The sequence below is a fragment of the Perognathus longimembris genome, chromosome 6, assembly GCF_023159225.1.
Source record: "Perognathus longimembris pacificus isolate PPM17 chromosome 6, ASM2315922v1, whole genome shotgun sequence".
Lineage (NCBI taxonomy): Eukaryota > Metazoa > Chordata > Mammalia > Rodentia > Heteromyidae > Perognathus > Perognathus longimembris.
In genome coordinates this window covers 6698519-6973379 of record NC_063166.1, presented here as the reverse complement: position 1 = coordinate 6973379, position 274861 = coordinate 6698519, and the positions used below count along the sequence as shown (strand labels likewise).

Sequence of the window (274861 nt, the reverse complement as noted above, 5' to 3'; positions counted from 1 at the left end):
TCAGGGATAGCGTCCAGGCTCAGAGTTCAAGCCTCAGGACTGGCACTGAAATAAAAAAGGTATCAAGTGTTGGCAAGGATATGACAAAACTGGATCCTTCATACAGTGTTGGTGGCAATGGAAAGTGGAACAATTGCTTTGGAAAACAGTCTGGCAGTTCCTCAGTTGGTGACTGATGCCTGAGGAGGCTGAGATCTGAGGATTGTAGTTCAAAGCCAGCCCAGGAAGCAAAGTCCATGAGTCTCTTATCTCCAATGAACCACCAGAAAACCAGAAGTGGCACTGTGGCTCCAAGTAGTAGAGCTCTAGCCTTGAGCAAAAAGAAGCTCAGAGACAGTGCTAAGACCCTGAGTTAAAGCCCAACAACAAACTGACAAAAAAAAAAGAAGTTACATAATATCATATGATACAGAAATTCTATTCCTCATTGTACACCCAAGAGAACTAAAAACACATGCCCCAAAACAAAAAAAAGCAGCACTGTATATAGTAGACCTAAAGTAGAAATAATCAAATGTCTGTCAACTAGTGAACAAAACCTGTTATAGCCCTACAACAGAATATTACTTAGCCATAAAATACAATGAAGTAATCATACATGATATCACACAGTAGAATCTTGAAAATAATATGCTAAGTGAAAGTGATGATTAGAAAAGGCAAATCCAAAGACAGCAGATTAACATTGCCAATCTTGAGAGTGGCTTGAAAATAATTAAGAATATGTGCTTTTTTTCTGGTTGGAAGAAGGCTGATGGAAATGTCCTAGATTTGAATAGTGGTTCTGCTTGTATAACTTTGAAGATAGTAAGAACCAGAGAACTGTATAATTTAAGATGGTGAATTTTATAGGAATGTATATGGCTAAAATAAGATTGCTGGTATGTATGAAAGCAGAACAATGGAACGTGCTGAAATTGTATTAGGAAAGGGGAGGGTGAGGAGATTGATTGGAATGCATTCTACATGTAGCTGAAAATGTCACAATGAGATTTCCTCCCCCCATAGTTAATGTATGCTAATACAAAGGGTGTTACGTTTTGTTATGTAAAAATTAATGTTATATTTCATTAAAAATAGATCTTAAGTATGTCACCATTCATTATATATATCAAACTGGTGGTGTGGCTCAAATGGTAGAGAACTGGCAGTAGAGCAAGCAAGCCAAGCTGAAGTTCAAAGCCCTGAATCCAAGCCCCTGGACTGGCAAACCCAGAAAAGATCTTGGACGTAATATATACAAACTCTAGCATATCAAACAGAAGAAAAACATTCTGTCTTAGACATGGACTTCAGACACCACTGGAGAACTAAGATCTAAGCAGTAAAACAGAGGCTGGACTCCAACTGTGAGTCAGTTAGAAATGAAAGCTTGTAACTAACAAACACCCCAATTGTCCCTGGGCAGAAGAATGTGAGCGATGATGAGAAACAGATCATGGGCTGGAAAGAAAGTGGTGGTGACAAAGTGTTGGCAGCTCTGGCACCAAGTTGCTTTCCATTGCTTCATCCACAGGGCAATGCTTAGGTATGATATAATGCTTAGGTATGCGTAGGTATTGATATAATCTCAGTAACAGAAAGCCCTGAGATACTTCTTGCCCTTTACTTTAAAGTCATCTACTGATGGCTTTAGTTATACACTATAAGAGGGTTATTGTGTCTTTTTGCTTTTTTTTTTTGTGGGTCATGAGGCTTGAACTCTGGGCCAGGGCACTGTCCCTAAGCTCTTCAACTCAAGGCTAGCATTCTACCACTTGAGCCATGGCGCCACTTCCAGTTTTCTGGTGGTTAATTGGAGATGAGTCTCATGGACTTTCCTGCCTGGGTTGGCTTTGAACCTTGATTCTCAGATCTCAGCTACCAGTGCCTGGTAAGGCAGTTTTTCCAGTTCTGGCTCTCATTTTCATTGTATTGCTGAGTCCATAATTCCAAGTACACAGAGTATTAAACCATGTATCTACTGACATTTTAGATGGGCAGAACAGTGTTTGCCTGCTCTGTGCCTAAAGTCTGATTTCCCAGGATTTTTCAAACATTTTCTTTGTGATTGTTCCTCCTTCCTTGACCTTCCTTTGTCTTCCTTGTACTCACTCTTCTAAGGACATACCCATTATTCTTTGATTCTTGCATGGAGCAATAAAATAGCCTCAAACCAAAGTAGATGGTCTAATGGCTAGGGATATTGGAGCAAAGGGCCCACAAAGCTTTAACCTAAGTATCACATTACAAATGAGAGATGCAAGTTTACTCAGGTGTTAAGTGAAGTGTGGAGTGGCAAATCTAAAATATATACTCTGTTCAGTCTCATCTTGTTCCTTCTCTACTGGCACACAGACATGTATATACATACGTACATACATACCACATATACATACAACATGCTCATTCACCCAGCTCGCCATTTTCTAGCAGCTAGAAGGACCGGCCTTCTCCACAACCCATGCTTGCCCCCAAGCAGCCATACCCACCTTCTCTAAGTCAGATCCTAGAGGTGAGGGCCTACTGGTTACAAGGAAGCTCATCATTTTCAGGGTCTCAGCGGCTTCTAGCCTGCCTCCCTGGAGCAGAAATGTTTGCTGCAGACCTTCCTTCTGGAAATCTGGAGAATTCTGGAATTGTCCCTAAGAAGAAAAGAAGATAGGTGGATGACAGTCGATAACAATGTGGTCATGATTATTCTTAAATAGTAGCTAAGCATATATGATTCTGTAAGAAGGTTGGATGGAACCTTAAGAGAGTATGAGTGAAAATGAAATTAAATAACATGTAAATATGGCAGGCTTTTCTCTTGTTGCTATCTTTCTTCGCTTCTTTTATTCTCCCACTTTGTTTCTGTTTTTATCCTGAACATTCACTTCTTTTTTTGTTGGTCCTGGGGTTTGAACTCAGGGTGCTGTCCCTAAGCTTTTGCTCAAGGCTAGTGCTCTACTACTTGAGCCACAGGACCACTTCCAGCTTTTTCTGAGTAATTTATTGGAGATAAGTTTCTCATGGATTTTCCTGCCAAGGCTGGCTTCAAACTACACTCCTCAGCTCTCAGCCTCCCGAGTAGCAAGGATCACAGGTGTGAGCCACTGGCACTTGCCTGGCTTTCACGTCTCTTCAACATTCCCTTATTTTCTACAAGCTCTTTTTCTTTCTTGCCTGATCTCCTATGATTGGGACAGACACCTGTAAAGCTATATTTAAATGGTTATAGCTAGACAGGTACTACCATGGTATTGTATACCACAAAGACTTTGTGATAAAGATGAGTACCTTGATTGAAATCATTTGTGTGTTTGTAAAATATTAGTAGATATTCAGAAATAACTCAACAGAGGCAAGGTCAAGAAGAGAAGAGATGGAGGAAGGAAGAATGGTTGGAGATTTCTTGAAAAAGGTATGCTGCCCCTGCATCAGTGGGAGGAGAGAAACTTAGGGAGTCTTGAGGAAAAAAACAGCAGGACCTTTTTGTAAGGACGGAATACAGATGAGATAAGGCATGTATTGAATAGGAGAGATACAGTTTTAAGAAAAAATGTTAATATGCAGTATACAGAAAGTCGCCCAACCCTGCCTATAGTTCTGTAGCCCCAGCTAACCCTTACTGATGTGCACTTTACATATATGTATATATGAACATTTACATGTGTGGCAAATTATTTTATGTAAAATGCATCTTCACTGACAGAAGTCTGAAACACCTCAGAAAATAGAAAAAAGTAAATTATTTATTTATTTGGCCAGTCCTGGGCCTTGGACTCAGGGCCTGAGCACTGTCCCTGGCTTCCCGCTCAAGGCTAGCACTCTGCCACCTGAGCCACAGCGCCCCTTCTGGCCGTTTTCCATATATGTGGTCCTGGGGAATCGAACCGAGAGCTTCATGTGTAGGAGGCAAGCACTCTTGCCACTAGACCATATTCCCAGCCCTCAATAATACTTCTAGGTGTCTTTTTAATTTTTTTATTTTTTGCCAGTCATGGGCCTTGAATTCAGGGCTTGAGCACTGTCCTTAAAAAGTAAATTTTTGTTTCCATACAGAAATAAAATTTTGATGATGACAAGATGTTAGATGGGCCAGAAATGTTAACTACGTCAGCCAACTCAGAGATTGTGGGCTTGACTATCTGACTTCAATAGACTTATCTGACTGGAGGGGAAAACACGGTCATCTGAAAATCAGAGCCCTAAAACCTCTCCCTGTTCTATTTTTTTTTTTTTTGCCAGTCCTGAGCTTGAACTCAGGGCCTGAGCACTGTCCCTGGCTTCCTTTTGCTCAAGGCTAGCACTCTGCCACTTGAGCCACAGCGCCACTTCTGGTTTTTTCTATATGTGGTGCTGAGGAATCGAACCCAGGGCTTCATGTGTACGAGGCAAGCGCTCTTGCCACTAGGCCATATCCCCAGCCCCCTTCTTTTTCCTAACTCTAGGGTAAGCTCACCACCTTCCCGCCCCACTCTTCCCTGTAGGGCTTCCGAGGCAGTGGCTGCCTCTTAAGCTGGCATCTTCAGAATGCCCCTGAAATGAGGAAACCACTGGCACCCTTGAAAAACACAACTATAATGTTCTAAGTACAAAGACCTAGAACAGAAGAGTTGCTTCTAGAGTGCTAAGTACTCAATAAATACAATCAGCTATTTATAGTTTTAATCCAGTTATAATTTGCTATGCATTATCAGATAATAAAAACAGCGACTATTACCACCTTGATTCTTTCAATGAATTTATTGAGTATCCTCTGTGTCAGGTGTGGTGAATACGTAAAAAGAGGAAACAAAGCCGGGTGCTGGTGGCTCACGCCTGTAATCTCAAGAGGTTGAGATCTGAGGATTGCATGCAGTTCAAAGCTGGTCTGGGCAGGAAAGTCCATGAGTCTCTTATCTCCAATTAACCACCAGAAAACCAGAAGTGGTGCTGTGGCTCAAGTGGTAGAGAACTAGCTTTGACCTGAAGAGCTCAGGGACAGCACCCAGGCCCAAAGTTCAAGCCCCACAACAGACTGAAACAAGACCAAAAAAAAAAAAAAAAAAAAAAACAACCCAAAGACAACCTCTTCTAGGGAATTTGTGATGCAATTGGGAAAACATAAAATTACAACCATGTTAAGTACTATAACAACAATACATATTTATTGTTTTCTCTAAGTGTATGTGAACTGAGGGCAAAAGACAGTGGTGATATTTAAGAGATTTCCATTTTAAGTTGCTTATTAATGAATCCTGTGTGTGTAAAATTATATAAACAACTAAAGAATTAAACTGCTTTGTGAAAGCAAGGAGAATTAGTGCTTAGAAGTATATAAAAAACAGCCAGGTGCCGGTGGCTCATGCCTATAATCCTAGCTACTCAATAGGCTAAGATATGAAGATCACAGTTTGAAGCCAGCCTGGGCAGGAAATCCTTTAGACTCGTATCTCCAATTGACCACCAGAAAGCTGGAAGTAGTGTTGTGGCTTAGAGTGGTAGGCCACTAGCCTTAAGCAAAAAGAGCTTAGAGACAGTGGCTAGGCCCTGAGTTCAAGCCCCCAAAAAACAAAACGGCCAGAAATCCGTGGCTCATGCCTATAATCCTAACTACTCAGGTGGCTGAGATCTGAAGATCACAGTTTGAAGCCAGCGTCGGCAGAAAAATCCATGAGATTCTTCAGTTAACCACCAAAAAGCCAAAAGTGGAGCTGTAGCTAAAGTGGCAGAGCCCCAGCCTTGAGCGAATAAGGGACAGTGATCAGGCCTAGAGTTCAAGCCCTAGTAACCAGCAGAGAAATAATAACAAAAACAGTCTTAGTTTTGTTATAGGCTATCTTCCTCTCTGAACTCTTCTCACTTAAAACACATACACATTATTCCTAGTGATAGCTATATCCTGTATGTCTACTTCCCATTTTTCCTGTTCCTGAACCTGGAACCTGACAGTGTTACAGACATATATATATTCTAGCATGGTCTGCTATCAAAATATTAACTGTTTTGTCAGTCATGGAGCTCAAACTCAGGGCCTCGGCACTGTCCCTGAGCTTTTTTTTTTTTTTTTTTCCAGTCCTGGGGCTTGGACTCAGGGCCTGAGCACTGTCCCTGGCTTCCTTTTGCTCAAGGCTAGCACTCTGCCACTTGAGCCACAGTGCCACTTCTGGCTGTTTTCTATATATGTGGTGCTGGGGAATCAAACCCAGGGCAAGCTCTCTTGCCACTAAGCCATATTCCCAGCCCTGTCCCTGAGCTTTTCACTCAGGTGAGTGCTATACCACTTTGAGCCACAGCACTACTTCTGGTTTTCTGGTGGTTAACTAGAGATAAGTCTTATGGACTTTTCTTCCGAACCACGATCCTCAAATCTCAGCCTCCTGAGTAGCTAGGATTACAAGTGTGAGCCACTGGCTTTAACAGATTGTTTTCTTTCTGATTTTTTTAGAAAAATGACATGAGGTAAGGTAGGAAGATGACTACAAATATTCACATGTCCTCTGAAGAGGCTGTAAGGCAGGAACCTCCATTCATAAAGCCAAGAGACATTTTTAAGGAGTTATTTATGCAACTTAAATAAGATTTGCCCATTTGTGTGTGTGTGTGTGCTGGTCCCAGAGTTTAAACTCAGGGCCTGGGCTCTATCCCTGAGCTTTTGTACTCAAGGCTAGTGCTCTTACCATTTTCAGCCAGTTCCATTTCTGGCTTTTTGGTAATTAGCTGGTGATAAGAATCTCATGTACTTTCCTGCACAGGCTGGCTTTGAACTGTGATCTTCAGATCTCAACATTCTGAGTAGTTAGGGTTACAGGTGTGAGCCACCAGTGCCTGGCTGATAATTTGTTCTTATCACTAAGGAAATCTCAATAAGAATTCCTGGTTGTTTTTCAGGTCCTAAAAGAGCCTAGAGAGAGAAAACACAGAGTATATAAAGAACCTCAGAAGATGGGGTTGGAGGAGTAGCTCAGTTGGTAGAGTGCTAGCCAATGAGCAAAAGCAGAAGGTACCAAATTTGAGTCCCTGTCTCAGACAACTGGGGAGGTGGGGGGAGAAAAAAAATGAACTTCACAAGAGGAAAACATTACTACCACCAATTTAGGGAGGCATTGGGGCACTGACTATTTGATTTATAAATACACACCTATACACATACATACGTTCTATATAACTCTAAGTAGCTCTGGGGGAAAGAATAGCTAACAATAAGGAAGCAGATGTTCACTATTCTAGTTATCCTTTGAAGTTCAAATGTGTGTGGTTTCCTTGCCTAGCAAGCACAGAGTTCAAACTCCAGTACTTTCAAAACAAAAATCCAGAAACATGAGATCAATACATTTATTCCAAGAAAGTAACACATTAAAAATAAAGTTAAGCTTGTCCAAGTCATCATAAATTCTGTAATCTTTTTAACAAAATGTACAACCCAAACATCACACTATGGTGGAAATAACGGTAAAGGGAGAGGTAGTATGGGATACATATAGGTTTATGGAACATAGAAGGAGTTCAATTACAAAACCAGATTCTTATCTTCTATTTCTGAACAGAAATAGCTGCTGAACAATTTAATACAAATTGTTACTAGTTCACAATACAATGAGCAAAGGCCATTCCAAAAATATAATGTGGGGACTGGGGATATAGCCTAGTGGCAAGAGCGCTTGCCTCATATACATGAAGACCTGGGTTCGATTCCCCAGCACCACATATACAGAAAATGGCCAGAAGTGGTGCTGTGGCTCAAGTGGCAGAGTGCTAGCCTTGAGCAAAAAGAAGCCAGGGACAGTGCTCAGACCCTGAGTCCAAGGCCCAGGACTGGCCAAAAAAAAAACAAAAAAACAATGTGACCTCAAAAACATTAAAAAAAAAAAAAGAGAGAGAGAAGTGAGCCTGTCAGATATTCTTCTATGTTTGAGGCCATTTCCAAATAGGACCATTTCAAACAAAGGCAACAGGATAAAAGACGTATGAGAGTTGGCATGCCAATGGGGAAGTAGACATTAAGTAAAAGGGCTACTCACGTGACATTTCAAACAATTAAGGCAGGCCCATCCAAATGGAAACCTAAGAGAATAATTCTTCCTTTTTCAGCAAGCCTCCTGGTTTTCTCCCAGAGGTGCCATCAGCTGCCCAGGTAATTGGATAGGAATATAACACAGCAGTTGAGAAGTCAGCTGTCTCCCTCCTCCCAACATCCAGAAATTGTAGCGAGTCAAGGCCAAAATACAACCAAAGCACACTATGTGGTGAGCCAGATAGACATTTGACTTTAATGACAAAGTAGGAAAAATTAAGAAAAAGATAACAGAATATTTTAACAGATACATATATAGAAGTTACGATTTTGTCTGATATTTTAAAGTGTAAGTTTTTCTTAAGAGGTAAATTTTCTTAAGTTTCATGTCTTGGTATAGGTTCCAGATGAAATTGCCAACTTGTCCTGGATCATCTAGGTTTCTGGTTTCTAGAAGCCAATTTGACTGATCCACAAGCAGCCCTAGGTATTATTTGTTTATTATTTATGAACACTGGCTTGTGTGTGGGCCTCGATGGCATCAGTGGCAGCTTCTTGTTCAGTTATTTGAGGGATTGTACTGCCTCCAACTATCTGTTCCTTTGAAAGGGACCCTGAAGTTGGAGCTTTTACCAAATTCAAAGAATTTTCACTGTCCTCATCGGTTAGACCAACTGCTACTTCTGGAATGGATGCATCCAAAATTTCTAGCTGCAGTGGTCCCATCTCCAGGGAACTACACTTAAGAGGGTCATCTGGATCAGAGAGCGGAGAACATAGTTTCTCTTTTGGAACTCCGGATGTCCGTGTGACAAAGTCAACAAGGTCTGGAAGGCAAGAAGATGGCCCAAGGCCTGTAGGACTAACTGTTTTGGATTCCAATGTGAGTGAATCTTGCTTCTTCAATTGTGAAGCTTCTTCAACTTCCTCAGACAACATTCCCCCTGCCAAAAGGTCAAGGGCCTGGTGTGTTCCTTCTAGGCCTCCCAAGCCACAGTCAACATTTTCTACAGAAAGTCCAGTTTTCAAATAGTTAGAAGGGATTTTCCCATTTGTGGGATTAGATGAGTTGTGTTCGCCCTCTGTTTCAAAGTTAAGCACCAGGGATTTGGGAGAGTCTAAAGGAAACCCAGAGAAAGATGAGTTTGGTTCAAAGTCATTGGGGATAGAGGGATTATATCTTAAAGGTGATACAGAATTTTCTTCATATACTTTCTGAGACAGGGTACTTGGGGATCCATGTGCTACCTGAGTACTGCAGAAATCAGCATGCCTACCTCCCAGATTCGCCTGGGCAGCAAGCTCCTTGGCCTCAGTTTCTATTGTCACTGTCTGTTCTAGACAGACATCTTGTGGCTCCGCAACTTCCATTTCTGGTTTCTCTGGCTTCTTGTTCCAAACAGAAGGCTTGTAGATCATTTTACCTTGAAAATCTTTTGATCTTTCTTTCTTGAATTTGAGGGTTCTGTACCTAGAAGTCCTAGACGCAGAATTTTCAAGCCACTCTTGACTATCGATGGTAACTCCTTTCTTCTGGGGACTATCTGTTAAACACATATCTGATCTGGTTGGAGACTCAAGCAGCAATTCTGGGGCAGAAATTCTAGGTATATCTTGTGGATTATGGAGTAAAGATCTTGTTTCTGATGGAAATGCATCTATTTCTGCTTTTGTGGAGGAGAATGCCTGTGCACTACTCAATTCTATTACTACTTTACTGGTGGTTTCAGGTCCTGTCATCAAGTTCTTAGATTGTTCTTTTTCTTGGTCAACCAATTTAGGCTGTTCTACTTCTCCTTCCCATCTGTTCTTATGATTTAAAGTAGAATCTGTTAAGCTGGGGGTATGGGGCACAATGTGGGCACTTACTCCCTCTTCAACTTCCACCCTTTGCTCTGGTAAAGTATTTGTCTCTATCTCACTTTGTCCACAGTTCTCAGATTGGTGGAGCTCTTGGCTCCCCTTATCTTGGTTATCAGAATCTATAAGGTGAACTTTTACCAACTTCTGAGAGTCCTTGGTATGACAGTGTATATCTGTGTCTCGCTGAGGAGGTAGGTCTATGCCAGGTGGTACTGGCTCTCCCAGGCCAAACTCAATTTTTCCTTGTGGAGGTCTATCTTTATTAGTGTCACTCTGGAGGGAGCTAGAAGTCCATGAGGCCAAAGTATCAGTCTTTGGGGTAACAGTGTCATAAGGCCTGTTTTGGCACAACCTTGTCAAAGGCTGTAAGAAGCCATAGCTGCTGTCTCTGCCTTTTGAGTCTACATGCTCTACACCTGACCACTTCCCTATGGACACCAGAGTTTTTGCAGTGGGATTTTCAGAGTTGCTGACTACAGGTGCAGTGACCAAATCCCTATCTTGAGGTAACTCCTCTTGGGATGCACTGCTGTTCAAGGCAGAAGAGGTATCTGAACTTTCAGTTTTAGAGAGGTTGCTATTTTCCCCATTGGCCAATGGGCCACAACCCAGCTTAGTCTCAGGGGCTCCTTTTCCACCACTACTGTAGAATATGTCATATAGGTCCTTAGCATTGGCTGTGGCTAAGCATGGATTTCGTTTCTCCAATTTTTTGGCTTGTTTAGTGAAAACACTTGAGAGAGGTGGTGGAGGACGTACTAATACAGAGAGCAGAGTCTGGTCCTGATCACTCTCACTCACCCCAGGAGCCGTTTCATCAGAAGGAATGGCAGCTGGCTGTGCTGAGGACATGATGGTTACAGGTATCTCTGGATTCAAACTGTTTGAACCTAGAAAACCAGAACTAAGAGTCTGAGACACAACTGAGTTGGATTTTACAGGAGCCAAGGCAGCATTTACTTGAGTAGGAGTTGGAGCAACTGGATGAGGTATAACTGGGGGTGGCGGAGGGGGTGGGGGTGGGGGAGGTGGAGGAGGTGGCAACATTTGCTCAGGTATGTGGGATGGCTCATTCTTTTCAGCCAGCACCGTTTTTTCCTCTGGAGAACCTTTTAGAATCACCTCTTCCCCACCAAAAGCTTTGGAGATGATATCTGGAGGCAAGAGGAGATCAGATGAAGACTCTTTAACCACTGGCAGAGGCTTAGCAGTGGTTCCAGGGGACTTGATAGACAGAAAGGTATTAAGAGGAGCGGGCTTGCTCACTGTGGCTGAACTTGATTTACGGAGTACTGTAGATGGGATAGGCAGGTTGGGACGAATCTTAGTCTGTGTTGAAGTTGTAACAGGCATCCAGGGGCTGGTGTGTGCAACAACAGTTTTCCCAGAAAGCTTAATTTTGATGGGCTTTGCCTTTCCAGTTTCAGCTTTGATATCTTCCTTGTCCTTACTATTTTCTACAACCTCTTCCTTAAGGATGCTTGGGGCCACCACTGAACTTTTCTCCTCTTCTTTTTCTGTTTTCTTCCAGCTGAATTTTCCAAAAGATGATGATATTGGTGGTTCCTTTTTCACCTCTTCTTTTACGTGGAGTTTGATGCTAATGTTCCTTTTATTTTCAGCTTTTTCAGGGGAATTCCCACCTTCAGAGAGCTGGTCCTCCAATTCTGCAGAGACCTGGTCATCTTCCTTTACTTCTTTCACAACCTTTGCCTTCTTTTCTTTTTTCTCTTCCTTTGGTTTCTCGCTAAGTTTGCGCTTTAGTTCATTCTGTCGTCGCCGTTCTGTCTCTAGGACTATAGCCAAGCCAGCTTGGCGGTCCAGATTCCGCCGCTCCTCATACAATGGGTTTTCCTCCACATATTTCTGAGAAAAGAAAAGATAAAGGCTTAACAACTGACAAACTACTTTAAGAAAGAAAACCTTGGTCCCTGTAACTGAGAATTTACTTCATAGAAATCTCTAGATTTCTTTTTTTTTTTTTTTTTTTGGCCAGTCCTGGGCCTTGGACTCAGGGCCTGAGCACTGTCCCTGGCTTCTTCCCGCTCAAGGCTAGCACTCCGCCACTTGAGCCACAGCGCCGCTTCTGGCCGTTTTCTGTATATGTGGTGCTGGGGAATCGAACCTAGGGCCTCGTGTATCCGAGGCAGGCACTCTTGCCACTAGGCTATATCCCCAGCCCCTCTAGATTTCTTTTTAAGGATTAAAGATGGTCCTAGCTAGCTCAGTATCTCTGAGTTAGTTAGGACATGACTGTTAGCTCAGGATTGAGATTTTCCCTAGTGGTTATATGAATTTGAAGTGTCAATGGCTTTTTCTGGCTCTGAGTGACAAAGTAAAAAAAAAAACTACAGAGAATGGAAGACCTCACATGGTACTACAAAGACTAACCTTGTACTTCTCATTATGTTGGTGACCCTTTACATGCTGCTCTCCAGAAATAGGATCCCCCAAAAATTCCTCACAGAGCTGGCAGTAAAATCCAGTGACAGGAATTAGAAACTCTGAGCCTGAAAGAAATAGAAGGTTAAGGAAACAAGTCTTTTTCGCCAAGAAGTTTAGCAACCAAAGGAAATCTCACCACTCTTTTGCAGTAAGAGACCTTTTAGATGAATCTCACAATCTTCCTAACCTGAAGCTTGAATTCTAGACCTCCACTTCTTGGGAACACTTATCTGGTAAATTCTGTAGTTTCCTTTGCCAGACCCACTTCTGTTGCTTGCTCCCCTAAACTCTAAGTAGCACTAAGCATCTTAGGTGATTTAAAAACTGTCATCACATGTAGGCACCCTATTACCATTTGTATGAGGATCTATCTCTGTGTCAGTATTAAGTACTCAAGAATCTACACCTGAAGGATACATTAGCAGCATTGACTACTTGCAAGGGCAAGAAATTGAAGTTTAAAACATAATTTTTTTTCTTATTAACTTACTCCTTAATAACACTACCTGAAGTACTTTATAAGTTCTTAGCTGAAGAATTAAACTATTGTCTGTCTTATTGTCTTTTATGTCTGGATTTCAAATAAATAAAATTTTGATGTATAAACTAATGACAAAGATAGTTGTTCTATATTTTAAACCACATATATATCACATATGTATATCATATATATCACTTAAAGTATATATATAATTTGTATATATCTTTATATATCATTTTAAGTAATTGTCATTTAAAGTATATATAATACATATATATCACTTAAAGTATGCATATGTACATATGTGTGTATATATGTCTACAGGACAATTTTATATAAATATATACATATATTATGTAATATGTATATATTAGAGTAATCTTATAGATCCCTTATTTTCAGGACATTCTTACCCTTGGTTAAAAGGAACAACTATGTCTCATGCTATACTGCTTCCTAACACTTCAGTTCAGAGACACCTCTTACTTAGATAAATGTAAGGAAACCACAAAGAAGATAGAGGAAACATACCTTTTGCAGGAACAGTTATCTTGTCAGTGCGCTTTATAGCATCTTGCTTGGCCTCACTCTGGGTCTTTGAAGCCCAAGGTCTGTTGTAGGGATCCAGTGTCTATTTGCAAGAGGCAGAGGTGCTCACACAACTGCACTAAAAACTCAATGACCCACTTGTCTCTCTTTTTTCCCCTCACACATAAGACTAGGGAACCAGAAGTCCCTAGCTACCCACCCAACCCTCCCATTCTGCCAACTGTTTAAACGGAAATCACCTGTGGAAAAGGTAAACACATGTTAGAATAAGTACTAGAGCCAGATAAATGAAACAAAAAAATCAGGAACGCAAGGAATCAAAAGAGGCAGAAGCCTCACTTACACTCATCATGGTGTTTAGTTACAGGTAGATCCCCTGGTTTGAACCCTGGGGATGGTATCTCCTTTGCTGGTATCTCTTGGTTCTTCAGACTGGGGCTCCTGCCCATGCGAGAATGTTTCATTTCCAGCTTTGTAATGTAGATGGGAATATAAAAGTTGGAAAGGAAGTGGAACAATAGAAGACAAGCTACTTACCTGTGTATGCTTCTTATTGTGCATATGGGTGAAAAAGTCAAACATGGTCCCACAAATAGTATTGCAGTCTTTGCACCAGTGACTGCCAGCATCATAGTACTCATAAGCAGGAATGAGCTGATCAGACTTCTCGGTAGTTGGCTGGGGCTTTCAGCAGGCTGAGGGCTCTTAATTCGTGACTTCTCATTATTTACTGTTAATTCCTAGAGGGGGGAAAAAACCCTACACTTACAAAAAGAATTCAAGGAAATCTAGATTTGTCATAACAAAGAATGGGGTTGAAATAATACAAAGGTTACATGACCATATTTCTAATGCCCTAAAAGCTGTATAAGGGAGCTGGGGATATGGCCTAGTGGCAAGAGTGCTTGCCTCGTATACATGAGGCCCTGGGTTCAACTCCCCAGCACCACATATACAGAAAACAGCCAGAAGTGGCGCTGTGGCTCAAGTGGCAGAGTGCTAGCTTTGAGCAAAAAGAAGCCAGGGACAGTGCTCAGGCCGTAAGTCCAAGTCCCAGGACTGGCCAAAAAAAAAAAAAAAAAGCTGTATAAGCTGGCAGAACCTCAAAAAGAAATGCGTATCCAAGGGTTAAAGAGAACAACCTAAACCCTATAGTTACATCACATCATGAATATATTTACATATCCTAAAAATATCTCTAGGAGAATGTTCAAGATTGTGGAAACTGACTGTGCTTCTGAACTGAGGGGAACTGGAGAATAAGGATGGGTAGGGATCTTTTCACTGTACATACTTCAGTAGATGTTGAATGTGCTATCTCTGCAATCAAGTACATTCATCAAATTTAAAAATCACAAGTAGAGAAGAAAAACAAAAATGGAAAAAGTAGTTACTCAGGTTAAGTAAATGAAAACATGTGAGGACAGTGAACTTGCTTATTACCTATGTATCCTGGTAGGGAAAGGAGGAGAGTAGGATTGGTGCTGTGCATCGGTAAGACAGACAGCAATTTATGTGGGATAACCTAGAGGAATATTCTTTTTTTTTTTTTTTTTTGGCCAGTCCTGGGCCTTGGACTCAGGGCCTGAGCACTGTCCCTGGCTTCTTCCCGCTCAAGGCTAGCACTCTGCCACTTGAGCCACAGAGCCACCTCTGGCCATTTTCTGTATATGTGGTGCTGGGGAATCGAACCTAGGGCCTCGTGTATCCGAGGCAGGCACTCTTGCCACTAGGCTATATCCCCAGCCCTAGAGGAATATTCTTGACAGCCTAAAAGGTCCCCAACAGAATTCAACACCTTTGAGTTAACATGAATTCTCTTTTAAAACATGGCTCCCCAAAAGTAAGTATTTTAATATGAATTACTCACTAAGCTGGGAACAAGGCACTTAAGAAATGAGGCTTTGGTTGATAATAAGACTCAGGGTACAGAAAAACATAATTTTGCGACCCAGAGAAAGTATGGGTTTCTACACTAGACAAGATAAGGGAACTAAAATATTGGCTAGTGGGAAGATAGGGGACATAGAAGGAGGGAAAAAAAAAGACTTCAAAGATACTCTTTCCTAACAAAGTCCTATTCAAGAGTTACAAAGATATCACACATAGCAAGTCAGGAAGGAGAGACTTCCTTGCTGGTGGGAGTATTACCTGGAAGTACCTTCTAGAAGAAAATCTAGATACATATTACAAATGCCTCAAAATTCGAAATACCCTTTGACCTGGCAATTCTACTGCTGGACATTTATTTATCCTAAGAAAATTACTATGGCAAACAAAGGTGATTTGACTGCTTGGATAGATTTCACTATCTATATGACAAAAATAAAATATAGTTACCTAGAAAGACAAAATTGTGTGTTTGTGTATTTTTCTAAAACAAAGAGAAAAAAACTCTTCAAACCAACTATGTACTTATAGTTATGTTTTGTCTTTTTCAGTATTGGAGTTTAAATTCAAGGCCTCATGATTGTTAGGCAAGCTGCTCTACTCACCTATACATTTTTTGTTGTTGTTGGTTGCAGGGCTTGAACTCAGGGCCTAGGTGCTGTCCCTGAGCCTCTTTGTGCTCAAGGCTAGTGCTCTACCACTTGAGCCATAGTGCCACTTCCAGTTTTTGAGTGGTTAATTGGAGATACGAGTATCACAGGGACTTTTCCACCTATAATCCTAGCTTCTTAGAAGGATGAGATCTGCAGATCAAGAGCCATCCACGCCAGTGTGCTGGTGGCTCACACCTGTAATCCTAGCTGCTCAGGAAGCTGAAATCTGAGGATCGCAGTTCAAAGCCAGTCTTGGCAGGAAAGTCCATGAGACTTTCATCTCCAATTAACCACCAGAAAACCAGAATTGGCTCTGTGATAGAGCACTAGCCTTGTGCTGTAGAGCTCAGGGACATCATCCAAGCCCAGAGTTTAAGCCCCATGACTAACAACAACAAAAAGAACCATCCATACCTTCTTTCCCCTCTCTTCCTCTTCTTTTCTCCCTCCCTCCCTCCCTTCCTTTTTCTTCTGAGGATCGAAATTCAAAGCCAGCCCAGGTGAGAAAGTCAATGAAACTCTTAGCTTCAGTTGTCCATCAAAAAGCCAGAAGTGGCCAGGCACTGGTGGCTCATGCCTGTATTCCTAGCTACTTAGGAGGCTGAGATCTGAAGGACGTGGTTCAAAGCCAGCCCAGGAAGGAAAAACTCTTGAGACATTTTTTTGTTGGTCATGGGGACATGAACTCAAGGGCTTGGGCATTGTCTCAGAGTACTTTTGCTCAAGGCTTTCACTCTACCACTTTGAGCCACAGCTCTATTTCCAGTTTTGTGGTAGTTAAAAGGCTCAAGGACTTTCCTGCCTAGGCTGGCTTTGAACCACGATCCTCAGATCTCAGCTTCCTGAGTAGCCACCAGCACCTGACTAGCATCACAACTCCTATTGAAGAGTCTCACAGAAGCCAGGCGCTGGTGGCTCACACTTGTAACTCTTCTCAGAGGACTGAAATCTGAGGATCATGGTTAGAAGCCAGCCTGGACAGGAAAGTCTGTCAGATTCTTATCTCTAATCACAGAAAAAGACAGAAGTGGTACTGTAGCTCAAGTGATAGAGTGCTAGCCTTGAGCAAAAGAAACTCAGGGATGGTACCCAGGCCCTGAGTTCAAGCCCCAAGCCCAGCATGCATATAAGCATGTGCATGTGCGTGCACATACACACACAGAATCAGAAGCTGAGCTGTGGCTCAAATGGTACAGTGCCAGTCTTGTAGGAAAATAGCTAAGGGACATCATCCAGATAGTGAGTTCAAGTCTCAACACACCACCCACACACACACACACACACACACACACACACACACACACTATAGAAGTATCGGTATGAAATGGTGACTTGGATGCAATAAAAATGGCAAGGTGAATGTAACTGAGATTTATACCAGGGGAAAGCTAATAAATTTGTTAATTGGTTACAGGGTAGTTAGGGAAATTAAAGCACTAGTAACATACTTTAGGAATTAGTGAATTTGAACTGCCTATGAAACAATGAAGCAGAAATGGTTAATAGATTATTAAGACACTTGAAAGAACCACTTGAGCTTAAATATAAACATGGACGTTATCACATAGCTATTTCAGCATACAAGTGAATAAAATGGCTGAGTGAGAAAAAGAATTCTGGGCTGGAGGCTGGTGGCTCATGCCTGTAACCCTAGCTACTCAGGAGGCCGAGATCTGAGGATCCTGGCTCAAAGCCAGCCTAGGCAGGAAAGTCCATGAGATTCTTATAACCACCAGAAAACCAGAAGTGGACCTGTGGCTTAAAGTGGTAAAGCCCCACAACCAACAAAAAAAAAAAAAAAAAAAGAAGGAAAGAAAGAAAGAAAGAAAAGAAAATGTCAAAAGCTTCTGTAGCATACATTGGGGAAAATATAATAGAAATGAAAAGTTAAGTTTTACCTTGTTGGAGGAAGAGGTACAGGATGGCAACACTTTTTCTGGGCTCTTAGATTTTTCTGCTTTTTCAGGCTTCTCTGTCGACTCTTTACTGTCATTTGAAGATTTCTGAGATTTATCAAAGATGTTAATTCCCAAGATCTGGGCAACTTTGTCCAGTTCAGATTGCTTTTTTTCTGCTTCTTCTGCCTCTTGTCGTAGCTCTGCAATGTCCTTCATAATGTTATCCTGAAGCCGGCTCACCTCCACTAAGAGTGGATCTTTATGACCGTCCTTTTCCCTTCGTTTCTTGCGGAGCATCTCCCCTGAGCAGTCAAATGTTAACAAAAAGAGACGCAGGAAAACCTGTGAGTAGTTTTTAAATTGACAAACACTTATCTATTAAGGCAATATGCTTACAAGATCATTTTATGTACAAGTTTCTAACAGCAAGTGAAACTGTTCTTGAATATGCACTGGCTTAGTGAAATTCTATGGAGTGTTTATCTTTTGTATAGGAGTAATCAGCTAAGGATAGCTAGGCTTCGGGAGTTCCATGACCTTCCTCAAATAGTATATAGAAGTTTGTGTGACGATAGCTCCTAAAGAGATGAATAAATCTTGTAATTATGAATACAGCAGCTGTCCTCTCTTTAGGGAGCCAAAAAATTACTTAAGATGGTAAAAAATTCACATATATGATTTTATCTGATTTAAGGATACTGTACCAACCTTTTATAATGAGTTTAGGTTTTGCCTCAGGTTAATCTAATTGATATTTCCTCTTCCAAACTACAGGCCCTCAAAGATAAATAACAAAGTTTACATCCCCAAATAATGTAAACTCAGAAACAATGGTATCTTTTCTTAGTGTCTATCCCTCATACTGTCACCACACTGCAGTATTAGAGGCCTTGGTATCTTTCCTCAGTGTGTACATGAATTCCTAAAAGCACAGACAAAAAGATATGGGAGAAAGTCAGATATCATAGAACATCTTAGGGCAAAATGGGAATACTCAAAATGATGAGAGGACATCAAAGGGATACAAGAAGGGCTGGGTTGTGGCTCAAGTGAAGAGTGGCAGCGTAGTAAACTAAAAGCCCTGAGTTCGTAAACCCCAGTTACACCAAAAAGAAAAATATTTTAAAAAGATATAACTGCCATGAGCAGGGTGCTGGTGACTCATGCCTGTAATACTAGCTCCTTTAGGAGGCTTAGATCTAAGAATTATGGTTCAAAGCCAGCCCAGGCAGGAAAGTTCATGAAATGCTGCTATCTCCAGTTAACTACCAGAAAACTGGAAGTGGCACTGTGGCTCAAAGTGGTACGGCGCTAGTCTTGAAAATAGCTCAGGAACAGTGCCTAGGCCCTGAGTTCAAGCCCAATGACGGAAAAAAAAAAAAAACCAAACAAGAAGATATAACTTCCAGGGGTTGGGAATATGGCTTAGTGGTAGAGTGCTTGCCTAGCATGCATGAAACCCTGGGTTTGATTCCTCAGCACCACATAAACAGAAAAGGCTGGGAGTGGCGCTGTGCCTCAAGAGGTAGAATGCTAGCCTTGAGCAAAAAGAAGCCAGGGACAGTGCTCAGGCCCTGAGTTCAAGGCCCAGGACAAGAAAGAAAGAAAGAAAGAAAGAGAGAGAGAGAGAGGAGAGAGGGAGAGAGAGGGAGAGAGAGAGGGGGAGAGAGAGAGAGAGAGAGAGAAAAGAGGGAGGGGGAGAGAGAGGGAGGGAGGGAGGGAGGGAGGGAGGGAGGGAGGGAGGGAGGGAGGGAAGGAGGTAGGGAGGAGATATAACTTCCAGTCACAGGTGGCTCATGCCTGAAATCCGAGCCACTGAGGAAGCTGAGATATGAGGATTCTAGTTTGAAACCAGACCAAGCAAGCATATCTCCAGTTAACTAGCAAAAGGCCAGATGTGATCTGGAGGCATGAACCAAGTGATAGAGCACCTGACTAGTAAGTGCAAGGCTCAAGTTCAACCCCCAGTCCTACATAAACAAACAAATAAATAATTTTTTTTATAGTCCACACATGGAGGTATGACTCAAATGGTGAAACATCAGCCTTGAGCAAAAAAGCTAAGATAGAGCACAGGCCCTGAGTCCAAGCCACAGTACTGGCGCACACAAACACAAAGAACACTAGGGCCAACTCAAAGGGGCTCCCAGTAGCTAAATTTAGGACAATTTGAGTATGAAAATAAATATAATTAAAGATTATAATCTATTACTACTTAATGAATTCACAGTGATAAAAAATGACTAAACCAATTAGGATAGGAGTGGAGAAGTTCCTCCTCATGGCAGAAAGCCAACTAGTAGAGTTGGAAATAGACAGCAGAGAATTGACAGGAGAATGTTATTTCCTCTGGAAATTTATGCATTTATAGCATATGACCCTAGCAGAGGATATCAATGTCATGATTATGTTCTTGTTAACAAACAGTGACAGACACTGTCACAAAAACACAAAGAGAAGATCAAGGCTTGTGCCTGTCAGGCCTAGTTTGATGCCACCATTGTAGGTGGGGAGCTGAAAGAAAAGAAACCACCTGGTATCAGTGGTTCATGCTTATAGTCTTAGCTACTCAAGAGGCTAAAATCTAAGAATCATGGTTCAAAGCTAGCAACAGGCAGACAAATTTGAGAGACTTTTGTCTCCAATTGATCAGTAAAGAAGCCAAATGTAGGGGTTAGTGGCATGGCTCAGTTGGTAGCGTGCTATTTTGCTCAAGACTAGCGCTGTACCAAAAGCATCAAGTGCCAAGTTCAAGTCCCAGTCATGGACCTAAAAAAGAAATGAGCCAAAAGTAGAGGTGTGGCCGGGCTTAGTGGTAGAGTGCTTGTCTAGCAAGCATGAAGCCTTGGCTTCCATTCCTCAGTACCACATAAACAGAAAAAGCCAGAAGTGGCACTCTGGCTCAAGTATTAGAGTACAAATCAAGAGGGAGAACTAGAGGCCCTGAATTCAAATCCTAGTAGTAGCGCGCGCGCGCGCACACACACACACACACACACAGAGGAGAAAACAGTAACCTCCATATTTTATCAATGCCATGGTATCCTTTGAATACAGCCTGGGAACTGTGTGACAGACAGTTTGTGCCACATTAGAAACCAATACACTGAGTTGCCATGAATTCTCCCAGAAGCCCCCGCTCTTCCTCTTCCTGTTAACGGCCTGAGGCGACCTGTGAAAATGGTTCGCTACTCTTTAGACTCAGAAAACTCCACAAAATCATGCAAGTCAAGAGATTCAAATGTTCATGTTCACTTTAAGAACACCTGAGAAACAGCCCAGGCCATCAAAGGTATGTATATACGAAAAGCTACCAAGTATCTGAAAGATGTCACTTTAAAGAAGCAATGTGTGCCATTCTGGCTTTACAATGGTGGAGATGGCAGGTGTGCCCAGGCCAAACAGTGGGGCTGGACCCAGGGTTGGTGGCTCAAAAAGAGTGCTGAATTTCTGCTGCACATGCTTAAGAATGCAGAGAGTAAAGCCGAACTGAAGGGTTTAGATGTAGACTCCCTGGTCATTGAATACATCCAGGTGAACAAAGCATCCAAAATGTGCTGCTGAACTTACAGAGCCCATGGTAGGATTAACCCACACATGAGCTCCCTGCCACATTGAGATGATCTTTACTGAAAAGGAACAGATTGTTCCTAAACCAGAAAAGGAGGTTGCACAGAAGAAAAATGTATCCCAGAAGAAACAAAAACTTATGGCATGGGAATAAAATAGCATAAAATAACTGCAAATAAATGAACATTGGTTATCATTTAAAAAAATAAAAGAAACCAATACACAAAGAGCCTTTGATGCAAGAATGAAGGCAAGAATTTCAAAAAACAGAAATGGAAAAATGCCAATGCCATCCTCCATTTATTTGTTTTTTTTGTTTTTTTTTTTTTGGCCAGTCCTGGGCCTTGGACTCAGGGCCTGAGCACTGTCCCTGGCTTCCTTTTGCTCAAGGCTAGCACTCTGCCACTTGAGCCACAGCGCCACTTCTGGCCGTTTTCTGTATATGTGGTGCTGGGGAATCGAACCCAGGGCCTCATGTATACGAGGCAAGCTCTCTTGCCACTAGGCCATATCCCCAGCCCCGCCATCCTCCATTTATAGTTTGTGGTTTCTTCTAGAATTACCTGTGCCCTCTTATAAAGTATTGATTGCAAAGTCAGAATGTCAGTTTAAAACACATTAGAAGTAAAGCACGTGGGGCTGGGAATATGGCCTAGTGGCAAGAGTGCTTGCCTCCTACACATGAAGCTCTAGGTTCGATTCCCCAGTACCACATATATGGAAAACAGCCAGAAGGGGCGCTGTGGCTCAGGTGGCAGAGTGCTAGCCTTGAGCAGGAAGAAGCCAGGGACAGTGCTCAGGCCCTGAGTCCAAGGCCCAGGACTGGCCAAAAAAACAAAAACAAAAACAAGAAGTAAATAAAGCACGGGGCTGGGGATGTGGCAAGAGTGCCTGCCTCATATACATGAGGCCCTGGGTTCGATTCCCCAGCACCACATATACAGAAAATGGCCAGAAGTGGTGCTGTGGCTCAAGTGGCAGAGTGCTAGCCTTGAGCAAAAAGAAGCCAGGAACAGTGCTCAGGCCCTGAGTCCAAGCCCCAGGACTGGCCAAAAAAAAAAAAAGAAGTAAAGCACGTGATTACTATACTTAAAGTCAATTTACGGGATTGGAACTAAGAAAAGGTATTTCATGTATAATAATTTGGTGGATATAGGTGTGCAGTGTCACAATTTTTATTATATACACTATGGCAATGCTTTACAAATTGCATTCCATTTGTGTCCTTCCTCAGGAAGAACTTTGTGCTTTCTTTCCTTCTGAGAGAAATGTTACAGAGGGTATTATGACTTCATTAACAGTGTTTTTGGTAAGAATAATTTGTTTTTATCTGAAACTGGGGCTAATTGGCTGGTACTCTTACCACCTGAGCCATGCCTCCAACCCTAGAACAATGTTTCTTAAAATTAAACAATGATATAACAAATAATATTTCTTATAAAAAGGATAAGATAGGGGCTGGGGATATGGCCTAGTGGCAAGAGTGCTTGCCTCGTACACATGAGGCCCTGGGTTCAATTCCCCAGCACCATATATACAGAAAATGGCCAGAAGTGGCACTGTGGCTCAAGTGGCAGAGTGCTAGCCTTGAGCAAAAAGAAGCCAGGGACAGTGCTCAGGCCCTGAGTCCAAGCCCCAGGACTGGCAAAAACAGAAACAAAAACAAAAAAAAAAAAACAAAAAGGATAAGATAGTAATTTTACAATGGAGAAACCTGGAAGATACCACTACTAGCAAATGATCAAAATAATTATCATTAGTAATGGGTCAAGTGAGCACCTGACATGAACTTAGCATTACTTGGGATGTTTTTATCAAATATTAAAAAAAAAACACCAATTGGAACTGGGGATCTGGCTCAGCGGAAGAGCGCCTGCCTGGTGAGCGCAAGGCCCTAAGTTCGGTCCTCAGCTCTGGAAAAAAAAAAAAAAAAAAAAAACACAAATTTAATCCTAACGAAACATAAAGCAAACCAAAATTAAGGGACAGCCTCTGAAATATGTGACCTCTTTTCTAACAAGGCAAGTGTTCTAGCCACATGCCCAGTCAGAACATGACGAACGAATATGATGAATACTTTTGCCATAAAACATTACTAGGACACCTGGCAAAGTATGAGTAAGACTGTAGACTAGACATTAGTATTGTATAATTATTAATTTCCTAATATTGTTTTATATACTGTAGTTATATACTTGAATTTTTGTTTGCTAGTAACTACACACTTAAATATTTAGGGGTAAACATCATATCTATAATTTACTATAAAAAAGCTCAGAAAAAATTGTACAAGCAAAGACAGATTGAGAGAAAGAAGAATGTAGTAAAATGTTAATTTGGCAGAATACTTGGAGGACTCTTTGTTATTCAAACTTTTCTCTAGGTCTATGTCAAAATTTTTCTCACTGAACTTGTTTCAACATACCAACATTTCTCCACTTCGGTCTCCTACTCAAGTTACTACAAAAGGCAGCCAGAAATTATATGAAGAGTTGTCTAATACCTTGTTGTTTATGAAGTCGCTCCAATTCAGTCCTGAGATAGAACATTTTCTTCTGGCGAGCTTCTCGGTCACTCTTTAGTTTTTCCCTCTCTTCAATAACCTGAAATGTATAATATGGTAAGAGAGTCCTTCAGATTTCAATATTCTTCCTTTTATTTTCCTTTTAATAAACAGAGGTTTGCAATGTAGATCAGTTGGCCCTGATCTTACGATCTTCCCGTTTCAGCCTCTCTGGTGCTTGGGACCCAGGCATGAGTTATATACCTGGATTCCTCCCTTTACTACTACTCTGTTCCAGAAGACCTCCTACTGGATACTTATTATTGTTAATTTGTTGCTATTATAGAGGTGATATACAGAGGGGTTACAACTACCAGTCAGGTAATGAGTAATTTCCTTTTGTACAGTGTATTCTGCTCCCTCATTTTCTCCCAGTCCCTCCCTTCCGTCTCCACCCTCAAGTTGAGTAGTTCACTTTCATTAATGACCAGTGAACTCCATTGCTGCACTTTCTCACCATTTTTCCCTCGAATGCTGTGCCCACCAACCCTTCTGAAGATGTACACTAGAATACACGATACATAAGGTAAAGACAAAATCACCAAAAAATAAAAACTAAAAAAAAAAAAGAAAGAAAGAAAGAAAGAGGGGTGGGAATATGGCCAAGTAGCAAGAGTGCTTGCCTAGTATACATGAAGCCCTGGGTTCGATTCCTCAGCACCACATATCTTGAAAAAGCCAGAAGTGGTGCTGTGACTCAAGTGGTAGAGTGCTAGCCTTGAGCAAAAGGAAGCCAGGGACAGTGCTCAGGCCCTGAGTCCAAGCCCCAGGACTGGCAAAAAAAAAAAAAAAAAAAAAAGCGGGGGGGGGGGGAGCAAGAAAGGAAGAAAGGAAAGAGGTCTCTTGTTTCTGTATCTTGGAGTTTGTTTCAGTATGTATATTTATTTTATTTTATTTTATTTTTTTGCCAGTCTTGGGCCTTGAACTCTGAGGGCCTGAGCACTGTCCCTGGCTTCTTTTTACTCAAGGCTAGCACTCTGCCACTTGAGCCACAGCACCACTTCTGGCTGTTTTCTATATATGTGGTACTGGGGAATCGAACCCTGGGCTTTATGTGTACGAAGCAAGCACTCTTGCCATTAGGCCATATTCCCAGCACAACTCAGTATGTATATTATTTTTTAAAATACGAAGAGACATGTAGACATTGCACTTTTGTGTTTCTCTCCTAAGAGTATTCTCTTTTGGTCTCATTGTGTTTGAGTATCTAGAATCCTGTAATCATTTATCAAATCCCAGTGTATTTTAGATCTAGTTTCCACCTATCAGAGAAAATACATACTGGATAATCTTCACCTGAGGATCAATGCCTACACAAAGGCTCTGATTTAACAAAGTGACACTTCATTCTGATCCACATTCCAATATTGAATTTTATCCTTCTTTTCAGAACTATACTACCAAGAAAGAACTTTTTTATGTAGGAAGCACCTGAAGCACCCACAGCATCTACCAGACAGTAGTTCTGATCTCAAAAGGAAGTGCAGAGAGCTGACAGGTGTTATGGGCGAAGCATTGTGTTAGTTACATTACATATTTCATGTTATTTAATCCTTACATTTTCTCTTCTTTACAATAAGCTGAAATCATGCAAGAATAAATAACTTAACCAAAGTCACACAGCAAGTACATTTAAGATACAGACATAACTGCCCTAAATCCCATTATCTTTCAATCATGTTACTACCACTTAATGAAAAAAATGTAAATATGGCATAACAGACCAATGATAAAAACTCATTATCTGCACTGATTTAAGGGCTAGACTCTTAAAGTGAAAGTAAAGTGTCTTTATTGAACCTATTCACCCACTTTCCGAAAATACTTCAATAAAACTAAAACTAGAATTCAGGGCACCTGAATACAATAGAAAATTGAGAGGAAGTATTTTTTTTTTGTCTTCAAAGTATTAGCTAAAGGGGCTGGGAATATGGCCTTGTGGTAGAGTGCTTGCCTTGTATACATGAAGCCCTGGGTTCGACTCCTCAGCACCACATATATGGAAAAGGCCAGAAGTGGCGCTGTGGCTCAAGTGGCAGAGTGCTAGCCTTGAGCAAAAAGAAGCCAGGGACAGTGCTCAGGCCCTGAGTTCAAGCTCCAGGACTGACAAAAAGAAAAGAAAAGTACTATTATAATTTTATTGCAGTTGAACTCAGCTCTGAGGAGAGTACTTTTAACTCTGGGGAAAATAGATGTTTCAGTACTTTATATATGGATGACCATTAGATTACAGTCACTTAGGTTTCTCAGCATCCTGTATTTATAAAGTAATATTTGAGCCAATTTTAAATATATGTATGTCTATTTTAGAAATTAGTTTGTGTATATTTCATAGTAGGTATGCTTTCTAAAGTATGTGTGTGTCATTTTTAAAATCCAAAATAGTAGTGTCATACTTAATATTATACATTCCCTCTTCTGTATATTTTACAAAAATTTGTAAGAAATAATAAATAAGCAATAATGATCTTAAGAAGTTGTTCTCTTAGGAAAGAGGTAGTATTATAAATAAAAATATTATATCCATACTGAATTTAAGAAAAATAAGTGTAAACACCAGAAGTGTTAACAATAGAAATTTTAAAAATACATATATTCCTAGAAAATTTTCTGTATAATTGAATTGCCTAAATGAGCCAAGGTGAAATACTTTCACTTTTTTTTTTTTGGGGGGGGGGGGCGCGGAAACCAGTCCTGGGGCTTGAACTCGGGGCTTGAGCACTGTTGCTGGCTTCTTTTTGCTCAAGGCTAGCTCCCTACCCCTTGAGCCACAGCATCCTTCTGGATTCTTCTATATATTTGGTGCTGAGGAATTAAACCCAGAGCTTCATATATGTGAGGCAAGCACTCTACCATGAGGCCATATTCCCAGCCCACCGTTGTTGTTGTTTTTAGAATATGAAAAAATAACAAACATTTTGGGGGACCTGGAGGACAGAGGGTGCTCAATAAAAAGTTGATTCAGAATCACAAATAATTGTTTTAACTCAGGGCCTGAGCACTGTCTCTGAGCTTCCTTCACTCAAGGCTAGCACTCTACCACTTGAGTCACAGCACCATTTCTGGCTTTTTCTGTTTATGTGGTATTAAGGAATCAATCCTAGGGTTTCATGCATGCCAGGCAAGCACTCTGCCACTAAACTACATTCCAAGTCCACAAATAACTGTTTTATAAATGCATTATAACCCTGTTTCACTTAGTTTTTTCAGGGTAACAAAATGATATTGAACTGTGTGCCAACCTAACAGTAGAGGTATTTTTATTAGGTGATCATGAGGGCACTTAAAATTAAATATTCCACTTTGCATGAAACTTAAAATAAATACTACTTGCTTGATGTTACAAATTTTACAGAAATTATGTATTTAACTGTATTCTTTATATAGATAGATAGATAGATAGATAGATAGATAGATAGATTTACTTATTTATTTATTTAGGCCAGTCCTGGGGCTTGGACTCAGGGCCTGAGCACTGTCCCTGGCTTCTTTTTGCTCAAGGCTAGCACTGTACCACTTGAGCCACAGCGCCACTTCTGGCCGTTTTCTGTATATGTGGTGCTGGGGAATTGAACCCAGGGCTTCATGTATATGAGGCAAGCACTCTTGACACTAGGCCATATCCCCAGCCCTCTAACTGTATTCTTGTAGGCTTAATAAGTTATAGGTATTTAAGATACTTGTTGAAAGGGGTGACATTGATCCATTGTATTTATGCACTGCTTTGTTAAATGATAACTAAAGATATACATATATATGTGTATATATAAATACATATATATCTAATAAAATTATAAGAGGCAGGCACAGATGGCTCAAGCCTGTAATCCTAGCTACTCAGGAGGCTGAGGTTCAAAGTCAGTAGGAAAGTCCATGAGACTCTTATCTCCAATTAACCATCAGAAAACTGGAAATTGCGCTGTGGCTCAAATGATAGAACGCTAGCCTTGAGCTGAAGAGCCCAGGGACAGTGTCCAGGTCCAGAGTTCAATCCCCATGACCAACAAAATAATAGAGAACCATTAAACAATTTTTTAAACACTATACAAGTACATATACTTGTATACTACCTAAAGTAGTATACCTTTGGCAACTTCTAAGTTTCCACTTAGGAAAGGCTTTAAATTTTTTCAGCTCCTCTACAAGGTTAATTACAAATTTCTATGTTAAAACAGAAAACTCAAGTATGGACACTCAAAGCCAATATTCACCTTCTGCTTCTGGGAAGCACGATTCTTCTCATCAGAGATCTTTTCTGGATTATATCTTATTAGTGATGGGATAGAAGCCGGGACAGGCACTTGGGTAGCAGGAAGTGAGCCTCGAACTGACTTCTTCTGTTTGGGTTCATTGGGAGTCACAGTGGGGATCACACGAAGATTGGGACGGCTACGAGTAGCTTGTTTGGCTACTGGCATTATCCTGTGTGGTTCAGGTAGAGGGTGGTTTGATGGTTGAGCGACAGGATACACAGGCCATCTTGAGGCTGCATATGCCATATAGTGCCTATATGTGTCAAAAGAGGAAGCAGGAATGGCAGCTCCCTGGTAGTTTGGAGGTATCCGAGCTGAAACAAACTGAGAAGTCCTTGGCATATGAAACTGAGATAAAGAAGCAGAGGGTGGAAGTCTAACTGGGGTAGATGGGGCTGATGGCAACATGCACCTGACTGCAACAGATGGCTGAAACCCACTGCCAACAACCTCTGGTCCTGAAATATGACCCACTGGATGGTCAGACTTTAAGAATGGAGGGCTGTTTTTTGGAAGCAGATAGGGATCCACAGGGGAGGCTGGGTGTGGATGGGACACCTCTGGGGAGTGAGTATTGGTATGGTGTGACTCCCTGCTTTCCAATCTATGGTGATCTGAAGAGTGCTGATCAGTTGATAAACGGTGGTCAACTGAGGAACAGCGGTCAGCTGAGAAGTGCTGGTCAACAGAAGAGCGACGGTCAGCTGAGGAACGTGATGATGGTTTCTTCCCATGAAGTCGTTCTTGGGTGCGGGCAGCTAGTTTACTGATCTCTGCTACTCCAATGTCCAGCCCTATGGTCTTAAGCAAGTCATGAATCTTGGCATATTCTGGATTTGTCTCTTCTAGAGATTCTAACTTTATAGGTGGAGCTGAAGAGGAAAGGGAGCTTGTTTTTTGCCTCATAACTTTATTCTCAGAGCCCCCAATGGACTTTGGTGGGGATTCTGCCTTTAAATCCTCTTCTTCATCCCCATAGAGAAATTTTTCCTCATCTTCAATGTCAGGGAAGTTACACTGCCTTTTTTCCTGTGTACTGGTAGACTCAACCAGCATGCTCAGGATACGGGAAAAACCACTGCCATCTTGACTAGCTCGCTCATGGGGTAGTAAAAAGTCTATGTGTCTCTCAGGTCCTTCAGCCTTCAAATCCAACTTTTCCTTGTGGCACAGAAAACTTCCAAATTTTTCTATGAGAGGACTGTTCTCTTTGGGTATTCCAGGGAGGGGACCCCATTGGAAGAGGTTGGCCTGAGGTTCCTTCAGGGCAGTTTCCACTGCAGTCCCCTTGTTTTCAATCTCTGAGGAAAAAGCAGCAATAGCACCACTTAGTGGAAGAGATGAGTGCCCGGAGTACAGAGGGTGATCCTGGCTGGAGTTGGTACTGCTGCAAAAATTCTCAGGCTGAAAAGACAAATACAACTGACTTAGTCCCTGTGTAAAATCTCAGAACACAAACAGGTGAGATAAACTGTTAAAAAAAAAAAGACCTGTTCTTTCTCAATTAAGAAAGGAGATAAAGATAAATGGCAGGGTATTCTTAATGAAATCTCTCCAGATGTCTCTGCTGTAGCAAGAAGAAATAGGAATTTAAACAAAACTGGATGGAACCCTCACTTTTGCTTTGCTTAACTCATTTTCAAGGAATGTGAATTCAAGAGGATTTTAGAAATACCCTAGCTTGTTTTCATTTCTATGGTTTCCCCCCCCAAAAAAAATATGTAAATGGTGAGGCTTTGAACTGGCAGAGGAGACTGTAACCCTAACATCAGCCCCCACTCCTGCTTAAGTACTTTTAGGCAATTGGTTTAGAAGCTTTTAGCTAGCCTTTGCCTAGTTTTCCATATGCAAAAATATGCTGACATGGCTTGTCTAAAAATCACATTGGTGGCAGAAGTAGTCCAAAATCAGAATCACTTGACTTCTGGACTAGTCTTATGACTCATATATACTGTCTTTTCTCTCTCTAAAAGCGAGATGAAGAAATCTGAATCATCTCCCATTGCCCTTAACTTTCATTTTCAAGAAACATAACTCAAAATTCCTATAGGGATATCCAATTTAAAGAAAAAAACAAGACTGTTTAAAAAAGCCAAAATAGGGGCAACAGAAGCCCTCACACTTCACAAAGCCTTTCATTTGGAAAATCCTAAAAGTGTAGCTCACAGGTGCAACTTTAGTCCACCATGTATGACAAAGATACCCACTAGGGATATAGCCTCCAGGAAAGTAACCAGGGTTTAAAATATTATAGGAATCCAGATTTGGGTAGCTCATGCCTGTAATCCTAACTACTTAGGAGACTGACATCTTAGGATTTCAGTTGGAAAGACAGCAGTTCAGCAAAGTTCATGAAAGTCTTATTTCAAATTAACCACCCAAGAGTCAGACTCGAGTAGTAAACTTGAGTGAATAAAGGATAACACCTAGACCCTGAGTTCAGACCCCTCCCCGACATATGTAGGTGTGTGCATATTTATGTGTGTGCATATGTGCATATATATATATATATTTCAACAGGACTAAAAAGAGACCCTAGAAGAAATGCAATAGAGACCTGCACGGAAGGCTCCATGTCCACTTCAATCCGTTTCTTCAGAATGGACTTCTTGGGCATAATAGATACTTCTTCAGGCCGATGCAAAGAAAAACCTGGTTCTGATGTTGTTAAAACACCTGACAATCCAGGGATGGAACAACTAGTGCCACCACTGTCAACTCCTACTAACTCCTGACTCAAGCTCCTACTTTGTTCCTCCTCTTCCTCTCGCTTTCTCCTTGCAAGATCCAACTCTCGAAACTCAGGATCTAGAAACCTAGGATTTGGACTTTGTCTACGCTGTCGATAGTTTCGAGTCCCTGATGTAAAACTTGAGTGATGATCCCCTCCCAAGCTGTGTATTTTCTCCATGTCATCAAAACGAGGTCTTTTGACTTCCCGGCTCCTTTCTTCAGATCGTATAGAGTAGGAGCCTTTGAGTTTGTCTCTATTTCGTTCTGTTCCCCGCAACATTTCATCATGACAACTAATATGGGGACTATAATCAGATCGATGCAGAAAAGCTTCTCTTGCTCGGTAGTCCTCATCAAGTTGTCCTAAGAAGGGACTAAGAGGCCGCTCTTCCCGGGAAATATATCTCTCAAGACCCCGAGAGCTTTGGGAGCTTCGAGTGAAGACAGAATCATCAGCCAGATCATCCCTGAGGAAAGAGACAAATATCACTGAATACAATGAACTTGGAAAGAGCAGGATCCGAACACTTGACAAGGGGGTTACACAATGCATAAGGCAAAAGACAATCATAAAATTCAACAGTTTATTTATACAATGCATGGGACACTTATTTCCCTTTACCTAGGGACACAAGCAGCTTCAGTTTCTAGCCAAAGGGTAAAGCCAGGAGCTGGTGGCTCATGCTTGTAATCCCAGCTGGAGGCTGAGATCTGAGGATCACAGTTCAAGCTAGCCTGGGCAGGAAAGTCTGTGACTCTTATCTCTAATATAGCACAGAAAAAAACAAGAAGTGGTATAGTGTTTCAAGCGGTAGAGTGCTAACCCTGAGCAAAGAGAGCCCAGGGATAGCAACCAGGCCCAGAGTTTAAGCCCCATGACTACCAACAACAACAACAGAAGAAATTCTAAGACCCCAGATGGTATGAAAGTAAAAACACAGGAAAAGACAACTGTCCCTTCGGCTCAGAGATCTACCATGCACAACAGACCTAATTTTTTTTTTTGGGGGGGGGGGTGGGGAGCATTCTATGGCCATAGAACGTCTATGATCCAAAAAAGAAAATTTCTGGTTCAAATCATAGATAAAAATAAAGAATCTGTAGCATTTTAAGCATGTAATTTCTAGGTAATATGGAAGAAAAATTAAGTGCTCCTGTGTCACACATATTCTAGAATGAGTAACTATGCAAAGGATGGGAATAGTGCTATTACTGGTATATTTTGTTGCTGTAGTAATTTTTTTTTTGAGGTAGTGCCTCACTATATAGCTCAGGTTGACCCAAAACTTTATAAAGTCCTCCTACCTTATCCTTCCAAGTGCTAATATATGCATGTGCCACCATACCTGACAAATGTTGACATCTTACACTGTCAGCAAAACTACACACACAAACACACATAAAAGCTCATATATAATGTTCATAGCATTATTCATAATAGCTAAAAGTGAAGACAACCAGCTGGTCTTGGGTTACAGGCTCATGTCTATAACTCTAGCTACTCAGGAGACTGAAAACACAGCATTACATTTGAAGCTAGCCCAAGCAGGAAAGCCCAGGAGACTCTTATCTTCAATTAACCAAATTAACCAATTAACCAAAAAGCCAGAAGTGGTGGTATGGTTCAAAAGGTAGAGCACTAGCCTTAAGTGAAATATCTCAAGGACAGGGCCCAGGCCCTTAGTTTAAGCCCAGGATTGGTACACACACACGCACGCATGCACGCACGCACGCACGCACACACACACACGAAACCAATCCAATGTTATATATCCATTCACCACTGATGCAGAAAATGAAACATATAAAGTGGAATATTATTGGCAATAAAGGTCTAAACATGGATCTCAAGAATATATGAAGTGAAAAAGCCAATAACAAATAATCATTTATCATACAATTCTATTAATATTACATATCCAGAATAGGTAAATGTATAGAAGCAGAAAGTAGATCAGTGTTCACTTAGGGTTAGGAGTATATAATAGCTACATGTACCAGGTTTCTATCTTGTGGAACAAAAATATAAAATATAAAATTGATTAGAGTGGTGGATGCACAACTGTGCAAATATGCTAAATGTTACTGAACTATATACTGTAAATGGGTGAATTGTATGGTATATTAACTATATCTCAAGAAAATGGGTAAAAATAAGTATAATCAAAAACAGATAAGGGGCTGGTGATATGGCCTAGTGGCAAGAGAGCTTGCCTCGTATACATGAGGCCCTGGGTTCGATTCCCCAGCACCACATATACAGAAAACGGCCAGAAGTGGCACTGTGGCTCAAGTGGCAGAGTGCTAGCCTTGAGCAAGAAGAGGCCAGGGACACTGCTCAGGCCCTGAGTCCAAGGCCCAGGAATGGCCAAAAACAAAAAAAAACAGATAGTTGGGTGCTGGTGGTTCATACCTGTAATCCCAGCTATTCAGGAGGCTGACGAAAAGTCACGGTTCAAAGCCAGCCTAGGCAGACTCGTCTCTACAACAAACCACTCAAAAACTGGAAATGGGGCTGTGGCTCAAGTGGTAGAGCACTAGCCTTGAGCACAAAGAGGCTCAGGGACATCACCCAGGCCATGAGTTCAAGCCCCACAACACACACACACACACACACACACACACACACACACACACACATACACAAACAGGTTCTGGGCTAGGAATGGGGAGCACACATCTATAATCCCAACTACTTGAGGGGTGGAGATTGGGAGCATCTAAGTTCAAGGCCACCTGGACAAAAAAATTAGACCTCTGGCTTAACACACAAGCTAGGGGCCGGGAACATGGCCTAGTGGGTAGAGTGCTTGCCTTGTATACATGAAGCCCTGGGTTCAATTCCCCAGCACCACATATATAGAAAACGGCCAGAAGTGGCGCTGTGGCTCAAGTGGCAGAGTGCTAGCCTTGAGCAAAAAGAAGCCAGGGACAGTGCTCAGGCCCGGAGTCCAGGCCCCAGGACTGGCAACAAAAATAAAACAAATAAACAAACAAGCTAGACATTACAAACAGTTCATGTCTATAAAATTCTAGCTACCGAGGAGGTACAGAAAAGTCACAGTCCAAGGCTGTCCCAGGCCAAATGAATGAATGAATGAATGAATGAATGAAGCAAGACTCAATCTGAAAAATAACTAAAGGCAAAAGGGAAAATAACTAAAGGCAAAAGGGACTGAGGACATGACCCAAGTGTTACTGTCTGCCTAGCAAGTATGAGGTCCTGAGTTCAAGATCCAGAACCACAAATAAAACAAACCACAAGACCAGGTGCCAGTAACTCATACCTAGCTACTCAGGAGGCTAAGATCTAAGGACTGTAGTCTGAAACCAGACAGGACAGGAAAGTCTGTGAGACTCTTATCTCCAATTAACCAACAAAAAGCCAGAAGTGAAGCTGTGGCTCAAGTAGTAAGGGTGCTTGCTAGCCATGAGTAAAAAAGTTAAGGGACAGTGCCCAGGCTCTGTGTTCAAGCTCCCATATGCATATGCACACATTCTCATTCTCTCTCTCTCTCTCTCTCTCTCTCTCTCTCTCTCACACACACACACACACACAATCTTTTGAAGCCTAAATTGTCCATTCTTTTCTTTTACCTACTCCTCAGAATTCCCTGAGAAAGTTGCTTGCCTCCATATTTCCCCTAGGCAAATCAGAGGAGGAATAAATATCATACTTTATCAACCTCTGTCAGGTTACAGCAAATAATTCTACAAATTAAATATTTGTATTAAATATTGTACAAAGACAAGTCTTAGACAAATGTCTTAGGACTGTTTCATACAACCTGATCATTCTTCCTTTTCAGAATGTATCAGTCTGTTATAGGGCTGTTAAGGACATGATCCTGGCAATTTGGCTATTAACAAAACCTGATTAAGACTTCACAGATTCTTTTGGTTAGGGATAAAGAGGTGGAAAAATAAAATTTAATCATTTTTTAAAAGACTACTTTAGTAGTTGGGCACAAGTAGCCCACACCTGTAATCCTAGCTACTCAGGATGCTGAGATCTGAGGACTGTGGTTCAAAGCCAGCCCAGGAGGGGAAGTCTGTGAGACTCTTATCTCCAATAAATTACCAAAAAGACAGAAGTAGAGCTGTGGCTTAAGTGGTAGAGTGCTAGCCAGAAACAGCACCCAGGCCCTGAGTTCAAGCCCCGGGACCTGCAGAGAGATAGGTAGACAGATAAATAGAGACAGAAAGACAGACAGACACACAACATATCCAATAAAGGAAGATAAAAAATATTGGAGTCTCAGGGAAAAAAAATAAACATGGTCTATTGTAAATAGCCCATTTACCTAAAGAGTAGATTCACTCTCAGGAAACATCCTAACTATGCCAATAGCCCTATGGCCTAGGTTTAGTGACAGTAAGTATCCCCCAAATCATATTACACAAGAGAAAATGCACCCAAATGTACAGGTGGCTTAAAAAAGTAAGGCCAATTTCCATTTAGAATTTTAATCTCAGTTTTTATAAAGTAGATTTGTCTCTCTGAAACACATGATTTGGAGGGGGGGGGCCTAAAAAGGAAAGTTTAATTTTTATAACTTAAAGAAATTGGTGGTCTGAAACACATGTATTTAACAGGTGTTATTCAAAGAGGTGACATCCTACATCTAACAAGAGGAAATGTAGAAATTTCTTCAAAACCTTAGCAAGAAGAAAATCAAACCATATACCACCTACCCCGACCGCCTACTTAACTATCTCTCAAAATAGAAAGAAGCGGAAGGGCAAGAGCTATTTCTTTAATTAAGTGATACAGTTACATACAGTGAAGCCCTTGCTTTTTAGACGCTTCGGTGATTTATACCATAAGACCATCTTGCCTTGCTTCACTGCATTCACAGCCACTGGAGCTTTGAAGTAAATATCACAAATAGCACCACTGGCCTCAGACTTCCTGCCCAGCTGTCCTCACATACCTCCCTATGCTTTACACCTCTCCTTGGCTTACTGCTACTGCTAATCATTTAAGAAAATTCTCAAGATGGCAAAGAGAACTATAACACACAGTCTCAGCTCTAAGAGAGTGGCTTGTCCAACATTCTCATCCTTTTCATTTTTGTGACGAAAAATGCATCATGATTATTTAATTTTCACTTATAACTTTCTAGTAACTGACATCTATATTCAGCACTCTTGGATATTTGCCTTTCCTTAGTACTCAATAGTTATAAAGTAATAATTGAACTTGAACACTTTTCAAGATTTCTAACTTTTACTAGGTGCTGGTGGCTCAATCCAGTAATCCCAGATACTCAGGAAGCTAAAACCCAAAGATCTTGGTTCAAAGTCATCCCAGGCAGAAAAAGTTTGGAGAATCTTAACTCCAATAAACTACAAAAATGCCAGAAAAAAAATCTCTAACTTTCTATTATTGCATAATATATTAGCTATGTACACATATGATAAACACAAATTTATCAAACTATTTCTGAGTCTATATTCTTGTCTAGAAAAGTAAAAATTTTATTTCCATTAAAAAAATCAAAGTAGAATATTTCAATTGTGTCAACGTGTGGGAATAACAATGAAATTCTTCCCTATCTAATAACTAACATAAGCTAACTCCTTTATTTTTTTGGTGCCTATCCTGGGGCTTGAACTCAGGACCTGGGTGTTGTCCCTCATCTTTTTCATTCAAGGTTAGTGCCCTACCACTTAAGTGAATCACAGTTCCACTTCTGGCTTTTTGGTGGCTACATGAAGATAAGAGCCTCATAGAAGTTGGGCACTGGTGGCTCAAGCTTGTGGTTCTAGCTACTCAGGAGGCTGAGATCTAAGATCGCTGTTCGAAGCTAGTAGGAGTAGGAAAGCCCTTGAGACTGTATCTCCAATTAACCACCAGAAAACCAGAAGTGGTGCTGTGTCTTGAAGTGGAAGAATGCTAGCTTTGAGCAAAAAAGCTCAGGGACAGTGCCCAGGCCCTGAGTTCAAGCTCCATGAATTTCATAGGCTTTCCTGCTCTCTTGCCTGGGCTGATTTCAAAACGTAATGCTCAGGCTGGGAACGTGGCTTAGCAATAGAGTGCTTACCTAGAATGCACAAAGCCATGGGTTCAATTCCTTAGCACCACCACATAAACAGAAAAAGCAAGAAGTGGCACTGTGGCTCAAGAGGTAGCCTTGTGAGCCCTGAGCAAAAAGAAGCCAGGGGCAGTGCTCAGGCCCTGAGGCCAAGCCCTAGGGCTGGCAAAAATTTAAAAAAAGTAATGCTCACATTTCACCTCCCAAGTAGCTAGGATTACAGGTGTGAGCCACCTGTGCCTGACAATAAGCTCATTTTTAAAAACTTAACACAGAATTTTGACTCAAGAAGAAATTCAATCATACCTGTAACTCAAGAGGATGACATTCAGAAGACTGCCATTTGAAGCCAGCCTGGGTAAAAAAGTCTAAGAGATGCCATCTCCAAAATAGCAAAAAGCCAAGTTGAAGGCATGGCTCAAGTTGTAGAGCACCAACTGAGTAAGTTAAAGACCATAAGTTCAAAAAATGGCCATACTGCCCAAAATGATCTACGAATTTAATGCAATCCTCATCAAAATCCCAATGAAGGGCTGGGAATATGGCCTAGTGGCAAGAGTGCTTGCCTTGTATACATGAAGCCCTGGGTTCAATTCCCCAGCACCACATATACAGAAAACAGCCAGAAGTGGCGCTGTGGCTCAAGTGGTAGAGTGCTAGCCTTGAGCAAAAGGAAGCCAGGGACAGTGCTCAGACCCTGAGTTCAAGCCCCAGGACTGGCACACGCACGCGCATGCACACGCGCACGCACACACACACACACACAAAATTCCAATGAAGTTCTTTACCAAGATAGAGAAAATAATCCAAATATTAATGTGGAACAACAAAAGACTATGAATAGCCAAAGCAATTCTAGGCAAAAAAAAGTAATACTGGAAAAAAAAAAGTAATGCTGGTGGTATCACAATCTCAGACATCAAGCTCTACTATAGAGCTATAATATAATAACAAAAACAGCTTGATATTGGCACAAAAATAGACCCAAATATCAATGGAATAGGCTAAAATACCCAGAAATAAAACCATATACTTGGCTAGGAGTGTGGCTTAGTGGTAGAGTGCTTGCCTAGCATGCATGAAGTCCTGGGTTTGATTCCTCAGTACCACATAAACAGAAAAGGCTGGAAGTGGCACTGTGACTCAAGTGGTTGAGTGCTAGACTTGAGGAAAAAAAGCTCAGGGACAGTGCCCAGGCCTGCATGTAACCCCAAGACTGGCAAAAAAAAAAAAAAAAAACTAACAAAAACTATATACTTAGTTATCTGATATTTAAAAGGTATATAGTGGAAAAAAGAACCTCTTCAATAACTGGTGTGAAGAGAATGGACATCCATATTCAGAAAGCTAAAAGTAGATCCCTGAGTGTTACCATGCACAAATATCAACTCAAAGTGGATCAAAGACCTCAATGTCAGACCTGAAACTTTGAGATCACTGCAAGAGAGAGTAGGAGAAACAGTAGAACTCATAGGCATAGGCAGAAACTTTTTGAAGAGTCCCAGAGGCACAGCAGATAAAAGGACTTGACAAATGGGATTATATCAAACTAAAAAGTTTCTGCACAGCCACTGACTAGTTACTAAACTAGGAAGAGGGCCGACAGACTAAGAGAAGTTCTTTACAAGCTACCAGACAAAAGCCTAATATCGGGGGCTGGGGATATGGCCTAGTGGCAAGAGTGCTTGCCTCGTATACATGAGGCCCTGGGTTCAATTCCCCAGCACCACATATACAGAAAATGGCCAGAAGTGGCGCTGTGGCTCAAGAGGCAGAGTGCTAGCCTTGAGCAAAGAGAAGCCAGGGACAGTGCTCAGGCCCTGAGTCCAAGGCCCAGGATTGGCCAAAAAAAAAAAAAAAAAAGCCTAATATCTAAAATATACAAGGAGCTCAAGAAACTAACCCTTCCCAAAGCTAATAAACCAATTGCTAAATAGGCAAAGGCCTACGGAGAGTATTCTCAAAAGAAGAAAAAGAAACACATGAGGATGGGCTGGGGATATGGCCTAGTGTCAAGAGTGCCTGCCTCATATACATGAGGCCCTGGGTTCGATTCCCCAGCACCACATATACAGAAAATGGCCAGAAGTGGCGCTCTGGCTCAAGTGGTAGAGTGCTAGCCTTGAGCAAAAAGAAGCCAGGGATAGTGCTCAGGCCCTGAGTCCAAGCCCCAGGACTGGCCAAAAAAAAAAAAGAAACACATGAGGAAATGCTCATTGTCCCTGCCTATAAAGAAAATGCAAATCAAAACAACTCTAAGATTTCATCTCACCCTGGTTACCATTATGAATTCAAACAACAACAAATGTTGGCCAGAATGTGGGGGGAAAAGAACCCTACTGCACTATTGGTAGGAATGTAAACTAGGACAACCACTCTGGACAGTAGTCTGGAGGTTTCTTAAAAATTAAACATAGATCTTTCCTACAACCTAGCCATACCACTCCTAAGTACCCAGAACATCACAAGCCAAAAAACCATAAATACTTGCACATTCATGTTCATGTACTATTCACAATTGCCAAGTTGTGGAAACAGCCCCAGATGCCCTACAATAGATGAATGGATCTAAAAAAATGTGGTACCTATGCACAATGGAATTTTACACAGTCATTAGAAAGAATAATATTATGTCATTTGCAGGGAAATGGATGGATCTAGAACAAACTATGTTAAGTGAGGTAAGTCAAGCTCAGAGACACAAACAGCACATGTTTTCTTTCATATGCAAAAGCTAGATCTAAAATACCAGGACAGTGGGGCACTGGTGGCTCACACCGATAATCCTAGCTACTCAGGAGGCTGAGATCTGAGGATCATGGTTCAATGCCAGCCCCAGCAGGAAAAGTCCATGTAACTCTTATCTCCAATTAACTACCAGAAAACTGGAAGTGGTACTGTGGCTCAAGTGGCAGAGCACCAGCCCTGAGCTGAAGCTCAGGGACAGCGCCCTGGCTCAAAGTTCAAGCCCCACAACTGAAAAATAAATAAATAAAATACTAGGACATAATAAATTATACAGGACTCTAATCATTCACACACAGTGAGACTGAAGGAGGATACTCTTAGGAGAGGACCAAAAAGGCACAATGCCTATGTGCATCTGATCATACAAAGTAATATTTATTGAAATGAATTCTGGGAAATGAAAACAAGAGTTGTTTTTTTCTTTTTTGCTGTTTTTGTTTCCTATCCTTGTTCTGTTCATTCATTTATTATGTCTTTGGGAATGTAATGGGAGGCAGATAAATGGAAGGACAAAGGGTAAACAAAGGCAGCAATGGTACTTACTGGACACTACATTGAAAATGAACTATCCAACTTATGGATGGAGATGGGAAAGAAAAACTGGGAGAGAACTCAAGGGAAGGGGTATCAATGTCCAAAGAGAAATGTACTCTTGGGCTGGGAATGTGGCTTAGTGGTGGGTAGAGTGCTTGCCTAACATGCATAAAGCCCTGGGTTTGATTCCTCAGCACATAACACAGCACATAAACAGAAAAGGCTGGAAGAGGTGCTGTGGCTCAAGTGGGAGAGTGCTAGCCTTGAGCAAAAAGAAGCCAGGGACAGTGCTCAGGCCCTGAGTCCAAGCCCCAGGACTGGTAAAAAAAAAAAAAAAAAAAGGAAGGAAGGAAGGAAGGAAGGAAGGAAGGAAGGAAGTCAGTCTTTACCTGACTGACTTATGTAACCATAACCCCTTTGTACATCACTTCTATAATAACAATTAAAATTGGGGGAAAAAAAGACCCTGAGTTCAAACCCTACTACTGGCAAAAAAAAAATAAAAAAATTGACCAGGCATAGTGACCTCCCATGCTTGTAATCCCAACCACTTGGGAGGTGGCAGAAGGAAGACAGAGGTTGAGACCAGCTAAGATAAAGGTAGTAAAACTTTATCTAAAAAACAAAATAAAGCTGGACACCAGTGGCTCAATAATCATAGCTACTTAGGAGGCTAAAATCTGAGGACTGTGGTTTGAAACCAGTCCAGGAAGGAAAGTTTGTGAAACTTTTATCTCCAATTAGCTACCAGAAAACTGTAAGTGGCTCTGTGGCTCAAAGTGGCAGAGGGCTAGATTTGAGTGAAAAAGCTCAGAAAAAGCACAGTTCCTAGGCCCTAAGTTCAAGCCTCATGACTGACAAAAAAAATAAAATGAATAAAATAAAAATAAATAAAGACTAGAGGGTTGTAGCTCAAGTGCTCTTCAAATGAGCATAGGCTCTGGGTTCAATCCCTAGACTTGGAGAGAATTATTTTTTTAATGGAGTTTGAACTCAGGACCTGGCACTCACTGGGCAAATACCTGAGCTATACCTTCAGTTCCCTATACTAATTCCTATTTTGTCCAGAACCTTTCTTTACACAAAGGAGATCTCCCAGTCCAGTATCTTAAGGTTTATGCTGTTTCAACTGTTTAACTATGTTTAATTTGGAGACTGCTGATTATGTCCTCTTGGCCTCTATTTGTACCAAGGTAGCCTTTTAAGTCTTTTCCTCCAATTATTCATTCATTAATTCATTAAGAAATTGTTTGGTAGCCAGGCTGGTGGTTCATGCCTTCAATCCTAGTTACTCAGGTGGCTGAAATCTGAGGACTGTGGTTCAAAGCTGCCTTGGCAAGAAAGTCCATGAGACTCTTATCTCCAATTAACCACTAAAAAAGCTGGTAGTGAAGCTGTGGCTCATGTGGTAGAGCTTTTAGCCAAAGTTCAGTGATAGTGCGTAAGCCCTGAGGTCAATCCCCAGGAGAAAAAAAAAAAAAAAGAAAGAAAAGGAAAAGAAAGTTTCTTTACATCAATATCTGTTTATATCAGAAAGCCTTTTCCAATGTTGACTTTGCACTCAACACATGACCTCGTCAATAACTTTCAGTAGTAGAGCCATCCTTTCAAGTACACTATTTAGAAATCTAAAACATTTCTGCCTTCCCAGTTACCAGTGTAGTATGGCCTGCGCTCGCTGAAGCCTACCTGTCCATGTCTTCCAGATTATCCACTGGTGAGCCCAGCCGATCACTAAGCCGTCGCCGCTCTGGTGTGCTAACACAGAAATGGTCATTGCCAACAGTAATCCTTAAGCTCTGTTCCAAAGAAGAATCAGAACGAAGACTAGGAGAGCGTCTCTACAAGATTAAAAAAAAAAATCATATGGTAGTCATTATAGTCAAGATAACCACATATCCAAAATACTCTTACTTTTAAAGTTGTGGTCCAACAAAGTGAAAAATGGTTACAAGAAACTATTCCAAAGAAAATAAGGCAATTAAAAAAAGATTCAAGGCGGATGCTGGTGGCTTGTGTCTATCATCCCCACTACTCAGAAGGCTGAGATCTGAGGATCACAAGTGAAAGCCAGCCTGGGCAGGAAAGTCCATGAGATGCTTTTTTTTTGCCAGTCCTGGGGCTTGAACTCAGGGCCTGGGCACTGTCCCTGAATTTCTTTTTGCTCAAGGTTAGCACTCTACCACTTTGAGCCACAGTGCCACTTCTGGCTTTTTCTGTTTATGTGGTACTGAGGAATTGAACCCAGGATTTCAAGCATGCTAGGGAAGCACTCTACCACTAAGCCACATTCCCAGCCCAAGAGACTTTTTTTTTTTAATTTTACTTTCTCTTTTTGTGGTACAAGATGTTGAACCAGGGCCTTATGCATGCTAGGCAAGCATTCTACCCCTAAGCCACATTCTCAGACCCCCACGCGACTCTTATTTCCAACAAACGACTCAAGAACAGCTGGGATTGGTGCTGTGGCTCAAGTAATAGAGTGCTAGCCTTGAGCAAAAGAAGCTCAGGGTGAAACAGGATATAAGGACACCTGCACATCCATGTTCATTGCTATACTATATTCACAATAGCCAAGATATGGAAACAACCCAGATGCTCCACAATAGATCCAAAAAATGTGGTACCTATATGCAATGGAATTTTACACAGCCATTAGAAAGAATATAATGTCATTTGCAGGGAAGTGGATAGAACTAGATCAAGTCATGTTAAGTGAGGCAAGCCAAGATAAGAGAGACAAATGGCACCTGTTCTGATAGGCAGAAGTTAGATCTAAAATGCCCTAGGATATAAATTACACAGGATCCTAGATACTCACATACAGTGAACCCAAGAGTGTAGTCTCAGGAGAGAATCACAAAGGTGCAATGCCTAAGTGCCTCTTCATATTTATATGAAATAGCATACATACTGAAACCTACTCCAAAGATAGGGAAACAAAACTTTTCTTCATTTTTTTCTGATGATTCTGTATTCCTTACCTTATATATGGTGTATTCATGTGCACATCTGTGGGTGGAAGAGGGGGAGGGCACAGAATCCAAGGAAAAAGGGTGAAAAAGTACACAGTGGAGAGTACTGGACATTGATGAACATGGACTATACAACTCACTGGTGAAGATGGGTGAAAATGAGGAGACATACATATGACACTGTGTGAAAGGAAATATCCTTATTACCTGATGCATGTAAGTGTAACCCCTCTGTATGTCACCTCTATAACAGAATTTTTAAAGAGAAAGAAAAGGGGCTGGGGATATGGCCTAGTGGCAAGAGTGCTTGCCTTGTATACATGAGGCCCTGGGTTCGATTCCCCAGCACCACGTATACAGAAAATGGCCAGAAGTGGCACTGTGGCTCAAGTGGCAGAGTGCTAGCCTTGAGCAAGAAGCCAGGGACAGTGCTCAGGCCCTGAGTCCAAGTCCCAGGACTGGCCAAAAAAAAAAAAAAAAAAAAAAAAGAGAAAGAAAAACTCAGGGATAGCACCCAAGCCCCGAATTCAAGCCCCAGAACTGGCACCCCCCCAAAAAAAAAAAAATCACTGGGCAACCAGGGGCTCATGCCTGTAATCCTAACTACTCAGGAGGCTGAGATCTGAAGATCATGGTTCAAAGCCAGCCTAGCAGGAAAGTCCATGAAACTGTTATCTCCAATTAACAACCAGAAAATAGGAAGTGGCACCGTGGTTCAGGTGGTAAGGCGCTAGCTTTGAGCTGAAGAGCTCATGGCCCATGCCCAGAGTTCAAGCCCCATGCCAGGCATCAATGGCTCACACTATAATTCTAGCAACTCAGGAGGCTGAGATCTAATGAGTGAGGTTCAAAGCCAGCCTGGACAGAAAAGTCTGCAAGACTCTTATCTCCAACTAACCACCAAAAAAAGCCAGAAATGGAACTACGGCTCATGTGGTAGAGTGCTAAACTTGATTGAAAATGCTAAGGGAGTGTCCAGACCCTGAGTTCAAGCATCAGTACTTGCACAAAAATAGTAGTAGTAAGAATTTGCATAAGATATCAAAGCACTTCGTGGAACTCCTGTCTTCTAACATACAGACCTCTCTTTTTTTTTGGGGGGGGGGGCAAGTCCTGGGCCTTGGACTCAGGGCCTGAGCACTGTCCCTGGCTTCCTTTTGCTCAAGGCTAGCACTCTGCCACTTGAGCCACAGCGCCACTTCTGGCCATTTTCTATATATGTTGTGCTGGGGAATTGAACCCAGGGCTTTCTTTATGTATACAAGGCAAGCACTCTTGCCACTAGGCCATATCCCCAGCCCCCAGACCTCTCTTTCTTGAGCTGGGCATGGAAACAGAGAAGTGAATGAAATCCCTGTTTCAGAATCTATACATTTCTAGTGAAGGAAGTAAGCCCAAATAGACTTTGTTAATAGTGATAAACACTTTAGTCATTAATTATTATACCATTATCTAAACAAGCAAATGTGATACCATGAAAAACTGGGGGAGGGGCTGGGAATATGGCCTAGTGGCAAGAGTGCTTGCCTCGTATATATGAAGCCCTGGGTTCGATTCCTCAGCACCACACATATAGAAAAGGCAAGAAGTGGCACTGTGGCTCAAGTAGCAGTGATAGCCTTGAGCAAAAAGAAACCAGGGACGGTGCTCAGGCCCTGAGTCCAAGCCCCAGAACTGGCAAAAAATAAAAATAAAAGGAAGAGAAAAACTGGAGGAAAGGAGTTACTTCAGACTGGAGAGAATACTTTTCTGTCATTTTAACAGGAGGTAGAATAGGAGGATGTCAGTCTTATAAAGAAAAGATAGAGGGCTGTTTCAGGCAGAAGGAAGAATAACCTCAGTAATAAAACTGTTATGTTCTGGGTAACAGAAAAGAGGCCAGTCAGTATGGCTGCAGCAAAGTGGCAGAATAGGCAGGAACCATGGCTAGGAAACTTATATTTTATTCTTAAGAAGTACAGGATGGTATTAAGCAAGAGAGTGATGTGATATGACATTTTTCTTCCAGATGTTTGCACTACTCACCCCCTCACTCTCTTCAGGTCTTTATTCCAAGGTCACTTTCTTAGCCATCCTGTTAAAAACTTTAACTCTCTTCTTTGTCTTTAGCAAATAATCGCATTTAACTTACCACAGAAGTTCTCATTTCATTCTTTTTTCCCAGTCTGGGGCTTAAACTCAGGGCCTGGGCACTGTCCCTGAGCTTTTGCTCAAAGCTAGCACTCTACCACTTGAACTACAGCACCACTTCCAGCTCTTTCTGTTTCTGTGGTACTGAGGAATCGAACCCAGGGCTTCATGCATGCTAGGCAAGCACTCTACCACTGAGCCACCTTCCCAGCCAAGTTCTCATTTCTCTATCTAATTTGTTATCAAACACCTTGCTAGAATTTTTGTGTGTGCCAGTAGTAGGCTTGAACTCAGGGCCTCAAACTCTAATTGGCTTTTTCACTCAAGATACCATACCACTTGAGCCACATCCAAACTTCTAGCTTTTTGATAGTTAACTGGAGATAAGAGCTTCTGAGAGCTGGATTCCAGTGGCTCATGCCTGTAATCCTAGCTACTTAGGAGGCTGAGATCTGAGGATCCTGGTTTAAAGCCAGCCCTGGCAGGAAAGTCCATGAGACTTTTATCTCTAGTTAACCACCAAAAAACTGGAAGTGGAGCTGTGTCTCAAAGTGCTATGGAGAGTGCTAGCCTTGAGCAAAAAGAGCTCAGAGACAGTACCCAGGCCCCAAGTTCAACCCCATGATGGACCAAAAGAAAAAGTTTCTCAGAGTTTAAATGCTGGCTGGCTTCAAAACTCCTCCTGAGTAGACATAATTACAGGCATCATCTTGGTAGAATTTAAGCTCTATGAGAGCACAGCTTTTTGTCTGGCTTGTTCAGTTGCGGCTAAAACATGGTAGATACACAAGAATACAAAAGTATGTTTTAAAAATCTTTTTGATTATAGTACACAGAAAAAAAACTGGAGAGTAGTAAGAGTGAAATGTAAGCTTGACACTGGTAGCTCATGCTTATAATCATAGCTGCTCAGGAGGCTGAGAGCTCAGGATTGTGGTTCAAAGCCAGCCCAAGTAGGAAAGTCTATGAAACGCTTACCTTCAATCAATCACCAAAAAAGCTGTGGCTTAACTGGTAGAGCACTAGCCTTGAGTAAAAAAGCCCAGGGACAGTGCCAAGGCCTTGAGTTCAAGCCCCAGGACTAGCACAAGAAAGAAAAAGGTGAAGTATAAAGGAATGAAAAGCAACAATCCAGGGAGTAGGTAACACAGCTTACATCTGAGTGGCCACAGGAGGATAGTTCCAGGGGCATAATTCAGGAATAGAGGTAACAGTTAGATAGAAGCGTTTAATGTGACAGATAAGAAGACAGATGACAACTTCTGGTCTGAAACACTGGATAATATTATTTGCTGAGACAGAGAAGTCTGGAGCCAAGTGTACACTGGAAAGAATAGAGACCCCCAAAACCAGTATTCTATTCTTCCTTCCTCTTTAGTGATCGACACTAACAGGGCTTTAAAATTTGACCAAAAGCCAGGCTGGAGATGTGGCTCAAGTAGTAGAACACCCTAATACAGAAAACAAACAGAAACAAACAACAAAAAGATTGAACTAAAATAAAAACATGGGCTGGGAATGTGACCTAGTGGTAGAGTGCTTGCCTAGCATACATGAAGTATTCAATTCCTCAGCACCACATAGACAGAAAAAGCCAGAAGTGGTGCTGTGGTTCAAGTGGTAGAGTGCTAGCCTTGAGCAAAAAGAAGCCAGGAACAGTGCTCAGACCCTGAGTTCAAGCCCCAGGACTGGCAAAAATAAAAACAAATCCCTAGAACAGACTCTGCATAGGGGCTCTATGAGAGTGGTGGTGACCTGAGAAGTCAGAGTGAGTGTGTGTGTGTGTGTGTTTGCAGATTCTGAATCTTGAACATAGGGCCTGGGTGCTGTCCCTGAGCTTTTTTGCTCTAGGCAGAAAGCTCTACCACTTAAGCCACAGTTCCACCTCCAGCTTTTGAGCGGTTAATTGGAGACAACAGTCACAGATTTCCTTGCCCTATCTGGTTGCCCTATCTCAACCTGTTTAATAGGATTACAGAGATGAGCCACCAGTGCCTGGCCTTTTTTTCTTTTTTTTTTTGCGGCGCTAGGAATGGAGCCTGGGGTTTTTCATATTAGGCAAGTCCTCAACCATACCTTAAACTTCTTAAAACGTTACCGCTGTTTGTTCCTCTAGCAGGAAAACATAACGCTTTAAAACCACGGCTGTGGGAACCAGATCGATGTGAGTTGAATCACAGCCCCTCACTTAACAGTGTCACCACGACCAAGCTATTTAAACTTGGGGACCTTATCTGCTGCTCCACCTCAGGGGGCTGGGGATGTCCCGGGTAAAGCGGGGAGCGAAGGGCTCAGCCCAGATCCAGGTGGCAGCTATCACGAAGACCTGCTAAGGTATGCGCCCCAGCTGGATCCGCTATCAGCTCAGGCATGCCGGCGGCGCTAAGAGGGAAGCTTCCCCAACTCCACAACCACAAAGACAGCTTTTTCCCCCACGAGCTGTTTTTCGAAGCTGGGGTGGGAAGGAAGGAAACCCGAGGAAACGTCAACTCGCCACCGAGTCCCAGGCGGCACAGGGGCTGGGAGACATTCCCCTGGCCCTGGATAACTTTCCCACATCTCCCAGCACTGAGCAAGAGACCATCAACCTTAACCCCGGGCGCTGCCTCCCGACCCGGACCGGGACCGGGACCGGGACCGGGACGCGGCGCCGTGCGGGTCCCAAGTCCGTTATTGTGTACATGAAGCCCCCCCGCCCCCCGGGGGAGCCCAGGGAGCTGAGGCTTCCACTCCGGGACTCGGGCCGGCCGGAGGCTGCGGGGCGCCCACCCGCGTTTCTGGAGGCGGGAACTCGGGCGAGGGGCGAGGGGACCGAGGCCAAGAGGGCGTTCCGGGCGAGGGGTGCCATTACCCGGCTGCCGCTGTCGCCTGGATGGTCTCCGCGGCCGTCCCGGGCGAAGTCGGAGCGCGACTCCCCTCGGCCGCTACCTCGGAAGCTGGCCGGGCCCGGCGGGAAGAGTCGTCGGCCCCGCGGTGGCGGCGGGGAAGGGGAGACGCGACGACCCCGTGGCGGGGACGGAGAGGCCCGGCGGCTCCGGGACGGGGACGGGGACCCGCGGCGACCCCGCGACGGTGGCGGTGAAGGCGAGGCCCGGCGGCTGCGGTGGCCCGAGGGCGAGCGGGGCCGGCGAGTCGGGGGCCGCGACGAAGAGGCGCAGGAGGGCGGCGGCGGCGAGGGGCGGCGCACCGGGCCCGAGGCGGCGCCGGAGCCGCGGCCGGAGCGCGGACCGCCGCCGCCGCTGTCTTTAGGCCGGTGTGACGAGACCGCGGAGTGGGCGCCGCTACGGTACATGGCTGTGGCAGCAGCCGCCACGGCGGCAGCTCCGACCCGGGGACGCCCCACACTCGGGCCCGGAGCGCGCCACGGCCGTCGCCGCCACGGCCGTCGCGCGCCGCCCCCGCCGCGGGAACAGCCCCTGCTCCTCCCCTCCGCCGCCGCGCGCCAGCTCCGAGGCCCGGCCCAGCGCGCTCCCGAGGCGGCGGCGGCGCGCGAGCACGCGCACGCACGCACGCACACACCCCCCCTCGGCGCGCGCCCGCCCGGGGCTCTCCACGGCTCGGGGGGCCGCCGAGGGAGCGAAGCCGAAGCGCGCGCCCGGCGCCCCGCGTGCCCCGCCCCCAAGATGGCGGCCGCCAAGCCACCCACAGCCCTCCCCCCCGACCACGTGATGCCGAGGCCGGCGGTGGGCGGGGCGGAGGAGTGAGCGGAGCCCCGGAGCGTCGGCGTCGCCTGCCCCTCCACCCCGTCCGCGTCCGGAGGGACGATCGACGGGGGCCAGCGGACCTGCGGACGCCCCCTGGACGGTAGCGCGGTCTCGGGTTATGCGTCGCCAGCTGGGGTGCCCGCCCGAGTCCCCGGAGGACGGGGAAGAGGGCCGGGTGTGGATGGCCGGAATCAAACACGGAACACCTCGGTGGTGGGGGAGTGCGGGGGGAAGGTGCGTTTTGAGAAGCTTTCCAGGCCCCAGTTCCCCTCGGGCTCCCACGTGTCGGGCCCGCAGACGCCTCCCGCATGCCAGGTGGACCGACACCCGGAAGGTGTACGCTGGAAAGAGTCCGTGGAACTGCCCACAGCCAAGAGCGGGTGGTCCTGGGGGCCGTGCGAGTCAGGCAGGCTCACAGGCAGCCCACCCGCGGGACTTGCTGGCCCCGCCTGTGCTCCGATGGCCCACTGACCCCATGGCCTGAGGGTGGAGGACAGGGTCCATAAACCCTCCCTCCAACCTTAAGATGGTGAAGAGGCTAGGGAGTGGCTCTGATAAGCCAGTCAACTAACAGGAAGAGAGCTTGGATAAGACCATGAAAGCCAGCCATGAAAACTCCAGCTGAGGATGCCCTAGTCAGACCCGGGTTCCTCCTGGATTCCAAGCTTCGAACTCCTCTAGCCTTAAGGAACCTTTCCTGCTGGCCTCCTGCCTCTCCTGCCAGCCTCCCTCTAGTGGCATTGAGCCAGTCCCCATGGCTTTAGTCCTGCCTGCTGTTGTTAGTGCATATGCCAGCTTGATGTGTGAGTGGTTATTTCAAGTTGTTATGACATATTACTGAAAGGCATCTGATGTTTGAGTCTTTATTGCATAGCCATCATCTCAACTTCTTGAGAGCAAACAAGACCAGAGGCAAAAGGCAATGCCATATCATCTTCAGCCATCGTCAGGGCACGGATAAGAATTAGCAGTCTTGGGGCTGGGGATATGGCCTAGTGGCAAGAGTGCCTGCCTCATATACATGAAGCCCTCGGTTCGATTCCCCAGCACCACATATACAGAAAATGGCCAGACGTGGCGCTGTGGCTCAAGTGGCAGAGTGCTAGCCTTGAGCAAAAAGAAGCCAGGGACAGTGCTCAGGCCCTGAGTCCAAGGCCCAGGACTGGCAAAAAAAAAAAAAAATTAGCAGTCTTAATAGAGGAAGAACTGGAGACAGGGAGAGAGTCACAGGCATGTCAGAGGCGGCATCAGAGGTGGTCTGAGAGTCCATTGCCTCCAGACCGGCCAGATGGGCCTTATTATCATGAACACCTTTGACACTTTGGCAGGTGGTACGGTCTGGTCTCCCTCTCCTTCCTGCCACCCAAAATGGTTGTAACGTGCCTAGAGCAAAGAATGGCTTAGGGCAAAAGACATAAATGCAAAATGGAGGGGCTGGTGAAGCACTGATTCCTGCCTAATTCTCAAGGTCAAGCAAGACAACAGGCTCTCAGCCGACAGTTCCATTCTGACAAGGAAACCGCCCTTGATCAAGGGACAATAGCCCCTCACCCCAGGTGAAGCATTCCACTGTGGGCCTGGTCAAGGACATCACCCGGGGGGACCATAACCCATTTTTTGTTTCCTATTTCCTTGTTAAGCCCTATATAAGTCCACCCCCAAATCCAGTTGAGAGCACAACCTCCAAACCTGCAAGAAGGTCTGTGCCTCTCACTGTTCTTCAATAAACAGTCCCCCCCCTGCTGAGGATCGAGTCAGGCCTATTCCTTTTCTGTTCTCTTCCATTGTCCCAACAGCTGGGATGCTTGGATTTTGTCTTGCTTTTAGTTAATTTGTGGGCCACGAAGGAAACCAGTTCTTTTCAGCAAACGCATTAAGCACATGTTATAGTTTGACCAAACACTGTGGTCGTGATGAAGGCTGCTCCTCACAAGAGATCCATGTCGAGAAAGACAGGAAGAGACTCAAAACATTTTGCGAGTCAGACATTCCCACACATGTCCTTAGTTCCATACCTAGAACTTTCCTAGCTGCCATCCTGCACCCTAAAAACAAAACTTGAAAAAAAGCAGATGTATGGACATGTGTGAGCACACACACATACCACACATACATGTTGGAAAAAGGCAACATATAAAAGTACAACAGTGGGACTAGGAATGTGGCTTAGAGGTAGAGTGATTGCCTAGCATGCATGAAGCACTGGGTTTGATTCCTCAGTACCATATAAATAGAAAAGGCTGGAAGTGGTGCTATGGCTCAAGTGGTAGAGAGCTAGCCTTGAGTCCAGAGAGGCTCAGGGACAGAGCCCAGGTACTGTGGTCAGGCCCCAGGACCAGCAAAAAGAAAAAAAAAAGTACATCAGTTAGTTAAAATGCTGGAAAATGTAGACCCTAACAAGCTTAATACTTTTCATACATCAACTGGACATAGAAAATCTGAGCTTAATATAAAAATCGCGTTTCTGCAAAGTACCAGTGCTCATCCCTATAATCCTAGCTACTTAGGAGCCTGAGATCTGAATCCCAGGTAGAAGCCAGCCAGGGCAAACAAATCTGCAAGACTGTCAACTCCAGCTAATCTGCAAAAAGCTAGACCTGGAGGCATGGCTCAAGTGGTCGAGGGTCAGTCTTGACCGAAAAAGCTAATAGGCAGTGCCCAGGCCCAGAGTTCAAGCCCCAGTGCCAGTAAACACACACACACACACACACACACACACACACACACACACTGCTTGTGATTTCTGTAGATTTGTCAAGCTTTTGACTACTTAGAAAACCATAACTGAATCAGTTCATCTAAGTACCTATTCACAGAAAAGTCTTAAATGACCACCTATGACTGTGGTTAAACAAACTACAATTATAATAATTGTGGCTTAAGTAATTCTAACACAGAGTTCTATAGTCAGTAACTAGAAGTATATAGAGCTATATGTCTGAACTTTATTTAAATCTTGTATAAGGATTTGCAGAGCTAAAAATGTGTATGCTGGGCTGGGGATATGGCCTAGTGGCAAGAGCGCTTGCCTCGTATACTTGAAGCCCTGGGTTCGATTCCCCAGCATCACATATACAGAAAATGGCCAGAAGTGGCGCTGTGACTCAAGTGGCAGAGTGCTAGCCTTGAGCAAAGAGAAGGGACAGTGCTCAGGCCCTGAGTCCAAGGCCCAGGACTGGCAAAAAAAAAAAAATGTGTATGCTGGGGCTGGGAATATCGCCTAGTGGCAAGAGTGCTTGCCTCCTACACATGAAGCTCTCGGTTCGATTCCCCAGCACCAAATATATGGAAAACGGCCAGAAGGGGCGCTGTGGCTCAGGTGGCAGTGTGCTGGCCTTGAGCGGGAAGAAGCCAGGGACTGTGCTCAGGCCCTGAGTCCAAGGCCCAGGACTGGCCAAAAAAAAAAAAAAAAAAGTGTATGCTGCCAGGCATCCGTGGCTCACATCTGTAATCCTGGCTACTCAGGAAGCTGAGATCTGAGGATCCAGTTCAGAGCTAGCCTGGACACGAGAGTCCAAAAGAGTCTTACCTTCAATTAGCCACCCAGAAAATGGAAGTGGTGCTGTGTTTCAAGTAGTGAAGCACTAGCCTTGAGCAAAAGAGCTCAGGGACAGTGCCCAGGCTTTGAGTTCAAGCCCCCAACCCAGCACAGAAACAAAACACGAAATAAAACAAAATAACAACAACAACAAAAAAATACGTAGGAAATAGCCATATCAAGCTGGTGGCCTCCAAACTATTAGGGATGCTAGCTTATTACAGGCTCACATCCATGTGTTGCTATTTGTAACAAGAACTTAATGGCACCCATATAATGTTGAGGATCAAACTTATCCTAAAATGCCACATCCAACAGAAATAACTAGACTATTCTCTGGATTGCCTCTTCAGTGCCTGAAGACAGTTCTTTTGAAGGCACTGGATGAAGCCTCAGCTGCAATGCCCAGCATATCAGATATGCCAGAAATGTAGAAAGCCTGCCTCGGAAAGTAGCGGGCAACAAGTGGTACAATCTTTAGATAAGCCATGGAGCCTGTAAATGGCAAGGCCACTGTAGTGAGCTCAAGTCCTTGGGAGTCATGTCATGAGATCACCTGCTTGGATGTTAGACAGAGGTCTATAGGAGTTAAGTGTTTGCCCCACTGAGTTTTAATGTCACTTGGTCCAGTCCTTCCTTGTTATTCTCTTATGTCTCCCTTTTCAAGCAGGAATGTTTACTCTGACTCAATGTCTCTTGGAAGTATGATTTTTTTCTTTATTTTATTAGCTCTCACAACTAAGAGCTTGCCTTGTGTCTCAGAGGAGACTTTGAGCTTGGATTTCTCAACAGTATTAGAACTGTTAAGGGTTTGAGGACTTTCGAGATGGACTAACTATATTTTTCATTAGGTGACCTGAGCCTTTGGGGGTGGAATCTTAGGGTTTGAATCTGGACTTCAAAACACGGGCTCATGTGCTGAAGACCTGGTCCCCAGCTATTGGTGCTATTTTTTGGATATGGCAAAAACTGTAGGAGCTAGGGGCCTCGCTAGAGGTAGGCCACTGGGGAGGTGCCTTTGAAGGTTATACCTACTTCCCAGTCCCTTCCTCTTGGTCTGCTTCCTATCTATCCACCGTGAGGTGAGCAGCCTCTGACACATACTTCTGCTTCAATGATGTTCTGATTCACTGTGGGCCCAGAACAATGGAGACAAGGACAAGGAATCTGGATTGAAACCTCTGAAACTAGAAAAAAGCCAAATAAACCATCCTCCATTGAGTGTGTGTGTGTGTGTGTGTGTGTGTGTGTGTGTGTGTGTGTGTAGGTCCTGGGCCTTGAACTCAGTGCCCAGATATTGTGTCCCTGAGATTCTTTTTCTGAAGGCTAGTGCTCTATGGCCACAGTGCCACTTCCAGATTTTTCTGAGTAGTATTGGAGATAAGAATCTCAGAGGCTTTCCTGTCTGGGCTGGCTTCAAACCATGATCCTCAGATCTCAGCCTCCTGTGTACCTAGGATTACAGGCATGGGCCACCAGCACGGCTCTTTGGGGGATTGTTGAGTGTGTGTTTGTGCACGTGCGTGTGCACACACACACCAATCCTGGGGCTTGAACCAAGATCTTGGACATTGTCTCTGACCTTTTTTTTTTTGCCTTGGACTCAGGGCCTGAGCACTGTCCCTGGCTTCTTCCCGCTCAAGGCTAGCACTCTGCCACCTGAGCCACAGCGCCCCTTCTGGCCGTTTTCCATATATGTGGTGCTGGGGAATCGAACCTAGAGCTTCATGTGTGGGAGGCAAGCACTCTTGCCACTAGGCCATATTCCCAGCCCCTCTGAACTTTTTTTTTTAATCACTCTACCACTTGAACCACAGCTCCACCTCTAGATTTCTGGTGACTGATTGGAGCTAAGTCTCACAGACTTTCCTGTCTATGCTAGCTTCAAACCACAATTCTCAGATCTTAGTCTCCTAAATAGCTAGGATTACAGGCGTGAGACACCAGCGCCATGTTTCTGTTAAGTTGTAATGTCAGGTATTTTGTTACAGCAACAAACAGTCTCACTAGGTCTGGGAATGTGGCTTAGTGATAGAGTACTCACCTAGCAAGCATGAAGCCCTGGGTTCGATTCCTCAGCACCACATAAACAGAAAAAGCCAAAAGTGGTGTTGTGGCTCATGTGGTAGAGTGCTAGCCTTGAGCAAAAAGAAGCTCAGGGACAGTGCTCAGGCCGAGTTGAAGCTCTAGGACTGGCAAAAACAAAACAACAACAGTAAAAAAAAAAAACCCGGTCTAACTAATACACAACTTGAGCTGAATGATAGTCTCTAAAACTAGATTATTCCCTATGTCCCCAATTAATATACTGGGGTTACAGATCTCCTGAGCTTCCAAATGAGTAAGAGATTTGGCCTCCCAGGAGGAGGAGTTGGGCTCAATTTTCAGAATGCAGCCAAGGGCATCCTGCCTCCACAAGCAATCTGAACAAAGCAGTTGCCACCCTTCTGCTTGGGGCTATCTATAGCTGCATGGAAAGTTGTGTGCCAAGTGAGTGGAAAGATAAAAACTTTGCCAGTAAGAATTTTGGAAGAGAATAGACCATAGACATTTCTTGTTATAGTCTGCTTACTGAATGAAGTGCTCCCAAAAGGCTCATGTCTGAAAGTATTGGGGGGGAGGGGGAGAGAGAGAGAGAGAGAGAGAGAGAGAGAGAGAGAGAGAGAGACACTTTTAAGGAATTGACTCATATCTACACTATTCCAGTCCAAAGACAGTCTACTGAAGAATTGTCTACTGAGGAATTCCTTCTTACTTGGGAGAGGTCAATATTCATTCTATTATGAAACAAGCGAAATGTTAATGTTATCCAAAAAAAATCCACCTTTGTAGAAATATCTAAAACAATGTTTGGCCAAATATCTAGACTCTTTAACCAGCCAAGTTGACACAAGAAATTAACTATCTACTTTCCAAGAAGAGTCCTAAGCTAGCTCACGTGAGCAATATTCTCGTCACACATTGCATAATTCATTTGTTAATTATTTTGTGTTTGTGCCATTCTTGGGGCTTGAACTCAGGGCATGGGGTGCTGTCCTCCATCTTTTTTGCTCAAGGCTAGCACTCTATGACTTGAGCCACAACCCCATTTCCAGCTGTTTTGAACACATACATATTTGGATGCTTCATGTACTTTTCTGCCTGAACTGGCTTCAAACCATGATCCTCGGATCTCAGCCTCCTGAATAGCATTACAGGCACCTGGCTATTTGATTTTTGTTTTGGTTTGGTTTTGGTTGTGAGGCTTGAACTCAGGGCCTGGGCTCTGTCTCTGAACTTTTGCACTCAAGGGTAGCAATCTACCACTTTGAGCCACAACTAAGAGTCTCATAGGGCGTGCGGACCTGTGTACATGGCACGTAGCGAGAAACAATTTCTGGCTCCTCTGAGCCTCAGCTCAGGACAGAGGACAGACATGTGACAGACGGATGGACATGTGATGGACGGAGGGACATGTGATGGACGGAGGGACATGTGACGGATGGACAGACAAGTGACAGACGGATGGACATGTGATGGACGAACATGTGATGGACAGACGTGATGGGAGGGTGGTTGGACATGCAGTGGGCATGTGACCAACATGCAACTGGCATGTGACAGACATGTGACCAACATGTGATGGACATACAACAGGAATGTGACCAGCATGTGACAAACATGCGACGGACAGGTGACCAACATGCGACGGACATGGGACCAGCATGTGACCGACATGCGACAGACATGACGAGCATGCGACTGACATGCAACAAACATGCAATGCGACTGACCTGCAGTGAATATGCAATCAACACGCTATGGACATGAGATCAACATGTGATGGGCATGTGACCAACATGCAACAGACATGTGACAGGCATGCAACCGACATGTGGATGACATGCAACAGACATGTGACAGACACGCTACAGACATGCGATTGACATGCAATCAACATGCAACTGACATGGGACTGACATTTGATCAACATATGACGGACATGTGACTGACATGCAGCTGACATGTGGCCGACATGTGACAGATGTGATGGATGGACGAACATGTGATGGTCATGCAATTGACATGAGTTACATGTGACCTACATGCAACGGACATGTGACTGGCATGTCACAGACATGCATCCAACATGCGACAGACATGCTACTGACCTGTTACAGTCATGCAACCCACCCATGGCAGACCTGCAGCAGACATGCGACAGACATGCCATTGATATGCAATCAACATCTGATAGACATGCAACTGATGTGCGACCAACATGTGACCTACATGTGACCCAGACAGCTCTAATTCTGGCCTTTGGGGTAGTTTAGTGGAGAAAGGAGTCTCACAGACTTTCCCGCCAGGGCTGGCTTCAAACCACAATCCTCAGATCTCAGCCTTCTGCGTAGCTAGGGTTACAGGCGTGAGCCACCAGTGTCCTGCTCATGTTTTTATTTTTATTTTTTGCTGTACTGAGGAACAAACCCGAGGCCTTGCACATGTTCTTGTCCCCCCTGAGCTAACCCCCCTCCCAGCCCTGCTCTTGAACTTCACATAACAGCAGTGTCTGCGCATGACAGTTGTTCCACCTCTTGGCCATATATTGCTTTTGCTACTTTTTCTCTAACCTTAAGTCTTCTTCAGAGATACAGTATTGTGCTAGGTTGTCTCAGGCTCTCTGTTTACCTATTTGCATACTTTAATCATAGAGGCAAACTGATTCCATCTTCCTTGGATCCGGCTTTTGCAAGTAAGCAAAAGTCATACTACAAAATCACCAGGGTAGGCACCAGTGGATCACGCCTGTAATCCTAGCTACTTGGAGACTAAAATCTGAGGATTGTAGTTTGAAGCCAACTAGGCAGAAATGTCCCTATGAGGCTCGTATAGCCAATAAACCACTCAAAAACTGGAAATGCTACTCAGGAGGCTGAGAACTGAGGATCACAGATAGAAGCCAGCTAGGCAGGAAAGCCCATGAGACTCTTATCTCCAGTAAACTATTCAAAGAAGCTGGGAGTGATGCTGTTGGTTCAAGTGGTAGAGTGCTAGCCTTGATCACAGAGAGGCTTAGGGACAGTGCCCAAACCCTGTGTTCAAGCCCCAGGACCTGAAGAAAAATAAAAGGTAAGTTGCGCTGTGGCTCAAAGTGGTAGAACATTAGCCTTGAGCAAAAAGAGCTCAGGGAGAGCATGTAGGTCCTGAGTTGAAGCTCTATGACTGAAAAAAAAAAAATTCCGACCAACTCTGAATCTATACCACTAAGCATCTCCTTATCTAACTCTTATATACTAAGCCCATAGTTTCCCTGCCAAGTGCAAACAACTTGAGACCACCCTTACAGCTGGCCCCTCCCAACATTGTTCAAAGAAGACCATCCCAAGCTATTCATTGGTCTGCCTTGTCTTTCCTTCAGGAACCACAAAGAGCTGTGGCCCACATTTTCCTGTTGCTTCTCATTAGATTTGGTGCTTCTCTGTGTAGCCCTGTGAGCTGTGGTTTGTCCCCTTGGAAACTGTAAGCAATAAAACTTCTTTAAAATGTCATTAGGGGGGCTGGGAATATGGCCTAGTGGCAAGAGAGCTCGCCTCGTATACATGAAGCCCTGGGTTCGATTCTCCAGCACCACATATCTAGAAAACGGCGCTGTGGCTCAAGTGGCAGAGTGCTAGCCTTGAGCAAAAAGGAAGCCAGGGACAGTGCTCAGGCCCTGAGTCCAAGCCCCAGGACTGGCCAAAAAAAAAAAAATGTCATTAGGGTCTGGGAATGTGGCTAAGTGGTAGATTGCTTGCCTAGCATGCATGAAGCCCTTGGTTTGATTCCTCAGTACCACAGAAGAAGCCTAAAGTGGCACTCTGGCTCAAGTGGTAGAGTATAAACCTTGAGCAAAAGAAGCTCAAGGATAGTGCCCATGCCCAGGTCCTGAGTTCAAGCCCCAGGACTGGGGGAAAAAAAAAGCTATCTTAAGCTAAGTGCTGGCGACTCACGCTTGTAATCCTGGCTACTCAGGAGGCTGAGATCTGAGGACTCTGGTTCAAAACCACAGGAAAAAAAAAAAAAAGAAAGAAGAAGCCAGAAGTCCAGAGAACTTGAGAGAGCAGATGTCAAGATCTCTCTTCCGGGGTTGGGGATATGGCCTAGTGGCAAGAGTGCTTGCCTCCCATACATGAAGCCCTGGGTTCGATTCCCCAGCACCACATATACAGAAAACGGCCAGAAGTGGCACTCTGGCTCAATTGGCAGAGTGCTAGCCTTGAGCAAAAAGAAGCTCAAGGATAGTGCCCATGCCCAGGTCCTGAGTCCAAGCCCCATGACTGGCAAAAAAAAAAAAAAAAAGATCTCTCTTTCATGCACCAGGTGGTTACATAACCATTGCACACTCCCATAAGACAAATTATATAGGAGCAAGGAGGAGAGGAGACTAACTAGTGACTGGAGAGCATGCCTGAAGGAGTTGTTTTGCCAAGAACAGTCTGTTTAAACCAAAAGAAGTGAAGATTCTACTAGTTGGCAAATTTAAGTTACCACCCAAGTGTGGTATTGGGGTTGGGCAGAAGATCCATCAATTATAAAAAAAAATGAACCATATTTTCTTGGCATGTTTGATGGTATAATTTTGTAACCATACTATTATAAATCTAAATGATTACTATACTTCCTTGCCTCTGGGGGGAGCTTCGTTCACAGTTATTCCCATTCTGTGGTATGAACTGAGACCGGACTAAATCTCATTGGGAGAATTAAAAAGCTGCAAAGTTAGGAGCTTTTACATTTTCTGTCCCACCAGTCATCCCTTCTGATTTGAGGAGAGAGTACTATGTGTTTGTACGTATGGTATACACACTGCTTAGGAATATGGAATTTCTCATTCATATACATTTACTAGGACAATCAATAAGATCATTAAGAAAATAAAGGAAGAATTGGGCATCGGTGGCTCATACCTGTAATCCTAGTTACCCAGGAGGCTGAGAGCTGAGGACTATGGCTCAAAGCCAGCCTAGGCAGGAAAGTCCTTGAAACTCTTATCTCCAATGAACCACCAGAAAGCTGTAAGTGGAGGTATGGCTCAAGTGGTAGTGAGCTAACCTGGAACAAAAAAGCTGAAGGATAGCACTCATGCCCTGAGTTCAACCCCAGGCCTGGTAAAAACAGAGAGATGGGGTGAGGAGAGACAGAAAATCAGGGAAGATAATGGGAGAGGGAAAATGAAAGATGGAGGGTGAATTATTTTAAAATATACTACAACTATGTTTGAACATGGTATAAGGAACCTCAGTGAAGGTTGCTGTCCAGTAGGGGCTTAGGGGCAGTGGAGAAGAGAACACAATAGAGGTTATTCTGAGCAAAACATGAGATATGCACATCTGAAATACCACAGTGAAACACCTTGGTGCAATTAATACACACCAAAATACTGTGCTATATGGAAAAAGTTAGTGTACCCCAGTACTAGGACTTTCAGAGCCTACATGTTACCCCTAAGCTTTTTTGCTTCAGGCTGGTGTTCTGCCCCCTTGAGCCACAGCTCCATTTCCAGCTCTTTGCTGGTTACTTAGAGATGAGTCTTATAGACTTTATTACCAGGGCTGGCTTCAAACTATGATCCTCAGATCTCAGTCTTCCTAGTTCCTAGGATTACAGGCGTGAGTCACCAGTGCCTGGCAATGGTGAAAAAAAATTAACAGATAGTAACAACCATTGGCCAAAATGTGGCATAATTAGAAGCTTTCACACACGGCTGGGGGGATTCTAACATGGTGCTGCACTTTAGAAAATAGTTTGGCAGTTGCAATTAGGTGTAAATATACAGTTACATCCAGAGAGACTCAATATATGATTAGAGTGCTGGAACTTTCAGCCTCACACATCAATCTTTTGAACAAGGGCCTTTGATGAGTTTCCAGATTGATAGACACATCAAGGGTCTTGATTGCACCTTCCCTCACTGTTGGCCCTCTGCGTGTCTTCCCTTTGACTATTCTTCTCTATTAAACCTTAGTAATGGTAAATCAAGCGATTCCTTGAGTGCTGTGGGTCTTTTAGTGAGTTACAGAACCAAAGAGCAGAGATTGGGATCCATTCTGTAGCCAAGCCTAAGAAAAGAGTAACCTGGAACGTGATACTTGGGAATGACATTTAAAGCAGGAGCAGTCTTGTGGGGCTGCACAGACTGGAGGTATATCTGAAACGGATGTGGAATGCCAAATTGATGTGTGAGATCCAAGAGCTTGAGAATCGGTGTTAGAAAAGATTGTGGGGCTGGGGATATGGCCTAGTGGCAAGAGTGCTTGCTTCGTATACATGAGGCCCTGGGTTCAATTCCCCAGCACCACATATACAGAAAATGGCCAGAAGTGGCGCTGTGGCTCAAGTGGCAGAGTGCTAGCCTTGAGCAAAAAGAAGCCAGGGACAGTGCTCAGGCCCTGAGTCCAAGTCCCAGGACTGGCCAAAAAAAAAAAAAAGAAAAGATTGTGGAATCCAGGCACAGTGACATCTTGGAAAGCAGCTCTCAGGAGGCTGAGGCAGGAAGACTATGAGTTTGAGGCCGGCCTGTGGTACACGGTGAGACTTCATCTCAAAAATAAAACAACAACAAATTCAAGCTTGGAGTCATTGGTTCACACCTGTAATCCTAGATGCTCAGGAAGCTGAGACCTGAGGGTTGTGGTTCAAAGCCAGCCTGAGAAGGAAAGTCTTTGAGACTCTCCAATTAATCACCAAAAATCCAGAAGTGGAATGGTAGTTAAGAAGGTAGAGTTCTACCTTTGAGCAAAAAAAACCTAAAGGACAGTATCCTGAGTTCAAATCATTATGCCCTGCCCCATATCATCCATTTAAAAAAGAAATGATTTTTCAAAAATAAACTACAATTTTTGTTTGTATATACCTATTATAAATTTAAAAATAATTTGTTCAAATCAGGACCCAATAAGATCCACATAATTCAACTGGTTAGCATTTGTTTAATGCTTCTTGTAATTAATAGATTCTCTCTCCATGTGTTCCTTTGAGATTATTTTGTCTACAAAAAGGTTGGGGCATTTGTTCTATACAGCTTTTCAAAATCTGACTGTTGCCAGAGTGTGTGTAATGTTGCATCTTTGTAGTATTATTTAACTGTCTGCTATGCTTCAAATAAGTGATTAGATCTAGTGGCTTCCTCAGAATCAGGCTTAGATTTTTGGCACAGAATGTCTGGCTATTTCTGTGAGTTTGCTGCAATTAATAACCATTGCCTGAATGGCCCATTGCGTCGTTAAAGCTTGTGACAGTGGAAAAAGAACTACATTTCTCAAGTTTTCAAAATCGGAACATTCATTGCTGATTCTTAGAAATACCAAGCTTCTATATTAAGACCAAGGAGATACTCATAATTATTTATTAACCTGCTTTTCTCCAGTACCAATACATACCCAGCCAACATATAATAAGATAATGCATATATGTAACTGGTATCATACTGCTAAGCACTGATGGGGCGGGGCAGGGGTGGGGTCAACTCACTATAGTTTATGTTCTTCCCACTTCAAGGCACTTGGCCCACATGACTCTCGACAGTACTTTAGTATGGGTACCACCGTCCTCGTTGCACGGATAAACAGGTGCAAAGAAGTTAGAGAACTTCTTTGGTTATTTTTGTTGTTGTTTTTGTTTTTGCCAGTCCTGGGCCTTGGACTCAGGGCCTGAGCACTGTCCCTGGCTTCTCTTTGCTCAAGGCTAGCACTCTGCCACTTGAGCCACAGCGCCCCTTCTGGCCATTTTCTGCATATGTGGTGCTGGGGAATCGAACCCAGGGCTTCATGTATAAGAGGCAAGCACTCTTGCCAGTAGGCCATATCCCCAGCCCCCTCTCTAACTTCTTTGTAACAACTCTGTAATGAAGGATCTGCAAAGGCACGCTCGTGGCATTATTCCTTCAGTGTTCACAGGCACAGCTGGCGTCTTTAGAGGGTCACAGAGTGCAGTGCACGCACCAGAGCTAGTAACCAGAAAACAGCAGAGGGACTGCTCCACGGGACGGGGCCGGGGGCGGCCACGGACGAGCCACAGGACACTGCGCGGCCGCCGGGCTGGAGAGCGGTGCGCACGCGCGCGGCGCCCGGCAGGGGCGGGGCGACCGGCCCGGTAGAGCCTCCCACCTCCGGGGGGCGCCAGTGAGTCGCCCGGGCTCGCCGATCCGGCCCCGCGGCGGATTGGGTTTCGTACCCTCGGGTCCCTCGGATAGCAAAATTCCGCGCCGGGCAACCTCCTTAGGTTTGCGCTTCCGGATCTCCCGGGGCGGGGAGACCGGAGAGGGGAAACAGAGGCGGCCCGGCCGGTGGCCAGACTCCAGAAGCCGCCCGGCTCTAGGCACCCGAACGTCCTCCATTCCTCCGCCGCGAGGTACCGCGAGAATGGGCGGGGTGTTGCTGGGGGAAGCGGGAGCGCGGAGGGGGGGGGGCCGGACAGGGCTGGAGGGCGGGGCTGGGGAGGGGATGTGGGGAAGCGGGGGAGGGAGGGGGAAGGGACGGGGCTGGGGAGGAGGAGCGGGGGCGGGGCTGGGGAGGAGGAGGGGCGGGGCTGGGGAGGGGCGGGGCGGGGGAGGCGGGGCGGGGGCGGGGCTGGGGAGGGAAGGGGCGGGGCTGGGGAGGGAAGGGAAGGGGCGGGCGCGATCGATCGCCGCTTCCCGCCTCCCCCGCGCCCACTTCTGCCCCCGGCTCCCGCTCAGGTGCGGCGTCCATGGAGCGGTTCCTGGCCCAGCTGTGCGGCACGGACGCCGCGCGGCCGCTCCCGCTGTGGGAAGGGGGCAGCACGGGCCACTGCTTCACCCAGCTGGTGCTCAGCGCCCTGCCCCACGCGCTCCTCGCCGTGCTCAGCGCCTGCCACCTGGGCACCCCGAGGTGGGTAGAGACGGCCGCGCGGCCTCTGTCCGTACTGCACCTGCAGACCTCACCTGCACCCTCCCACTCGTGTCACCACGATCGCGGGGTCCCCGGAGGACAGGAGCAGAATAAAAGCAGAGTGTTGTCAACCTTAAGGCAGCCATGGACATTTTGGGTTTCACATCAATACTGGGAGGGTCGAGCGAACCATGCCCAGCATACTCTTAAAGCCCAGTGCATGGCGGACCTCATCACTAATGTGGAATTTCAGATTCTGTCGTGAATCGGTGGTAAACTTGAGTGAACAGTGTTGTGGGGGGGGAGCTGGGATTGGTGGTTGAGGCCTATAATCCTAGTTACTCAGGAGGCTGGGATCTGAGAATCTCCTTTCGAAGCCAGCCCAGGCAAGAAAGTCCATTAGATTCTTATCTCTAACCAGCAAAAAGCCACAAGTGGAGCTATGGCTCAAGTGGTACCAGCCTTGAGCAAAAAAGCTAAGGATAGTGCACAGACCCTGAGTTCAGGCCTTAGTGTACACACGTACACACACACCCCCAACTCACGTTTACGTTGTAGAGCGAGTTCTTTCCATACAATCTGAGTCTGAAGCACATGTAACTCATTTGAAAGCAGAAGATAGAAAGACCAGCAGAACCCAAACCTTAAGACTTGCTGGGGTTATGACTAAGGTGTAGGTGTTATGCTCACCTTGCTTGTGTAGTTCATTCTTGGATGGTTGCAGATGGCCAGTTAGTCTAGCATAGTCTGACTGCTGAGATGGTAGAAGGGCAGTCTGGTTTCTGACTTGGGGGGGGGGGGCTGGTGGATTAGGGAGTTCGTAAATCTTTCCTTGGACTGGAGAAGCAACAGACTTGCTTGGTCTGGGTGGAATTCTGACTTGTACAAAATTCTGACTTGAGACAAAAAGCTGTCTTTTGGCATTTGACTCATGCAGGACCACGTGCGTGTGTGTGTGTGTGTGCGCACACACACATGTGCATGTGTGCCAGTATTGGGGTTTGAACTCAGGGCCTTGCTATCTATGGCTGGTATGATACTCTATTACTTGAGCCACACCTCTGCTTCTGACTTTTTAAATTTGAGATCAGAATCTGTTTGGTTTGCTTTGAACTGTGATTCTCAGACCTCAGTTTCCCAAGTAGCTAGTATTATAGGCATGAGTTACCAGTGCCCATCTACCTTTTACTTTTTTTTTTTTTTTTTTTTTTTTTTGTTTCTTGGGGTTTTTTTTGCCAGTCCTGGGCCTTGGACTCAGGGCCTGAGCACTGTCCCTGGCTTCTTTTTGCTCAAGGCTAGGACTCTGCCACTTGAGCCACAGCGCCACTTCTGGCCATTTTCTATATATGTGGTGCTGTGGTATCAAACTCAGTGCTTCATGTATGGGAGGCAAGCACTCTTGCCACTAGGCCATATTCCCAGCCTCTACCTTTTACTTTTTAATCAGTGGAAAGATAGTAGAATATTCGAACACCTTGCAAAATGTATGCTCTACTATTAGAGTACAGAAGCTTTACGTAAATCACATGTTTGTGTCATAGGTTTCAGGTGAATTTAAGGGCAATCTCAAATTGATCCTTTTGTAAAATTATCTTTCATTCCTTACTGGTTATCTTTCTTCTTTTTCCTCCTCTTCTCTTCTTCTTTCTCCCTCTTTAAAAAAAAATCTTTTCTTTTTGCTTTTAAATCAAGGCCTCACAATGTAGCTCAGACTTGCCTAGCACCTACATTGTGGGTCAGGTTTGGCTCCCTCCCACAATCCTTCTGCCTCCGTCTCCCATACACTAGAATTACAGGCATATGGCATCGTGTCATGCTGACTTTTTATTTTCTAGTAAGGTTTCATGGTGGGTATAGCCTAGATTCAAAATTGTTAATGCCTGTGGTGAAATCAGAAAGGAACAGGTGGATTAGAAAGTGGATTGGGTAATCTGGGAAGGCCTATTGGGTTTCAGTAAGAAAAAGCCCAGAGTTCCAAAGTAAAGAGGCTTGGGATACAACGTACAAGGCAAAGAAGCAAGTTCATTCCCTGTAGTTAAGCGCATTGTTGGAGGGGTGTGTCTGAGTCCTGAGTGGACCGGGACATGCCTCTTTCCTTTTGTCCCCAGGTCCCCAGATCGCGCCGTACCCTGCAGTCCTGGCTGGCGCCTCAGGCTCTCGGCTTCCTTCCTGCTCTCCATCTTCCCGCTGCTGGACCTCCTTCCGGTTGCTCTGCCACCGGGGGCAGGCCCAGGGCCTCTCTGGCTGGAGGTGCTGGCAGGCTGCGTGGCCGCTGTGGCCTGGGTCACCCACAGCCTGGCCCTGTGGGGGCTGGCTCGTTCCCCTCACGGCCGCTTCCGGGGGCCCTTGGCGCTCGCCCTGGCAGCCTTCCTGCCAACCCCGGCCCTAGTGCTCACCTTGCTGTGGCATTGCCAGCGAGACACGTTTCTTCCCCCGCTTCTCCCAGGGCCCCTGGCCCGCCTGTGCCTCGTCATTGTGCAGCTCGCCGCAGTCTTGGCCTATGCGCTGGGCTGGGCGGCCCCCGGCAGGTCGCGAGAACGCTGGACTGAGGAGCCCTTCTTGTCCTCTGAGGGTCAAGAATCCGAGGTGGCTGAAGATGGGGAGAGTTGGCTGTCACGCTTTTCCTATGCCTGGCTGGCACCGTTGCTCACCCGTGGGGCCCGAGGGGAGCTCCGGCAGCCCCGGGACACGTGCCGTCTTCCCCGAAGGCTGCACCCTGCCCATCTGGCCCGTGCCTTCCAGGCACACTGGCAGGAGGGGGCGCGGCTGTGGCGAGCCCTGTATGGAGCCTTTGGACGGTGCTACCTGGCCCTGGGACTGCTGAAGCTGGTGGGGACCATGCTGGCCTTCTCGGGGCCCCTGCTGCTCTCCCTGTTGGTGGGCTTCCTGGAGGAAGGACGCGAGCCCCTAAGCCATGGTCTGCTCTATGCCCTGGGCCTCGCCAGTGGGGCCGTGCTGAGCGCTGTGTTGCAGAATCAGTACGGGTACGAGGTGCGGAAGGTGACGCTGCAGGCGCGGGGGGCCGTGCTGAGCACCCTGTACCGCAAGACCTTGCAGCTGGGGCCCCGACGCCCTCCCGTGGGCGAGGCCTTGAACCGACTGGGCACCGACTCAGAGCGGTTGCTTAACTTCGCCAGCAGCTTCCACGAGGCCTGGGGCCTGCCCCTGCAGCTGGCCATCACCCTGTACCTGCTGTACCGGCAGGTGGGCTTGGCCTTTGTGTCCGGCCTGCTCTTAGCACTGCTGCTGGTGCCCGTCAACAAAGTGATCGCCACCCGCATCATGGCCAGCAACCAGGAGATGCTACAGCATAAGGATGCCCGGGTTAAGGTGAGGGGCTGCTGGGGTCCCCCCCCCCGCCAGCTGCAGATCCCGCCCAGCACCCGGGCGGAGGAGACACCTGAGCAGCGTCCGCCCTTCACCTTGCCCTCTTATCCCTTGCCTCCAGCTCATGACCGAGCTGCTGAGCGGCATTCGAGTCATCAAGTTCTTCGGATGGGAGCAGGCACTGGGGGCCCAAGTGGAGGCCCGCCGGGCTGGAGAACTGGGACGACTCCGCGTCATCAAATACTTGGATGCAGCCTGTGTGTACCTGTGGGCTGCCCTGCCCGTCGTCATCTCCATAGTCATCTTCATCACCTATGTCCTCCTGGGGCACCAGCTCACTGCCACCAAGGTGAGGGCCGGGAAGGGAGAGAAGAGCGCCCGGACACTGTGGAGGGGAGATGGGGGCTCAGGCCCTCGGTGCTAGGAGGAGGAGGGGAGGGAGCAGCACCACCACCACCACCCCCTTTTTTTTTTTTTGAGATAGGGCGTTGTGATGTAGCCCAAGGTAGCTTTGAACTGGTGTTCAGTCCCTTTATCCTCATTCTAATGGCCTGGCGGTGGGGGGGTGGCAGGGGAGGGGAATCCATGATCTAGTACAGCATCTGTCTGGGACCAGGTGATATCGCCACTCAGAAATGGCGTGGAGCTAGGTGCTGATGGCTTCTGCCTATAATCCTAGCTACTCAGAAGGCTGAGATCAAAGGATCACAGTTTGAAGCCAACCTGGACAGACAAATTTGCAAGACTCTTATCTCCAGTTAGCCAGCTGCAAGCCAGAACAGGAGGTATGGCTCAAGCGGTAGAATACCAGTTGTGAGCTTAAAGAGCCAAGAAAGTGCTTGAGGACTTGAGTTCAAGTCCCAGTAATGGGACACACACACATACATGCACACGCATGCACGTGAAGAAGTTTCAAAGTGAGCTAGGACTGTGTGCTTACCACATTGCAACCTGGGAGCTGGGGTATAGTTTCTTGGTAGAGAGAGTGCTTAGCACATTTGAATCTCTGAACTCCACAAAAAAAATAGAGCCTGGCACCAGTGGCTCACGCCTGTAATCCTAGCTACTTAGCAGGCTGAGATCTAAGAACTATAATTCAAAGCCAGCCCAGGTAGTAAAGCCCATGAGATTCTTATTCCCTATTGCCTGCCCCCCCCCAAAAAAAAACCAAAGGTAGAGATGTGGCTCAAGTGGTAGAGTGTTAGCCTTGAGCACAAAAACTCAGGGACAGCACCCAGGCCCAGAGTTCAAGTCCCAAGATTGGCACACAAACACAAAAAAATGAATTAAATAATAAAATAAATAAGAAGAAATAGTAATCTGGCAAAACTTCTAGAATTTCTAGGATGTCTGTAGTGGCCGCCTTTGCCATTTCTAACCTAGGACTGCCCAACTAGTCCTTCAGGCCTGGTGCTGCCCCAGCAGTGCCTCCTCTGCAGGCCAGCCCGCAGGACTGCCCACGGCTCGCGTGCTCAGGGTGCTCCTGGGCTCTGCGAGGTGCCTCACCCACCTGTCCACTCTGCTTAGGTGTTCACAGCGCTGGCCCTGGTGCACATGCTCATTCTTCCCCTCAACAACTTCCCCTGGGTCATCAACAGCCTCTTGGAGGCCAAAGTGTCTTTGGACCGGATCCAGGATTTCCTTGACCTTCCAAACCACAACCCTCAGACCTACTACAGCTCGGGTAAGAACCTAGCCCAGGTTCAGGAGGGGATGTGGTCCCCCGGGCGCTATGTATATAGATGGTGCCTCAGGAGCAGAGACCCACCTAGTTCTGAGCAGGTGAATGAGTGACAGCAGCTTCATGGTAAATTAGGATCCCAAGGTGATCATTTTTTTCTCGGTTTAGATCCCCCCACAGATCCATCTATAGTATTGGAGCTGAATGAAGCCCTGTTTTCCTGGGAGCCCATGGGAACCAGCCAGAAGACCTTCATCAGTCACCTTGAAGTGAAAAAGGTTCACACGCTGGGAGGGTCCCCCGATAACAAGGGAGAGGGGCCGGGACTGTGGCGAGAATGTGTGGAGGGCCCTGTAGTTCTCCTGGTGGATGGAGTGAGGGGAAGGGTTTGGCAGATAGGTTCCAATCTGAGAAGAGATAACACCTCCCTGAGTCTCCTTCTGCACCCAACTTTTTCAGAGTAGCCCCACTTCTCTCTGGTCATTAAGGCCGCGCACATTCAAATCCAGGCCAGACCAGCCGGAGGAGATCATCTCTTTTTCCAGTGTCCCAAACTGGCTGCCGAGCTCAGAACAGACCTCAGGGCTTATCCAGCACCTCCTCGCCGCCCCCCCCCCGTCTCCCTCCCCCTCCCGCTCATACACTCCGCCTGAGGCCAAGGACCTGGGGGAAAGGCCCAGCAACCCCTTCCAAGAGATTGTGTAAATAGGACCGATGAAGTTCTGTTCAGCCTGATGCAGAGCAATCACCTTGTGAATCATGAATGATATGGCATACACAGCAAGAACAAGGGGAACATTCCTGACAGAAAGGCAACTCCTGTTCACCCCAGTCCTGGTTTTTACTCTTTTGACTTTTTTTTTTTTGTCAGCCATAGGACTTGAACTCAGGGCCTGAGCACTGTCCCCCAGCTCTTTTGCGCCACTCCGGTTTTCTGGTGGTTCATCGGAGCTAAGAGTCTCACAGACTTTTCTGCCCAGGCTGGCTTTGAACCACCACCCTCAGATCTCAGCCTCTTGAGTAGCTAGGATGGCAGGCGTGAGCCACCGGCACGGCCTCCCCTGACCTTTGTCCAACCCCTTACCCCACAGCTCAACCCGGAGTTCTCCAGAGAGAACTGATTTGCCTCCACCAGCCTTTGGCTCACGTTTCTGCTTTAAGCTCTGTTTTGTTTTTCCTCTTAGTTCAGGCAAGACAAGGCTGGAATTTCTCAAAGGAATTTTACTAATGTGTTGGGGCTTATTTTGATATGTCATAGAAACCCACTGGAGCTAGCTTAAGCAAATAAGAATTTGTAATAAGGATACAGAGCTGAATGACCGAATCCAAAGGCAAGAACTCAGCCAGATCTTAGAAACAGGCCAAAACCAGGCCTCAACTTGTAGAGCACTCTGCCTCTGTCTGCTTTTTCTCCTGCATATTTACCTCATTGTCCTGGACCCACACACTCCATTGAGGACTTCCAGGAACCCTCCCACTGGAAGGCTGCAGCCCAGAGAAGAGAAGAGCTGCCCCTGGGGCCCGGGTCCGTAGTTCCAGGGAAAGTCACAGATCTGCCTGGTGCCCACTCCAGCTGAGTCAGCCCCGCAGGCAACACAAGGGCAGCACAGACACACAGACCTGCTGAGTCTCCTGCCTATGTCTAGGGAAAAAAAATGCCCTTTTCGTTAAGTTTTAGCAAGGACTTAGTGTAACAGGGTTCAAGGAGGAATGGGTGGGAGGCATGGCTCAGTTGGTAGAGTGCTAGCCAGTTAGCAAAAAGATCAGGTACTGAGTTTGAGTCCCAGTGTGGGGACCTCCCACCCCCACCCCCCCAAAAAAGAAAAAGAGTCAAAGGAGGGAGGGAAAGTACACCATTAAGGGAAAAGCAGGTACCAGCCCCATAGCTCAAGAGCCAGGCTAAAGAGAACATTTCCTGCTTCCTCTACAGGAAATAGGAGTAAAATTTTTTTCTTTTAGAGCATGCAAGTGGCTTCATGAATTAAGGGAGAACAGGACATTTTAAGTTGCAAATCACATAAATGAGCACCTGCGCAAAGCTCTGCTTTTTAGCCTATGGTGGCAGGAGGTCCAATCCCAAAATCTGGGGGGAGCCTTCTTTCCCGGCTCCCCTCTTCTAGCTGCCTGCCTTCCAGCACGCCTTGGAAGTTCTTAGGCAGTTTCCTTTCCATTCCTCTTGACTAGCCGCTCACCACGCCAAAGCCCCGGGTCCTTGATACGATGGAAACAATTACCCCCTTGAGCACCAGCCTCGAGTCTCTCACTGGGCCCCATTGCCTGTGAGGTGAACTCCCCGGAAGACTAATTCCCAGAGTGAGGCCTCAGTCCAGAGCCTGGAGGGGGTGGGGTGGGTGTTCGCTGCCCGCTCCGTCCTTCCCCTGCATACAGTGGGTGCTTCCTCTCTGGCCCCTCGCAGGGTATGCTGGTGGGCATCGTGGGGAAGGTGGGCTGTGGGAAGAGCTCACTGCTGGCCGCCATCACCGGAGAGCTCCACAGGTAATGACCTCCCATCCCCGGCTCTGCAGGCCCTTGCTTGGGAGAGTTTTCAGTTTAAAGAAGTCATCATCACACATGACTATCACAGTTCTGCAATAGAGTAAGAAGAATGAGGCCAGGCGCTGGTGGGTCCCGCCTGGAATCCTAGCTACGCAGGAGGCTGAGATCTGAGGCTCCCGGGAGGCAAGGGCTGGGCCTGGCGGGGCCCAGTGAGCAGCCGGTCCCCACTCAGCTGGCCTGACTCTCTTGCAGGTTGCATGGGCAGGTGGCAGTGTGGGGACTGTCCGAGGGCTTTGGCCTGGCCACCCAGGAACCCTGGGTCCAGTTTGCCACCATCCGAGACAACATCCTTTTCGGGAAGGCGTTCGATGGCCAGCTGTACACGGAGGTGCTGGAAGCCTGCGCCCTCACTGACGACCTGAGTGTGAGTGTGGAGCCCCGAAGCCCTTCGCCGCTGCTTCCCGTGTGCGCCGGGCGCCGGGGACCGGCCTCACTGGACGGGGGTCATTTCTACTTGGGTACCATTTACCCAGGACTGGCCGTCGGGGCCTCCCGGCTGTCCAGCTGCTTGATCCTCCCTTCACTGAAGGTTCCCACGGGGGCGGGGGATGGCGACTGCGTGTCCCACAGCCCTTGCTAGAGCCCTAGGGCCAGGCAAGGATTCCCAGTGAGGCTTAGCACTCATACCTGGCTCCAGTGCTCACGGGAGAGGTTTTGAGAGAGTCAGAATCTCCTTGGGACATTTGCCAAGCCCATTAGTACCCTTGATGCCCAGTCCAGGTACTAAATTTATCAGAGACTCCCAGATTTTTTTTTCCCAACCTCTGTGTTCCCTTCCAGGACTGTTGTCACTGCCTCTCCTCCCAGATACATGTGGAGCTTTCCTGGGAAGGGAAGCCCTTGGCTTTGACCATGGGGCACCCTGTGTCCATTTGTCATTTGTTTCCACATCCTGTGGGCAAGGTAGTTACTCTGCCTGAGCTTTGGTCTCCTCTGTGAGAAAGAAATAATGCTAACTTCCTAAGCCCCTTGTGGGGTTCACATGTGATAATGCCAGTAGCATGCCAAACACACAGTAAGTGTTCATATTAAATGCTAGGTTTGGTTGGGTTATGGTGTATCTATCTCCTCGGACTTGCCCCAAATGTAAATCTAGTCTCAATCTAGTCCACATTCTCGTGACTTCATCATCTCATTCCTACGAAGGAGTAGCACATAGGGTAAGAGGTGTTTGGGAGCTCTCTGACCACTGGGGGTGCCTGTTCTATCAGATCCTGCCTGCTGGAGACCAGACAGAGGTGGGGGAGAAGGGGGTGACTCTCAGCGGGGGACAGCGGGCCCGCATTGCTCTTGCTCGCGCTGTCTACCAGGTAAGTGAAAGGGGGATGGGGCAGGCACCAGTCGCTCACGCCTGTCATCCTAGCTATCCAATAGGCTGAGATCTGAGGATCAAGGTTCAAAGCCAACCCAGGCAAGAAAGTCTATGAGACTCTTATCTCCAACTAACCACCAGAAAACTGAAAGTGGTGGCGTTGCTCAGGTGGTAGAGCACTAGCCTTGAGCTAAAAGGCTCAGGGACAGCACCCAGGCCCAGAGTTCAAGCCCCATGACTGGGAAAAAAAGAAAAGAGGCGGGGGGTGCCGGGGAGTCAGGCTAGGGATGCAGAGACAGTCCAGAGCCTTGGGAGCTTGACTAGGGGATGGGACTCTTTCCTTCCCTTCCCCCTTTTGTAGATCCCAGGTAGAATTAAAGGCCTGGGACCCAACAAAGCACTAGGCTTCGGGCTCTGGCCTTAGAAAATCAGAAGCAAGTCCATCCTCAGATCTCACATCCTTCCCTATTGCTTTAGAGACATTTGCACCTGTCTTGTGAGTCTCAGGGAGCCTCTGAAACCAGCCAGAGGACCTGGGCCTGGTAATTTCCCATCTCCTCTTTCCCCAGGAGAAGGCTCTTTATCTGCTGGACGACCCTCTAGCTGCCGTGGATGCAGACGTGGCCAGGCACCTGCTACACAGGTGCATTCTGGGCGTTCTGGGCCACACGACACGGCTGCTTTGCACCCACCGCATTGAGTATCTGGAGAGGGCCGACGTGGTGCTGCTGATGGAGGCTGGGCGCCTTGTCCGTGCTGGTAATGTGGGCCTAGAGTTTGGCCGGAAGAGGGATTCATCTTCCTGGGTGTGACAAGAAAGCAAGCTGGGTGGATGGATTGTCAGGTGCAGAGTCTGCCACCCCTTCCCTGCATGACTGGACCCCGGCCTCACCTCCCCCTGCCTGCACAGAACGGGCGTGAGGAAATGGGATCGGTGGGAGGAAGAGCACTCGTGAAATCCCAGCAGGCGTGGGACGTGGAGCTTTATGATTGGGTGCTCTTAAGAACTCAGACAAGCCAGCATTTCAGAGAACAAGCTGATGACCTCGGAGAAGAGAGCGCAGTCAGGTGTAGAGCCGCCTTTTCACAAAGAAAACAAAACCCCCTGCAGGATTAGGATTATTATCCAGAAGGAAGTGACCACCTGCAAATTCTCTGGGAAGCAGGAAGAAATGGGGCTCCATCCGATTACCAGGAACAGGGTGTGAGCAACTGAGCAAAGCTTTGCGTCCCTGTGAAGGGCAACTCTAGAAGGGTGCTCCCTCCTGGCGGCCGAGCTCCTTTGTCCATCTGCTGAGTCCAGGTGCAGAGGGGTGGACTTGATGGGTCCTGCTCAGTGTATGGGAAGCCACGGCAAACTCCTGCCAGGCTAGGTCAGAGAGGAAGGTCTAGGAAGAGGAGGTGGGATTTCACACCCACCCATAAAGGCTTGGTGTAGACCCACAACCGCCCTCTCTGACCTCCCTTCCTACCTTCCAGGGCCTCCCTCTGAGATTCTGCCATTGGTACAAGCTGCCCCCAAAGACTGGGCTGAGGATGGACAAGAACCTCATTCAGGTATGGCCCAGAAGTGGGAAGAAGGGGCTCTAGGGGGTGGGGAGAGATAGGATCTGACTGCCCTTGAATTTATTATGGCCTAGAGTTCACAATCCCTCTGCTGCCGCCTGCTGAGCACTGGGATTATAGGTGTGTGCTCTTACACCTGGCTAACGTTGTCTTGTGTTGTTGTTATTGAACTCAGAGCCTTGCACATGCTAGGCAAGTACCACTGAGCTACATCCCCAGCCCTAGGGTCTCGCTTTCCACCACCACGCCCTAGACATTGAAAACAAAAACATTTCCTGCTCCTCTGAAGCACTCACTTTCAACCACCGTGGTCCAAGCTTACAGTCCTCTGTGGCCTCCCAATTCTCGCAGCCAAGGCCCAGTCAGTACAGAACCCAGAGAAAACAGAGGGGCTGGAGGTGGAGCAGAGCACATCTGGCCGCCTGCGACTGGACGAGAGCAAGAAGGCGGGCGCCGTGGCCTGGCATGTGTACCGAGCCTACTGGAGGGCCGTGGGCCGGAGCATGGCCCTCGCCATCCTCTTCTCCCTGCTCCTCATGCAAGGTGCGTGTGTCCCTGGAGTCGCTGCGTGGCCCAGAGCCTCACCAAGCATGGGGACCGAAGGCACGCCCTTCTGGGAGAGTTCCAGGAGCCGGAGTGCCCCTCAGCCATCTTGTAGGGGGAGGCAGAAGGAGAGAACAAGAACCGGGGGCAGGGGTAAAGTTTGTCTGCCTCACAACTTCCTCCTTCCCGTCTCCAGCCACGCGCAACGCTGCCGACTGGTGGCTCTCCTACTGGGTCTCTCAGCTCCAGGCAGCCAGAAATGGCTCCCAGGAGGTGCCAGCCCCCGCCCGCCCCGGCTCCACCGGCCTCCTGTCCGCACAGCTGCTTCTCTTCTCACCTGGAAGCCTCTAGTGAGTGGCCAGGGCGGGAGCAGTGCACTCAGAGTGGCCTTAGGGGAAGGAGGAAGGGCTGGGGTCTGTGTCTTCAGGGGTGTGTGGTAGGGAGTGGCCGTCTCAGGGAGGGAAGGGACCCCTGAGTGGCCCTTCTTTTGATTACCCACAGCCTCCTCCCTACCACCCAGCACCCCGGTGTTCCCACTGCCCAAAGCTGCTCCCAATGGCTCCTCAGACATCCGCTTCTACCTCACCGTGTACGCGACCATCGCTGGCGTCAACTCCATCTGCACCCTCCTCCGGGCAGTGCTTTTTGCTGCCGGTACTCTCCATGCAGCCGCCACCCTGCACCGCCGCCTGCTGCATCGAGTCCTTCTGGTGAGGGGCTGGGCAGGGGCACCCTTCGTCCCGGGCCTTCCCAGTACAGGGGCCCAAGCCCCCGGGGGTTACATAGCCCCTTACAAGATGGGGCATCTTGTGACAGCCTCCGAGACCCAGACAATATGACGATTTAGGTGTGTAGTTTTTCGTGTCTATAGAATGGACAGATAAGAGAACACTCCTGGGGCTGGGAATATGGCCTAGTGGCAAGAGTGCTTGCCTCGTATACATGAAGCCCTGGGTTCGATTCCCCAGCACCACATATATAGAAAACGGCCAGAAGTGGCGCTGTGGCTCAAGTGGCAGAGTGCTAGCCTTGAGCAACAAGAAGCCAGGGACAGTGCTCAGGCCCTGAGTTCAAGGCCCAGGACCGGCAAAATAATAATAATAATAATAGTAATAAGAGAACACTCCTGAGAGTTTGATCAGTTTTAGACTAAAGGTATCCTTTTCTGTTTCTTATTCTTTTTTAAGTTTTTTTGTGTCAGTCCTGGGACTTGAACTCAGAGGCTGGGCTCTGTCCCTGAGTTTTTTAGTTTGTTTGTTTGCTAAAGGCTAGTGCCCTACGGCTTGAGCCGCAGGTCCACTTCTGGCTTTTTTGGTGGTTAATTGGAGACAAGAGCATCGTAGACTTTCCTGTGTGGGCTGGCTTTGAACCATGATCTTCAGCGCTCAGCCACCTGAGTAGCTAGGATTGCAGGCGTGAGCCACTGGCACCAGGCATTGTTTCTTATTCTTTATCCGCTTTTACTCTCATACCCTGTTTGACAAGCAACCTTCCCTGACAAGCAACCATTCTAACGAAGTGCGGTTTAATTTGTATCCTTTGTGTGTCTTTTTGCAAAATGCCTATTTGGTGTATTTTTAGTTTGTATAAATGATACTGTTAGAGCTCACATTCCCTTTCTTACAGCCTCTATTTCTGGCTGTTTTTAAGATCCCTCCTTGTTGCAGGGTGTCTATCTAGTCTTTGGCTCTCCACACATACCTATTACGAGGATTAAATTAATTAGCACATGGCAAGTGCTTAGGATAACACCTTGCACCCTCTGAGTGCTCACTCCGCAGTTACTACAGATGCTGTTCTTATTGCAGAGCGCTTTGTTATCTGTTGTTAGGGTCTCACAGTAACCCTGTGAGCTGGGTGCTCATGGCCCCATGAGACGAGGAAACGGAGGCACTACATGAACAATGGCTAGTTCTGTGGAGAGCCAGTCTGTGAACTGTGAACTGCCTGTCAGAGAGCAACTGTCCACTATTTTGTCTCCCCTCTGGGAGCCAAGGAGGGCACACCAGCCCCTCCCCTATTACTGAAGGAATTCATTGCTCATAAGTTGGCCTTAGGAAATCCTCCAGAAGATTATTTGACCTAGTGCTCTGCCCTGCGATGAGCCTATTCCAAAAGTAAAGGCAGAAATATGGGTGACAGGAAAGTGAGGAAGGACCATGCCTCCCTGGAAGAGTAGTCCTAGCCGGGTGCCGGTGGCTCACACCTGTCATCCTAATTACTCAGGAGGCTGAGTTCTGAGGATCACGGTTCAAAGCCAGCCTGGGCAGGAAAGTCTGTGAGATTCTTATCTCCAATTAACTATCAGAAAACCTGAAGTGGAGTTGTGGCTCAAAGTGGTAGAGCACTAGTCTTGAGCAAAAGGAGCTCAGGGACAGCGCCCAGGTCCTGAGTTCAAGCCCCATGACCACCACCAACAGCAACAACAACAACAAAGAATAGTCCAATAACTAACATGTATAGAGCACTTGTGCTAAGGACTTGGATCCTAACAGCCCTGTAAGGTGTGGGTTCATTACTATCCCCATTTGTCAGATGAGGAGCGGAGCCCTTGGAGAGTGGAATATGTCCTTTCCTTGGGGTCTCACATTGCCTGAGTGGCAGAGCTGGAATCTGAGTTGCAGTCAGTCTCAAGAGCCCAAGCTTTTTCCCTGACTGTACTCACCTCTGTGCCCAACCATCGAGATGTTGTTCTTGACTTCTCACTACATCTTGCTGCCCGGAAGCACCCTTGCCCCGGGGATACATTAGCTCTCTGCCCTTGCCCCAAAGAGTGCAGCATGGCTGGCCCAGCTGGAGGAGCAGGCGGTCTAGCCCGGCAGAGCTGCTGCTGGCCAGAGGAACTGCAGTGTACCTCACCATGGGTATTCTTCCCCCGAGTCCCACCGGCTCCTCTGTTCCCACACTCTGCGGCTGCTTTGCTCTCTTCTGCAAAGATGATGCTCTATTGCCCACCTGCCTCCCCAGCCCCAGGGCTGCCTACCAACCCCTTTGCTCCAGACCCTGCCTCTGCCAACCTTCCCTCTTCCAGGCACCGGTGACCTTCTTCGACTGCACACCCATGGGCCGTGTCCTGAACCGCTTCTCCTCCGACGTGGCCTGTGCTGATGACAGCCTGCCCTTCATCCTCAACATCCTGCTAGCCAATACGGCAGGTCTGCTGGGGCTCCTGGCTGTGCTGGGCTATGGCCTGCCCTGGCTGCTGCTGCTGCTGCCACCCCTGAGCCTCGTCTACCACCGCGTCCAGCGCCGCTACAGGGCCTCCTCCCGGGAGCTGCGGCGGCTGGGCAGCCTCACCCTGTCCCCCCTCTACACCCACCTGGCCGACACCTTGGCCGGCCTCCCCGTGATCCGCTCAGCTGGGGCCACCTGCAGGTGTGTCTGCCTCTTCTCCTCGGAGACTGGAGAGCGAGGTGCGGGGGGGGGGGGGGGGGAGGCGGGAAGGAGAGGGACTCCAGAAAGAGAGGCCCCTTGGGGAGAGGAAGGGAGACGACGGGGTGCTCTGGGAATGAGAAAAGCAGAAGAGGGAGGCCAGCTAGGGCCCCTCAGGCGAGGCCTGTGGGCGGGAGGGAGGCCAGCTGTGGGGGAGGAACTGGGTGGACTCCTGCGCCAGCAAAAAGTGCCCCTCCTTCCTTTCCCCCCTTGCCTCCCCGCCAGGTTTGAGGAAGAGAACCAGCGACTCCTGGAGCTAAACCAAAGGTGCCAGTTCGCTTCCTACGCCACGATGCAATGGCTGGACATCCGGCTGCAACTCATGGGGGCGGCAGTGGTCAGTGCCATCGCGGGCATCGCCCTGGTGCAGCACCATCAAGGCCTCGCCAACCCAGGTGTTACCCCAGGACCCTCCCACCTGTACCCCTCTCTCCCTGAACCGCCCATCCAGGGGCCCCATGGGGATGTCCCATCTTAGCTTGGAGGAGTGACCTGTGCAGGGGGTGGTCTGGGACTAGAGCAGGTCTTCTGCTCTTCCTCCCTCCCACACTCCTGCCCTGGCCCCTGCACACCGTCCCCAGCTCGCCCCAGCCCTCCTCCTGTCCCGCTCCAACCCCCTGTCACCTGCCAGCTTCCTCTAGATGCCCAGAGTCCGCAGCTGGGAGTCCGCTGTTCTACCCCCTGCCCGCCTCCCCCATACGCCCCGTAGCAGCTGCTCCCCCTCTCCCCAGGACTGGTGGGCCTGTCCTTGTCTTACGCCCTGTCCCTGACCGGCCTGCTCTCGGGCCTGGTGAGCAGCTTCACGCAGACCGAAACCATGCTAGTGAGCGTGGAACGGCTGGAGGAGTACTCCTGCGACCTGCCCCAGGAGCCCCAGGGGCAGCCGCTGCAGGTAGCCGACACCCCTGCCCGCCCAGGGCCTCTGAGGGGCCCTCCTGAAGGCCTCCGTCTCCCCAGCTCCTTCCCTTCTGCCCCTCGTGACCTTTCCCAGCCCCCTTAGCCTCTCCATTTGATTGCCACCATTGTTTACTGTGTCCTCAACCTGTGTCCCTCCTCCCGTCTCTGCCCGTCCACTACCTTTCCTCACACACCATCCATTTCCCATGAGTCCCCCTCCTCCCTCCCACCCTCCCATCCCTCCCTACCCTCCCACCTCCCCTCGCCTCACCGTCTCCCTCCGTGGACTCCACAGCAGGACATCGGCTGGCTCACCCAAGGGCGCGTGGAGTTCCAGGACGTGGTGTTGGTATACCGACCGGGGCTGCCCAATGCCCTGGATGGGGTGACCTTCTGCGTGCACCCTGGAGAGAAGCTGGGCATCGTGGGCCGCACGGGCTCCGGCAAGTCTTCCCTGTTTCTGGTGCTCTTCAGGCTGATGGAGCCCAGTGCAGGACAAGTGCTTCTGGATGGGGTGGACACCAGGCAGCTCCAGCTGGCCGAGCTCAGGTGGGGGGGGGGGTGTCCGGGAGGAGGGAGGAGGGAAGGGAGGACTCCTAGCACTGAGAGGAGGCACAGCCAGGGATTCCAGGACAGTCAGAGGGAGGGGAGCTGGTGGGGAGGGGAGGACAGCAAACCTCATAGCTGCTGGCCTTGTCCTCACTCCTGCACACCACAGCCTCCTCATCCTCTCTTCATTTCTCTCTTTTTTTTTTGCCAGTCCTGGGCTTGAACTCAGGGCCCGAGCGCTGTCCCTGGCTTCTTTTTGCTCAAGGCTAGCACTCTGCCACTTGAGCCACAGCGCCCCTTCCTGCTCTGTGTATGTGGTGTTGAGGAATCGAACCCAGGGCTTCATGCGTGCTAAGCGAGCAAGCATTCTACTGCTAAGCCACCTTCCCAGCCCATCTTTCTTATTTTTGAGGTACTGAGGTTTGAATCCAGGACTCTTTACCACTTGAGCCACAACCCCGGGCCTAGTTTCACTTTTTGTTTTTGGTGCCAGTACTGATGCTTGAACTCCAGGCCTGGGTGCTGTCCCTTAGTTTGGATGCTCAACAGTGGTGCTCTACTACTTGAACCACAGTTCCACTTCTGGTTTTTTGGTGGTTAGTCGGAGATAAGAGTCTTATATCCTTTCCTGCCGGGCCTGGGTTCAAACTGTGATCCTCAGATCGCAGCCTCCTGAGTAGCGAGGATTACGAGCATGAGTTACTGGCGCCCAGCCGTTTTCTGGTCTTGTACCTCATTGAAGCTAGAGTCTTGGGTGTTACTCGTTGGCGGGGCCGAAGGAAGAACAAGTCAGCTTTCTCCTTCCGGCTGCCCCTAGCCTCACCCGCGGCTCCCGGGGGGCTCATGGTGCCGGCACAGTTGTAGCATCACGCTGGTGATTTGGGGGAGATGCGCAGGACGGGGAGGGGCTGTGTTTGCGTGTCATCCCCAGACTTTCCTGCGAATCCTCGCCTCACAGCCAAGACCCGTGAGGCGACCAGGATGACACCTCCCGCCCGGCCCCCGTGTCCTTGTCTCCTAGGTCCCGGCTAGCCATCATCCCCCAGGAGCCTTTTCTGTTCAGCGGGACTGTTCGGGAGAACCTGGACCCCCGGGGCCTGCATGAGGACAGAGCCTTGTGGCAGGCCCTGGAGCAGTGCCACCTGGGCGAGGCGATCGCCTGCATGGGTGAGTGGTGGGGCCCGGCCCTGAGCAGAGGAACGGGGCGGGGGCGGCCGCCTGCAGCGCCCGCGCTCTGCCTTGCAGGTGGCCTGGATGGGGAGCTGGGCGAAGGGGGCCGGAGTTTGTCCCTGGGACAGAGGCAGCTGCTGTGTCTGGCCAGGGCTCTGCTCACAGAAGCCAAGGTAAATGGGAGGAAGAACCACTGGCGAGGACGCGGAAGGAGGCGGATTGGGTCAGGGTGGGAGGGGGCCTGGCGAGTGGCTTCAGGAAACGCGGGTGGTAGGAAGTCACACGCGGGCTGTGGCCTCCCTCCTCTGCCCACTCCACGTGTTCCAGATCCTGTGCATCGACGAGGCCACAGCAAGTGTGGACCAGAAGACAGATCAGCTGCTCCAGCAGACCATCCGCAAACGCTTTGCCAATAAGACAGTGCTGACCATCGCGCACAGGTGTGCAAGTGCTGGAGCACGGGTCACCAGGGACCCTTTTGGGGAGCCCAGGGGCCGGGGCCGGGGGCTCTCAGCTCCTGTTTCTCCAGGCACAGCCAGGCCCCTTGTCTCCTATTGTACGAGGGGACCCTGGTTCCTCCCCAGCACAGGGCGCAGGGACTGGACCCTGTGGGGAGACCGCTGCGCAGTCTGGAGGGGTGGGGGGCGGGACAGCAGCGTTCTCCTTGATGTCACGGTCCCTGAGCCCCTGCACCGACCACCTCCTACCACACAGGCTCAACACAATCCTGAACTCGGATCGGGTCCTGGTGCTGCAAGCAGGGCGGGTCATGGAGCTGGACTCCCCCGCCGCCCTGCGCAGCCGGCCCCACTCACTGTTCCAGAAGCTTCTGCAGAGCAGCCAGCAGGGAGCCCACTCTGCTGGACGGTGCTGAGCCAAGCCCCCTGCTGGGATCACCTCCATCTGCCCCGGGCCCCGCTGGCATCAAAGGTGCTGGCTGCGTGTTTACATTCTCCCCCGCGGCTCGACCTCTCCTCCCCCTCTGGGGAATGGGCACCGTAGGGTCCTTAGTGGGCAGAGGGCCACGGCTTCCGCAGGCCCGCCCCCGGCCCCCCCCCCCCGACTCTGGGCCAGTTTTCTTGGCCTAAGATCCCACTTGCCTTTTCATAGTTTTATTTGATAAAATTCCTATCTTACATTCTGTGGATTAAAAAAATAGTATTTCTGGTGTGAGGCTGAAGTCCCCTCGGCGTGTCTCCGGAGCCGAGGGGTGGGGAGCGAGGACTACTCCGGTCTGAGGTGTGGAGGTGCGGGAAGGGGCCGGGAAGACCCCAACCCCGTCACAGTGCCGTGGTCTTCCCAGGCTCGGGGGCCAGGTCGGGGGGCAGGGGGAACCCCGCTGGCACCATGCTCACCTGGCACTCCCGGTCCCGCCGAGCCGGCGCGTAGCGTGGGGCGGGGTGGCAGCAGGGCTCCAGGGGGCAGAGGCCCCGGCGCCAGGCCCTCAGGGTCAGCAGCACGGTAGCCAGGACCAGGGCTGCCGTGAGGACCCCAAACACCACCAGGGCCACCAGGCCGGACTCGCCCAGCCCGGCCTCCCGCCTCCGCACCACCTCCTTCACCGAGATCCGCAGCAGGCCCGCCCCTGCGCTGTACGGGGCCGGCCCCGTCGCGGGGACCACCGCAGCCGAGGTGGGCCCGAGGGGGGCGTCCATCACGGCGGCCGGATCCGGGGCAGGCAAGACAAGCTCGCAAGTCTTGCCACCGTAGCCGCTGGGGCAGAGGCAGTCAAAGTCGCGGACGCGGTCCCGGCAGCGCGCCCCTCGGCGGCACGGCTGGCTGGCACAGTCGTCCAGGTTGACGGTGCAGAAGCGGCCGGCGAAGCCCTCGGGGCAGAGGCAGGAGAAGCGGTTGACGCCGTCCAGGCAGGTGGCGCCGTCGGCACAAGGCCGCATCAGGCAGTCGTCCACGTCCTCCTCGCAGCGCGCGCCCACGAAGCCCGCCAGGCAGCGGCACGTGAAGTTGAGGGCGAAGCCCCGGTCGTCGTGGCACTGCCCGCCGTTCTGGCATGGGGAGCTGGGAGAGGGCGTGGCTCCTGACGGGCACGCCCATCACAGGGGCACGCCCATCACAGAGGCCCGCCCAAGAGGCGGGGCTCGGACCCGCGCGCTGTCCTTAGGGGCATTAAGGCCGGAAGCGGAAACGCTTCACCCCCTACCCAGGAGAGCCCGAGGCAAGCTTCTGTGGGAGCAGGAGGGGCCCCTCCATTCATGAGCCTCCCCCAACAGGCCGGTACACTAACGGCGCCTCTCGATGGTCATTGAAGAAATGATTCAAAAGGCAGAAGGAGGGCTGGGGATATGGCCTAGTGGCAAGAGCGCTTGCCTCGTATACATGAGGCCCTGGGTTTGATTCCCCAGCACCACATATACAGAAAATGGCCAGAAGTGGCGCTGTGGCTCAAGTGGCAGAGTGCTGGCCTTGAGCAAAAAGAAGCCAGGGACAGTGCTCAGGCCCTGAGTTCAAGGCCCAGGACTGGCCAAAAATAATAATAATAAATAAAAGGCAGAAGGAATTCTGAGCAACCCTGAACCAGGCACATTGGCACGCTGGCTTTTATCCTGAGGGGCTCCGGTGTGGAGCCCGCCCCCCGCCCTCCACCCTCTCTACCTCACCCTTCTTCTTCCCTCCTCCTGACCTCCGCGTGGGGCCCTCGCTCACCCTGCCTGTGCACAGGGGCCGGCCTTGCGTTCGCAGTCATGCCCGTGGAAGCCTGGCAGGCACACGCAGTGGTACTCGCCGCCCCCGTCGTACACACACTGGCCCCCGTTCTGACAGGGGGACTGTGAGGTACAGATGTGCTCATCTAGAAAGGAGACAGAGGGGCTGGGAACGGGGCCGAGCGGTAGAGCGCTTGCCTTAGCATGCATGAGGCCCTGGGTTCGATTCCTCAGCACCACATCCACAGAAAAAAGCTGGAAGTGGCGCTGTGGCTCGAGTGGTAGAGTGCTAGCCTTGAGCAAAAGGAAGCCAGGGACAGTGCTCAGGCCCTGAGTTCAAGCCCCAGGACTGGCAAAGGAAAGAAAGGACAAGGTTCTGGGATCATGCCTCAGAGCTGGTCCTCAGGTCTTCCCAGGGCCCTGTGAGGCCAGGCCTCCCAGGCCCAAGGCTCAGGGAGTGTTGGGCATCTACCGCCCCTGCCCCTGCCGGGCGCGCACTGAAGCTGGAGTCAGCAAGTGTGTAGCCCTGGATCGGGAAGTCTGTCTCAAGCTGCCCTTGGACAAGGTGCAGCACTTCTGTAGGTCTCACTTTCCTCACCTGTAAAATGGGCACAATTTTTAGCAACTGTATTTCCAACTTCAGAAGAATAGATGGAAGTTCAAGCCAGACAACCAATATGGTTTTTTTGGTTTGTTTTTTTTTTTTTAAAAGGAAGCAAATATATTTGAGGATCTGAGAAGGACACCATATGTGTTCAGAATAAATACAGATGGATGTTCTGAGACACTCGCGCTCCCCTCCCTGCCCCTACCTTTGTCACAGAACTTGCCTGCCCAGCCACTCTGACAGATGCACTGCCAAGGCTGGTGGCAGGTCCCATGCTGGCAGCCAGGCATCCTCACGCAGCGCTCACAGTGCAGCCCCTCCCAGCCCGGGTCGCACCTGACAGAGACACAAGCACCAGGTCAGGGCTCTGCGGGGGGTGCGGGGGCAAAGAAGCACACCCAGGCAGAGCAGCTAGAAAGCAGGAGCACATCGGACGGCTTCTAAGGGAAAGCCGGCAGAAATAGGATGGAATGAGGAACCAGACATCTGACACCGGCATTCAAGGTCTGGATCCGTCTTGTAGCTAACCTTTCTGAGCCTTGATTTTTCCCCACTGAAAACTGAGGCACCTCAAAGGGTTTTGCTGAAGACATAATGTCTATAAATACCTCCAGTCACAGGTGGCTCAGGCCTGCTACTCAGGAGGGTGAGAGCTGAGAATCAGACCACAGTTGAAAATATGCTTGGGTAGGAAAGTCTGTGAGACTCTCGTCTCCAGCTAACCACCAGAGTTCAAGTGGTAGAATATGAGCCTTAAGTGGAAAAAGCTAAGGGACAGTGCCTGTGCCCTGAGTTCAAGCCTCAGTTCTCTCTCTCTCTCTCTCTCTCTCACACACACACACACACACACACACACACACACACACACACACACACAAAATGCCTCTAGTACCACTCCTGATATGCCTGATACTCGGGGCATTTCCAAAAGGATAACCTTGAAAGGTCATCAGGACTGTCTTCCCACCTGATTCCAGGGACAACACCTGTTTTTTTGTTTTGTTTTTTTAAGCTACAGTAATGGGATTTGAAGTCCGGGTCTGCTGCTTGCTACGGAATCACTTCTATCACGTGGGCCACACCTCTAGGCCTGGAGCTACTTCTTTTGAAAAGCTCTCAAATATTGAGTCTCAAACTCCCGGGCAGTGAAGCAACCTTCCCTGTCTGCTTGCTCCTTCTGCCCCCAAGCTCTTTCTTCCAGGCACAGACTACGGTCTCACCTCCACCCCACCAGCCCAAATTCACCAAGAAACGGCCTCCCAGCCTGACGCCTTAAGCATCCCTTTCTTCCTGGCTCCCATCTGCAGACTCAACCTGTAGTTCTCTCTCCAGGTGTCATGAGGAGCCCTGGATCAGACTTAAGGAGTAAAGGCTGGTAGGTATGAGCTAGAAGAAGTTGAAGGGGGCACAGAGTGTTCATGGACCCTGGGGCCGGGGTAGGCATCTGGTTGTGGGTGTGGAGGTTTGGAAAGGGTGTGAAGCACGTGCTGGGGACAGGTACCTGCAAGAGCCGTCAGGGGCGCAGCAGCCGTGGCCCAGGTCACAGTGTAAGCTGCAGTCATCGGCTGCAAAAGATGGACGTGGTCAGGGTGAGTCTGGGCCGGGTCAAGGGTTCCCGTGATTGGGTGGATTGGGCTCCCGTCCCCTCCCGGAGGGGCCGGCTGGGTCCCGCCGGCCCGCGGGTCGGAGCGGCTGCAGTGCCGCCCGTGGCCGGCAGAGGTCAACGTGCCAGCGAGGACGGGGGGCGCGGGGCCGGGCCGGGCCGGAGCCGGGGGCGCGCTCACCTCGGGCGGGCGGACAGGCGGCCCCTAGGAGGCACAGCAGGCACACGACGTGGAGGCGGCGGCAGCCGCTGGGCATGGTCAGCCCCGGCCCCAGGACGGACGGACGGACGGACGGACGGACGGACGTGGAGACACCTGTGGGACCGCACGGGCCGGGAGACGGCTGGACGCTTAGACAGCGGCGGGGAGGCGGGTTCCGAGAGCCGAGCGGGGAAGAGGGGCGCCCGGGCCGCGGGGGGCGGGGCTGGGAAGGGGCCCCGGGCGCTCGATCCCCGGGGGAGGAGGCCAGGGATGGGCCGTGCCGCGCGCGGCCGCGCACCCACGGGAGCGGCCCCGGCGGGGAGCGCGTCGGACGGAGGGGTCCGCGGGGATGGGGCCCGCGCTGGGAGCCGGCCTCCCGCCCGGGGCGGGGTGGGGGGGGCGCGGGCCGGAGGGAGGAGGGCGAGCCGGCCCCGGGCCCCCCCTCCGGCCCCCCGCCAGCACCGGCTCCCGCGCCCCCGCCCACGCAGGGCCTGCCGCCCGCCCCCAGCGCCCCCACTCCCGCGCCCCGGCCCGGCTCCTCACCTCCGGCTGGAAGGCGATGCGCCCCGGGCCGCAGAGCCGGGCCGATCCGGTGGGCTCCGCCGGGGGGACCCGGCCGGGGTGCGGGGCGGCCCCCTAGCTGGCCGCGGGGCGCGGCGCAGAGGCGGCTGCCATGCCAGCCGCGCGCTCGGGAATCTGGGGCTCCGGGCGACCCCGAGCGGCGGTGGCAGCGGCGGCGACTCCTCGCGCGCTCTCGGCCCCGTGCCAGGGGCGGCGTGTGCCGGCAGAGCCCGCCTCTCCCCCTCCCTGCCGCCCGGCCCGCCCCGCGCCCGCCCCGCGCCCCGCGCCCCGCGCCCCGCGCCCGCGCGCGCCGAGCCCACCCGGCCCCACCCCACCCACCCACCCGCGCCCCGCGCCCCGCGCCGCCCCACCCGGCGCTGCCTCCAAGGCCAGGAGGAAACCAGGGGACGCTCAAGAGTGCGCCCCGCGTCCTCCCATCGCGCACCCCCGCTCTCCGGGCTCCCACGGCCGGCTGCCCATCACGACTGCCATCTATATGCACCTACGTATGTGCGTGTGGGCTATATCCAGATCTATCCGTCTATATGTATATATGTTCCCACACATATGGATATGGATGCGTCTCAGGCACGTTTGCTCCCACCCCTCGCGTGTCACCCAGCCCGTCCCCCCCCCCCCCAGCATGAAGAGCCGTCATCACCGGCTTCACCCCTCAGCTCGGCTCTCCCCTCCCCCTCCCTCCCCTCCGTCCCTCCTCTTCAGTGTGGAGCCTTCCAGGATTAAGCGAGCCTATTAAATAGCAGCCAGCCCGCCCCTCCCCGGCCTTTCTTCTGTCAGTTCTCAATCTCTTATCAGCCCATTCCTTTCCAAGATCACCTCTGGGACGCTTCCCCCGAGCTGCATCCAACTGCCGCTGACAATCACGGGGCCTCTGAACCCCAGCACCCCCTCCCCACCCCCCCTCAGTAATCATCCACTCTCCCAACCCACAGCTCAGACTCAAGTGTTGGGTAGGGAAATGGGAAGGTTGCCAGTCCGGCCTCCGACTCCTCTCCGCCCTAGGCACAGTCACAGGAACAAGATGAGGATCCACACCGTTTCTTGTCTGTAGAGGACATGTGCAGAGGTCAGGAAGCTGCCTCCCATCCCTACACCTTCAGATAAAAATGTTGCCATCTTGGGGTGGAGGTGTGGCTCAGTTGGTAGATCCAGCCAGTGAGCAAAAGCATCAGGTACCAAGTTCAAGTCCTGGTTTGAGACTTTAATTTGCCATCTTTAAGTTCAAAATATTCGGAGAAGGAATTGCCAGCCGTGCCAAGTCGCTTCTTGCACATACCCGGGCTGGGTTAAAACCCCCGGACTACCTGTTCCCAGGCAATCTTTGATGGACATAACACCTCCACACGTGAGCTCTCCAGCGGACTTCCTGGTGACTGACCCTCTCTCCTGTGAAGAGCTTTCTGAGTTTATTTTATTTTTATTTTTATTTTTTTTGCCAGTCCTGGGCCTTGGACTCAGGGCCTGAGCACTGTCCCTGGCTTCTTCCCGCTCAAGGCTAGCACTCTGCCACTTGAGCCACAGCACCGCTTCTGGCCGTTTTTCTGTATATGTGGTGCTGGGGAATCGAACCTAGGGCCTCGTGTATCCGAGGCAGGCACTCTTGCCGCTAGGCTATATCCCCAGCCCCAGCTTTCTGAGTTTAAATAATGACATGCCATCATCGTTTATTTTGTTCTAAAATTATTTTATTTTTGTTCATAGTGGGCTAGAACTCAGGGCCTGGGCACTGCCAGCAAAAAGCCAGAAATGGAGCTGTGACTCAAGTGGTAGTGGGCTATTCTTTATTTTTTATTTTTTTGCCAGTCCCGGGGCTTGGACTCAGGGCCTGAGCACTGTCCCTGGCTTCTTTTTGCTCAAGGCTAGCACTCTGCCACTTGAGCCACAGTGCCACTTTTGGCCATTTTCTATATATGTGGTGCTGAAGAATCAAACCCAGGGCTTCATGGATGTGAGGCAAGCACTCTACCACTAGGCCATATTCCCAGCCCAGTAGTGGGCTATTCTTGAGCAAAAAAGCTCAGCAAGAATGCTCAAGCACCTCTGCCCACCACACACAAAGGGTATAATTTTCAATGGTCTTATGATAATTCCATGAAAGCACACTATATGTTATTTAACCCAGCCCTGATTATTGTTCACATAGCTTGTACTTACTTTCTTGTCTACTTTTAATTCACCCAATATGTATTGAGTTTCTCTCTGTTACTACCAGGTACCAGATATCTCCTAGGCAGCAGAAATACAGCTTCCAGATAAATAGTAGTACCATAAGGGTTGTTTGTTTTCAGTGCTGGGCTCCATCTGAGTGTTGAGCCTGCTAGGCAAGTGCTACTTACCTACATCCCCAAAGTACCACACATTCTCATAGAGAGAGATTTCTCCACGTGGTAGGCTCCTTCCTGTCTACGCTAGATAGAATCTGAACTGATGAGTCAAAGAAGCTGTGAAAAAGGAAAACATTCTTTTTCATTGATGAAATGTATGATTTTTTTTCCCTCTGACAAAACTACAATGATACCTGAAGCTTTTGAGTCTTAGCACCTGGCTTATTGCTACTCTCTTCACTCCCACTTCTAATTCCTGGTGATCTTTTTTTCTTTCATATTTGGCACATATTATTTGTATTAAGGAGATTCACCATGGTGTTTTACATGTGAATGTATATATATATATATATATATAGTGTGTGTGTGTGTGTGTGTGTGTGTGTGTGTGTGTTGGTCCTGGGACTTGAACTCGGGCCTGGACACTATCCTTGAGCTTTTTTTGCTCAAGGCTAGTGCTCTACCACTTGAGCCACTGTACCACTTCTAGCTTTTTCTGAGTAGTTTATTAGAGATAAGAGTCTCACAGACTTTCCTGCCCAGGCTGTGTGCCAGTCCTGGGGCTTAAACTCAGGGCCTGGGCACTGCCCCTGAGCTTTTGTGCTCAAGGCTAGCGCACTACCACTTTGAACCACAGCACCATTTCCAACTTTTAGGTAGTTAATTGAAGATAAGTCTCATGGAACCGGGTGCTGGTGGCTCACGCCTGTAATCCTAACTACTTAGGAGGTTGAGATCTGAGGATAAAGGTCCAAAGCCAGCCTGGGTAGGAGAGTCTGTGAGACTCTTATCTCTAACCACCAGAAAACTGGAAGTGTGGGGCTGGGAATATGGCCTAGTGGCAAGAGAGATTGCCTTGTATACATGAGGGCCTGGGTTCAATTCCCCAGCACCACATATACAGAAAATGGCCAGAAGTGGCGCTGTGGCTCAAGTGGCAGAGTGCTAGCCTTGAGCAAAAGGAAGCCAGAGACAGTGCTCAGGCCCTGAGTCCAAGGCCCAGGACTGGCAAAAAAAAAACAAAAAACAAAAACAAAAACTGGAAGTGGAGCTGTGGATCAAAGTGGTAGAGAGCTAGCGTTGAGTGAAAGAGCTCAGGGACAGCACCCAGGCCTTGAGTTGAAGCTCCATGATTGACAAAAAAAAGTCATGGATTTTCCAACCTGGGCTACCCTTGAACAGCAACTAGGATTTCAGGCACACCTAGATCTAATTTCCATTTTAGTCTTCCTATTTGAAAGTAAGTAAGAACAACATTTTGGCGCTGAGAATATGGCCTAGTGGTAGAGTACTTGGCTCATATACATGAAGCCCAGGGTTTGATTCCCCATAATAGAAAACAGCTAGAAGTGGTGCTGTGGCTCAAGTGGCAGAGTGCTAGCCTTGAGCAAAAAGAAGCCAGGGACAGTGCTCAGGCCCTGAGTCCAAGGCCCCGGACTGGCAAAAAAAAAAAAAAAAAAAAAAAGAACATTTTGTAGGCCTCTAGAAAGGTTGTAGGGCTGCACTACTGTGGCTAAGTGGGGCTCTTATTCATTGATCCTACTCCCTTTCCCTGCCCTGTCCTTACCCCATCTCTTCCTCCCTTCCTCCTCACTAGCCTTGATCCCATTACCTATCATTATAGTCAGTCCTTTGCATCTATACTCAGCCCTCGGCCACACTCTCCTTCCCTTGAATTCATCTGGCAAAACCTCACCACTGGGACTTTCCAGCCCTCAGCTGAACAACTGAGCATGGTGGGAAACAATGCACCCTCCATCTGCCTGTTCTTCCTTGAATCCATGACCTCCCTTGCATTTACCTTAGTTCTGATGTCTTTCCCACCTATCCCCAAAGCCTTCAGCCTCCCCTCTTTTCTGCTCACTCTACTGTTGATCTTGCTTCCAGCTTCACAGAGGAAATAGAAGCAGCCAGAAGAGAATTTCCACCTGCTTCGGCTGCCTACAGGCATCTGTCTCCATATACTCTGTCATCCCTGTTACTATAGATGGACTGCCTGTGTTCTTACTGAGCGGAACCCTCCGCTCTGGGTATCAGTCCTCATCCCTTCTCACCATGGAAATGCAGGGCCCTGCCAGTTCTCCTCCCTCTTCATCATCAAGTGGAATTGGGTGTTTTTTTTTTTTTTTTTTTTTTTTGACAGTACTGGGGCTTGGACTCAGGGCCTGAGCACTGTCCCTGGCTTCTTTTTGCTCAAGGCTAGCACTCTGCCACTTGAGCCACAGCGCCACTTCTGGCCGTTTCCTATATATGTGGTGCTGGGGAATTGAACCCAGGGCCTCATGTATACGAGGCAAGCACTCTTGCCACTAGGCCATATCCCCAGCCCTGTTTTTATTTTTCTTGTCAGTCCTGGGCTTGAACTCAGGGCTTGGGCTCTGTCCCTGAGCTCTTTAGTTCAAGGCTAGTGCTCAACAACAGTGTCACTTCCACTTTTCTGGTGGGTAATTGGAGATAAGTCTCACAGACTTTGCTGCCCAGGCTGGCTTTGAACCATGATCCTCATATTTCAGCCTCCTGAGTAGCTAGGATTACAGGCGTGAGCCACCAGTGCCCAGCTAATTGGATTTTTTTTTTTTTGCCAGTCCTGGGCCTTGGACTCAGGGCCTGAGCACTGTCCCTGGCTTCTTTTTGCTCAAGGCTAGCACTCTGCCACTTGAGCCACAGTGCCACTCTGGCCGTTTTCTGTATATGTGGTGCTGAGGAATCAAACCCAGGGCTTCATGTATGCGAGGCAAGCACTCTACCACTAAGCCATATCCCAGCCCCTAAATGGATTCTTTTTATGGAAGCCTGTCATCATCCTTTCTCTCTCAATCTTGATTCTCTTCCAATTACATTTTCTGTTCCCTTTTACTGAAACCTCTAAAAATATTTGTCTCCGATGCCATCTCTTCCCCAGCCTCTCATTTTCTCTTCAACAACTCTCACCTCCACCAGTGCAGAATGACTCTCCTAAAAGGGATCATCAGTCCCACCGCCGCCCAGCCCCATGACCACGTCTAGCCTGCTCTCTGGCTCTGACGCCTGCCCCTGACCTTGTTCTTATCTGGACTTCTAGAGTTTAGCCCAGAAGCCTCTCAACCCATGGCAATGGCTGCCACGCCTCAGTTTCTTCTGCTTCCTCCCCAACATCCCACCTTCTTCTGTAGCCCCCACACTTGGTACTCAGCCCTCTTCTCTTTTCTGCTCTCCCTGTCTCCTTTGTCATGTTGCTCTGCCTAGCGGCCTTGAGTACTAGGTATAAGCGAAGGGCTCTCACGTGTGTGTTTCCAGACACGCTTTCTCCCTGCAACCCAGCCCCGTGGACTGTCTACTCAGCACCTCCGTATGGATTGCTCAATAAGCGACTTGAAATGAGCATGGCTAAATGCAAACTCCTGGTTTCCATCCCCAAAACAGCCCTCCTTGATCAATTTTAGCCATTTCAGTCAATACCTGGTTCGCGTGTCTAGATCTGTAGGGGAAAAGTCACGTTTGATTCTCTTTTCCTACAACCTGTTAAGCCAAGTCACGAAACGACCACCAAGAAGGCCACCGAGACTCAGACGTTCCAAAATGCAAAAGCTTCTTCAAGCAGGCCGCGGCTCGGGCCTCGTCCTACCCCCCGACACAGCAGAGGTTAGGAGGAAGCCCCGAGCTGCGATTGCACAGGGCTTATAAAGGCAAAAAACAAAGTTACAGCCATCAGGTGTTCAAGCAAGCAAGATTAGGACACGGGTACAAATCTGATTGGCTCAGGGCTCGAGGCATTCTGGGGACGGTTAGAGTTAAGCATTCCCAGACGGTTAGAGTTCTTGACCGGCTGGGCCCTAATAAGCTTGCCCTGGGTTTGCTCATAGTTTAAACAGACAACAAAACGGGGGCTGCCTGAAAATGGGGTTCACTTTAACTCTTCATTCCCCCTTCACAACCCACATCTTAAAAAATCCTTTGATTCTCCCTTCAAATGTATCTAGACCTCAGCTGGGTGCTGGTGGCTCATACTTGTAATTTTAGCTACTCAGGAGGCTGAGATCTGAGGATCGCGGTTCCTTGGAAGGAAAGTCTATGAGACATTTATTTCCAATTAACCACCAAAAAGAAGTAGAGGTATGGCTTGGGTGTAGAGTGTCAGCTTTGAGCAGATAAAGCTAAGGAAGAATGCCCTGACCCCCAATTCAAGCCCCAGTATTGACACCAAAAAAAAAAAAAAAAAAAACCCACAAGAAAAAAAAAAGGCTAAATTCCATTTTGAGTTTTTTTAGCCTTTCTTCTTTTTGGTTGGTTGTGAGGTTTGAACTCAGGGCCTGAGCACTGTCCCTGGCTTCTTTTTGTTCAAGGCTAGCACTCTACCTCTTGAGCCACAGTGCCACTTCTGGCTTTTTCTGTGTATGTGGTACTGAGGAATGGAATCCAGGGCTTCATGCAAGCTAGGAAAGCACTCCACCACTAAGCCACATTCCAGAGCCCTCTCCTGTATCATGTTCTCAGTGGAGGTGATTATGTAAGGGTGTAGAAGATGTTATTTCCCAAAGATGGCTGCCACCAGACCTCCCTCACACAGGGCCTTCTGATAATAAGACTCCTCCCAAGGAGAGATAGGGTCTGTGTTCCCTCTCTTAGACTTAAGCAGTCTCTAGACTACAGTAGAAACTATGCTATCTGTGCTTGCAACATCTGAGGTCAGATAACAAACGATGACACTGGTTTTATCTGATTCTCTAGGGATATTTACATTTGGAGGTCCAAGTTACCATGCAGTCAGTCTAATTTCCCAGAGGTGACCATTCTACAAGGAAATCCAAACTATCCTAAGTGGAGAGGCCACACGGAGATGACCTGAGAACCGGAATACAAAGAGATGCCCAGGGGCTGGGAATGTGGCTCAGCGGTAGCGTGCTCGCCTACTATGCACGAAGCCCTGGGTTTGATTCCTCAGTACCACATACGCAGAAAAAGTGGGAAGTGATGCTGTGGCTCAAGTGGTAGAGCGCTAGCCTTGAGCAAAAGCAGCTCAGGGTCAGCATCTAGGCCCTGAGTTTCAGCCCCAGGACTGGGGCTTAAGACCCAGGCAGTCCCTCCACTGCTCTGATCACCGCTGGTTCAGCTCCAGTCACCAGTGGCTGGCTACACCCAGCTGATCACAGCCTCACGCCCTGACTCACTGAAATCTAAGAGATAGGCCTGGGAGGGGTGGAGAGTGCTTGCCTAGCATGCACAAGGATCTGAGTTTGGTTCCCACGCTAAAACAAACAAACAAACAAGTGACGGAAGCCAGATGCCAGCAGCTCCTGCTTGTAATTCTCAGGAGGCTGAAATGTGAGGATCGCAGTTCAAAGCTAGCCCAAGCAGGAAAGCCCATAAGTGGGCAACTGTGGCCAGCCCTGCACTGCCTGGGATCTCTTCAAGTGGAGGTGTGGCACAGTTAGCTAGAATGAACGAGATTGGCAAGCTGGCTGTGTGATTCCAAGGAAGTGGGGCAACCTCAGGTAGATTTCATGTGAAATGGGGAGACACCACCACCAGTCCTTGCTCTCCAAGGCTGTGACAATCAAAGACACCACGTGAGGAGGAGGCGGGGGGGAGGGGTCGCTGAGGTACTGTACTGTCCCATCCCTGGCAATGTAGCTTTCCTTCCCCTGGAGGAGGCCAGGGGCTGGCAAGAAGGGCAAGGAGAAGAGGAGGACTTGGGCCTCTCTGGGCTGCGCTGAGAGTTTGTCTCTTAGCAACTGTCTCTGTTCCAGTATCTCTGGGAATCTATCCGCTTCCAGTCCCTTTCACATCATAGGTATCCTTTAGCCCAAGTGTCTAGCTCTGCAAGATTTTTCCACCTATCTCTTCCTTGCTTAAAAACCATCCAGGAAACATGTCTTACTTCTTCAGTTTCTAAGGACACTCAATTTCCTGTCTCTGGCAGAGGGCCAACCGCCGTCTGGGAAACTGAGTCTTAAAACTTCAAGGCTGGGAATGTGGCTTAGCCGTAGAGTGCTTGCTTAGCACTCATGAAGCCCTGGGTTTGATTCTTTGGTATCACAGAAAAAGCCGGAGGTGGCACAGTGGCTCAAGTGGTAGAGTGCTAGCCTTCAGAAAAAAAGAAGCCAGGGACAGTGCTCAGGCCCTGAGTTCGAGCCCCAGGACTGGCAAAAAAAAAGACTTGGAGGCCAGCCTGGGCTACAAAGCAAGGCTCTGTCTCAAAAACCAAAATGAAGTAGTCAAAGCTGCCTCCAATCTTGACTCTACTGTCTGCAGCTGGGTGACCTTCCCAAACAGTTCACTTCCTTGTGACTCAAGGTCCTTGTTGTAAAAGTGAGGACATCACATGTAGGCATTATGCTAGCCTTGAGCAAAAAACAACAACGCAGGAGCAGCACCGGGTTCTGAGTTCAAGCCTCAGGACTGGCGTACGTACACAAAAAGTAGCATGCTCTAGCCTAAGCACGTTGTGTGCATGAACTCATTTGGCCTTCTTCAACCCATTGTACAGGTGGGAAAACTAAGCCATGGGAACCTCAGTCATTTGCCCATGGTGTTCAACCCGTTGAGCGACTCGCCTGGGAAATGAAGCCAGGCCACCCACTTCAGAGACCCCGTCCCGTGTAACAACTGGCCTGTGCTGGGGACAGGTGACTGAAGGGCTGGTGGTGAGAGCCCGCCCCCTGGCTAGTGTCCATCCATCCATTCTTGCCCAGAGTTTCTGCTGCACAGAATATAACTTAGTAATTGCTCTTTGGAGGACTTGGGAACAGATTGGGCTGGGAGCCTAATGCCTTTTAGGATACCTCTAAATTTCCCTAATAGTGACCTTATTTTTTTTAGGGTGTTCACTGGACAATAGGAGGTTCATTTGTGACTTGGATCCCTACCTGACAGGGACAGTAACTGTACTTTCTAGAACATATAACTCTCAGGATTGCCCCACTTTCCTGAGCATTTCTTTGCTGTGTAAGGTTTGCCAGAAAGGAAACCTGCCACATGGTTCAGGCAGAAAGGAGTTTATTGGAGGAAGAGCAAACTGCCAGGCCGCACAAGATGGAGGTGCGGGGAGACTGAAGGGAAGGAAGAAGAGGAAAAGAGAAAAGCAAAGAGAGTAAGGGAGAAAAGGAAAGAGAAAAAGAGAGAAAAGGAAGAAGAGTGGGGACTGTGTGGAGCCGGATGACATAGGGAAAGGGAGGTATGGCCAGGTGGATTGGAGGTGACCTCAGAGAAGGAGGAGGTAACGGCCTCCAGGTGTGCCAGTGACCTAGGTAACTCAGGTACTGGGCGCAGACTTAAATAGGTGGGGGTATCTGCATGGAGCCCTCCTGGGTAGATGTTGCTTAAACAGACAAATCTGAGCGACTCGTCTCTCCAGTTAGCCAGCAAAAAAGCTGAAAGTAGAGATGTGGCTAAAGGTAGAGTCATCCTGGAGCAAAAAAATCTAAGTGAGAGCCAGGAACGGGGCCTAGGGGTAGAGTGCTTGCCTAGCACGCATGAAGCCCTGGGTTCAATTCCTCAGGACCAAGTAAACGGAAAAATCCAGAAATGCCACTGTGGCTTAAGAGGTAGAGTGCTAGTCTTGAGCAAAAAGAAGCCAGTGACAGTGCTTAGGCCCTGAGTTCAAGCCCCAGGACTGGCAAAAAAAAAAAAGACAAGAAAAGAAAAAGAAAAAAAGAAATGTAAGCGAGTGAGTGAGGTCTTTTAATGAGTGAATGAATGATTGAACACAACTGAAAAAAAAGGTATGGGGTCTCTACCTGCAGCATTGTACGGCTTAGTAGGGCAGGCCACATACCCAACACCCACACACCCTCCCAGTGAACCTGAGAGCAGCTGCGCCTGGGGGTTGTGGGTCTCCTGAGAGCGGGGCCATGCAGCCCTGGCCCTTCTCCTCTCGGGTAAGCGCTGTCACCTCCCTGAGCTGTCCAGCCACGACTTCCCCATGCCAGGTCTGGCTGGCCCGGGAGGAGGGGGCGGGGCAGCTGAGTCAGGAATATCCAAAGAGCCCACCCTTCCGAGGGCTTTCTGCCAGCAAAGGGGCCTTTGGGTCCTGAAACAAATGTTCTCTTCCTGTCCTCCACCCCCGGTCTACCTCACAGCAGGAATTAGAGCCAGCTGCTCAGGAGCTGAAATCCAAGTCCAGCCATTGTTCCCCACCTCTTGGATCTGTGTGTGTGTGTGTGTGTGCGCGCGCGCATGTGCGTGTGCATTAGCAGAGCTTATGGTGCACCTCAGGGTTGTGCCCAATCTCAGGTCCTGGATGCCGTGTTTGGGATGCATGGTAATACTTAACTCAGGGAAAGAGAGTAAGCTGGACGAGGATGGATGCTGGCTATGAGCACTGGGGTGGGGGTAGGAGGTGACTGGGGAGCTCAGAGGTGATAGAGGAGCAGGCCACACCCTGACGAGTGTGCAGTGGCCCAGATTCCTCCCTCCCTCCCATCCCTCCCATCCCTCCCTTCCCTCCACTCCCATCCCTCCCTCCCTCCGTCCCTCCTTCCCTTCCTTCCTTCCTTTCCTTCTTTTCTGGTTCATGGGCCATAACAATGTCATGGGCTTTCCTGCCCAGGATGGCTTCGAACCGGGATCTTCACATCTCAGACTCCTGAGTAACTAGGATTACAAGAGTGAGCCACTCGTGTCCGACATTGACATGGTTTCTTTCTGCAACGTCACGAGAGGAAACAGGGCCAACTGGACATGTGTACATGCTGAGACACATGTGTTTAGACCTGGAGGGGTAACCGTGAGAATTACGGGCAGTACTGTGACATAGTCACGCCCTCAGGAAGCCCCTCCCACCTCGAGCGCCCAGGGCTGAGCCAAGGGTGCCCAGGCATCAAACCCACAGAGGTCAGGCCCCATACCCTCTAGCAGCTGCTCAGAGGTCATCCCTGGAGGTTTAGTTGAAGCTTCTAGAACTTGGACCTCTCTTTTTTTCATGGATAAAACAGTTGCTTAGCTAGTCACTAGTGGCTACTCATGTAGCTACTCCCTAGCTACTCACGTGCCTGAGACCTGAGAGGTCAGCCAGGGCAGGAAAATTCTAGAGACTCTTATCTCCAATTAAAAAGCCAGAAGTGGAAGTGGGATTTCTGTGGTAGAGCAGAGGCCTTGAGCAACAAAAAGCCAAGCAAGGTGTTGGGGCCCTGAGTTCGAGTCTCAGTACTGGTGCACACACACACACAAGCTGTATGATATAGTAATGCATGGCTGGATGGGCAGTAAAGATGAGTGACTCTTCTCTTGAGAGCTGGCTTCCTCCACTGAGGTTTTGTTTGTGTGTGTTGATAGGGGACTGGTATTTGAAACTGGCTCTACCAAGGGATGGACCCAGCTCCCATTCCTAGGCCCAGGGAAATGAGATACCTTGTTGCAATGAAATGTTGATGAGCTGCAGAGGGCAAAGGGACAGGAGGTGCAGATGGAATTCCTGGACAATTGTTCCGGTTGTCACCAGAGAGGACAAGCAGGAGGGAGAACTAGATAATTTATAGAGGGACAGATGCTAAACCATCTCCGGAACCATCTGGCCAAGAGAGGCCTGGCCTTGGGGTGAATGTTGTCTTTAGGTCTCAGAAAACTCTCTTCTCGGCTATCACCTTTCTTATTTCTTCTACCTGAGCTGCTTGCTGTCCTGGGACTTTTCCAGAAAGGGTCTGCTTCCTGGAGGACTCAAGCCCAGAATCCCACCTGGCTCTCATCTCACTTTCTCCTCTGTTGAATCTGGAGCTTGTCTTTGTTACCATTCTTTGCTCAGATCAAGTAGTGCCTTGGGGACGCTATATCGTCTCTCTATGCATTTTCTTACTCCATAGTGCTTTCAATTGATCCTTTCCAGTACTGTATTCTAAAAGATTTCAACTATTCACCTCTAAACCATTTATTTATTCATTAAAAATATTTATTGATTACCCCAAATACCAGGTGTTTTTAAGGTTCGATAGAAAGGAAACCTGCCACATGGTTCAGGAGAAAAGAATTTATTGGGGGGAAAGCAAACTTCAGCCTGCACAAGATGGAGGCATGGAGAGACAGGGAGGAAGGAAGATGAGAGAAAGAGAGGGAAAAAGAGCAAGAGAGAGAGGAGAGTAAAAGAGAAAAGGAGAGAGAGAAAAGAAAAGAGAGCAGGGACTTGTGTTGAGCTGGGTTCTATAGGGAAAGGTGGACAAAAGGCCATGACATGTAAATAAATAATTATGATATATGATACCCACAAGAAACTTATGTGCAAATGCTAGAACTGCCCAGTGTGGTGGGGAGGAAAGGCATACCAGAGAGAAAGTTTTCTGGAACAGATGCCATCTAAGCAGAGGGAGGAGCTACCCACCTGAAGGCCTGAGGGCCTGAAAACACAGGACTCTTTAGAAGACTGAAGTCTGGAGCAAGGGAAGGGGTGACACTGCCGGAAAAGCAATGTATTCACTATCTGGCTTATGTAACTGTAACCTAACACCTCTGTACATCGCCTTTATACTGACAATTTTAAAAATAAAAATAAAGAAAATGGAAGTCTTTAGTGTTGTATACTGAACACCCAGGTGGGCCTTGAACCAGCACTCAGTCAATCGGGCTAGGAGTCTTTATTTAGCTGTGCACGGTGGTGGTCTGATCACCACCACCAGGATGGTGACGAACAGCACTGGGCCTCAGTGGGGCTGGGTTTTTAAAGGCAAAAATCATATGAACCACACGCAGGTGGTCAGGCAAGTTAGGCCACGCAAGCCTGCAGACGTAACAGAAGCAGCATTGGTGTTAGTGATGACAATTCCAGTAAACTCCGGTAAACAAAGCAATCAAAGCAATACGATTCTTGGTTCGGGGTGTGAGTGGTATTTACCTATTTGACTCCTTAGTTAACCTTAGATCTTTCTCTTTCTGGAACTTCCCCCTGAACGAAGACAGGCGAACTGCCGCGGTCTTCCTCATTCCTGTCTTTTGCAAGGGTCAAGCAGCTCTAGGTCAAGCTGCTTTTGGCTCCTGTTATTCTGCTTAGGTTTGCCTTTCTCCAGGCCTTAGCTAAGCCTGCTGTTTCTAGGGACTCAAAAAAAAAAAAAACGGGGGGGGGGGGGGAGGGATTCCCTACACCTTTCAACTCGTTTCCACACTGAGGAGAGGTAGAAAATGAAGCTTTTAGGGTGAAAAAAACTGGGTCACAGGGATCTTCACCAGCCTTGATTCTCCGAGTGGTGGGGAACACACACTAGGGCCCTCCTCCCACTCTATTTCTGAGCTATGTTCCTTCATATATTTGTTTTTATTTTCCAGTACTTAGTCTACTCTCCACCCCCCACCTCCAGACCACCTCCCCGCCCGTCCCCCCAATCCCCCCGCGGCCTTTTTTTTTTTTTTTTTTTGGTTCCAGAATTTAGGAGACGCCCTTCTTTTTCCATCACCTGGCTTTCCAGTTCCTCAGGCAGCGGCCCCGCCCCCCAAGGCCCCGCCCCAAGGCCCCGCCCCCCGAGGCCCCGCCCCCCGATGACGCGAGGCGCCCAGTGCGTGGGGATTCCCGCGGCCGGGGCCACTACCCGGCCTGCCCCGCGGCAAGATGGCGGCGTGAAGGCAGCAGGCGGCGGCGGAAAGTTTGTTGTGGGGTTGGAGTAGTCGCGCGGGGGAGGCTAGAGTTGCGGAGAGTCGTGCGATCGCGGCGAGGAGTAGGCTCCGAGGAGGGACGGGCTCCGGGGCGGAGGGGAGGCGGCGGACGGCGGGAGTGGGAGCGGAGGGGAGGGGGTCTGGAGCCCCGAGGCAGCCCCAGGGGCGGGGTCTGGGGCGGGGAGCCGGGCAAGGTGTGGTCCGGGCTCCGCCGGGTCGGAGTTAAAAACGGGCCGAGAATGTCTGAACTGAGTGAAGGAGCCCGGGGCGCGGGACCGAGGCCTGGCTGTAGCCGGCAAGTGGGAGGGAAAAGAGGGGGGAGTGCAGAGAGAGGAGAGATCTGGGGGTGCCGGGTGGGGCCGGTGTGCCAAAGAGCCAGCTGAAGCCAGTGATGACTGACCCCCTTCGAGGCTTAGATCAGCCTTCCCACAGCTCCTAAAGCATCATCTGCCCCAATTTCAGCCGAAGATTCGAGGGCCCCAGGGACTGGAAGAAATCACAGTGCCTGCTTGGAAAGAAGAAGGGATATCAGACTTGCCCCAGCTCAACCCCAGAGCGGGTAAGGTGGCCTCCAGTGAGCGACAGGCTTCTGACTGCCTTGCTCCCTGGGAGAGGAGCCTTGGCCTTGGACTGAATCTGAGAGTCACTTAAACCGAAAACAGTGCTCTTCCGTAGAGAATGACTTTTCCTTAGGGTCCCCGAGTTTGAGTTTTGCTTAGAATGCAGGCTGCCTTTTGAGAATTGGTGTGGAATCGAACCCGTGTACCTTCATCTGTGCAAGCAAAGCTGGGCAATGGATCTAGAGATCAGGCTGAAAGTACTCTAGGATTCAGGTTACAAGCAGTTTCCTACCTGTGTGCACCATTGTCTCTTCCGTCTCTCCATCACCTCTTCAACTCGACCTCCCTGGAAGCATGGTGGCAGATGGTGGGAACCATCAGAAAGCAAATTTCTGAAGGTGTTCACTAATCATTTATGTGCTTTCTAACACCAACTCTTGGAATTTATTCTTGCTGTATGCCTGCTTCTGCAGTTTTCCTTAGGTCAGGGGTTTGTTAGTGGACTCCAGGGGATGTGGTCGGGTAGGTAGTATTTGGACATTGTCACCCCTTGAGATCCTAAGTTTTGAGTGCTGCTTTGTAGTTGTGCCAGTGAGGCAATGAAGGAAAAAATTATGAAACTTGCTTTTCTTTGGTAACTTTCTTCTCTGTGTTTTCTCCACCAAACCACATTAAAAAAAAAAAATCAGGCTTGGCATCAGTGGCTCACACCTGTGATCCTAGCTACTGAGGAAGCTGAGATTCCTGGTTCAGAGCCAGCCCAGGCAGAGAAATATGAGAGATTCTTATCTCCAAATAACCAGCAAAAAGCTGGGAGTGGAGATGTGGCTCAAGTGTTAGGAGCACCAGAATTGAGTAAGGCAAGAGTGCAATGCCCTGAGATTTAAGTTCCATTACTAGCAAAAATTAAAAATAATTAAACTAAGCATGGCCTGACAGTAGGTCTGCTGATAGAGCTGGAGTTCAGCGAGTACAGAGAATGGAGTCCTTACCTCCATTGTTGCCCAATGGTTATATGCCCAAGCTAGGAGCTTCGACTCAAGGCCTGAGCACTGTCCCTGGCTTCTTTTTGCTCAAGGCTAGCACTCTACCACTTGAGCCACAGCGCCACTCCCGGCTTTTTTTTTCTGTTTATGTGGTGCTGAGGAATTGAACTCAGGGCTTCATGCACGCAAGGCAAGCACTCTATTACTAAGCCATATTGCCAGCCCCGGTGACTGTATTTTGTAAAACCTCGGGGCTGGGTGGGGTGAGCAGACTAGACTTTAATCTTAAAGAGGCGGGTGTGTGCCTGTGGACAAATATAGATGTAAATAGAAGGCTCAGTTCTGACTTTAATCACTGTCATGAGCAGTTGAAGGAGCCACAGTGTTAAGTTTGAGATAGTCTTCCTTAAAAATAGAAAATAACCTATACACATACAAAAAAAAAACCCCGTGGCATTTTAAGTTGCTCTCAGTATTCAGCGGAAGGTGAAAATGGAGCACAGATGAGCTTCAGCTGGCATGGTGGGCTGCGGGAGTCCTGGCTGGTGCTTCTCCTTCAGTGGGAAGGAGGTTGTATGCAGCCCAGGGGCAGAGGTGTGCTCCAGGTTTGATTGACTGGCTTTCCTTTTGCCCTGTATTTAAGACTCCTCTTCTGAGTCACGTCCTGTCTATTTAACACGCCCCGAGGGCTTGTTTTTTTCTTCTGTAGTTGATTCTCTAGCCAAGCTTCGAGCAAGCATGCGCCAGTGTCTAACCAGATTGTAGAGGGCTTGGGGCTCTGGACTATGGGCCTACCTACCCTGGGAGCACTGGTCCAGCCCTGGGACAAACTTTTGTGTTCTTTGTGGCATCTGTGATTTTTGAGAGGTAGGCAGCATCTGTTTTGCTCCCCTCCGCCAGTATCTTAGAAGCCAGGAATCCCAGGATAGTAGAACTTGAACTTGACTTTGCACTTGTGGCAGCTTGCTGGAGCATGTTATCTTCATAGAGTACACCCTTGTGCCATGGTCACATTTCAGCAAATAACTGATCTGCAGGGTGAAGGCTGATAGGGTTTCAGCCAGGTCTTCCCTTTACTGTTCTTCCTGTTGTATAAATCAGTTTCCTCGTGCAATGTCTTGTACTTGGGTCCCTTCCCTTGCCATCATCTTTGATTCAGTGCTTTGTCTCCGGTTTTGTTGTTGGGTAAACTGAGCCTTCATGTCTCACCTGGATCCGGCCTCATCCCAGTTCTGGACTTGGTTCATTCTTTCCAGCTTCTTGGCCTTTACCCATCCGTGTGCTATGTGTGCATTTCCTGACCCCCACCCCCCACCCCCTCTCCCTTTTCCTTCTATTTTGTCCTTTCCTTCTCAGTTTAAATGTTCCTTCCGGCCGGTGACATGGCTCAAGTGGTGGAGTGCTTGCTTGGCAAATGCAAAGCCCGGAGATCAGGCTCCAGTGCGCGTGTGTATGTTCCTTGCTTTAAGTCCCTGCCACCCTTGTGACTTCCAGTGCTGTGCTCCATTGTGGCCTCTTCCCTTGTTTGACTCTCTTAAGACTGTAAGTGCCCTGAGAACACACTGTCTTATTTACAAGTATATTTCTTGCATTTAGGACAATGCAGGGCCCTTCACATGTGTGCATAAAGCTGTGATGCATGTAGAATGAAGTGTGTTGACCATTCTCCCCCCCCCCAATCTATCCACAATTCTGTTGCAAAAATTATTTTCCTATTAAACATTCTGACTTGAGGGTTGGTGGTACATGCCCATGATCTCAGTATTCAGGAGGTAGAGGCAGGAAAATTGAGAGCACAAGGCCAGCCTGAGCTCCCTAGTGAGACCCTGTCTCAAAAAACAGAACAGCAGGGGCTGGGGATATAGCCTAGTGGCAAGAGTGCCTGCCTCGGATACACGAGGCCCTAGGTTCGATTCCCCAGCACCACATATACAGAAAACGGCCAGAAGCGGCGCTGTGGCTCAAGTGGCAGAGTGCTAGCCTTGAGCGGGAAGAAGCCAGGGACAGTGCTCAGGCCCTGAGTCCAAGGCCCAGGACTGGCCACAAAAAAAAAAAAAAAAACCAGAACAGCAACAACAAGCCTTTTGCCCTTAGAAATACCGAGTTCTCCCTTCAGGTGTGGCACTCCAGTGTGACCTTGTACGGCGAGAAGATGTGTCTGGAGTTCTCTGCAAGGCAGTCTTTTTTTCGGTGGTGGTGGTGGTAATAGGGTTTGAATTTAGGGCTTCATGCTTACTAGGTACTCTACCACTTGAGCCACACATCCAGCCAGGACAGACTTCTCTGGTGCTCTAACCCCTGCCACCCTCTCCCCTGTGATCCTGAAGCCCTGGCCACACTCCAGTAGAGCTGCTGTTAGCCTGTCTCCTTCCCCTCCCTGCTGGCTCCAGGAAGATCTGTGTCTGGCCTCTTAGGGGCAAGGTCTTCACTGGGGCTAAGCCTTTAAGTCCTGTGACTGTGTGACCCCACCTGTCCTTCCTGAGATTAAAGTAGTTGGGCTCTTGGGATCTCTGGTGAAACCTTTGAGCACTCAGGAAGGAGGGTTCTGCATACGCAAGAGGTGGTCATGTTAACGATAGCATTGCTTATACCCAGCAGTGAATTCCTGTGGTTAAATGAGCTGTCAGATGCTGGGCTTCTCTACTTGGAGCTTTTTGGGGGGGGGGAGGGGCGGTGGGATGGGGGGCAGGTCTGGGGCTTGAACTCTGGACCTGGGCCCTGTCCCTGTCCTTTTGTGCTCAAGGCTAGTGCTCCACCACAGTCCTACTTCTGGCTTTTTTTTTTTTTTTGTAGGCTAGTGGAGTTAAGAGTTGCATAAATTTTCCTGCCTGTACTGGCTTCAAACTGTGATTCACAGATCTCAGCCTCCTGAGTAGCTAGGATACAGTCAAGAGCTACCACCACTTGGCTTTATTTGTAGCTTTTATGTTCTAATAGCATACCCCTAAGCCATCCATAAGGGGTTAAAAGAGGAGGCAAGTAAGCACATTTAGAGCTTTTCCTACTCAATTAGCATCTCCTGAAAAGTCTTGGCTGCTGGCATCCTCTGTTATTTAAGACCTTTCCGTGCCATCTGTTACCTGCTTGCTTTTCTGGTAGTATAGATCGTCTCTCGATCGTCTCAGCTGCCGGTGCTCCCTGCCTTCAGCCAGGGCTGACTCCCAACTGTATTAATGCCCAGATGAATCGGAAGGATGCAACCAGTAGCTCAGTGTGGAGTGCAGTGGTTTTCCTGGGGTTCACTCCCAGGACCCTGCGTGTGAGGGGGGCATTGCGCATGGCATGTCCTCGCTCAGGAGCCATGTTTAACAGACCTGAGACGAGGTTGGATGAGCCAGTTGGGTTGTGCTGTGCTCCCTCCCTTTCAGAAGGCCCCAGCCGGGCAGTGAGTGGAAGAGCGGGGCCTCCTCTTCATTACTGCCTTGTAAGGAGCAGCTCGGTACAGGTGTCACTGCGAATCCATTAAGGACACAGCCCCTGCTGCGGGGAGCTGCTCTGCTGCCATGCACACTGTGGCCGGGAACTTGCCACCAGTGCCTGAGGGGAGAGGTTCTGCCTCCTGATACTGAGCACCGGCCGCTTTGTTTCATCACAGGCTAGCCCAGCTTCAGAGGGTCAGCCCCTCAGACGCCTTTGAGGGTCTTGTAGGGAGGGCAGAACTGGCTGGGCTCTCCTGTGGCTGGCTCCCTGGGCGAGGGCAGCCTTGCCCTGGAATTTGAAACGGGGCAAAACAGAGCCGTTCCAGTTCTGTCTTAGGCGTCCTCTGGAACCTTAGCACGGGACAGTGCTCCTTGGTCTTTGTGCCTCACTCATCACGGAGATGGGAGGAAATACAGTGGAGGTGAGAGTGGAGGGCTTTTGTCTTTCTGTGAACAGTGAATGATGAGATATTGGTCTCTTGTATGGAATTACCAACTCTATAGGAAAGTAAAATAAAGTAAAAAGACATTCCCTTTCAGCTCCCACCGCTCCTAACCCTGACTCCAAACATTTCTTTCTTTTTTTTTTTTTTCATTCATCCATCCATTTCTGTTATTTATTTGTCAGTTTGGGGCTTGAACTCAGGGCCTGGGTGATATCCCTGAGTCTCTTTGTGTTCAAGACTGAGCTCTACCACTTGAGCCCCAGAGCTACTTCCAGTTTTTGAGTGGTTAATTGGAGATAAGATCTCATGGGAACTTTTCAGCCCTGGCTGGCTTTGAACCATGATCCTCAGATCTCAGCCTCCTGAGTGGCTAGGTGTGAGCCATTGGTGCCTGGCTTTCCATCCATGTCTTATGTATCCGTCTGATCTTCATTACATACTTCTCCATTCAGATCTAGTGCATGCGCAGTTCTTCCCTTTGCAAGTTACCCAGCAGTACCCTGGGCCTTTTAGGAGCCTTTGGTGAACCTGGTTGGAGTTGGCTCCTGGAAAATGGAGAAGCCTTTCTTTTTCTTTTTTTTTTTTAAAGGGGTTGGAGGCTGTTTGTTTTACTGAGTCAGAGTCTTTCTGTGTAATCTAGGTTGGCTTTGAACTTTCCATCCTCCTGCCTCCTGAAGTGCTAGGATTACAAGTGTGTGCCACATCATCTGGCTCTGTGAGACCTGTTTTTTTTGGCCAGTCCTGGGACCTGGGCCCAGGGCCTGAGCACTGTCCCTGGCTTCTTTTTGCTCAAGGCTAGCACTCTGCCACTTGAGCCACAGCGCCACTTCTGGCCATTTTCTGTATATGTGGTGCTGGGGAATCGAACCCAGGGCCTCATGTATACGAGGCAAGCACTCTTGCCACTAGGCCATATCCCCAGCCCTGTGAGCCGTGTTGAAGACAAACTAGACTCGCTGTTGTTTTGTGAGTGGAGGTTCTGTCATGGTCCAGGCTTTCTCCCTAGTGTAGGAAAGAGATCCATTAGTTTAGAAGAGTCATCTCTCTGCTGGACCATTGTTTTTCCTTGCCATCAGGCCTTGACCTTTTTGAGCTCTGGGACACAGTCAGAGAAATACTGGGAGCCCGGTGTGGCTGTTAAAGCTATCAGAGGCTTCCCGTGTACACGAATCTTGATCCCTGGGCTTGAGAGAAGGCCTGGCCTGCATGGCAGGGCCAGCGTGGCGACTGTTCCTTCCCTTGTGAGTCATCACTGAGTTGTCAGAAACTCCCTAGAGTTTGAGAGAGAACGCTTCTGTTCTCCTGTCCTGCAAATAGGGCGCTGTGCCTTTCCTGTCCTGCTCCTCAGGACGGCCGGTGGAGCTCTGCTGCTGCGTTTGCGGCGCCACGTCTAAGCTGGCAAGTGTCACTTCCCCCAGATGCTCCTCGAGGCTTCGGAAAGGAGTTGCTGCTGCTCCCTGGCTTGTCCTGGTGGGAAAGTTCGCCTTTCTGGGCATGGTTCCTTGCGAGAGTCTGGAGAAAGTCCTCATCCTTGGGAATTGCACAGAGCCCCGGCTTCTGGGGCTGGCTTTGTGGGAAATGCCATCCCCCAGAAGTGGCTGTGTGCCACTCCTGCCGTGGTCAGCGCAGCTCTGGGCTGGGTCACACAGTGGCTCATTGTGTTGTGGTTTCTGATGCAGCTCTGTGACTGCCTCCGCGCCCCAGCTGGGCTCTCCCAGCCCCCTCGCAGCCTCGGGGAGGTGGCGGAGGTGCTCTGCTGGCGTGGGCATGGACGGGTAGCAGCTGCAGCTCTGGGGTCTCTGTTCTTAGAGACCTGGTGCAGCCCGGCAGCAGTGTTGGGGGAGGAGGGAACTGTGCCCCCACAGCTGTCTACAAAGCTGTCCTGTCCTCTTGGCCAACCAGAGAGCTTCATTTTCCTGGGTCAGCGAGCGGGGCCCGTCGGTGGGCAGGTGGCGTGCTCCACCTTGCCTGCCTGTGTTCTGGGTGGCCGGGCGCTCCCGAGGGCCGAAGGGTGAGGTGGCGGTGACTCCCCAGGAGAGGAGCGCAGTGCGTACCACACACCCCGCAGCTTGGTCTTCTGCTCTCTCTTTGCAGCTCCAGGGCTGGGCTGCTCACAAGCCAAGCTGTCTGTTTGTATGGAGTGCCTGGAAGGTGTCTGCCATGAGTCTGTCGCTAACCACACTAACCAGGAGAGCTGGCTGGTTGGGGAGAAGTCACTAGCTCTGTGAGTCTGACCTTGACCAGCGTCCCTCTTCCACTCCTCCCCCCGCCTGGCCGCCTCCTCCCCTCAGCTTCTCCCTTATTATTGGCTTCCCTTCCTTCCCTCGTCTCCCTGGGGAGGGGGGGTGCCCCCCTCATGGCCTGGTCTCGCTGCCTGGCTACCAGCTACTGCTGCTGGTCTCTACCCTTCCTCATGCACCTCCTCAGCATGGCTCCTCAGTTGCCCTCAGAACAGAATCGGTGGCTTGCTACTCACTGTGTGCTTTAGCATCACAGAACTGACTTAAGAATCTTAGCCTAGCCAGGTGCTGGTGGCTCACGCCTGTCATCCTGGCTACTCAGGAGGCTGAGATCTGAGGATCACAGTTCAAAGCCAAACCCGGGCAGGAAAGTCCACGAGACTCTTAACCATCAGAGAGCCGGGAGTGAAGGTGGCTCAAATGGTAGAACACTAGCCTTGAGCAAAAAAGCTTAGGCACGGCTCCCAGATCATGAGTTCAAGCCCAGGACAGGCACAGGAAAAACACAATTCCCCTCGGTTACTACTTGTGTTTCTCCTGCCTCAACGACAGACGGGGCTCGAGTGGGACGGGCCTTCGGACCAGATCGTTCCCTCCTTTGTCAGGAGGGCCAAGTCACAGTGTCCTCTTGCTTTCCTCCAGGATTTAGGCTCAGCTGCCAGGTTCTTTTTGGGATGGGCAAGTCGAGCACACTTTGGCCTTGCCCTGACCCTGGGCAGAAGGGAGAAGTAAACTGAAAGGAAAACCAGGGGCCTTGCTGACATTTAGCTCCCACTGGTGACCGTTGCCCTGCAAGGTGGGGCAGGTGGAGTTTGGGCTTTGCTCACCTCCATGCCTGGTGCAGCGGGTGGACTTCAGTCAGAAAGAGCTGGAAAGAATGTCTCAGACAGGCCCTGGTTTTAGACTCATGAGGCCCCGAGAAGGTCCTGGCCCCGGTGGGACACGGGCGAGTGCCCCGGCGTGGAAGGAGCTCCCCCCAAGAGGCTTCTTCCAGGTGAGGGAGGGAGAGAGGAAGTGTGGAGAAGGAAGGCCGCGTTGCCTTGCGCTCCCCGGCCGTCTGCTCGGTGGCTCTTTCCCCGCTCCGCGTCGTGTGGAGGCTGCAGAGCCGGTGCACTCCTGGGCAGGCCGATCTGCGGATCCTGTGAGCGCTGGGTAGGGAGGGAGAGGACAGGGAGCTGCCTGACCAGTAGCACCGGCTGGGAACTTGTGAAGTTGACGGGGTGTGGGAGCTCCAGGGTTCGCAGGCCGCTGGAGAGGGCGTTGGGCAGGCGTTTCGGCTTGGCCCTCAACAGAAAGGCAAAAGGAGCCTAGAGTTGAGGCCTGATGTCAGGCCCCTCTTTGATTTTGACCTGTTCCCGGAGAGGGAATGGGGTTTCAGTCAAGTGTTGGCCACCAACTTGGGGACCTTGGGACCCTTACTTCATTGGAGAGGGTTAGCTTGCTTGGATCTCTCTTTTTTTTCAAGATTGGGACTCCAGTACCTGACCACATTTACTCTTCGGCTGGCGCTCTAGCAGCTGAGCCAGGCCTCTAACCCCTGCTTGGATTTCTTGTCAGGTGTCTTCAGCTCCTTTGTTCTAGCCAGATATCTGGAGGAGAGCAGGGGGTCACGTGGCGTTTGCTCAGGTGGGGGCCAGGCGAGCTCGCAGGTCCTCAGCACTGGTTCTGGGTCCCCAGGGCCACTCTGCTCCTCTTGGCTCCCAAAGCCCCATCGGTGTGTTGGGTTTGGAGTAGACTGGCCCAGGCCGGGACTGCCCGCAGCTTATAGTAAGAGGGTGAGACTGTGCTTGCCCAGAGGGGCGGCAGGGCTGGTCCGGGCACACACTGGCACCTTCCAGCCTAGTCATTAGCCCGGAGCAGGAGCAGAACCTCTGCCCAGGCCTCGCCCTGTGAGCCGCTGGCTGCCTGCCCGCCACGCGCCGGGATGGCTGAGGGCTTTGCTCGCGTATGTACCTCGGCAGCAGCTGTGCCGGAAACTGGGGGCTGATGATGGCAGGTGGGAGGGGCGCCCGGAGGGGATGGGGGAGGCTGGGGAAAGCTTGGGTAGGATCAGTGTGTTCTTTTGGGGGGACACTTCCAAGAGTCACAGGCACCATGGAGAGGGGGGTGTCGTGGGGAGGGAGGTGGGGAAATTCTTGGGCAATCACAGGGCTGGCCCTTGGGGAGGGGGAATGAGGGGTGGGAGTGCTTGTTGACCTCCATTTGGATTCAGAACCTGAGAACCTGGGTTTTTGAGGCCTGCCTGGTGATGCATGGCTTAACCCCCCCCCCACACACACACCCTTTGCAGAATTCAGAAGTTGTATGTGCCAGGCCCGAGGCTCAGGACACCCGCAGGGAGGAGGCCTCGCCGCCTGTGTGGTGAGACTTGGCATTTTGGTGAGGGGCTGTCAGAGGTTGCTGCTTCTTTCGCTTGTATCCTGCTGGATTCCCAGAGAATTAAGGCAGCCCACAGCACAGCTGGTGTATTCGGACACAGGCTTCTTATCATGTTAAAAGCAGTAAACTTTGGTTGGATTTTGCTTGGGTGGATTACGAAGAAGAGCTTTAATGATTTTCCTGGCCATCTGTAGGACCTCCTGGAGTCACTGACCCCCTCAAAGCCCCACACTTGCTTATTCATCGACAGTTTTGAGCTTAAAGGCTTATCAGTAGGTTGGAAATGATCTGAGCCCAGATAACCTGATAAAGTGTTGGAATAGTTCCCCCCTCCCATCCCTTTTTCCCTTTCCCTTTCCCCTTCCTTTCTTTGAGACAGAGTCTGGCTCTATAGCTCAGGTTACCCTGGAAACCATTAGGTATCCCAGGCTGGCCTTGAAATCACGATCCTTTTGCTTCAGCCTCCCATGGGCTGGGTTGTAAGTGGAGGCCACCAAGCCCTGCAGGTGCATGGACATAACGTGTTTCTCACTCTGTCCCCACTACTAGAGATTGAACCCAGGGCCTCAGGCATGCTCTACCTGAGCTGTCTCCAGACCTTTCTTCATTTCATTTTGTCTTTACCTTTGACTATGTCTTCATCTTCTTGCCTCCATCTCTCAAGTGGCTGAGATTGTAGATGTGTCCCACTATGCCCAACACACACACACACACACACACACACACACACACACCTTATTACAGGTTTCAATGCATGAACTCAGGGCCTGGATGCTGTCCCTGAGCTTTTTTTGCTCAAGGCTAGTACTCTGCCACTTGAACCAGCTCAAGGCTAGTACCCTACCACTTGAGCCACAGTGCCACTTCCAGTTTCTGGTGGAGGTAAGAGTCTCATGGACTTTCCTGCCCGGGCTGGCTTTGTACCTAGATCCTCAGATCGCAGCCTCCTGAGTAGCTGGCTTGACAGGTGTGAGCCCCGTCACTAGGCCACTTACAGCTTCTTTGTTGGTGGTTAATTGGAGAGAAGAAACTCAGGCGGGCTTTGAACTGTGATTCTCAGATGTCAGCCTTCTGAGTAGCTAGGACTAGAGGCGTGAGGCGCTGTAGGCAGCGAGGGCAGGACGTCAGTTCTCAAGTGTGTGCGGTGTTGGCGCTGTAGGGTGTAGGGAGGAGGCTCATGTAGGGCAGGCCGCCGGTCCCAGCCAGTGAGGTCATGCCGTGGCTGTTAGTGCGTGGCTGTTAGCGCGGAAGCCCAGGAGCTGGGGGAGGGGAAGGCTCAAGTGGGCAAAGCCCAAGAGCAATGTCCGTCCTGCCCCTCTCCTGCCGGGTAGGACTGCAGAGGACAGTGGGCGGGCACCCAGGCCTCCTGGGCTTGAATCTTCTTGCCATTGTCTCCTGCAAGTGTTTGCTGGGAGTAGGGATTGTGGAGGAAGAGGTTTCTTCTCTCCCCTCCATCTCCAGAAGCAGACGTCTTGATCATAGTCCCTGGTCACTGGCACGTGCCCACCGATGGGGCGAGTGGGAGTCCTGTCTCCTGGCGAGGGTGGTGGTTGGCACACTTTTGCCCTTTGCACCAGGGACACTGCTCAGCCAGCCCCGTGTCTTATCTCTGTCTGTGTTCTGTTCAGCTGTTCATTGGGTTCACGGTGCAGGTTCTCTGCACGCAGAGCCCCATTCTAATGAAAGTTGACTTTGTTCTCTAAAGGCAACTAATCATGCCCCATGGGCTGTAATCAGGGAGAAAGTATTTAATACAGGGCAGGCGGCAACAGGCGGCGGCACTGATGGGCAGATTGCAACATGGCAGTCAGGAAGCTCACACGCACACATGTGCACACACACACACACATACACAGCAGATAAGAGGTAGTCTCTCTTCACAACTGACTTGGAGTAAGAGGAGAATGAATGCTACTCGGCACAGGAAGAGCTGGGGTGGGGGGGCGGGACGGGGGAGGTGAGGCCCTCTGCCTTCCCACCGCACTTCTAGGAACGGGGAAGGGTGGCAGCTACCCTGGCTGTCTTGCACCCTCTGGCTGCTCAGTCAGCCAGGATTTCCACTGCGGCCTCAGCCCTTTTCCCAGGGCACAACTGTCTTGCAGGAAGGATCAGTACTGTATTTTGAGTCATCTGCCCCAGATCCCTGAGACTCAGTCTCAGATAGAGGAAGGGGGTAGGGCTCCTCCCTGTTCCTAGCCGGGCTTCTTCCAGACCATCTTAGGGGTGCCCAGGACGCCCTGAGCCGCTGTGGGCCAGAGGACCCCCCATCGGTTGGCCTTGGCCCCCCGCCGGCTGGCCTTGGACCCCCGTCGGTTGGCCTTGGCCCCCCGTCGGTTGGCCTTGGACCCCCATTGTCTGGCCTTGGCCCCCCGTCGGCTGGCCTTGGCTGCTGCGCGCTTGGCAGGGCCCGCGGCCCTCTCTGAGCTCCGCGCTGGCGTCGGCGGGTCAGGAAGAGCGCGCATCTCCTGGTGGGCTCCGGCTCCTCCCCGTGCCTCACGCCCTGCTCACCCGCCCCCCCGCCCCCCCCCCCCCCTGCCGTTTGCATCTTCTGCCTCCCGCTCTGCGGGTCAGGGAGGATGTGTGTCGGGGCGGGGCAGGGGCAACTGCAGGGGGAGCCTTTAGGAGGGCAGGTCCCTGAGCGTGTCACAGTCCTTCCTCCCCGTGGACCCGCGTGAGCGAGGCGTGCGCCTTCCCAGGCTCGGGTGGGAGGCGGCGGCGGAGGACCGGAAGAAGCCCTCCCTCCCTCCAGAGGGGCTGCAGGGAGCAAGGGCTCGCTGGGGTGACCGGGAGGAAGGGGGGGGGACACAGGGACCTGGTTTCTCTGTGGAGAGGGCAGAAGGCAACGTCCCCCTACCGCAGGGCTACCCCACTGGGGGGCCTCCCCATGGTTTCTGCCGGCGCATGCTCTAGGCCGGCTCTCTTGGCCCCCCACCCAGGGCCCTCCCCTGCTTTCTAGTCACATGCTCCCGCAGTCGCCCGGGGGTCCTGCGCCCATTCCCACACCGCCCAGAGCCAGGGCCTAAGTGTCAGCCGGTTTGGGCCGCCTCTGGGTTTCTCCCTTAGGCCACAGGAACCTCCTCCACTCCAGGGCGCTCTGGAGGTGCAGCCCTGGGGACCAGGGTCCTGTGTGCTCCCCCACACCCCAGGAATGTGCTGTTCTTCCAGGCCTGCCCAAATTCCTGTGCAGGGAACAGCCTAGCAGCAGCAAGCTGCCCGTGCCCTGTGGGGACACGTTCCGCAAGTGGGCGGAGGCTGGGGGCTCGTGCCACCCCCAAAACCTCAGGCCAGGGACCAGCCGGAGGAGGGGGCCCCTCCTACTCCTGCCCGCCCTCAGCTGTGTTGGAATGTGACAGGAGTCACCGGGCAGGGCGTGTCCTGACTGCGGAGCAGGCACCGGCCCGCAGGCCTCCCGGGCCAGCGCTGCTGGGGGCGGGAGGAGGTTTGGGTGCCCAGAAGGCCGCCTGAGGTTGCTCCTTCCCTCTTCCCAGGGCCGCTGCTGCCCCCATCCTGCTGCCCCGCGTATTGCAGGAGGGGCCTGGAGGGGCCCCAGGTGGCTCACCTGCTCGTCTGTGGGTGCAGAGCAGGCTCTGCAGGGGTGTGTGAGGCGGTGCTCCAGGGGGCCGAGCCAGGAGACGGCCGTCTTCCTTCCACAGACTTGGGTTTTCTAAACCAATGTTTCTCAACCTTGCACTGTTGACTTTTTTTTGGTCAGTCCTGGGCCTTGTATTAAATAAGGGCCTGGGCTCTGTCCCTGAGCCTCTTTTGCTCAAGGTCAGCTGAACCGCAGCGCCACTTCTGCCTTTTCCTGTTTGCGTGGTGCTGAGGACTGGCACCCAGGGCTTCCGGCATGCTGGCAAGCGCTCTACCGCCAAGCCACGTGCCAGCCCCACTGTTGACATTCCCATGGGCGCTTCTTTGCCCTGACGATGGCAATCCCTTTCTAATAGGCCCCTGTAGCGCATCTCCCTCTCCCTCCCTCTGCCCCACGCTCAGGTTTTGACTGAAAATTCCTCCAGACATTTGCCAGAAGGGCAAGGGGCAAAATGAGAACCAGTGCTCTCAATTGCCTCCTCTGATTTTCTTTCTTGGACCTTCTTTCCCCCTTGCCGAGCCGGTTGCGTGCCATGTACACAGAAATGGTCTTTGGGCTCCTTGGGGAGCTGTTGTGGGAGTACTTTCCAGCAGCTTCTTTGCCCATTGTCGTGCCCGTCTCGTAGGCTTTTTCCGGGAGGTGTCCTTTCCATTCTGGGTTTGCTGGTTCTGGGCCGTGAGGCCTGGGCGCGGAGCAGGACAGGGCTTGGGGTGGGGACAGGGAGCAGCGTGGGCTGAGTTGAGACCATGAACTGCACAGACACGTGTTACCTCTGTGAAAGGCAGGAACCTGTCACCTCGGTCATCTGCCTTCACTTCCCCAGGACCCCTTGCCCCATCCCCCAACCCCCCCCGCCCGCCCCTGAGGGGCCTTCTAGGTCCTGGACAGGCTGGCCAGCCTAGGGCACTGACAGGCGGCTGACACCGGGTTTCCTCTTTCCTCCCTTCTCTGGTTTCAGGAACTCTTGGCTGGAGCGAGTGGAGGGGCTGTGGGATGCGGAGAGCCCAGGGCTGACGCCCGGACCGCGGAACCCACGTAGCTGCTGACACGCAGACGGCGCGTCCCTGGACAGCGGAACCCACGTAGCTGCTGACGCGCAGACGGTGCGTTCCTGGGGGCCCCCTCCCCACACTTGGCTGTCTTCCAGGGGCTGGCAGTTCTGGGGGCAGGCAGATGTCCTGGGGGGGGGGGCTGGTAATCACATTGCTCTAAGCCAGAGGAACACAGCCTTCAGTAGCTATGGCCAGAGAATCTACCTGAGTTTGGAGAGCCTTGAACCAGAGCCTGGGTTGGGTAAAGACAGTCAAGCCTTAGTATTTACTTACTTTTTTTGTGTCTGTATTGGGGCCTGAACTCAAAGCCTGGTCACTGTCCCTTAGCTTTTTCACGTAAAACTGGTGCTCTACCACTCGAGTCACACAGCTCCACTTTTGGCTTTTTGGTGGTTAACTCGAGTTAAGACTCCCTAGGCTGGATCTCAGGCTGACTTTGAACCGGGAGCCTCAGCTCTCATGCTCCTGAATAGCTGGGATTCCAGGCATGGGCCACTGGTGCCAGGCTGGGTGTTGCGCATTTCCTAGGCACTAGGCATTGTTCTTTTTGATTTCTTTCTGATCAGCTGTGTAGCCCAGGCCGGCCTCAAGCTTCTGGCCTCTGCCCAGGTGCTGTGCCACCAGCTGTGCACTGTTCTTTGTACCTTCCACAACCTTCCCAGCAGCCCCGTGATGCTGGTGCACCTCGCATCCTCGAGAGAGAGCTGAGCAGGTGGATGCGGAGAGCACATTTCACTCTGTGGCCCACTAGGCCCGTGATGGAGAGCGGTGGGCTTTTGAGGGGCCCCACCCTATTTCTAGAGCAGGGCTCCCTCACCCTGGAGCCCTGTGCCCTATTTTTGCCACCTGTCTGTACCCTCCAGGACCTCTGTGACCCATTAGGGACTGACACACAAAAGTCTAGCTCTGGTCTGGGAATGTGGCCTAGTGGCAAGAGTGCCTGCCTTGTATACATGAAGCCCTGGGTTCGATTCCCCAGCACCACATAAACAGAAAAGGCCAGAAGGGGCGCTGTGGCTCAAGTGGCAGAGTGCTAGCCTTGAGCAAAAGAAGCCAGGGACAGTGCTCAGGCCCTGAGTTCAAGCCCCAGGGCTGGCCAAAAAAAAAAAAAGTCCAGCCCTTCTCATGTCAGCAGCAGTGGTCCAGGCTCTGTGGCTCCTCCATCTGTCCCCTTTCATGGTCCTTTCTTAATTCCCGGTCTCGGTCATCATGTCTTTGGGCCTCTTCCTTCCTGGCTCCCTTCTTCAGGTGGAGGAGCGTGCCACCCTCCCAGGATGAGCACAGCGGCCCCTGCGAAAAAACCCTATCGCAAGGCCCCCCCGGAGCACCGGGAGCTGCGGCTGGACACGCCTGCGTCGCGGCTGGAGCAGGTCAGCACCACCGGCGCCCGCCCTGCTCCTCTCGGGGGGCGGGGGAGTGTGGCGGTGCTCACGCAGAGCCGGCGGTGGAGGCAGCCAGGCCCCCGGCGAGCCCCGCTTCCCCCCCAGCTCAGCGGGGAGGACCCCCACCGCAGGAGGCGGGGATGCGGGTCCCATAGCCTTCCACCTGCCGTCCCTTTGCGCGTGGGAGGAGCTGGCACCGCAGCCCCTCCCATCAGAGCAGCTTCTCTTCAGGAAGGCTGGCCACCCTGTGGAGTGCGTTCCCTGCCCGCCGTGTGTGAGGTCCAGGCCCTGCTGTCGGGGCTCCAGTCAGTGAGGTGGGCTCCCTCCTGGCGGAGCTGTCAGGGCGGGAGGGGGTGAGCTCGCCCGCCGCCCCGCCTCCCCCCTGCCGCCGTGCTCCAGGCACGTTAAAGACCTCGGAAGACAGAAGCAGGTGCTGGGCATCGCGTTTGTGGATTCAGGGAGGAAATGCCAGAACTTGCATGTCAGTTCAGGAAGCACTGGATAAGACGCCAGCTCCCCGTGGGCATCCCCTGGCTTGCCAGCTGAGAGAGCTAGTGGGTGCCGGAGTGGGGGCCAGGCTCCGTCTGTGGCTCCGAGGGCCGTGATCTGCGCCACTGACCGCCTTCCCAGCAAGCCTGCAGGCTTGAGGCATTCAGCCCCATTGCCTCCCGCCATGGCAGGCGCCCGCCCCATTGGCGCCTGTGGGCTCTGGCTTCCGGGCCGCCCCACTGGCGCCTGTGGGCCCTGGCTTCCGGGCCGCCCCACTGGCGCCTGTGGGCCCTGGCTTCCGGGCCGCCCCACTGGCGCCTGTGGGCCCTGGCTTTGGGGTCGCCCCGCTGGCGCCTGTGGGCCCTGGCTTCCGGGCCGCCCCGCTGGCGCCTGTGGGCTCTGGCTTCCGGGCCGCCCCACTGGCGCCTGTGGGCCCTGGCTTCCGGGCCGCCCCACTGGTGCCTGTGGGCTCTGGCTTCCGCGCCGCCCCACTGGTGCCTGTGGGCTCTGGCTTCCGGGCCGCCCCGCCGGGTGCCTGTGGGCTCTGGCTTCCGGGCCGCCCCGCCGGGTGCCTGTGGGCTCTGGCTTCTGGGCCGCCCCGCTGGGTGCCCGTCTCGGCTCTGGCTTCCGGGCCATGTCTGCCATAGGGCTTTGGAGAGTCTGGGGCAGAAGTGAGGTATGGAATTTTGCTCCTGTCAATCAGGATTAGCCCAAAGGCTTGACCCTGCCATGTCCTTGTCTGTCCCCAGCTTCCAGGGCCCCAATTCTGCTTCCTTCCAGGGGGGCTGACGGGCCTGGCTTCTTCACTTCTGCCCTGCCCGTGTGGAGACAGGGCCCGTGAAGAGCTCAGTGGGCAGCCGAGGGGCTGTCTGTCCAGAGAGAGGTGGCGTAGCTATCAAGACCCATTTGAAAATGGCTTTAGGATTAAAGGTGAAGGTGGAAGGGTTCTGGAGCCTGGTTGGCATGGGAGAGAGCGTAACCTAAGTGTGTCTAGATATTGCAGGATTTCGCCCATCTCTAAGAGGCCCTGGTGCCGGACCAGGGCCGTTAGGAGGTGGCTCCGCCAGGCGGCCAGTGGCCCAGAGCTCGCTCCTCAGGCTCCTGTTGTGTTTTGCAGGAGCCCCTGACGGACGCAGAGAGGATGAAGTGAGTATCTGCCCCTCCTTGGCTGTGTCCTCTTAGCTCCTGGCTGGGCTGTTGGGGCAGTAGGTAGAGGTGGAGGTTGCGCTGGGCGTTTCAGGGACTCGGGGGAGTGGCTTCCTGGTGTAGATGGTCTCTCGGGGGAGACTTGCGTTGTTCCATGGGCTGCAGCCGTGTTCTTGGTTCTGGAGGGAGCATTGACCCTCCTGGGCCAGCTGCCTCCCTGAAGCTTGTCAGGGATAAGAAGCTTCTGGAGAGGAGAGGCTTAGTCATGGAGAAGCCTGATTGTGGAGCGAGAAACCGGAGCTGGGGATCGGTGGCTGGAAGGCTTGGGTGGTAACCAGAGCTAGGTGGGGAGCTCGGCCGGCTCCAGTTCCATCTTGTTATTTCTCTCCAATAGTGGGGAGAAGGTGGACTGTCCCCTGCCTCGGTGGAGGGCCAGCAGCCGTGGCATGTGCCATCCTAGACCCAGGCTGACGTGCCAGGAATCCCTGCCCCACTTGCCTGTCCTCATACCACCCTGCGCCTTCATTCCCAGCCCTCCCTGGAGCTCCATGGCCGACCGTCTCTCTGAAGCCCGTCTGTTCTTCCCCATGCCCTCCAGGCTCCTGCAGCAGGAGAACGAAGAGCTTCGCCGGCGCCTGGCCTCAGCCACCAGGCGCACGGAGGCCCTGGAGCGAGAGCTGGAGATCGGGCAGGACTGCCTGGAGCTGGAGCTGGGCCAGAGCCGCGAGGAGCTGGACAAGTTCAAGGACAAGTTCCGCAGGTAGGGAGGTGAGGGGCAGACAGGCCCGCCCCCCGGCCTCTCCCCTTTCAGAGTCAGCTGGTAGAGCCTCCGCTCCCACCCGACTCGGAGGAGAAAACTCAAGTTGTGGGAGGAGAGGGCCTCGCCCCATCCCCGGGAGAAGGGCCAAGCCGGGCGGGCGCCCTGTGTCCCTCTGCAGGCTGCAGAACAGCTACACCGCCTCCCAGAGGACCAACCAGGAGCTGGAGGACAAGCTGCACACCCTGGTAACGGCGTGGGAGGGCCGCGGGCGCACCGCAGAGCTGGTGGCCAGGACTCTCGGGGGGCCATGGGGCCTGGGCTTGGGGAGGGAGGGGTGAGAGGGCCGGGCGGGGGACCCGCAGTGTGCTGTGCAAGTCGAGACTGTCTTGATGCTCACACGGTTTCTCTTCTCTCCTCGTCTCACGCTGCCACCGTTGCTGCTGCACTCTCCTCTCAGGCCTCTCTTAGCCACAGCTGGATCTTTGCAGTTGCGTCTGAGTTTGTGTGATCTCTCCCTTTCCTAGCTGCCTCAGCCCAGCTGTGTCCCTGCGCCCCTGGGGCACACCACTCCTCTTCTCCCTTCAAGGCCCACGGGGTCTCCAGGAGAGGGCTGGTGGGGCTCCTGCTCTCGGCTCTGGTGGAGGCCCTGGTCCTTGTCCCCGCCGAGCACCCAGCTTCCCAGCTGCAATGGCAGAAAGCCCAGGCCCGGGTTCAGTCCCTGAGCCGAAGACCAGGGGCTGCTTTGAAGCCTGCAGCTCCCTCCTTGCCCCGCTAGATAATCCGAGACCCCCTCCCCCCGCATCCGGCCAGTTGGTGGGCACTGCTGCACACGTAGGGTTCAGCTCCTGGTTGCAGGTCCCCTCTGAGGTGCCCGCTGCGTGGCCTGGCGCCTCCAGGCCTCCACCTCCCTCAAGGATGGACAGCTCCTCGTCTGCCTTGTCTTGGGCCCGCAGGGCACTAGTTGTGCTCAGAAAGCCCCTCTCACAGGCAGCCCCTGGAGAGCAGGAGAGGTGCCCAGTCTCCTTCTGTCTGTCCGTCCTTTGTCTCTGCTCTGTCTGCCTTGGCTGCCCCAGTGCCTGTGACTTCATGTTCCTGGCTGGGAGGGGGGGAGGGGGAGGAAGGGCCAGCTGGGAGCCCGGGCTGACCACAGGTCTGTGCCTCAGATCAAGAAGGCCGAGATGGACAGGAAGACGCTGGACTGGGAGATCGTGGAGCTGACCAACAAGCTGCTCGATGCCAAGAACACCATCAACAGGCTGGAGGAGCTCAATGTAGGCGCGCCCCTCCCCTCCCCGGGGGCTCCCCCCACCCCGCCCCTCCCGGTTGGCTTTGTCCTGGCCTCGCCTTGCTCCCTGGGCAGAGCTGGGCTCTGAAGCAGCTCTGTGTGTAGGAGCGGTACCGGCTGGACTGCAACCTGGCTGTGCAGCTCCTCAAGTGCAACAAGTCCCACTTCCGGAACCACAAGCTCGCCGACGTGAGTGCAGCGCGCCCGCCAGCCTTTCCCGTCTCCTGCCCCCCGCTCCGCCTTCCCGCCCTGCCTTCCTTGGGCCTCCCTGGCACCGCTCAGCCCGGCAGCCCTGCCCCTGCCCTCTGCTGTCGGCTGGAGCAGTCCATGCAGGAAGGACTGGGTGCCCAGAATTGTTGGCCAAGAGTCTTCAGAGAGTTGGGCCCACCTGACCCCGTCACCCCAAGGGGTAGGCTGTGGACCTGGAGCCTCGGGTTGAATAGAAGATGCATTTCCAGGGCCGGTGATCCGTACAGGTTCCCCAGACCAAGTCGCTGCCGAGGTTAGCGAGAGCTTGAGAGCCCAGCAGCAGAGCTGGGAACCCAAAGCCCCGTCATTTCACCCCGCTGCACCTGCCTCTCTGTGACCCGAGGTCGTTTGGGAGAGAGCACTAAGTGCGGCGCACACGGGGGTGCCGGTACTTGAGCCGAGTCATGGCCTCGCTCGTCTCTTGTGGTCACTCATGGGTTACTTTGTCCTTTTATCCCAGCTGCCCTGTGAGCTACAGGACATGGTTCGAAAACATCTGCACGGCGGTCAGGAGGCGGCCAGCGTGGACCCCGCGCCCAGCCTGGCTCCGGGGGCCGTGGTGCCCACCTCAGTCATCGCCCGGGTGTTGGAGAAGCCAGAGTCTCTCCTGCTCAATTCCGCCCAGTCAGGCAGTGCGGGGCGCCCCTTGGCTGAGGACGTGTTCGTGCACGTGGACATGAGTGGCGGCGTTCCCGGGGACCCAGCCAGTCCTCCAGCCCCAGGCAGCCCCCAGCCCAACGGGGAGTGCCGAGCCGTGGGCCCTGCGGGGGGCTCCCCGGAGGAGGAGCTGCCCCTGCCAGCCTGTGAGAAGCTGAGTCCCTACCCCACCCCATCGCCACCCCACCCGCCGTATCCGGGCCGCAGGGTCATCGAGTTCTCTGAGGATAAGGTCCGGATCCCTCGCAACAGCCCCCTGCCCAACTGCACCTACGCCACCCGCCAGGCCATCTCCCTGAGCCTGGTGGAGGAGGGCAGCGCGCGGGCCCGCCCCAGCCCGGAGCCCAGCAGCCCGGCCTCGGCCCCGGCCTCCCCGCACCGCCGGCCCGGCCCGGCCCCGCCGGCGCCCAGCGCCCCCGCCAGCTCGCCCAGCTCGGAGGAGGACCTGCTGGCCAGCTGGCAGCGCGCCTTTGTGGACCGCGCCCCCGCTCCCGCCGCCCTGGCGCAGCGCACCGCCTTCGGCCGGGAGGCGCTCCCGGAGCTGCAGCGCCATTTTGCCCTCAGCCCCGCGGACGGAGATGAGGTGGTCCTGGTGCCTTCTCCACCCGAGGATCGCGGGCTTCTGCAGCCCACAGAACCGGACTCTGGGTTTCCCGGGGAGGAGGAGGAGGAGGAGGAGGAGGAGCTCAACCTCCCCATCAGCCCCGAGGAGGAGCGCCGGAGCCTGCTGTCTGGCGACAGGGGCGCGGAGGAGGGGTCCCCTGCTCCCCACGCCGAGGCCCGGGCCTGGCCTCTTCCCACGTCCAGTCGCCCCCAGCGCAGCCCCAAGAGGATGGGGGTGCACCACCTTCACCGCAAGGACAGCCTGACCCAGGCCCAGGAGCAGGGCACCCTGCTCGGCTAGGCCCCCCGCCTTCCTCCCCACACTGACCTGCAGGCCTCCACCTCCCCGGCCGCACTGCCGTCCCGGGTGCAGGGGCCCCGCAGGCCTTCCCGCCGCCGCACCCACGGGCACCGGCTCGGCTCGCCCATCCGCCAGCTCTCCCTGCCCTCTGGGACATTCCCCCGCCAGAGGGCACTCGCGGGCGGGCGGGGCTCAGGCAGCCGGGCGGGCCTTGGAGGGAGCCGAGGGACTGAGCAGTGCAGTGCTCGCCCGCCCGCCGGCCTCAGGGCTCCCTCGGGGAGACAGGGTGGGCTATGGGGGCTTCACGCTGGGCTCTGGGCGAGGCCTGGCCCCCTTCTTCACCTGGGCTCTAGACTGTTACTCCCAGCTTTGGGAATTTTTCACAATAATGACTTTTAAAATCAAATAAACTATTTTACTGGTATGGCCTACTGTGCCTTAATGGCCTCCCTCTCCCAGCCCGTGGCTGAGCACGGTTCCCAGTCTGCGGTGACGCTCCCCTCAGCCCCCGTCTCCCCTCCGAGCTAGGGTCTGTGCCAGCCCAGCTCCAGCAGACGGGCTGCCATTTTTATGTGGCTGTAATCACCCCAGAACCCTAGGCTAGAGCTGCTGGGGTCTGTGGGGAGGGAGACAGGGCTGCGGGGTGGTGCTGCCCCCTCGTGGTGTTTGGTGGTAGTTCCTGCCCCTCCCCTCAGTGACCACAGCCACACGACTGGTTGTAGAGTTCATAAAATCTTTTCCGAGCCAGCGGGTCGCAGCCACAGCTGCTTAACAAGTCCAGAGCCCATGCCCTGGGTTCAACTGCCCCCCAAGACAGTTGCCTACTCAGCTTCCAGAGCTTCCCATCAGAGCCAGGAGCTGCCAGAGCCCCAGGCACCCCTGCCCCCCCGCCCCCCAAGCCCCAGTGTCTTTCCCTGTCATCCGAAAGAGGGTGCTGGGTGTCACACGGACAAGTGTGAGGGTGCACGGAAGCCCAAGTGGAGGTCACATCTCAGTCTCTGCCAACAGACTGTCCCCTAGTCCTGATGTCATTAGCACCATCTGAGAGCTGGGGTCTGTGGAAGGGCAGAGGGGCGTTGAGGCCTCCACTCTCCTCAGGAGGTTTCCCACACCCACTCTCCCTTGCCTGCAATCTTCCAGGCCTGGTTTTCATAAACCCTTAGGGCTCTTACCGCTGGGGCACAGCCAGGAGCCGTTGCCCCTCTGGCGGGCAGCTGGCTCCCGCCCTCTCTCCCATTCCTGGGTGTCGCCAGCTCCTCCGGCCACCTCCTCCTCCTCCTCCCCCTCCGAGAGGAGGTCGCAGATCTGCTGCTGCAGCTCTGGGCTGATGCTGTTCTCAGCCAACACCAGGCTCCGCAGCGCCGTGGGATAGTTCTCCACCATGTCCAGCAGGGTCTGGGTGGTAGGGGGGAGGGACACAGAAAGGGATGAGCAGACCTTGGCGGTTGCTCCGACCCAACCTGTCACCTCGTAGGTATGTCCCTGCACACACTGACTAACCTCCGCCCCATCCCCTGGCTTGTCCCCAAACCATGATGGCGTCTCACCTGAGCTGACTGGTTGGTGAGCCCTGTGCCCTCCAAGTCTAGGACCTCTAGGGTGCGGCTCGAGGCCACAGCCACGGCCAGCATCCCCGCCACATGGTCACCTGTGGGGACAGCACACACACACATGCACCTGTGTTCACGCACAGGCCTTGCTCAGCAGCGCCCAATGCCCTAAGCGCCTGGCCTGGAACCCCTGGCCCCTGACCCCTGGGGGTGGCCAAGAGGGGGGTGTTGTGATTGGTGAGTGGAGGGACATAGCCGGTGAGGCCCAGGGCTGCTAATCAATGCTTTGATCTACCTGCTGGCCACTTCCGGGTGGCTCCTCCGCCACCTCTGGACCCTAGGGGCTCTTATTCCAATATTCTTGCCCTGCCCTGGGGGGAGGGGGTCACCATGGCAGCCGATGGTCTGGGGTTCTTAGCTAGGGCACGGGGGCCGCGAGAAGCTAAGGAGATTGTCTCAGGCTCACCCAAGGGGTTGTAATCCAGGTTGAGGACGCGGACCTGGGAGCTGTGGGCCACGGCGATGGCGAGGCGGCTCCAGCCCTTAGGGGTGATGCCGGGGTTGGCGCTCAGCGTCAGCTCCTTTAGCCCTGGGCAGGAGAGGAAGGGTTAGGCCCCCCTTCAGCCCCCTTCAGGGTGTCCACGGAGCTCCGGGGCCGTAGAGGACCCCTGCCTGCCCGGGGAGTCAGCACCCCGCTCAGCTGCAGGGCCTCTAGGAGGGCACAAGGACATCCTCACCTCAGCCCGGGCGCTTCCCTCCGGGCCACGCCCCCTCCGTTCACCCGGCCCCGGCCATGCCCTCCGCGGGGGCTCGCTCACCAGACTTGGCTCCATCCGGGGGAAGGAGGCCACAGATGAGGTTGATGGCTTCGTCACCCAGCATGCAGTCCCCCAAGTCGAGAGCCACCAGGGCAGGGTGGAGGGCCAGGGCTGGGTTCAACAGGGCCAGGCCCGCGTCGGTCAGCGGGCTTCCGTGCAGGCTGGGGGAGCGAGGGGAGAGCGCGGCGGTCACCGCACGGAGCCCGGAGAGTCAGGCCTCCCCGCCCCCCCCCCACCCCAGACGCCGCCGGGGACGGAGGAACGTTCTAGATGCTCAGGAATAAAGCCGGGAGGGGAATCGGGCGTCTTTTCTGGAGCAAGGAACGGGGATCCGGGACACCGTGCCAGGAGGGGCTGGAAGGGGGGGTGTGGCTGGGGGCACCCGGGGCGAGGGGGCCGGGCGGGGGCGCCCCGGCGGCGGGGTGGTGCGGGGACGGACGGGGCGCCGCCGGGGGTGGGGGGAGGGCGGCGGGGCGGGGGCGCACTCACAACAGGGACTGGATGGAGCGGTTGGTCCGCAGCGCCTCGGCCAGCTGCTTGACGCGGCTGGGGCTGGACACGACGCCGAGGTTAAGGTTGAGCTGGGCGAGGGACGTGGCGCCGGCCAGGGCGCGGCAGATGCGGCCGAAGTCGCGGTCGCAGAGGCGGCAGCCGCGCAGCGAGAGCAGGCGCACGGCGTTGTCGCGCAGGCCGCGGCAGATGTCCCGCACCTCGGCGCCCGACAGCGGCTCCCCGGAGATCTGGATGGAGCTGGGCAGCATGGTGCCCGCGGCTGGGCGGCCGCGGCCGGGGCCGGGGGTGCGGGCGCGGGCGGGGCCCGGGCTGCGGCCGGGGCCGGGGCGGCGGCGGCGGCAGCGGCAGCGGCTGCGGCGGAGCCCGGGGCGGCGGCGGCCCCGGCGGCGGGGGCGGCCGCGGCGCGGACCGCGGGGAGCGGGGCCGGGGCCGGGCGGCGGGCCCGCCCCGGCGGCGGCGGCGGCGGCGGCCGAGGCGCGGAGGGCGCGGGCCGGGCCCGGCACGAGCGGCGCTGGGGCGGGGGCGGCCCGCGCGGTCCGTGTCTGCGCGGCGGGCGGGGGCGCGCGGGCCGGGGGCTGGGCGTCGCTGCCCGCCGCTGGGCCTCGTCCTGGCGGGCGCCGGCGGCGGCCCGGGGCGTCGGCGCGGGGGCCGGGCCCCCTCTCGGGCCGCCCCGCCCCCTCCTCTCCCGGTCCGGCTCCGGCCGCCCCGGCCCGGCGTGGCCGACTCGCAGGAGAGCCGAAGCGGGCGGCAGCTCAGGCTTCAGCTCGGCGCCCGAGCGGGCGGCGGGTTCCCATGGCAACGGCCGCGTCACCGCGCTGGCCACGCCCCCCCGGCCCGGGCCCCGCCGGCCCGCGCGGCCCGCGCGCCCGCAGGCGCCCGCCGGGCGCGGGGCCCGAGGCGCGGACAGCGGGTGGAGGGCTGCGGCCTCGGGCGGGGGCGGGCGGCGTGGACGGAGGCTGGCCCTGGGTGGACGCAGCGGGGGGCTCCGCGCGTGGCTCCCCGTCCCGAAGGGGGTGTGGACCCGCGGGGCCCTCGGTCCGCGCCCCGCCCCGCCCCCGAGGCCCGTGACGCGCCGGCGGCGTGCGTGGGGATTCCTTCCGCGAGGGCTTCCCCGCCGGGCCGCGCCGCCCGAGGATCCCAAGCCAGGGCAGGGCCCCGGTGCCCACCCGGGGTCGCGTCGGTGTAGGCAGGGCCCTCCCGATGCCCCGGCGTCACCTCTGTCCTTGGGAAGAGGGCTGTCAAAGTGAAAGGGGTTCTAGAATGGGGGCCCCAGCGGCCGGTGGGACACTACACAGTGGTTGGAATGCCTCCTGAAGCCCGTGGGGTGACTTGTGCCGGTCACCTCGCTACTCAGGAGGCCCAGGCAGATCACCGGTTCAAGGCCAGCCTGAGCTACATACCAAGACCCGGTCCAAATAAAAGAGCTGGGTGAGGGCGCTTCAGGCCTTACAAGGTAGAGATCTGTAGGACTGAGGCTCCAAGCCAGCCATGCAAAAAGCAAGATGTTAACAAGCTGGGGGGCAGTGTGTGTGTGTGTAATACCTGTAATCCCAGGTTTGTGGTAGCACACTGGCCCTGGGAGTGCTGCAGGTATGGCTTAAGAGGCAGAGTGCTTGCTTAGCAATCTCTAGGCCTGACCCCCCCGCCAAAAAAAACAACAACCCTGTCCACCAGGTATCTAATACAGGGCAAAAGGAGGTACCATTACTCTCTGTGTTAGAAGGGGAAGATGCTGTTGGCCCACACTTAAAAGGGTAATGGTAAGCCTTTTTTTTGGGGGGGGGAAGGGCAGTCGTGGGGCTTGGACTCAGAGCCTGATTCTTTTGCTCAAGGTTAGTGTTCTACCACTTGAGCCCAAAGCATCCCTTCTGGCTTTTTCTGAGTGGCTCGCTGGAGGTGAGTCTCTCAGACTTTCCTGCCTGGGCTGGCTTCCCACCCGGATCCTGAGATCTCAGCCTCCTGAGGAGTTCGGATTACAGGTGTGAGCCACCAGCACCTGGCCAAGTTTTTCTTTTTTTTTTTTTTTTGTCAGTCCTGGGCCTTGGACTCAGGGCCTGAGCACTGTCCCTGGCTTCTTTTTGCTTAAGGCTAGCACTCTACCGCGTGAGCCTCAGCTGCACTTCCGGCATTTTCTGTGTATGTGGTGCTTGAGGAATCGAACCCAGGGCTTTGTGCATGCTAGGCAAGCGCTCTACTGCCAAGCCACATTCCCAGCCCAAGTTTTTCTTTTAAAAGTAGGATTAAGTGAAGTCAGAATCCTATTCCTCTACTGACCAACCACAACTTCAGCGAGCAGACTAATGGGTTGATGGTTGTTCTTAAGACCAACAGCACTCTTTAAGAGGAAGAGAGCACTCCTGAGGTGCTGGGCACAGTAAAACCAAGGCAAAGTCAGGGTGGCTTCTAGCGTGAGCTTTATAGGAAAACTAGCTTCACCATGGCCCAGGTGCAGAAGGGCCTTGTGATGACCTGGGGTTTAGTAAGGAAGTTTGTGTCCAATTGTCACCACTCCACACACTCCCTCGTGTGTCCCAGCCTGTTGGCCTCTCCCTGAGGCCCTGCTTCAGGCCTGCCCCTGGCTCCCCTTGCCCTCAGGGGCAGTTCCCTGAGTGATCACTCCCCTGGCTCTGTGGAGTCCGCCTTCCCCACCTTCCTTTTGCCTGGGTGTGTGGGGTAATGGAAATAACGCGTGGACCTGCTGCTGACAGAACAGGAGTGTGTCTAGGAAGTAGGGTGGCAAGGAGAGCCACTGGGACAGCAGCCTCAGTTCCAGACTTCAATCAATATTTTAATTACCAAGTCTATATTTAGCAAGACAAAGGGGAGGGGGAGAAGAGTAGGAAGGGGTAGGTGGTGAGGGGTCTCAGAGGAGCTGACCCACTTTCTGCAATGGCTGCAAAGTCTTGCAGTCCTGCCCAGGAGTTTCTGGCCCTGTGCCCTTCGGAGGGCCCGATGGTGTCACGGAGATGCGTAAGTGGCTACCACGGCTCAGTGGCACAACAGACCCCATCAACAAGACACATCATCAGTACTGTCCTTTAATCCTCCACTCGGCAGCAGGGGACAGCGCCGGCCAGGGACCTCAGGTGGGGTCAGTGTGGCTGCAGGGCCACTGACAGAGCCCTGGCTGTGGCGTTGAGCCGAGTGGCAGGCAGCCCCGCAGCTGGGAGCAAGGCTGGGACATCCCTGGGGACTCTCTGCATGGGTGGGATGTTGGGGCCCTCCAGTGTGTCCAGGATCCCTGAAAGGAGGAGGAGGGGAGGGGCGTGAGCTGGCTGGCCGGCCCCAGGCGGGCTCCCTGGCTGCCCTCCCCATGCAGGGCCCCCTGCCACTTACCCTCTACCACCTTGTGGTAGGCAAAATGCAGATAGAGCAGGAAGAGCATGTGCAGGGCCGCCAGAGTACCACACAGGAGCAGCCGCTGGGTGGGGCCCACGGTCCGGGACACCAGCACTGCCACCTAGGGCCACAGACATAGGGCTCAGAGAGCCTGTTTCAAAGGGAGGGGCAGGGTGGGTACTCCCAAACCAGGGGAGGACCATCAGAGAGCCCTGAGTGGGGCGGACCACTTACCATGCGCAAGGTGGACAGCCCACCCACCAGCAGCCAGAAGAGGTAGAAGAGGGCGTGGAGGTGGATATTGTAGGTGATGAACAGGACAATGCAGTGCCCAAAGAGACCATAGCCCTGGGGAGAAGGATGGCGGGAGGAAAGCCACTCAGGCTGGCCTGGACTCTGGCCCCTCAGGGAGACCCTGGGAAACAGATGGTCCTTGAGCTTCCTCCTCCCAATTCAGGCCCAGGGGCCCCGGCACACAGTCAGACTGGGTCCTATCCTAGCTACTCTTTTTATGACCACCGTGTCCACCCTACCAGGCTCCTTACCAGCAGTGCCAACATCTGGAGCATGGTGACCTGGGCGTTGCACAGGTAGGCAAGGAAGTAAATGAAGGACGACACACCTAGCCAGTAGCCGAAGCAGGTGCCAATGGCTGTGCCCATCAGGGTGCCTTCCCGCTGTGGGGTGAAGGCTCGACTTAGTGCCAGGAGGCCTGAGACTCAGCCTCAGCCAGGGCCTTCGGCGGGGGCTGCTCCTGCCCTGCTCCCCGTCACATCGTCAGCCAGTTTTCAGCCTTCTTCTGCCACCCCACCCCAAGGCCTGCCGGGCTTACGATAATGGTGTCGGACGTCTTCATCCCGTGCAGAAGGATGGCAACCAGCGTGAAGACCAGCATGAGAGGCCCGTAGAGTTCACCTGCGATTTTCTGTGAATGACCAACTCACTCAGGCTGGAGGGTGCAGGGCCCATCTCCTCTGTATGCCTTTCCAGGCTTGAACTGGTGCTCCCCACCCCCACCCCGCCGCCCCAGACACGCCATCCCTATTCACCTGGGGGAAGCTGACCATCTTGATTGGGATCATGGACTCCAGAAGCCTGAGGGAGAAGAGAGGAAAGCAGAGAAAGCACTAAGCTGAAGATTCTGGAAGTCAAGCCTGGATCTTCCTCATTTTTCTAATGCTAGGGAATGGGGTCTGGCCCAGGGATATGCCAGATGACGGGAGAGAAAACGGCAGTAAAGACAGATGGGACGAGCTGGCTGAAGGAGCAGCTATTTGGAGAACTCAGAGCTCCTGACCCTTCGCGGTCTGGCCTGCTCCCCTACAAAGACGGGCAAGCCTCAGCAGGGAGGTGCACAGAATTCAGGGCTGTGATGGAGAAGTCCCAGGAAAAGTTTAGAAGTAAAGGTGTTAGCACTGAGGGAAACAGTGTGTTTCCTGTCTCTTCCAAGCACCGTTCTCTTAAAAGGTATTACATTGCATACACAAGGAATAAAAACACAGTCATTTCTCCACTGTCTTGTGGTAGCTTCTAACGATACCTTGGGATGTTTAGCTAAACAGCACTTCCCCTGGAAGCCCACTCTGCCCACCTACACCTGCAGGGGTTTCAGTGTCCCTCCTGCATGTCTCATCCTAACAGAGGAATACTATTGTAACCATACCCAACCAAGCCATACCAAGGCTCCCATGTACCCTCACCACTGATTCTGACAGCAGGACAGTGCCTAGTAGGGCAAAAGCTTACTTGCTTAGTGGTCCTAGGTATTTCAGAAGCACTCTAAATTAAAGGATGAACAAAGAGCCAAGCCAAGATTAAACCTCACCTTGAAAGTCACTTGACAACTCAACTATATAATGAGGATCTGGTTCTGAGGACAGGAATGGAAAGATAAAGAAGGCAGACCCTATCTTTGAGGACTGTTGGTGTCTGAGACAACGGGCTCGGGAATAAGAATATACTTCAGTCTAAAGTGCTACACATTAGAGAAAGAGCAGGATTCTATAGGAGCCTCGCATGATGGCTGACGGGGAGGGGACTAAGTGCAGAACAAAGGGCATGGCATTTGAGTTAGGTCTGGAGACGCTGAGTAGTATACCAGATGAAGGGAGACAGCGGACAATGTGCTTTGCCGTGCTGTGTACGGTGACAGGGGCAGTGACAAGGGGTGTTGGGGCTGTGGGGAGGGAAGGGGGCAACAGAGCTCAGGGCTTGGGGTTTGTTTATAGTCTGGGTGGAGGCTAGGTGTGAAGAGGAAAACCGCCGCCAGAAGGATCCTCACCTGCTTCGCACCTGGGCAGGCTCCACATCAAAGTAGGGTCTCAGGATGTCGATGTTGGCATACAAACTGAAGGCCCTGGAGGCTTGCCTCTTTCCTGCCTGCCACATCTGAAGCAAGAAGGGGTGGGAGTCACCACATGGCTCTAGACCTTGCTACCTATTGTATGTTAATATTTCTCCATAGCTTCAACTGGATAAGCTGCAACGAACATCATCAGTACCAACTAAAGAACACAGGACACACACAGCTGGTCGTCAATGGCTCACAACTACTGTCCTAGCTACTCAGAAGGCTAAGGGGAGCACAGTTTGAAGCCAGCCTGGGAGGGAAAGTTCTGTGAGCCTCTTATCTCCAACTAACCAGAAAAAAAAAACCGAAACCAAACCCAGAAATGAACGTGTGGCTTAAGTGGCAGAGTGCTAGCCTTGAACAGAAAAGCTAAGGGGACAGTGTCAAACCCGGGTAACAGCACACACACACAAGCAACACAGGCCATGTCGAGATACGCTTTTCCACGGCCTGGGATGCTGTCTTGCTTACCTGATCAGCCACCTGCCGGCTGAGCTGTCCCTTAAAGCCCTTCATGCCCAGGAACTCGCCATCCTCCTCCTCTTCGGCGGCGGCATCAGCATCTACTTCTTCCTCCCGCAGGCGCTGGTGCAGCTCCCCCATATCCTCGAAGCTGGAGCCTGACGTGTCGTCCACGTTCTCCATGTCAATCACAGCTGAGCCCCCACCCTGGGAAGACAACGGCTCTCGTGGAGCGCAGCAGCACCTCTCAGCTCCATCCGCTAAGTCCTCCGCTCACCCCGGGGGCTGGGGCTTTGTTCTCGCCCTGCCGGGGACGTGGCTTGGAATCACTACAGATCGTGCCATGTTCTTCCCCCCTCACGGCTCCCGGGGACCCTGGGCCGCCAGCTCTGGCGCTCTGCCGGGACACCTACTACTTGTCAACTCGTTTCAATCCTGTTGGTCCCATCAGGCCTGACAGAGTTGCGAAGGTGGCCGCTTCTTTTGTCTTTCCCAGGCCTCAAATACCACTGCGCACCCGGTGTACATTCTGAGCGAGGGCCGGTGAGCCCCCCCGCCACGCCTGGCCCCGGAAGCCCCCCTGACTTGTCCGGACAAGCTCGGGCAGGCTCCGGGACCCCGGCCCGGCCGGGGACCAGGTCCCAGCCCTGCTCTCGGGCCGGCACGGGCTCCGCTGACTTCGAGGGCCGGGGGGACCCGCCGGGGGCGCGGGCGCTGCCGGCGGGGCGGATTCCAGGCTCCCGTCAGGCCGGCCGCCGCCTGTGGGGTACGGGCGGCCGGCGTTTGGGGGCCATTACCTGGATGTTTTCCTCGAACCCGGACCATTCCGGGCCAGCTCCGGTTCGAGCGCCGCCGGCCGGCGCCGCCGAGGCCGCCATGTCCCTCGAGGGCTCCCGTCGCTGGAGCCGGTGCCAGCCTCGCGGGCCGGGGGAAGGGTGGGCGGCGTGGGCCCGGGCCGGGGACGCCGCCGGAGCGAGGGGGACACGGATCTCCGGCCGGAAAGCCCAGAAGAGAAACCCGGATGTTTGGCCTAAAGTGGTTTCCGGAAGTTGGGGACGTGGACGCCAACGGGACCCCGTATCGCGATGCTTCGGACGGCAAGGGGCGGGGCGTCGTCACGGAGACCGAGGCGGGCCCGGAGAGCGCACGCGCCGGGGCTGGGTCTCGCGGGGAAGTTGAAGATGGCGGCGGCCCGGGCGGTGGAGGAGATGCGGAGCCGCGTGGTTTTAGGGGAGTACGGGGTTCGCAATGTGAGTTCCGGGGAAGGGATGGGACGGGCCCGGGACCGGACGGGGTGGGCTCGGAGTCGCCCGGCCCCGGCCTCACTGCCTTTTCGCGGACTGCTTTCCTCTCTGCGCTAGGTTCACACCACGGACTTTCCCGGCAACTATGCGGGCTACGACGACGCCTGGGACCAGGACCGCTTCGAGAAGGTGGGTGGTGTTGGCAGGGTCCGGCAGGGCCCGGGCCGGGCGGGGTCGCGCCGAGCGTTGGCAGGTTTCCCGTCTCCTGGGTCCTGGGTCCTGGGTCCTGGGTCGTGGGTCGTGGCCGACTTCCGGCCCCTGCTGGGCCTGCGGGCGCGGCGGGGCGCGGCGGGGGCCGCAGCCTCGGTTGACTGCTAGGAAGAGCACGGTAAGAGTTCGTGCCGGAGGCGGCATCTCTTCAGGCAGCATTGAGAATATCCCGGTAGTTCACTTGTTGCCAGAATGCTAAGTAGGGTGGCTGAGTGGAAAGGAAATAAGGAGTGTATTTTAGGCACTGAAAGGGATGGTGAGCGTCTGAAGAGTTCTTAAACAGGAATGATGAGATTTGCAGTCTGAATTTGAGGATGATCATGCATGGTTAGTGTATCTGTTAGGTTGTACATAGGAGTTGAGATTGAGGACGCGCGAGAGGAAAAACGAGTATGGGGAGGTAACAGGTAAATTTGGGGTTTAGGTGTTGTTCTCTTGGATGGTGGTATCAGCATTTACTGATAAAAGTGGTTTGGAGCCTGGCACTGACTATAACCTGGTGCTGCCGAGTTTCTCAGGTGGCTGAGATCTGAGGATTGTGGTTAGAAGCTAGGTTGGCAATTAGCCAGCAAAATCCAGAGGTGGAGGTTGTTGCTCAGTGGTGATAGAATGCCTGTCTTCAGCAAAAAAGGCTAAGGGAAAGCACTCAGACCCTGAGTTCAAGCTCACAAGGGGGTAAATGGGAACGATAAGGCATCATTTCCTGCATGAAAAGTATACCAGGCCAGATCTTTCAAGTAAGATCAGGCTAGCGTCAGAATACATGCTTGCATTCCAACATTTAGGAGGTAGAGGCAGGAGGATCATGAGATTGAGGTTAGCCTGTGCTACATAGTGAGACTCTTGTCTCAATAAAGAGAAAAAAGATCTGAGACAAAAGCCATAGTAAAATCATGTAGTAAGAAATAGTTTTTAGGGGCTGGGAATATGGCCTAGTGGCAAGAGTGCTTGCCTCCTACACATGAAGCTCTCGGTTCTATTCCCCAGCACCACATATATGGAAAACGGCCAGAAGGGGCGCTGTGGCTCAGGTGGCAGAGTGCTAGCCTTGAGCAAAAAGAAGCCAGGGACAGTGCTCAGGCCCTGAGTCCAAGGCCCAGGACTGGCCAAAAAAAAAAAAAAAAAAGAAATAGTTTTTAAAAAGGAGATGTTTTAAATGGTGCCAAATGCAGCAACATCTAATAAGACAACTGCGCAGCGTGGAAGAGCTGTGGATGGTTTGGTTATGAACCATCTTGTGTAGGGTTCAATGAACGGATGACTATCAAGGACTGGGGGAGAAAGAACATGGGGGTCATACAGGCAGAGGAAGGTCTTGGGAGTGGGGGATGCCAATATGTTAAGGGGATGAAATATTCTTAGTTGTAAAGAGGTATGGGTTCACGTTTTCTTGTCCTTCTAGAATTTTCGTGTGGATGTGGTACATATGGACGAAGACTCACTGGAGTTTGATATGGTGGGAATTGATGCAGCCATTGCCAATGCTTTTCGAAGAATTCTATTAGCTGAGGTATTTATTAATAGACATGGAGGGGAGGCAGGAGTTGCATGGGGAAAACTAGAACATCATTTGCAGAATTAAACTTAACCCCTTTGGGCCATATCCGGTCTACTGTGGAGGTGATGACGGGAGGTTCACTGCTCAAGGCCAGTCTCTATCAGAAAAATGACTTATAAGAGCAAAAAGAGCATGGCTGAAGTGGTAACAGAGCCTGCCTAATAATTGGGATGCTCATACTTACAAAACCGTTTGGTATAACCTCTCTGTACATCAGTTTGATAATAAAAATTTGAGGATAAAAACACACCATTTGCTATAAACCAATTGTACAACGCATGGGGAGGAGAGGGAAAGGGGGAGGGGGCAGGCGGGGGAAAATGAGGTGGTAACAAGTTGAACAAGAAATGTATTCACTGCCTTACAAATGACACTCTAACCCCCTCTGTACTTCACTTTGACAATAAAGTAAAAAAATATAAATGAGATGCTCTAATTCACACCCTTTCCTCGCTCCCCAAAAGTTGCCCCTTAATTATTCTTACGATTTTAGGCTTTTCTGTGATGTGAGCTTTATATAAAATTCTTTTAGGAAGGCTTCCTTATCTCAGAAGATGGAGGGATGGGTGGAGAGCTGATTGGGTTTTTGGACACCGGAGACTCTGTTTCCTCGGACAGGTGCCAACAATGGCCGTGGAAAAAGTCCTGGTGTACAACAATACATCTATTGTCCAAGATGAGATCCTTGCTCATCGCCTGGGGCTCATTCCCATTCATGCCGATCCTCGTCTGTTTGAATATCGGAACCAAGGTAAAGGAAATTTAGAGAGAAATGTTAAATGCTTTGCCCTAAAATATGCTCTAGAGTGGGGCTACCTAAGTTCATCACCATTGTGACCTTGGGCAAGTGACGCGTCTTCCATTAGGTCTCTTTTCTCTGTGAGAACTCTTGTCCTGGCTTTCGTTTGTGAAGACTTAAGCAGTGTGTGCCCAGCACTGAAACACTCATGAGTAAGTGCTCTCTTCCGTCTGTACAGGAGATGAAGAAGGTACAGAGATAGACACACTGCAGTTCCGTCTGCAGGTCAGGTGTACCCGGAACCCCCAAGCTGCTAAAGATTCTTCTGACCCCAATGAACTCTACGTGAACCATAAAGGTGAGGAGTAGTGCGAGCACAAGGGTCCGCCTGCTGATGAATGCTCGTTTAGCCAATGGGATCTTCTGGTTTGCTTTCTTCTAGTATATACCAGGCATATGACATGGGTTCCGTTGGGAAACCAGGCTGACGTCTTCCCAGAGGGCACTATCCGCCCAGTGCATGACGACATCCTCATTGCTCAACTGCGGCCTGGCCAAGAGATTGACCTGCTCATGCACTGTGTCAAGGGCATTGGTGAGGACCCTGTGGGCCCGGCCTATCCCAATGGGGGGATGACAGTGCTGCATGATCAACTCAGCGCGAAGCAGAGGGCTAGGGGTAACAGGTTTCTCACAGGTGGACTCCTCCATTGTCTCTAGGCAAAGATCATGCCAAGTTTTCCCCAGTGGCGACAGCCAGTTACAGGCTTCTACCAGACATCACCCTGCTTGAGCCCGTGGAAGGGGAGGCGGCTGAGGAACTGAGCCGGTGCTTCTCACCTGGTGTTATTGAGGTGCAGGAAGTGCAAGGTATACTATTGTGGCATTTTAGTCAGGACCTGGTGTGTGACAGGAAGAAATAAAGGAACTTTTTTGGGGGGAGGGAGGTCATGGGGATTGATTGAACTCAGGACCTGGACACTATCCTTGCTCCCTATCTACCACTTTGAGCCACAGCACCACTTCTAGATTTCTATCTAGGTTGTCTTTGAACTATGATCCTCAGATTTCAGCCTCCTCAGCAGCTAGGTTTACATTGGTACCTGCTGCTTTCTTGGTTTCTAACAGACTATGACATTGTCAATGTGACATGGCTTGTTTTCATTAGGTAGAAAGGTGGCCAGAGTTGCCAATCCTCGGCTAGATACCTTCAGCAGAGAAATCTTCCGGAATGAGAAGCTGAAGAAGGTGGTAAAGCTTGCCCGTGTTAGAGACCATTACATCTGTGAGTATCAAATGGGGAGAGGGCAGCTTAATTTTCAGAACTTATTACCTTGGGGAAGGAGCTCCCTAAAGCTAAAGTGTCTTTGATCCCAGTTTCAGTTGAGTCAACAGGAGTGTTGCCACCAGATGTGCTGGTGAGTGAAGCTATCAAGATTCTGATGGCGAAGTGTCGGAGGTTCTTGGATGAGCTGGATGCGGTTCAGATGGACTAGGGCTTGCACTGGAGTTTCTGGGACTGCTGTACTGTGTGGTAAACGTCCAATTCCAGTTTTATTTTCAGTCAATACATTTTGTTAAATGTGCCACAGATGAGATTTATGCCTTTGTAAGGCCTCTGGTGTAAATAAATTCATGTTCTGATACTATTTTGATCTGCAAATATGGGGCTTTTCTCCTCAGAGCAGTGGCAGATTGAGTCCATGTCTCTAAACCCTCCTGAGAAAGGTCAAACTGAGGCAGCTTCTGGGGGGCACAGTCAAACTAGTTTCTCATGGGGCAAGCAAAAGGGGAGGGGGCTTGCCCTCACCAAATCCTTTTAGAGAAGGCCGTCAGGGTCTGGGCTAGGAGCCACAGTGAAATGCTGGTCTAGTTGGATGAAGAGACAGTAGGCCCAGCTCCTCCCATCTGGTCCCTGGTAAGCTGGATGCTGCAAGCCTTATCAAGGTGTTTCACTGGCTTGAAAAATGCAGATAGGGTCTTTCTCTGTGAAATTGAGGTTTTTTACTGACATGCAGAGGTGTTTTAATGTCTCTACAAAAAGGTTCTATAAACAATAGAAAACTTCTAGCATGAAATCACAGGATGTTCAGAATATTACAAGATAATAAATACCGCTATACCCTCCACAGCCCCAGCCAGACAGGAGTAGGCAGCTGTCAGATCTGGAGGAAAATAATCTTTTTTTCTGCCAGTCCTGAGGCCTGAGCACTGTCCCTGGCTTTTATTTTTAGCTCAAGGCTAGTACTCTACCACTTGAGCCACAACACCACTTCTGGCCATTTTCTATATATGTGGTGCTGAGGAATCAAACCAGGGCTTCATGTATGCAAGACAAGCACTCTACCACTAGCCCATATTCCCAGCCCCGGTGAAATAACCTTGAGATTGCCTTCTATCAGTAGAGCCCCCGTGTGTGTGCGCCCGGCAGGAAGAAGGCGGCTTATCCAGTGCACAGCGGTGGGGCCGCCTCAGCCTTCCTGTGCCTGCAGCCTGGACCAGCTAGGAGCGCCAGTCCAGTCCATGGCCTCTCACTGAGGCCCTGATAGCTAGCCTCTGGAGCACATGGCCGTAACACTACGGCTTCTACGTAACAAACCTGTTTTACATCACACTCAGGCTTGGTCCCACATCCATGTCCTCCAGTGCTTTCCAATGACGTCTATGATGAACTTGCAGTACAGGTTGCTATGGGTAAACATTTTCTTTCTTTTGGAAATGGATCTTTGAAAGAATGATCAGGGACCTGAAAGACCATGAGGTTTTTAAAGGCACCTGGACTCAAGTAGTCCCAGGGGACCGTGGCTTTCCTAGCTGCTTGTCACAGATGACGTAAGCCTAGTTGGTCTTAGATGTGACATCATCAGAATAGGGTGCTATGGCTTTTATGCCTGAGTAGACTGTGAGGCTGGGGAAACCCTTAAGGGTCATTCATAGAAGGGCAAATGTGTGAGCTCTAGGAAGGAAGATGTTTGCACTAAAACAGCCCAGCCCTGGTCCCTGGAGGTGTGCTTGACACTGTGCCCAGACTTCAGCCATTGCTTGTACTATAGATCCCATTAGGCGACCAGATTCTTGCCCAAGATCAAGATAAGAGAACTGGCCAAATTCTGTTCAGCACTTAGCACCTAATCCAGACAGACCCACAGGGGTGAGGAGGGATTCCTGCCAGCTGGCAACACAGAGCTCAGCAGGACTAGCAGTGGTCCAGGGGAAACTGGTGCAGGGAGTTAAGGGCTGAGCCTCTGGGAGTCCCACAGTTCCCCCAGTTCCCGCTCTGCAGTTGTGGCTGCGTGGGGGCAAAGGGCTTGGAAGGAAGGGCCATTCTCTAGCTTTTCTTAGAAAAGCCAAAAGTCCAAGTAGGGTGGGAATCATCCGGGACACCTCGACAGAAAGCCCTCATCCTCTCGTGATAGGTTTGTAGAATCACTGTGGCCCTGCCCAGGGCCCACTCTCCTGCTGCAGACCTGGATGTGTCTCCAGGCTGGTCACGGTGCAGTGAGGTGGTGGCATTGTGAGAGGGCTAGAGTTAGCTATGGAAGGGAAGAAGAGATGACAGAGGCTGAGGAAGATGCCCAACAGCTTGATTCAGGGTTCAAAGATGGCGGCCAGGCTGCCCCCCTCACTGTCCAGCACCTCTGTCTCCTGCATTGGCTTTGCTTTTTTGAAAAGCGAGGGGAGATTCTTAATGTGAACTTCTTTTCGGAACTGCTCTCCCAAGGGTTTCTGTAGAAAACAAATGAGAAGGAGCTGATGCTGGGCTCTGAGTAGCGTGTCAGAGATCATCCCACCATAACGGTCAATGACTGAGTTGGGTCTGGTTTGCTGCGGCCTGGGAGCACACACGGTTCAAGACCACAAGCCGCCCTGTGGGGTGGGTGGAAGCATGACCTACCCCAATGCAACCGGCAATGAGGCGTTTGAAATGGTCCTTCCGTCGCTTGTCAGCTGCTTTCTGCAAGGAGGGGTTCAGGAGCTTGCAGTCAAACTGGTCCAAAGCATCCTTTTGTATTTCAGGAATCTGCTCCATCACAGCTCTGATCTCTAGGTACCTGGGGCGCTGATAAGTTGGGATAAGCTCACTCCGAGTAGTTTGGCATTGGCCACCTGCCCCATCCCTGCCAACCCATCTCTGAGGAAGCAGGCGGAGTGAGGAGGCTGTGGCCAACCTGCCCCACGACCTCTGCACTCACCAGTGTCTCATAGATCTGGAAGGCCAGGTGGACCAGGGAAGCCATGCACCCGTCATGCTGCCCATGCATCTGTAAACCTTTGAGCACGCTGGTGAAAAGCCACGTGACGGCCTCTGCCAGTAGGGTCCCTGTCAGCACCTAGGAAGACAGCTGTGCTCAGGAGACAGGAGGTATCTTAAGGCCCAGCACCCTAGTTTGCAGCAGATGTAGCCAATCCAGTGACCTAACACCCGAGGCTCGGCTAGCCGTACTTGTTTGAGGAGAGGCCAGCAGAGCTGCGTGGTTGTCCTCTGACAGGACAGAGTATCCTTCCAGGCCAGGGAATTGAAGGCAGTAATTAACATTGCTGTGCACACATCCTGCAAAGGAAAGGAAGCACAATTAGGACACGAGCACCATTTTCTCTGATGGTTCTTAAAAAAATTGAATTTCATGCTAGGAATGTGGCTTACTGGTAGTGTGCTTGCCTAGCATGAATGAAGCCCTGGGTTCAGTTCCTCAATACCACATAGACAGATAAAGCCAAAAGTGGCACTGTGGCTCAGGCCAGGGCGGCTAGACACTGAGGACTTGCAGCAACATGCCCTTTTCTGTTAGAAAAGTGTGGCACTGATTCTTCTCCAGCTGTGTGAGGAGGAAAAGTATCCCCCATCCATCTCCTCACCTCATGCTTCATCAGACATTTCCCCAGCTCTGTGAGCTCCGCCATGGGCGCAGGGGTGACCTCCGTGGCCATCATCTCCTCATCTGAAAGCAAAGCAGAATGAGGCTCCATCCTTGCAGAACAGCCGGCAACACAGCACGGCAGGGCTGCACATCCTGAGCTGCCTGGAGCTCGCTCGTGAGGACGCGGCGCTCCTGAAGCTCATGTCCCTGGAGGCTCCAGAGCGGGATGGAACCGGGCATGTGGGGCAGCACGAGGAGGCCTGCCACTGTTGAACACATCTGCCAGGGTCCACAGCACATCTGGCTCTGGCTATAAAAGGTATAGGCTGTGTACCGGGGGCTCATGCCTGTAACCCTAGCTACTCAGGAGGCTGAAATGTGAGGCTGGAGCCAGCCTGGGAAGGAAGTCTGTGAGACTCTTATTTCTAAGTAATCACAGAAAAAGGTGGAAGTGGCGCTGTGGTTCAAGTGGTAGAGCGCTAGCCTTGGGCAAAAAGAGCCCAGGGACAGTGCCCAGGCCAAGTTCAAGCCCCAGGACTAGCAAAAAAATAAGGGATAAGCGGAATCCTTTTCTGGTGGGACTACATTCTAGTGAAGGAGATAAGTAGTAAAAACGTAATGCAGATAGTGGGAAGAGCCAGGAAATAAACTACAGTGGAGGAAGACTACAGAATGGCCAGAGCTGCTATTTTTGGTAAGCTGATCATGGAAAAACCTTTTGGAGGGGCTAACATTTGCCCAAGATCCACAGGAATCAAGAAGTTAGGATATGTACAGCAGGACTACATACAGCAAGAAGGCCAGCATGAGATGACAGAGCCCCAAGTGTCAGGTAGGAAAGAAAGCGCACTCACCATCCCCATCTGCAGGGGGCGCTGTGCTGTGGTCCGCACTCTTCTTTGATATACAGCAAACCGCTAAAGCAAGAAAACAAGGTTGGGGGGCAAGGTTATTTCTGGCCAGGAGGAGGGGAGAGGTGCACTGTTAGCCTGGGGGGCGTGGATTACTGGCTAGGATAGGCCCCTTGGATTGCAAGGAAATGGTTTCAGTCAACATTTCCAAAAAATAGGCAAATAGCGCCAGACAGCTCAGGACATGCAGTTACTTCTAACAGCCAAACTTCTCCTTATTTTAGACTTCATATTCTAGCCTGAGTACAGTTCGGTTCAGTTCATATCTTTAGATTGGCTAATTATTTTCCCACATGCCGGCGTTGCTATGAATTTCGGCATCCACCCAGCCTCCCTGGGGATGGCTGAGGGATGTGCCCTAGCCCTGTCCCCACACGCCACTTACTCATGAGGTCCATGAGTTCTCGGGTTAACATCCTCACCAGCTGTTCCTCCAGCATCTCTTGAGACTCTGGATTTTCCTCTGTGCTCTCCTCTTCTCCACTGCCAAAAACCAGGAGACAATTTCCATGAGGCTGTGAAAGAGGAGGGTAAGGAACAGCAGCCCTCTCCAGACGCTCTGCCCCGCTTCTGGCTTCCTTCAGAGCTGTATTCTACATAGACGGTGGGCCACTGGGAGTGGTCCTTACTAGCTGTGTAGCCCCACGAAGACTTGATCCGGGTCTGCCTACAGTCACAGTCTACCATCAAAATCAACCATTGAGGCTGCAAACAACGGTGATCCACCACTGTCCAAACCCAGGACAGCAGGACCCCTGCCCCTCCCTCCTCCTTGGCTAGCTCATCACCAAGCACTGTGGGCATGCTCCTTACCACAGCTGGCTCCTCTGGTTGATGACTTGCCATTTCTGGGAAAGTCTCTGGGGAAACAGGGGGGACGTGCTGGGTCAGTGGAACAGACTAGAGCACGTATCTATGGTGCTACAATGAGCCAAGTGTGAGTCTACCACCAACGGCAGGCCCGCACAAGGGTGAAATCCCTCTGCTTGTGAGGTTTTAACATTATTTTGGGGGGGAGGAGGTATTGGTCCTGGGGCTTGAACTAACGGCCTGCCCATGTCCACATCTTTTGTTCAAGGCTGGCGCCTTACCACTTTGAGCCCCAACTCCACTCCTGGTTTTTGAGTGGTTAAATGGAGATAAGTGTCTCACGGGGACTTTTCTGCCCGGGCTGGCTTTTGAACTGTGATCCTCAGATTTCAGCCTCCTGAGTAGCTAGGATGACAGGCGTGAGCCACCAGTGCCCAGCCCCAGCCGACAACACTCTTAGAATTCTGAATCTCGGACCCTCTATCACTGCCCAGATGGTTCCCCTGCCTAACTGCTGAGCAGGGACACAGGCCCAGGAGAAGCATTTGCTTGAGTCTCCCGAGTGGCCTCCTCAGCAGGCAGGAGGTAAGGAACAAGCGGCATCTGAAGGTGCTTCCTGGGCAGGTGAATGCCTTCAGTTCCCCAAGGGGGCGGGATAAAAGGGCTCACAAGACTCAGGAATGGCGAAAGGGTCTCTTACCATGTGGAGGTAGGTGAAAAGAGGTCCAAGGATGGGAGGTACCAGGGCTTCATAGTGCTCTGGCGGACAGGAGAGCACAAGAGGCTTCACAAAGACCCGTGCTACAGTGGGTTAAGAAGTTTCAGCCAAGAGCACGCTGTGTTAATAGTTTAAATCCCAAACTGCGCTGAAACTCCATTCTATTTGCAGTTTGACTGTCCTTCCTACCAGGCTGCTCATTGTGGGCACTGGGCTGGAGAAAAGGAGGACACCCTTGTGGTGAGCTCACCCTCACCAGTTTCCTTACAGCTTCACACAAGACAACTTTACATAAGAGTCTGAAGTCAGGCACAGTGGCTTCTACTTGGGAGGCTGGGATGTGGCTAATCCACGAAGAAAGTCCACGGGACTCCATCTCCAAAAACAAAACAAAACAAAATCAAAAGTCTAGAGATGTGGCTCAAGTAGAAGAGCACTGGGAGAAAAAAGCCAGGTTAGCAGCATGGCTCACGTAGTGGAGGGACAGCTAAGCAGGCAAGTCCAGCAAGTGTGAGAACTCAAACTCTATAACTTGGGCAAAACAGTAACAACAAAACAATGAAAGTTTCCCCTAACAAAAACCCCTCTCCAGATGCAGCCCAAGCTACTGAGGGCCTGACGTAGAAGAACTGACGAAAGCCAGGAGTTGGGGCCAGCATGACCAACAAACCAAGATCCTATCTTGGGAGTGGGGGAGAAGAGAAGGTAGGAGGAGGTTGGTATGGTAGCTCCTGCCTGTAATCCAGTCTAGGCTATTCATAAACAAGCAGGGCATGGTGGCATGTGCCAGTAATCCAAGGCACTAGAGAGGTCTAGGTAGGAAGATCTGTCTAGGCTACATGGTAGAGACCTTGTGTCAATAAAATAAAAAATACCCTTCAAATTTTTAACCTTCCTGTCCTTCAATGAGGTTTTATAATAATCTTTTCTTTTTTCCAGTCCTAGGGCTTGAACTCTCAGGGTCTGAGCACTGTCCCTGGCTTCTTCTTGCTGAAAGACAGAGCTTAACCACTTGAGCCACAGTACCACTTCTGGCTTTTTCTATATATGTGGTGCTGAGAAATTGAACCCAGGGCTACATGTATACGAAGCAAGCACTCTACCACAAGGCCATATTCCCAGCCCAGATTCTAATATTCTTAGATATACAATCCCACCAGCTCCTTGAAGCTCTTCCTTCTCCCTCCAGTTCCTGTCCCTAGTTTTCTGACCCTCTGGGCTACCTAGGGATTTCTTTTTTATTTTTTTTGCCAGTCCTGGGGATTGGACTCAGGGCCTGAGCACTGTCCCTGGCTTCTTTTGCTCAAGGCTAGCATTCTACCACTTGAGCCACAGCGTCACTTCTGGCTTTTTCTATATATGTGGTGCTGAGGAATCGAACCCAGGGCTTCATGTATACGAGGCAAACACTCTTGCCACTAGGCCATGTCCCCAGCCCACCTAGGGGTTTCTGAAAGGATATGAAGCATGGGTCTGAGCCGGTAGTCGGGAATATTGTTCAGGTTGATGAAGGCTGAGCCGAGCAGCTGGGTTGCAAGGTCCTCCACGGTGTAGAAGTCTTGCTGCATGGAAGGGCCTGCCTTCCCCAGAATATGGAAACTGAAAAGCAAAAATCAATGGCAGTGACAAACCCCGTACCCTTTAATGCTGGCCCTGACTGCCCTAAGGAGTTCATTTCTGGTCTACAGTATGGTATTTTAGCTAGCAAAGCAATTGTATTTACACCTTAAGAGCACCTGAGCTTTGAAGAGCCAACTGCAACTTTTGACAGAATGGAGAAATTATTCTTTCTCTTCTACCCTGAACCCACCATCTGCTAAGACACAGGTTGCTAGCCAAGGTCCAGAGCACCCTTCACTAATGAGTAATACAAACTCACAAGGGAGGAGCCTATGAAATTGGCCTGAATACAACTGTGGGTATCTGGGGCCAAAGACTGGGTGTGTCAGCAGTGAGGGGTTGAGCAGAGAGGGGCCGAGTGAAGGCAGCCCCACACGCTGCCTGCTACCTGGTCTCAGCACGTCATGCAATGGAAGCGCAGACACACTGGGCACCAAGATGAAGTCAGAGCTAAGACTAGGAGCTTTAGGACAACTAGGAAGATACCAAGCCCAGGCAAATGGGCTTTGATTCAACACCAGCACGAATTTCTCTCCCAATTATTGCTCCGCCTTCTGTGTCCAAAAGAATTCCAGATCAAAGACTAATACCTAGCCATTCCTGTAAGTACATATGCCAGAAGAGGGCGTGGCTCCTTCCTTACCAGTTTTCATAAAGAGTGCTGAAGAAGCGCTGCATTCTTTCCAAGACTGTTTTGTAGACAGGATAGTCATTGAGTTCCAGGAGAGGCTGAGGTAATCCTACAGAGGAAGAGGTCAGGAGCACGCTGCTCTGCTGCCAGACACAGGGCATCAGGCAGGTGTAGGGGTGTGTGTACGTGTGTGTGTAACAAGATTTCACACTGGACCTGGATTTTCCTAGATGGAGTCTGTACCAAACAGAGTGACGTTGCAAAAAGATTTCTCCATGAAGTACCAGGACAGCTCCACCCCAACCCCAAGACATAGAAACCCTTTCTCAAGGAAAGTTATATGCAAAATCCCCATAGGGGCAACAGATCCAAATAAAATCCACTCACCTCAGTCTCACAAATGTCTTGGAAGATCATGAGACTTTTATATTTCTAATCAATCAGAAGCTAGGGGTGGGGGGTGGGGGAAGGACTGTTCTTTCATTCTAGTGTATCTCATGGACCGCCTATTTCTAAAGCAGGAGTTCCTGACTTAACTTGAAGAATGGAAAAGTGCATGTGTTGTGAAGTAATTACTTCCTATTATATTTATAGCAATCCATGTGTTGTTATTTATTTATTTATTTTTGCCAGTCCTGGGGCTTGAATTCAAGGACTGGGCACTGTCCCTGAACTTCTTTTGCTCAAGGTGAGTACTCTACCGCTTGAGCCACAGTGCCACTTCTGGCCTTTTCTATTTATGTGGTACTGAGGAATCGAACCCAAGGCTTCATGCATGCTAGGCAAGTGCTCTACCACTGAGCCACATTCCCAGCCCTGGAAGTTTTATTTTAACAGGTGTCTGCAACATAGACATTAAGTATAGTGGTGTCCAACACCATTTAGGGCTAGACACAGACATGAACAAAAAAGGCAAAGTAACAAACCGCTTCCTTTGTTTACAGCTGAGGAGTGCTCAGTGGGTAGCCTAGCCAAAGCTATACCCCATAGGCAGACACTATCACTGAACCCCGCCTCCATCCCTCCTGTATAAATTTTGGTTGTGTATATACACACCCTCATACACAAAGCAGGAAAGAATACCATTATTGTTCAGGTAAAAAACCATGGCTTCCTTAGAATCTAATGGTGCTAGCAGCTTGAAGGGAACACAAATGGGAGTTCTGGCTGCTAAGATAATGAATGAAATATGTACACGTGCTCTTGTAGGGCCAAAAGGAACTTCATAATCCATTTCTGAACCAACAGGCGGTACCACACAAGTACAATGTGACACAATCACAACAAAGCTGCTCCAGGAGCCTATGGAGAGGGAAAATCAACTTATAAGGAAATGTAACTTACAGGGAAAGTTGCATTTCTTACCTAATATGGCAGATTTTTCAGCTTCAAGCATATCTAGAGCCTTAGCAAAAGGCTCTGCCATTTTGGCTAACATTTCTGGCGCGTACAATGAGTTGTGGGTTCTGAAAGAAATAAGGATGCTATGTCAACGCTTCTCTCTGGTGACAAGGGTGGGAGTCAGTGATGCACACCCACCCAGACAGCTGGGCCCCAAGCATTCCTCCCAGCAGGTGTGGTCTTGGACAGCCATGCGAATGGAGGTGATTAACTATGCAGTGTAAACATCTTAAGGTACCTGGTGGCTCACGCCTGTCACCCTAGCTACTCAGGAGGCTGAGATCTGAGGATCAGGGTTAAAGCCAGCCAGGGCAGGGAAGGAAAGTCTGTGATACTCGTATCTCCATTTAACCACCAGAAAATTGTTAGTGGAGCAGTGGCTCAAGTAGTCAAACGCTAGCCTTGAACTGAAGAGCTCAGGGACAGTGCCCAGGCCCAGAGTTCAAGCTGCATGACCAACAACCAAAAAAAAGACAAGGCATATGAACACAGAGTGAATCCTAACACAGCAGGATAATACCACAGCAGTGTCTCTAAAAAGCAAAGTGTGTGTGTGTGGTCCTGGGGCTTGAACTCAGAGCATAGATGCTGTCCCTGAGCTTTTTAGTGCTCTATCAATTGAGCTACAGCTCCACTTGTTTTTTTCTTCCTGCATAATTGGACATAAGAGGCTAATGGACTTTCTTGCTCAGGCTGGCTTTGAACTGAAATCCTCACATCTCAACCTCTTGGATAGCTATGAGCCACCAGTACCCTGAGGGAGCTTCTAGTCTTAAAGAAGACCTCCCCCCCCCACCCACTGGGAAGAATGAAGACCTATTCCTTCATTACTACTACAATGATAAAACATGTAAACAGATGAAACTTTTGAGATTAAGATGAAAAAAATAATAAAAAAAAGAATAGACTGGGTTGGGAATGTGGTTTAGCAGTAGAGTGTTTTTCTAGCATGCATGAAACCCTGAGTTCGATTCCTCAGCACCACATAAACAGAAAAAGCTGGAAGTGACGCTGTGGCTAGCCTTGAGCAAAAAAAAAATGAGGGACAGTACTCCGGCCCTGAGTTCAAGCCCCAAGACTGGCAACAAAAACAAAACAAAACAAAAAGAACAGACCAAAACCTTATTATGACTTACCTTACAAGGGCAAGCAGATTGTCTAGAAGTTTTAGAATCTGCTCTGTGCAGGGGTTGCGGAAGATTGGATTGCCACTTGGGGTATAACCCACCACAAATCCCCCAGCTTTGGCCTCTTCTAGATCGGCAGGCCAGCAAGTTCGTTTTATAACACCCAAAATACTGTAGACACAAAAGCTCATCTGTAGAAAAGCAACATTGAAACCAATGTAAATGTGAAAGAGAAACAAAAGACCAAGGTGCTGTTAAACTTATCCAGTGCTACAGTACAAGTGCTGCAGAGGCCAGAGGTGAGGAAAGATCCTTCTGTGTCTCCCACCCCCACCCGATCCTGTCCCTTCCTTTAAGGTAAAGTTTAACGGGGGCGGGGTCCGCTCAGTCATCTGCAGGACCAATATAGTTTTAGAAGTTTTCCTTCGTTAGGATGTCTTTCCAGGGGTTTAGTGACCCTCCCACAGGATTGTAGTTAGAAGGAGACTTAGACATGCTCTAAGACAGTACTTTCATTGCCATTATTTTACTTTGTTTCCAAGCTAACCCTGTGCCTTCCAGCTTGGACTTGGGCAGCTTTTGCCCTAATCCCTTCACCATAGCTCTCAACCAACCTACTATAACTTGCCAGCTTACTGAATGTAGCTTTTGCCATAATGGAGCCAGGAACAATTTGAACAGCAAAGCACTAAAAAACCTCAGGTATGCAAGCTTGGCCATCTCTTAGGACTTGACATGCCAGAGAGCAATAGCAGGGAGGACTCACCCTGCTGGCCAAGTTCTCACCTACTTCCTCATTACACCTTCAGTCTTCAGATCTACTTAGAGATCCTTGAAGCCAAAATAATGACTTCATAGAAAAGACCATCTGCTCTGCTGTGGGAACTAACTCAAGAATTCAGGACTAAAGAAGAAAAGAAAGGAGAAGCTTAGGGCAGTTGGAGACTCCAGGATTCTCACCAGTATAGACAAAACAAACCTAAGAGCAACTTGACAATGGCAGCATCCTACACTTCTACCCGGGGCCAATGCAGCTTCCCATCCCCACAGGAGGCTTACTCGCGCTCGGTTCAAGCCACAGGGATCCTCCTGGGCTGGGTCGCAGCTTTTCAGATCTGCACCCACGTAGGCAATGAAAGCATCAACATCCAACAGTGCTCTAGAGGGAAGAAGGGAAAAGACAAGTTACAGCAGGAGATGTACACACGTACACACACACACACACACACACACACACACACACACACGTATGTATATATATTGCCAGTGTCGGGGCTTGGGAACCAGGGCCTGAGCACTGTCCCTGGCTTGTTTTTGCTCAAGGCTAGCAGTCTACCACTTGAGACACAGCGCCACTTCTGGTACTGAAGAATCGAACCCAGGGAGGGCTTCATGTATATGAGGCAAGCACTCTACCACTAGGCCATATTCCCAGCCCCAGCAGGATATTTTAAGTAGACAATTTCTCTTGTAAAACCTAATAGAAAGACTATTTATTTGGCTTCAAAGAGGAGTTTTTACAGTGAGATGAACTTAATGGTTATCAATTGTCCTTGGAAAGTTTAAATTTCCTTTTACACTTCCAAATATCCCCTCAGGAGCACCTCATGAATACGTATTTGAAAATGCAAAAAAAATGCTTTGCCACATGGATAAAGGCAGGCTCTGTGTGGCAGTTACTTTGGCCCCTACTGGCCATTCTGCAGTTCTCCAAAGGTGCTGGTACTGTGCTAAGACCCAAAGCAAGCTGGGCGCTGGTGGCTCACACCTATACTACTACTTCCTCAAGAGGCTGAGATCTGAGGATCATGGCCCAAAGCCAGCCTGAACAAGAAAGTCCATGAGACTCTTACCTCAATTAACTACCAGAAAACTGGAAGTGGAGCTGTGGCTCAAAGCGGTAGAGCACTAGCCTTGAACATAAAAGTTCAGGAACAGCAGCCAGGTCTTGAGTTCAAACCCCATGACCACCACCCCCCCCCATAGCCTTTGTGACAGTGCTGGCTGTCTCTCTTCCTACCTGTTCTGCCATGCCTCTCTCTACCAGGCAAGGCAGTAGTTTTCGAGATTAGATTACAAAGGGCCTAGAAAGAACTTCAGATTCCACTGATAGTGCCATTATACCCCAATATCCTTCCAGAACCCACCCCCCAACCTGGGGCTCTCAGAGCAGAAAGGGTGTTCAACTGCAAAGAGACTGTGGGGAGAATTGTCTCTTCTACCTTCGCATTTCCTCCGAAAGCCAGATACTGGCCACGGGTGCCATCAGCTCCTCTAGGAACAACTTCTGCCGCTCGTAGTTCTTGAACTGGTTGCTGATGAGAACCAGGGCTTCCATGAGGGCGCACTTCTCCATCTGGGTCAGGAGGAGCTCATTGGAGAGCAGTTGCTTCACATGGTTATAAAGCATGTCAAAATTGGGCTGCAGGTCACAAACAAAAAGGAAGCAGGCAAATAACTCATTTCCAGAAAGAGATGGGCCACTCAAAGAAAGAAGATCAAGATGGGTTTCGTTTTGTTTTTAAATTTAAATAATGTTCTTTTGCCTGAATAGCAAGGCAATTAAGCACAAGACAGTTCTGGTCTTAAATGTGGATAAATCACTTTCCTACCCAAGTAGTAAAACAATTTGACTCTTCCACCTCAACTTCACAGTCCCCTTACAAAGATCAGCTATACAGGGAGACAATGGCTATGTCCTCAGAGAAATTTCTGATTCATTCGTTACTTAGAATAATGCTAAATTTTTACAGAAAATTTCCTCTCCCTCAAAAAAGGGTTGAGATTTACATCTGGCTTTTCTCAAAATTAGGAACATCATTCGGGAGGAATAATTAAGGACATCACATAATTGGATGAACAGAGTTGAAACATTGTTGGCAACTATGAAAATATAAAAGGAAACCTGTTGAAATTGTTTGGAAAAGAGGGGAAGGGAGAGGGAGAGCAATTAATGTGTGAAGTTGATTGGAATACACTGTAAACATGTATGGAAACACTTTTAACTCCTTTGTCTATAACTAATTTAGGCTAATTTAAAGAGACCTGGAATGGGGCTGGGAATATGGCCTAGTGGTAAAGTGCTCGCCTCGTATACATGAAGCCCTGGGTTCGATTCCTTAGTACCATATATGTAAAGAAAGCTGGAAGTAGCGCTATGGCTCAAGTGGTAGAGTGCTAGCCTTGAGCAAAAAGAAGCCAGGGACAGTGCTCAGGCTGAGTTCAAGCGCCAGGACTGGCAAAAAAAAAAAAGTTCTGAAGTGATAGGAATAAACAGAGAATCTTTTTTTGTTTTGTTTTGTTTAATGCAGTGCTGGGAATTGTACCCAGGACTTTATATATACTAGGCAAGCACTCTACTACTTGCATTAAAAAAAACAACACAACAATCTAGAGAGAAGAACGCATGATACAAGATGGCTTATTGTGAGAAAAATATGGCTCGTTTTTCCCTTTTTGTGAGTTTTCTCTTCACGAGGGCCATATTGTAGAGGCTTCAGTGGTGACTCAGCTGCGGCCCAGAAACTTACCAGCACGAGCTCAGGGTAGTCACGACACATCTTGATGATGGAGGAACAAGCATGTCTTCTCACGTTCCTCACTGCCCGGGTTCTGGGGGCCTGGGAAGAGACGCTCAATGACCAGAGCCACTTTTAACAACACGTGGCTCTGTCAGAGGCAATTACAATGAATTCTTGCAATTTTAAGAATATAATGGCATTAAGAATATAATGATATTTACAGTCATCGTGAGTGACACGTGTTCACATTTGCCCTAGCTACCTTACTACCATACCCATTTCCACTCACACAGAAATCCAGACAATGTACTACTGTTGCCAAATTAGTCACAAGTGTTCAGTTAACAGTCTTAGCCAGGAAGAGTCCACACCTATGATCCCAGCACTCAAGGGGCTGAGGCAGAAGGACCATAAGTTCCATACCAGCCTGGGATAGAGATCTCATCTCAACAATGAAAAAAGTTAGTGAACTTACCTTGTTTTCTTCAACGGTTTCAAAAGTGACAGATGAAAATAGCTGAAGAGAAAAAAAGTAAAAAAAGTCACTTCATCTGGTTTTAAATTGTAACTATGAACAAATCCCAAGAAGATTCATACTAACAATCCAGTTTCTTAAAAAAGTGCTTTTCTTTGGTATTGCCAACTTTCAGATGTCCATTTATCTCAAATATGTCTATGAGAGGCTGGAGGCTAACAACTGTATCATTAAAATATTCTTTGGCCAGGGCACTGGGGGCTCATGCCTGTAATCCTACCTAGCTACTCCGGAGACTGAGCTCTAGGATCGTGGGCAGAACAGTCTGTGAGACTCTTATCTCTACTTAACCACCAGAAAAGTGGAAGTAAAGCTGTGGCTTGAAGTGACAGAGTGCTAGCCTTGAGCAAAAGAGCTCAGGGACAGGGCCTACACCCTGAGTATAAAACCCACAATCCAGGAAAAGAAAATACAAATAATAAATACATAAATTGAAGTTGTGAAGTCAAAGGTCATGGAGTTTTATATCAACCTATTCTGCCACCCAGACAGCTCAGCTATGTAGTAACACATCTCTTCTCTACATTCCATCAAAAGTTGGAATGATTTGGGCTGGAGGTATGGCCGAAGTCATAGAGCACCTGCCTAGCCAAATGCCCTGAGTCCACCAACCCCAGTATCACCCCTCCCGCTCCCTGCCCATTCTGGGTCTATTGTAGAACTTCCCACTTATTCTATACTCAAAGAAGTATAATATAAGTACAACTGCTTCTTTGGCCTCTGTGATGGAATTAATAAACTGGGCTGAAGGTCAATTAAGAAACCCACTGAGAGGGCTGGGAATATGGCCTAGTGGCAAGTGCTTGCCTCCTATACATGAAGCTCTCGGTTCGATTCCCCAGCACCACATATATGGAAAATGGCCAGAAGGGGCGCTGTGGCTCAGGTGGCGGAGTGCTAGCCTTGAGCGGGAAGAAGCCAGGGACAGTGCTTAGGCCCTGAGTCCAAGGCCCAGGACTGGCAAAAAAAAAAAAGAAAAAAAAAAAAAAAGAAACCCACTGAGCATCCTCCAACTCTGAGAGAGTTTCTGTTGCAGTAAATAACTCCACTTAAGTCCTGGTCTGCGTGTAACACACTACCTGGTTTATTTCCTAGCATCCTTTTCTTCTTTGGGGCTTTTTATCCTTTATGCTCCTCCTTGGGCAATGGTGACCCCTATGGTTCTTTGCTTGACTCACACTCATCCCCTTCTTCTGTATTCACATTCTCTTTGTTGGAACTTCTTTTGTTTTGCCAGTCCTGGGGCTTGAACTCAGGGCCTGGGCTCTGTTCCTGAGCCCCTTTGTGCCCAAGGCTAGAGCTCTTCCACTTAAGCCACAGTACCGCTTCCAGCCTTTTCTGCTTATATGGAATTGAACTCAGAGCTTCGTGCATGCTAGGCAAGTGCTCTGCCTCTAAGCTACATTCCGAGCCCCTCGATAGTCTTGGGACTTCTATGATAATGATGATGCCCCTCTATAGTCTTGAGACTTCTATGATGACGACGACGACGACATCTCATTGCTTTCTGGAGTTTAGACTTTCAAATTCAACCCCACTTATTAAGATGTCTCCACCTTACATGCTCTTGTTTACTTTCAACATAAGATTCTAAAATAGCTCTCTCTTTCTTACTCCTGTTCTCCCTCCTGATTTGTCATTCCCCCTCAGATGGTAGCTCTACTGCTACCAATTCACTGAACCAGAAACCTGAAAACTATACTATTCCTCTGTCACAAATACCTCCTAATCTGATAGTTCACTCCCACTCTCTTACTCTCCCTTAGTATTCTTTTCTGTTTCTCAGTATCTGAGTCTAGTCATTGTATTGCCACTCAGGTTCAACGTCCGTTCATGTGCGTTTTCCTACATTGATTCCAAAGGGTAAGGTACTAGCATGGTTATTCTCATAGTAAGCACTCAGTACATACTGAGTAAACAATGGCTCTCTTTTAGTTTGCCTCCTATACCTAAAAAAAAAATTACAAAATCTAGAGCTAGGCATAGTAACATATTCCTGTAATCCCAGTATTTGAGAGACTGAGGCAGGAGGATCAGAAGTCTGAAGCCAGCCTGGGCTATATAGTAAGACTATCTCAACCCCCTCCACTTCTTTCCTCCCCCAAATTAAAAACAATTAGCTCAGAAATGTCAAAATAAAATCTACTAAGGAGGACTTTACCTTTGAGAAGACCTGGGGTAGGAACTCCGGTTTGTAAGTGACAAATGGGAAGAGTGCTGAGACATTAGTGAGGACGCAGGACAGGATGAGCGGGTCCTTCACGTCAAAGTTCAGGACCATGTGCAAGAGCTCTATGCCATCACTGACAGGAATCCCCTGGAAAGCAGACGTGAAAAGGAGGCCGACATGGCTACCACACCCAGAGACAACCACGTTGGCTCTATTTCCCTTAACTACAGTAACACAATTACTTATGATTTCATATACTGCTTGTCAACTCTTAATTCCAAGCATTACTTTAGCCCCTAAATGGTGCTACCATAGCCCTATCAGGATGATGCACTTCCTGCCACTACTAGCAAGTAAGGGTTCCGATTCCTCAGCACCACATAAACAGAAAAACTGGAAGTGGCGCTGTGGCTCAAGTGGCAGAGTGCTAGCCTTGAGCAAAAGAAGCTCAGGGACAGTGCCCAGGCCCTGAATTCAAGCCTCAAGACTGGCCAAAAATAAAATCTATAAATGCCACTTAACCTGTACAATATCCAACTTAGAAAAATGCAGACTCCAGATAGAATTTCTAACCTGCATTTTGGGAGGAACTCAGAATACTTTCATTTCAAAATATAGTGAATCAATATAAAGTAGATGAGCCAGGTGCCGGTGGCTCACACCTATAATCCTAGCTTCTCAGAAGGTTGAGATGCGAGGACTGCACTGCAGTTCAACACTAGCTGGGTAAGAAAGTCCCTGAGACTGTTATCTCCAGTTAATCACAGAGAAAGCTGGAAGTGGCAACGTAGCTGAAGAGGTGCAGTGCTAGCCTTGAGGAAAAGTTCCAGATTGCACCCTGACCCAGAGTTCAAGTCCCAGGACAGGCAAAAAAAAAAAAAGCAGATGAGATTCATCACTGATATTATTTGTTAATGTACCTTTTGTGAGGACTTATCTGCAGGAGACTTTACAGTACAGATCCTTTTCACAACTTACCTAGAATACACCAAGAAGCAGTTACCCTGAAACTGCAACTTAATTATCTTAAATTCGTCATTACTCACGGAAAGGGACATCATCAAGCCACATGCATATGCTAGTCCACCGGCCATACTGAAAAGGATACTTTATAACAATCTTCTCAAGATTATCCAACTGCAAATCACCATCAGTGTTTCTCTACAAGGTATCTTAAGAGAGGCTGTGTGCTTTCAAACTTAACTTGACATGCCCTTAAAATGGACGCTAAATGATATAGGTAACAGAGTCAGAGATTTCTTTATTTGGTTGAATTTGAGGATGGTATCTAACCTCTCTGTTTCCTCTTCTGTAAGATGAACATTTTTTTTTTGCATTCCCTGCATCACCTTATAAGGGATCAAAATTATTAGAGTCAACATTAAAAATACTTACTTCTTTGTCTACTGTTCTGAACATCTGGTTAATCACACTCTCCAGAAAAAAGGTCATAGCTTCCCACTGCACAAATGAAGGTGAGAAGATGGAGCAAAGGCTTCCCTCTCCAATTCCAGCTAGAGAAGAGGCATTTGAAACAGACCAAATACTTATTAGCATGGTAGGACAACAGATGACAGAGACAGTGGGGTCACACCTAGAAGAAGACCACCTGGTCATTTGAGAGTTGGTTAAACTTAGGCAAAGGTCAAGCACTGGTGGCGCCTAGCTACTCAGGAGGCTGGATCATGATTCAAAGCAAGCCCAGGCAGGAAAATCCGTCAGACTTTTATTTCTAATTAACTATCAAAAAGCCAACAGCACAACTGTGGTTCAAGTGGGAGATGCTAGCCTTGAGCAAAAAAGCTCACAGACAGTGCTCAGGTTTTGAGTTCAAGCCCCAAGATCCCCATCCCTCAAGTAGTCAAAGAGTATAGGGGAAATTAACTGGGCAATGCATTTGGGGAGAGGGGAGTTAATAAGATTTTAAGTGGGATTTCACAAAGGCTCTGAATTTAGGAGTACTACTATATGCAAACACTTGCTGGAAAAGTTTTCAAAAGTTAAGTGCAATTTGTTTAATGGTCCCTGAACAAAGCAGGAAAATCAACAACTGGCTGATTTTGTTAGAACAGAAAAAGAATTCCAAATCTGACAGGGATACTTTTATGCTAATTTAAACGAATTTGCAAAAGAAAATACTTAGTCGCTAGGGTGCAGTGTGATGCAGTAATAAAGCTATTTAACAGCACTAGCATACTGTCTGACAGCTACACTATTTTGATACAACAGTAATGTTCAGTAATAAACAACACTTACAGTTCATGGACCCAGATTCAGCAGAAGTTGAAAGCTGGTACTTCAGCCACTCCCCCGCCATCTGGAAGCTGGTTTTGGGATCCAAACGACAGGCCAACCTCATCACCTCTCCTTGCTGGGCTCGAGAAGCTGCCAAAGGAAGGACATAAATGGACAACCGGCACATGTTAAGTTCCATCCAAAGGGGAAAATGTTAAAAAAAACACAAAACTGTCTTGCAGGCTTATGTTTGGAATCCAACAATTGTTCAATATAGGTTTCTTGAGTTATTAAATCCAGAACATTTCAGTTAAAGAAAAAAAAATTTTGTGCTGGTCCTGGGGCTTTTGATTCTGGGCCTGCGCACTGACCCTGGGCTCCTTCTGCTCAAGACTAGTGTTGTACCAATTGGGCCACAGTGCCACTTCTGGCTTTTTTTTTGTGATTGACTGGAGATAAAGAGTCTCATGGACTTTCCTGCCTGGGCTGGCTTCCAATCATAATCCTCAGATTTCAGACTTTTGGTAGCTAAGACTATAGGCATGAGCTACCCATGCCTGGCAAGAGAATTTTTTTTTTTTTTTTAACAGAGCTGGGGATCAAACCTAGCACCTTGTATATTAGATAAGCACTCTGACCCCGAGCTAGATCCCTAGACCAAAAAATTTCAAAAATAATTATCTTTAGAAGTTATCTTACCAGCTGGGGATATGGCCTAGTGGCAAGAGCGCTTGCCTCGTGTACATGAAGCCCTGGGTTCAATTCCCCAGCACCACATATACAGAAAATGGCCAGAAGTGGCGCTGTGGCTCAAGTGGCAGAGTGCTAGCCTTGAGCAAAGAGAAGCCAGGGACAGTGCTCAGGCCCTGAGTCCAAGCCCCAGGACTGGCAAAAAAAAAAAAGTTATCTTACCAGCTAGATCAAACTAAACAGTCTTCCCTTTCTTTCTATGGAAATTATAAGGAATTGGATTGGAACAGGTAATGGTACGGCCGCTATGGAAACAGCCTGGCAGTCCCTCAATGCTAAGCGTGGAATTGCCAAATTTATCTTAACTGCTATTACATACCCCAAAAAAACAAGAACACATTTATACAAACACATGTAAACCAATAGTCACAGTGGCATTATTCATAAAAGTAAAAAAGAATCACTAAAGATATCTATGAACTGATAGAAGAAACAAAGTACTTACACGTGCTACAATATGGATACATTAAAAAACAACTATGCTACAAGAAAGCAGTCAGGAAACACCACATCCTTTATAAATCCATTTACATGAAATGTATCTTATGTATGTTCTCTACCCTTTGCAACAGTGTCCACAGACTGTGCCGGAGGTGGAAGAGGGAGTGGACTGCCTGGAATGTGACCCACCGCCCCCCTGCAATGGGAAGCCAGAGCCTAAGCAGGATACTGTACAGATTTGGGGATCACTAATACAAGTCCCAAGTGCGCACAGATTTGGGGATCGCTAATACAAGTCCCGAGTGCGCACCATGATCCATAGTAGTGAGGTGCCAGACTTTGAAGTCAGGCCCCACCACGTGAACCCCATTTTAGAATCGAACCCCGAGCCAATCAGATTTGTACCTGTGTTCTAATCTTGCTTGCACAGCTGATGGTTGTAACCTTGTTCTTTGCCTTTATAAGCCCTGTGTAATCACAGCTTGGGGCTTCCTCCTAACCTCCGCTGTGTCGATGGGTAGGACGAGGCCCGAGCTGGCAGCTCGTTAAATAAACCCTTGCCTTGCTTTTGCATTTCGGAGTGTCTGAATCTCGGTGGTCTTCTAGGGGGTGGTCTTGCAACTTGGCACAACATTTGGGATTTCGTCCGGGATAGCCCCAGAGACCCCGAGATCCCAGACTCCGAAGGTAAGAAAACAGCGCTGTTCATTTGTCTTGTCCTGTAATTTGTCTGTCTGTTTTGCTTTTGCTTATACTTGTAGGGCGCGAGTCAGTTTGGTTTTTGGCCGGAACTGACCAGGAGGGCCTCCTAAACGAGACTCAACCCGCCCACCTTGTACTTGGGTCTGCTCCTTCTGCTTATCTGGCAGGAGGTTGTGGGCCAACTTGGGTCCACTCCTCCTGTACCCTGGCAGGAGGTTGTGGGCCAACTTGGGAGATCTCCAACGCGTAACTCGGGTCCACTCCTTCTGCACCCTTGCAGGAGGTTGTGGGCCAACGCGGGTCCACTCCTTCTTGCAGGAGGTTGTGGGCCAACTCGGGTCCATTCCTTCTGCACCCTTGTAGGAGGTTGTGGGCCAGCTTGGGAGATCTCCAACTCGTAGCTTTTCTTGTTCTCAGGCCTGTGTGTTTTCCTCCTTTTGTATTAATTGTTTTGTTTTTTGTAGCCTTTTGGACTGAACATCTGATCAGAGCTATGGATAACGTTCTATCTTGAGGACCTCCATCTAGCCCCCTAGACTTGATCCTAGCTCACTGGAGGGAGGTTAAGGAGATAGCTCATTTTTGTGTGTTTCTTTCTTGCACTGTGCCTGACTGACAAATGGATGATGGGGAACGTTCCTTCCACTCCCCTGGACTTGACTTTGGCTCACCGGAGGGATGTGCAGGTGACAGCCCACTATCAGTCAATCAGTGAGAATGTCCGCAAAAAAAAAAACTCTGGGGGACCCCCACCCAGCCTTCTTAAGCAGAAAATTGTTTGGTGCGCTAAGATGTTTTACTAAGACTAAAAATGTTTTACTAAAACTATCAAGCCCTGGAAAATGAGGCTGGAGAATGCTAAAATCATTTGCTAAAGGTTTTTGTCTTAAAATGTACGGCCGGGGCTGGGGATATAGCCTAGTGGCAAGAGTGCCTGCCTCGGATACACGAGACCCTAGGTTCGATTCCCCAGCACCACATATACAGAAAACGGCCAGAAGCGGCGCTGTGGCTCAAGTGGCAGAGTGCTAGCCTTGAGCAAGAAGAAGCCAGGGACAGTGCTCAGGCCCTGAGTCCAAGGCCCAGGACTGGCCAAAAAAAAAAAAAAAAAAAAAAAAAATGTACGGCCGATGCTTATTCAGCGCGCTTTAAGATCTTTTGAAAATGTATGTGTGTGTGCATGTGTGAGTGTGAACATGTTCAAGACTGCAGTATGATGCAAAACTAAGTTTAAATTCAAAGGTCTTCATGCCATGCAGTAACTGGGACTGAAGAAAAAAAAAAAAAGGCTCTTTTGAAACAAGCAGCCCAAAAGCAAAGGGCGGCACCTGGTTTCAGATTGCCTGTGAGCTTCAGTTTTTCCGATGCAGATAAAAGCTAAAGTGTTGTGTTAGTGTTAAAAAGGCTTTGGAAATCAAGAATACATTTCTAGATAAGAAATTTGGAAGTAAAATTGTCCTAAATAATTATTGCAAAGTGAGAAAAGGAGAATTATGGCTACCAAAATGTTTAATTGCCATTCCAGCTTCTTTGTAGGTTTTTTGTAACAGTTTCCAGCAGGCCCACAGAGAAGCACAGGTGATTCCTACAAGTTTGTCAAGATCTAATACTGACCCTTAATAAGTTCCAGGTAAGAGAGCATGCTTAAAAACTACTACTGTGTGGACCACCTTGTTGCTTATAATTGGAGTAAAGTGGCCCCTTATAAGACTCATTGATCTGAAATCTGCGGTTCGAAGCCAGCCCGGGCAAAGAAAGGTCCCTGTGAGAGACTTGTCTCTAATCAGCCAGCAGAGTGCTGGGAACGGAGTTGTGTGGAGCTCAAAGTGGTAGGGTGCTAGCCTTGAGCTGGAGAGCTGAGGGACAGCGCTCAGGCCCTGAGTCCAAGTCAGTGGAAAGTCACTCCTCCTGGGACAAAAGTGATGGAGCATCCAGAGGCAGTAAGCCACTGCTTGGATGGCAGAGATGGTGTCAGATCCTAGAGTCACTACTGTTGGCCTTTCAAAAGTTAAAGCTGGGAAGTCCTAGAAGAATAGTTCATAAGCATGCCTTTCCAGTGCCCATGTCTGTCTACTGGGCAGGAATTTGCCAGTCATATGTGATAGTGGTTGGTAAGGGTAAGTTTGTTAAATGAGAGGATAGATTAAAATCTCACCCCCTGCATTTACTCAAAGCCCTGACTGGCAGTAAGAATTTTAAGTTGATACATCTGTTTAGGAAAGAAAGCTTGTAGACCTGAGATTGTGTTGTGTCCTTATTGAGATCTGTTAAAGGCCTGTCAGCTTGCCAATGCCCCCAATCAACAGATTAACCACGGTGGAGGGGACCCTGGACGGCATCGCCACTTGGGTTCATTGCTTCCACGCCAGGCCAGCTGACCCCTTTGCCCTGGATGATAACTACCATGATGGAACATGGGAGGTCTCCAAGCAGCCAGCTGGGCCGCTTTGCCTTCGCCTCAAGAAAAGAAAGTTAGACTGAATATTGTTATAATTTTCTTTTTGCCTTCTTTCCTTACTACCCTGGCTGGTGTTAATGTTATTTTGGCAGCTCACTCCCAAGTGAGGTGAATCCTGCAGTCCCTTGTTAAAGTAGACTAGGGTTATAGGTTCCTGGCTGGGTGAGGTCAACGCCCCTGAGTCAGCCTGAAGAAGTTACAGAAGATGGATGATCTTCACCCATCAGCCCCCCTTTAAAACCGAGGGACCAGAGTTATTTTCGGATACTACTTTTGGCCCTACTGGCCCATGCCTTACCTCTATATCATCCCCTAGACATGCAAGCCATTGAAATGGACAGAATGGAGCCATGATTGGCTCCCAAGGTACCAAAAAGAAAAAGGGGGAAATGAGGTGCCAGACTTTGAAGTCAGGCCCCACCACGTGAATCCCATTTTAGAATCGAACCCTGAGCCAATGAGATTTGTACCTGTGTTCTAATCTTGCTTGCACAGCTGATTGTTGTAACCTTGTTCTTTGCCTTTATAAGCCCTGTGTAATCACAGCTCGGGGCGTCCTCCTAACCTCCGCTGTGTCGGTGGGTAGGACGAGGCCCGAGTTGGCAGCTCGTTAAATAAAGCCTTGCCTTGCTTTTGCATTTCGGAGTGTCTGAATCTCGGTGGTCTTCTAGGGGGTGGTCTTGCGACTTGGCACAACAGTAGCAGATGGCATGCTATCAGTACTGGGAGAAAGTCTCAGGCCAATGTCACTTACAGTTAAAGAAAGCATTGAAGTCCTCGTCACTATCAAAATCAAAGCGAGAATATTCACAGCTGGGATTATCTGTCTTGGAAGGAAAGCCCATCTGGAAAGAAAAAGATTAAATCAGTCTTGGTTATGGGTAAGATTCAAAGTTCAAGTACTTTGCAATTTATTTTTAAAGAATTAAGGTTCATTCAGGATATTTTGTGACTGCTCTAATCTAGCCCAAACCCAGTTTGTCCATGCAGTGTTCCTCAGAGTAACAGGTAACGAAGTGCTTTCAGCTGAGGCTCTCTCCCAAGTTCCTGAGGAGGAATTACATTCTGAAATTTAGGAAGGGCCTGTGAGTGTCAAGGTATCCAAGACAACATGATAATTTAGCACACAATAAGAAAAAAAAAAAAAAGAACTTACAACTAGTTGTATTCTATATACATGTAGAATTCTTTATGCTTTGTTTTTAAAAAAGTACTGATGATGTGCTGAAAGCATGGCTCAGGGGTAGAGCTCCTGCCTTGAGTTCAGGCCCTCATACATGGAGAAAAGCTCTGAAGACCCTGACAGAGCCTGTGCTAGGCGAAGTCCAAATTCTTTGTTGTTGTTGTTGTTGCCTGAGGCTTGGACTCAGGGCCGGAGCACTGTCCCTAGCTTTTTTTTTTTTTTTTTTTGCTCAAGGCTAGCACTCTGCCACTTGAGCCACAGAGCCACTTCTGGCCTTTTTGATATATGTGGTGCTGGGGAATTGAACCCAGGACTTCATGTATATGAGACAAGCACTCTTGCCACTAGGCCATATTCCTAGCCCGCTAAAATTCTAGAGCTAACAAGGGGATTCTTAAATAGAGTCCAAGCTTTGGATTTAAAAATCAAGATGAAGAATCTGTAGCTGAGCACTGGTGGTTCACATCTATAATCCTAGCTACTCAGGAGGCTGAGATCTGAGGATCACGGTTCAAAGTCAGCCCCGACTTTCCTGCTGGAAAAGTCCATGAGACTCTTATCTCTAATTAGCCACCAGAAAACCAGAAGTGGTGTGGCTCAAATGGTAGTGATAGCCTTGAGCTGAAGAGCTCAGGAATAGCGCCCAGACCCAGAGTTCAAGCCACACGACCAACCAAAAAGAGAATCTGTCAGCCCCAAGAGCTCTTAGCAGATCTCATCAATCATGGCTTCCTTTCTCACTCCATTCTCATGCGCCTACCTTTCAGGAACAATACTTATATTAGTCCCACTTAAAATGTTCCTGACTTCATTTTCCTTTACTACACTTTCAAACCATTCAGATAATTTTGTCTTCAAGTCCTGAAGAGATTATCACATTGGATGGTCATAGACCACGTCCCTAGCACCTAACCCAATAGAATCTTAAGTGCCACTCCAAGTCTTAGGCATATTCACCTACACTACACACGTTTAAATTCCCATTATATACCTTAACCAAGTTAGTCATAGAAGCACGAAGGTATTTTGGTATTATTGCTAACAGCACAGGATCACGAGAGAGGGTTTCATGCCTGAACAACGCTCCCCAGGTCATCTGTGTCGAAGAGCGCAGAAACTAAGGCAAAACAAGACAAAAACAAAGAAAAAACTCACTTTAAGGACTTCCAAGATTACTATGCAGTCTAGCAGACATCAACTAAAGTTTTCTATAGAAACAATAGACGTTTACCTGACTCGGGTGGGTTGTGAAAGCAAGAAAAGATTCCAGATATTTTCCAAAGTTTGCTGGTGTTTCTGTATCAGAATCTGCGCCCTGTGGGAGAAAAAGACCACTACGTTAATGGTGCTCACAGAGAAGTAACCAAAGAAGAAGTAGCAAGTAATACATACAGGTAACTCAACCTCTGGGAAAAGTTCTGAACTGGGGTTTTGAATTGAATGGTAGCGTAATACTTGAGAGGATTGTAGTTTGGGGATGAGAAAAGGGAGAGTGAGCAAACAAGCCAGTGGTTTACCCTTGTAATCCCAGCTACTAGGAGGTACGAGTAGGGCAATTGGGCTGGAGGCTGACCACAGCCAAAAATGTGAGACCCCCCCCCACTCCCGATCAAAAAAACGACTAGAACAAAAATAAAATAAGGATAAAAGAGCTGGCTTGGGCGCTAGTGGCTCACACCTGTATTCTAGCTATCAGGAGGCTGAGATCTGAGGATTGTGATTCAAAGCCAGCCTGGGCAAAATAGTCTGTGAGACTTATTTCCAATTAACCAGCAAAAAACAAACAAAAACAAAAAGAACCCACAAGTGGCTAAAGTAGTAGAATACCAACTCTGAGTGAAAAAGCTAAGCATTTGAGTTCAAGGCCCAAGTTCAAGCCCGCCCCCAAGTCAGTACTAGCCAAAAAAAAAAAAAAAGAAAGAAGAGAGCTGAGTGTGGCTCAAGTGGTAGAACACCTGTCTACTAAGTCTGAGGCCCTGAGTTCAAAGCCCAGGACAACACACACACACACACACACACACACAATAAAACAACAAAAACCCCATATTATTTCTCAATTAGCTTATTCGTATTTTTATAAGTATCCCCTTTTCTTTCTTTCTTTTTTTATTTTTTTGCCAGTCCTGGGCCTTGGACTCGGGGCCTGAGCACTGTCCCTGGCTTCTTTTTGCTCAAGGCTAGCACTCTGCCACTTGAGCCACAGTGCCACTTCTGGCTTTTTCTGATCACGTGGTGCTGAGGAATCGAACCCAGGGCTTCATGTATACAAGGCGAGCACTCTTGCCACTAGGCCATATTCCCAGCCCCCCCCCCTTTATTTCTTATATTTCAATCTATTCTTTCTGACATTGTTTAACCACCAGAAAAGAACAATGCATCAAATACAAACGTGAGTTCTAATAGTCTAATTTCTAATTTGCAAGCATCACTTAAATATCCCCTTAAAAAGCAAGTTTTTCCAGGTCAATCAAACAGATTTTTTCAAAAAAAAAAAAAATTCTTTATATTGGGAGTAGGAAGTCCTCTACCACTGAGCTACACCCCCCTGGAAAAGGGATTCAAGTCTGCATTACATGTTTTAATAGAACTTAAGACAGGTAAAGTGTCCAGCAGACTTGGGTCTAACAAGTGCTCAAACTCACCATAAAGCCAAATATACTGGTGTAAATAACAAAGGTGGCTACTCTTATTGAAAGAAGTAATAAAACAAAGTTTTATCACTTAGACCCTACAAAAATAACTTAATGTACATTAATGTGTAGGACAGTGTTGAATCAGGATAACTTCAAGGATATCTATGAATGTTTATAAAAACATTAAAAACACAGTTCTCACAATACAACTAAGCAGCTCAAATCTCTACAGATAACAAGAGCTAGCTTACCAGCAGTGCACACAGCTGACTGCCCAGTGCACACAACACCTGACAGAGTCTCTTCAGAAAGACGTACTGTTTTTCTACCAAGCCTCCTCCATCAGCAGTCCTGTAGGAGAGACAACAATGGGATTAGATGCACAGCAAGACAAGTCATAGAATTCCATTAAATCAAGCTGTCTGTGCATTATGCTTTACTATTCAAATCTGATTATTATTAAGGTCTTAAAAAAAACCCAACACTGGGCTGGGGATATGGCCTAGTGGCAAGAGTGCTTGCCTCGTATACATGAGGCCCTGGGTTCAGCTCCCCAGCACCACATACACAGAAAATGGCCAGAAGTGGCGCTGTGGCTCAAGTGGCAGAGTACTAGCCTTGAACAAGAAGCCAGGGACAATGCTCAGGCCCTGAGTCCAAGCCCCAGGACTGGCCAAAAAACAAACAAACAAACAAAAAAACCCAACACTGAGAAACGAATGTGTCATACGAGCAATTCACTCTCCGTTCTCACTCAGGAGGCTGAGATTTGAGGATTACAGTTCAAAGCCGGCCTGGGCAGGAAAAGCCATGTGACTCTCATCTCCAGAAAACCAGAGGTTGACCTGTGGCTCAAAGTAGTAGAATGCTAGCCTTGAGCAAAAGAGCCCAGGGACAGAACCCAGGCCCTGAATACAAGCCCCAAGACTGGAGAGGAAAAATGGAGCTGCAGTTTCCTTAGGAATTAAAGTCAGATATTTTTAAGGGTTGGAAGTGTGACTTCAAGTGTTAGAATGCCTAACTAACAAATGCAAGCCCCTATATGCAAAATGGGCAAGAATGGGAAGAGGGAGGAGGGAGGGAGATTTTAAGTAAGTAATATGTATCTCACAAAGCTAAGAGGAGAGTATCAAAAAGTGGGTGTTGCTTTAAAACATAATTGTGAATAAGAGAAACATACTTTACAATGACTTTTGGATGCTTATTAAAAACCAATGTTGTACTATGTTGAAAATGAACTATACAACTTGTGGATGGGAGAACGAGAAGAAGAACAAGAAGAGAACAAGGGAAGGAGTGACACTGTCCAAAAAGAAATGTACTCACCTATGTACTTACCTAACTTATGTAAATGTAACCCCTCTGTACACCTTTATAATAACAATGAGAATGTATGACCAAAAAAAAAGTGGGTGTTGCTATGACCTTAACCATCTGCAATCCAAGTTCACCTGACACAAAACCTCAGGCCTACTCACCAAGGCTACTTGGGGGCCTGGCGATTATCAAGAGAACAGAGAATGAAGGAGATGAGATGAGTCACCTGGGAGAATTGTGAAAGTTAATGGGTGCTGAGTTGATGACCATACTTTATTTCCAGGGTAAGATTTTCAAGCAAGTACCTGTAAGACTATCTATTTTCTTATTCATAAATGCTATTAGTTGGCTGCTATCACTTAGGTACGAACTAAGATATGTCTATATGACATAGATACTAGAAGACAAAGATACTAGAAAACACAATGCAGGGCTAGGAGTACAGCTCAGTGGTAGATGATATGCTTAGCATGCCAAAGGTACTAGGTTTAATCACTAAGATCAACACCCCAACCAAGCAAAGAACTGGAACCACCCTTCTTCCCTGCAAATCCCCGCCAAGGCAAGCTACTCACTGTGCAGCAGAGAGTATGTAATGCATGGCAACATCTCCAAATAAGACCATCAAGGGCTTCCGGTCTTCCAATTTGCCCTAGACCCAATTTTAGGGGAAAACAATCAGATGACTGTATTATTAAAAGCCTCAAATACTGACTTCCTTCTATACTTGCACAGTAAAATATAGCATCCTGACAGTTTCTCAAATACCCCAGGATATGCTGAATACTAGAAAAAAAAAAAGCCAGCTCTTTAAAACCAAATCTGGGTAAGGTGTTTATTGCCAAGATGTTGGACAAGAATGATGATACGAGAATTTGATGCAACCAAGAAAACTACATTGGGAGCTAATATTCCTAGATAGAAGGTACAGTTCTGTTGTAAGCCAAGACAAATACAAAGCTAATGCAAGCTTCCATTTAAGATTCATTGATGTGGCAATGAGCTTTAGACATTCACATTACTTTTATCTAAGTGTGAGGTGTCAAGAATCATGGTTAGTTCAAGAACCAAGCAGAACTACAAATCTGTATATACTCTGCCAATGGATCTCTGTAATACTGAACCTGTGTCTAAAGCTTTAAGTGTCTGCCACTAAACCCACATATGACCCTGGCTCAGAGATTCAAGACAAGTCAGTGTGAAGGAGTAACTTACTTTTCTGCTGACTGCAATGAGTAGACACTCAGCAGCTCCCAACTGAAGCTCTTGTTCACTCAGAAGCAAGCATAGCACCTCCAGGAGCTTACAGTTTTCGGTGGTGATGTGAACCATGGATACCCAGTCAATGTAGCCTGCCAGAGTACTCAGTGCTGCCGTTCCTACTCGACAGTGTGCTTGAGCCTGCACAAAATCACTTTTGATCATAAGGTACTAACAGACAAGGGAGTTGTTACAACCGAACTTACATTTGTTAATTCTGAAAAGAAAATGGTTTCGAAAAAACTGTACTCATCTAACAACTGCTGATAAGAGAACTCAAAGGATTTCAATACATAGATTTCTTAACAAATGGCATTCTCAGCATCCAGCAATAAGACTATACTGGTTGGGGCTTGGTGGTGCAAGCCAATAATTACAATTACTCAGAAAGCTTTCTTCCCTCCAGGAGGACCTCAAGTTCAAGGCCAGCCTAAGCAAAAGGAAGACGATTCTTTCTTAAAACCAAAATTCTAAAAAGTATCTAGGGCATAGCTCAAGTGTAGAGCTCTTGCCTAGCACGTGTGAGGTCCTGGGTTTAATCCCTAGCACGCGGCACTGGTGGACACATATAAACAATACAGATATGTGTGACTGTTTCAAGGAATCATAAATATTAAAATAAATATTGCCATTTTATGTCCCTCCCACTATAAGTGGCCAAAAGAAAGAACAAAACAAAAAAATCCCGCTCGCAAAGCTTAGGTGTAGGTAGACGCATCCAGGACCTCAAAGTCTCAGTCTTTTTCCAGTTCACAAGGAGCACTTACCTTGGACTCCTGAGAGGCATCAGTCTTCTGAAAGAAAAGCATAAAGACCCAGAGTTTTTATGTGTTACATCACTTTTGGTTTTTTGTCATTTGTAGTGTTTGAACTCAGGGCCTGGGTGCTGTCCCTGAGTTCTTTTGCTCAAGGCTAGTGCTCTACCACTTAGAGCCACAGCACCACTTCTGGCCTTTTCTGAGTAGATTATTGGAGGTAAGAGTCTAACAGACTTTCCTCCCTGGGCTGGCTTCAAACCATGATCCTCAGATCTCAGCCTCCTGAGTACCTAGGATTACAGGCGTGAGCCACCAGTGCCCAGAGATACTCAACTTTTTTTTTTTTTTTTTTTTTTTGGCCGTCCTGGGCCTTGGACTCAGGGCCTGAGCACTGTCCCTGGCTTCTTCCCGCTCAAGGCTAGCACTCTGCCACTTGAGCCACAGCGCCGCTTCTGGCCGTTTTCTGTATATGTGGTGCTGGGGAATCGAACCTAGGGCCTCGTGTATCCGAGGCAGGCACTCTTGCCACTAGGCTATATCCCCAGCCCGAGATACTCAACTTTTAACCTTAGCAAATATGATCTTACTGAGAACACAAGAGTGACAATGCCCTAACAACAGGTTAAAGCAAGAAATAAAATTAAAACAATTTATGACCATGTATGTATAGGTGTACTCTAGGAAAATCATGTATACCAAAATATTAGATGCTGAAACTCAAAACAATGGCTGCTCAGTATGCATGTAAAAATGTTTTTTATCCATATATTTCAAAGTCTGCAAAATACCACATAATGGTTATGAATCTTAAGCATATTAAAAAAAACAACCCAGCACTTTTGAAACTGGAGGCATCATGTAAATGGTAGAACACCAGCCTTGAGCAAAAAAAGCTGAGCAAGAGTTTACGGTCCAGAGTTCAAGCCTCAGGATCAGCACATTTTAAATAAATAAATGTTTATATAAACACACACATCAACATTTTTTAAAGGAACTTATGAAAATAAAATGAAGAGCAATCTCTGCAAGCAATCAGAGGAGGGAGAAGTGGGAATACTGTGAAGGACCTGACAGCTACCAGCACTGGCATCATGAAGCTTCAACTAGCTCTGCCACCCCAGGCGAGTACATGAGGCAGCTAATGGGGACTGGGAGGGAGCCCATTTATTCCATTTGTGCTCATGTTCAATTGACTTCCTAATTGGTAAGAGGATGGAAGTGGACAAGAAACTAGGAGCAAAGTGAGAGACTCAAGGTACAAAAGATGGCTGTGTGTATGTTCTGGTCTATAGGTCCCATCTTTCTGGGCTCATTAACATGAGCGAAACTACCTGACACATACAACTGGTACTCAAAAGACGATGCTATTCTGAACCTTTTGTCCCGTGGAATGCTATTCTTTTCAGGCAAAAGAGCTTTTCCCAAATAAGCCATAGGAGAACCAGGCCCTTGGTGGCCCATGTCTAGCTACTGAGATGGGAAGATTTTGTTTCAAAGCCAGACCAGACAGGAAAGTCAGGTAAGACTTAGCGCCAATGAATCTCCAAGAAGCCACAAGTGGAGGTGTGGCTCAAGTGGCAGAGTGCCATCCTTGACCGAAAAAGCTAAGGGATAGCACTAAAAAACTGAGTTCAAGCCCCAGTTCCAGAAAAAGATATAGGGATCTCAACTCCCATGTCCTGCAGGAGGAACAGAAAATGTTTCTCTCTCCTCCATTTCTTCCTACTTTACCCTTGTTATTTAACATAAATCTTAGCTAAAACTTTCAAAAAGAATTATTATGAATATAAAAACACACTTGTTTCAGGAGAAACTACCTAGAACCCTAGAGACTAATAACTCAACCTACATACCACAGATATATCACATTTTCCTTAAGAATTAACCATATTATTAAATTATGGATAGGGCGTCTCCATATAATTGTTTCTTTTCTCCTAGGGGTTAAGTTTCCTAAGGAAAATGAAAATACACATAGGGGTTTTTGTCTGAGGTAAGATCTCATTACAGAGCTCAATCTGTTCTCAAACTCATGATCTTTCTGCTTCTACCTCCCAAATGCTAAGATTACAGGCATGCGCCATCATGCCCAGCACACAGGTTTTACAAGTATTTTCTCCATATTTTCTTTTGAAGAAATCTCAGGGAGGTGGTGCTTTAGGGAGGGTCCACTATAGTAAAAAGAGTGGATATGAATTCCACTGAAACTGTTAGAGGATCTTTCACAGACAGTATTTTCTGAATACAAGGTTGCTTTGATAATTAAGTAATATATAAAGTGCAAGTAAAAAAAATATATATATGTACATTACTGAGTTCTTCCTTCCCCTAACAGCTTACAATCCCTTCTCCTCATTGTTTGTTCGTTTGTTTTTGCCAGTGCTGGAGCTTAAACTTGGGGCCCAAGCACTGTCCCTGGCTTCTTTTTGCTCAAGGCTAGCACTCTACCACTTGAGACACAGCACCACTTCTGATTTTTTCTGTATATGTGGTGCTGAGGAATCGAACCCAGGGCTTCATGCATGCTAGGCAAGCACTCTACCACTAAGCCACATCTCATTGTTTGTATACAGAACTTTTCTACAAACAGATCTATATTGCCACATAGAAAGAAACTCCAAATGAATTCTATTTTATGAAATAGGTACATATGAGAATTCTAAATCATCTTTTATTTATGTATCTAAATATGTACTTATTTATTTTGCCAGTTTCAAGACTTGTGCTTTGTGCTTGCTTAACTGGGAGCTCTACCACATGAGCTATACTTCCAGTCCAGCTTTTGCTAATTAATGGAGAGTCATGGACTTTACTGGCTAGCTTTGAACTCCCAATTGCAGCCTGTTGAATAGCTAGGATTATAAGCCTAAGCCATTGGTGTTTGGCTAAGGTTTTACATTGTTGATATTTGTGGAAGAAAAATATTAAGTCAGGAAGAGTAAAAGACTGCACATCATGCAAGACAGGCCAGCACCAAGCAGGACAACACAATTTAACAGGTTTCAAGTATTAAGCAATAATCTCCACTTTTATCCTATTTTAAGAATTTCCTTAATTTAAAAGGAATTTTCTTTGTCTGCTAAGGCACAAAAACTCACTGAGTGAATTTCTGAGAAAATCAATTACAGTTTCTCCTGTTCTTTTCCTAATAAAATAGCCCATCCCTTTGAACTAGACACTACTTGGCAGAAAGGGCTTTTTAATGGGGGTGAGGGGGCAGGCGTCCGGAAACATTACTTATTAGAAAATTCCTTACCATTTGTTGGTACTTGTTCACATTTTCCTGAAGTGTGGTAAGCAGAAAGCTGAAGATCTTTTCCATGTTCTGGGTTAATGCTTGCTGAATATCCCTTCTTCGTTGAGGGGGAAGTGTCTGAAAGGTCACTACATCCTCTGCCAGTCGCAGAAGAATGAACATCACTAATTCTGTCTGTGTTTCCTATGCCAACAAAGATAAGCTGGTTACGCTAAATACTGTATTCATTCCAGGTGTGCTCTAAGGCTATTTTTGTTGGTAAAGCAAAGCAAACCCTATAGTTTACGTCAAGAAAGAGCACACAGAGAAGCCGACAGAGCCGCACTACATACCCCTTGCCTCGAGAGGGCGTCCAATTCCACAAGCATGTCAGGCCAGTGCTGTGGCCACTCTCGCTTGATCATCTCTACCACAATCCGAGATAGGACATCTTTAATGTGGTTCTCCTCTTCCAAAATGCTCAATGTCCCCTAAAGAAGAGCAAGGGATTAAGAGGCCTGCAAGTCTGAATTTTAGGGATTAAAACTGAGCCATACCAGTGTAAAATGCTCCTCTGCATGTCTGCTCTGAAATTAAACTGAATCAAAAAAAACCTGTTCTCCAGGCCCGACTCAACTTGGCTTGTCCTGCCCTCTCTTGATCACCTCCCACTTCAAACCAGCTACTAAAATGGCTGCTGCAGAGCCAGGAAAACATCACAGTTCTTCATATACTGAAGAGATTTACATATTACTTCATTGTTTAGAGTGCCAGGATGGAGAGTATAGAAAGAAGGTAGACACTGAAAGGCTGGCAAAGTGGAATGGCCTGGAGCACAGTGAACTATTTTACTAAAGATGTCAGTATTAAAAAGTAGAGCTCACGCCTATAATTCTGTCTACTCAGGAGGCTGATATCTGAGGATCTCTCAAAGCTTGAAAGTCCATAAGGCTCTCATCTCTAATTAATCTCCAATTTCCAGAAAAAATGGAAATATACTGTGGCTCAAAGTGGTAGAATGCTAGCCTTGAACAAAAGAGTTCGGGAACACTGCCCAGGTCTGGAGTTCAAGTCCCATGACTGACAAAAAGAAAAAAAAAGTACTAGACTAATTAAACCTAGTAAGAGATGTGATGAATCATGTTATCTTATGTTAGTGGGCCTTTTTACGTTAAAGATCATTGTTAACATTATACCAATTGGCCTACATAGAACCTGTGAATTCTTATACAAATGTTCCATACAGAAGAAACCAGACTTTATCTTGAAAACACTAGTCTCCCAACCACCCCTTTCTTACATCTGTAATCAGCTCCATGACACTGTTCTTCAGGTAGACCTTCTCCAACCGAGACATGGTGTTCCACCGAAACCTGGCCATCAACACACAGAAAATCATCAGAACCATGTCCTTAGTCTTCTCTCCATAACAGAATAGTTTTCATTCCTGTCTTACTTCAATAATAAATTATATTTGGGGGGCTGGGAATATGGTCTAGTGGTAAAGTGCTTGCCTTTTATACATGAAGCCCTGGGTTCAATTCCTCAGCACCACATATACAGAAAAAGCTGGGAAGTGGCGCTTTGGCTCAAGTATAGAGTGCTAGCCTTGAACAAAAGAAGCTCAGGGACAGTGTCTAGGCCCTGAGTTCAAGTCTCAAGACTGGCAAAAAGGAAAAAAAAAAAAAGGAAGAATGAAAGAAAGAAGAGAAAGAGAGGGGGGAAGGAGGGAGAGGGAGAGAAGTAGAGACAGGAGAGGGAGGGAATGGAGGGAGGGGGAAGTGAAAGGTAAGGGGAGATTAAGTAGATAGGGTGTGGCTTGAGTGGGAGAGTGCCATTCATGAGTGGAAAATCTGAGAGCATGACATCCTCAGTTCAAGTTCCAGTACTGGAACAAAATAAAAAATTCTTGGGAAAAGATTGTATATACTATGGTCCCTTGATTGGCATTCACACAGGATTTGTGTCACAAATCAGCTTCTTCTCATGATTATAAGACCAGAAACAACTACCCATCTAGCACAATGTCAACAGTGTAGTTCCTTCTCAAAAAACACAATCTTGATACTACCAACTCTTTTTCTGGCTGGCTTACAACACTACAGTACAATTCCAGAAAAATGATGGCTAAGTTTCAAAGGTTGATATAAAAGTGAGTAGGTGAGATTCAAGCTAGGAAAGGTTCTCATTTATTCTCATGGAATCCTTCTTTGGATGAACCATCCAAAGACACACATATAAAAAGATAAAGAGAGACAAAAAGAAAGGCACTGTGCGTCAATCAGAGGTTCACCTAATTCCACACTGCATTATTCTTCACAGGCCCTTAGGTCTGCTACCATCTACTAGAAGTCCGTTAATACTCAACAAGTTGAGTAATAGATATGAGTTAATATTTGTTAAATACTGGGTATGTATATTCAAGTATTACTATGTATATCTGTGTGTATATACAAGACACTATATACTGCATGAACAAGAGTAAGTTTAAAGGTCCTAGCTTGTGAGGGTTCAGCTAACATCTTGGGGATCATTTCCTTCTTCTTGGGGCACCTCTACTGGTTATATGAGAATTGAAGATTTAGACAGGTGCCACTGGCTCACAACTCTAATACTGGCTACTCAGGAGGCTGAGATCTGAGGATTGTGGTTCAACCCATGAAACTCTAATTTCCAATTAACTACCAAAAAGCCAGAAGTGGAGGTGGCTCAAGTGATAGAGTGCCAGTCTTGAGTGAAAAAACGAAGGGACAATGCCTAGGCTCTGAATTCAAGCCCCAGGCCTGCAAAGAAAAAACAAACAAAAACCCGCAAGGAAAGATTTACTTCCTTAGACTTCAGTAGTTATGCTCAAAAGATCCTTACTTGACAACATGTTCCAGTATCTGAAGACCAAAATGTCTGACAATGGCAATTTGAGTTTTCTCAGCCAGCTTCAAGCCACAGGGAACACAGATAGGACATTTTTCTTTAAATTCTTCACAAAACTTAAAAAAAAAAAAAGATGTTAGCATGTGGTGCCTTAAAAAAAAAGAAACCTCAACCTTAGCTATATTCTTAAAATACAAAACACAGATCAATATTATACAAATATGAAGTGATAACCCTTCCACTAGGATAGTCCCAGACTTTTCTATGGTCTAGCCAATAATACCCTCACTAACACTGGAAAAAAAGGGTGTGGGTGTCTAAAGAAGTAAAAAATTATTTGTTACATAAACCCCTATGGAAGGATGGTCAAATCCTAGGATTTTCTTTAAATACTTATGGGCAGGAGTATGGATAAAGAATCTGTACCAAAATCTGCTCACTAGTTGATCTTAGGGACCATTGTAGCATTTTTCACTTTTGTGTCTAAGCATTTCATTAAAAAAAAAAAAAAAAAGAACCCAACTGTGCCTATTCCAAACCCTGAGCCATACATCTCTATATAATAAAGTTTCCACCAAGTGGCACTCATGAAGTAAACTTTGTGAAATTACACAACTTAAAATACGTACAGTCGGGAGTGTTTTCCCCTAGAGATATTTCTCACAGCTTACATATACATTGTTTATTAGAATAATAAACTATTGTATCAGTATCCCCATCAGTTTTAGCGTTCCCAAGCTGCAACTTTCGAAGCCCAGAGCAGAGCATCCGGAATTCAAGAAAAACTACTTTCAGGAAACCAAAGTGCCCTTGTTTAAAAAAAAAAAAATGCAAAGCAAGCTTTAGAAGTTCACATTCGCGCGAAAACAGTCGCAGAACATCACACCTTGAAGAGCGGCCAAACACAGGAGTGAAGAGAATTTACCACCACCACCCCACCCCAGAAATGCCCCCCAGACACCCACGAGCGAGCGACAAGGGTCGCTCGGGGACTTGGCGGCCGGTCAGGACGTGTGCAGGCTGGGTCGGCCGAGGAGATCGCAAAGAATGAGGCTGGCAATGGAGGCAGGACCGGCACGTGCGCCGGGGAAGGCCGGGAGGTGCGGGGTGCGAGGGGGGCACTGAGAACTCGTGCCGATCGGGATGGAGAGCCATCGTGGCGCCGTCAAGAGTGAAAAAAAAAGAAGTGGGAAAGGGCGCGAGGGGAAGATGGTGGGAAGCGGTGGCGACGGGGACGGAGAGCGGCCGGGGACCGCGGGGTCCGCGCGCGGAGAGCTGGAGCGCGAGCGAGCAAGCCCAGACCCGGGAGAGGGAAAAGGCGCGCGGGAGGGCCGCGAGGGGAAGCCGCCGGCCGGCCGGGGTCCCAAGGACGATCCGGGGCCGCGCGGGCCGGGGCCGACCCGAGCGCACGGGCGGCGCTGGGGAGCGGGACCGGAGGGAGGGTCTCGAGCGGGCCCGGGGAGCCGGGACCCCCCCCCCCCCGCAGCTACCTTGAGGGCTTCCAGCCGGTAGCGCTGGGTGGAGGTGGGGTCCATCATGACCGTGACCGCTTTCACCAGCTCCTCGCACAGCGCATTCACTTGATCCGTCGCCATGGCTAGAGCACGTGCTGCGAGTGTACACTCCGCCCGCCCGGGGAGCGTGTGGCATGGACGGCCGTGTTGGGGGACCCACCCGTTGGGACCGGGCCGCGGCGGGCTGAGGGGGTGGGCAGCCGGAGGAGGAGCGAGAGCAGCCCAAGCCCGTGCGGCGGAGGACCCGGCGCTGCGCACGCGCCCGGCACGCCACGGCGCACGCGCGCGACACGCCACGGCGCACGCGGAAGTGGCGGCTCCCCGGTGACGTCTGCCCCTGAGTGGGCGGGGCGGAGACGGAAGGGCCCCGGTGCGCAGGCGCCACGCCCGCCTCCCGGCTCCTCCTCCTCCCCTTTTCATTCGCGCGCGCGCGCGCGGCCGGAGTCTGAGTCGGTCGGAAGGAGTCTGTGGAGAGAGGATCCCTTGGCCGGATCTCCCCGGGACTTGCGGCCGTTGTCCCGGCCGGGATCCTTGGCGACGCCGGCTCGCACTCAACGCTGTCACGCAGAGCAAGTCCCGCCCGAGCTCTCCCGGCCTCTGGGAAGGCGGCCGGAGGCTGTGGGCGCCCTCGAGCCCGCGGCGTCCGCGGCCCGTCGGCAGCTCTGACAGGTGAGCGTGTCCCCGCGGCGAGGAGAGCGGGAGCCGCTCCGCGCCGCTCCGCTCGGACTTCCCGCTCGTCCTCCGCTCCCGGGGGCCACGACTGGAGACGCCGTGGGTCAAAACTAAGAGAACGCGCGCTGAGGCCGTGGAGGCCCCGAGGTCGCCCCCCACCAGCTCCTTCCGGTGCTCTGTGCTGCTGGTCATCTGCTTGCTTTTGTTTTCCTCTTCACACTTGTTCTTATTTTCCTGGGTGTGGTGCTGCCGGGTCGCCCCCCAAGTGGCTTTAGTGCAGGTCGGGATCGGTCGAGATAGTGAAAGAGGAATGAATAAACGTAGTTACCGGGGGTTCGTGTAGTTTTGATGGTTTGCCAAATAGTGCAGGTAAGATTTCCAAGTAGATGTCATCGCTACCAGAAAGCAGAGTTTGGGAAGGAAAACGTTGTGTCATTCCCCGCTGAAGAAACAAGAAACGTAAAAAGAGAATAAACCTATGATTGTTATGGTGTTCCAAAATCCCCTAATTGTTTTTTCCAACTTAGATATTCCTAGATATTTTAGGCCTTGGAGACTACAAAGCCTCTGCCACGACTTTTCAGTTCTGCAACTGTAGTCCAAAAAGCCAAAGAGGGCTGGGAATATGGCCTAGTGGTAGAGTGCTTGCCTCATATTCATGAAGCCCTGGGTTTGATTTCTCAGCACCACATATATATATACATACATACATACATACATATATATAGCCAGAAGGACCCTTTGGCTCAAGTGGTAGAGTGCTAGCCTTGAGCAAAAAGAAGCCAGTGACAGTGCTCAGGCCCTGAGTTCAAGCCCAGGACTGGCAACAAAAATTTAAAAAAAAAAGAATTATTCATGGCTTGAATATTTTTACTTATTTTTTTTCTTTTTCACTCATCTTTCACCTTTGTAGTTGCTTGACACTTTTTTGAAGATGAACGTTAATATTTGAAAAACTTATTTTAGAATACAGTTGGGTGCTCACTCAACTGTATAATCTGCGATTTTCATATTTAAATCGTGAGCTGCTCTTGTTCCCCTATCTTATTTACAATAGGTCAGTGGTTCCCCAACTCTGTTGCACGTTGGATGCTGAGCCCATTTGTATGCACCTGTTGGCTATTTATATATCTACTTTTGTGAAATGTTTAGTTCTTTTGAGGATGAATATTTTTAATGCTTTTACTACTCATTACTTTCATGAAATCATACTAATTATCCTGGCAGCCATATATAAAAATGTCTCATATTCTTTTGTTTTTTAATGCCAATACTGAGGCTTGAATTTATGATCTGATTACTGGCCCTGGGCTTTTTTGCTCGAGGCCAGCATTTTAGCCATAGCTCCACTTAAACTTTTTGGTGATTAATTACGAATCTCATGGATTTTTTTCCTCAGAGTTGGCATTGAACCATGATCCTCAGATCTTGGTCTCCTGAGTAGCTAGGATTACAGCAGTGAGCCACCAGTGCTCAGTGCCTCTCATTTTTATTAGTTGCCATGCTCTTGTGCTTATGTTAATTCATCTGTAAAATATGGAAAGACAGTTTCCCCTGGCATTTTAGATTAAGTATATTTCTTGTTTGTTTTTTTTCTTGGCCAGTCCTGGAGCTTCAACTCTGGGCCTGGATGCTGTCACTGAGCTCCTTTTGCTCATGGCTAACACTCTACCACATGAGCCAAGGTGCCACTTCGGGCTTTTTCTAAGTAGAGATGAGAGTTTCATGGACTTTCGTGCCCAGGCTGGCTTTGAACTGCAATCCTCTGAGCTCAGCCTCCTGAGTAGCTAGGGTTATAGGCATGAGCCACCAATGCCAGGCTTAGGATCCTTCCTCCCTCCCTCTCCTTCCCTCTTCCCTTTTATTTTATTTTCTCTTTTATTTCCTTCTTCCTTTTCTTCCTTTTGGCTGGTCTTGGGCTTGAACTCGGGGCCTGGATGCTGGTCTTGGGCTTGAACTCAGGGCCTGGATGCTGTCCCAGAGCTTTTTTGCTCAAGGCTAGCACTCTACCACATTGAGCCACAGCTCCCTTCCAGTTTTCAGTTGGTAATTGGAGGTCTCTTGGACTTTCCTGCCTAAACTGGCTTCAAACTTCAATCCCAGATCTCAGCCTCCTGAGTAGCTTAGATTATAGGCATGAGCCACCAGCTCCCAACAACTAGGTGTATTTCTAATTGTCCATAAAAATGTTGTCTTCCAGGAAAAAAAAATGGCTCCTGGACAGGATCGAGTGGTTGCTCTGGTGGACATGGACTGTTTTTTTGTTCAAGTAGAGCAACGGCAAAATCCTCATTTGAAGAATAAACCTTGTGCAGTGGTACAGTATAAAACATGGAAAGGTGGCGGGTATGTATCATTGTTATAGTTACAACTACCAGTATTTTAATCTATGGCAATACAATGCTGTGCTAGGTATCTTTTTTATGTTTATACCTTACTCATGTTAAATTTTGGTTGTTTTTGCTTGTGATCATGTAATACTTCTCCCTCTTTATTTTTCTAACCTTAGAATTATTGCAGTGAGTTATGAAGCTCGTGCATTTGGAGTCACTAGAAACATGTGGGCAAATGATGCTAAGAAATTATGTCCAGATCTTCTACTGGCACAAGTCCGTGAGTGCCGTGGAAAAGCTAACCTCACCAAGTAAGAAAAGACATTGCTTAAAGGGACATAGAGGAATTGGAAATAATAGTGGAACTACGTTTGCAGATTTTGTTTTGTGGGCTTGGGTGTGGCAGAGGTAAAGTGCTTGCCTAACATTCATGAGACCCTGGGTTCCCATCCCCAGTACCAAAGAAGGAAAAAGAGAGTGCAAATAAAATCTGAAAAGGTTCTCTTTGGTCAGTATCTTGTCTCTGAAATGAAAACAGATGTTTAGTAATAGTAATGTTTAGTAATATGTGGTTTAGTAATAGTTCAGAACCATTATTATAATGGCTGCTGTCTTTGACACTCATTCAGTTCCTTAATTGTATAAAAATTGGTTGTTATAGTTGAAGCTTAATATCTATTGCAGAAAAGTACTTGTGAGACTTTTATCTCCAATTAACCACTCAAAAACCAGAAGTGGAGCTCTGGCTCAAGGTGGTAGAGTACTAGTCCTAAGCAAAAGAGCTGTCAGACACAGTGCCCAAACCCAACAACAACAAAAGCTCAGGACAATATCCAAGCCCTCAGTTTAAGTCCCAGGACCCAAACAGAAAGCAAAACAATAGTCTTCCAAGGAAGGTTCAGCAGACTTTTAGTGAGTATCTAGAATTATTTGCTAGAGTTAAAAGAGCCAGAGAGACAAGGGTGGGGGGGGGGCTGGAGAGAGAGAGGAGAATTCTTTGCCAAAGTTGAATAAAATGAAAGATTACTTTGTGAATTTAGCTGCCTCCAAGTTGAGCCTTAGAATGAGAGACACATATAGGGTAGGCACAAGCCCCAGCCATTGTAACTATCCCAGTAGCTAATATGCTAAGTACTGAGCATATATTCCAGGTACTGCGTTAAGCTCTTCATAAGCTCTCATGCCTTTTAAATCTGGCATTATTTTAAGTATTTAAGTATTACTTCCCCTTTCATAGGGAGGTTAAGTAATATAAATTCACACACAGCAAGCAGATGACTGAGGATTCACATGTTTTTTTCAGAGTCTAGTATCCACAGTCTCACAGTACACTATTTTGTGTAGTGTAGTATGGTGTAGGGACCATCCTTTGACTTGGGATCTGGGGGGGATGTGCGCGGGCATGCGCATGTACACACACATGCATGCCAATGTGCCAGTGTCAGTACCGGTTCTTGAACTCAGGATCCTCCGTTCTTGCTTGACTTTTTCCCTCAAGGCTTCTTCACTCCTACCACTTGAACCACATCTCCACTTCCAACTTTTTGCTAGTTAACTGGAGATAAGAGTCTCACAGATTTGTCTGCCTGAGTTGGCCTCAAACTGTGATCCTCAGATCTCAGCCTTATGAATAGTTCAGATTATAGATGTGAGCCATCAGTGCTGTGCTATTTTCTTCTTTTTTAGAGCGATCTCTGCTGTGTAGACATGTTAAGGATCTGGGTAGTTTCTGCCTTGGCGATGCTAGCATTTCACTAAAATTTTTGGCACTGCTTCTTCTTCCTTGCTTTTTTACAGGGGGAGAGGGCTTATATCAGTTATACAGGTGTTGCCCTGATCATCTGGCTGCTGGTTGATCCCTTCGGTTATGTAACTAGTTTCTGTTAAACTACTTGTTTCTTGATTATGGAAATTATTGTTTGTTATGAGAGGGAGAGGTTGGTACCAGTAAATTTAAGTTTACCTTTGTTGCCTCTATGTGTGATCCTTATCCTTAGGTACCGAGAAGCCAGTGTTGAAGTGATGCAGATAATGTCTCGTTTTGCTATCATTGAACGTGCCAGCATCGATGAAGCTTACGTAGATCTGACTAGTGCCGTACAAGAGAGACTTCAGAAGTTGCAGGGTCAGCCTATCTTGGCAGACTGGCTGCCAAGCACTTACATTGAAGGATTGCCTCAAGGTCTTCCAACAGCAGAAGAGGCTGTTCAGAAAGGTATTTCCATACCATTGCTTCTGCTTCCTGCCTTTGGAACCCGCTTTGCTTGGCCAAGCTGATTCTTCATGGAATGGTCCAAAGGAATCTTAAAGTACAACCTGAATTTCAAAGACTCATGTCGGAAGATATACAATCCATTTATCTTTCCAGGTATATGTATATTGAGAAGCTATGATTTTTATATAAAAGTAAATATCTCTTTGGATACCACTAGTTGGCCAAGTGTGGTGCCTCATGCTTATAATCTCAAGAGGCAGAGTTTGGGAGGATTGCAATTTGAGGCCAAGAAAACAGCCAAGATGAGTCAATCCTGTAACCACAGGTACACATAAAGAATAGGTAGGAGGATCATGGTCAAAGGCCAACCTAAAGACACAAGATATTTGAAAAATAAAGGAAAAAAGAACTGGAGTTGGGAAAATAAATTCCTTTGGTTGGATTTTAAACTACACGGCTATAATTAGCTTCTAAAATACATATAAGTTTAAGTTTAGATTAAGTCTTGAGTTAATTCTGAATTTTTTCTTTTTTGCTGGTTCTGGAACTGAACTCAAGGCCTGGGCACTGTCCCTGGGCTTCTTTTTAGTTAAGGCTAGCACTCTACCACTTGAGCCACAGCGCCACTTCTGGCTTTTTCTGAGTATGTAGTTTATTGGAGATAGGAGTCTCATGGACTTTCTTGCCTGGGCTGGCTTTGAACCGCAATCCTCAGATCTCAGCCTCCTGAGTAGATGGGATTACAGGTGTGAACCATCAGCACCCTGCTTGAATATTTTCTAACTAGGGAAGATGTTCAAGGGCAAACTGAAGAAAACTCAAGGAAACAAGGGAAGAAATACATGCTTTTTAAATCATTGCTCATAGATTGAGGATGAAGCTCAGTAGCAGAGTGCTTGCCTAGCACATGCAAGGTGCTGGATTTTTCTCCCCAGCACCACCACCAAAAAGAAGCCATTATTCATGAAAGATATTACTAATATAAAATATGTGTTGCACATAAGCACTGTCAGGTTCAATTTACGCTGAAGCTAAGGCTGCTGCAGTAAGTGTGAAGAAGAAATTGATCTCTTTGTCAGTACTGAGGTTGAGCTCAGAGACTTGTGCTTGCTAGACAGGTACTCTATCACTTGAGCCAACTCTGCCAAACTGAAATTGATCTCTTTTAGTTAATATACTATTTATTTATTTATATATTTTTTTGCCAGTCCTGGGCCTTGGACTCAGGGCCTGAGCACTGTCCCTGGCTTCCTTTTGCTCAAGGCTAGCACTCTGCCACTTGAGCCACAGCGCCACTTCTGGCCGTTTTCCATATATGTGGTACTGGGGAATTGAACCCAGGGCTTCATGTATACGAGGCAGGCTCTCTTGCCACTAGGCCATATTCCCAGCCCCAGTTAATATACTAAACTAGCTGCCATTTTGTTTTATGAAAACCTACATATCTGAAGTACCTGAAACCCCAGCATTTCTGCACTAGATCATATAGAATGAGGACAAGTGCATTCTGGAAAATGTGTCATATATGATTTCATCATTGTGAAAAATCTAGTTACACAAACCTGGTTTAACCCATCACACACATAGGCTTCTAATAGTATACACTGTCATATTTGTACTCTTTCATTGATGAAATGTCACTATTTGGCATTATTATTGGTATTTTTTAAGTAACATTTTAAAGCTATCTAAATGTGACCTCACTTTTTTTTTCAGAGGAAATGCGAAAACAAGGCTTACTTCAGTGGCTGGATTCTCTTGAGATTGGTACCAGCAGCTCTCCAGATGTGCGGCTCACCGTAGGGGCAGTGATTGTGGAGGAAATGAGAGCAGCCATAGAGAGGCAGACTGGTTTCCAGTGTTCAGCTGGAATTTCCCACAACAAGGTGAGGCTCATCATCACTATCTTTCATTAAATACAGCAAGGATAGATATAAATGAGGAATTCAAATGATTACCGTGGACCTTGTGATGAGTTTTTATTTAGAATTCACGTTGGGGTCTAAAGCTTTAAAGTTTTAACATAAGACTTGACATTGCATGTGTACTTTCTTCAGAAGCAGGCTGAAAATTTATAGGAAATGTTCACCTTGGATAGGTAAATCCAAAGCAGAAATTCCTTAATGACTGGTAAGAGAGATTCATCTTGGAAATTTTATGTGTTACCCTGCATTAATATTTTTTGCAGACAAGCACTCGCCACTGAGCTACACTCCTAGCTCTTGGCTTTTTTGAGACAAGGTCTTACTATGTAAATCAGGCTAGCCTAAAATTCATGCTCTTCCTGCTTTCACCCCTGAGTACTGGCATTACAGGCGTGCATTACCATGACTACTTAACCCATTTCTTTTATTTTCACTTGAATTGTCTGTGTTTGTTCTTTGCCGTATTGCTCTTGCTAAGCAGGTGCTTAGCAAGGTGCCCTTTTTTGCTAGCTATTTTTCTAATAGGTCTCTTTGTGCCCAGGCCAGGCTGAACTGTGACCTTCCTATCTATGCTTCCTTCCTATCTGGGATGACAGGTATATGTATGCCACCACAGCAGCTTTTTTATTGGTTGAGCTGAAGTCTGGAGAACTTTTTGCCCACACTGACCAACAAACAGAATCCTCCCAATCTCTGCCTATCAGGCAGCTAGGATTACAGGAGAGAGCCACCATACCCAGCCCCTATATTAGTTACTTTGTGGAATTGCTTGGGTGTTTTATGCTGTGCCCATTTCTGTTTATAGTGGGAGTAGCAAGAAAAAAAGCTATAGTAAAAAAATTACTAATTTGGACCACGTTTAGTTTAGGAGATACAAACAATTCTCAATAACCCAGGAGCAGAATAACTAATTTTCTGATTAACTGTGAATAAAGCACAGGGGGTTGGGGCCTTCATCCCCTTCTGACTAAGTGGCCACCTTCTCCCTCTGACTGGAGAAAAGTCGCCAAACTGCCCAGGGAAGTTTTTGTTTTTCAGGTTGAATGGAGGAAGAAGAAACAATAGTCCCAATAAAATTTAAATCTGGCTAGTTAATACTGCCTGGTAGAAGTTTCTAGAACATCTCTAGTGAATTTAAGGAATGATTTTAATATTTAAAAAAATTTTTTTGTCTTTTTTGAGACAAGGTGTCACTGTATAAACTAGTCTGGCTTAGAACTTTTAATCTTCTAAGCTGGGTTCCAGTGACTCGTGCCTATAATCCTAACTACTAAGGAGGTTGAGATCTGAGAATTGCACTTTGAAACCAGCCTAGGTAGGAAACTCTGAGACTCTTACCTCCAATTAACTACTCAGAAAAGCCAGTATTGGTGCTGTTTCTCAAGTGGTAGAGTGGTGCTAGTCTTGAGCACAAAGAGGCTCAGGGATAGTACTCAGACCCTGAGGTCAAGCCCCAAGACTGGCAAGAAAAAACAAAACAAAAAACCTTTTAATCTTCAAGCCTCTGACTCCACCCAGGATTACAGACATGAATGACCATACCTAGCTTATTTTTTTCATCTTAAAATTATTGAAAAGGTGTTTGTTAATGGAAATGATTTCAGCCCAATATGAGTCTCACACATGAATTATGATGTTTCTAAAACTCATGACCCAAAATGGTAATCAAGAAGTGTAGGTGGATCTGGGAGTGTGGCTAAGCGGTAAGAGTGCTTACCTAGCATAGCACGTAGGAAGCCCTGGGTCCGATTCCTCAGCACTACATACACAGAAAAAGCCCGAAGTGGCACTGTGGATCAAGAGGTAGAGTGCTAGCTTTGAGCAAAAGAAGCTCAGGGACAGTGCTCAGGCCCTGAGTCAAGCCCCAGGACTGGCAAAAATAAAAAAGTGTGGCTGGGCGCTATTGGCTCCTGCCTATAACCCTAGCTACTCAGGAAGCTGAGATCTAAAGATGAAGATTCAAAGCCAGCCCTGGACAGACAAAATCAAGATATTGTTGTCGTCGTAGTTGGTCATAGGGCTTGAACTCAGCGCAGCTGGGTGCTGTCCCTGAGCTCTTTAACTCAAGGCTAGTGCTCTACCACTTTGATCCAAAGCTTTAATTCCTTTTTCTGGTGGTTAATTGGAGGTAAGAGTCTCATAGACTTTCCTGCCTTGGCTGGTTTTGAACCATGATCCTCAGATATCAGCCTCCTGAGTAGCTAGGATTACAAGTGTGAGCCACCAATGCCCGGCTTCCCCTCTCCCCCCAAAGATACTTATCTTCAGTTAACCAGCAAAAAGTGGGATGTGGAGGCATGGCTTAAATGGTAGAGCAAGAAAAGTTTTGTGAGTATGGCGGCCCTGAGTTCAAGCCCCAGTACCAGAAAAAAAAAGTGGGGGGGGGGGGGACTGGGAATGTAGCTTAGTGGTAGAATGCTTGCCTGACATGCATAAAGCCCTTCCTCAGTACCACATAAACAGAAAAGCTGGAAGTGGCTCAAGGTGGCAGACTGCTAGCCTTGAGCAAAAGCAGCTCAGGGACAGTGCCCAGGCCCTGAGTTCATGTATAAACAGGGTAATAAAACAAATTTGCCTAAGCATGTTCATATGGACACAGTAAGAAAAGCATCTTGAGTTTTTTTGTTATTGTTTCACTGTGTTCTGAAGCTCTCATGGTGGAAAGACCTCAAGGAATAGATGGGAAAGGGGGAAAAAATGACTAGAAGAAATGAGAATGGAGCTGTAGGAGGAAGAGTTAGGATCATCACAACCAGATCATGATTTCCATTGGAGATGTTGTGGAATATAAAGTCCTAGAGATGGTCTGAGTTTCTGGATCTATTTAGTTTCTAAGTTGAAACGTTTAGTTACAGCCCTTAAGCTGTGCCGTGTGTGTGTGTGTGTGTGTAATATTTACCACCTCTGTAGGTGGATTAGTAATACTCAGGTTTGGGTTTGTTTTTTGGGTTTGGGGTTTTTTGCTAGTCCTGAGGCCTGAACTCAGGGCCTGAGCACTGTCCCTGGCTTCTTTTTGCTCAAAGTTAGCACTCTACCACTTAAACCACAGTGCCCCTTCTGGCCCTTTCTATATCTGTGGTGCTGAGGAATTGAACCCAGGGCTTGATGTATATGAAGCAAGCACTCTAACAGTAGGCCATATTCTCAGCCCAGATTTTTACACTTTTCATGTTTCCAGGTCCTGGCGAAGCTAGCCTGTGGTCTAAACAAACCAAACCGCCAGACTCTGGTCTCACATGGGTCAGTGCCGAAGCTCTTCAGCCAAATGCCAATTCACAAAATGTATGTATTCAGGAAGCACCTAAGAGTTCCTTCTTGGTCATGTAAAGATGCTTTCTGCTTGTAGTGCCTTTTGTTCCTCAGAAAGGATTAGAGCCAGGAAATAGAAGAGAGAGGCTACACAGATAATTTTGAAAAACACAAAACATTTTCTCAATGAATTTTCAGTTTGGGATAGTATATTGAATATATTAATCCTGAATTTTAAAGAAATGAACTAAGTGTTGGTTATTTGTTCTCTTTTTATTCAAGTCAGTCAATATAAAGAAAGAAATAGGAATTTTATATTTTGTTACTTTTAAATCAAGGTGCTCAGAACTGCTGACTTATTCTCAAGCTAGGCATAAAAGCACCCAAATCAAATGAATAACTAAATTGTGCCCACAAATTGTTCTTGACGAGGGTACTTGACAAGGGTTAGATAGATATGATATGACAATTTTGGAAAATAATAAAGGTGCTGTTATATATCTGAATTGGAGTGTTTGCTAAATGAATTGTGTAATTACCAAAGTTTGCACACAAGAGTGCTTGCCTTGAGCAAAAAGAAGCCAGGGACAGTGCTCAGGCCCTGAGTCCAAGCCCAGGACTGGCAAAAAAAAAAAAAAAAAAAATCACCACTACCCCCAAAGTTTGCACACAAACCAGGTGCCAGTGGTTCATGCCTATAATCCTAGTTACTCAGGAAGATTAATGTTTGAAGACTGTCAAGGCAGAAAAGTCCACAACACTTATCTCCAATTAAGTAGCAAAAAGTCAGAGGTAGAGCTGTGGAGTTAAGGGACAGCACACAGACCTTGAGTTCAAACCCCATTACCAGCACAGAAAAAGAAAGGGGAAGAAGTTCACACACAAAAAAGTAATGTGAGAAAGATTTGTGAAAGGGGGTGAGATTTTATGGTGAGGTTCATCATAATGTAAAGAGTCAGCCAAGAACAGTAAAGCAGTACTGGGGAATTGTTTTACAAAAAGAAAGGAAAGGCTAGTGTGTTTTCAGTGGACTGAAATATGAACTAGTTCACACTGATGAAGGCAAGTAATGAAAGCAAGCTGAACACAGGTTAAGGACACATAATGTGCATCAAAGACTAGTTTCAAAATTTTTATTTATGCCAGGCGCAAGTGGCTCACACCTGTAATTCTAGCTACTCAGGAGGCTGAGATCTGAAGATTGGTTCAAGCCAGCCTGGCCAGAAAAGTCCCTGTGAGACTTATCTTCAATAAACCACTCAAAAACCAGAAGTGGCACTATGGCTCAAGTGGTAGAGCACTAGCCTTGAGCACAGAGAGGCTCAGGGACAGCACCCAGGCCCTGAGTTCAAGCCCCACAACCAACAAAAAAATAACAAAATTAAAATTATATATATATATTAACCATATTAAGTATAAAATGTGATAACCAAGGAAAAGATTTGTTTTGGGATTGGAATTTTAATCTTAGAATGGGATAAATAGGTCTTACACAATTTTATGACAATAGTAATGAAAGACTAATTTTTTTTAAGCTGTTGTTAATTTTCCCATGTCTTAAAACTCTCAAGAGTATCTTAATTCCTATAATCATCTAGCCTCACTCTGGAAAACTTCCAAGTATATAGGACTAAACATGCTCTTGTTCCCCTGGATCTTTTGGAAAAGAGTAGAATGTCCTGAATTGCTATTAATTAGATACTTAGGTTGTGACCTGTCAATTCTTTATGTCCATTATCAGCCGTAGTCTGGGAGGAAAGCTTGGGGCCTCTGTCATTGAAATCCTAGGAGTAGAATACATGGGTGAACTAACCCAGTTCACGGAATCCCAGCTACAGAGTCATTTTGGAGAGAAGAATGGGTAAGTGATTCACATTATCTTTCAATCATAACCTTTATGGATATGCTAAACTCAAATGGAGACAAAAGCAGCAAACAAAATCTAAACCTATCTTTAGGTCCAGGTAATTTCACTAATTGGTTCTTGGTTTAAAATATTTTATGGGCTGGATGCCCATTGCTCATGCCTGTAATCCTAGCTACTGAGGAGGCTGAGATCTGAGGATTGCAATTCAAAGCCAGCCCATGCAGACAGTCCCCAAGAGACTCATCTCCAATTAACCACTCAAAAACCGAAGTAGTGCTGTGGCTCACGGGGTAGAGCGCTAGCCTTGAGCAGAAAAAGGCTCAGGGACAGTGCCCAGGTCCTGAGTTCAAGCCCCACGACCAACAAAAACTATATATTTTATGAGCTGGAAGCATGGCCCAAGTGGTAGATAGCAAGTATAGGACCTTGGTTCTAACTCCAGTGCTGAAAAAAAGTCACTGTGTTCTAGCAGTCTAGATTTTTCATATGCCCTGGGGGTTGACTGATAGGAATTGTTACTTTAAAGCTTAAGTATATACTATTATATAGTTTTTACGATACATTATTATTAATATATTACTATTTTAAGATCTTTACATTTCAGTCCTGGAGGCTATGAGGCCAGGGTTGTTGATGCACTTGGGAGGTGGAGGCAAGAAGATCACAAATTTGAGGCCAGCCTCACATTTGATCTCAAAAGAACCCCCCAAAAAATGGGAACAGGAATTTTGTGACTTTGCCAAAATGTGAATGATGACTTGGCTTTACAAAACAGAGTAGATGTTCCTTTTGCCAATATTTTTATTGTGCTGGAATTGAGGGCAGGGGCTTTGTCAGAGGCCAAGTATACTTAATTTGGACACTATTTTTTTTTTGGCCAGTCCTGGGGCTTGGACTCAGGGCCTGGTCACTGTCCCTGGCTTCCTTTTGCTCAAGGCTAGCTAGCACTCTACCACTTGAGCCACAGCGCCACTTCTGACTTTTTCTGTTTATATGGTAGTGAAGAATCAAACCCAGGGCTTCATGCATGCTAGGCAAGCCCTCTACCACTAAGCCACCTTCCCAGCTGACACATTTGTTCTATAAGCAAGATAAATGAGTAATATTATGTATATTATGTTATGAGATATTATGGTAAAGTCCTCTAATGGCTTTCTTAGGTCTTGGTTATATGCCATGTGCCGAGGGATTGAACACGATCCAGTTAAGCCCAGGCAGCTACCCAAAACCATTGGCTGTAGCAAGAATTTCCCAGGGAAAACAGCTCTGGCTACGCGGGAACAGGTAGGCGGGCATTTGTGGCAGAACATTGCCTCTTTCACAGAAGGGGTTAGTGTGTAGAGTTGGTATCCGTGAAAGCTTTACTAGCTTAGTTGGGACCTCAGTAATGTCTAAAGGGAAGTTTCTTTTTTGGTGTTGAAATTGACTAACTTTTTTTTTCTTTTCTTTCACCTAAAAAGAAATAAAATCTACTGAAATCCTAAATGGAGTTTCTTTTCAGTCTGTAGAAACATGGAAAACCTACTGAATTATGTCCGTTTTTTTGTGGGTTTTTTTGGGTTGTTTTTTTTGCTGGTTTTCAGGGCCTGGGCAGAGTCCCTGATCTTCTTTGTGCTCAGGGCTAGCTCTGTGCCATTTGAGCCATAGTGCCACTTCTTTCTGGCTTTTTTTGAATAGTTTATTGGAGATAAGTGTCTCGCGGGGACTTTTCTGCCTGGGCTGGCTTCATACCACAATCCTTAGATCTCAGCCTCCTGAGTAGCTAGGACTACAGGCATGAGCCACCAGAACCCAGCCAGATATCTTTTTATCCCAGAACTGGAACATACCTGAAATTTTATCTGCTATGCCAATAGTTAAAGAGAAGTGAAAACCATTTTTTTAAACTTTTTTGGTCAGAGTCTTGCTTTCATAGCCCAGTCTTGTCTCAAATTTGAGACCCATTCTGCCTCAGCGTTCCTAACACTGAAATTATGTGTATGTATCCTGCCCAGGTGAAAATGAACATTTTGAACTTGAATAAGACAAAATACTGAGGTTTCTATGATCTAGTTATGGGAAGCCATTAGGTGCACAATTCTATGTGGGTTAGATCCGAACAAAGCTAATTGTGTCTAGGGTAGCTAGATGAAAATTTAAAAGTTTTGATACTTTTTTAGGTGCAGTGGTGGCTCCTACAATTAGCCCAAGAACTAGAGGAGAGATTGACCAAAGACCGAATTGATGTAAGATTTTCTTGATGCCTAGGGTGGGCTTTGGGATATAAATACGAGCTGTTCATACTTATTAAGGAGAACCAAAGATAGAAAAAGGATCCTGTGCTGAGGTCCGCATCTACGAGTCTACTATAATGATCAGTACTGTGGCTAGAATAGGCCTTCCGTGTTTGCTCCTTCTGGAGGCAAAGTTGTGCTGTTAGTGTATTCAATTTTGCCCACTAGGTGTCACTCAGTTTTCATCACTCCCTAAGTCCCTAGGGCTTCTCTGCCTTTAGGCTTCAAAGGACTGTGTGGATGAAAGGATTCAAGATACAGGAGATCCTGTTACTTTGCTGTTTAGAAATTCCACTGGCTTCCCTTCACACCTGAGTCATAGTAAGGATTTCTTTTAATTCTTCAATGATTTAGCCTCCAACTCTCTGGCCTCTTCTCCCCCTTGATTATTCTCCCCTCCACTTTTCTCCTTTCCTGTTTATTTTTTGGTGCCAATCCTGGGACTCTACTTCCAGCTTTTTTTTTTTTTTAAAGTCCTGGGGCTTGAACTCAGTGTCTAGGCCCTGTCCCTGAGCCTCTTTGTGCTCAAGGCTAGCAATCTACCACTTAAACCACAGTGCCACTTCTGATTTTTTTCTGAGTAGTTAATTGGAAGTAAGAGTCTCACAGACTTTCTTGCCTGGGCAGGCTTTGAACCACAATCCTCTGATCTCAGCCTATTGAGTAGTTAGGGTCACACAGCATGAGCCACTGGCACCCAGCTTGTTTTTTATTTGTTTTGTCAATTGTGGGGCTGGAACTTGGGGCCATGGTGCTGTCCCTGAGCTTTTTTGCTCAAGGCTAGGGTGCTAATACTTTGAACCAAAGCGCCACTTCTAGCTTCCAGCCTTTTAAATTTACTGGATATAATAGTCTCATGGACTTTTCTGCCCTGGCTGGCTGGCTTTCAGCCTGGATCTTCAGATCTCAGCCTTTGAGTAGCTGGGATTATAGATGTGAGCAGTGGTGCCCAGCTCACTTCCCACTTTGGGGGTAGTGAAGTAGAGATGAGTCTCACAGACTTTCCTGCTTGGGCTGGCTAGGATTCCAGGAATGAGCCGTTGCCACTCAGCTTAGCCTGCCTTCCCTTTTATGTAACATACATAGTAAACTTTCACTTTTGCACCTTTGGAGTTGATCCTTTTTCTTCTTTTTGGAGGGAGGGTTTAAGCAGGGGCTTACTATGTAGCCCAGACTGGCCTCAACTTTTTAATTCTTCATCAACCACCGAAGTGCTGGTATTACAGGCCTGTACCACTGGCCCCGGACTCGCTGTTCCTGTGTCTTAGAGAATCTTTGCTCATATGTTGAAATGTGCTTGCTCATTTTATTCAGATCCGTTCACATTTCACCCTCTCAAGAGGCCCTTCCCATGACAGCAGCTGCCGCCATCGTGCTCTGCCTCTCTCCAAGCACTTACTTTCTGTGGTCCTTTCCAGTACAAGCCTTCTCATTATCTGCACAAATAGTAGGCACTCAGTTTATATCTGTGTGGTTTTCATCAAACTTCGTAATTGCTGATTTGTGTTCTCATATAATACAGATCTCTAAAATGTATTTTCTTCAGAAATAATCTTGCTCTTGGCTCATTTGCCTTTTGGATATTTCTTTTCACTAGAACCTTTGGTTGAGGGATTCCTTTTGTCTTCCTGCATTTCTGCTCCTTGACCTCTCTCAGTTGGTGCACACTCACGGTATTCTGGCCTCCGAGCGCCATCTTCCTCTCTCCCCGCTGTCACTCTACACTGTCTTCCATGAGGGGGCACAAACTTCGTTTTTTCAACATACAATTATCACGGCAGAGAAAAGGAAGACTTCATTGAAGACAATGAGTTATCCAGTCTTGACATTGCTTTCCTGAGCTGTCTTCAGAAGTTAGAATGGCGCACAGGAGGTGTTGGTTAGAATCTTCTTGCCTGATGTCTCATTTTCACTGTCCCCTTCTCGTAGCCTGTCAGAAGAGCCTAGGCTTCCATATATTCTGTCATCCAAATTACGTCCTGTCCAATTGCTTTTCTATTCAGAAATACCACAGTGGTTTTTTTGTGGGATCATATTTTTGTTCAGAAAGTGAGATTATAGTGTTAAAAACTGTACTATTAGCATATAAGCATGAAAACAGGAAATATCTTTGTAGCTCTCAGTGTGTCAAACCTAGTGACTTGTGCATAACAGGGTGTGTGTGTAGTTTATCCAAGTGACACTGGAATAAACAGCTTCATTCTTGTCCTGGTTTTTTCACTGTTTCCCACCCATCCTGTTCCCCTTCCATGTAGTTCAGTATATAGAATTACATCGCTCCCAGTAACTACTTACAAGACCTCCATCCTTTCCCACACACAGAATGACAGAGTGGCCACCCAGCTGGTTGTGAGCATTCGTGTGCAAGGAGACAAGCGTCTCAGCAGCCTGCGCCGTTGCTGCGCCCTTACCTGCTACGATGCTCACAAGATGAGCCAGGACGCACTTGCTGTCCTCAGGAACTGCAGTACTGCTGGAACCCACACGGAATGGTGAGCTCTCTTCCCAGTCCATCTGTTCAACCAAAATGTATCCTATCTTAGCTCTAAAATTAGTAGGCTCTTTGCAGCTGGCTCCAGCACTTATTACAGAGGGGATGACCCTGAACTGAGGGAGGGAACATAGAGACTAGGCAGTGCAGTTGCAGCTGCCCTACCTGTATTTGGTATAGTCTGGTTCGCAGGGGTAGAAAGCAAGGTAACCCAATACTGTCTAAACTAATACTGTCTCTGCCTATCTCAGCTGCTATTGTCAGGAAATGACTACTTGCACTTGGAGAATATATCTCAAGTTTCAAGAATATTCTTGGAGCCTTGGAATATGGCTTAGTGATAGAGCGCTTGCCTAGCATGCATCAAATCCTGAGTTCGATTCCTCAGTGCCACATAAACAGAAAAAGCCAGAAATGGCACTATGGCTCAAGTGGTAGAGCGCTAGCCTTGAGCAAAAGAAGCCAGGGACAGTGCTCAGACCCTGAGTTCAAGTCCCAGGACTGGCAAACAAACAAAAAAGAATATTGTTGGGAATTTCTTTCTCACTCTTTGACTATTTTATCTTAAAAGCATTTTTCATACTTAGGTAAGTGATTTTTTTTTTCTCTGTATGTGGCGTTGAAGATGGGACCCAAGGCCTCTTGCTTAAGGGGGGAAGTGCTTTTCATGTGAGCTCAGCCCCTCTAATGTAACCTTTATTCACTGATAAGCCCTAACATTGCAGCTCAGTTCTAAGCTTAACGTAAGAGTTATTAACAAATTTCACTTCTGTTGGTCATGAAATGTAACAATATATGACAAAACCTGTTTTTAAAAAAATTCATTCAAAAAAAAATCTCATATTCTTTTTTTTGTTGTTGTTGCCAGTCCTGGGGCTTGAACTCAGAGCCTGAGCACTGTCCCTGAGGTTCTTTTTGTTCAAGGCTAGCACTCTACAACTTGAGCCACAGTGCCACTTCTGGATTTTTCTGTATATATAGTACTGAGGAATTGAACCTAGGGCTTTATGCATGCTAAGCAAGCACTCTACCACTGACACATTCCTAGCCCTTCATGTTCATTTTCTGTCCAGATAGTGATGATTTTCAGGAATAGAATCCTTTGTGTGTTTTTCTTTAGTTATTATTCAGATAGGGTCTTGCATTTTTGCTCAGGGCTACTACCCTCAAACTGCTTTCCTTCTACCTACACCTCCCACATAGCTGGATGTAGATAACAGGTGTGCGTTACTGTGCCTGGCTTGTATGTGAGGTAGGGTTCTTTCTCATTGCCAGGATTAGCCTCAAGCCACAGTCCTCCCAAGTGGCTGGAATTACTTACCTTAATTAGTTACTTAATATAGCCTCTTTCATTAATTTAAAAACGTATTCCAAATTGTGATTATAATTATGAAAGAAAGTTGTGTTTTCTTATAGATATACATTGAAGGTTGTAAAAAGTAAAAATGTTCAGTTCATCTAGGTTATTGCTTATCTGTAATCACAGCATTTGGGAGGCAGAAGCAGGAGAATCTCTAGTTTGAAGCCAGTCTGGGCTCTATACAACATTGAAACTGTCTCAAAAAACAATTACCCCCCCCCAAAAAAAAGAAAAAAAACCAAAAAACTTATATATGTTTTCACTATTAAACAGTTTTACAGGACCAAATGATAATTTTGGTACTATGTTCACATGAAACCTTATTTGAAAACTTTGATGCTAATAAGCTTTGGTATTCCTCTTAGTAATGCTAGAGAAACACCAAGATTATGAGTTATAAGACAGCCCCAAAGCAGGAGAGTGGGATGTCATCTTCATAGCCTTCAAACAGCACTTAATGCTTATCTCAATGAGGGAACTAATCTATGTAAGGAAAGCTTTTATCTTATGAAATTCACTTCACAGGAAAATGTATTTTGGCAAATGAACATAACCAGGAACTTTGTACCAGGAATATATTGAATTTTTTCTGAGACTAGGACTGACAACCAGAAGGAATTGCAAAATTACATTCTTCAGGAATTCTAGAGTAGAAAGTCTGTTAGGTGCCCAGTGTGAAACACAAGAATGGTAAAGAGGTTCTTTATGATTCAAGGATTTCCAATTGAAGTATTGTAAAGCTTTTGTGTTTCTTGAATAAAATCTTGTGCCCCAACCCTGAATTACAACCACTTTGGTTGTGGGACCCCAGCTATTTATTGAGAGGTGCAGTCTCAGGGTTCCCAAAGTGGCCCCATACAACCAAAATCACCTGGAAAACAGTTAGAAACTCAGATTTTCTGACCATCCCAGGTTTGCTTTCTCTGTTCTAAAGTGATACAAACTAAAGTTTGAGACACACACTGCAGTAAATCTAGTTTTGCCATGGCCGAGCCAGAAATTCTGTGAATTGAGCCTGAGCTCTGATGTCCGGTGTTCCTTGACTCTGCACAGGTCCCCGCCCCTCACCATGCTCTTCCTCTGTGCTTCCAAGTTCTCTGCCTCTGCCCCTTCAGCTTGCAAGGACATCACCGTCTTCTTGAGCAGTGACTCGGCTTCTGTGCCAAAGGTGCCAACGGGCAGCTCAGAAACGAAGACAGAGAGCAGCAGCCAAGCAGTGCCCGCCCTTAAGAAAGCACCTGCCTCTCTGGAATCGTTCTTCCAGAAAGCTGCAGAAAAGCAGAAGGTCAAAGAGGCTTCACTTTCACCTCTACCTACCACCGCCCCAACCACCACAGGAAGTTCACCTTCCAAGTCCTCCTTAGTTTTCAAAAGCAGCCGAGCTTTAGGAACGGAGTCCTTCTTTAAGCAGAAGAGTCATCTTTTAAAGCAGAAACAGCTCATCCGTTCTGCAGCTCCTGATCGCCCACAGAATCCCCAGTCCAACTCTGAAGAGCTGCCCCACTGCTTTCCAGCAGAGTGTTCAGGCAAAGGAGCCTCGACACCAGCGCATTCCACGGCAGCTCCTGCGGGGGGGAATTTGGCCCAGAACAGCCCAAACCTGCTTGTTTTCTCAGCTTCTGAGTCGCCAGAGGTGGCCCCAAAGGCACCTGCTCCCCCTAGTTTTATAGCTGCCGAGGACCAGGTCCCCTGTGGGAAGTGTGGCTCCCCCATACTGGCGTGGGAGATGCCCGAACACATGGACTACCATTTTGCACTGGAATTGCAGAAGTCCTTCTCGGAGTCCTGTTTCTCAAGGCCCCAGCCTGTTCCGATCCTGTCTCCTCAAAGCAAAAGAAATCCCAAGAGCCCCGCGGCCTCCAGGAATAAGCGCCCCAGGCTTGAGGGCATGCAGACACTGGAATCATTTTTTAAGCCATTAGCACAGTAGTGCTGCCCTCGGGCTTGCTGTAGGGTTTTCATATTTTATTTATAACATCAGGGAAATGTGGCTACGTTGGTTTCTCAAGGAAATCCTTAACTATGAATTTTTTAACACAAAAAAATCACAAGTCAGATATGGTGGCCCACCAAGGCAGCTGAGACAAGGGGATAAAGAATTTGAGGCCAGGGCTGGGAAGGTGGCTTAGCGTAGAGCACTTGCCTAGCACGCATGAAGCCCTGAGTGTAATTCCTCAGCACCACCACATCAGCAGAAAAGTCTGGAAATGATGCTGTGGCCCAAATGGTAGAGTGTAGCCTTGAGGACAGAGAGGCCTCAGGAACAGAGCCCAGACCTGAGTTCAAGCCCTAGGACCAGCAAAAAAAAAATTGAGGCCAATCTGAGCTATGTAGAGAAAACCCAACTCAAAATATAATCTGGGGCTGGGGATATGGCCTAGTGGCAAGAGTGCTCGCCTCGTATACAGGAGGTCCTAGGTTCAATTCCCCAGCACCACATATACAGAAAATGGCCAGAAGTGGCGCTGTGGCTCAAGTGGCAGAGTGCTAGCCTTGAGCAAAAACAAGCCAGGGACAGTGCTCAGGCCCTGAGTCCAAACCCAGGACTGGCCAAAAAAAAAAAAACAAAAAAAACAAAATATAATCTGGTTAAGTGCTAGGCTTCCACTTCTCCCTGTATGATTCTAATGCTATTGCAAATTAAAAACCTGTTCATTGAGCCTTTAATCTTAAGCGCTTAGGGGAAGCACCGCTGTATATAGTAAAAATAGGATGAGGCCATGTTGCCTAAGGGAACAAGTTCTAAACTCCCACAGTGCCTGGCTTTGAGCAAGGCATCTGTAAAAATAAAATTATTACCCTACAGACCATCTAAGACAGAAAATGATGTGCTTAGGGACTGGGCTACAGATCAGTTGTAAGTACCAGCCTAGCACATTTAAGGTCGGAGTTTCAGTTGCTAGCACAGCCAACGGGAGGTGGAGAGGGAGGGAGGGGGTGATTTCAAGTGCCTAACTTGTACATCTTTTATGTGTGTATGCCAATCCTGGGGCTACAACTCAGGGCCTACGTACTATCCCTGAGTTTTGATCAAGGCTACCACTCTACCACTTGGACCACAGCTCCACTTTGGCTTTTTGGTGGTTAATGGGAAATAAGAATCCCATGGACTCCTGCCTTAGCTGGCTTCAAACCAAGATCCTTAGATCTCAGCCTCCTGAGTAGCCAGGATTACAGGCCTGTGCCACCAACACCTAGCCCAACTTGAACTCTTTCTCACTCCTGTTTCCTGCATGGGGAACAGAAAGTATTTTTTTCCTTTCCATTTTCCCCTACTTTATCCTGTTACCCTAAAATAACTCCTTGCTAAAACTTAAAAGTTGGCACAGGAAAAAAAAGTATAAAACGACATGACTTAATTCTTTCTTCCTAGCTTTGTAAAATGCGCAGTTCAGATAATGCCACGAGCAGAAGTTCTGGGGGGAGTGGTAGTGGTGATATTGGAACTTGGGCCCTACCCCTACCCCAGGCTTTTCTGCTGTAGTTATTTTTTTGTGTGGTCGTGTTCTTGCCCAGGTTCCCAACTGCCTTCGTATGTGGCTGGAATTATATCAGGAGACAGTATGCTTGGCCTGGTACTGCATTATTAACTTTCTTCTCTTGCATGTGAGAAGTGGACTCTTGAATTATTGGTGCAATGAGGTATAGCTTGTGGTTGAATATTTGCCCAGTGTGAGACCACTTAATCTCCAGGACCATGAAAGAATATGAAATTAGACATGGAGTCAAATGGACATGGACTGAGCTAGGTAGTGACGGGTGAAATGGGTGGGGAGAACAGTGGACACAAATCAAGTACTGCTTTTTAGTTTATTTATAAATCGGGGCTCTGATTTTAACTTGAAGGGGTAAAGTTTGAAATTCACCAAGACTAGCAGAAAGTACCCTTTGACGGTATTTTTCACTTTTATGACTAGCCCCCTACGTATACCAGACTTGCAGCTTCTTAAAGATAAGACTTCTTCAAGTGCATACCAATACGTAATGTACCTGCTATTCCTTGAATGTATGTATGTATGAAGTAAAAAAATGTTTAGATATGGGTTTGTCTGTCTTTGGCAGGATGGGGGGGCAGAGAAATGGAGGCAAAGGATGAGCAAATGCAGCAGTGGTACTCAATAGACACTGTTGAAAATGAGCTATACAACTGTGGGTGGAGATGGGGAGGGAAAACCTAAAAACTAGGAGCACAAAGGAAGGGGTGACAATGCCCAAAAAAGAAATGTACTCATTACCCGACTTGTGAAATGATAATTCCTCTGCATATCATTTTTATAATAATGAAAAATACAAAAGAATTTTATTATATGCCAAACTGGGGCAGTAAAAATGTGCAAGCTTTTTGAAGACCTGCCTTATATTCTTTTGTTCTCCCTAAATGTTCCATTAATGTAGCAACGTGGCTCACTACTTTCCGGAGGTGTTCTAAGTGCTGAGATGTGATTTTCTAACACTCCCACCACACTTACCCCTTTCTCTCTAAGATGGGCTCTCTATGTCCAAGTTGGCCTTGAACTGACCATCCCACTGCCTCAATCCCTGGTGTGCTGGGATTCCAGGCATTCCTTAACACTCCTAGCTGTGTGTGTGTGTGCATGCCAGTCCTGGGGCTTGAATTCAGGGTCTGGGTAGTACCTTTGAGCTTTTGTGCTCAAGGCTAGCATTCGACCTCTTGAACCACAGTTCTACTTATGGCTTTTTGGTGGTTAACTGGAAATAAAAGAGTTTCACTGACTTTCCTGCCCAGGCAGCTTCAAACCTTGATCCTCAGATTGCAGCCTCCTGAGTAGCTAGGATTATAGGCCGGAGCCTGTAATCAGCACCTGGCTCCAGCTTTTTCTTTGTTAATCTAGGGAAGAGAGAACAAAAACTAGAGCTGAAGGATGCATCTCTTTTGGCTGTTCTGCAGAAAAAGTTAACTACTTTTGACAGGCTGGCTTACTCGAAGGAGCCACAGAAAAAAAAGTGATGTGGGCCAGAAGTGGCACTGTGGCTCAAGTGGCAGAGTGTTAGCCTTGAGCAAAAAGAAGCCAGGGACAGTGCTCAGGCCCTGAGTCCAAGCCCCAGGACTGGCCAAAAAGTGATGTGGTGGAAAGGTTTCATTGGACTTCCAGAGGCCTTGATTGGTAGGGTATGAGCAAGGGGCAGTGGATGACCACCAGGGGGCAGTATCAGCATCAGCCTTGTCCCAGCACAAGGGCAGTGAGCCTGGCTGGCAGGCAGGAGCGTAAAGGTCATTGTTGGGGGAAAGCCATAGGACCATCTGGTTTCACATTTAATAGCAGCTGTGTAAAGAAGTAAACGTAACTCCTAAGAAGGAAGAAAATGCTCTTCACTCCTAACACAGGAAGTTTTATCTACTGCAGGCTTCTAGGAGCAAGACAAACGAGTCATATTTTAAGTTGCAGCTGGTCCCGGGTGGAGGTACGCTATCACTTTAATACTCTAGAGACAGGCATAGAAGACCTTGAACCACATTATTTCTTTTTCCAGGACCCAGGCTCAAAATGTAGTCCATGTTTTTACAATTGACTTATTAGCCTTGGACCTTACTTCCCTACCCATAATAAGTGACAGTCTGAACATGAAAAAAAGGGCTGATATTCTGCAGATGGTCCTCAAAGTCCTAAGAATCTAGGTTATAAGAGACCTGTGAAATGCAGGGCATTGGTGACTCATGCCTATAAATTCTAGCTACTCAGGAGGCTGAGATCAGAGGATTGCATTTAAAAGCCAGCCCAAGCAGAAAAGTCTGTGGGCCTTTTATCTCCAATTAATCTGCAAAAAGCCAAAAGTGGGAATATAGTCCAAATGGTAGAGTGCCAGCTTTGAACAAAAAATCCAAGTAAGAGTGTGAGGCCCCGAGTTCAAGCCTCCATTACAGACACCAAGAAAAAAACAATCTGTCAAGTGAGGACCAGCCTGCCGTTCATCTCTTCATTTCTCCTGATCTCTGACGGGCAGAGGAGAGAGCTCCTCCTCAAATACAGGGAAGCTACCTACGTGAGCTAAAAAGGCCTTGCTTTTGCTTCCAACTCTGCTCACTAAAGAACGCACAGCTAGAGCACCAGACACTGGTCCTGTGGGGGAGGAGCAAAAGAAACAAATGAGAAAAGACCTCTCCGGGGCTCAGCGATGGTGGGGATTCACTTGCCTCCAATTCTGCGGAGGAACCTAATTCGGCCAGCTGAGCCTGTGTCTTAAGCATAAGCAGTGTGTTCAACAAAACATTTTATTCTGTACAATATATATGTTTTTAAATATATATACATGTACATTTATATATGCAGAGAAATCTCAACCAACAAATCCCTGAGCCTACGGGAACCCGGGATGCTAATAAAGGGAAAGGAGAGTCCATGCCTCAGAGTAAGAAATACGCTAGCGTCTTTCCCTCTCCTGGCTCCCTGCTTCAGAGGGAAGGGGATGAGCACTACAAATTACTAAAACAACGTTTATGTCAGAGCAGAAAATGGGGCGAAGAGGGCAAGGCTGCAGAACTGTGAGGGGCCAGGTCCCCCAGCCAAAGCGTCCCATCCGACCCGGCATGAAGGCCCCCAGGGGGCTGCAGAGGGGAAGGGGACACTGGTTTCCATGCAGCTGGCCTTTGGCGTGGCAAGCTTTAGCTTGGCAGCCCCACGCGGGGGCCAGCACAACAAGTAGCACCTGTGGGGCCTGTGAAAGGAGCTGGGGGCTCGGCCCTTGGGAGAAAAAGGGGAACAAAGCCGAGGGGCTGGCCTTAGGTCTCGACAGGGTGGGAACACTGCCACTCACTGCCCCTCCCTCAAGTTCTTCGGGCTCGGGGGCCGCCAGGGGGCCAGGAGCCGTGTTTCTTGTGCAGTCAGGTAGAGATGGGCAACTTACATGGCCTTGAGAAGAGGTATAGAAAAAGGAGTGCTGCTGAGGCCACCCCAGTTGTGACACTTCCTGAGGGGCGGGGACCAGGCGGGCCGGTCACGCCCGCTGGTGATGGGGCCCGGGCGGCTGGAGTCCGCTCCCTCCAGTAGACAAGCCGCAGGGTTGCAGGGTTGCTGGGCCGGCCGGTGGGCTCGTTGCCCTGAAGTGTCTTTCCCTCAGTCCTGCCCCTCCCGGGGCCACACCGAGCTTCGTGCCTCTCCCGAAAGCTGTCGGGAAGCAAGTGGCAGAGAGCGCCCTCTCCCTAGCCTAGGAACACACAGAGCCGCCGACAGCGGGCAGCGTGGCCGGAAGTCATCGTGTATTGTGGCGACAGCGACAGCGCTGTCGGGCTCGGAGGGTTCAGAAGCCCATGCTGGCCTGGGCTTCTCCCGCTGAGATGGCTTGCACGTCGGTGACGTGGCCGATGCCCTTGGTGACGCCCTCCCGGAACAGCAGTTTGGCGCCCACCTTCAGGTACTCGGGGTGCTTCAGAAAGCGGAAACGCACCACCGCCTTCTCCCCTGTCCGCAGCTTGTCCTGTAGCAGAGAAGCGGTCACTGCCCCGGCCACTGCCTCCCATCTCCCGGCCCTGGCTACCCCTGGGGCCTCCCAGGGGGCCGCTTCCCTTGGTGGGACCGGAGCCCCGCCGTGTCTGAGGAGAGGCCTCCCCGGTGGCTGGGGGCCGTCCGTCCGCCTTTTCCCTGGAGGCCCGGCAGGGTCCGCTCACCTTCGCGTGGATCTTTTCCACCACGGCTGTCTGACGAACGTTGCCCACGTGGACTGTCACTTGGAATCCCCGCCGGAAGGTGGTGGCGTGGAACAGTAGGACTATCTCTGCCTCGAACACGGAGCAGATGGTGGGGTTCATCTCGGGGCTCACCATCACCATGCCCTGGGGAAGGCACAGCGCAGGCCCACCGAGGGCCCGCCCGGCTTTAGACGATCCCTCCCCAGCGACCCCCCAGCCCCCTGAACCCGCTTCTCCCTCCAACCCCACAAGCCTCGGCAGACAAGGGTCTCAATGCCCCTCTCCCACGTCCTCCCCCTTTACAAAGCAGTGTCTCTAGGGTCCTGGACACGCAGCTTACACCGCGGTGACTCACACTACAGTGCTCTTCCCCTTGGTGAGCATTCTAAGCCATTTTCATACAGACCCTGTAACCAGGCCTTTGCTTCTTGGGTGACAAGCACCTCGGAGCACAGTGCTCCTTGGCCAACAGTCACTCACTGGCTTTGTGTTCTCTCTGCGACCCCTGCACGCAGCTCACCTTTCGAAGCAGCGCGCGGTCAAAGTCCCCCAGGGCCAGTGTGGCGGCCTGACCGGCTCGCAGCACTCGACAGGCAGAGCGGTTGCGCTGGATGCTGCATACTTTCAGCTCCAGGAAGCGGCCATCGTCCGTAGGGCCCACCACCAGCTGGTCACCCTCACGGCAAATCCCACTGCAGCCCGGGGCGGGTGGTACAGTGTCAGCCCGGGGGCCCCTGAGCGACCGCGAGGGTCATGCCCAGCTCCCTCCCTTCTGGGGCTCAGCCCCTCAAGGAGGGAAAAGGAAGTTTCAATTCCGCTTTGAAGGTAGGGGGACGGCTGCCTTGCCAGTCCACTGAGACTCAAGTCCAACACCAGGGAAGAGCAGCGGTAACGCTGGCACAAAGGCGCCTTCTGCTTTGACAACAGTGAACACCTGACCCCTGGAGGAGCACGTTAACCCTTGGGTTTCACCCTCTGCTTTGAAGTCTTCTTCTATTCCCTACTCTGACATGTGTTTAGGTGATAAGCCCACACTTCCTCCCAGCAAGCCGCTATACTACTTCTTCCCTCATAGGCAGAGTGGCTTCCTGCAGCTCTTCAGGACATGCAAGCACAAAGCACAAACAAGCGTGTCTCAACTCCAAGGTCTCCTCCTCTGGCAGGATGCCTCAGAGTACAAGGGGGTGAGGGCCAAGTAGGATGGATAGCAAACAAGACCATTCACCTGGAAAGCGTCCCGCCAACAACAGTCCCCACTTCTGGTACCGTGTAGATCTCATCCACCTGGAGCCAAAGAAATCTCCATCCATGTCCGGCCTCCCAGGCTGTACAACCTCTCAACAGGCTCTGGCGGGGTCAGAACTGGCCCCTCCCCACCCCCAGCCTTCTACCTGTTTGTTGAGCCAACTACCTGGAATTCCGTCAACTGCTGCATGAGCTCCTCCTGCTCTTTGCTGTTGGTGAGCGGGGGCAGGATGTTCAGGAAGACTTTGAGAAGGTCCAGACTCTCCCCCGACACGCTGGACAGGGTGAAGATAGGGGTGACGCTGCAGAAGAAGGGACGGAATGGAGATGAGGGAAGTCCTGCCAGGAAGCGGGGGCCTCCACACATCCGGTGAGCCTTTCTCTGGGTAGGAAAGGGTCCCTCTCTCCTGGTTGTGAGCAAGCCAGGGAATGTGGCACGTGAAGTCCATCCCCAGGCCTGAGAGAGACAGGAAATACCCCCAAGGTCCCAGGCATCAGCAAAGCTCCGGGCTGGCTCTGGGGACGGGCCACGCCCTTCACAGAGACCAACACGCCCACCCCGTCCTGGGCTGCAAGGGCCAGGGGGCTGGGCTAGAATGCATCTGACCCTGCGGGCGGCACGCCATGCTCCCGGGCGCTTGGGAAGCCTTCCCCGTGGAGCAGGGCTTCAGGGTGCGAGGCAGGCTCACTTGGGTGACTGGGCAAACTGCTGGGCAGCAGTGACAGCGTCGTCCTCAGACGTGACCAGCATGGGGACCTTGTGGCAGCCAGGCTGCTTGAGGACCCGCTCCAGCTGGCGTACTGTCCTCTCCACTGTGGTCTTGGCACAGAGGTCCACTTTACTGACCACGATGAAGAAGGGCACTTTCAGGGCCAGTGCCAGCCCCAGATGTTCCCTTGTGGTGCCGGCTGCCTCACAGAGAGGTGGCAGCAGCAGGAGAGGAGAGAATGTGGGAGGGAGGAAAGGAAGAGGAGGGTTGGTGTGGCTCTCAACTTGGAAGCAGCCCGGGGCAGGAGTCAGCACCTCCCTTCAGCCCGGCCCCTCCCCCCTCCCCGGGGCCTCGTACCGATCCCCGTGTTAGCGCTGACCAGGAGCAGGGCGCAGTCTGGGCAGTAGGAGGTGAGGCCGAAGATGGTGGTGTGCAGGTACTTGTGGTGGCCCGCCAGGTCGATGAAGGTGATCATCTTGGAGCTGCTCTCGCAGATCTCTTCGGCCGTCCGTGAGTCGCTGTAATTCACCACCTAGCCCAGAGCCCAGGCTCTCAGTGCCCCCTGCAAGCCACCCCAACCCTTCAGGAATTGCCAGGACCTACGTCAGTCCCTAGTGGCCCTGCCTCAAAACTTAGAGCCCCCTTTTCTACTTAGTCCAGTTGACTTCCACGTGTTTCCTAAGAGGGAGAGCGTTGGTCCGCAGCGCCCTGGGAAGTTCATCTACGCTACTCCAAAGGCTGCACTCTCTGCCCCCAGCCTCTGTCCTTCCCCTCTGCCATCCCATCCAGCCTCAGAGGCTCGCCCCACTGGGTCCCGGCGGTCCCATGCACCTCTCCCTTGCTGTTAAAGCCCAGGATCTCGAAGCTGATGCTGGAGGTCCGGCCAGACTGAATCTCGTGCAGGTGGCGGAAAAGGTTGAGTCGAGCCCGGCCCCGCCCATTGTCCAGCTCTCCTTGGGTCAGGACCCCGAGCAGGGTTGACTTTCCTGAGTCCACATTCCCCAAGACAGCCACACGGAGGTCTAGGAACTGTGAACAAAATTGCCAGGGGTAAGGGCTCTCATCAACCACCCATCGCTGAAAGTCAAGGCTGCGGCTGCGTGCGGGAAGCCAGCAACGACCCGGGCACCACAGCGACGACTGGGGCCTGTCAGCACAGGGGCCGGGAAGGGCTTCGACTCACCTGCTGGTTGTCAGGGACCTTCCGCACCAGCACCTCGGTGATCTTCCGGGGAAGGTCACTGTCATAATCCACTTCTCGCTCCCGGAGAACAGTGATGTCCGCCCCAACCCTGTCACAGCAAGACCACTGCTGCCAGGTCTCACTGTACTCTCCCCTTTACAGCTTGGCTCTGGACCAAGGGCCTGCCTACACCACCCACCGAGCTCCTCACCCCCCTCCCCATCCATCCCACCCACTGCCCCTCCAGAGGAAACAAATAAGCCAACATATCGTAAGGAGCAAAACAGCCTAGGACCAATAGAGAGGGCAGGACCAGTGCCCCGCGCTGGCCCTTTGCCAAGGGACTACACAAGCTGAGACGCCCCGCCCCCGGACTCTGGACTCTGCTGGGAATGCCAGGCTCGCCGCCAGAGCTCGGGAAGGCCTGAGGAAAAGGGGACGCGTACTTCTCTGCCATCCGGTGCAGGGTCTTGAGGGAGGCCCGCATCTCCTCCTCAGCCAGGCCCACCAGCAGCCCGTTGTCCTCCACCCCAATCTGGTAGACAGCCTCACCACGCCCCTCCTGGAGCCGCCACTTCATCTGGGTCACCAGGTGCTCAAAGCGGTACTGGGATGGATTCACCAGCTTCAGCTTAGGGCAGGTGGGGTTTCAGGAGGTGAAATCAGACGTGCTCCTCCTAAACCCCACGTCACCACCCCCCCATCTGTCTTGCTGCAAGGACAGGACCTATCCTTTCCTCTTCTGTCCCCAGCTCCTCCAACAGTATGTTCCCCTTCACTAGAATGAGGTTCCAAGAGCCCTGGCCCTGAACCACATCCTAAGTTCTCATAGACTATGAAACTGGAAAGACCTATGAGAAATCACCCCATGCTGGCAAGGGCAACCTAACCAATCTAACGCATCCCCTGCTTTCCCCCGCCTAAGACTCACTTTATATTCAATGTTTCCATCTTCAGCCTGAAAAGAAACAGGAAGCAGTTACCACCTACTGTCCAGACTCAATGCCTACTTTCCCTCCATTCCCATCGAGCCCAAGCAGGGAGCAGAAGTCTCAATCACCTGTCTAGCCAAGTGCCTGCCAAGGGCCAATGCCAGAAAAACCCCTCTACTCAGCCCCAGTGTGACCTCTCTAAGGAGACAATAAATCACCAACTTAGGTGAGAAATGGAACCTCCTTTCGTTATTCAGGGGAGGTATGTTTCACCTAGATGCAAGATCACCTCTTCCTTCTCCTAGAGCTTAAAACTGCTGTTCGCAGGTGTCTTGGTGTCTTCTGGGCTCTATGTGTCTACTGTTAAGGCTTTTCTGCCTCTGATCTGGGAAACCCCGTTTCCTTCCTGCCTGTCCCTCTCAGCTGATGCCATCAAGTGTAAGAAGCTACTAGTGGATCTGGACCAGGGCCAAAGGGTGAGCTCAGCACTGGTCACCATAAGTTCAACGAGAGAAGAGCAGAGCACTCTAAAGTTTGAACTGAGATGAACAAAACAAACAGAAAATGTGAGGAGAAGGTAGACTGCACAAGCTAGACTCAACGTGGCTTTGACCTTCCATCCCCCTAAGTCCTTACACCTCAGTTGAGCTGAAATCCTCAGTCTACCATCTCAGGATCTCTTTTCTCCCTGCCAGGTGGTTAGTGCAGCACAGTGGGATCCTTTTGAGACAAGCCTTCTTCTCTTGGGTGTACATTCCATGTTTCTACTCATTTCCACAGTCCTCTGCTCTGGCCATTTTATTTTTCCTCTTCCCACCCAGTCCATCAAACTATCCTTCAAGGCCCTGACAGGTGGTCTTCACTCATAATCCCCACCACACAAAGTTGATGGACTGTCTTTTCCCATCAACAATGACTTAGTTATCATTTTCCTGGGAATGGGCACATTAGAACGGATGGCTTCAGAAATATGACCCAAGAGCGACACTATGCAGATGGCTCTCCAAGTGTGTTCCCAGGCCCGACAGCATTAGCAACACACACACGGGCACTTGTAAGAAACGTCTATTTTCGGGCCCATCCCTCACCTACTGAATCAGAAGTTCTAGGAACTGGGGCCATTCTAGCACACAGGTTTGATAACCCCTGGTTTAGGCTCTTCCTCCTGGGGCTCCCTATCTTGAGGAGAGACGAAGTGGGTGTTGTTCTCTTGTCCCACCCCCTCACAAGACAGGCAGAGGGCTAAGTCTAACTGTTCTCTGGTTGGATGTGAGTGAGTACTTGGGGATAGTACTTGGGGACAGGGAGGGACCACGCTGCCCTTCTCCCGGGCACCCTGCTCTTCCTCGTGGAGCAAGTTTAGAAAAAAGGACTGTTTACTCTGCTTGCTTCCTCATCCGGATACTCTGTTCGCCTCCAAAGAGATGGGGGCCCCTGTCCCCACTTGTCCTTCCCAAATAAGGGGTAAGCCCGGCCCCCAGCGGTCCGGACGCCCGAGGGGAGGTCCAGCCCCTCCGCGCTCCCCTCCCGGGGTGAGGGTCCTGGGGGCCGGAGGCCGGCTCTCCCCCGGCGCCCCGCCTTCCTGGGGGCTTGACACCGGAAGGGGGGTTCTCTCGGTCCCGCCTCCCGGGGGTCCTGGGACCGGAAGGAGTGGCTTCCTCCGGCCCCACCACCTTTTAGGTGCTCACCTCGGGGGGGAGGTACGGGGGGTTGTTGGCTTTGCCCCCTCGGTTCCTTCCGTTCTTCTTCTTCCCCTTCTGGCCCCCGCAGCCACTGCCGCCGCCGCCGACAGCCCTAGCTTTGAGGGTCCCGCCCATGGCCGGACCCGCTCCGGGCCGGCAGCAGCCGCCGAACAGCTCCGATACCCGCGAGTCCATCCGCCGCCGCCGCCGCCGCCGCCGGCCCCCCGCCCGGCCCCTCCCCCCCGCCGCCGCCGCCGCCGCCGCCGCCCTCGGCCACCGCCGCGTCGCCGGGCCAGCCGGAGGAGAGCGGGGTGGGGCCCTGCGCTGGCCCCGCCTCCGCGGGCCTCCGCGTCGCGTCAGAAACAGCCGCGGGGCACGACGGGAGACGGAGTCCGCCGGCCCGGGGCTGCGCTCCGCAGCGCGCGCCGCCGTCCTACGGCTCCCAGGCGGCATCGCGGCGGCGGGCTCCGCGGCGGGAGCCGGGGGGCGCGCGGCCGCGCAAAGGCCGAAGGGAGCGGCGGTCGGGGGCCGCCCGCGGCCGGCGCGGGGCCCCCGGGGCTGACATCAGAATCGGGCTTCGCGAGCGGCCCCCACGCCGCCGACTGGGCAGCCGCGCCGTTCCCGCCCGCCCCTCAGCCTCCCCGGCTCCCGCCCCGTCGGCTGGCGTGCCGTCGGGCTGAGTCAGGGGCCGAGCCCGGGCGGGGCCGGCCCTCGTCGGCCGCGTGACGGCTGTTACTGTGGCGCGGGCCGGGCCGCCTCCGCGCGGCGGTCACCGCCGTAGGGCCGGCTTGGCCCCGTCCGGGGGCTGGTTTGGGCCGCCCCGGGCACCCGGCAGGCTCTGACACGGGGCCCGAGCCCATAAACCGCCCGGCGGCCCCGGGGCGCCCGGCCGCCCGCCCCCCGCGAGCGCCTCCCCTCCCCTTTGTTTTGAAAGCCGAGCCAATCTGGGAGCACCAAGTTTGGTTTAAAATAGCCCCGGCCGTGGGAAGGTCCTGCCCCGTCCCACCCCGGCCTGGGGCGGGGCCCGGGCGCCCGGGGCCCTCGGAGATGCGGCCCGGAATAGAAACTTGGCCCCGGGCCCTCCCGGATCGCGGACTTGTGACCTCCCGGCCCAGCCCGGGTCAGCCTGCCGTCGGCTGGGAGTAAACACGAGGCACCCGCCCCGGCAGGCCGGGTGGCGCCGCAGCTAGGGTGGCCGGGCCGGGGAGTCGGGACGCCGGGGTTCGAGTCCCGGTCCGGGGCTGCCCCGTGACTCCCTCCTCCCCGCACGCCACGAGGTGCTCACAACACACCTGTTGGCCTCCGGACTCCGGGTTTTCCTTGGGAAACTAGACTCGGCCACAGTGACTTACCTCGGGCGCTCCCCGACGGGGATCCGACCCGGCCAAGTCCACCCGGAGCGGGGGCAGAGCCCCGGGCCACGCCGCAGGGCCCGGCCACATGGCCCCGCTCCCCGCAGCCGCAGGTGGAGGTCTTGAGCAGTGCAGTCCCGAGCGGGGAGTCACCCTGCAGGGGACGACCCGGCCGGAGCCTGGGCCCGCCAGGAAAACTGCTGTTAAAGACTGACACTGGAGGATGAAACAAGAGGTCTTAAAACAAAACAAAAAAGGGACGAGGAATGGGACGGGGAGATATAAAACTGCAATCCAGCGTCTCTGGCCCTTCCTGATTAAAAAATAAGAGGGGCTGCACTTGACTGATAACAGCTGTCTCCCTCTTCAAGGCTCTTTCAGCAACCAAACCTCACACAGTTTCGGGGTGCCCATCTCAAGCCTCCTGTCTCCTGAGTGGGGAACTTTTAAGAGACGGCGGGGGGGGGGGGGGGGGGGGAGGTTGCCAATCTAACATCCTTGGCCTACCATAGACAGAAGTATTGCTGGCAGAGGATTCGGATAAATAGTGACTCCTGGGTGATGGGAGGTGGTATGTGTGACTAGTTCCTTGGAGGAGTTGCTTATGAGGTGGTTGGCAATGGAATCCATTCATATATATGCATTGTGGGTACACACATGTCACATGCAAACATTTCTTCCTGGCTTGTTAATTAGTCACGTGCATAGTGCCTCTTCCTATGTTTTAAACTCAAACTAAGCAATCTCTTTTATCAATGTTTTCTCAGGGATTTTTTTGGCCACCTCTAAGCCAAGCTCACTCTTAGATTAGAAATCATTCCCTAATATTTCTTCCAGAAGTCTTTGCTTTTTAGTGTGGTGCTTGGAAATGAACTCAGAGCCTTCATGCGTGCCAAGCACACATTGTTATCACTATGCTATACCTCCCTCAACCTTTCTTCCAGAAGATTTTTTTTTTCCAGTCTGGGGCTTGAACTCAGGGCCTGAGCACTGTCCCTGGCTGCTTTTTGCTCAAGGCTAGCACTCTACCCCTTGAGCCACAGCACTACTTCTGGCCTTTTCTGTTTATGTGGTGCTGAGGAATTGAACCCAGAGCTTCATGTATATGAGGCAAGCACTCTTGCCACTAAGCCATATTCCCAGACCCCTCTTCTAGAAGTTTTGAGATTTAATTTTATGTTTAAATCTGGGACTTTCCTTTGTGTGACATTATTTGCTTTGTCACAATTAAATATGAAGAAACATATGCATGGATCTGTTTCTAGACTCTTCTGTATTTTATTATTTTTGCATTGCTAGAGAAGGAAACTAGAAAGGACCTCACTTATGCTAAGTACTCAACCACTCATACACACACACCTATACAACATCATAGTACTTAATTTTTAAGTTTTTTTGAGTTTTATAAGACAATATGTTAATCATTATACTATTCTGGTATGTTTTGACCTCTGTCCCTACTTCCTGAAACACACCCTATTTTTGACCTCCATGACCTGACACTTGTTTTTCTTCATACTTTTGTTGTTTTGTTCTCTCCCCTGTTACACCACAAACACTCGTGTCTTCTGGATCTGAGCCCAATCCCATTCTTCACACCCTTCCTGGGTGGTATCATCCACTCCATGTTGAGGACTCTCAAATACCCAACCCTATTCCAAATGGTGGTGCTGAAATTATCTATTCACTGTCTAACAGAGACATCCAACTCGGTTTATAAAAACATGAACTTAGCTTTGTGGCTTGGACTCAGGGTCTGAGCACTGTCCCTGGCCGCCTTTTTTTTTTTGCTCAAGGCTGGCACTCTACCACTTGAGCCACAGCGCCACTTCTGGCTGTTTTCTGTTTTTGTGGTGCTGGAGAATTGAACCCAGGGCTTCATGCATGCTAGGCAAGCACTCTTGCCACTCGACCATATCCCCAGCCCAAACTTAGCTTTTCTTCTTACACACTCTCCTAGTATTCCTCCCTTCATTGTCTAGCACAGCTGACCATATGCTGAAGTCAGAAACGTGTTTGTCTACTTGGAAGGGCTTGCCTTCCTTACTACCTACCTACCTTCTTTCCTTCTTCCTTTTTCTCCCTATCCTTCATTCTTTGTGTCCTTCTCTCTTCCTTCCTGCATTCATTCATTCATTTATTTCTCTTTCTTTCTTTTTTCCTCCTCCTTTGCCATGCCCATACTGGGGCTTGAACTCAGGGCCTGGGCACTGTCCCTGAGCTGCTCTTCTTAGCTCAAGGCTAGCACTCTGACACTTGAGCCACAGCACCACTTCTGGCTTTTCTGTTTATGTGGTACTGAGGAATTGAAACCAGGGCTTCATGCATGCTAGGCAAGCACTCTACCACTAAGCCACATTCCCAGCCCCCTTCCTTTCTTTTTTTGTCAGTTGTGGGCTTGAACTCAGGGCTTGGGCACTGTCCCTGAACTTTTCAACTCAACACTAGCACTCTACCACTTGAGTAAGAGCTCCACTTCTGGCTTTTTTTGGTAGTTAATTGAAGGTAAGAGTCTCACAGGCTTTCCTGTTTGGGCTGGCTTTGAACCACACCCTCAGGTCTCAGCCTCCTGAGTAGTTGGGGGTGTAGACATGAGCTACCAGTGCCAGACTTATAAGTCTCTCCTGATATGTCCTCTTCTTTAATCCAAATACTAAATTATGTTCAATGGACTAAATTGTTTTTGTTGTACTGGGGATTAAACTCAGAGCCACACACCTGCTAGCCTTACACTCACCACTCACACACTGACTCCAGCTGCTTTTTTCTGGTTATGTGGGAGATGGAATCCCGTGGACATTTCTGCCAGGGTTGGCCTTGAACTGTAATACTCTAAATCTCAGCCTTCTGAGTCACTAGATGATTAGGGTGTGAGACACTGTTGCCCAGCTAAACTAATTTCTGAATATCTCTAATCCTCTCCACCCACTGGGACTACCCTAGCTGAGCCTCTTTAACCATACACTGTGTACTGTACTTGCTACTTCTAACTGGTATCCCTGTCCTCGCTCATCCTCACGGTTATGTTATCCAATGTCTACACTGTAGCTCCTGTCGAGATTAACTTAATTTTAATTTTATTTTATTTTTCTGGTCCTGGGGCTTGAACTCTGGGTCTAGCTTTTGTGCTCAAGGCTAATGCACTACCACGTGAGCCACAGCTCCACTTCTGTGTCTGTGTGTGCGTGTGTGTGCTTGTGTGTGTGTGATTAATTGGAGGTAAGAGTCTCATAGACTTTCCTGCTCAGGATGGCTTCATACCACAATCCTCAGATCTCAGCTTCCTTGTAGCCAGGATACAGGTGTGAGCCATTGGTGCTAACTGAGATTAACTTTATAAAATGTGAATTTATCAGCCATTTAGGCGAGGTATGTCCTTTAGAACTCTACCCATAGAATAAGAAAATATTTAAAAATTAAAAACAAGAAGATACAGGGAAAGAATAAACTCTATTGGGTGTGTAGATTGTTAAAGTAGGAATAGGCAAGAAGAAATAAAATTTAACAAAATGACAGGAAATATGCCCTCCCAATATTAACATTGAATGATAATAGACAGTTCCAATGGAAAGATGCAGAGTGTCAATTTGGATTAAAAAGGTTGAACCATTACTGACTATAAGAAATAGACTGCTGACAAAGACCAATGTAGACTTAGAGTGAAAGAATGGAAAAAATGTCTTCCAAACAGGCGAGAATAGCTATTATTATTATTATTTTATTTGCCAATCCTGGAGCCCAAATTCTTTGGGTGCTATCCCTGAGCTGCTTTTTGCTCAAGGCTAGCACTCTTTTCCACTTGAGACAGGTTTTTCTGTGATTAATTGGAGATAAAAGTCTCATGGATTTTTCTCTCCATGAGAGATTCTCAGATCTCAGCCTCCTGAATAGCTAGGATTACAGGTGTGAGCCACAGGTGCCCAGCAAGAATAGCTATGCTTTTATCTGATAAAACAGACATCAAACTCAGAAGAGACAAAGTCACTTCATATCAATAAAGGGAATGATCCATGAAGAGGAAATTATTAACATATGCACCAAATAGTAGTGCACTCAGACTCATTAAACATGTCTGGGGGGCTGGGAATGTGTTTTAGTGGTAAGTGCTTCCCTAGCATGCATGAAGCCCTGGGTTTGATTCCTCAGTACCACATAAACAGAAAAAGACAAAAGTGGTGTTGTGGGGCTGGGAATATGGCCTAGTGGCAAGAGTGCTTGCCTCATATACATGAAGCCCTGGGTTCGATTCCTCAGCACCACATATACAGAAAAGGCCAGAAGAGGGGCTGTGGCTCAAGTGGCAGAGCAAAAAGAAGCCAGGGACAGTGCCCAGGCCCGGAGTCCAAGTGCCAGGACTGGCAAAAAAAAAAAAAGTGCTGTGGCCCCATCGTGAGACTCATCTCCAATAAATCACCAGAAAACTGGCAGTGGCACTGTGGCTTAAAGTGGTAGAGTGCTAGCCTTGAGCTGAAGAGGTCAGAGACAGTGCCCAGGCCCCGAGTTCAAGCCCCACAACTGACAAAAAAAAAAAAAAAGAGAAATGGGGAGGAGGTAACAAGTTGAACAAGAAATGTACTCACTGCCTTACACGTGAAACTGTAACCCCTCTGTACTTCACTTTGACAATACACGGGGGGGGGGGGGGGAATGACATGCTGAAGAAGATATGAGATTAGGACAGAAACCCTTTTACCCTGTAAACTAGCACAGCCACCACCATGGAAATCAGCATGGAGGTTTCTTGAAAGAATAAGGGAAAATCTTCCTTACAACCCTGTCATACCCCTATTGGACATATATCAGAGAGACTAAACCAATATATCAGAAAAGACATCTGCATATCCATGTTCATTGCAGCACTATAACAGCCAAATGATACACATAATTAAAAAAAAAGCCATAAAGAGGGAAGAAATACCATTGGCAGAAAAAAAAAATGGATAGGATTGAATGAGACAAGGCAAGCTAATCAGCCAGATTTTTTTTTTTGCTCATATGCGGAAAGTAGACCTAAAAGACACGTCCTCATGGATACATACATATGTATTTATACCTGTGCCAAGCAAGCACAAGACCTTGAAATCAAACCCTAGTACTGGCAAAAAAAACAAAAAAACTAAACTAAAAGGTAATATAGGTGAATACTATCAAAATATATTTTATGTATGTATGGAAATATGACAAAACGTCTATGTACAACTTAATGTATACTAATAAAGTGTGTGTGTTTGTGGTGCTCTACCGCATGAGCCACAGCTTTTTGGTGGTTGGTTGGAGATAAGGGTGTCATGGACTTGCCCTGCCCACTGTGTTGCTCAGATCTCAGCTCCAGAGTAGCTAGGATGACAGGCCTGGGCCGCCAGCCCCTGTCCAGTGCTGGGTTTCCATCTTCATACTTATGCTTCCTCGTTTTGCTGGGGATGACAGGCAAGTGCCGCTGCCTCAAGCCGGGGGTTGGGAGGGAGTCTTGTACGCGTTTTTTTTGCCTGGATTGGCCTCCTGCCCCCTTCTCATCGCTGCCTTCCGAGGAGCTGAGATCGCGGGTTCCAGCCAGTGCACAGACTTGAACTTCACTTACCCAGTCCTGGTACGGTCTGGCTTCTATGTTATAATATGAAGCTATGCCAGAAGCGGAGGCGTGGCTCGAGTGGTGGAGTGGCAGCTTCAAGCCCCAGGGCCAACGCACACGCACACGCACACGCACACGCACACGCGAGCCTGTGTCTTCCCTTGAACAGAGCATGCGCTTGTCTCCAGGAACACAGCTTCTTCACGCTTTTCTTCTGGGAACCCCCACTTGCTCCGTCCCAACATCGGGAGGTCAGCCCCCCACCCCCCCTCACGTCTACGGTCCTGGCCCCTCCCTCCACACTGTGTAATGATCACCACCTGTCACCTACAGACAGCGAGTCCCTCGGGCACGGTGCCTGCACCCGGCTTCTTGGTGGTACTGTCTCCAGCACCGAGGACAGGGCCTGGCGAGGAGTGGGCGCCTGGCGGGTAGTGAACTCGGGGGTGCACGGGTGCCTGAGCGCGCAGCCACGCTCTGGAAGGCTTCGCCCGGCGGGCGGAGCAAACCACGCGGGGCTCAGATCCAGGCCCCGCCCCCTCGGCATAGCCCCGCCCCCGGCCTAGCCCCGCCCCCTAGGGATCACCACGCCCCTCCGACTCGCCCCGCCCCCTCCGGCCCCGCCCACCAACCACCGCCCCAGTGACGTGGAGGCGTGGACTTCCCAGGATGCCCCGCGCGACGCCTGTGCCAACCGCAGGGAGAGGAGGGAGGTGGAGGCCGCGATGGCGACGCCGGAGCCGGAAGTGCAGTGCTCCGCCGCAGTCCCTGGTAAGTCGCGGGCTTCCGAGCTTGCGGAGCCTCGGAGAGCGGCTTCCCCCCCGCACCGCCTCCGGTCCGTGCCCGGCGTCCCGCCCCGCGCGGGGGCTCCCGCACCCTGGCTGGAGTTAGTGCTCGCGCCGACCGCGGCCCTCAGGGCCCGGGGCCCCGCTGGCCGAGCCCCCCACTGCCCTGCTGGCACCGGAGGCGGGGGTCGGGAGTCGCCGCCCGCCCTAGAGGCCGCCGAGGGCCCGTTTCCCGCCCGCCCGGCGGCCACACGCCCCGCCCGGGAAGACCGACCTGGCCCTCGGCGCCCTCACTTGGTCCCTGTGTTCACGTCCTAGGTTTGGAGTGGTATGAGGAGCCGGGAGAACCTCACGGTCCCCTGGGTCTGCTGGAGACCAGCTCCGCCCAGGAACTTGCCAATCCCCCCGAGGCCTTCTCCCCGAGGGACTGCTTGGTGCCAGTGGTGTTTCCTGGGCCGGTGAGCCAGGAAGGCTGCTGTCAGTTTACTTGTGAACTCCTAAAGCATATCATGTACCAACGTCAGCAACTCCCGCTGCCCTATGAGCAGCTGAAGCACTTCTACCGCAAACCCCAGGTATGTGCAGGCCTAGGAGGAAATCATGGGGGAGACTCTTGGATGGTAGTTACGCAGGTAGAAGGGGGTCTAAGAAACCTTCAGTGCCTCTGTCAGCCTTTCCTCCACGTCGAACGCTCACTCTTTCCTTCTCGTTGTCTCTGTGTGTGTGGGGTGGGGTTGTTGGGTTCGAACTCAGGGCCTGGGTGCTGCCTCTTGAGACCTTCTGGTTTGACTTTGAGTCACAGCCCCACTGCTGGTTTTTGATTGGTTAATTGGAGATATAAGTCTCATGTGAACTTTTCTGCCCGAGCTGGCTTCAAACTATGATCCTCAGATCTCAGCCTCCGGAGTAGCTAGGATTATCGGCGGGAGCCACCAGCGTGCAGCTTAGTTTTGCGGCTTTTATCCTGTTCCTTTCAGTACCTCTGTTTCTTCCAGAAACTTTTCCATATTTGTTTCTTTTGGTATCTTGTTGGGTGTTGGAGGCTCTTATTTTATCTGGTGAAGATTTCATAATAGATTATTACAAGTTCTCTCTAGGCCTTGGCCTGTGCAATGATAAACTTTATTATGAAAGGAAATTGGTGGGGACCAAGTAGTCTCTTGGGGTGGGGGTGGGGGTTACTCACCAAACATGGTATTGGAAATTCTCTCTGCAGAAGGTGGGAATTTGCATGATCAAAGCATCCTTCGATAAGCTTGTATTTATCCCTGTTGTGTTCACTCTCGCCATCTGTGGTGCTGGTATTGTCCGTTCTTGACTTTCCTTGGATTCATAAGTATGGCTAAGGCTGGGAACGTGGCTTCATGGTAGAGTGCTTACCAAGCATGCATAAAGCCCTGGGTTCGATTCCTCAGTACCCCATAAACAGAAAAAGCCAGAAGTGGTGCTGTGGCTCAAGAGGTAGAGTGCAAGCCTTGAGCAAAAGAAGCTCAGGACAGCACCAAGGCCCAGAGTTCAAAGCCACAAGTGACAAAACAAAAAACAAAAATCCCAAATCTTGGTTTTGGTACTTCCTTGAGCTTGCGATCCAATGCTGTAAATCTTTCTACACATCCCAAGAGTTTTTCAGCCAGCACTGGCTTACTTACCTCCTTTTCTCCCACATTCATTGTCCCAACAGGCAGAGGATGCGGTGAGAAAGAAACCTCTGGCTAGCACTGAGGCGAACAGCAGGAAATGCCAACAAGCCCTGGCAGAACTGGAGAGTGTCCTCAGTCACCTAGAGGACCTTTTCTCCCGGACGCTGGTACCAAGAGTGTTGATCCTCCTTGGGGGCAATGCCCTGAGCCCCAAAGAGTTCTATGAACTGGACTTGTCCCGGCTGGCCCCCTTCAATGTGGACCAGAGCCTAAGCACAGCAGCTTGTTTGCGTCGTCTCTTCCGAGCCATTTTCCTGGCTGATGTCTTTAATGAGCTGCAGGCTCCTCCACTTATGGGCACCATTGTCATGGCACAGGGGCACCGGGACTGTGGAGAAGATTGGTTCCGGCCTAAGCTCAACTACCGAGTACCCAGCCGGGGCCACAAACTCACTGTGAGCCTGTCCTGTGGTAGATCTTCCACCCCAGCTGTGGAGCTGGAGGATTACGTTTGGTTCCAGGCACCAGTGACACTAAAAGGCTTCCATGAGTGAAGGAGGGGCTTCCTAACCTGTGAAGACACAGCGACTCTATCACCTGTCAGCGTCAACTCACCCGTGCGTTCCTTAGAATTGGAGCTGCTTCCTGGTGAGGGAGGAAGGAAGGCTCTGCCCTTCTGGCTGTCTGCCTCCCCCACCCCCGCCAGGCCTCCTGACGGCTATGACTTCATAATCCTAGTTGAATGACATCTCAGAATCAAAGGTTGACTCTACAGAGGGTTCTGTTTGGGGTTGAAAAGCCGAGATGGTCCATAGAGTCTCTCACAGGCAGGTGGCCCTTGGCTGCTTTTGCCCTGTCCTTTCAGAATTGTTAGCAGTCATATGTGGGTGTAACTCATGAATTTTAATAGAAAATGAACAATCATTAAATGTTCCTGAAGCTTTGGACATGTAGATGCCTCTAAACCTTGAGGTTATTTGGTTTTCCTCTTGGGTCTTTTCTCCTCGTGGGCTTCTAGAATTATTTTTACTACCTTTATTTTCTCTCACCCATCAGCCCAGGCCAGTCTGAGATGTTAGGAGGCTTGGCCAAGGTTCTGTAAGTAATGTCTGATGATAACAGACGTAAAGCTAAAGTCCTCATCAGCTAGCTTCTAGTCCAGCATTTCTTGCCACATACTGGTCTTTAAATTTTTTTTTCCCCCCTAGTCCTGGGGCTTGAACTCAAGGCCTGATCACTGTCCCGGAGTTTCTTTAGCTCAAGGCTAGCATTCTACCATCATCAGAGCCACAGTGCCACTTCTGGCTTTTTCTCTTTTTGTGGTGCTGAGGAATTGAACCCAGGGCTTCGTGCATGCTAGGCAAGCACTCTACTACTAAGCCATATTCCTAGTCCCACATACTGGTCTTTGTGACCCTAAAGTTCTGTGTCCAAAGCAGAAGTTGCCTTTGATCTGGGCAAATCCTGGTAAGAAATTTAGCATACCAGGCCACTCCATGAGAGCCAAAGATGTAGGGTACAGTGTGGGCTGGGGCTTGGTCTCAGCAAACTCTAAGCAGGTTTACTGAAAGAATGACAGAGGGAGGAGCTCCTCCCAAGACTGTTCATCCTCAGAGAGCAGGATGCAAAAGGCTGCCTGTAGTCTGAGTGTGAGCTGTGCTACTGCTGGCCCATCAGGACAGGAGGCTGCAGCATGTCAGTTTTCATTAAGCCAACCATAGTTGGACATATGCCCTATGCCACGTTTGATGAACTGAAGCTGGATCGAGGCCCTGCAGTCCTTTGCAGCTGTTCTCGGCTCTGAACAGTGCTGGTAAACCTGCCTTTCAGATCTAAGAAGCAAATGTCAGCAGAGGAGGGTTGAGAGACTACACTCAAAAAAGAAAATGAGCTCTTTACGAAGCCTGGCTGAACCTTAGGCCGAGGGCCCCAGGATGGCTGTGGAATCTTGTAGGACTCACTCCCCGTGGCCAGATGTTCCTCGTGGAGATGAGCCTAACCTGCCTCCGCCGCAGCTGTGTGATGGCTGCTCTTGGTGGGACCCTGCCCTCTGTCTGTGGCAGTTCATCTTCATCCACATCACACTTTGCCGTCACTGTCCTGGCTTCACAGTGTCCTGCACAATCCTAGAAGCAAGCTGACGGCTCCTTGCACTGCTAGTTTTTGTTGGAGACAGGTGTATTCGTGTGTGTGTGTGTGTGTGTGTGTGTGTGTGTGTATACTGGGACAATAATACACACACTGCACGTAAAGTGCTTGAATCATGGTATAGGACATATATACTGTGAGGGTTTTTTTTCCCCCTCCTTTCCATAGAGTTTTTTTTTTTGGCCAGTCCTGGGCCTTGGACTCAGGGCCTGAGCACTGTCCCTGGCTTCTTCCCGCTCAAGGCTAGCACTCTGCCACTTGAGCCACAGCGCCGCTTCTGGCCGTTTTCTGTATATGTGGTGCTGGGGAATCGAACCTAGGGCCTCGTGTATCCGAGGCAGGCACTCTTGCCACTAGGCTATATACCCAGCCCACTTCCATAGAGTTTTATTTGGCTCACAGTTTTAGAGACTAAAAGTCCCGCCTTGTGTAGGCTCAGGCTGGTGCCCATCCTTTGAGGTCATTGAGGCTTGGTGATAACCAGAAATTGTGGGGAGATTATTTCACCTGTCCTCCCCCTTTTAAAAAATAATCTTACTGAGCTAGGTGCCAGTGATTCATGCCTGAAATCCTAGCAATCCAGCACACACACACACACACACACACACACACACACACACACATTTTTTCCCCCCAGTTCTGGGGCTTGAACTCAGGGCCTAAACACTGTCCCTGGATTCTTTTTGTTCAAGGCTAGCACTCTACCTCTTGAGCCACAGCGCCACTTCCGGCTTTTTCTGTATATGTAGTGCTGAGGAATTGAACCCAGGGCTTCATGTATGCTAGGCAAGCACTACCACTAGGCCACCTTCCCTACCCCTCTCCCCCATTAATTTTTTTTTTTTAAGTCAGCCTCCAGAGACCATTGAGTTTTCAGTCCGCGTTTTCCAGGATGACCCTAGGGCATCCTAAGAGAGCCTGCCTCTTCACAGCCCTGGCTCCACTGCCAGGCTGGACTCTTGTGCTGGGGACCCAGCTCCCTGTGCCAGTGGACTGTGTTTTAGGCACTCATAAGCATTATCTCATCCCAACGATTTTGCAGTATAAGTAGTATCTTAATGATGAGGCTTGGGGCGACTAACTTGCTTAGGTTCTACAGCGTGTATTTGAACCTGGTGCACGTAGCCTTAGTGGTGGCAGGTGCTCCTTGTTGCTGTGCCATGTGTGGTTTTATGCTTCAGGACTCTCCTGTCACTTCAGACTCTGGTACATGGAATCAGAGTTAATAGGTTAATCCATGATTGAATGAAGATACAACGTTTGGGTTCTTTTGTCTGTGTGACCACTTGAAGTATATTCCACCAATGAGCATTAGCATGTTGCTGATTTTCTGTCTTCTATGACCTTAGAGAAGAGGAATTGAGCCACATCTCCCACTTAGGGAGGGGACAAAGTGGAGGCGTCTGACCAATAGGAGTGGGGGAACTTGTGAATAAGGGGTTATAGTTGTTTTGAGGTGGTGGGTAAATTAACCTAAGTAACTCCCTCAAATACTGTGTGTGTGTGTGTGTGTGTGTGTGTGTGTGTGTGTGCGCTGGTCTTGGGATTGAACTCAGGACCTAGACACTCTCCCTGAGCGTTTTTGCTCGAGGCTAACATTCTACCATTTGAGCCACAGCTTCAAGTCTAGCCTTTCAGTATCTGGAGATAGATCAGTATCTGGAGTCACAGACTCTTCTTGCTCTGAGGTTTCAAACCACAATCCTCACATCTCTGCCTCCTGAGATTATAGCTATGATTATAAGCATGAGCCACAGGTGCCCAGCTCAAATACTTATTTTAGATGCCTTCATAAACAATGCCTAGACAGGCAAAACAAAGTAATTATCTAGGTAATTTAGGTTCATTTCTCAATGAGCTTGGCACTGGGGCTTAGGTGATTAGGACTTTATGAGTCTTCCCCAAAGGAACCAAGAAAGAAAAGCTTATTAACACTAACAAAGCTGTTTTCCTCAGCAGCAAGCCTGCCTAGGAACCTGTTTGTGTTTGGCTTTGGCTGGGGGACTCCAGAGGAGAAGGAAATGTGAAGCTGGTGGTGTTTAGTCTGGGTGCTGTGCTCCAACTGCAGTAGGGCTACCATTTGGATCTAAACGCTACAGTTTTGGGTCCCAAGGTAAGTGTAGTCTGCAAACCACCTGGGTACCCCGCTCAACATCCTTTGTCAAGGAGAGGCCCCTCTACGCCCCCCCATTACCTAATCTTCATTTGTCACCTAGTGAGGAAGCTCGTGGGAAGGAGCTGATCAGGGAACCTCGGGTGAAGCCGGATCTGTAAGGCCTGGACCTACAGGATGCTACAGGATGAGTGTGTGTGAGTGTGAGGGTGTGTGAGAGTGCGTGGAGGGTGTGTCTGGGCCTCAGGCTGTTGGAGCCGAGAGGTGGCTTAGGCGCGTTTCTTCCCGTGCTGAGGCCCAAAGAAAGATGCTGTGCCGAGGGCAGCGCGAGCTGTCGGCCGTTCCCAGGGTTCCCGGGCGGGAGGGCGGGGCGCGGCGGGTGGAGCCCGCTTCCGGCCCGGTGGGGGCCGGCCCCCGGGTCTCCATGGAGACGGCTTCCAGAGCCGCGGGCGTTGGGAGTCGGTGGCGGCGGCATGGACGCGGACAGCCTCCTGCTGTCGCTGGAACTGGCTTCGGGCAGCGGGCAGGGCCTGAGCCCGGACCGTCGGGCCTCGCTGCTCACGTCGCTGCTGCTGGTGAAGCGCGACTACCGCTACGACCGCGTCCTCTTCTGGGGCCGCATCCTCGGCCTGGTCGCCGACTACTACATCGCGCAGGGCCTGAGCGAGGACCAGATGGCCCCGCGCAAGACGCTCTACAGGTGGCCGAGGGGGCGGCGGAAGGGGGCCGGGGCTCCGGGGAGCGGTCGGCGGGGCGGGGCGGGGCGCAGCCCGGGGGGCGGGGCGCAGCCCGGGGGCGTGGCCTAGAGCCGGGGCCGCGGAACCTGCGCGGGGCGGGGCGCAGCCCGGGGGCGTGGCCTAGAGCCTGGACTGCCCGACCTGCAGGGAGCGGGGTGCAGCCCGGGGGCGTGGCTTAGAGTCTGGACTCCGGGGGTGTGGCTTAGGGTCTGGACCACCCGACCTGCGCGGGGCGGGGCGGGAAGCGGCTGGGATGGGGTGGGTTCACGGGAGCGCGTCTAGGAAAACTAGAGGCCACAAGACTATTGACGGGGAGGCAAGAGCGGAGGCGGAGCTCCGAGGGCTAGCCGGGTGCTGGACTTTGGGGGGAATCGTCAGACGCCCGGGTCGTTGGGCAGGTGCTGTCGGTAGCTCTTCGATGGAGGTGTGGTAACACTCTTGATTTAGGAGAGAAGGGGTTCAGAAGTGAAGCAAAGCCGCGCCCCAGTGGCTCACACCTGTAACCCTGGCTACTCAGGGAGCTGAGACCAGAGGATCCCTGTTGGAAGCCATTCCGGCCTGGAAAGTCTGAGGCTCTCACCTCCAGTTAACCACCAGAGCCGGAAGTGACTCCAGCAGTAGAGAACTAGCCTTGAGTGCATACGCCCTGGGACCGCGCCCAAGATCTAAATTCAAGATACACGTCCAGCACAAAACAAACAGCAACAACTGGAGAACATTCCCTGGAGTCTGCTACCGGACGTCTAGCCTCTTCCTACAGTGATGATGGGGAGCTAACTACTCTTTGAAGCACCCCATTCAAGCTGCATCAGTCCAGCACTGACCAGATGAACTCTGCGCTAGATTTTTGGGGTTAGGAAGATGGCCAAGATGCATCCAATCTTCTCAGAGAGGGGGAAGTTACACTTGCGGTGTTCAAACTAGAGCAGGGGTGTACATACACAAAGGTCCCTGGCTGCCTGGAGAACAAGGAAGTCAGCTCACTCAGCGAGTGCGTGCCCTAGGTTCTGAAAACTGCTTCCAGCAGCTGAGGAGCTGCACACCACACTCTGGAGAAGGCAGAACAAAGGCCACGGGCAGTGAGGGGTGTCACATACTCCTGGATGGAGAGGCCCACTGGCTTGAACTTGGGGAAGCCATGGTATACACAAGAGGAGTGGGCAGAAGGGCTTGAACTGGCATGAGTGTGTGGGAGCCATGGCAGAGTCGAGTGGATGGGAGGGGCTGGGAATATGGCCTAGTGGTAAAGTGCTTGCCTCGTATAAATGAGGCCCTGGGTTCGATTCCTCAGCACCACATATATAGAAAATGGCCAGGGCTGGGGATATAGCCTAGTGGCAAGAGTGCCTGCCTCGGGTACACGAGGCCCTGGGTTCGATTCCCCAGCACCACATATACAGAAAACGGCCAGAAGCGGCGCTGTGGCTCAAGTGGCAGAGTGCTAGCCTTGAGCAAAAAGAAGCCAGGGACAGTGCCCAGGCCCTGAGTTCAAGCCCCAGGATTGGCAACAAAAACAAGAGTGGATGGGAAAGATGGAAGTAGAAGAGTGGAGGGTGGGGCCAAATCAGCACTGGCCCTGCCCTACCGGGTGTTCCTGGGTGGAGGTGGATTTGGGTGAAGTGCTGAGGGCAAAGTAGAAGGTGGAAGTATAGATGTGGAGTCCCGAGAAAAATCTGGATGGAAGAACAGCGATTTGGGGTTCTTATTATGTGTTTGTTGATCACCTACCCTATGCTAAGCTTTGATGTATGTTAGTTACTAGGAATTCAGTGGTAAATAAGACCAAGCCTTTGACTTCATGGAGCTCATGTACTGTGTTTTGTTGGTCAGATAATAGAAAAGGGAGATAGAAAAGTTACACGTACTGGGACAGGACACTGAGTGAGCAGGGATGTCCTCTATGAGAGGAGGTGACGTGGAGGCAGACCCAGAGGGAGTGCTGCCCTGCCGGAGGGCTAGCGTGAGGGGAGTCAGTGCGGTAGCAGGGAGAAGAGCTGGCATCCACTGTGGGTCCCAGGCCACAGAGATTCGGGGTGACCCAGGGTGTGGGTGGCCCAGTGTGGCTCAGCTGTCAGACTAGTGAGGTTAGTGTGTTAAAGTGCATTTTTGTTTGCTTCATTCAGTTTAGACAAGGTCTCACTTTGTCGCCCAGGCGGGTTTTGGAATCATTGCGTAGCCCGGGCCGGCGCCAAACTCCTGCCCCTCCTGCCTCGGCATCTGGAGTGCTGGGAAAGGGCGGGCCCGCACCGCCATGCCGGGCGTGCATTTTCACTTGACAAGATGTTCATTCTGTGTGTGTGTGTGTGTGTGTGCACACGCCAGTGCTGCGGCTTAAACTCAGTACTTGGGTACTAACCCTTAGCTTTTTTGCTCAAGGCTAGTGCTCTACCACTTGAGCCACAGCTTTACAGCATTTTGGTGATGAATTGGAGCTCGATCTTATGGAATTTCCTACCTGGCTGACTTCAAGCCATGATCCTCAGCCTCCTGGATCGCTAAGATCACAAGCACGAGCCGCCAACCAAAGCGGACTTGGCGTTTTCGGCATCTCCTGGGTTTATCAGGCAGGATATAACCTCCCTAAGGTTGAGACGCGTTTGGATCTGTGTTCCAGGCTGCACACCATGGGCGCTGGGATCCCAAGCGTCCCAAGGAGGGAAAGGGCTCTGGGAATGTGACCCTAGGGATGAGGAGGGAAGGTGGCAGGAAACCCGGTGTGAGAGGGGTTGGAATCTGGTGACAATGGTGTGTGTTGTGTTGTCTGCAGCCTGAACTGTACAGAATGGAGCCTCTTACCGCCAGCCACAGAGGAGATGATAACACAGACGGACGTGGTGAAGGGCCGCTTCATGGGGGACCCCTCGCATGAGTACGAGCACACAGAGCTCCAGAAGGTGAACGAAGGCGACAAGTCTTTTGACGAAGAAGTCGTGGTGAGTGAAGGTTGGGGAGATGGGGGAGGATCAAGGATGCCCCCTAGTGGCAGGCCATTCCCAGTCCACCGAGTGCTGGGCTGCACCAAACCAAACCAGAGCAACCAACCACCACTCACAGAAAGCCAGCCCAAGGGCCATTAGGACATCACTATTACCATTACTTCCACTCCTGCCCAGCTGTGATCTGAGTGTCTGGGTATTGGCCACTGTGCCTCTGTGGTGCTCTCAGGGCCAATGTCCAGAGCTGCTATTTCCAGACATCCCTAGGAACACATACATTCATTCACCGGTGTCCCTGATGTCAATTGTAAGTGAATTTCTTCAGTATAAGAAGTCATAATGTGCTGGGATAACATTAAGCCCAAGATCAGGATATAAAACTATGTAAATGGGGGCTGGGAATATGGCCTAGTGGCAAGAGTGCTTGCCTCCTATACATGAAGCCTTGGGTTCAATTCTCCAGCACCACATATATATAGAAAATGGCCAGAAGTGGCACTGTGGCTTAAGTGGCAGAGTGCTAGCCTTGAGTAAAAAGAAGCCAAGGACAGTGCTCAGACCCTGAGTCTGCAAGGCCCAGAACTGGCAAACAAACTAACAAACAAACAAAAACTTATATAAATGGGGCTGGGAATGTGGCCTAGTGGTAGAGTCCTTGCCTCGTATACATGAAGCCCTGGGTTCGATTCCCCAGCACTACATATATAGAAAAAGCCAGAAGTGGCGCTGTGGCTTAAGAACTAGAGTGCTAGCCTTGAGTGAAAAAAAAAAAAAAGCCAGGGACAGTGTTTAGGCCCTGAGTCCCAAGCCCCAGGACTGGCAAAAAAAACAAAAACCCAAAAACCTATGTAAATGGTTACTCTAGTGTGTGTGTGTGTGTGTAGAAGTGTGTGTGTGTGCCACTACTGGGGATTGAACTCAGTGCCTGGGCACTGTCCCTTAGCTTTTCTGCCCAAGGCTGTACCATTTGAGCCATAGCTCCATTGTGGTGGTTTTTTTTTTTTTTGTGTGTGTGTGTGTGTGTGTGTGTGTGTGTTGTGTGTTTGGTCTTGGGGCTTGAACTCAGAGCTTGGGCACTGTCCCTGAGCTTTTTTGCTGAAGGCAAGTGCTTCAAGACTAGTGTTCTACCACTCTGAGCCATAGTTCCACTTCTAGTTTCTTGGTGATTAATTGGATATAATAGTCTGATGGACTTTCCAGCCTGGGCTGGCTTCAAACTGTGATCCTCAGAGCTCAGCCTTCTGAGTAGCTAGGATTTCAGGAGTGAGCCACCGTGACCTTCTATAATTTGAATATTGCATCACCTGTATGCATTATCAATTCAAGGAAAGAAGGCTGGGGCAGTGGAGCTGTGGCCCAAATGGCAGAGCGTGAGCCTTGAACAAAATGCCAAGTATGAGGCCCTAAGTTCAATTCTCAGTATGAGTGCGCGCACACACACACACACACACACACACACACACACGCACACGCATGCGCACATGCGCACATGCGCCTTGAGCGCAAAAGCTCAGGGACTACAGTACCTAGGCCCTGAGTTCAAGTCCCAGGACTGGCACAAAAAGAAGAGGAAGGTTTGGGAAAGGGGAGGGGGAGAAAGGAAAAGAGGGACGGAAGGGAAAAGAAGGGAAGGGAAGGAGGGAGAGTAGGAAGAAAGAAGGGGAAAAGGGCGAGAGGGAGGAGAGGAGCGGGCTGCGGAGCGGGTCTCGGGTGGAGGGAAGGGCTGTGCGCTTGGCCGCTGCTGGGTCAGGTGGCTGAGGGAATGCCCTTCTCCCGTCTCCTCAGGTCCAGATCAAGGAGGAGACCCGCTTGGTGTCCGTCATTGACCAGATTGACAAGGCGGTGGCCATTGTTCCCCGGGGCGCCCTCTTCAAGACCCCTTTTGGGGCCACTCATGTGAACCGGACCTTTGAAGGTGGATCTTCTGGGGTTCCCCTCCAGGGCGGGAGGGCGCCCGTGCGAGCTGAGGTGTGAATGGCGTTCCTTGAGGAGGAGCAGCTACGGCCACTGGGTGGCAGGGTTGCAGTTGGCATGGGGCACTGGACTCGGAGTCTCTTCCCAAGTCCTTCCCTGTGGTCCTAAGGTGGAGAAGAAAGGCCTGTGGGCTTTGGGACCACCTTCCTCCCTGCCTGCCTCTTTCTAGGACTCTCCATGTCTGAGGTCAAGAAGCTCAGTTCCTACTTCCACTTCAGGGAGGCGGTGGACCTGAAGAACAAGACCTTGCTTGAGAAGGCTAACCTGGACCCCTCCCTGGACTTCCTGGATTCCCTGGAGTACGACGTCCCCAAAGGTAACGTGCAGAGGCTGGGCTCAGGATGGCGGCCTTGCCTCCTGCCATTCCCCTCTGGGGTTGGGGCCGAGGGCCTGAGTGGCACTGCTGGTTTACTGGGAGCCATTGTGGGTGGGGCTTGCCCAGTGCCCAGCCATGACAGCCACTCAGGTAAAGTCTTCAGGAACGAAGGGTAGAACTGCCGGCAGGCGCTCGCACAGGTGTGTGGTGTCTCAGTGTCTTGACTTTCAGAGCAGCCTCTGTGTGTGCGCATGCGTGCCTGTGTGTCCATGCATGTCGGTACTGGGGCTTGAATTCCGGGCCTCATACTCATATTCATACGTTCTCACTCTCGAGGATGGTGCTCTACCACTTGAGCCACATCTCTACTTCTGACTCTTTACTGGGCAAAGAGATGTGGCTCAAAGTGGTAAGAGCACTGGCCCTGAGTGAAAATGTTCAGGGACAGCACCCAGGCCCTGAGTTCAAGCCCCACAACCGACAAAAAAGAAAAAGACTGCAATATACTTTTCATTAAATAGTCCTCATGGTGTCCAAGAAGTCTCGAGCTCTTTCCTCCTAAGCAACTGCAGTTGCACATGCTTTGGTGAACACCGCCCCATGCTTCCAGCCTGTAGTAATCAGCATTTACTCTGTGCTTCCGTGAGATCAACTGTTCCAGATTCCACACGAATAGTTCTGTTATGAAATTTCTTTCTTTTTGCCTGCTTTGGTGGTACTGGGGTTTGAACTCAGGGCTTTGTGCTTGCTAGGCTGGTTCTCTGCTGCTTGAACCGTACCCTCAGTCCTTTTTGCTGCTTTTGCAGGTAGAGTGTCACATTTTCCCCTGACTTGGACTGTGATCCTCCTGTTTATGTCTTTTGAGTAACTGGGGTTACAGCTATGAACCAGAGTGCTCGCTTGGCCCGCATAGTCTTGTTAGGTAGTTCAGGTTGGCCGGGAGCTCGTGATCCTCTTGCCTTGGCTCCTCAGTGAGGATTTCTTCTAGCGGCTGAATGGTAGTGCACTGTGTATGTGTGCCACGTTTTCTTCAGCCACTCATCAGCTGGCAGACCTGTGGATGGTCCCTGCCCCTCGGCTGTGGTGCACAGTGCTGCAGTGGACACGGGAGTAGGAGTTGGGAGGTCCCTGGCATGCTCATTCATCTCCTTTGCATCTGTCCCCAGGGCGGGACTGCTGGGTCCACTGAGGTCCGCATGGAGCCGGGGAGTCCCTCCAGGCAGCCCTGGCAGTCCTAGGGACACCGCACGCATCTCAGCCTTTAGTGTGGGAGTTCTGTTGCACGCCGGGCCCAGGCTGGTGCCGCGTAAGTGGGCAAACCACCCGTTAAGGAAATGAGTTTGGAACATCTGCTTCCTGCCGCGTGTGTAGCGCTTGCTCCTCTTAAACAGACAGCTCTGAAGGCCAGCGGTTTCGGGCAGGGCCGATGCCCTGGGCTTCTCCAGTACAGAAGAGCATGTATGCAGCTGTGGTCACCCAAGCAGGTGCCGCGTCAACTTAGTGCCTCGCTCTTCCTTCCCGTGCTTGGTATGAGAGGGAGGCGGCGCCACTGACAATAACTCACGAGCGCGTGGACGCTGCTTCCTGCGTGCCAGGCCCTGTGCTCAGCCCTTGCCAATCCTATCCCGGTGCGGCCAGTGCAGCCAGCCCGGGAGGAAGAATAGAGGGTCTGAGAGTTCACCCCGGTGACAATGACAGCCGTAACTGTGGGGTAAATCAGAACAGAATAATAGTCACCCTAGCCCTAGAGGAAACACTTCTTTTTTTCTTTTCTTGGGATGATTTTTTTGATATTTTTATTATTATTTTTATTGTAATAGCCGGGTGCCAGTGGCTCACGCCTGTAATCCCAGCTACTCAGGAGGCTGAGATCTGAGGATCATGGTTCAAAGCCAACCCAGGCAGTAATGTCCGTGAGACTCTTATCTCCAATAAACTACTCAAAAAAGCTGGAAGTGGCCCTGTTGCTCAAGTGGTAGAGCACTAGCCTTGAGCACAAAGAGGCTCAGAAACTGCATCCTGCTCCAGGATGGGCAAAAAACAAAACTCTGAAGCCAGGTTTGAGTATAATGTATTTTGAGTAAGGTTACTCCTTCCTTCATTCGCCCTCACTTCCCCCTTTCTTTGTCTGTACAAGTTGAACAGTTCATTTTTTTTTTGTTGTTGTTGTTGGTCATGGGGCTTGAACTCACAGTTTGGGCGCTGTCCCTGAGCTTTGTCTCTCAAGGCTGGTGCTCTACCACTTTGAGCCACAGGCCCACTTCCAGTTTTTTGGTGGTTAATTGGAGATAAGAGTCTCAGAATTCCCTGCCTGGGCTGGTTTTGAACCATGATCCTCAGATATCAGCCTCCTGAGTAGCTAGGACTACAGGCGTGAGCCACTGGTGCCCAGCTGCATAGTTTTGTTTTTTTTTGCCAGTCCTGGGCCTTGGACTCAGGGCCTGAGCACTGTCCCTGGCTTCTTTTTGCTCAAGGCTAGCACTCTGCCACTTGAGCCACAGCGCCACCTCTGGCCATTTTCTGTATATGTGGTGCTGGGGAATTGAACCCAGGGCCTCATGTATACTCTTGCCACTAGGCCATATCCCCAGCCCAGTTTATTTTTTTTTAACATAGTGTATAGTAAACACCATGACTGCATTTGCCCATCCTTCCTCCATTCCTGTGCCCCTCCTTTGCCCCCACCAAAAGACATGTTTCCATTTCCTGGTATCTGTTCTGATAGATAGTGCATTAAGTGTTCAGCGGAGCTGGGCCTCTGGGTTTAGAGGGGACACTCCTGAGGATCCGCAAGCAGCAGGCTTGGCTGGAGGGCACATTGCAGTGGAAGGGTCTTACTAGCTGTGGTCAGGTCCCTCTTTTTTTGTGTGTGCACCAGTTTCTCTATTTCTTTTTCTTTATGTGCTGGAACTGGGGCTTGAACTCAGGGCCTTGGGCTCTTGCTTGGCTTGTCTCATGCAAAGTGGACACTCTACCACTTGAGCCATAGATCTACTTCTTGCTTTTTGTTGGCTAATTGGAGTTAAGAATTTCTCAGATTTGTCTGCTTAAGCTAAGTAACAAATCAGACCTTGAACTTCAGATCTCAGCCTCCTGAGCAGCTAGGATTACAGGTGTGAGCCACTGGCACCCAGCTGTTTCCTCATTTCTGGAAGGGGAAGTCAATATTTTGTTTTGTCAGGCAGTTAGGAAAATTATGTGAGTTAACTCAATTACAAAACGCTTGTAACAGGGCCTCGCATAGTAAGTACTCAGACACTAGTGATGACGACTGACCTTGTTTCAGTGGTAGGACAGTCACAGAGTTGAGATGGGGGAGGCCAAAGCAGTGGAAGCCGCTAGGGGCCGGGAGGAGTGCTGCCGTCGTGGGCAGGCGGACGGAGATGGGGCCAGGGAAGCCAGGGAGACAGCCGCCCTCAGGCCACTGCGGCCACCCCGGCCTCCGCCACACGGGGGCGCCCAAGTCAAGCCGCCCCGGGTGCCGCGAGGTTCCTGGATCAGTGTGACCGCGGAAGGTTCACAGGGACTGGAGCCTATCCCACGCATCAGACACAGTTCCTAGACTTCCCGCGTGTCCCGCTTCTCCCTCAGCATTGCCATAGCTGGAGGAGGGCGCGCCTCCCACTGGGAAAGGCAGGGGTGCCGAGGTGGTGGGATCCACCACCGTGCAGCAGCCCCACCCGATGACTCTCCAGGTCCTCTGCAGCCGAGACCACGGCGGCTGATGGGCATGGGGGCAGCTGGTGCTGGGGTGGAAGGGGGCCTGGGCCCTGTTCCTTCGCTTTGAGGGGCTAGCGCTCTGCTCCACCACCAGTCGAGCACAGCCCTCTACCTCTGGCTTTTGGGTGGTGGTTAATTGGAGGTAAGGGTGTCATGGACTTTCCTGCTGGGGCGGGCTTCAAATCATGATCCTCAGGTGTCAGCCTCCGCGTAGCTAGGCTTCCAGGTGTGAGCTCCGCTGCCTCAGTCGCAGGGTCCTCGTAAGGGAGCGTCACGGCCCTGCTGGGCTGCCGCTGGTGACACGGACGGGGCGGCAGGCCGGCGGTCATAGAGCGCCCTGGCAGAAGCCCCTGAGCTGCTGAGCGGGTGTGGGAGCAAGACAGACACCTCATCTTCTGAAGGCTTGGGAAGATGACACGAGTCAAGCGACAGGGCTCTCAGCAGCAATGCTCAGCTTGGGCAGCAGAGGGCAGCAAGGGATCTGCGGCCTGGAAAGCAGAGCTGCAGGGCAAAGACTGGACGGGATGAATGAGACAATGGCCTTGGAGAGGGGTGGGAACAAGGCACTGGATCAGCCGTGTGTGTGTGTGTGTGTGTGTGTGTGTGTGTGTGTGTGTGTGTGTGTGTGTGTGTGCGTGTGCAGGTGTGGGGGGTTCTTCCCACCCAAATTCCTTGGAAGCTTGACTGGCAAATCTTGCACTGGATCAGAGCGTCCACCACGCATCAAGTACCTTGTGTCCTTGATGGGGGAGGGAGGTGGCCGTGTTTTGAGGTGACACAGCTTAGGGGGCTGTCATCTGAGGAGCGCGCTGACCTCCGGGCCCGCAGCGGCCTCAAGGCACAGGGCTGTAGTGGTGGCCAGCAGGCGGGATGGGAGAGCAGGGACGGTGGAGCAGAGCACCAGAGGTCTCCCCAGTCCTGAGGGGGGTGATGGATACTAAGAAAGCGGGTGAGGATGACTGCAGGGGCTGGCTCCTCAGGTGGACGCTACGTGACTCCTGGCACGCGGGGAATCTGTCTCCCAGACGACCAGCCGCGCCAGGAGCGCTGAGAGGACAGGAGTGTGACAGGAATGCAGGGAGGCAGGCAGGCCCCTCACAGGCTGATAATTCCGTGGGCACCCCGGGCCCGTTCCACACAGCCCTCCCGCCCTGCTGGGGGCGCTGTGTTCACTTGCCTTCCTGCCAGTGTCTCACCACTACCTGGGTGGGAGCCCCTGCTGATGGCCTAGGCGGGGTTTTTCTTTTTCTTTTCTTGTCAGTTTTGGGACTTGAACTCAGGGCCTGAGCACTGTCCCTGGCTTCTTTTTGCTCAAGGCTAGCACTCCACCTCTTGAGCCACAGCGCCACTTCCAGCCTTTTCTGTATATGTGGTGCTGAGGAATTGAACCCAGGGCTTCATGTATACGAGGCGAGCACTCTGCCACTAGGCCACATTCCATGGGCGGCGTTTTCTGAGCCCTGCTTATCTACCAGAGGTAAGAGGTGGCCATGCAGGCCAGGCGAGGCGAAGTGGGGTTTAGTCTAGCACGGGCCTGGGTGGGCCAACCTGCAGCGAGCATGCACAGCCGAGGGGCTGTGTGGGGTGGGGGCCTCCAGATCTTTCTTCTCCGGGGCATTTGGCTCAGGGAGGGCTGCAGCTGCCCAGGCAGGCAGAGAGCAGTGAGCAGTCTGGCTTTTCGTAGCTCAGAGGGGCAGGGGGACCAGGCCTCTGTAGGGACGTGGTCTCAGCGGTGCTCTGGGCCTGGTGGGACGATTAGGCTAGGGATGGTACCTTCTGGGCTGGGCTGGCCACACACCACGCACTGGGAACACTGCTGCCCTCCCTTGGAGGAGGGCTTTCTGGAGACGTGTGACTGAAAGCCATAGGCCCAGCCTCGACCTGTGAGAGCCAGTGCTCAAGCCGGAGCACGGGCAACCTGGCACCGAGACGCCTTCTTTTTGTGTATGTGCTGGTCTTTGAACAAGGCCTGAGCATTGTTCCTGAGCTGCTCAAAGCTAGGGCTCTAGTGCTTGAGTCAGCTCTACTTCCAGCTTTTTGGTTAATTGTAGTTGTTGCCTGGAATGCTTTCAACCCTGATCCTGTTCTCCTCCTGAGCGGGATTCTAGGCACGAGTCACTGGTGCCTGGCTTTGGCTTTTTATTAAAGACAGAATCTCACTTGGGCTGTCCTTGGATCAAGAGCCTCCTATCTCTGCCTCCCAAGTAGTTGGGATTACAGGCATGTACCATCACGCCTAGCCCTCCTACATTTTTCTTGATGTTGTGTAGCTGGCTCCTGGATCAGGGGAGTTGGGAAGTCCATCTTGTGGCTTCTGCCTCATGGTGCACTTAGTCGCAGTCACTGCATTACTAAGGCAAGCTCCCGGGGCCATGATCAGCAGACCCCTGTGCTCTCAGAAAGCTCCGGTCTGACCTGGGCAGGCTGTCCCTGGCAGTCGGGTTTGAGATACAGGGTGGCCCCCAGTGGGTGGGGTCTGAGTGGAGCTGCTGGGCGTGGAGTGACCAGGGTGGGCCATGGCTGGAGGTGGGCTGTGGGATGCTGGGGTGCTGGGAGCCAAGCAGCAGAGCTGAGTTGGCAGCGGATGAAGGCCTGGGAGCAGCTCGTAGTGCATGGCTGGTTGGTCCAGCACCAAAACCTTCAAAGCATTCGCCTTTCTGGCAGGGCCTGGAGCAGGGCTGTGGCTGGTTTGGGGGAGAGGCCTCAGTGCACAAGGGAATAGAAGCCCCAGATCTGCATCCAGAGGCGATTTTCCCAGGCTCCTTCCTCCCACACAGCAGCTCCCTCCCTTGGATGGAGAGCTGGAGCAGCCCTTTCGCCAAGTCCTCATGGCTGCAGCACTCAGCCCAGGCCGGCCTGCTGCTGTCTCAAGTACAAAGCAGAGAACTCAGAACTGACAAGAGCTTCCTGACAACCTGAGCCCCCTCCCAGCCCCTCGCTGTCAGGAGGGCCACAGAGCCGGGAGGGAGGCCTGAAGTGGAGCCCCTGGTTGGATGATCCCATCCACCTCAGAGCAGAGGCTTCTGGGCCAGGAGGCAAAGTCCGATAGGACTAAGGGAACGAGTGACCAGTAAGGGGGGGGGGGGGGCGGGCCCCGCTGGGCTGTCCTGCCTCCCCTGGAGGTGCTGTAACATGTGGAGATGAAGGCAATCAGCGAGTGCACGGGTCTCCCTTTCCACCACTCGCTCAGTGCCAGGTCCGGGGCCCAGGCGGGGCTCTGCAGCCCCGGGCCTCACCCCCCTCCCCCTCCTGCAGGGTCCTGGAGCATCCAGATGGAGAGGGGCAATGCCTTGGTGGTGCTGCGCAGCCTGCTCTGGCCAGGCCTCACCTTCTACCATGCTCCTCGCACCAAAAACTATGGCTACATCTACGTGGGCACTGGCGAGAAGAACCTGGACCTGCCCTTCATGCTGTAGGGCGGCACCAGCCGGGGGATTTTAGTCGGTTATAAATGCTATTGAACTTGGGGCCCTGTCTGCCTGTCTTCATTCCCCCCTCCCTCAGGGGCCCAGGTTCTGGGGTCCACTGGGCCAGGAAACCTAGTCCAAAGCACCAGCCTCTAGAGAACCAAACGTGTGACTGCAGGAGACACTGGAGAGCCACGGCTGCGAATCAAGACAAGGGTGTGGGCTACCTGTGGGCAGGAGGCCTACCCCCCTCTGTGCAGCTCTGGCGCTAAAGCACCCATTGCCAGTCGAGTGGCTCCGTGGACGGTGGCTGGAACGTGCCAGTTCCCACCGCCCTTCCCAAGCAGCGCACACACACGGTGGGCAGGTGAACGTCCAGCCTGCTTTATGGTTCCGTCAGTGAAATCCCCACCTCCACCGCGGTAGGGAGGAAACAAGTGGTGGAGACCGCAGGAGCTGCTGCGTCGCGGAGGCCTTGCTCTAGTGGTACAGGCGCAGCGCCTTGGGCGAGTAGCGGACGTTGTCCCTCAGGAGTGGGGAGCCAACAGGCATGCGCACCTTGTTCCACCGGTGGCCTTTTTTGTAGATGGGCTTGACGGAGCGGACGGACCAGCGGGTCAGGTAGCTGTAGAGGGAGCACAAGGTCAGCAAGAGCGCGGGGCCCCGAGGCAGGGAGCGATCCCCTCTGCAGGTTTTCCCGGGAGCAGCTGGAGGGGCTGGGGTCTGAGCGGAGCGGGCGTGTGGCAGGGTCAGGCCGAGAAGCTTCCTTGATCTTTACGACGGCAGAGGCGGCTGCGGAGACGCACTCCTCCCCGGGACAGGCCGAGGGACGAGGATGACGTAAGGGCGCAGAGGAACCCTGCACTCTTCCACACTTGGCTTACTCTGCACCCCAGCTTTCCGGGGACTTTCCAGGATGCAACTGGCACAGGACCCCTGCCCTTCACCCAACCTCTGATGGGAACTGAGGGGTGCCGGCCATGCCTTTAGCCTTGACCCAGGAAGGTTCCTGCATGGGGAGGGGAGGGAAGAGGAGCCTCCCGTGGAGACGGCCAGGCCCTGATGTTCCTGGAAAAGCGGCTCCTACCGCTGGGAGCGGGGCTTCCTCCGCCCAGAGTGCGAGCTGGAGCCCGGCCACCAGGGCCCATCCTTTGTCCGGACAGCTCAGCCCCAAGGGCCAGGGACCCTCCCTGCACCAAGCTGGGGCTCATGCGAGCCGCCTCTGGAGATCTTTGGTATGTGTGCTGGCATTGGGGCTCTCAGGGCACAGTTGCTGTCCCTGAGCTTTAAACCACAGCTCTACTTCTGGCTTTTCTGGTGGTGAACTGGAGGTAAGAGTCTCAAGGACTTTCCTGTCAAGGCTGGCTTCAAACCACAATCCCCCGATCTCATGCTCCTGAACTGCTATGGCTACAGGTGTGAGCCACCAGACCTGGCTTGAAAAGCTTAACGTAAAAGACCAATTACATTGATGGAAAGCTTTTAGACGAAAAGGCAAAACCATGATGGACGATTTATGCTTTTGCACCATGCCTGCCTGTGCAGGAGGAGCCTGGTGGGGCTGGCTGGCACGCCCCTGTCCCCTGGAGGTGCCACTGGCTGACCCATGGGGCTGTTTCAGCGCTTGGTTGTTTAGGGACAGCACAAGAGCGAAAGCAGAGGTCCCCTCCATTACCCACTGGCCTCCTTATTGGCCTCTCCTAGTCCTCAGAGTGATGGCTTCCCAAATGGGGTGCTTGTTGGGATTCAAGGCCTCAGAAGACCCCAACACTGATCGGGTTCTGCAGAGCTATGGTCCCCAGCTGTTCTTAGGCCAGTCTTGGGCCTTGTGCCTGCAGCACACAGAGCAGGCAGCGTGTGTGCGCGCGCATGTGCGTGAGTGTGTGTGCTGGTGGCCCCTTGTCAGCTTGCAGGGACTATCATCTCAGCCCCTTCCTGCCTCTCGTGGGATGGGATGGGGAGGCAGCAGAACAAAGCACAGCCTGTGCATGGCAGCTCAGGGACGTCTGGTTGGTACCAGAGCCCCCCACAGGGGACCAACTGTTTCCCATCTACCCCCACCCTCCGGCCTTTTGCAACCCAAGAGCCCCCACACGTCATCAATCCTGCATCACGCTCAAGGACGCCGGATGCGTGAAGAGCCTGGCCCAGCTTCAAAGGCCTGAGGATAGGATGGATGGTGTCCGCAGGGCGGCTGCTGGCTCTTAAAAGCCAGAGGGGTGGGCTTGACCCCCAAATGGACCACGGCACAGTGGTGACCATGTCCTGCCCCCCAGGGCTGCTGGCAGATGGCCCAGCTTGCAGTGTGTCAGTGGAGGCCAGCTCCGGCCCAGCCTCCAGGGATGGGGAGGCAAGGTACCAGGAAGCAGCCCGTGTTCCCACATCTTTTACCCTCAGCCCAGCCCTCCGGCCTCCCCCGGCACACGCCCGGGCTTCTGGCAGGGACTGGCCTGGGAGGTCTGTGGGGGCTGAGGGTCCTGCTTTGCTTCATCATCCTTTGCCACCCCCCGCCCCCCCGTCTGCCCCATTCTGGTCTGGGAGCCACAGGGAGGAGGCACTGGCAGGGGAGCACAAGAAGAAACCCCCAAATTTTCAGACTCAGCTCTGCTCTGAACAGGGCATATTGGAATTGAGGGTGTGCGTGTGGTGGTGCAAGAGATGGGAGAAGAGGCCCTTACAACAGTGTCAGACGAGCATCTGCTCCCGTGCCAGGGCGCGCTGGCGGCTGCGCTCAGTCTGCTCAGGGTGGGAGCAGACTGGCTGAGCCGAGACGCCGGGCCTTCCTCCCTGCTCTGGAAGGACTTCCAGGCTACGTGGGTGCTGCCCCGGAGTGCAGCGCACACTGGCCCGTGCCAGCTCTAGCTAGTGGCCCTATCCCAAGGGAGTCCTCCACGTCTGCTCTAACAATCCTGGTGCTGGAGAAGTGGCCATGACGGTTCATGGAGGTGCTGACATCCCCATAGCAACCCAGGCGACATCACAAACATGGATTAGCACACTCCAGTGTTCTATCAGCAGGCGCGGCCTTGCTCTCCCACTGTGTCAGTGCCTCACAGGGCAGGGAGGAAGAAAGAGGCAGAAGAGTGGGAACTGCACGGCCCAGCATAACCCCCGTGGGAGTGACGGCTCCGCACGCTGGCGCGCTAGGGCAAGCGCCAGCAAATGGCCTCCCGGGGGATCCCGCGGGAGCCACGGCCCGAGCGCTCCGGTGGCTGGTACCTGTTGGCTTACCGGTTGAGTGTGGGCTTGTTCTTCGGTACACACCCTTCAGGAAGCCGAGGCCTGTGATTTGGTAGCAGACCTGAGTGCGAGGAGGAACGTATCAGGAGTTCTGAGGGGCTGTGGAGGGGGAGGCACCTGCTGCCCTCTGCCCTCCTGGCCCCGGGACCTTTCACCTGCCCTGTGGGCCATCTTGACGCACTCCTCAATCTTGCGGTGCTCTTCCAGGCACAGACCCGTGATCCTTTGGGGCAGCATGCCTCCGTGAGGCCGGATGAACTGGCTGAGCAGCAGCACGTCCTAGAGGAAATGGAAATGAGGAGGCCATCAGCGGGGCCTGCGCGTGATGCGAGGGGCCAGGCTCTGCGGTGCGCGGGGGAGCCTGGGGCCGCGGCACCCACAGCGTGGCTTTCGCTCTTGGCAGCTGACTCGAGGCCACGTCCTCCACAGAGCTTGCACACGGGTCTGCTCTCAGAGGCGTCCGCCACCTCTGGGTCTCTTGATGGTCAAGGTGAGGCCGGTTCTTCGTGCGCTTGCAGGGTTTGTCTTGGTGGAAAATGTCTGGCTGTTCTCCTCAGGTTGCGGCTGGGATCGTGAAGTTTTCCACACCGGGAGGGAGAGCCGAACCTTCCAGCCCCACACACCAAGTACGTGCTGACAGCCCTCCAGCTCCTGTCCTTCCCTGCGTGCCAGAGCACTGTGTTAACTGTTTCTGAAGTCCTATGACCACAGGAGAATGGACTGCAATTCATTTGGAGTATTACCTGTCTGAAAGGCTTCTCAGGACGGGGATGGAGAGAAAGGGGTCGGGGGGGAGGGGCAAGGGGTTGTCAAGGAGGAAGGATAAATAGCAGGAGATCACCTCCCGCCCACCCTCGGCCCTCCATGAATGGCTGAAGGGGTTAAATCAGGGCTTTCCAGGCCTGGCACATCAGACTTAGCAGTCATCCACATATCAGCTTGCTCGGAGCCTCGCTGTATAACTGCAGAACGGGGCCTCAGGCTCCCTGTGCTCTTCAGAACTGGATGCAAAGAACTTGGGTTGGATTAATCCAGGGCTAATAAACTGGGCTTGCACTGCAGCCCCTACAGTAGAACACCACGCAAGCCAGCAGGCCAGCAGCGGAGTGGAAATGGGTAAAAGAAAATCAACTTTAGCCTCTACCTTGGAGGGGATTAGATTTCTTGTGCTGGAACAACTGAGCCAAGTGTATTTCCTGGAAATGCTGGTAGGAAGGGCGCTGCGTGGTGGCTGGGCAGGCAGGGGTTCGCTCCTGCCAGCAGCTGGGGTTCTGAGCATGCCCACATCCCCAGGAACTTCCACGTAGCAAGCAGCGAAGCTCAATGCTGCCCCTCCGCCTGCGTGCTTCCTATCTCTTCCAGCGCCCACCACAGGAGGGCCCAGGGCAGCACAGCGCCCCCATCCCCCCATGGCCCGGAGCCAAGGCTCCCAGCCCGGGAGATTAGTTGGGTCACTGGGCTCAGATCCCATGGGCATGTGGCCTCTCCCGCCCTCGTCAGCTGACCAGCCTCCCCGCCCTTAGCCATCCACTCCACAGAGGGGCACAGGGACGACTGACAGGTCAAACTGGCCTAGAGCCTGCATCACCTGAAACCCCAAACGGAACGTTTTATGTCACCGGGGAGTGAGTGAGCAACAAGGAGGGTTTCTCCGGGCCTCATCTCTAGTAGTACGAGCTGGGCTTGGACACGGGCTGGCTAGCTCTCCCGGAATCTGTAGCTGGTGATGGGAGGCAGGTTCATCAACAACTCCAGGCTGGCGCACTCCTCACTGGAAAGCAGGATGGAAAGCGGCTACTGCTGGGGTCAGCGCATTACAGCGGGTCACCACTAGCCAGGTGTGGCAGCAGCCATCCGCGCATTCCCGGGGGAGCTGTGAGCCACACTCAGCAGCCAAACCTGACCTGATGCTAGTCCCCTGAGAGCACATGCCCTGGTGTTCGGAGCCAGCCCACGAACTCAATCGGCTCTCAGTCCTAGCTGCATGTGAAAAATCACCAGAGCTTAAGAAAGCCAGCCCCTCTTGGCCCCACTTGAGGGCCAAGGACAAAACACGGCAGCACTGGAGGTAACGAGACAGAGTGGCAGTCCCAGGGAAGGCCAGGGCTCCAGGCCCTGCGGTGTGACCTCGGTGACCCAGAGCGACTGCGTGCACTCACCTCATAGTTGTATTTGTGCTTCAGGTTCCAACGGCAGATGGGGCACTGGCCCGAGGGGTTAGGGGGATTTGGACTCTCCTTGGGAGTGTCTGTGAGACGGCCTTCAACCTAGGAGGCGGAAAAAAAGACAGCATGAAGGCCAGGCTGGCCCGCAGCCTCTCATCCTTGAGTAAACCCCGAACGGTGGGAATGCTGGGCAAGGCCCACCTCGGAGGTCTTAGGGGAGCGGTGATAGGCTGCTGCCTACACTAGGGGGTTTTCCATAGCTGTTCTACCATGGGCCCTGGGGTGGCAGTGGGCATGTGGTCTGGTGGCCTTCAGGGCTAGTGGAAACTATCTCAACTTCATACTGGTGGTAAAAAGGAGGGGAGGGTTTGCTCTCTCAACAAACCAAACCAAAACACCAGAACATGAGGCTTCCTCCAAGCCTCCAAGCACATGGTAGGAAACTTCAGATGGACAGGGATGGAGTGTAAAGAAGCGTCCTTCCCTTCCTGCGCGCCTGGTCTCGTTCAGAGCGAAGCCAGTGCCGGGAGGTCTGTCACAGGTGACACATTTTCCTGCTTGACAATGTCTGGGGACATTTCTGACTATCATGAAGGGCAGGGGTGCTACTGTAATAAGGGATGCACAGGACAGCCCCACAATGCAGCGTTACCAACCCTAAAGTCCAGCGGGGCTGGGGTCAAGAACCCTGGGAGGTGCAGACTAGCTATTCTTCTTTGTAACCAAACCACACAAATGGGTAGATTTGTTCCTGGCCTTCCTCTTGGCCGTGATCATTTTCCATGCCACCTTTCAAACTCCACTGGGGCCGTGTGTGAGGTGACCTCCCCATTTCGGCTGTATCCTGTGACATGGCCTTGGAATTGCTAAGTGTGATAAAGCTGGGATCGGGGAGTTGGCTCCAATTTCAAGGGGAGCTTAGCGTGGCAGACTGAGGCCGTGGGTGATGAGGGCGAGACTGGACAGGGCTCAGCAGCTCTGGGGGGGCTAGAAGTTCTCCTCAGCGGTGCGGGGCCCCACCACCCACCTTTCTATCACAGCAACAATAAGCATGCCAGAAGCAGTTATGGGCTGGAGAAAACCTGCAGGTACATGGAAGGCTTTGAGGAAAGGCCCAGTAGTGAGAGGGGAACAATGGTTCACAGAAATCATTTAACACAGTGAGGCAGAGAGGAGAGGGCTGTGCCTCTTCGGGCCCGGACGGCATTTCCCAGAGCCAGTGTCTCCATGGTCATGCTATCCCACAGCACACCGTGTCCTGCCTGAGGACCCACAGACTCAAGTGAGACATGTACCTTTCAACATGAAGTTTAGAGAGTGAATACATGTACTAGAAGAGGCACCCTAAGCGAGGGAGTGGGGTCCCCTAAGAAGTCTGACCTGTGTGGAGGGTGAGCAGGCATAGTCCTGGGGAGGACAGGACGACTCCCCCAGGGATAAGACTGCCTTAGGGAAGGCTACGCTTGGCTGGCTGGCTGCCACAGGGTTGAGTTCTTGATTGGCACAGAAGTTCTAGAGGCTTCTGTGTGCTCTGTGGAGTGGCTGACGGTGTTCTGGAGGCTTGGGGAAGGCCCTGTGAAAACAATGTCTTTCAAAGATTATGGGATGGTCTTGGCCCCATGACTCCCCAAGAAAGGGAGGTAAGCTGGGCCCGGTGAGGCAAGGGATCTTCAGTGAAGATGACTTGTTCCGGCTTTCCTACCAAGAGACGAGCGGAGTGCTGCCTAAGTGAGTCAGGGCTAGAGAATGTCACCTTCTAGATATGAAACGGCAGGGGTGACTTAGTGATGCCAGACAAAATGAACTGAGATCAAGGCTCCTGGCTTGACTTACTCTGGCTCTCTAGGCTTGCAACACTGCCTTAGTTTCCCCTTTGGGAAGATGTTTTAACACCTGCCAAAGAACATATTAGCAAAGGCCTCTGAGACTTTGCCATACAAAGGTCATTTAAATCAAATAACAGATACCTCAGCCCAGGCATGGTGACTGTTTTTGATTAGCCACACTAAAGCACAGCTTGAAAAATAGTAGACTGTGGGATTTATGGTCACTAAGGGAGCAGATCCTGGAGCCAGGAGTCCAGATTGGGCCCCCCTCGTTCCCTCCGAAGAAAAGCCAGGCGTCTCTAAGCATTAAAGAGGTTATGAGTGGCCAACGCGATGATACTTACTATAGTTGTCTTTCCTTCTTGGATCTCCACCACTACGGAGATAAAGGGGGAAAATTAGGTCAGCCATTTAATAAGGAACAGGGAGTTTCAAATAACAGCTCAAATTCCAAATAGGCAGAAAAAAGCCTGCAGTCTGCATTCTCCCACGGTCCCTACCCCAAGGGGGGGAGAGTGCAGGGTTCACCGCCCCGTGCCAGGGCGCTAGAGTGGATGCTGACTGGTGCTGGGGCTGCAGCAGCTCTCTGAGATTAAGGGTGGTCCACAGGTTTTGCCTTTCTAAGCTGAGCTTCACCTTGGTTCTCTGCAGAAGGACTGTCAAGATCCTGCCCCACTGTGGCTGGCATAGCCCTTGCATATATGTTCCTTCACAAGGAGAACCAGACAGAGCCAGTTTCTAGCTTTGATGGTTCTGCAACTTCAAGCTCAGTACTGAATGAACACTCCGAAACCCCTACCAAACCTGTATGAAGAGGGCTCTGAGTTCAAATCCTCCTCTCGGTCCTCTGCAGGGCATTCTGTTGTCTGCCCTGGAGGGGTGGGGGAGGCAGAATGAGGGGCCGGCAGAATTAAGGCCATTCATTCTAGACGGAGGCCTGGGCGAGCAGAAGAGAGCCGGATCAGCAGCATGCACTTCCTATCTGAACCGGGGGACAACCACCACCAATGGGACAGCTCACACTGAGCAGCCCTTTTGTAGAGTCTCCTGGTGCCCCCAATCTTTAGAAAGGAGTGGTACCTGTTCCTGCACAGGAACTGGCACACTGCAAATGCTGAACAAATATTATTTTTAGGGAACAAACTATGACAGAAAACTTGGGGCCACATTGCTGGGCTGCAAACTGCCTTTCTAAATAAGAAAGCTCTATGTTTGCTGGTCCTGGGGCCTGAACTCAGGACCTAGGTGCGGCCCCTGAGCTTTTGTGCTCAAGGCTAGAGCTCTACCACTTGAGCCACACTTCCACTTTCTGGCTTTCCGGTGGTTCAATGGAGATAAGAGTTTCATGGACACTGCTGCCTGGCTGGCTTTGAACTGTGATCCTCAGATCTCAGCCTCCTGAGTAGCTAGGATGACAGGCGTGAGCCACCAGTGCCAAAACCCTTTTTAAATAGCAGGTAGGCCAGCTTGGCTTAGTTTTCTGCTGTTCTGGTCAAAGCAAGATAGTACAGATCAGCAAGGGCTGGGGTCCTTAGCTGTGAGGATCCAGCGGAAGCTACAGGCCTCATAGGAAAACTGCCATCAGCATATACACAATTGGCTGCGGGCTTCAGGGGCTTATGGCCAACTCCGTGTATATGTGTTGGAGTCCCAAGTGGTAATTCTGGTTACCATTCCCTTGGTGGTGGGAGTGAGTATTTCTGCTTATCTGAAAGAACTTATTTTCTGGGGTTCCTAAAATAAATATATATTGCTTTTGCAACAACAACAAAAAAATAGAAGGGACTGAGGGGGAAAAAAGGCAATTGTAGCAAGCAGAGGCTCATGCCTGCATCTGTGAACACTGAGCTCTGTGACCGACACCTAATTGGACACAGACTGCCTGGAATTGTTCCCTATTTGTTTTCTGGACAAGTCATTCATAAAGACTCATTACTCCCAAACAACCAACCTGAGAGCCCCTCGATGTCCAATTCCACAAACAGTGGCCAGAAAGCCTGGAGGCTTTCTCCAGATACACTGAAGTCACTAATCAAGTCAAAGACAACAAGGCTCCTCCGAGTAAAAGAAACTGCGTCACCCCACACACGGATCTACTTGTACAGAACAGAGACCAAACCAAGAACGGGATGTGGGTGAGACTCGACCCTGTGTCAGTCTGGAAGCAGCACAGCTGCAGAGCGAAGGTCACTGCAGTGGGAATCTGTAGGCACTGACACCATTTTTTCCCAAGGGAAGGGGGAGACAGCAGCAGAAGAGCTCATCCCCAGACCAGAGCGGGGCTCCATTTCCAGCCTAGAGGGGGCTCCAGTCAGCCTAGAAACTGAATTTGTGAAAACCAAGTTAGGAATGGGCCGAGGGCAACCAAAGCTGAGCAATAACAGGTAAGGGGTGGGGGGGGATTTTTCTCAGAAGTCCCACAGGAAACAAAAGCAAAGGCACATTCAAGTCCCAATAGAGTCAGCATAAGAACCAGGCCCGCAAACACAAAGAGGATAAACATGTGGTTCCCCTCTCGGTACAGGCACTTGGGTCCTAACCATGAGGTAAACAAGCCTAGCAAAACACACATCACTCTCGGCAGAGGCCCAAACCCTGAAGTCATCCCACTGGCCCCTGGAAGGCAGATCAAAGCCCATGGCAAGCTCCCCCGTTCACAAGCTCCCCGCACAGCAACCCCAACCCAGTCAATGTCTCCCGAGAAGCCAGTGGGTAAAACAATAGGCAGATGCTTATCTAAGACAATTTGTCAAACCAGAGGAATGACCTGAGAACTGGCAGGAGACAGCCTGATTAGGGTGTTGTGTCCTGCAGAGGGAGGCCTGCCTGGAGCCTGGAAAGGCCCCCAGTCCATTTTAAGCCTCTGCAAAGAGGAGATAGGAATCAAAGTAGTATTGATTTTCAGTGTGCATAGAAAACATAGCAAAACCAAACAAAACCTGAGATCCATTTTGTCCCTGGACGCCTCTCCATTTGAGAGAAGTGGGGGTAGCTAAGACAAGCTAGACTAAGAGCTTTACGTGCTAACAGAAAACTTGTTTTGGAAAAGAGGAAATCACCTTTGTGTTCCGAGACACGGCAGGGTCAAGAAGAAAAGATGAAGTTTTCTAGACTAGAATGAAGGGCCAAAATCTCTCTAGACAGACACGTCTCAAATCTGTCCCACGCCAGGCAACCCATTTTCTGAGCACCAGGGAGTGTGCATGGGGGGTGCAGGGGCCCAACTGACCCACTGTGGAGTCAAGACAGAATAGAAAGGCACTGTCTTTGCCCCGAAGGAGGAAAGGGAACTAAATCAAGAATGGGAACTTCATCATAATAAAGTCCATGCCCAGTAAAGAGGTCCTTTGAGTACTTCAGTAAACACTTGTCTAGGAAGGAGTCCAAGATAACTGAATGATAATAGTCTGGAGAAAGAGCATTGTGGTGAGATTGCAATGAACGCAAAAGACCTTGAAGGCCACATAAACACAAAGGCAGTGAACTGCAGCTGTGTAAAGACCCAACTGTTTAGTACAGGAGGAAGCGAGGGAAAATGAAGGGTGAGTGTAGGCCACGGCTGCAGTTAGCAGCCAAAGAAATAAGGTCCTAAGGTCATGTGGAAACCAAGTCCCAGTCAGCAAGGAGGAAGGGAGGGACTGATGGCTAGAGGGTAGCCCTGACTGCCTCACAGGGAGCAGAGTGAGCTTGGAAGGCGTGTCCATGCTTCTGTTCATTGACCACTATCCGCAAACACTTTCCCACTACCAGCACAGCTTCCTTCAGTTCACCTTTAATTCCATACTAACATTCACCGCTTCCCCCGTCCCTTCTACCTGGAGGGAGTTATCACTGGCCCCCTGCTTCACAGCAAGGAGTCTCTGTACCACAGTCTCTTTCCAGCCGGGAAGGTGGCTTAGTGGCGGAGTGCTTGCCTAGGATGTAACTCCTCCACACCACACAAACAACAACAACAAAAATACTGGAGTGGCACTGTGGCTCAAGTAGTAGAGTGGTAACCTTGAGCAAAAGAAGCTCAGGGACACTGCCCAGGCCCTGAGTTCAAGCCCCAGGGGCTGGCAAAATAAATAAATAAATAAACAAATAAATAAATAAAGAGTCCCTTTCCATTAGCAGGTCACTCCAGACTAAGCCCACTAAATCCTTTAATGGCCCCAAATTGCTCATTTTTCTCTCTGGTTGTAGCTAGAGAACTGCCCACCCTACCAGGCATATCCCTGTTGGGAAGATACATTCTCCAGGCAGCCTCTTAGCTGGGGGGGGGGGGGTGGGGTCAAATTCCCTTTGGCCTTTTCTTGTTTCAGTGAATTCTGTTCTGTGTCTTGAGATATAAATCCTTTATAAGAATAAGGCAGGAATAAGGAAGGTCTAATACAATCTTGCTAAATTTGGCAGCTTCATTCCCCAAAGCACTAGATGCAAGCTAACTAGCAGGGGCTTTCAGGGAAGGGAGGCCCTTTCAGAGCACCAAGGTCATCGATGACACTGGAGAGGAAGGAGGGTGGGTCTACTCTAACACCATCCCCATAACTACCGAATCCCTTGGCACTGCATTTCCTCATCTGGGAAAATAAAGACAGCTAATATTCACCTTTCAGGAAGGATGAAGGAATATATGCTGAAACCTAGAAAATTACCAGCCACCTACACCAGGACTTAGAAAATCACATTCCCCCCCACCCCCCGCAATAATCTGTGCCTCTCTGTTTCTGGCTCTGTATGTTCCTCTTGTCAAAATTTAGGCTTCCTCAACACTAGCAGGGCTAACATTTTGGGCCAGATGGTTCTTTGTTTTGGAGCCGTCAGGTGAGTCATACAATATTTGTTTAATTTGTTCTTGTTTATTTTATTTTGCATGTGCCAGTTCTAGGGCCTGAGCTCTGTCCTTGAGCTTCTTTGGCTCAAGGCTAGCCCTCTACCACCTGAGCCACAGCGCCACTTCTGGTTTTCTGGTGGTTAATTGGAGATGAGTCTCTTGGACTTCCCTGCAGGGCTGGCTTTAAAAACATTTTTTTTAAAGGTTTTTTTTTTTTTTTTTCCCCAGTTGTGGGGCTTGAACTCTGGGTCTGGGCACTGTTCTTGAGCTCTTCAGCCCAAAGCTAGCACTCTTAACACCTGAGCCACAGTGCTACTTCCCTGGGCTGGCTTTGAACCATGCTCCTTAGATCTCAGCCTTCACAGTAGCTAGGATTATAGGCATGAGCCACCAGCACCTGGTTTCATACAATGTTTACAAGCATCCCTGTTTTCTACTCACAAGCTATCAGTAGTACCAGTTGTGAAAAACAAACGTGTCTAGATGCTGTCAAATGTTTCCTGGGGCATAGCTGCCCCTGCTGCAAACAATGGTCTAGAGTGAGTTTTCACTGGCAGGAACACCAGTGCTCAGTCCACATAAACTCTTGACTACACACCGTGTATATTTCCAGCAAGAGGGGCTGGGAATATGGCTAAGCGGTAGAGCGCTTGCCTAGCATGCATGAAGTTCAATTCCTCAGCACCACATAAACAGAAAAAGCTGGAAGCGGCCCTGTGGCTCAAGTGGTAGGGGGCTAGCATTGAGCAAAAAGAAGCTCAGGGATAGTGCCCAGGCCCTGAGTTCAAGACCCAGGACTGGCAAAGAAAATATTTTCAGCAAGAGACCCAACTCCCTGACCACAATTTTAAATTCTACCTGTACCATATTATTTAAATATCAATTATACAAGCTAGGACCAATATAAATCAGCTGTATGTCCAATACTTGATGCCTTAAAAGTAATGAATAGAACATTAAAAACTTCATTTGGGCTGGGAATGTGGCTTAGCAGTAGAATGCTTGCCTAGCATACATGAAGCCCTGGGTTCGATTCCTCAGCACCACATAAATAGAAAAAGCCAAAAGTGGCACTGTGGCTCAAGAGGTAGAGTGCTAGCCTTGGGCAAAAGGAAGCCTGGGGACAGTGCTCAGGCCCTGAGTTCAAGCTCCAGGCCTAGGGGGAAAAATCACTTAAAGGTTTGGAAATAGATGATTCTTCAACAATACAGAATATGATAGTGACTTCAAGTAAGAGCACATCATGTTCATCTCTGTTAATCTAATATTTGGGCATGTTTTGGTCATGAGGCCTGGGCACTGTCCCTGAGCTTTTTCCTTCAAGGCTAGTGCAATACCATTTTGAACCACGGTGTCACTTAGGGTTTTCTGGAAATTAACTGGAGATAAGAGTCTCACAGACTTTCCCGCACAAGCTGGCTCTGAACCATGATCCTCAGATCTCAGCCTCCTGAGTAGCTAGGCTAAAAGGCATGAGCCACCAGTGTCCAGTATAACATTTGGTTTTTAGGCCGACAGTGATTAAAAGGAACTATCAATCTACGTATTTATGGAGAAGAATTCAAAGGCTAATTTGAATATGCAGACCATCATTTCACAATTTCCAGCTAAAAGACTTCTTGAGTGTAACCTCTTAAGCATTTCAGTCTTAAAAGTAACAACAAAAAACCCATTCCCTTTAACTTTCTTCTGGGAACATAGCAAAAAGCTGTTTTCATCTTTGAATTTCATACAGGATATAAAGCTTGCTAGACACCCTCAAAAATATTATGCAAAAGCCTAATTCTGGCAGCATGGGAAAAGATAAAATGCCTGTCCAGGCCTTTCCTGTCATTGGCAAGATGTCTTTGGTGTCTATCTTTATTAATGGATTTCTCTAAAGTTAACCAGGCAGTATCTGGATGTTTTCACTCTGGCAATTGTTCCATCTTTCCAAAGTGGAATTCTTGAAGCATATCTGCTATTATAATTTTCTATCCACTACCTTTGATTTCTCCAAACTGAATCCCTCTTCTACTCTATTGAAATTGTTCTTTGAAGGCTTAGAGACCTCTTCTTAAACAAATCCACTCCACTAACCCTTTCATTAGTATATCTATATGTCTACAGATATTACACACACACACACACACACACACACACACATTTTTCTGCTTCCTCTGACAATGGGAGTTTTTCGGTGGATACTTCTCAGCCTTAACTGATATACTGGCTGGCCAATATGGCACATGAATCTACAAAAAACTCAAAACATTGCTTTTTCTCTCACATCATTCATCTGTTCCTGCTTCCCACAGGACTCAAAGGAAGGCCATGTTCTGTAGGTGACTTGGCTTAAGTGGTATGGAGCTCACCTAGCAAGCAGATGGTTCCAAATCCAGCCCCTCCCCCCCACCCCCCGCATTGGCAGCAAGGGGAGGCCAGGTGCTCAAAGGAAAGATAGCCTTTTGTAAGCCTGCTGGAGAAACATCCCCTTTATGTAAACTTCCACTGGGTTTGGGTAATCGAATCCTCCTGTACTTTGCCATGTAAGTGGATGATTTACATTGATTAGAGTATACACATATAGATCATCTCAGTGGAACCTATGCTTCTCAGAAAAAGGGTTGTTTTCTTTCTTCAGAATCGCTCCACCGGCGTGGGGCTCAGCATTCGCCCTTTCGGTGATCTCTGGGTTGATGGTGGGATCGGACTATTTTTTTTTATTTATTTAATATGAACGAAATGCAGAAACCCACCACCCATCGCTTGCCTCTGTCTCAGTTGTTTAATGGTCTCCATCTCTCAGGGACATTAGTGGCCAGCGCATAAAAAAAAGCTACGATCGGCTCCTAGCATTTTTTTTTTCGGAAGATACTATGGAAAGGAAGGCTCTGGGGAGAGCATCTAGATTTTTCTTCCTTTGGTCCTCGGATGCTTTAAGCAGGGCGGCGGCGGCTGGGAGGAAGAACGCGCAGTTTCTTAAGGTTAATGGCACTTTCCTGAACCCCGCGACAGGTTTCTCCCACTCGCGCTGGGCAGCCGGGCCTTCCTCTCGGGTCTTCTCCGCGGCCTTCAGAGAGCACCAAGGGTCACCAGTCCAGGCAACAGCCCCAGGCCCTGGAGGAGGCTTCGCAGCCCCCCAAGGGGCGGGCATCTCGGAAGTCGAGGCCGGCGGAAGTGCTCTGCCGCCCCTCCCAACTTCGGGGGATCGCTGGGACCCCGTACTCACCTTCCCTGAACCCGCGAGCTGGAAGCCGAGCCCGGCCGGTCGCCGCCGGGCCTGCCAGAAGCCCTTGGAGCAGCCGTCCGCAGCCAGACACCAGCGCTCTGAGGGCCGCCATGTTGGAAACAAGCCTGACCTCCCTTGCACTTCCGCTTCCGGGCCGGGGCGCGCCGCGCGCAGCCGCAGTGGCGGAGCCGGAAGTAGGGTGCGCGCCGGCTGCCTGCCTTCCTTCCTTCCCCTCGCGGGTGTCGCGCGGGTCCCGGCTGGGGCGTGGGGGACGGCCTTTGTGTGGCGTCCGCAGCGTCCGTCTTCGAGGTTGCTCTTGTTCCCGGACGCGGGCCGAGGTGACCGCGGGGAGCTCCCGGATGCGGGCGCCCGGCGCCGGCCGTGCCACGGCTGTTGGTGGCACGCGCGTCTCCGCAGCACGCGATGACGTCAACGCGGGGCGTCTCCGTAGCTCTAGCGCCTAGCGCGGGGCTCGAGGCGTCCCTACGCCGTGCGCCCTTGAGGAGTGAACGAGTCGAAGCGGTTTGATAGGGCGGTTGTGAAGATGAGACGAGATAACCCATACCTGCGGCGTGGATGCATTAATGGCGACGTCTCCTCACACGTTTGACTTACTTGGCCATTGCAAGGAAGCTTGCAATGCAGCTTCCAAGTTTCCACTCTGGCATTGTCTAGACAAGGGCTGGAGGTGTGGCTCAAATGGTAGAAGGTGGGGGGGGGGGGTGGGAGGGCACTCAAGCCCCAGTATGGTCTCCCCTCTCCCAAGAAGAGATTTGCACAGCATATGTTCCTGTGCTAAGAAAGGAAAATAATTTACATCTCAGTTTTTCCAGTTGGTGGTAAGGGCGTTCTTTTCCATCATTCATCATAAACCTGAGGGGGGGGGATTTTCTAGTTATTCGACTGTGATTCATAAGTGAGGAAAATCAGGCTCATTAAATGGTGAAATAGTTAAATGATGAGAGGGGAGAAGGAGCCCATTGTCTAGACAGGACTGCCACTCTGGTGGGCACCGAGGATACAGAACAGTTGTCTTTTAAGGAACTTATGGCATCACCATAAACAGGGAGAGTACTGGGGTGCCATAAAACACTTCATTTAGCCAAGGCGGCCTTTGAAGTGGAAGCTTGAAAGGTCAAAGTGGGAGAGACATTCAGACATGAGGATTAGGAATGGAGCAGAGAGGGTCTTAAGGTGGTATAGAGTCCCAACCATAAGATCATTGCTTTGGCTCTCCCTTTAGCTTCTAGTTTTCTATATAGATGACTTTGAGCCACATCCCCTGGTTTGTATTATGTTCTGTTTCTTTACCCACCCCTGACTTTGGGGGACTAAGTGGAGACCAGGGCAGTAACAAAGCCCCACCCAGTATTTGTTATCATTGCAATGAGCTAAAGCATTCCCATGCCAACCCTCTCCTCATTATCTTATCCTAACTTAACCAGAATCAAGTTTTATTAAAAAAACAGCAGCATGTTTTTCTGTGGGAACAGGTTACACGATTGTTGTAGAAACCAGAAACAGTAGATAAAGTAAAAAGAAAATAAATGCTACCTGCAATCCCGAGATAACTATATTTACATTTAGCAAAATTAAAGCAATGCTTTGCATGTTATCTGTTTTTAAATATCTTATTTTTCTAAATCCGTTAATGATTAGTTTCTACATTAAAATGAAAACAATTGTACGATGATTACATATTGCTCAAGAGTATGTTTGAACTCGGCTTGTGGTTGCTAGGCAGCTGCTCTGACACTTGAGCCACAACTCCAGCCCTGGCTGGATGCTTTATTTTTACGTTTTTTTCCCTTATACAGTTTGGACTTAGGGCTTTGAGCTTGCTGGGCAAGTGCTCTACCACTTGACCATGCCTCTGTCAGCCCATAGTGCGGAACTCATGATCCTCTTGCCTCAGCCATCTCAGTGCTGGTTGGTGTTACAGGTATTCATCACTGTTCCTGGTCTTGTATGTTTTTTATTTTAACAATAATTTAAAAAATTAATAGTGACCAAGTGTTGGTGGCTCATGCCAACCTAGCTATTCAGGAGTCTGAGATCTATAGAGCAAGGTTCAAGGCCGCCCCAAGCACACAAATTTGAGGGGCTCATTAACCAGCAAAGAGCTGGAAGCATGTATCAAATGGTAGAGCCCTAGCCTTGACCAACAAGTGAGAGTACAAAGTACTGAGTTCCAGTCTTAATACTGGCGTGTGCATGCACGCACATACACACACACACAGAGTTAATCAGTTTTTTCTTTCATAGTTCACACTTTGCTTTCCCATTGTTTTCTTTTTCTCTTGAGATTATGAAGATATTTTCCTATGTTTTCTCTTTTAAAAAAGACTAATTTTCTTACAGTTCACTGTTAGATAGATACTCAGTTCATTTGGAATTGTTTTGCTAGGTAGCCTGAGATTGGAATTAACATTCCTTTTTTCCTATAGCATTATCTTACTTAGGGCCCATTACTTGTTTGTTTGTTTGTTTTTTTGGCCAGTCCTGGGCCTTGAACTCAGGGCCTGAGCACTGTCCCTGGCTTCTTCCCGCTCAAGGCTAGCACTCTGCCACTTGAGCCACAGCGCCGCTTCTGGCCGTTTTCTGTATATGTGGTGCTGGGGAATCGAACCTAGGGCCTCGTGTATCCGAGGCAGGCACTCTTGCCACTAGGCCATATCCCCAGCCCCAGGGCCCATTACTTGGATTGGGGATGTGACTCAAGTAGTAGAGTGCCTGTGTTGCAAACAACTAAGTTCAAACTAGTACTAAAAATAAATAAACATTTTTAAGAATCACACTTTCTCCACTGTATCTTAGCTAGTCAATTTTCTGGATTCCCTATTTGGGTCCATTGATCTCTATTGTTTTTTCTTTTTGTGCCTTTGTCACAGATTTGATGGCTATCTTGTCTGGAAGTTAGTAGCACGTATTCAACCAATCCTCTAAGTCAAATCCTTCCCTCCCTCCCTGCCTCCCTGTCTCCTTGCCTTTCTGCCTTCCATCTTTTCTGACAGAGTCTCTCTATGTGGCCTAGGGTGGCCTTGAACTTTCAGTTTTCCATACTCCGTCTCTCTATTAAAGGTATGTACCACCAAGTCCCACCAGCTCAACTGTGTGTGTGCGTGTGCATTTGTGTTGGTACTAGGACTTGAACTCAGAGGCTCACACTTTCACTTGACCTTTTTATTTTTGTGGTTGTGGGGCTTGAACTCAGGGCCTGAGCGCTGTCCCTGAGCTCTTTCACTGAAGGCTAGTGTCTACCACTTTGAGCCACAGCGCCTCTTGTGGTTTTTGAGTGGTTTATTGGAGATAAGAGTCTCTCAGGGACTTCTCTGCCTGGGTTGGCTTTAAACCCCGATCCTCATATCTCAGCCTTTTTTTTTTTTTTTTTGCCAGTCCTGGGCCTTTGGACTCAGGGCCTGAGCACTGTCCCTGGCTTCCTTTTGCTCAAGGCTAGCACTCTACCACTTGAGCCACAGCGCCGCTTCTGGCTGTTTTCTGTATATGTGGTGCTGGGGAATCGAACCTAGGGCCTCGTGTATCCGAGGCAGGCACTCTTGCCACTAGGCCATATCCCCAGCCCATATCTCAGCCTTTTATGTAGCTAGGATTATAGGCATGAGTCACCAGCTACTGGCTTCAAATTTATTTTCTAAGGCCTGTCTTCCTACTCCAGAAATGACATCTATATCATCAATAAGCCTGATGAGCCTCTCCCTTGTAAGATAAGCTTTGGACTTAAAAAAAAAAAATCCAAGCCGGGTACTGGCGGCCCATGCCTATAATCCTAGCTAGTGGGGAGGCTGAGATCTGAGGGTCACAGAACAGAACCAGCCTGGGCAGTGAGGTCCAGAGACTCTTATCTCTAATTAATCACCAAACAAACAAACCTAGAAGTAGAGCTGTGGCTCAAAGTGGTAGACCCCTACCCTTGAGCAAAACCAGCCCTGGGGCCAGGGCCCAGGCCTGGGGTTTAAGGCACATGACCTCAATAAATAAATAAGTAAACAATGCAGTTGGGCTGTGGAGTAAGAGCGCGAGGATCCCAGCGTGCCGATCGCAGACTGGGGGCTTCCGCTCTGAGGAAGGGTCTTTCACGAGCCTCACCTGCTGGGGCGTGTTGGTAGAGTGACTCTCATGCACAGGCAGAGGATTCCAGCCACAGCAAGCATCGTGGGAGTCACACAGTGCCACGCCATGCACACACCGGAGAGGAAGGAAGCTGACCCATCTCTGTTTATCTACCCCTCCTTCTGAAGACCCCCCACCCCTACTTTCCACCTCATTTCCTAAGGATGCCCTACTTTCTTCCATGCTTTGTTCTAGACTCTGTTCTTAATTCTTTCTTTCTCCCCCACTTCCCCCCCTGACCCCCGGGTCCTGGGGCTTGAACTCCAGGCCTGGGCCCTGTCCCTGAGCCACTTTGTGTTCAAAGGCTACTGCTTCAGATCTCAGCTTCCCAAGTAGCTAGGATTGTAGGCAAGAGCCACCAATTCCCTTAAGATAACTTAAATCCCAGATAAACCTTCATAACGGTGATGTTCAGAGACACACCACAGGAGACAGCCCAGCTATGTTCATTTTGCCAAGGAAAACCCCCAACGCACAGCAGAAACAATCTGGTCTGGCAACTTGCTACCCATCAGTAAGACACAGGCTCGTTGTGGACACAGGCGAAACCCAGAGCGAAGGGGAGCGCTGTGAAGCCATGGGTGGGTCTGTCTATTTGTGGCCCGAGGGAAGGTCCTGTCCCAGCTGTGGATAGATGTACTCTTCACAGCTGTCCTCCCACCTCGCCCAGGAAAAGGGATCTGAGCCAAGAGCCTCACAGCTGTAACGCAGGGAAGAGAGGAGTTGGTTGGTGGGAAGGACTGGAAGACTTGAGAGCTGATTCCAGGTCGCCTTAATCAAGCAACAGTGTAAAGACGACAGTGAGAGGGGGCTCCAAGGGGAACAACCAGAGGAAAGGGCTAGCTAGCAGTGACTGGCATGTTTGCTTTCTCATAATTAATGTGATTCCCAGTTGGTCCACTCAGCCATAACAACACGTGGTCCGCCCTGCCCAGGCCAGGAACTGAGGCTGGGCGCCTCCCAAGGAGGGTCTGGTTTCATCAGCAGCTTTGGAGCCTCCTCCCCCTCACTGGCTTTGTGCAGAAGAGGGAAGGGACAGCACCTAAGCTCTGTGGAGACAGCTGGGCGAGGGGAACGGCCAGACCCTGGCTGCACACGTGGCTTTCCTTGCACACAGGGCCACTGGCCTGCCGTTGGGGTTGTGGCCCAAGCAGGTAGGAGAGGGAGAGCTTGCTTGGTGGATCGCAGAGCTGCGGCAGCAGCTCTGTCTACACGTTATGAGACGAGGGAGCTGTTGAACCTTTCCTCACCCCAGGAAATCTAAATGTTTGCCCCGCTCGATGCCCACTATGGGCCTGGGAACAACTATGGGTGTGGCTACAACCTTCATTTTCTAACTCAACATTTTCCATAGATGATTTTGGGTTTTTTTTTTTTTTTTTTTTTGGTCAGCACTGGGGCTTGAATGCAGGGCCTGAGGACTGTCCCTGAGCTCTTTTGCTTACGGATAGTACTCTACCACTTTGAGCTATAACATCACTTCTGGTTTTCTGGTGGTTCACTGGAGATGAGTCTCATGGACTTTCCTGCCTGGGCTGGCTTCAAACTGTGATCCTCACATCTCAGCCTCCTGAGTAGCTACAATTACAGATATGAGCCACTGGCACCCGACTGCTTTTATATTTTTAATCAGGAAATAAGACATTTATTCTGGTGGAAGAATCTGTACACTTTACACCACATAGCAGATTAGCTATTGAGCAAAAATGATTCATTTCATGCTGGCTAGGCTGCTGCCCTAATGCAGATAAATTGATGCGAATGGTGAGAGACAGCTTTAGGTGCCTTCAGAATTCCCAGAACCCTCTGGTAAGGCCCCAACCAAAATGGCCTGCTCAGGGGAGAAGTCCTGCTGTGGCCTCCAGGCTAGAATTCAAGCCAGGTGAGATGGTGCCTTGCTGGGGCCAGTGAGGGTGGCCTAGTACAGTTGTTCTCCCCACACCCCCCCACGCCCCCCGCAAGCCCTGGCTGGCCACTGCTGCAGATGCTAGATGCCCTTTCTCAAAAGGCCTTCTTGTCCCTGGCAGGCTGGTGACTCATCACCTTCCTTCTCCTGTTGCCCCAATGCGGCTCTTGCATAAGGAAAAGCTTCTAACCTTTTCAGAAGAACACTTTGGAACTAGTGGGCATGTTTCCCAAACAGGTACCAAGTGGTACCCTATGCAGATACGGTCCCCGGTATGGAAAAATGATTATAAAAGCCAAAGGAAGGAGCTGCAGGTGGATTCTCTGTGTCCGCCCTAATCGACTGGCAATGTGAAGTCAGATGTGTGTTCCCTGGGCACTGGCTTTTCTGAGTGGTAAAGAGCCATCTGGATCTACATTCTGGTTCTATTTGTAACTGTGTGGTAGGGGAAGGTGTACCCCGTTTGCCAGAATCAGATATCTATACCTTGCTGCCAGGGCTCCGGCCTTTGTGCAGGGCAGGCATGTGGAGCTGGAAGGCCTCGGGGTGGGGGTGGGGATTCTAGGTTCGCCAGTGACCTGCTTGGTCAACCTGGGTCTCTCCATGCTCCTAGCAGAGCCTCACTCTTCTTGCAAGAAATGCCATCTGGCAGGTCACCTGGTGGGATAGGCTGAGTGTGGGCTGATCTGGCCAAGATGGTAGAAGCTCTGTGGACAGGCCTGGTCTGAATCCGGAGAGGAGCCCTCGGAACTCCAGCTAACCCCCATCCTGCCTTGGCATTGTTGTGGGCATCGCCAGAGCCAGGGACGGGCATCCAGGAGACTCCGCCAACATGGGCGCTTGGAGAATAGCACTGTTCTGATGGTTTTCCTCAGGCTCCTGGGACGGCCCCCTGGTGGGAGAGAAAAGCCCTGGAGTGGGGGAGCCGAGGGAGGAAGGAGGCTGCAGAGGAGTCCCGCTGGCTGGGAGTGGACTCAGGACACCCTGCTTTTGCATGTTATCTCTGCTCTCCCCCTCTCCCCCAGGCCCGGGCCCAGCGCAAACTCACTTCTCCGGATGTCTGTGACTTCATCCGCCCAGTGAAATGCTGGGCAAGGAGCCTCTGAGCTCATCTCCAGTTCTGTGACTCTCCCATTTTTGTTTATTTGTTTTGTTTTTGTTGCCGGTCCTGGGGATTGGACTCAGGGCCTGAGCACTGTCCCTGGCTTTTTTTTTTGCTCAAAGCTAGCACTCTACCTCTTGAGCCACAGCGCCACTTCTGGCTTTTTTCTACATCTGTGGTGCTGAGGACTCGAACCCAGGGCTTCATGTATACGAGGCGAGCACTCTACCACTAGGCCATATTCCCAGCCTGGACTCTCACTTTTGATCCAAAGCATAAAGTACTTCCTTGGGGCCTGCCATCCCCGGGCTGAGCTGGGCACAGGAGGGAGTGGCTGAGAGTCCACAGAACCCCATCTTTCGGTCCGCACTCCACTCCGTCTGTTGCTATGGAAGCCACTGCGACTTTGAGGAGACTGACCTCCCATGACAGCGGGGGCGGGGGGGGGGCGGAGTGTGGGCGGTGAGAAGACTGCAAGGCCAGGACCGGGGCAGTCAGGGGCAGTCGTGACACCCCTCCATGCCCTTCCTGCTGGTGGTGGACATGGGTGGATGTGGTGGGACATGCTTGGGAGGCTGAGGCAGGAGGGTTGGGAGTTCAAGGCCAGCCTGGGCTACATAGCAGCACCTTGTTTCAAACAAAACAGCAAGCGAGCAAACAGAACACAACCCAACAACTGAGCACCAGCGGCTTGCGACTGTAATCCTTGCTACTCAGGAGGCTGAGACGTAAGGATTGGGGTTCAAAGCCAGCTCAGGCTGGGAAGTCCATGAGACTCTTATCTCCAATTACTCACTAGAAAGCAGGGATTAGAGCTGTGACTCAAGTGGTAGAGCACTAGCTTTGAGCAGGAAAGCTCTGGGACAGTGCCCAGGTCTTCAGTTCAAGCCCCAGGACCAACACATACACACACACACACACACACACACACACACACACACACACACACACATGACACGCCCCCCAAAAACATATGCACAGTTAAAACATGGGGGAAAAATAGAGAGCTAGGTTTTGCCTGGGCTGCGGGTGCTCATGTCTGTGTGGACTGCCACAACGTGGGGGGCGGGGGGAGGAGGGCTGGCATACCTCCATGTTTGGAAAAATGCTGCCTTTCCCTTTAACTCACCATTTCCTTTTGATTTGGAGATTTTTTTTTTTTTTGGGGTTGCATTTATTAGTAGGAACTGCCAGCCCTGCAACGTGAGAAGGGGCGGAAGCGGGGCCCTACCTCTCTCACCAGAGCAGAGGAAAGGGCAAGCGCCTTCTCCTCCCTTTTGGCCCCACGCCCATTGCTGTCTTCTGAGAAAGTGCATGCGGGAGGAAGGGCAGGGGGTTGACCCAGGGGTCCTTTATCTGGGATAAGTGGGGGGCATTCTCCTCGCAGGAGATCCAGGGCACAGGGTGCAGGGCGTACCACACCCCTAGCATGGCCGTGGCGCATGCACGCTCACACACACACACACACACACACACACACACACCCCACACACACCCCCCACAGGACAGAATTATATCACATCTCTGCAGCGTTGCAGGGTCTCCCAGAGAAGGCAGGAGTGAGCTCGCCCAGGCTCTGGCCCCCTCCCTAGGCCTAGAGAGGGATTTCCCTCAGTTATCGCTCTCGGCTCCCTTCAGATGTGTGAACGTGCCTTGGAAGGGCATTTAGCCGGCCTCACCCCCACCTTCCACTAACATTTACATTCTCCTGGTGTCTCCTGTCCCTCCTCTGCCCGCCCTCTGATGTCCTTGCCCTGAAGCCTGCATTCTGTATAAATATTTAAACGTATCTACGATTTCCTGTTTATTATCAGTGTAAATCCTGAGTTCATTCATTTCGCATCTGTCCCCCTGGCCCCATCTACCTCAGAAGGGAAGGTCTGAAGACAAGGCCACGTGTCCAAGCTTCTCTGGCTTAGGTCAGTTGTGTGGCTAATTCTGGTTCTTATTGTGTGTGTGTGTGTGTGTGTGTGTGTGTGTGTGTGTGTGTGTGTGCGCGCGCGCTGGTACTATATTGGGCTTGAACTGAAGGCTTGAGCACTGCCCCTTAGTTTTTTCACTCAAGGCTGGTGTTCTACCTCTTAAGCCACCCCTCCACTTCCATCTTTTTGGTAGTTAATTGGATATAATTCTTCTGCACATTGCTGCCTGGCTGGCTTCAAACCGTGATCCTCAGATCTCAGCCTCCCGAATAGCTTGGATTACAGGCATAAGCTACCACTACCAACACCAGGAATTCCTCTGATTTTTTTTTTTTTTTTGCTAGTCCTGGGGTTTGAACTCAGGGCCTGAGCACTGTCCCTGGCTTCTTTTTGCTCCAGGCTAGCACTCTGCCACTTGAGCCACAGCGCCACTTCCAGCCTTTTCTGTTTATGTGGTGCTGAGGAATCGAACCCAGGGCTTCATGTACACGAGGAGGCAAGCACATTCCCAGCCCAAATCCTCTGATTAAAAAAAATGTGCTAAAACATTCATACAGAAGATTTACCACCTAAAGTATTGTTATTTTTTTGTGTCAGTCCGGGGGCTTGAACTCAGGGCCTGGACTATCCCTGACCTTTTTGCTCAAGGCTAGCACTCTACCACTTGAGTCACAACTTCACCTCTGGCTTTTTTGTAGTTTAGTGCCCATAAGAATCTTACAGACTTTCCTTGTCCTTGCTGTCTTTGAACCACAATCCTCAGATCTCAGCTCCCTGAATAGCTAGGGTTACAGGCGTGGGCCACCAGTGCCTGGCATATTTGTCTTTCTTTAATGGGGTTCAGCTATGTAACTTGTGTCAGAATTTTTCTCCCAAAGCCTGAGTAATACTCCATTGTGTGTATATACCAAGTTTCATATCTGTACACTTGTGGATGGTTACTTGATTTTTTTTTTTTCCTGGGCCTTGGACTCAGGGCCTGAGCACTGTCCCTGGCTTCTTCCCGCTCAAGGCTAGCACTCTGCCACTTGAGCCACAGCGCCGCTTCTGCCCGTTTTCTGTATATGTGGTGCTGGGGAATCGAACCTAGGGCCTCGCGTATCCGAGGCAGGCACTCTTGCCACTAGGCTATATCCCCAGCCCCTACTTGATTTGTTTATGCCTTTTAGCTTTTGTAACAATGTTACTGTGAAAATAGGTGCACAAATCACTTCGTGTTTTTTTTTTTTTTTTTTTTTTTTTGCCAGTCCTGGGGCTTGAACTCAGGGTCTGAGCACTGTCCCTGGCTTCTTTTTGCTCAAGGCTAGCACTCTACCACTTGAGTCACAACTCCACCTCTGGCTTTTTTGTAGTTTAGTGCCGATAAGAATCTTACAGACTTTCCTTGTCCTTGCTGTCTTTGAACCACAATCCTCAGATCTCAGCTCCCTGAATAGCTAGGGTTACAGGCGTGGGCCACCAGTGCCTGGCATATTTGTCTTTCTTTAATGGGGTTCAGCTATGTAACTTGTGTCAGAATTTTTCTCCCAAAGCCTGAGTAATACTCCATTGTGTGTATATACCAAGTTTCATATCTGTACACTTGTGGATGGTTACTTGATTTTTTTTTTTTCCTGGGCCTTGGACTCAGGGCCTGAGCACTGTCCCTGGCTTCTTCCCGCTCAAGGCTAGCACTCTGCCACTTGAGCCACAGCGCCGCTTCTGCCCGTTTTCTGTATATGTGGTGCTGGGGAATCGAACCTAGGGCCTCGCGTATCTGAGGCAGGCACTCTTGCCACTAGGCTATATCCCCAGCCCCTACTTGATTTGTTTATGCCTTTTAGCTTTTGTAACAATGTTACTGTGAAAATAGGTGCACAAATCACTTCGTGGTTTTTTTTTTTTTTTGCCAGTCCTGGGGCTTGAACTCAGGGTCTGAGCACTGTCCCTGGCTTCTTTTTGCTCAAGGCTAGCACTCTACCACTTGAGTCACAACTCCACCTCTGGCTTTTTTGTAGTTTAGTGCCCATAAGAATCTTACAGACTTTCCTTGTCCTTGCTGTCTTTGAACCACAATCCTCAGATCTCAGCTCCCTGAATAGCTAGGGTTACAGGCGTGGGCCACCAGTGCCTGGCATATTTGTCTTTCTTTAATGGGGTTCAGCTATGTAACTTGTGTCAGAATTTTTCTCCCAAAGCCTGAGTAATACTCCATTGTGTGTATATGCCAAGTTTCATATCTGTACACTTGTGGATGGTTACTTGATTTGTTTATGCCTTTTAGCTTTTGTAACAATGTTACTGTGAAAATAGGTGCACAAATCACTTCGTGTTTTTTTTTTTTTTTGCCAGTCCTGGGGCTTGAACTCAGGGCCTGAGCACTGTTCCTGGCTTCTTTTTGCTCAAGGCTAGCACTCTGCCACTTGAGCCACAGCGCCCCCTCTGGCCATTTTCTGTATATGTGGTGCTGGGGAATTGAACCCAGGGCCTCATGTATAGGAGGCAAGCACTCTTGCCACTAGGCCATATCCCCAGCCCACCACTTTGTGTTTTTGTTTGAAAAATAATAGGCTACCGCTACGGTATGGATCTTAAATGTTTCCTGAGACCACATGTTTTGTGAGGCATAGTATTCAGGAGGTAATCTTGGGAGCTAGTGGAGCCTTTAAGAGGTGGGGCCTCATGGAAGGTCTTTAGGGCATTGGGATGTATTCGTAAAGGAGATATCAGAACTCTGGTCAGCAGCTTCCTCTTTCTATTTTTATGTTTTCATTCCCAGGCTATGATGTGAGTGCTTTTGCTTTGCCCTGTGCTCCCACTAAGATGTGCTGCCTCTTTGCAGGCCCAAAAGCAATGTGTCCAACCAATCTCAAAACTGTGAGCCAATCTAAGCCTGTTTTCTTCCTAAGTTGCCTATCTTAGGAATTCGGTATAGTGATGGAAAGTGGACTTATAAGCTACCTTTTATTGTTTACTTACTACATGCTCAAAGTTGTTTAGACTTAATTATCACAAGAACCTCACCTCATAGGAGCAACTGTGTTTTTTCCATCTTGTGAACTAAGTAATTGAGACTCTAAGAAGCCAAGTAATTTGCCCAAGGTGAGGACGGGGAGAGAGAATGAGAACCTCCATCTCTTCAGCCTCCAGTCGCTTTGTGTTGATGCAGGACATGAAGATAGGGTTTCAAAGGGAAGTGCAGGGCTGGGAATGTGGCTTAGTGGTAGAGCAAGCTTGCCTAGCAAGCACCAAGCCCTGGGTTCCATTCCTCAGCACCACATAAACAGAAAAGGCCAGAAGTGGCGCTGTGGCTCAAGTGGCAGAGTGTTGGCCTTGAGCAAAAAGAAGCCAGAGACAGTGCTCAGGCCCTGACTTCAAGCCCCAGTTCTGGCAAAAAAAAAAAAAAGGACAGTGCCCACCCTACAAAGCTAGAAAGGGGGCTCTTCCTCTGGCCCTCTGCCCAGTGAGGGAATCCACCCTTCAGTCTGGGTGATTCCATCACGTAAGGGTTTTAATCCCTGCCTACACTTTTAAGTGATTCTCCAGTTTCTTTCTCCTCAGATTATATTGAACAATTAAGTTGATCTCTAAGGGCTGAAGCCCAGGCATCAGCATTAAAAAGAAAAAAAATCCCCACGGTGGTCCGATGGGTGACTAGGTTGAGAACCACTGAGTTACAAGGCAGAAGAGGAAGATGGCGGAGGACAGATACCTTACTAGCCTCTTTTATCTTTCCTTGTGGTCCTCCCCCTCTTCTCTAAGGGTTGCATTTAGCCACTGAATGCTCTCAATCCAATGACTCAGAATCCCTGCAAGCCTCCCTCCTCTTCCTTCAGAGGTTAAGTGTGTGTGTGTGTGTGTGTGTGTGTGTGTGTGTGTCCCACAGACACAGGGTCTTGAAGGTCCCTGCATGGACCTATTGAGGCCAGCCAGATGCCAAAATGAAAAGCAGTTGCTCCCAGCCCTTAGGCTGCTGGATTTCTGCCACTGTATTGGGGGGTAAGGGAAGTGAGGTGGAGGGCAGAGCCAGTGCGTCATCAGAGGGTGGGGAGGGGATGGAGGGGAGGGCCCAGGGTGGGGTCGGGGAACTCATGCTCCATGCTTGTCCTGGATCTTTGGCCTGTGATCGTAGCACGTCGTGTGGTATCCTGCCGTAAGCCTCACCCATCCGGGTCCCCCGTTTCTCTGAGCTCCTGTGAAATCTGGGTGGTGTCTAGGGGTGAAGAATTAACTGGCTGGGCTCTGCTCTAAGGCATCTGGGATCCTGAGCTGCTTGACAAGGGTGTGGTGGGGGAAACGTGGAGAGGAAGGGGGTCTGACAACCCCTAGGCATCTTCCGGTAAACTAGCCTTGAACCAAGAAATCTAGGACCCAGCTGGGATGCCCAGTCTGTCAGGCAAGTGGCCACAGTAACATGGAGGCTGGAGTGGGCAGCAGAGAAGGAGGTCTGCCTTGGACACTACAGGAAGTCGATCTGGCCAATGATCTGCTCTGTGACCTTGAGCCTCTGTGACCACTCCTCCAGTGGCTCCATCCAGAATATCGATTCCCAAACACGGGTGGAAGCGGGGAGATTTAATGTTTTTCGTTAGTCTCCAGAGATGTTGGTTTAACAAGCAGGTTGTGGTCCAAGTATCAGAATTCTCCAGGGTTCTGCTTCGCGGCGAAGTCTGAGGAGGGCTGTTCCGCACAGCTGAGGTCGCATCCTAGCATTGTCACCTGTCATCCTGTCATCGGGGGGACCGCAGAAGGACCTCCAGCTCTTCCCTAGCAGCCCGAGGACCCCGGGGGTCAGAGACCAGGCCCAGCAGCACAGCTCTTGGGTGATTCCAACAGAAGCTAAGGGGCTCTTGGGTCCTGCCAGGACCAGTACTGAATGTGCTGAACTTGAGGCAGTTTGCAAAGGCACAGGTTAAATATGGGGAATCCTCTTCCTCCTGCACTTCCTCTTCCTCCTTCTCCTCCTCTTTCTTCTTGTGCCAGTACAGAGACTTGAACTCAGGGCCAGGCCACTGTCCCCTAGTTTTTCACTCAAGGTTGGCACTCTACCACTTGAGCCATAGCCCCACGTTCTACTATATGCTGCCTAATTGGAGAAAAGAGTCTCACAAATTTTTCTGCACAGGCTGGCTTTGAACCATGATCCTCAGATCCCAGCCTCCTGAGTAGCTAGGATTACAGGCAGGAACCACAGGTACCTGGCTTTTTAAAATTTATTTTTTAAGATATATTTTTATTATCTTTAAGTAGTATATAAAGGGGTTGTCATTCAACAAAGCAGTTCATGAGAATCATGCATCTTGATCAATGCCATCCCATTCATTATTCTCATAGGGGAATCTCCTTATAGCATCATTTTTCCTTAGACTATTTTTAGAGAAAAATTATGATTCATCTTGTAAGTAATGTAAAAGTTATCTTCAGTGGTGTAATAATAACAACAAATATGGCTAATCCTGGAGTCGAGTGCAAAGCTTGTACGTAGTTGGGGCACAGATGGGATCTTAAAGACATTTGCCCACGGTTTCAGGCGATGCGGGGAATGGTGCCCCCTGAACTGGGGAGCAATGCTGGAGGGGCTCTGAGTCTGTGTATCGGCCCAGAGATCGGGGGTGAGGAGGTCCACTCCCTTCTCTTAGTTCCTGGCGGCTTCTTAGAAGAGGTTGCATTTCAGGAAGAGTCTCTGAGGAAAGACAGAGGGAGAAGGACAAGATCAGGGGCGTCTTTCTTGTCCTTAGCCTGTGAATTCAAGAGAGCCCCCCAAAGAGCCCTCCCACTCAAGCCCACACCCGAGAGGCTGACCTGGCCCTCAGCCTCGCCGCCTGGGGCAGCTCAGCGTGGGATTGCAACACCACCACGCTCTCTCCTCTGACTTCTGCGACCTGTGGCTGAGTCACTGCGGCAGAGGTGGCCGCCTACCACCCAGGCAGAGGAGCAACCCAGTTGCCCCAGATTCTTGCCATCCCCTTTTGCCTGCTTGTTCTGATCCCCAAGCTCAAGGGAGCCTTCCCTCCTACCCAAAGCACCAAAGGGTGTAACCTTCACGAGATGGAGCACCACCCAAAGGGATGGTGGGAGGAATGCTCTTGGGGGGACCTTGGATCCCTTGTTTAGTAGAGAAGTGCATGAACCCCAGAGCTTCTCAGTCGAGGAGTAACTGGGCCAGTCCTGACCTGGCACTGAGCGCTGAATTCCCACGTGAGGACTCACCCTTGCTCCTGGGCATCATTCCACCCAGGAGGGTGGCACAGCGCAGTTTCTCACTGCGCTGGACGTGGAGTCACTATTTACGTGCCATTGTGCCCTAAGTGTCTTGAGGGGGACTGCTCCCACCTGTGCCCACAGAAGGACTTCAGCTGTAAACTTCTGGCACCAGGGCTCTCAGTTCTCGGGAGAGTCCGAGGTATCCAACGTGGAGGTGAGCTCATCCAGTTCCCTGATTACAAGCATGCCCAGGTGGAAAGTGGGCTTTACTTCAAAAATAAATAAATCTGGGAAGGCCAGGCGCGGTCAGGTGACTCATGCCTATCATGCTAGCTATGCAGGAGGCTGAGATCTGGTTCAAAGCCAGCCCAGGCTGAAAAGTCACCTTGAGACTTTCATCTCCAATGACCCACCAGAAAACCAGAAGTGGTGCCGTGGCTCAAAGCGCTAGCCTTGAACAGGAAGCTCAGGAATAGCACCTAAGCCGTAAGTTCAAGCCCTACGACCACGACCACGACCACCATGACCACCACCACCACCACCACCACCACCACCACCACCACCACCACCACCACAAATCTCTGGGAACAAAGACCCCGAGAACCTTTTTCCTACCTCTTAGTCCCAGGCTCCAGCGGGGCTGTACCCTTTAATCTTGTTTGTGCAGTGGCCAGGCCCGTCTCTCTTTCTGGATGGTATGTGCTCTTCTTTTGGGGGGTATGGCTAGGCAATATTGAAATAGTCTCATTTCCTGCCTAGGCCTGTGCCTGAATCATGAGCCTCCTGCTCTTATTTGCCCTCACACCTACCTTAGCCCGACCTGGACACATGATCTTGGGGTTTTCAGTCTCCCACGAAGCTAGGATGACAGATGTCTGCCATTTTGCCCTGCTATGGGATGAAGAGGGGTCTCAGGAACCTTTCTCCCTCGACTGGCTTCAACCAGCCATCCTCTTGATCTCACCCTCCCAAGTATCTAGCACTGTAGGCCTGAGCCACGGGCACCTGGCTGTTCTATGCTTGGTACTGTGAGCATGTGAGATCATCTAAGTAGGTGAGGCCATGGAGTCTGGATTCTGACTGGGTACAAACCGCAGCGCTGCCACTTGTATGTAGTTGAACAAGTTCTTTAGCTACTCGGTGCCTCAGTGTCCTTATCTGTCCAGCAGAGACAGTCATAGAGGGCATGTGGTGGAGTTGTGGAGTTGAAACGAGCCAGTGCCTGCTGGGCACTTGGAAAAGGGCCTGGAGAGCGGTCAGACTACAAGTATGAGCTGTTTTTGTTATTCTCCTGCCTCTGCCTTTGCCTGAGCCCCAGACCTACCTCAGGCTTGTCCACACACTCCTCTGCCCACACTAGCTCTGCTACGTTTGTGCTGGGGTTCTCTGGGTGGAGCTTGCTGTACGTGATGTTGAGGGATGGACAGGCTGGGGTACGATGGGGCCTGTCCTGAGGATGTGGAGTCCCTGGGGAGACGGTATGCAGCAGGGAACACCCCTGAGGATGGCCCACAGGGACAAGTAAGGCTCACACGCAGACACAGTGGCTCAGTTCTGTAGTTCTAGCAACCTGGGCGGCTGCAATGGAGAGGCTTGAGATCCCGAGCAGGTTCAACAGAAGCGTTTGTGAGGCTCCATCTCCTTGGAAGACGCTGAGCACAGCGGTGCATACCTGTCTCCCCAGCTACAACAGGAAGTGAGAAGTAGGACGATCCATCTCCAGGCATGCACCCGGGCCGGATGTAAGGCCCTAGCTCAAAAATAACCAGTGTGCAGACTGTACTTGCAGGGACATTTCTACCGTTTGTTACTAGAGGGACTCCACTGATGGTGTAGAGTGCCGGGAAGTGTTCTCTCGGAGTGTGAAGCGGGCTGTGGGTACTGCTCCAAAGCATCTGCCTTCTGCCATGGATGGTCTTCTCCTTTGGGGGAAGTAAGAGGGAGAGGACACAGTCTGAGTGGTTTAAAAAAAAAACCCAACATAACCAGTGTGGAAAAGGGCTGGAAGGGTAGCTCCGTAGTAGAGTGGCCTGCCTAGCAAGCATAAGGCCCTGAGTTCAAAGTCGAGTACAAATAAGAAAGAAAGATAGTAGAAAGAAAGGAAGAAAGGAAAGGGGGAAAAAAGGATTGAGGCTTACAGTCCTGCCCGGCTGGAGGCAGGTAGGGAAATGGACTCAGCTAGAAAACTACAGGGCCATCTAGTGTAGTGAGTGCTGCGTCTTTCTGCCCTTGGGTTGCGGCTTGGTCTATCCCCGGGGAAGTGACCCCTGAGGGGAAGTCACAGCAATGGGCCCTTCAGGTGAAAGAGGCACGTTCACGATGAGTCGAGATGAGGCAGGGAGATGAAACGTGAGATGTGAGGAAATGGATGCTTCTGAGACACTGTGCTTTCCACAGTGTGTTCGTGGGGTGCAGGCCTTCCCATTGGAAAGGGTAAATCAAGGAGGCCTGAGGTCAAGGAGACTTCCAGATTTGTTGAGGGGCCTGGATTCCTCAGTGAATGGCGGCCTGTTGTACCCAATTAGAGACGCAGGCCGATGTGATAGCACAGGAAAAATCCTGAGGATACCGATTGCCCCGGCCGAGGGGCCCTGAGACACCACACTGGTTAGAGTCATAATAATACGATGTGTTCACATTGACTGAGTCTTTCCTGGGCAGCGGGCAGCGTTCCAAGCCTTTGCAGCTAGCAGCCCATTCCATCCTCATGGTAACCCCTGGGGTTCCCTCCTTTACATAACCAAATGGAGACACAGAGATTTATAACACATTCAAGTTCACATGGCTAGCGAGGGAAGGGCTGGGACTCTGACCCCTCTTTCTGGAGCCTGCTCCCCTCATCATGAACGTTTGCCTAGCACAGGGGTGTAGAGGCTGAGCCCAGAGGGGAAGGCACTCAGCATGTTGCTGAGGAAGCCCAGGACTAGAACCCAGGATCTCCTAGAACTCCTTTCCAGAATACTGCCTCAGTCTGCCTGATGAACTCGGAGGGGTGGACGGGGAGGAAGGTGGCGGGGATGTGGGTCTCTGGGGATGGGTAATGGGGAGAACGGACTGTGAATGGTTCTGGGGGCGTCTGGGCCAGTGGGTGGACTTGGTGACTATCTGATGGTGTCTGAGGTCTGAAGACCCCTGGCTCAGCGGGTGGACTGGGCTCATGATGTCTTTCCAAGAGCTTGGTGGCCTTTCTGTGCCCACCTCTCCTCGGAGTGTCCCTCCACTACGTGTGCGAGATCCACAGCGTCTTGGGGTCAGGGAAGACAGTTACTCAAGAGAGCAAAGAAACCCTATGTGGGTTCGACTCCACACAAGCCCCCAGGGGTCCCCAGTCCTAGTCTACGGGGTGCGACTTGGGGTGATGGCTTCAAGACCCCTTTCTGACTCTTCCGGACGGGGCACTCCTCCCTCCTGGTTATAGAGGGTCCCATGTTGTTGCCCCTTCCCTAGTCACAGCCCTAGCCAGCCTGGGTGTGCGGTGGGGGCGGGTCCGGGCGGCTGTGGGCGGGGAGGGGCGGCGCCCGTCTGTCAGTCATCATGGGCTGTGCGCCCTCGCAGGGCGGGGACAGTGGGCGACGCCAGAACAACCCCCGTCGCGCTGGCGTTTTGGGGACCTACATTTAAGCCCGGGGAACCCACGGGGCCATCCCACCCGCCTGCCGCCCTCTGTCGTGGAAGCGTGCTCTGCCCTCACCAAAGCTCCCCTCCCGGGTTCCCAGAGGAGCTCATGGCTCCTTCCAGCCTGTCCTCTTCCTCTTCTAACAGTTTTATTGAGCTATAATTCACAATCAGCACAACCCCCCACACTAGAAGTGCACAGTTCAATGGCTTTAGTCTATTCCACAGGGTGAGCCACTGTCACCACCATCGGCTCGTGAGCGTTTTCCTCAGCGGGCCCTTTCTGGCAGCCCCATCCCCTCCTTGGCTCACAGTCGCCTCCCTCCATCCCCGAGGTCTCCCTCCACTTACAAGCAGCCTCCCCTGACCCTGCTCTGCACCCGTCATTGTGCAATCGATTTCTCTCCTTCCGTGACTAAACCACTTGAAGCAGCGTTTCACGCCCACCGCCATCGCTTGCTCAGAGTCAATAATCATTTTTAAAAAGCATCTGTGAAGTCCAGTGCCAGAGGTTTTCATATACATCATCTCATTTCATCCTTACGGGTGTTCTGTGAGGTGGAGGTGGTTCTGCTGTCTGTAGAGTTGAGAAATCCAAGAAGAAAGTGACTGACTTGCTCAAAGGCCCAGCCATGATCTGAACCCAGGTCCAGAGTCAGGGTCCTCTCTGGAGCAAATCTGGCGCTGAAGTCCCGCTGTTGGCACCTGCTCATCAGTCCTAGGCATTACTTGCATCTCACCCCCTCAAGGGACCTTACTTCTAGCCAGATGCTAGGCTTAGTCCCCTCCAGACCTTTGTTCAGGCTGACCCTTCCACCGTGGACCGTATCTGAAAATCCCCCCTTCCCTAGAGGTCTGCTTTTCTCTCGACTTCCCTGAGCCTTTGACCTGTTATACTTATGGCTATGCCTAGCCCAACTCTGTGTGTGTGTGTGTGTGTGTGTGTGTGTGTGTGTGAGAGAGAGAGAGAGAGAGAGAGAGAGAGAGAGAGAGAGAGAGAGAGAGAGAGACAGCGTGCATACCAGTACTGGGACTTGAACTAAGGGCCTTGTGCTCTTGGCTTGCCTTTTTTCACTCAAGGCTCAATCTCTCTCACTTGAGCCACACCTCCACTTCGGGCTTCCTGCTAGGTTAATTGAAGATCAGAGTCTCAGAGTTTCAGTCTCACTAGGCTGTCTGTCTGCTGGCTGCTTTGGAACTACTTCCAATTTTCAGATCTCAACCTGTGTCGCCACCAGGGGCGCCACTGACTCGTGTGATCTCTCGCTCTCTCGCTCTCTTTCTTGTCCTGGGGCTTGGGACCCAGGGCCTGAGCACTGTCCCTGGCTCCTTTTTGCTCTACCTCTTGAGCCACAGCGTCACTTCCAGCTTTTTCTGTGTGTGTGGCGCTGAGGAATCGAACCCAGGGCTTCATGCATGCTAGGCAAGCACTCTACTGCTAAGCCACAGTCTCAGCCTGAGTTGTCTTTATTTTAAAGTCTCGGCCAAGAAGATTTCCTGATGATTATGAGTGAGATGGAGGTATAGGTATCAAAGACAGCTCCAAGATTTCTGGCTAGCGTTGTTGGGAGGAGGACTTGTTCTGACGGATCTGCGGGAAGCTGTGGGTGAATTGCTTTTAGAAGGAAAGCTCAGGGGCTTGGCTTTGGCCGTGTGGACTGGGAGACGTCTGGTGGGCGCGTGGAGGAGCTGACTCCTACATGGGTGACTGCTCTGATCTGCCATTCTTTGATCTGGGTGAACTTGAGTGTCTGCTTGCCCGTGTGCTGTACTGCTGGGTCCTACAAGGGCCGGAGGGTGCTGTCTCTGAAGTCTGTCCACTGTGTGTGGGGCCTGTTCCTCATTTGTAGGACTAGTATAAGAATACTAATTTCGGGTGTGTGTGGTACTGAGAGTAGACATACAGTACTTAGCATAACCTCTGGCACAAAATAAGCACAGAGTAAATGGCAATTCAAAGTAACAAAGAACAAACACAGGCTGGCTCTTACAGACTAGTTCTCAAGCAGGTTAAGGGAGGAGGGAGAGGAGAGGCTGGGAATAAAGGCATGGAGACAGGGCCATGTGAAGTTCCTGTTCCAGGGGACAGGAGCCATGGGGTACTGGGAACAATCTGTGAAATGGCTCTGAGAGTCCAGCCAGAATGCAGGGAGGTTGCTGGGTTGGTGACACGGCCTCCTTGCAATACCCATAGGAGATATGGAATAAGCCTTCCTCCCTCCTTCCCTCCCTCCCTCCCTCCCTCCCTCCCTCCCTCCCTCCCTCCCTCTCTTCCTTCCTTCCTCCACTCTCTTCTGTCCCTCCTCCTCCCTCTCCCCTTTATTCCCTCTTTGCTGTCTTCTCCCTCCCCCTCTCTTCCTTCTCCCCTCTTCCTTCCTCTTTCTCTCTGCTGGGGATTGAACTCAGGGCCTTGCACTTGCTCTACCAATTGAGTCATGCTCATGGTCCTTTGCATTTTTAGTTAGTTAGTTTGTTTTCCAGACCTGGGCCTTGAACTCAGGGCCTGAGCATTGTCCCTGGCTTCTTTTTGCTCAAGGCTAGCACTCTGCCACTTGAGCCACAGTGCCACTTCTGGCCGTTTTCTGTATATGTGGTGCTGGGGAATTGAACCCAGGGCCTCATGTATACGAGGCAAGCTCTCTGGCCATTCTCAGCATTCTCAGCATTCTCAGCCCCGGCATTTTTAGTTTGTTGTTTGAAATGAGACCGTCTGTTAACTTTGCCTAGGCTGGCTTTAAACACAATGTGTCTCCGCCTTTTGAGTAGCTGATGTTGTTACATTCACCGCCATGCCAGGGTACCAGTTTTTCACTTTTTAAGGCCACCTCTTCTTAGAGTCCAGCAGTTCTTCTGCTTTGCTCTCAGGTCAGGCATGTGACTTGGGGTGCATTCAATCTATAAAACATCTATAAAATGGCAGTGCAGCCCTATTTTCCGGAGGTTCGGTGTAGATCCCCTGTGGATGTACACAAGGAAGCACTCTCCTGGTGGTGATGAGGTTTAACTTCCATGATGCCTGGGCTTAGAGCAGGCCACTCACCTCCCCGAGGTCATGAAGATCAGGGCTGTGGGAGTCCCAGGGAGCTGCTGATGGTGGAGGTGGGGTGGGGCGTGGCTTCGTCAAGCCTAGAAAGTGAGGAGGGCAGAGCTAGGCAGAACGGAGGGTAGGCCACGCTCTAGACAGGAAGTGGCTTAGATACCTGGGTCAGAAGCTAGAAGGAGCCACCCAGACCGTGAGGCAGGGAAAGGAACCAGGAGAGATGTCCGTAGCAGATTCCCACTGTTCTCAGAGAGGAGGACCTGAAGGGTTTTGATCCTAGAACTGACCGTTTCTCCCAGAAGCCTCTTCTGTTCTCCATCTCACAGATGAGCCTAAAGACCTTGCTCATGGTCGCCCAGACCGGCTATGATGGAGTCAGGATTGTGACCCAGCAGAGCTCAACTACAAAGGCTGGTGTCTTTCCACCACACCAAGCGGTCACTGTGACCCCCGGGCAGCGGGGGGGATGGACAGTATCAGATGGCCTATTGAAGATCTCTTCCAGCAGAAAACTTTTCTCCATCTCAGCTCCTCAGTCTCCCCCTGCCTCCGCCCCCTTTCTCCTCCTCATTATTCAACCCCTAGTAACCCAGGCTGTCTGCAGGCCTGGGGGAGGAGACCGGGCTCTTGGGGATGAAGGCTGTGGTTCCTCAGATTAACCCTCTGCCGCCTGCTCTGCCTGCTCCTTTCCCTCCCATCCCACTGGTTTGGTGGCGAGGAACCCCTGCCCCCCCCCTCCGCCCCCCCGCCCCCCGCCCCCTGCCTCCAGCAGCCGCAGGCTGAAGGGCACTTCCCGGAATTAGCCACTGCACACAGCTGGCTCCAAGAGGCTAACGGCTTCCAGATGAGCCAAGGCACAAGCGCCTCAGTTTCTGTGGTCTGCTTCTGTGGCAGGGAGTGGGGACGGGCTGGCTCTCACATGCAGGACCTCAGAATTGCCAAGCGCCCAATCCTGTGGCACGCTGCATGCAAATCTGGGGGCCAGGGGGTGGTCGAGACCTCAGGGCTGCACCTGCAGGGGTGGCTAGGGGAATCCCCGTGCCCCAGCCACGCTCGGTGGCCTGCGCTCCGCCCAAACGCCCCTACCAACGCCAGTGCTCCTATGGCGAGGGTTCTTTCTCCCGTGCTCTCCTGCCAGAGCACCATGGCTTCCAGTGCAGGACCTGGAGTCTCAGCTCGGCCGCTCGGCAGCGTCGGGACTCACGCCGCTCCCTCAGCCGTGAGACGTGTTCTGGGTCATCCAGTCACCGTTACATGGGAAAGTCGATACCAAGTACTCAGGGCAGCACAGCTACAACGCTATCATAGGCACCACCTGGTTTCAAAGGTGTCCTTGACATCTGTGCAGTTAGCTGCATTTTCTTTTCTTCTTTTTCTTTGGCCAGTCCTGGAGCTTGGGACTCAGGGTCTGAGCACTGTCCCTGGCTTCTTTTTGCTCAAGGCTATCACTCTACCACTTGAGCCAATACGCCACTTCTGGCTTTTTCTATATATGTGGTGCTGAGGAATCGAACCCAGGGCTTCATGCATGCTAGGCCACAACGCCGCTGCTAAGCCACCTTCCCAGCCCTGTATTTGCATTTTTATGAGAGGATATGGAGGTGCCAAGAGGTTATGTTACCTGTTCAGGGTCACACAAGTGACCCTGGCCAAATGCATCCTAACGGGCTGGGTGCCAAGGACTCAGACCTATAATCCTAACTACTCAAGAGACTGAGTTCTGAGGACCTCAGTTCAAAGCCAGCTCAGGCAAGAAAGCCCATGAGACTCTTCCCTCCAATTAATGAGCAAAAAGTCAGAAGTCGAGCTGTGGCTCAAGTGGTCGAGCACTAGCCTTGGGCACAGACGCCCAGGGAGGGAGCCCAGGGGCTGGGGCTCATGACACTGTGCTAGTCCCATGTTGTCTTTTTTTGCCCATTGTCTCATCGGTGGACCTGCTGGGGACCTAGGGCATCCTTCCCGGTCGTCCTTATCTGAGAAGAAGCCAGGATCAGAATGCCAGGCGGCAGCGTGGCGGCTCAGAGGGGCCCAGGAAGGAGCAAGCGAGTGTCTTAGGAGTGGGTACCGGGGGCAGGGTTGACGAGGAATGTTGGGGAGCAGAAGACGGGATGGGCAGCTGTTGGAGGAGGTCCAGGTTGTCCTAGGGCGGCCTCTACCAGCACGTCCGCAGGAGCTGCCGACCCTCTCCCTGTGTGTTACTCCTCTGCCAGTCTCTGCTCCTCTCCTGCACATCTTCCTCTTGGCTGGAGCTGCTGCTGGTGGGGTCTCCAGAAATCCCCTTTGTGGGATGGGGAGGAGAGGGGGCCTGGGAGGAGGGGGCCAGCGGGGAGGCCAGTCATTGGCCCAGCTCCCGGGGTCTGGGTTTGAGGAAGGAGCTGCCTGCCCCTCACCGTTCCCTCCCTCGCCCCCCAGAGCTCCTTGGCCGCCGAGCCTGCCAGCTGGGTGTCCGCCAAGCCAAACAGCTGCCAGGAGGAGAGGAAGAAGCATTTCCGAGCAGAGAGGCCCCCGTGGGCTCTGGCTGAAGCCTAGAATCCCCCTTGCTCCCCGCCAAGCGAACAGGGAATCTGCACATGCACACGAGCATGCACGCAAGGCGCCGTGCACGAGCTGGGCCTGCCAGCGGGAGGAGGGCCTGGCCCGCTCCGGGCGGGGGCGCCGAGGGCCTGGAGAAGCCCGAGCAGGGGTCATGGCTGGGCCAGGTGGGAAGAGGCTGCAAAGTTAGGGCTGGCTCATTCAGAGGTCCGTTTGGGACCCAAGGCTGTGGCCTTATTTGTATGTAGGGTCGTTGCAGATGTCACGAAGGTGGGGTTGAGACAGGATCCCCCTGGGATCAGGGGAGAAGGTCAAGGGGATCCCCAGGTGGGGACAGAAGGAGCGGGAAGAGAGCTTGGCCGTGCGGACACCTTGGTTGGAGACCTCTGCTCTGCAGAACAGTGGCGCGCACACTTGCCGCAAGCCACCAAGTGCGTGGGACTTGGTGACCGTCGGTCTAGCGCAAGGATCTCTGGAGGCATAAGGCAAAATGGGGGTTTAAATGGGGGGCGCTTGAAAAATAAACCTTAGAAGACAGAGTGGAATGAATGTGTCTGTCCTCTCCTTTCTCTGTGCCAGGCCCTTGCAAGGCTGTTTTGCCAGTCATCATAATAACCGCGCCCCAGTTCAGAGTGAGGTTCAGGCCCTAGCTCCCTCCATTTTGCTGGGATTTCAATCTGGGACCCTCCGTCTCCCCCTCGTGGCCTCTGCCCTCCGGCCTTCAGGGGAGGCCTCGGCAGACGCCAGGCCACAGCACACTTGATTCAAGTTGCGGGGGGGGGGGGGAACATATTACACCTCACGGGGGGCGGGGAGGAACTGGGCAAGGGGCCGCTGCTCCCATTGCTCTGAGGTCTTCTGTAACAGATGTCCTGGGCCATCCGTACTCCCTGCTTGCCGAGAACCGGGGTTCTGACATCCTTACCCCCTCCCCACCACGACCCCAGCCACCGCCATCGCTTCTATGACCGTCACCACCTTCGTCACCGCGAGTGCCTCCACCAGCACCACAACCCCACCACGACCTCCCCCCTTCCCCAGCAACCCACCGCCCTGCCTCAGGCCGCCACCGAAAGCGCGAGGATGACCATCACCTCCGGTGTCCCTCCGCCTCGGCCACGGCCGCCATCACCAGCCCCGGAGGTCTCCCCGAGGCCATCCCTCCGCAGGGAGGAGCCAGCCAGGGAGGATGAGCGGTGACCGGAGGGGAAGGGGGCCCGGCTGGCTGGCTGGGGCGCTTAGTGGGACAGGCTGTGTGTTGGGTGGAGGTGATCCCTCCCCCTGCCTGCCAAGGCTTGGGGCTTCTCTTCTCAGGGTCACCCCCCCCTCCCCAGGGAGCACGGGGAGCAGAGGTTCTGGTTTGGGGTGAGGGAGAGCACGATCACAGCAGTAGGATGTCCCAGTTCCCCATGGAGAAGCAGCCCCTCTCCCTATCTGGGGCCAAATGTGTGCGTAGTCCGTAGCAGACACTGGCAGAATGTTCCAGAAGCTCAGCCCGCAGCTGTTCCCTTTGACCCTTCCCTGCAAACCCAGCTACCTCCGGGTGCCTGTAAGGGCTGGGGCCTGGCCAGCTGTGGGGGCAGCCTCTGTCAGCCCTTCTGAGCCCCCGAGCTGCTCCAGTGCCGGCGGATCCCCCCCCACACCCCCAGGGTCCCACTTGAGACGCGCAGTGGGAAACAATGCTGTTGTGGGGTGCGTTATCTCTGCATCAGGCGTGAGAGCCCGGCAGACAGGCTGGCGGCTGGAAGGGCCCAGGACCCACTGAGTCCTGGAGACGGGATGGGAGGGGCTTGCGGGGCCTGGGGAGGGGGCCCTGGCTGCCGCCCACCCTCTCGCAAGCACGCGGGCGGGTCCAGCTCCCTGCTGCCCCAGGGTGCGGCAGCTGGTGTTTACTGAGCACCTACTACGCAGTGGGCCTTTCCCCGAGAACCTTGTTGCGTCCACTCCTTTACTCCTCCCCAACTCTCTACGGGCTAGGGTGAGCGCTCTCGTCTGCGTTTTACGCTGGGGACACTGAGGCATGCCTGGGCTCTGACTCTCGAGAACTCGGGGTGGAGTGGGAGGGGCTGTCTTCCTTGGAGCGTGTGTATCCCCCATTTCCAAACCTGCAACCTCTTCCTCTTCCCCAGGGACCCTTCCCGGAGTGGCAGACAACCCTGCAGCGGGAGGCAGTGTCCCGGGGCCTCCTTCAGCTTGTTGTGCGCAGAAGGCAGATCCTCCCTCGATCTGGCCTTACTTTCCTCATCTGCTCTGTTAAGATGTTAGCCCGAGTCCTGAGATTCCCTGGAGGCCCTTCCAACCTCACACCTGGCGTCGCCCCCTCCCCCCACCCCAGCTCGTGAGTGTGGACTTCCTCAGTGTCCACCGGACCCTTAAAAACAGGGGCGAGGGGCTGGGGATATAGCCTAGTGGCAAGAGTGCCTGCCTCGGATACACGAGGCCCTTGGTTCGATTCCCCAGCACCACATACACAGAAAGAAACGGCCAGAAGCGGCGCTGTGGCTCACGTGGCAGAGTGCTAGCCTTGAGCGGGAAGAAGCCAGGGACAGTGCTCAGGCCCTGAGTCCAAGGCCCAGGACTGGCCAAAAAAAAAAAAAAAAACAGGGGCGAGCGGTGGGGAGGGGGGGAGGATGGAAGACAATATCTGGAGCTTTGCGCTCTGTCAAGAAGAGCAATCTGAGCTGGGCCCT

General features: G+C 50.2%; 13 protein-coding genes, 2 long non-coding RNA genes and 2 pseudogenes across 31 annotated transcripts; 9 read left to right on the top strand and 8 right to left on the bottom strand.

Moving 5' to 3' along the window:
- Nucleotides 1-8322: 8322 nt before the first annotated feature.
- Znf318 (zinc finger protein 318) lies at nucleotides 8323-48675 on the bottom strand. Its single transcript, XM_048347712.1, is given in 11 exon segments — nucleotides 8323-11689; nucleotides 12215-12333; nucleotides 13281-13380; nucleotides 13836-13981; nucleotides 13984-14038; nucleotides 17740-18041; nucleotides 23813-23912; nucleotides 28084-29529; nucleotides 30683-31325; nucleotides 41868-42019; nucleotides 48135-48675. Coding segments are annotated over 11 exon segments (6732 nt in total). The 5' UTR covers nucleotides 48576-48675; the 3' UTR covers nucleotides 8323-8461.
- On the top strand, nucleotides 21001-21463 carry LOC125352559 (annotated as a pseudogene).
- Nucleotides 48676-62586: 13911 nt separating the features above from the next.
- Nucleotides 62587-81588, top strand: Abcc10 (ATP binding cassette subfamily C member 10). 3 transcript variants are annotated; one of them, XM_048347716.1, is made up of 22 exons: nucleotides 62587-62888; nucleotides 63200-63393; nucleotides 65502-66723; nucleotides 66842-67069; nucleotides 68248-68404; nucleotides 68570-68679; nucleotides 70818-70897; nucleotides 71150-71321; nucleotides 72169-72267; nucleotides 72839-73028; nucleotides 73749-73826; nucleotides 74187-74378; nucleotides 74575-74728; nucleotides 74899-75088; nucleotides 77410-77753; nucleotides 78036-78205; nucleotides 78542-78702; nucleotides 79003-79256; nucleotides 80278-80423; nucleotides 80502-80599; nucleotides 80754-80866; nucleotides 81141-81588. In XM_048347716.1, the coding sequence occupies exons 2-22, from the start codon at nucleotides 63233-63235 to the stop codon at nucleotides 81298-81300; spliced, it is 4479 nt and encodes a 1492-aa protein (XP_048203673.1). In that variant the 5' UTR covers nucleotides 62587-62888; nucleotides 63200-63232; the 3' UTR covers nucleotides 81301-81588. The 3 variants fall into 3 exon arrangements, with proteins under 3 accessions (XP_048203673.1, XP_048203671.1, XP_048203672.1); XM_048347714.1 differs by having other exon boundaries at nucleotides 80278-80599; XM_048347715.1 differs by having other exon boundaries at nucleotides 62587-62896; nucleotides 63222-63393; nucleotides 80278-80599.
- Nucleotides 76969-91412, bottom strand: LOC125352560. The gene is made up of 3 exons (XR_007211184.1): nucleotides 91402-91412; nucleotides 88465-88472; nucleotides 76969-77162 (listed from the first exon to the last, which is right to left on the bottom strand). It is a non-coding gene; the product is annotated as an uncharacterized LOC125352560 (long non-coding RNA).
- On the bottom strand, nucleotides 81533-85593 carry Dlk2 (delta like non-canonical Notch ligand 2). Of its 3 annotated transcripts, none has more exons than XM_048347724.1 (5): nucleotides 85478-85593; nucleotides 85195-85258; nucleotides 83899-84029; nucleotides 83088-83232; nucleotides 81533-82442 (listed from the first exon to the last, which is right to left on the bottom strand). In XM_048347724.1, the coding sequence occupies exons 1-5, from the start codon at nucleotides 85551-85553 to the stop codon at nucleotides 81707-81709; spliced, it is 1152 nt and encodes a 383-aa protein (XP_048203681.1). In that variant the 5' UTR covers nucleotides 85554-85593; the 3' UTR covers nucleotides 81533-81706. The 3 variants fall into 3 exon arrangements, with proteins under 3 accessions (XP_048203681.1, XP_048203682.1, XP_048203683.1); XM_048347725.1 differs by having other exon boundaries at nucleotides 83917-84029; XM_048347726.1 differs by having other exon boundaries at nucleotides 83088-83139; nucleotides 83917-84029.
- An 8454-nt stretch (nucleotides 91413-99866) lies between the features above and the next one.
- Nucleotides 99867-121924, top strand: Tjap1 (tight junction associated protein 1). Of its 7 annotated transcripts, XM_048347720.1 has the most exons (13): nucleotides 99897-100016; nucleotides 100417-100513; nucleotides 107268-107376; nucleotides 107460-107589; nucleotides 114535-114679; nucleotides 115877-115998; nucleotides 117617-117645; nucleotides 118244-118405; nucleotides 118584-118650; nucleotides 118863-118892; nucleotides 119569-119676; nucleotides 119796-119879; nucleotides 120400-121924. In XM_048347720.1, exons 6-13 carry the CDS (start codon nucleotides 115903-115905, stop codon nucleotides 121498-121500), a joined length of 1677 nt encoding a protein of 558 aa, XP_048203677.1. In that variant the 5' UTR covers nucleotides 99897-100016; nucleotides 100417-100513; nucleotides 107268-107376; nucleotides 107460-107589; nucleotides 114535-114679; nucleotides 115877-115902; the 3' UTR covers nucleotides 121501-121924. The 7 variants fall into 7 exon arrangements, with proteins under 7 accessions (XP_048203678.1, XP_048203677.1, XP_048203679.1 ...); XM_048347721.1 differs by lacking the exon at nucleotides 107268-107376 and having other exon boundaries at nucleotides 99867-99944; XM_048347722.1 differs by lacking the exon at nucleotides 107268-107376 and having other exon boundaries at nucleotides 114535-114632.
- Nucleotides 121925-122219: 295 nt separating this feature from the next.
- Lrrc73 (leucine rich repeat containing 73) lies at nucleotides 122220-124629 on the bottom strand. Its single transcript, XM_048347301.1, has 6 exons — nucleotides 124358-124629; nucleotides 123869-124029; nucleotides 123517-123639; nucleotides 123048-123148; nucleotides 122673-122895; nucleotides 122220-122555 (listed from the first exon to the last, which is right to left on the bottom strand). The coding sequence occupies exons 1-6, from the start codon at nucleotides 124627-124629 to the stop codon at nucleotides 122485-122487; spliced, it is 951 nt and encodes a 316-aa protein (XP_048203258.1). The 3' UTR covers nucleotides 122220-122484.
- A 2515-nt stretch (nucleotides 124630-127144) lies between these two features.
- On the bottom strand, nucleotides 127145-131574 carry Yipf3 (Yip1 domain family member 3). Its single transcript, XM_048347710.1, has 9 exons — nucleotides 131330-131574; nucleotides 130542-130739; nucleotides 130002-130108; nucleotides 128770-128815; nucleotides 128553-128645; nucleotides 128266-128397; nucleotides 127955-128068; nucleotides 127718-127841; nucleotides 127145-127622 (listed from the first exon to the last, which is right to left on the bottom strand). The coding sequence occupies exons 1-9, from the start codon at nucleotides 131408-131410 to the stop codon at nucleotides 127474-127476; spliced, it is 1044 nt and encodes a 347-aa protein (XP_048203667.1). The 5' UTR covers nucleotides 131411-131574; the 3' UTR covers nucleotides 127145-127473.
- A 102-nt stretch (nucleotides 131575-131676) lies between these two features.
- Polr1c (RNA polymerase I and III subunit C) lies at nucleotides 131677-135992 on the top strand. Its single transcript, XM_048347707.1, has 9 exons — nucleotides 131677-131782; nucleotides 131894-131965; nucleotides 133449-133556; nucleotides 134223-134355; nucleotides 134582-134701; nucleotides 134786-134938; nucleotides 135064-135213; nucleotides 135512-135628; nucleotides 135721-135992. The coding sequence occupies exons 1-9, from the start codon at nucleotides 131714-131716 to the stop codon at nucleotides 135837-135839; spliced, it is 1041 nt and encodes a 346-aa protein (XP_048203664.1). The 5' UTR covers nucleotides 131677-131713; the 3' UTR covers nucleotides 135840-135992.
- A 1914-nt stretch (nucleotides 135993-137906) lies between these two features.
- On the bottom strand, nucleotides 137907-174269 carry Xpo5 (exportin 5). The gene is made up of 32 exons (XM_048347700.1): nucleotides 173980-174269; nucleotides 172484-172605; nucleotides 170919-170991; nucleotides 169972-170109; nucleotides 169640-169822; nucleotides 166393-166419; nucleotides 165581-165766; nucleotides 164941-165017; nucleotides 163300-163399; nucleotides 161647-161730; nucleotides 161407-161532; nucleotides 159987-160077; nucleotides 154903-155031; nucleotides 154042-154160; nucleotides 152638-152793; nucleotides 150417-150458; nucleotides 149951-150040; nucleotides 148643-148842; nucleotides 147480-147579; nucleotides 146430-146611; nucleotides 145258-145358; nucleotides 143905-144001; nucleotides 143104-143240; nucleotides 141624-141721; nucleotides 140927-140973; nucleotides 140499-140596; nucleotides 140057-140119; nucleotides 139201-139283; nucleotides 138788-138895; nucleotides 138537-138674; nucleotides 138239-138403; nucleotides 137907-138069 (listed from the first exon to the last, which is right to left on the bottom strand). Exons 1-32 carry the CDS (start codon nucleotides 174082-174084, stop codon nucleotides 137932-137934), a joined length of 3603 nt encoding a protein of 1200 aa, XP_048203657.1. The 5' UTR covers nucleotides 174085-174269; the 3' UTR covers nucleotides 137907-137931.
- On the top strand, nucleotides 156348-160090 carry LOC125352553. The gene is made up of 2 exons (XR_007211183.1): nucleotides 156348-156393; nucleotides 159932-160090. It is a non-coding gene; the product is annotated as an uncharacterized LOC125352553 (long non-coding RNA).
- Nucleotides 174270-174486: 217 nt separating the features above from the next.
- Nucleotides 174487-194838, top strand: Polh (DNA polymerase eta). 5 transcript variants are annotated; one of them, XM_048347702.1, is made up of 11 exons: nucleotides 174487-174672; nucleotides 176876-177021; nucleotides 177185-177319; nucleotides 179006-179223; nucleotides 180940-181109; nucleotides 184327-184430; nucleotides 186139-186258; nucleotides 187425-187548; nucleotides 188424-188489; nucleotides 190860-191029; nucleotides 193442-194602. In XM_048347702.1, exons 2-11 carry the CDS (start codon nucleotides 176885-176887, stop codon nucleotides 194316-194318), a joined length of 2121 nt encoding a protein of 706 aa, XP_048203659.1. In that variant the 5' UTR covers nucleotides 174487-174672; nucleotides 176876-176884; the 3' UTR covers nucleotides 194319-194602. The 5 variants fall into 5 exon arrangements, 4 of the variants coding, with proteins under 4 accessions (XP_048203659.1, XP_048203658.1, XP_048203661.1 ...); XR_007211181.1 differs by lacking the exon at nucleotides 174487-174672 and adding an exon at nucleotides 194807-194838 and having other exon boundaries at nucleotides 176727-177021; nucleotides 193442-194552; XM_048347701.1 differs by lacking the exon at nucleotides 174487-174672 and having other exon boundaries at nucleotides 176727-177021.
- Nucleotides 194839-198606: 3768 nt separating this feature from the next.
- On the bottom strand, nucleotides 198607-207171 carry Gtpbp2 (GTP binding protein 2). 2 transcript variants are annotated; one of them, XM_048347706.1, is made up of 12 exons: nucleotides 207138-207171; nucleotides 204103-204129; nucleotides 203618-203802; nucleotides 203172-203280; nucleotides 202820-203017; nucleotides 202346-202520; nucleotides 201968-202187; nucleotides 201445-201580; nucleotides 201259-201317; nucleotides 200554-200725; nucleotides 200013-200177; nucleotides 198607-199822 (listed from the first exon to the last, which is right to left on the bottom strand). In XM_048347706.1, exons 3-12 carry the CDS (start codon nucleotides 203749-203751, stop codon nucleotides 199646-199648), a joined length of 1545 nt encoding a protein of 514 aa, XP_048203663.1. In that variant the 5' UTR covers nucleotides 203752-203802; nucleotides 204103-204129; nucleotides 207138-207171; the 3' UTR covers nucleotides 198607-199645. The 2 variants fall into 2 exon arrangements, with proteins under 2 accessions (XP_048203663.1, XP_048203662.1); XM_048347705.1 differs by lacking the exon at nucleotides 207138-207171 and adding an exon at nucleotides 205792-206061.
- Nucleotides 207172-213364: 6193 nt separating this feature from the next.
- LOC125352550 (MAD2L1 binding protein) lies at nucleotides 213365-233198 on the top strand. 2 transcript variants are annotated; one of them, XR_007211182.1, is made up of 4 exons: nucleotides 213365-213477; nucleotides 213810-214066; nucleotides 215173-215909; nucleotides 233187-233198. XR_007211182.1 is itself a non-coding variant. In XM_048347709.1 (3 exons), the coding sequence occupies exons 1-3, from the start codon at nucleotides 213432-213434 to the stop codon at nucleotides 215683-215685; spliced, it is 816 nt and encodes a 271-aa protein (XP_048203666.1). In that variant the 5' UTR covers nucleotides 213365-213431; the 3' UTR covers nucleotides 215686-216317. The 2 variants fall into 2 exon arrangements, 1 of the variants encoding a protein (XP_048203666.1); XM_048347709.1 differs by lacking the exon at nucleotides 233187-233198 and having other exon boundaries at nucleotides 215173-216317.
- Rsph9 (radial spoke head component 9) lies at nucleotides 219830-232542 on the top strand. Its single transcript, XM_048347708.1, has 5 exons — nucleotides 219830-220092; nucleotides 222897-223062; nucleotides 224851-224980; nucleotides 225209-225355; nucleotides 232331-232542. The coding sequence occupies exons 1-5, from the start codon at nucleotides 219866-219868 to the stop codon at nucleotides 232489-232491; spliced, it is 831 nt and encodes a 276-aa protein (XP_048203665.1). The 5' UTR covers nucleotides 219830-219865; the 3' UTR covers nucleotides 232492-232542.
- Nucleotides 232857-248103, bottom strand: Mrps18a (mitochondrial ribosomal protein S18A). Its single transcript, XM_048347711.1, has 6 exons — nucleotides 247741-248103; nucleotides 240058-240089; nucleotides 237882-237989; nucleotides 235878-236001; nucleotides 235714-235783; nucleotides 232857-233107 (listed from the first exon to the last, which is right to left on the bottom strand). Exons 1-6 carry the CDS (start codon nucleotides 247850-247852, stop codon nucleotides 232963-232965), a joined length of 591 nt encoding a protein of 196 aa, XP_048203668.1. The 5' UTR covers nucleotides 247853-248103; the 3' UTR covers nucleotides 232857-232962.
- Nucleotides 248104-264757: 16654 nt separating this feature from the next.
- LOC125354047 lies at nucleotides 264758-264942 on the top strand (annotated as a pseudogene).
- The last annotated feature ends 9919 nt before the right edge of the window (nucleotides 264943-274861 follow it).

What these genes read in the sequence shown, in the direction of transcription:
- Lrrc73 (XM_048347301.1), bottom strand. Translation starts at nt 124,629, where the DNA reads ATGCTGCCCAGCTCCATCCAGATCTCCGGGGAGCCGCTGTCGGGCGCC. An exon ending in CGCTCCATCCAGTCCCTGTT is followed by an intron (nt 124,030 to 124,357) that starts GTGAGTGCGCCC and finishes TCGCTCCCCCAG; the next exon opens with CCTGCACGGAAGCCCGCTGA. An exon ending in TCACCAACCAGTCAGCTCAG is followed by an intron (nt 122,896 to 123,047) that starts GTGAGACGCCAT and finishes CCTACCACCCAG; the next exon opens with ACCCTGCTGGACATGGTGGA.
- Polh (XM_048347702.1), top strand. Translation starts at nt 176,885, where the DNA reads ATGGCTCCTGGACAGGATCGAGTGGTTGCTCTGGTGGACATGGACTGT. An exon ending in AAAACATGGAAAGGTGGCGG is followed by an intron (nt 177,022 to 177,184) that starts GTATGTATCATT and finishes TTCTAACCTTAG; the next exon opens with AATTATTGCAGTGAGTTATG. An exon ending in CTGGAATTTCCCACAACAAG is followed by an intron (nt 181,110 to 184,326) that starts GTGAGGCTCATC and finishes TCATGTTTCCAG; the next exon opens with GTCCTGGCGAAGCTAGCCTG.
- Mrps18a (XM_048347711.1), bottom strand. Translation starts at nt 247,852, where the DNA reads ATGGCGGCCCTCAGAGCGCTGGTGTCTGGCTGCGGACGGCTGCTCCAA. An exon ending in AGCTCGCGGGTTCAGGGAAG is followed by an intron (nt 240,090 to 247,740) that starts GTGAGTACGGGG and finishes TTATCTCCGTAG; the next exon opens with TGGTGGAGATCCAAGAAGGA. An exon ending in AAGAAGGAAAGACAACTATA is followed by an intron (nt 237,990 to 240,057) that starts GTAAGTATCATC and finishes TCCGCCTCCTAG; the next exon opens with GTTGAAGGCCGTCTCACAGA.
- Polr1c (XM_048347707.1), top strand. Translation starts at nt 131,714, where the DNA reads ATGGCGGCGGCCCGGGCGGTGGAGGAGATGCGGAGCCGCGTGGTTTTA. An exon ending in GTTTGAATATCGGAACCAAG is followed by an intron (nt 134,356 to 134,581) that starts GTAAAGGAAATT and finishes CCGTCTGTACAG; the next exon opens with GAGATGAAGAAGGTACAGAG. An exon ending in ACTCTACGTGAACCATAAAG is followed by an intron (nt 134,702 to 134,785) that starts GTGAGGAGTAGT and finishes GCTTTCTTCTAG; the next exon opens with TATATACCAGGCATATGACA.
- Dlk2 (XM_048347724.1), bottom strand. Translation starts at nt 85,553, where the DNA reads ATGCCCAGCGGCTGCCGCCGCCTCCACGTCGTGTGCCTGCTGTGCCTC. An exon ending in CGCCTGTCCGCCCGCCCGAG is followed by an intron (nt 85,259 to 85,477) that starts GTGAGCGCGCCC and finishes CATCTTTTGCAG; the next exon opens with CCGATGACTGCAGCTTACAC. An exon ending in AGGCAAGTTCTGTGACAAAG is followed by an intron (nt 83,233 to 83,898) that starts GTAGGGGCAGGG and finishes TCTCCTTTCTAG; the next exon opens with ATGAGCACATCTGTACCTCA.
- Yipf3 (XM_048347710.1), bottom strand. Translation starts at nt 131,410, where the DNA reads ATGGCGGCCTCGGCGGCGCCGGCCGGCGGCGCTCGAACCGGAGCTGGC. An exon ending in AGATGGTCAGCTTCCCCCAG is followed by an intron (nt 128,646 to 128,769) that starts GTGAATAGGGAT and finishes GGTCATTCACAG; the next exon opens with AAAATCGCAGGTGAACTCTA. An exon ending in AGACGTCCGACACCATTATC is followed by an intron (nt 128,398 to 128,552) that starts GTAAGCCCGGCA and finishes TTCACCCCACAG; the next exon opens with CGGGAAGGCACCCTGATGGG.
- Rsph9 (XM_048347708.1), top strand. Translation starts at nt 219,866, where the DNA reads ATGGACGCGGACAGCCTCCTGCTGTCGCTGGAACTGGCTTCGGGCAGC. An exon ending in CCGCGCAAGACGCTCTACAG is followed by an intron (nt 220,093 to 222,896) that starts GTGGCCGAGGGG and finishes TGTTGTCTGCAG; the next exon opens with CCTGAACTGTACAGAATGGA. An exon ending in CTTTTGACGAAGAAGTCGTG is followed by an intron (nt 223,063 to 224,850) that starts GTGAGTGAAGGT and finishes CCGTCTCCTCAG; the next exon opens with GTCCAGATCAAGGAGGAGAC.
- LOC125352550 (XM_048347709.1), top strand. Translation starts at nt 213,432, where the DNA reads ATGGCGACGCCGGAGCCGGAAGTGCAGTGCTCCGCCGCAGTCCCTG. An exon ending in GTGCTCCGCCGCAGTCCCTG is followed by an intron (nt 213,478 to 213,809) that starts GTAAGTCGCGGG and finishes TTCACGTCCTAG; the next exon opens with GTTTGGAGTGGTATGAGGAG. An exon ending in ACTTCTACCGCAAACCCCAG is followed by an intron (nt 214,067 to 215,172) that starts GTATGTGCAGGC and finishes TTGTCCCAACAG; the next exon opens with GCAGAGGATGCGGTGAGAAA.
- Tjap1 (XM_048347721.1), top strand. Translation starts at nt 115,903, where the DNA reads ATGAGCACAGCGGCCCCTGCGAAAAAACCCTATCGCAAGGCCCCCCCG. An exon ending in ACGGACGCAGAGAGGATGAA is followed by an intron (nt 117,646 to 118,243) that starts GTGAGTATCTGC and finishes CATGCCCTCCAG; the next exon opens with GCTCCTGCAGCAGGAGAACG. An exon ending in AGGACAAGCTGCACACCCTG is followed by an intron (nt 118,651 to 118,862) that starts GTAACGGCGTGG and finishes CTCTCCTCTCAG; the next exon opens with GCCTCTCTTAGCCACAGCTG.
- Xpo5 (XM_048347700.1), bottom strand. Translation starts at nt 174,084, where the DNA reads ATGGCGACGGATCAAGTGAATGCGCTGTGCGAGGAGCTGGTGAAAGCG. An exon ending in TTTTCACCTACCTCCACATG is followed by an intron (nt 140,974 to 141,623) that starts GTAAGAGACCCT and finishes CTGTTTCCCCAG; the next exon opens with AGACTTTCCCAGAAATGGCA. An exon ending in GCCCCCTGCAGATGGGGATG is followed by an intron (nt 139,284 to 140,056) that starts GTGAGTGCGCTT and finishes CTTTGCTTTCAG; the next exon opens with ATGAGGAGATGATGGCCACG.
- Gtpbp2 (XM_048347705.1), bottom strand. Translation starts at nt 205,980, where the DNA reads ATGGACTCGCGGGTATCGGAGCTGTTCGGCGGCTGCTGCCGGCCCGGA. An exon ending in ATGGAAACATTGAATATAAA is followed by an intron (nt 203,803 to 204,102) that starts GTGAGTCTTAGG and finishes ACCTGCCCTAAG; the next exon opens with CTGAAGCTGGTGAATCCATC. An exon ending in CTGCACCGGATGGCAGAGAA is followed by an intron (nt 203,281 to 203,617) that starts GTACGCGTCCCC and finishes TTGCTGTGACAG; the next exon opens with GGTTGGGGCGGACATCACTG.
- Abcc10 (XM_048347714.1), top strand. Translation starts at nt 63,233, where the DNA reads ATGGAGCGGTTCCTGGCCCAGCTGTGCGGCACGGACGCCGCGCGGCCG. An exon ending in TGGACAAGAACCTCATTCAG is followed by an intron (nt 73,827 to 74,186) that starts GTATGGCCCAGA and finishes CAATTCTCGCAG; the next exon opens with CCAAGGCCCAGTCAGTACAG. An exon ending in GTGCTGACCATCGCGCACAG is followed by an intron (nt 80,867 to 81,140) that starts GTGTGCAAGTGC and finishes CCTACCACACAG; the next exon opens with GCTCAACACAATCCTGAACT.